Source organism: Dipodomys spectabilis, unplaced genomic scaffold (assembly GCF_019054845.1).
Source record: "Dipodomys spectabilis isolate Male_0828 unplaced genomic scaffold, ASM1905484v1 ptg000002l, whole genome shotgun sequence".
NCBI lineage: Eukaryota > Metazoa > Chordata > Mammalia > Rodentia > Heteromyidae > Dipodomys > Dipodomys spectabilis.
This window is the reverse complement of record NW_024870679.1, coordinates 4,257,150-4,482,444: the sequence shown is the minus strand read 5'-3', so window position 1 is coordinate 4,482,444 and position 225,295 is coordinate 4,257,150. Positions and strand designations below refer to the sequence as shown.

Sequence of the window (225,295 nt, the reverse complement as noted above, 5' to 3'; positions counted from 1 at the left end):
TTTCCTAACAATGTCAGCTGGTCTAAGGACTTGTAGATTTAAAATATTGGAAAATACTATTGCTTTCTTTTTTCTCAGGATGGGGCAGGAGGGGGGGTGGCCTAAAACCCTTGATTGGCTTCCTTGCTTAGGTGGCTGTCTACCTCTTGACCCATATCTACAGCCCAGCATTTTGCTTGTTATTTTGAAAATGGAATCTCTTGGGCTTTTCTGCCCAGAATGGTTTCAAATTGTGATGTTCTAGATCTTATCTCCTGAGAAGCTAGGATTATTGGCATAAGCCATGCCTGGATAATAATTGTTTATTGCTAGTTTTGGTGATATTGCCGTTTAAATTCAGGACCTCACATTTACTAGGCTGGTGCTCTACCACCTCAGCCATGTTTCTAGCTAAATTTTTTCAGTTTGTATATGTGTGTGTTTGTGAATTGAACCCAGGGCCTCATGCATGCTAATAAGTGCTCAAGTGCTGGACCACTGAGCCACATCTGTTGCTCTGGTTTTACTTATGTGAAAAGAGCCATCATTATCAGAATTCCATTTTGTATTTAGAAATATCTTCTGCATACCTTCGGGTTTCTTCTAGAACTGCTTGATTGTTTTATTTTTATTTTTTTGTAAATAACTCACCCATCTAGACCAATTTTAATGTAAGAATATATGTTAGAAGTTTTTACTTAGCATTATGTAACATGCCTCCACTCCCCCATATCACGAGATTAAAAGCTAGGAAATGAGTAGGGTTCTGAACCCTTTAGATTCTCCTAATATGCACTCGGTTAAGATTTGGAAAGCAAAAAGCTGGCAGAGGCCATCTTCTCTGGCTTTGCCAGTGCAGACAGGAAGGAGTTGTTTGGAGCACCCACACTCCAGGTTTTAATGTCTCTCATCTTTTTCTTGGCTGTGAAACAATGCTGTGGCCACAAAAGCACTTAAACTTCGTCTTCTGCGTCACAGATGGTGACGATGGCCTTGTGTGTCGTTTCTGCACCTCTTGCTTTTTAAATTAATTTTGTATGGTCCTAATTCTCTCTTAAATCCCTTTCTATTTAAATATCTCAAGGAGTTTGTTTTCTTCACAGAGCCCTAACTAATGCAGAATTTAACAATGATCCAGTTTTACAACTTTTTGAACAACTGGAGACTACTATGTTTTATTAGATAAATCCTGTGCATCAAGTACCATAAACCAAATCTGCATTTGAATTTTGTAGGAGTATTTCTGGATCCTTTTATTGACTATGTGTTTCTTTTTTCCTGTTTTGATTCAGGATGTTTTTTAAATTTTATTTTATTTATTTTTTTTTGTGGGTCGTGGGGCCTGAACTCTGGGCCTGGGTGCCATCCCTCAGCTCTTCAGCTCAAGGCTAGCACTCTACCACTTGAGCCACAGTGCCACTTCCAGTTTTCTGGTGGTTAATTGGAGATAAGAGTCTCACAGACTTTCCTGCCTGGGCTGGTTTTGAACTGCAATCCTCAGATCTCAGCCTCCTGAGTAGCTAGGATCACAGCTGTGAGCCACAAGCACCCAGGGTGGTAGAAGTAATCTTAACTCACAACCAAATTACTCATACTTTCAGAAATTTTCTAGCTCTTAGACTTTTCTAGATAAACGTTAGTATCATTTTGTTGCATTCTCAAAAATAGTTGATATTTTCCTTAAATTTATAGGTTAATTTAGGAAAAATTGCCATTTTTGTGTTAAAACTTGATCTCTAGCTTACTAGGCTGGAGCTTTCTCCCATTAACTTGTGCCTCCAATATATTTTTTTTGTGTGTGTGGGGCCAATGCACCCCAAAGGACATGGCTTATGATAATTTATTCTGTAAGATGCAATATCTCTAACTTAGTTCTACTCTAGGATCTTTTTTTTTTTTTTTTAGGTTTATTTATTATTTATTTATTTATTTTCTTTGGGTCCGGTCATGGGGCCTGAACTCTGGGCCTGGGCGCTGTCCCTCAGCTCTTCACCTCAAGGCTAGCACTCTACCACTTGAGCCACAGCACCACTTCCGGCTTTTTTCTTTTTTGCTTATGTGGTGCTGGGGAATCGAACCCAGGGCCTCAGGCATGCAAGGCAAGCGCTCTACCACTGAGCCACCTTCCCAGCCCCTACTCTAGGATCTTGTACATTTTGTGAGTCCTATCACGATGCAAACAGATTTCTTCTAAATTAAAGGAACAAGATATGTCTTTCTCATAGGAAAATTACTACCAAAACAATTGTGTGGCGTATTAAACATAAATAAGTACAAGTTCATATTTATTAAGAATTGGATCCTCTTAAATTCATTAACAAGATTACAATAATCATATGCCTATAATCATAGCTACTGAGGAGGCTAACATCTGGATGATCACAAGGTTCAAGGCTAGCCCAGGAAGAAAAATTTACTAGACTCCATCTCCAAAATAACCAGCAAAAAGCCCAGCTAGAGAAATGGCTCAAATGGTTGAGTCTCAAGCTAGTAAGTGTGAGGCCCTGAGTTCAACCCTACTTGAAGGGAAGGGGAAAAAAAATTACAATAGAAAGGAATAATAGCCAGATGCCAGTGGCTCATGCTTGTAATCCTAGCTACTGAGGAAGCTGAGATCTGAGGATTGGGGTTGAAAGCCAGCTTGGGCAGGAAAGACCATGAGACATTTACCTCCATCCAATTAACTACCAGAAAACTGGAAGTGGTGCAGTGGCTCAAGTGGTAGAGTGTTTGCCTTGAGTTGAAGAGCTGAGGGACAGCACCCAGGCCCAGAGTTCAAGCCCCATGACTGAAAAAAAAAAAAAAAGGAATAATAAAAAGGTCACTTCTTTTTCTTTTGCATAATCATAATAGTTGACCTAAAATGAATGACTACATCTTTGTCTTTAGAAATAGAAACCTTCCAATAGTCACTGATCCTGCTGCAATTTGAGCATAGCTACTTACGGTCCTCCTCAATGTGAAGCTGGTCATCTACCACCATGCCCTCAGTCAGTGTGAGCCTCTTTACTGACAGCTCTAGAAATTCTATATTACTGCCTAAATAGTTTTTCTAGTTTACTACTAGAATAGAATTAGAAGAAATAGATGAATTGACAGAGACATGGGAGACATCCCAGATGACATGATAAGTATACAGTTATCCTTGTAAATCAGTGCCTGGAACTTTTCCAGAATTCTTCAGGGGCATTGCCCAATTTATTTTTCAGATTAGCCCTGTTGCAGTGATTGTATATAATGATACCCAATCATCAAGGAAATATGGTTTAGAGGTGGGCCATATTTTTAAATTAGAAAAAAAATGGTTACTTAAAAGCTTCTCAAAAAAAAAAAAAAGCTTCTCCAAAGGTTGGAAGATTGGTAATGTTTGTTAATTCCATTATTTCCATGGAACCAAGATTTTATGTACTTGTTTCAGGGTATTAATGAACTTCTAAAATTCTGTTTATATATCCCTTTTCTTGGGGAGGGTAGAGCATAAGGGAAGGGAGCATTCATTAGGTTCTCAAGGAGAAATGAATCCCCAAGAAGAATTGATAGAGAACATTTCAACCAAACTAGAGAACTATAATTTTACACTTGGAGGTAGGATAGCAACATTTGGCATCGCAAAAAACTAGAAGCCTCTTAGAACTAGCATACACACACACACACAAACACATACAAAAAGCAGTAGAACATTTGCTCCAATCCCAGTACTGCTAAAAAAGAAAAAAAAAAGCTCTTGTTAGACTCTTTATCTTCATGAGACTTGTATCTCCAATTTAGGACCAAAAAGGTCAGAAGTGAAGCTGTGGAACAAGTAGTAGAGTGCAAAAAAGCTCAGGGACAGTGCCCAGGCTCTGAGTTCAAGCCCCAGGGCTAGCACCAAGACAAAACAAACAAAAAAACCTTTAAGTCATTTCAAAGTTACTTTCTTTACAAAGGTTAAAGCAGAAGGGACTGCCTTAGGTTGACAGGCCTCTTCTGTGTACTGAATCTTCTGGGTTGGGCTAGGAGAGACAGGTCATTTAAACCACATAGCACTTGGCATGAGGTGTTCTATTCTGGTATTTGTCTGTTGGGAGTCTAGTGCCAGAGCTTAGTACAAAATTACATTCAACAGAACACACAATTTGAGATCCTTTTCTCTCTTAGAATCCTATCATGTCTTTTCTGGCTTCCTTCAGTGCCACAATCTAAAGCAAATTCAGCCACAAAGTCAGAGTTACCTTCATGCTGCCATCTGCATGATCTCTTCCAAGGTGTCCTAAACCTCTTTCAAAGCTCCAAAGTTAAATATAGCCCATTCTCCAGCCAGCTAGACAAACAGCAGGTGTCTTTGTTGGCAGGAAAGTCTTAAATGGAAATACATTTGACTCCCTCCTCAAGGCTGAGCCAAATTCTGGGGGTTGAGAAACCTTTTTGAATGTTTGGAGTATGCGGAGTTAGAAGGCCTCAAGAGGGGGAAAAAAAATCTATGATCTGCCTCTAAAAAGGCAAATCAAGAACTTGCTCTTGCATTCTACGGGTAATGTTAGAACTTAATCTCTGGTATGCAGTTTCCAGCAATTACCTTTTTCTAAGATTTCATTAATCTACAACTGTTGTATTTGTGTATTCTTGGCCAACAGATCTTTAAACAAATAATGTTATAAGCATATGATAGGAAATTGACACTGTTCAATAAACAAAAGTAAAAATTCCTCCTCTCCCAGGACACCATTTCATTTCTAAGAGGCTGCTTACAACGGTTGTATGTCTTCCTGGAGATATGTAAGCCTATAAAAGCAAGCACAAACTAGATCATGCTGGATATATTGTCGGGCATCTTGGGGTTTTTTTTTCACTGCCACAGATATTCATCTCATGCTTTCCATGGCTAGTGTTGTAACTTGTTTGGTAAACATTTCCAGAGTATTTAAGATTAGTTCCCTTTGTAGATGCTTCTGTCACTGATCCATTGTTGCCATATTGTGTGAATTGTCTGTAAATTCTTAGCAGTGGCATTGCAGGCCAGAAGATGAGTGCTTTTGGAATTTGTAGAATTTGGCAACGTAGTCCCTTACTTGGCAGTGGCTAGACTTTTTAAATCATTATGCATTCAGTAGAGTCTATTTTGTATTTAACTTTTGATGTTTTCCTGCATTAGTGAAATGCAGAACAATATACTCTCCAGATGGTGGCTGAATAGTGACAGCCAGTGGCAGTACCCATTCAGCTACACAATCACGAAAAACAGATATTCTATAGTTTCTGTGTCTGTGTGTGTCTGTATGTGTGTGTGTGTCTGTGTGTGTGTGTTGCCAAGCAATAATGTTCAGTAGGTTAGATGTCTTCATTTGAGTTATTTTCAGGTTACTCTGGGTTTATCAGTATGTACTGATCAGTAACTTGCAAAGCATACATATTAATCAAATTATCTTCCAAAACGGTTTCACTGATTTATACTTCCACCAGCAGGGTATTGTGAAACAGTAGTACTTCTTCACTGACAGTTTTTTCAAACTTTAATTTTTAAACTTTAAATGATACTTGTTTATTTTACTTTATTATGAACTGTTTCCCTGCTGCAGAAAATTAAAAGAAGAGAAGGTCTTAAGAAGAAAAAAAAAGAAGGAAAAGCTCTTGAGAGCTTTGAAGGGCACTTGGATGCCATGAATTAGGGCAGAACATAGATTTATTTTAATATAAATATGTAGTTGCTTTTAATTTTAAGAATCAGACCCTTTTTTATAAGTATTTTGTTACCCATTTTGAGTTTTGTGAGACTTTTTTTTTTTTAGAAAAATCTTTATAAGTAATAAGTCAAATACTTTGGGAAGAGATCAAATTTTCGTTGCTGCTTTTTTGGGGTTTTGTCCTTTTGACTATCTTGAGCTAGAATTTCAGTCGATTCCTCCATGTCTGTGCTTTGGCAAGATCTTCTGCAATATCTTTAATCATTTGATCAGTAGTTTTTTTCAAATTGGTGGCTGTCTTTAGGGCATTATCCAAAGCCGAGTTTGACATCTACAGAAGAAAAGTCCACATATTTTAGTTATATAAACTTACTATTATTTCTGATAATTGGGTTCTCTCATTGTTAAACATTGCAAGAGGGAATTTTTGGAGCATTCTGTTTTCCACACAGTTTATTTCTGTTTTTCAAAGTGTTTGTTTCCTAGGAAACCAGTCTAAGATGGAACATATTTGTCAGGGGAAAGGAGAAAAGATCAACACACGACTGATGCTCATGAATCAGAGGGTGAGGTCATCAACCTGCTGGGCTGTTTCCCTGCTGCAGAGAAAGAAAAAAAGAAGTTCTTAGGGAGCTTCAAAGGGACTTGGAAGCCATAACAACTGAGAGGGCACCAAAGGATACAGCGCATGTGTGGGTATGGAAATACTTGAAAGTAACCTGGGGATTACTGTTACTGGTTTGGAAATAGGAACCAGCTGGCAGCCCTAACCACAATGCCAGTAGAACAGACTCCAGGCCTCACACCCAGGCCAGGGGAATCCTGTAGCCAGGGTACCACCCACAAAATACTTTCTCCCAGAAATTTCCCTTGGAACCAGTTTAGGAATAATACAAACCATGTGGCTGCCAAGACCATGTGTTTTGGGTTAGTGCTGCACACTTAGCAGAGTTTTCTAAAACCCTATTTGCTCTTAGGACTAAACTTTTGAACTACAAGGATTCTAGGGGTGTTTTTTTTCTAAGTCCTCACCTTAGAGTTTGTTTCGTCATTATTATTAATGTCACATAAGGCTTTGTTTCTAGAAGCTCTGCAGGAATGGAGATGAGTGGAGGGTGGTACAAAATCTGAGCTGTAGGCCATAAAGGTCTTCATATTTTTTCTGGAAGGCAAAAGCACATTGATACTTGTATAAAGTGCCACATGTCTGTTTGGCACAGACCTGGGGGTGGGGGTAGAGGAACTCCCATGTCCCTGCCTTTCATAGCTCTTGGAAACCACAGTTAAGCTCCAGAAAATGAGAACACATCCTCCCAGAATTGGTCTTTTTCCTTTGGAACAGGAAGGCAAAACTCCAAAGAGTTTTTAATTCACTTTTTATTCTTTAGCAGCCAACTTTCTGTTCTACTAGTTATAAAACAAACACACAAAACTACTACTTGCAAGCACCTTGGGTTAATTTCATTCTAGTGTCAGTGATCTTACCTAGCAGGGAGACCAGTAGAAAAATAAAAGCAGTAATTTTATGTCCACAGCATATAACCAGTCCAGACTGCTATCCTCTAAGGTCTGCACGGTATAAATGAGGTACAGGCAACCACGATGTTCAGGTTATACACTATTGCTCTAAGGTGATTATTCATAGTCTGGGTGATGGGCCCTGTCAGGAGTCACACTTCACAACCACGAGTGGGCCTGTGATGGAGCCCCTCATGTCATCCCCCTGCTAAGCATACTTTGGTGCATCTGCTGTGAGCAATATCATCTCTAGAAATTCCTCAAATACTCTGGCCTCACCCTCCCATCCTCCTTATGTCCCTTCCACAGTAACATTAGTTGCGCTGTAGTTCATGTAATGTGTTGGCTCTCCAATGAGAGTCCATCTGCATCAGGGGCCTCTCACTGATTAAATCTTTCGGCAGGGGATGGCAGTGTGGTGCAGTGGGCTTCAGAGTCCTCTCTCCCTACAGTCCATCAGCCACCATTTCAACAGTATAAACAGCCATCACTAGCTGAGTACTTTTCATGATCCAGGTATTATTCTCAGGGCTATATGTATATTGATTCAATGAATTTTTATTCTCAATTTACCCGTGAGAAAACAGGTAGAGAGTAGAATGCCTTTCCAAAGACAGAGCTAAGATGTAAACCCCAGAGCCTCCACAGACTAAATTTAAATCACTACCCTGTCCTGCGGTAGGGAGTAGTTCAGTTAGCTACTCTACTGCCTCTTACCTTCAATACCTCTTGAATACAGACTTCTGTCTCTACCACCCTTAGACATGAAGGCCTTATCCCACCTGTTATTCAATTGGTCTTCAACTTTGGATCCTCACTCAATTCTGCTCTGCCAATAGTTAGAGTGATATTTTAATACATACATACATACACCTTGATTTTAAAAGTTCCTTGTTCCCAAGTCTGAAGTCCTCCCTGAATCTGGCAAACTGAACAGCTGGCCTTGCCTATTCCCTAGACTACCCTGTAAGCCTCATCTTGCCCAGATGCCACACTATTCCTGGACTTCCAAGAGCTTTCCCACCTCAGAGAGCCTCATAGATCGTCCTGTTCTTTGCTCCTTTCTTCACTCCCCTCTGCTAATTTGTTCGTACTTTCCTTTGGAGCTCAACTTACATGAATCCCTAAATTAGGTGCCCTTCTTGGCATTTAAAAGATGATCCAGCTGGGCACTGGTGTGTCACGCTGTAATCATCGCTACTCAGAAGACTGGGATCTGAGGATCATAGTTCAAAGCCAGCCCAGGCACAAAAGTCTGTGAGACTCTTATCTCCACTTAACCACTAGAAAACCAGAAGTAGTGCAGTGGCTCAAAGTGGTAAAGTACTAGCTTTGAGCAAAAGAGCTCAGGGACAGTGCCCACACCCTGAGTTCAAGCCTCACAACTGACAAAAAGATAATTCAACTCCTTTTTCAAACAGTAAAATCCTCATGGACAGTGGTTGACTTTGTCCTTGTATCCTCAGCACAATGTCCTGAATTCAGCAAAAATGTTTGTCGAATGAGTAAGTGAATGATTTTATGTGAATCCTGGCCATAGTACTTATAATCTTGTGATTACCAAGAAATCTTGGTTACATATTTATAATAAACAGGTAATCACATTGTATGTACCTGACCAGTCATAGCAGATTTTTTTTTTTTTTACTGGTAGTAATAAAATACTTACTTTCCTTGTGTGAACTCACATTCATCTTGAATGAATTTTGAATTCACTCTCTGAGAACAGATCCATTTTGGTTCTGAACAAGATGAAAAAATGTCAGCTATGATTAAATTCTGGAGCGTCAAAATCATCTCTAAATGGTAGGTATGTGTCATTTTGACTTTTCAGTAAGAATAAAATATTTCATTAAAATGTTTAATAAATATGTAAATAAGAACATTAGGAAAAAAGAAAATTAGGAAACAGAAACCAAAGAATTTTGTCAAGTATTCTAAATTTATGGAAAACAACTCAACTTTTATTATTAAATTTATGGAAAAACCATTCAATTTTTTATTTTAAATGGAAGCCAGTTTTTGTTGATAGAGGGGCTTGAGTTTGGGGCTTCATGCTCTCAGCTTTCTTGCTCAAAACTAGCATTTTGGGGTTTTTTTTGTTGTTGGTGGTGGTCTTGGGGCTTGAACTCAGGGCCTGCATGCTGTTCTTAAGCTTTTGTGCTCAAGGCTAGTACTCTACCATTTTGAGCCACAGCTCCACTTGTGGTTTTCTGGTGGTTAATTGGAGATAAGAGTCTCATGGCCTTTCCTGCCTGGGTTGGCTTCAAACCATAATCCTCAGATCTCATCCTCCTAAGTAGCTACAATTACAGTCTTGAGCCACAAGTGCCTGGAAGCACTCTACCATTTGAGCCACATTTCATAACAATATGATTTCCAGGCCTGCACTTTTCTGGTTAATTGGGGATGGAGTCTCATAGACTGTTCTGCATAGACTGGCGTTGAAGTGAGATCTTCCAAATCCATCCTCCTCAGTAACTTGGATTTCATGCATAAGCCACTAGGACCCAGCAAAATTCAACGTGTGTGTGTGTGTGTGTGTGTGTGTGTGTGTGTGTGTGTGTGTGTGTGTGTGTGTGTGTGTGTGTGTGTGTGTGTGTGTGTGTGTGTGTGTGTGTGTGTGTGTGTGTGTGTGTGATTCCTAGGGCTTTCTGAACTCAGAACTTAGGTGCTCTCCCTGAGCTTTTATGCTCAAGGTTAGTATTTTACACAACCACTTGGGCCTCTTCCAGCTTTTGGTGATTAATTGGAAATAAGAGTCTCACAGACTTCAAACCAGGATCCTCAGATCTCAGCCTCCTGAGAAACTACAATTATAAGCATGGTCACTGGTGCCTGGCTCAAAACTCAACTTTTAAGAGGAGTTTTATTAGCAGATAAGAAACTAGGAATTTAGATTCTCTGCATGCCCACTGTGACCTGGCATATTGCCTAACTTCTGTGGGTTCAACTAATGCATCAAATAAATGGAAAAAATGACTTCTAAGAGGTTGGACCCAAGCAGATTTCTAATATTCTCTCCAATTTTTTGTAGCAAGAACTCTACAAGTATCTACAGATACTTGTACCAATACTTGTGTTGAGACAATTCCAGAAAAGAAACTAAACAGAATGAAAATATGGTGGGAAAGGCCAGGAAAAGAAAGCTAGGGAAAGGAAGAGACAAATCAATGGCCAAAAGAAAGAAAAAAGTTTTTTCTCTGTCACTGAGGAGCCCTTTGCGTTTCCTTTTAATTCTTCCTCCTCATTTCTCTAGACCCAGGTCTCCTGCCTTAACTGGTAGCTAGTAACCAGGGGTCACTCCCCATGTAGGGTGTTTCATTGGACAAAGGAAACAGACTGTTTCTCAGGCATGGACCGCAGAATGGAAGCCAGAAAGTTCAGATTTAGATATCCTGACTACCTAGCCAAGATTCATGATAAACTAATGAGCTCAGTTTTCTTTCTTTGGAAACTCAGAAAGGAGCACAGAATCATGGGATTTCATTCCTGTTCAGTCTGCAGATCATTTACATCAAACAAAAATATACTGTCTTCCAGATGGGGTTCCTCAATTTCCTGTCAGTTCCAATTGCTGGAAGGTTCTTTTTCAGCACTGAAGAAATGCTGTTTCCCTGTGACCTCTGCACTCTTAGCCATTGTGTTAACTGGGGGAGTTCAGGACATCTTAGCGATTGGGTTGCAATTCTCATAGGTGTATTGGAAGAACAGCTCCAAAGACCAAGAATATAGTAATGAAATCTGCCCTGCAGCTTCCAGATCCAGTGACTCACTGAAAAGTACACCTGGCTGGAGGATTGGCAGCTGGGGTAAGTAGGAGAGACATGCCTGAGGCCAAGAAAGTAAGTGGCATTCCTTAGTCTTGGTCATTGGCAATTGCAAAAGACAAGGTACATACATCATTCCTGATGCCAGAGAGAAAGAGAGAAAGTGTTCTAAAGGAATAAAGTATGTAGCCTAGCCATGGCTACCTAGGAGAATCAGTGTTCCTGTCCTTCCTCCATGTTCCCACAGCATACTTGGATCTGCTTTAGTACTTACTACATTGTGCCTCCAACTCTACTTAGGGTGTAAATTTCAATTAGCAAATCCTGAGGAGGAAGGAGTTGAATCATCTTCATAAATAAATATAGGATTTTAACTTTTTTCCAAGGACAGCTCAAGTTTGCTTTGGAAATTAACGATACGATGTCTAAGGAACATGAAAATAGTTGACTTTTATATAGGTTGATGTGTGTTGACTAACACCTCTACCACTTGAGCCACAGATCAACTTAGAGCTTCCTAGTAGTCAACTGGAGATGAGAGTCTCAGGGACTTCCCTCCCTGGTCTGGCTTCAGATTGCAATCCTTCATTCTCAGCCTTCTAAGTAGCTAGGATTTCAAACATGAGCCATCAGCACCCAGCTACAGGCTGACTTTTTTTTTTGGTCGGTCATAGGTTTGAACTCGGCCTGGGTGCTGTCCCTCAGCTCTTCAGCTCAAGGCAAGCAGTCTACCACTTAAGCCACAGTGCCACTTCCAGTTTTCTGGTGGTTAATTGGAGATTAGAATCTCACAGCTGGGTACTGGTGGCTCATGCCTGTAATCCTAGTTACTCGGAGGCTGAGATCTGAAGATCGTGGTTCAAAGCCAGCCCAGGCAGGAAAGTCCATGAAACTCTAATCTCCAATAAACTGCCAGAAAACTGGAAGTAGTGCTGTGGCTCAAGTGGTAGAGAGCTAGCCTTGAGCTGAAGAGCTCAGGGATAGCGCCCAGGCCCAGAGTTCAAGCCCCATGACTGACAAGAAAAAACAAGTCTCACAGACTTTCCTGCCGGGGCTGGCTTTGAACCAGAATTCTCAGATCTCAGCTTCCTGAGTAGGTAGGATTACAGGCATGAGCCACTTGTTCCAGGCTACAGGCTGATTCTTAATAGACATATTTGAGGCTTTAGCATGGCTACTCAGCATAATAACAGTAATAATGGTGATTATCCAATCAGTCAGTTGTTTAGCAAGTACTTATGATTTGGTACTGACTGCACTGGTATAACACTTAACTTCCACAGCTTTACACTGGCATTCCCTATTTCCCAGTCTCCACTCAGCCTCTTGCCATCCATGTGCAGGGCTGGATTTGGAAGTTATCAGGTGAATTCAGGAAATCTAAGCAGCAGACAAGAGAGGGCAGGGCCTCAAGGGGAAGCAATAGAAAATGTCACGGTCTCTCGATGGTGTTGATCATGCAGATGTACTTACTGGTGTTGATCATGCAGATGTACTTACGAGGTGAAGAATTTTTGCTTTGATCCAAAGAGCAGGACTGGATAAAAGTGCCTCTTCCATTCTGATTTAAATGATTTTGTCCTGGGGTGTTGTGTCTATAATGAAATTCTAAATATGAAAAAAGGATTAAGAATACAATTCATTGGCTTGGAACTACAGCCTTCCCTACTTACGCCTTCTGGAGCCCCCAAGTCAGTCTCACTTTTTGGTGATTCTTTACTGCAGACTCCTGGGGAGCTAAAAATCTTAGTCCCAACATCCTCACATTTGCTACTCTGCAGTCTACTGCCAGGACCAGAACAGAAGCTGGGTAGTCTTGTATTGGAACCTGAAAAGCCCAAGTTATACAAAGAAAGTATGAATCTCTAGAGTTGAGTCATAAGCCATGGTGTGGAGAGCTCTCATTCCAACATGCAAATTTGTACATTAAGCATTGGAGTGTCAACTGTGTTACCAAGGTAAGATTTCTAGTCTAGCTGCCATCTGGAATCCCCTTCTGACAGCTGAGATATTTAAGTAACAGCTCCTATATGTACCTGGCACATATTGGTGCATATTGATGCAAATAAATGGGTAGTTCTATGGGAGTTTGCCCAATGAATTATCAGAGCTTCTTCCATTTGTAGTTATTTTTCCAGAGCTTCCCTGACAGCCTCCATATTCTTTATCTCAGATCCTGCTAAGACCAACAGCAATGATTTGTTGTCCAGGAAACTAGATACTTTTCTTCTATGAAGACATTCATAAGCTCATACAAAAAATCTGAGGAATTCCAGGCACTGGTGACTCATGCCCTGTAATCCTAACTATTCAGGACGCTAAGATCTGAGGATCATGGTTAGAAGTCAGCCTGAGCAGAAGAGTCCCCGTGAGACTCTTAATTCCAATTAGCCACTCAAAAACTGGAAGTGGCACTGTGGTGCCTTGAGCAAAAGAAGCTCAAGGACAGCATCCAGGCTCTGGGTCTAAGTCCCATGACCAATAACAACAAGAATCTGAGAAATAACATTGCCCAGCCTGAAAGGCTAGGAGCAAACAGCATGTGTGCTTAGAGCAGGTCTGGAACTTGCTGGGCAGTTGGCTCTAGATCTCCAAGAAAGCACTGGGTCACAAATGGGATGAGTTTGAAGGACTAAGGTTAAGCCCTGGCTTTTCCACTTATTAGTTGTTATGGTTGAAAATATGTCCATGAATTCTGCGATACTTCTTTTTTAAATAAATGAAGACTAGGCCAGACACCAGTGGCTTCTACCTGTAATACTAGTCAGATCTGAGGACTGGGGTTTGAAGACAGTTTGGGCAGAAAAATCTATGGGACTTTTTTTTTTAAGAGGAAATGTTTGTATTTATTTGGGTATTTATTCATACTTATTTGATCCTTCTTTTTTTAATTTAATTTTTTATTGTTATTGTAAAGGTGATATACAAAGGGGGTACATGAGACTCATACCTTCATTAACCAGAAGTGAGGCCAGGCGCTGATGGTCATGCCTATAATCCTAGTTACTCAGGAGGCTAAGATCTGAGGATTACAGTTCAAAGCTAGATCAGGCAGGAAAGTTCATGAGACTTTTTTTTGTGTGTGATGGTTCTGTTCCTGGGGCTTGAACTCAGGAGCCTGGGTGCAATCCCTGAGGTTTTTGTGTTCAAGGCTAGTGTTCCAGTCCTTTGAGCCACAGTTCTACTTCCAGCCTTTGGTGCCCGGGCTGGCTTTGGTGCCCTGGCTGGCTTCAAGCAATGATCCTCAGATCTCAAGTAGCTTCTAAGTAGCTAAAATTACAGCTAGGATTACTAGTGCCCAACTCATGAAACACTGTGGTTCAGGTAGTAGAGTGCCAGCTTTGAGTTAAAAAGCTAAGGGACAGCATCTAGACCCTGAGTTCAAGCCCCAGTATTAACAAAAAAAAAAAATCACAAAAAAAGGAGCCTGAGCAAGGGGTATATTTTAATGGTAGAATACCTACATAGCAGGGGCAATGCCACAGGTTCCATCCACAGAAACAAAGAAAAAAATTCTTCTTTCAGCGTGGAATTGCTTCTAACAAAGGAGGATTGATGAGGTGAAACATGCCAAACTGGGTCATAAATGCCATTTTGGCCTTTACTTTTCTTTCTTTCCTTTCTTTCTTTCCTTTCTTTCTTTTCTTTCTTTCTTTCTCTCCCTCTTTCTCTCCCTCTTTCCCTCCCTCCCTCCCTCCCTCCCTCCCTCCCTTCCTTCCTTCCTTCCTTTTGGGGCTCACTTGCTTTGGCTGGCCTATCATGGGGACAGGCAAGCAGCCTACCAGAGAAGCTTACATGATAAGGAACCAAGGTTCCTGCCAATGGCCATGTGAGCAACCCATGTTAGAAACAGATCAAGCCATCAGATGATCCAGCCCTGGTAAGTGCAACCCCAGGAAAGACTTGGCCTGAACCACCTAGCTAAGTTGCTCCAGAATTCCTGACCCACAGAAACTGTGAGATAAGAAAAGTTTTAGGATACTTCTGAAGTAATAAATAATGAACAGCTAGCTCTTTGACCTTGGTAAATTGCTTACTGTCTCTGAGCTTCATTTCCTGGTCTATAAAATGCAGATAATGATTCCTACCTTTTGGGAGGGGTTATAGATAGGAATTAAATGATATTCATTATGTCAACAGTCTTCAGACTTTGGATTTCAGAATCCTTTTCACTCTTAAAATGGAAGCCTCTGAAGAGCTGGTGTTTGTATGGATTTTTTTTCACTACCATATACCATAACAGATGCCATTTTATATATGCAAGAAAAAATCCTCCCCCTGAATTGGAAAACTCTTACAACATGCAGTCAGCTATAAATAGATTGGTAGAGATTTGTTAGTATAATTTGCAAAACACCCTAAGGCTGAATATTAGGAAGTTCTGAGGCTTTCTGTTTTATTTTGTTTTACACTGAAACATTGTATTATTATAACAACAAGTGGCTGAAAGAATGGATGAAGTATAGAGTATCTGACTGGCAAATGTGAAGCCCTAAATTCAAATGTCAGTACAGCCAAAAAAACTATGCTTCAAAAAAGGTAGGGGGTAAAAAGTTCACTGACAAAGTACTTGTCAGCATGTGTAGTCCCTGGGTTCAATATCCCAACACAACCAGCACTAATAATAACAAGAAGCTAGGTATAGCAGCACCTGCCTGTAGTCCTAACTACTTAGGAAGTGAGGAAGGTGGCTCCAGCAATGGTTTCAGGCTCAGGAGCTGCATGAACAGGCAGGTACCTGGCCCTCCCCTATGTCACTGCAGGCCTTTCAGCCAGGGATATGTTTCTGCTTCAACTGGCTTTGGAGGAAAGATCTTAATATGGACATCATTGAATTTCATGCACTCCTGCCCTCTGGGTGTCTTCCCAGCTCTAACTTCCTTTTCTTCTAGGAAATGTGTATAGACAAGCCAGCACCAACCCTCACAAGGCTGTAACCATACCTGGTGATCAGTGGTCTTGCTGGGATAGATAATGATGGATAGATGGATGCCTAATGACTGAGACCATGAACTCGAGGTTCCAGCTACAGATATTGGCACTTCATCCTACTTAACCACGTCCTTTTTAAATTTAGTTCATTATTCTTTACATTTTGAAAAAGTAAAACATACCACACCCTCATCTAGTGAAATGCTGTTTGGGAGTGGCAGATCCCAGAGAGGGACCCTGAAGACTTGAGCGCCCATAGCCTTAACTCTACCACTCACCAGGAGTCAAATCTTGGTTCAGGTCCTTTTCATTTATGACTGAAAGCCTTCCATAGTCAATCTTCCTGTGGTCTTTTCTCTCCATTTTTTGCTTTCTAAAAAAAAAAAAAAAAGATGAATAAGATCCATAGAGGTCAGGTACAGTGGCTTACTCCTGTAATCCCAGTTATTCAGAAGACAAAGACTGAGAGGATCATAGCTCAAGGACAGACCAGACAAAAAGTAAACCCCCATCTCAACAGATCAAGCTAGTCATGGTGGTTCAAATGTGCAATCTCAGGTACATGGTAGGTGTAGACAGGAGTATTATACTCGGAGGCCAACCCAGAGCAAAACACCAGGACCTATCTGAAAAATAACTAAAGCAAAACAAGACTGGGAATGTGACTCAAGTGGCAGAGTACTGCCTAGCAAGTCGAGATGCCCTGAATTTAAAACCTCATTACTGATCCCTCCTCCAGCCCCCCAAAAAGCCCATAATACAGGTAAAGTATCTGTAATCAAATTCTTTTTTTTTTTTTTTTTTTTTGTCAGTCGGGGGAACCTGAACTCTGGGCCTGGGCACTGTCCCTGAGCTCTTCAGCTTCAAGGTGAGGGCTCTACCACTTGAGCCATAGTGCCACTTCTGATTTTCTGGTGGTTAATTGGAGATGAGTCTCATGGACTTTTCTGCCCGGGCTGGCTTTGAACCACGATTCTCAGATCTCAACCTCCTGAGAAGCTAGTATCATAGGCATGAACTACTCATACCTGGCTTCAAATTCTTATATCCAGTACTGGAACAATGTAGGAGTGGCCTAACATCCCTAACATAGATATCACCTCTGCCCTCCTGTTTAAGAACTTCCTGTAAGGAAATGTATCAGCACATAAAAGTATGTTTACAGATGATTTAAAATAAATGTTTTATTCCACCATAACCATCATACGCCCACACAAAATAAAAAATTCGAGTATAGGATTATAACAATTCTATCTTAAAATCAGTTTTTGGTTTTTTTGTTTTGTTTTTTTTTACCAGTCCTGGGGCTTGAACTCAGGGTTTGGGTTCTGTACTTGATCATATTTTGCTCAAGACTCGTGCTCTACCACTTGAGCCACAGCTCCACTTCCAACTTTTTTGGTAGTTTAGTGGAAAGAAGAGTCTTACAGATAATCCTGTGCAGGCTGGCTTCAACCAACCATCCTCAGCCTCCTGGGTAGCTAGGATGACAGGGCCAAGCTGTTAAAATCAGTTCTTATTCTGGAAAGAAGTTTGCTATGGAGTGGGTTCCATGGCTTTGGCTCTATAGGCACCAGCTGAATATATCCCAAGAACTCTAGCAAAGTGGGTTTTGTCAGAGTCCCAAGGCTCATGTGGAATTAATTTTAGTTGTGGCCACCAGGGGGCATCAGAAAGAAACAACTACAATGAGCATTTATCAGATTTCCCTGACCTGTCTAGTTTCAACCTTCCTCCACCACAGAGATTCTAGCACCTCCAAAAGAATTCTAATCAAGAAGGCATCTTAGTAAAGCTCTTTCTCAGCCCCTGAGATACATTAATACTAGAAAGATACACACGCTTAGTGTGGATGGTTGTGTACCCAGTCTAGATAGGCATGAATGAGATAGTGTAAGATGGGGGGCGGGAGGGGACTTGCACTGCTGAGCAAATGCATGCATGGTGAGCAAATGCATGCATGGCCAGCTGGGCCTGGCCAGCTAGTGGAGGAAAAAACCCTTGGGGGGGGAGGGGAGGATGGGGCTAGGAAGCCAAGCCTTTTCCCTCCTGAGTCATATTTTCTCACACCTCATTTTTTTGTCTCCACCCTCCAGCTCTGGGGCATTTGAACATCTGCTCTCCAAAGTGGAAAACTTGGATTGCACTCAAGCTTGTACAGTCCAACATGTGATTTAATTTTTTTCTGCTGCTCTTAATCTTCTCCGTGCACTCAAATATTCTGGTCACACAAAACAGCCGAGGGCAATTAGGGGAAGGTAGATTTTCAGCAGATAGCTTAAGTATGCTCTTAAATGCCAAGTTTTGCCTCAGCAGTTACTTAAAAGGGTATACATTTTGCATTTGCCCATTTACATTTTAATAAATAATTTACAGTTTGTACCTCAGCAAACTTTATAGAGAACATATCCACTCACAGAGATACCTATTTTTATCACAGAGTAGATGTATATAGTCTTCTTTTAATAATTTCTCAGGATCGTGTAGCTTACCAAGATTTCAATTCCTAAATCATGAATCTCACCACTCCCCTGCAGTAGATTTATTGTTTCATTTTATACATGGTTGTACTTTTGTTTCTCTGTTGCTCATTTAAAAGCACATTTAAGATGGATGCCAGTGGCTCATGGCTGTAATCCTAGCTACTCAGAAGACTGAGATCTGAGCATAAGCCTGGGGAGAAAGGTCCACTAGACTCCATCTCTAAACTAACAAGCCAAAAGCTGGGCTTGTAGGGCTTGGCTTAATTGGTAGAGTGCCAGCCAAATGAGAATGAACAGTCCTGAATTCAAGCCCCATAACTCCCCACCACCACACACACACACACACACACACACACACACAGCCTTGGTACTTCTGGGGTTCTGTAAAACCTACACCAAGATCTTGAAAGAGAAACAATTAGTACCAAAAGTATTTAATAATATTATTTCAAATGTCAGAATGGTTTCATTATATGTAATAAGGTCTATTAAAACATCCAAACTGCAGACTTGAATTCAACCAATAAAAACTGTAAGCTTGGCCGACTGGGTGAGTAAGCACCACCAGTGTCCTTGTACTTAAAGGCAGGCTTGAAGCTGACCACAGACAAGGTGGTTTGAAGTCAAGTTCCAAATGACACAGGGAATTTTTAGCACAAACTTCGTGCTGTGTCCTTTTTTAGGGGGCGGAAGGTCAATAAAACACTCCTGATTAAGTGCCCATTCCCACAGTGGAGGGCTTCCTAACAGGAAACCAGCCTTTCAGACCTTGTCCTCTGCCTCCATTAGAGTTCATTAACTACTTAAGTAGGAGTTGCAGAACTTCCCTCCTTGACTCTTGATCGTTCCAAGGTACACTAGCCAAGCTCTGCTGGGAGGTAACAGTTCTTCACTGACAGAAGCTATGGAGGACTGAAGCCACCCTGGCCATGAGTTGTACCAGTGGGTATTTCAAAAACATTAAGGATTTCTCCTTAGGATTTTACATGCTTTGCTGCAGGTTAGTGCTGGCAAAATGGCCTGCCTAGGAATGAGGAGTCAGCCTTTCTCTTGTTTTTAGTGAGAATGAAGGACACAGCTGAGAGCCACCGTAGAACCATAGAGACAGAAGTTGACAGTGACTGTGGGAGCTGGCGGGCAACGGTGAGCATGAACACCCCAGCTGACAAATGTCCAACCACCTGCAGGGTCACCCTCTGTGTGCTACAACCGATTCTTTACCAGAGATGCCCAGCAGAATCACCTGGGGAGATTTTTTTTTTTGGGGGGGGGGATCTGGTCGTAGGGCCTGAACTCTGAGCGTGGGCACTGTCCCTCAGCTCTTCAGCTCAAGGCTAGCGCTCTACCACTTGAGCCACAGCGCCACTTCCGGCTTTTTTCTATTTGCTTATGTGGTGCTGAGGAATTGAACCCAGGGCCTCAGGCATGCAAGGCAAGCGCTCTACCACTGAGCCAACTTCCCAGGCCAAACCTGGGGCGATTTAAAGTGTGACTCAGGCTGTAATCCTAGCTATAGGGGGGCTAAGATCTGAGGATCAAGGCTTGAAGCCAACCTGTGCAGGAGAGTTTGTGACCCTCTCCTGTCCAATTAACCATCAAAAAGCCATTAGTTGAGCCAAGTTCAAGTGGTAGAGTGCCAGCCTTGAGCAAATAAGCTTAAGGTTCTAAAAGCACCGAGGTTCTGAGTTCAAACCCCAGTGCTCTCTGAGTAAAGAACCATGCTACAGGATTTGGAAGCGGGGAGGGAGGCTGGGCTTCCTGCCTTTATAACTGACCAGTGGCTCCAGTTAGCTGTCGCCTGCTCTCACTGGAGTTACCTCAGCACTGCTCCGCTCCTGTCCTGGGACTGTGGCTTCTAGAAGCCCTCCCCATGCAAGAAGCAGGAGGCAGGAGGTGCAATGTGCCTTCCCAGGGTGCCCCTGGAGTCCTCTTGTGCCACAATGCACACACATGGATGTGACTCATAACCCAGATGCACAACCCAGCCCAGCTCAATGTCTGTGTCAGAACCACAGACCTTCACCCAGTGTCTCACAGATGGGGAGGTAGAAGCCCAGGGTGGAACAGAGGGAGAGACAGAGCCTATGTTCAGTTCTCATGTGTCTTGTGTGTGTGTGATTGGGGGGGGGGGGGGGAGGTTGGGGTGGTATCTGTGCCTCTTATATGCTAATTGACTGAAATGATGTTTCAGTTGGGCTGGGTTTCTTTCTTCCTCCAAAGTTTGCAGTCTGGGGTACAGATAAGAGAATGCTTTCCCTCCCTTTTCTCCTTTGTTTTAGACAAGGGTGAACAGATTAGGAAAACACATCTTTCCAGTGGTGGAGAGTAAACGCATGGTGTTGAGTATGCTAGGCCAGGGCCTTAGCACACAACTACAGCCCCGGCCCTTTCAAAATCCTTTTAAAATTGGTCACTGATTAGTAGAGCTCTAAACACTTTTGAGATAAAGGTATTCAATGGTGAATTGGAACAAAGTTTGGGAGGCTGGTCATTAGTGGCTCACACCCGTAATCCTAGCTACTAAGGAGGTTAAGATCTGCCAGCCTGGGCAGAAAAGTCTGTGAGACTCTTACCTCCAATTGACTACCAAGAGAAAGAGAGGAAGGAAGGAAGGAAGGAAGAAAGGAAGGAAGGAAGGAAGGAAGGAAGGAAGGAAGGAAGGAAGGAAGGAAGGAAGGAAAGAAGGAAGGAAGGGAGAGAGGGAGGGAGGGAGGGAAAGAAAGAAAGAAAGAGAGAGAAAAGAAAGAGAGGGAGGAGGGAGGGAGGAAGAGGAGCTGTGGCTCAAGTGGTAGAACTCTAGCCTTGAGCACAAAAGCTCAGGTACAGAGCTTACATCCTAAATTCAAGCCCCAGGAACAGCACCCCCCACATACACACACACACTGGAAATGACTGAGCCCTAAGTGATTGATTATATGTTCCCTTTTTTAACACCAAATGATTCCAAAAGGGAAGACAGCAGCCACCATGCATTTCCACTGTGGTCTTAGCTTTTATGTAAACAGAAAATGAACATGCCTTCCCCACCACTGTAAACAATGCTCAATGCTGGCCTAAACATCACCCAACACACAGCTTTTTCCACATTCTGAATTACTTCCCGAGGAAACGCCTGCACCAAAGGTTTCCCACATGTTTGTATGATGATGCATTCTGTCAAATTGCTTTCCACAAAAGCCTCACAGATTACACCAACAATATGAACAGCTGGGCTTGACTGCACCTTTCTTGATACTGGAAATGAGAATTTTAAAATGTTTTTGTTCATTTTAAGGCGGAATAGGGGGTTAGAAAGTTGTGTTAGAATCACTTCTATAATTTCAAAGAGATAAATATTTCCTTTATGTTCACTGATTGTATTTGCTGCTCACGACTTTAGCTCATTTCCTTTGCCTGCTGGTTTTTTAGCAGGCTAAAGTGTAGCGTGTATGTCTCTGTGTGTCTGTGTCTGTGTGTATGCATGTGCATGTGCTTATGTACACACAAGTACTGGAGCTTGAATTCAGGGCTTAGCTTGAATGCTTGCTTACCTTTCTTGCTCAAGATTGACAACCACTAGCTTCTTGCTAGCTAATGGGAGATAAGTCTCTCAGATTTTTCTGCCTAGGCTGGCTTCAAACCAGGATCATTAAATCTCAGCTTCCTGATTAGCTAGGATTATAAGCATGAACCATTGGCAAACAGCATGCTTTAATAAATGCATGTGTGTGTGCATGTGAACAAGTCCCAGGCTTGAGCTCAGGGCCTGGGCACTGTTCCTGAACTTCTTTTGCTCCAAGCTAGTGCTCTACCACTTGAGCCACAGCTCCACTTCTGGCTTTTTGGACAGTTCATTGGAGATAAGAGTCTCGTGAACTTTTATTCCCCAGGCTAGCTTCAAACTTCAATCCTCAGATCCCAGCCTCCTAAGTAGCTAGGATTACAGGCATGAGCCACCAATGCTGGGCTAATACTTTTTAGTGATAGAAACAACCCCAGGATGCTGCACATTTATATACCAGGTGCTGTTCATGTATCTGTTACTTCCAACCATCCTGGTGAGTTTCCATTTAATGAACAACCTGAAGCTCAGAGAATGTAAACAACTGGACAAGGTCTCACAGTGAACAAGTGGCTGAGCTGGGACTAAGCCTTTAGCCTGTGACTCATATACTTGTGTTCTTATCTCCAGCTCTGCTTCTTTGGGCATTTGTTGGAGAACTAGATAAATCACAATTTCAACAGTGAAGATCATTTTCCCAGTTGTCTTAAAGTTTTAGTTGTGTAAACCTAAGTTAAAATGTTGATGTTGTTAAAGATGAGGTGCAAATGGCCCAGAAACATATGAAAATAAATTGAATTTCACAAATTAAAAGCAATGAAATGTCAGGTTTCACTTGCCAACTTAACAATGGTTGGGGGAGCAGGGTGGATGGGGGGAACACTGATATCCAGCTCTGAGTTCCAGACCTGAGATTCCTACATGGAGGCTTGTAAACAAATCAGTTCTACCTTCTAAACCATGTATTAGAATATTCAGTGTGAACCATTAAGCCATGAATTACAATGCTAGGATATTATTCTAAGAAAATAATCAACAAAGGGCAAAAGTTTGCGAGTCAAATAACATTACCGAAGAGAGAGAGAGAGAGAGAGAGAGAGAGAATAGATTGGTTGATACTGATATTTCTCTCTTACTGGAGTTTGGACTCAGTGCCTCTTGCTTGATTTTCTTGCTCACTTTCTTACTCATAGGTCATGCTCTACCACATGAGCCACGCCTCCAACTTTGCCTTCTGTTGCTTATTTTTCAAGAGGAGTCTCAAACTTTCCTGCCTAGGCTTGTTTCAAACTGAGATCCTTGTGGGGCATTGATAGCTCACGCCATAATCCAAACTACTGAAGAGGCTGAGATCTGAGGACCTAGCCCAAGTAGGAAATTTTATGAGTCTTATTTCCAATTAAGCACCAAAAAAAGCAAAAGTAGCTCAAAGTGGTAGAGAGCTAGCCTTGAACAACAACAAAAAAAAAACTCAGGGATAGCACCCAGGTCCTGAGTTCAAGATCCAGATGGCCTGCGTGTGTGTGCACACACGCACATGCACACGCACATGCACACGCACACACACACACACACACACACACACACACACACACACACACACACACAGATCCTCTGAATTTTTGCCTTCTGAGTAAGCTTACAGACATGAGTGAGCCTGTATGGCCAGGCTTGAGGCCATGTTTATAATATCTAAGAACTAGGGAGAAAATAAATAACAATGTCTATCAATACATTGCTTAAATGCATCAGGGTTCATGAAATACACCCTGGCAAAGCAGGTATAGAAGATGGGGTTGGAGGCATGTATGTTGTTCTAACATCTTATCAAAAGGAAGATGTAGATTAATTCTAAGAGATGTGGGCAGAGGCCTACCATATGTTAAATGAAAATAATTGACCATAAAACAATATATATAGTATGACCCGATTTTTATAAAAAGGTTCATGTGCAGCAAACACTGGAAGAACATGCACCAAAATATTAGCAATGACTTTTCTCAGGGAATTTATCTCTCTACTTCTATTTTCTGACTTCCAATTTTTTTCCCATTGTGGGAGGAGATTGGACCCAGCACTTAGTACTGTATCACTTGACCTGTGCCCCTAGCTTTTTTGTTTTAATTTTGCCAAGATCAGCTTTTACCTTCCATGAAGCTTGGATTGCAGTTGTATACCACCATATCTTACTATTTTCTAGATTTATTTTGCAGTTTCACATTTATAATCATTTAAATAGTGGATTTTTTGTAGCTTTCTTTTATCATTGCTAAGATTTCAGGGTCCTCCTTCCTTGACAGTTAAAACTGATTCATGTTAGAGGAGATCCCCTCCATCAAGTTTTAATATGGGCATTAATATGGACTGTGTCATTTATTCTAAGCTATTCCTTAGAACATTATTGTACTGATTATTCCAATGCTATTGTCATTTCAGACCCAGAGATGTTGAATCCCAGTAATTCCAACTGATGCATAATGGATCATCTCCAGATCCTTGCTACTCAAAGAGTGGCATCACCTGGGAGTTTATTTGCTGCACTCTGGGAGCACTGAGTCCAAGACCCACTGAACCTAAGCTTGCATTGTAAGCAGATCTGTGATGTTAGAGCAGCCTTAGTCTGTGTTCAGGTACCCCATCTGGTTTCTCCTGTGAGCTGGAACAGTGAGAAGTTTTAGGAACAGGAGCAGCCATTGTGGGCACTAATGCCAGGCTGACAATTAGTGTTAAGAGCCTGGGGATAGGGCTGTAGTTCAGTGGTAGAAACTTACCCATCATGCAGAAGGCCCAGCACCATTAAAAAAAAAAAAAGAGCCAAGTGATCTTGATGATGATGCCAGTTCCAGAGTCACATGCATCAACCCCGACCATAATTAAAGAGACAACAGAATGGACAGGAGAGGAGTCAGTCAGACTGGGTCACAGGATATATTACCCTGGATTCCGAACACAGGCATGTGGCCATTTGATCTGGCTAGTGCTGGGTAAATGCATGTTCACTTGACCTATTTAGGTAAATAGTATTAAATTTTAAAATAGAGTAGTTTCATTTTGCATTTGAGAATCAGGTTTTGAGCTACCGGGGAGCCTTTTTAGGGGAGATTGCCTGATTTCTCATTAACATGATGAAGCCGCCTTGGGAATTTAATTTGGCCCTCCTGGGAGCATGGGTGGGAACAGCTGAGGTGTGATTGTGGGTGGATGTCATGTGAGCCCTAGACCAGTCCTTCCCCCATGCCCCAGCCATCTCACCCCTCCTCAGGATAGTGGGGAGGAAATAGATAAACTGGTTGTGGGTGCAGGTGGGGAAAGGGCTTCTACTAACCTCTTGCTGGCCCCCAGGTCAGGAAGATCATCCTGGTGCTCCTTGATTATGTGGGGGAACACACAGGAAGCTGCCATTGAGGGCTGCAGTGCCCGAGGCAGTGACTCGGGGTCAGATCAGCATGCCCAGGCTACCCTGAGCAGGCATGGAGTCCCTTTCCCAGGCTCCTTTTCTAGCTGCAGCCTCCATGCCTCCTCTCAGGACTCAGTTTAGTGTCACCTCCGACTACCCCTCCCTCAGCAACATGGCCCTCCCACACCTACTTTGGTCCTGTCTCATTACTTAATAAGCATATCTAATACCCGGGTAATGTACTTGCTGTGAGCCAGGCCCTGTTTTAACTCCTTTACATATACGAACTCATTTAAGTGCCATGACAGCATTAGTAAGCTAAGAGAGAGCTAAGAAGGCACAGAGATATCATGTAGCTTTTCCAGCATCACAAAGCCGGTATGTGACAGGGCCAGTATTTGAATCCAGGTAATCTGCTTGTAAGGTCTTACTTCTAGCATAGCACTGTCTTTTTCTTTAAATTTTATGCCAGTAGTGGGACTTGAATTTAAGGCTTCATGCTTTCTCTTGGCTTTTTTTAACTCAAGGCTGGAATTCTACCACTTGAGCCACCCCTCCACTTCTGGATTTTTTGCTGGTTAATTGAGAATATAAGTCTCATAGACTTTCCTGCCTGAATGGACTTCAAACCAGGATCCTCAGTTCTCAAAGTCATGAATAGGTAGGGTTACAGATGTGAGCCCCACCACTGAATTTTGTGTGTGTGTGTGTGTGTGTTGTTGTTGTCGTTATTGTTATTTGGTTTGTTGTTGTTGTTGTCTTTACCAGTCCTAAGGCTTAAACTTAAGGCCTGGCCACTGTCCTTGTTTTGTTTTGTTTTGGGGGGGGTTGTTGTTGTTTTTGTTTAAACTCAAAGCTAGCACTCTACCACTTGAGCCACAGCACCACTTCTGGCTTTTTCTGCTTATGTGGTATTGAGGAATCAAACCCAGGGCTTCATGCATGCTCAGCAAGCACTCTACCACCAAGCCACATTCCCAGTCCTTTTGTTTTGTTTTTAGTGATATTAAAGTTTGAGCTGAGGATCTTGAGCTTGTGAGCAGGTGCTCTACCACTTAACCTGTGTACCCAATTCTTTTTTGCTTTAGTTATTTTTCAAATAGAGTCTTTTATTTTTGTCCAGGTTAGCCTCAAACCACAGTCCTGTATCTGCCATTACCATAGGCATGAGCCACTGAGGCAAATTTGCATAGCATTTTTAACATTCTATAATCATATTTTTTGGAGGACAAGCTGTTCTCAAATTCAGTCCACTTGCTTCAGCCTTCCAAGTGCTGGGATTATAGGAATCTACCACCACACCTACTTATATTTCAACTCTGTTAATGTATCTCGCTCACAGAAGTGAGGCAGATGCTTTGTCTGTTTTGCTTATTTCATATCCCCAACACAACAAAAAGGTGCCTAGCAAAACAGCAATAATTGCTATATGAATGAGCAAATGAATACTAGTTGTACACTCTCTTCAGGTTTATTCATTGTGAAGTTACAGAATTTTTTGGAAGGCCCCAGCTCAAAGTAGCTTCATTTCATTTTGCAAGATTCCATCCTGTCTGGAAGGAAGACTACTTCTTGACTACTTCATTTTGTTTTGTAGAAGCAGTTCTATCTCCTGTTTAGACAACATATTACAAACTAAAATACTGCCAACTAACAACGACCTTGGTTAAAAAAAAAAAATCAAGAAACTGACTCCCCCCTCCACAGCAGCTTCCTACAACAACTACTGAGCTAAAACTACAAAACGTTAGCAGTGTAATCCTTCTCCATCTTAAATGCTCATGAAACACAACTCTAACCCCACCCAGGGTGACACTGCCCATGGGTGTCTGCCCCTTTACTCTCACGGAAAGTGAATATACCTTTGCCCTCTTGCTTAGCCATACTACCTTTTGGTGAATGGTGAATTCTTTTTTTCTTTTTTCTTTTGGCGGTCGTGGAACTCTGGGCCTGGGCGCTGTCCCTGAGCTCTTCAGCTCAAGGATAGCACTTTACTACTTGAGCCACTGTACTACTTCCAGATTTTTCTGCTTATGAGGAATCAAACCCAGGGCCTCATGCATACAAGGCAAGCACTCTACCACTGAGCCACTTTCCCAGCCCTAATGGTGAATTCTTTCACACATCTCAGCACTGGCCAAAACCCTAGACATAACCATGTCATCATTTCCCAACAGATGCTGTGAACTTGGGAACAAATGAAAAACAAATCCAGATGTGAGGAAACTGCTGGGCTGACTCATCAGGCTCCTATACCCCCTTAAAGGTAATTCAGATTCAGGCTTCACAGGCCTAAGTGCTGTGAACCTTACAGACTGTGAGCCACACCCTGAGATTGGCTGTCCAACCCATGGAAGCCCTAAGTTTCCTGTATTGAGCCTCCACTCTATCTAGGCATTCAGGCAGCTGTTCAGCATGCTAAGACGAGTTCCAAGGCACAGAATAAGTGAGACCCAGAGTTGAAGGAACTCAAAGCTGCAGTTGAATTCTGACTGAGGAGGGGGACTGGGTATCAAGGGCAGGGAAATGACCTGACTCTGAGGTTGGGCCTTAATGACTCGGATTTTGCTAGATACCAACGTGTTTTGAGAAGGCAAGCATACTTCTTTGGAAGAACTAATTTTTTAGAATGTGTGTGGTGGTGGGAAGGGTGTATGCTGGTATTGGGGCTTGAACTCAGGGCCAGGATGCTTTCTCATCAAGACTGGTACTCTACCACTTGAGCCACACCTTTACTTCTGGCATTTGCTGGTTAGTTGGAGATGAGAGTCTCTCAGATTTGTCTGCCCAGGCTGGCTTCAAATCATGATCCTCAGATCTTAGCCTCCAGAATAACTAGGATTACAGGCTTAAGCCACTGGTGCTGGCTAATCTTACCTTGTACTTAGCTCTTACAAAAACCTTATTCAAATTTTGGATATCCGCTCCAAGTTCCATCTTTCAATGCTGTATGCAACTAGTGTCAAGTAGTTTAAATGACAATTCCTCACAATTTTAATTTAGTCTGAAATGTTCTGAAAGTTGAGAACACAAAGCAATATATAAAGACAGTGCTGATTGATTGGCATTTCCAGTCTTTTCTTTATATGTAGACAATCCAAAAGAATTTAACCCAAGATGGAAAATTCAAAAGCAGACTCCAAGGAAATAATTATGTCACTGAGCACACACTTCTTTATTTAGAAAAAGAACTATAAACCTATGTTTCATTATTCATCAGAAGTATCTCTTCCTTGAAACTTCAACTTCATTGTGACTAAACTAATAAGATGTTTCAAAAGCCAATGCTCAAAATACCTTCCAATTATTAAAAGCTGGTTCCATTTTAAATATTATGATTCATGGACTTTGGAAATATTTCATGGATTATTAAAATAGAATTCAGTGACTCCATGAATTAGGAGTGTATGCATGCACGCAGACCATTTTTCCTTACACAAAATTAGGCTGTAGGTCAGGGTATTATTTCATTGGAGGGCAAAGAGGAAATGGAGGTCAAGCCATCCAGAGTGTCTGGAAAACCCCAAGAGGGAGAGCAGAAGTGTGTTTGTGTCCATCAGTTTCCTCTTGAATATCTTTAAGCAGCCTCTACTTCTCAGAGTAAATATAGAGGCTGTGCAATCAATCAGCCCTATTGTTGGCCACAACACTGATCTTATATTATCAATGTGGCCTGCCTTCCAACAGGAAGGGAAATGCACACCTGCCCTGACTAGCAGCCCGTTTATAGTCTCATTTCTAAGTCCTGGGTTCCAATCTTTATTTGCTGCCAATGAACTATGGATCATTTGATAAATCACTTCCTCTTTTTTTTTTTTTTTTACATCTAATGTCTCAGCTACACCAGGGAATAACAACTTTGCTTATCTGATCCTGATCTGGTGATTTGAGTCCTTTGTGGAAATAATTTTTAGGTATATTTTTTTTAAAGTATCATAAATTTTTCTGCCCCGGATGGCCTGGGCAAGAAAAGGCTGAACTGAAGGAGTGGCTCAAGTGGTAGAGCATCAGCAATGAATAAGCAAGCCAAGTGAGAGTTCAAAGCCCTGAGTTCAAGCCCTAGTGTTGGCATAAAAAAGAAAAAAAAAGTGAAATGATGGAGCAAAATCTTCAGGTAGTCAAAAGAAAAACTCGAGGACATGATAGAAGAGGCTGGAGGGCTGAGTGAAGGAAGAAAAAAGGAAAGACATTTTTGAGACATTTAGACAATAGAGAAAATATCAGGAAGAAGGGACGGATGGAGGTAGACTACCCTTTCCTTGAATTTTTAGCTTCTGGTTACTGTGCAAAAGAATCACATTTGGACTTCATTACATGTGCACCAGTACTGGGGCTTGAACTTAGGGCCTAGGTACTGTCCTTAGCATTTTTTCATTCAAAGCTGGCACTCAACCACTTCAAGTTGATGTGTACATCCACTCCTGGGCTGACTTTGAACCTCAGTCCTCAGTACCAGGATCCTCAGATCTTCCTGAGTAGCTGGGATTACAGGTATAAACCAGCAGCTGTCCAGCAGAGGGGTTTAGGGAAGCAAGCGATGACTCAATGAATTTACAGACTTCTTGTCCTTACAGAAAGATATCTACATTCACCTTTGGACTAAACACTTAAGACATTTCTTGAAACTTTAAGACCTTGAAAGTCTGCAGGGTATATGGTATTCCAGCCATTGACTTGTTAATCCAGGAAGAATAAGAGGGTCCATCTTGACCTGATCAGCCTCCCTTGTCCTGAGGTGACCTTAAGTGGGCTATGGGAGCCGCTGGCTCCTCCCATGCCCAGTGTTGAAAGCTTTTCCCATATATGGGATATAAGGGCAGCTAAAAATCCTTTTGATTTATACTCATGCCAGGCCCAGTGTGGTTGTAACTAGGATATAAATAAGCACTGCATAACTTTGGTCTCAATGTGCACAGATGCCTGTCTTAGAAATGATTGCTAAAAACCAGAGATTCCTTGGAAAACAAATATACCTATTCCATTAATTTAACAAATAGCAGAAGCATATGAACATATCTTCCCCCAGGGGTGTAGTAGAAATAAACCTTTGAGGGGGAAAAACAACATTAAAATCCCCTCCCAGGTATTTATTACTCAATATGGAAATAAAGGTCCACAAAAGTCTCATTCATTTTTAGTAAGTAGAATTGTACCTCAGGAAAAATACCTCAGAATACTAATCCTGAAACATAGGTCACTAAAATATTTTGGCATCAGGAATGATTCTGTGTTGACATGCTATGAATAGAAAGAGTTGGACTTAAGTACTAATCCTACTCAATGGATTCTTCTAATTCAGGAAATTAAGTGGAAACAGTTTTAGCCTGGAATTCTGGAATGTTTCTTAAAATTATTTGTAGTGGAGAGAAAAAAAATGATTCCAAAAAAAATGAGAATGAGGCCAAGTGTCTAATGTGAATTAACTTCGGAGTCTTTTTGTGTGTATGCTGGTACTGGGACCTTAACTCCAGATCTCACTTTTGCCCAGCTCTTTCCCCTCAAGGCTGGTGTTCTACCACTGGAGCCACACCTCCACTTCTAGTTTTTTTGTAGGCTAATTGGAAATAAGAGTCACTTGGACTTTCCTGTCTGAACTGTTTTCAAACCTTTATCCTCAGATCTCAGACTCCTGAATAGCTAGGATTACAGGCATGAGCCACCAGCACCTGGCTCAGCAATCAATTAACAAGAAATCAAGCTTTATTTACCATTTTTCTTTATCAGGATTTTTGGTCCCTTACCCTGCCACAAATCAGTTCTACTATGAACTTCTGCCCACTGCCCTTCCAAATTGTCAGGGATGAGAAAAAGTAGGGAGAGGAAGAGGAGAGAACACTAGGCAGGAGCAGAAAAGTGTAAGTGGGAGAAACAGAGAACAGAGGAGAGGAGAGGAACGAAATCCCCCAGCTTTTCTAGGATTTTCTTGTGCTCATCTGGGTCTCAGAACCAATGAAAATAACATCCAACAAAATGCAAAAACACGGCACAGAGCTGAGTCCCCCATAGCTCATGCCTCTAATACTTAGCTTTATTGGAGGCTGATAGGAGGATTACAGCTCAAGGCTGACCCAGGCAGAAACAAATAACCAGAAAAAAAACAGGGCTGGAGGTGTGGCTCAATGGTAGAAAGCCTGCCTGGCAAGCATGAGGCCCTGAGTTCAAATCCCCGTACTGCCGTTCATCCCCCCAAAAAAGGTGGCACAGCACCTCTGTCTCAGCAGATACCACTCACACAGAAGTATTCTATACCACTGTGGCATCAGGTAACAGTTAGTCTAGACAGTTAGTTTCCAAGAACTAACCCCTACATAAAGGTGGCCTTTGGCCCAACCACCTTGCACAGTTGTTTTAACACTAACCTTTCCGGATTGAAGTCGCCCATAGCTGAGGATTCACACTTAAGGGTTTGCTCGTGCAAGGTCAGGTGCTTCTCCGTGGTGGCCAGACAGTCTTGATCCACTTCAAGGTGGCCCTGCAGTTGCTCTGGGACCTATGGCACAAAATCACAGGAGTCATTCACAAGCCTGCAGATGTAGTCATTGTCCCCCAGACACAATGCCCTACAGTAGTTCTAAATGCTGTTCCCACCTGCTTCTGCAGTGCCGTTTCTCAGACTTAGACACCTAAAATATACTGAGACCACCCGAGGACCAGCCCGGCCATCACTGCATGCTCTTAGCACATGGCTGCAACAGTTGCTTTCCCCTCCCCTCCCTTCTCTCCTCTTCCCTTCCCTTTACCTCTCTTCCCCTCCCCCTTCTCTCTTTTCCTCTCTCTCAGATGGATGCATTTAGTGGCCCCAGGCCTTCCTAAGTGGAGCAATCTGTAATCCTGTGTATTTGCTGGGCACTGCCAGTAATCTTAGCTACTCAGTAGGCTGAGATCTGAGGATTTCTATTTCAAAGCCAGCCCGGGCAGGAAGGACGGAAAGATTCCTAACTCCAATTAACCAGCCAAGGGCTGTAAATGGAAGTGTGGGTCAAGTGGTAGAGTGCCAACCAACCTTGTGGGAAAAAGGGAATTTTAAGTGCAAGGCCCTGAGTTCAAGCCCCAATACTGGCACACACACACAAAAAAAGAAAAAGAATCCAAGTTTGGAAACCTGCTGGCTATAAGGTATAAAAATGGCAAGTCTGGTGGATGTTTTCCACCAGTCTTGGGAGAAACCCAATATTTAGCCTCCATCTTTCTCTGTGGCTCAGAAACCTCACCAGGCTCCCATCTGTCTTGGCTTTAGTTGTTTGCAGCCAATAGAAGATAGTGACAGGAGAAAGGAGTTGGCAAAGGACAAGGTAAGGGTCTTTATTTCTCCAGTTCCCTCCTTTCTATGTCATTGTGGATTGACTTACACCCTCCTACCAAGCACCACTACATTGGCCATCCATTCCTCCAGCTACTTCTTTTAAGCTCCTATCTCCTTTTAGCCCTGAACCAAATGGGCCTCTCAGACCACAGGCTGTCAGGAGCCCTTTACTATCTCAGTCCCAGTAGGAATCCCTGCTTACTCTCTACCATCAGGAAGAAACTTCTGAACTGAAGTCTTTAAAGGCCTTGAACCAGTTCTGCTTTCTGGACCCTCTCGATCCTATATTCAGCCAGTTCCCCAAGTCCTAATTTTTTGACGCCTTGTGTATCATTTATTTCTTTTTTTTTTTTTTTGTCAGTCGTGGGGCTTGAACTCTGGGCCTGGGCGCTGTCCCTCAGCTCTTCAGCTCAAGGCGAGCGGTCTACCACTTGAGCTACAGCGCCACTTCCGGTTTTCTGGTGGTTTATTGGAGATAGGAGTCTCACGGTCTCTCCTGCCCGGGCTGGCTTTGAACCGCGATCCACAGATCTCAGCCTCCTGAGTAGCTAGGATTACAGGCGTGAGCCACCAGCGCCCGGCTCATTTATTTCTTAGCAATTGGCTTTCACACACACCACTTCATTGACACCAAGCTTGCCAAGCAAGAACCCTTATGCCTTCTTGGTAGCCTAAGTCAGTCCATGTCTTAGTCTCTTCCTTTCTTGAACATTTGGTGGCACGGCCCTTTTTCTCACCTTCTTAAAGCCTTCCTTTTTCCTAGTGTCAGTAGCTCTGCTCCTTCAGGTCTGCTCCTGACCCTGTGTAGTTTCCCCCCAATTCATTCTCCCTTGGGAGCATCTTTTTTCCCCCTGCCCTCTAGTTATTATCGCCTATGACTTTATCCTTGATAAATCCGTATTTCTGATCCAAACCCCTCCAAGGGCTAGATCCATTGTTTTAACTACACACACCACCTTTCCACTTGGATATCCTATTGGAGCCTTGATCTCAAGTCTTCAATTGTACTTGACACCTTGCCTCTTGCCTGCCTTTCACACCAGTCTGATCTGGATATTTCACTTGGTCTCAATTAACCCCTTCTCCCTTTATTCACCCTCCCTTTCAGTCTATCACCCCTATGTGTAGATCTAGCCCCCTCTCCACCCTTACTGCCAGCCCTGATTCAGGGCCTTATAACTTGTCCTGACTTACTGATTCCTAAGTAACTGGTACCTGCATTCTTGTCCCATTGCTCAAACTCAAAACAAAAATCCAAGCTCCTTAACGTGGCTCAGAGGCCTTGCAAATGTCCTTGACTCCCTGATTAGACTGCTCTTCCACTTTACCATGTGTACTCTGGGTTCTACCCAGGAATTTACAGGGCCACATAGATCCTCACGCTTGCAGCGCTTTCTTTCCCATGTGTCATTGCATGTGTTTCCTTCTTCTAGAAGACTCTTGTGCCCCCTACTCTGCCAAGTTCCCCTGTAATGTCCATAGCAGAAATCACTTCCCTCGCTGGCAAGGATGCACCTCTTCTGGGCTGCTGTGAGCGCCAGCTCCAACATTACTCAAGTGGTCTTTTACTGGTCAGTTCACCAAGCTGTTGTTACTAGCAGACTAAAATCATTGGAAAAAGCAGAATTTCTTTTTCCATATCCAAATCCCTAGACCCTGAGAAAGAGTCTGGGACATTTAACTCATGCCAGATAAATGTCTTCTGAATGCATGATTTAATAATTGATGACAGAGGCCACCTATGTCCTTTAGCACCTGAGTTCCTCTGGGTTTTGTTCACACTTGGCAATTTTGTAGCATAGCTTGACTGAACCTGGATTGGCCCTGAATCTGGACTTCCATTGCTGAGACCATGGTACAAACTATATTGTCCATCTTGAGCCCATTTATGGGTCTCCCCATTGCTCTACCTCCACTGCCCACCACCCTGGACTGAAAACAAGGCTGTTATAGTAACAACATGGATTACTTATTTGAATAAATGTAGTAAATAAGCAAGAAAGTAAAATATTTTAAATCTGTAAAGCTTGATTTGAGCTTAACTTTTGGTTTACCTCTGTGTGTGTGTGTGTGTGTGTGTGTCCATCCTAGGCCTGGACGCTGTCCTGAGCTTTTATCCTCAAGGCTAGTGCTTTTACCACTTGGCCACAACTGCACTTTCAGCTTTTGAGTGGTTAATTGGAGGTCTCATAGGCTGGCTTCAAACAACAATCCTTAGCTCTCAGCCTCCTGGGTAGCTAGGATTACAGGTATGAGCCACCTAGGTTTGCTCTTTATAATGACCTATATGCACATGCTACTTTGGAACATACCATGGACTCAGATTTATTATTATTGGTTTATTATTTATTATTACTGGCTACTGGTAAGGTATGTAATAATGTTATAAATGCCTCAAGGAAGAAAAACACTCATATTTTTTCAGTGATAAAATCTGCATATTTGTATTTCAACAATGTAGCTAAAACTTAATGTAAATTCTTTTTTCCTCTTTTGGCTTAATGCATATCATTTATTCAGTATAAAATTTTTATACTATATGTTCCACGTGTTAAGAACAAATGTTTGGGGCTGGGAAGGTGGCTCAGTGGTAGAGTGCTTGCCTTGCTTGCATGAGGCCCTAGGTTCGATTCCTTAGTGCCACATAAGCAAAAAAAGCTGGGAGTGGTGCTGTGGCTCAAGTGGTAGAGAGCTAGCTTTGAGCTGAAAAGCTGAGTGACAGCACCTAGGCCCAGAGTTCAGGCCCAACAACCAACCAAAAAAAAAAAAATAATAATGTACATTAAATCTTGGTAAGACTTTAAAAAAAAGAAAAGAAAAAGACTCATATATCTAGAAACAGATATGCGTATGTGTTCATTTATCCTCAGAAACTAAGATGGTTTAACTTTTAGCCAAACATCTCTTCTCATTCCCACCACTGAAGAGATGACATTGCTTTATAAAGTCATTTGTAATTGCCTATGTCAAATTGCCAAGTATTTTAAAAAAGTGGATTGAAGTCATTACCATTCTTCTGTCTTGTAAGTCACTGGGAGACTCCTGATTGATTCTTCTAGAAAATTCTTGTACCTCTTTGGAAAATTCTTGTACCTGTGGTAGAAAAATGCAATATTGAATTAGCGGTTTGGCCATTTGTGTTTGAATTTGGTTATTTCCAATATTTATAACAAGCTTTCAAAGTATTGCCTTAGTCTTCAGTTGATCAGTCTGTTCTTTTAACTTCTGGCACATCTGTGTCCCTTGGGATATCTTTAGAAAAATGTAAGAATTTGAGGAAGGGATTTTCTGAGAGGCTAATGTCAACTTCAAGAGGTTTGTCTCCATTTCTTTTCCTGTAAATAAGAGAGAGTAAATTTAGGCTAAGATTCATTTTAATTTATAGTTTTATTAACTAGAAATAGAAGTCTGTGGTAGATCACCATCATTTGCTCTATGTTTTTATTTGTTTGTGTTCAAAATGCCTATTTATGCCAGGCGCTAGTGGCTCCTGCCTATGATCCTAGCTACTCAGGAGGCTGAGATCTGAAGATCATGATTCAAAGCCAGCCCAGGCAGGAAAGTCCATTTGACTCTCAGCTCTAATTACCAGCAAAAAGCTGGAAGTGGAGCTATGGCTCCAGTGGTAGAGCACTAACTAGCCTTGAGCAAAACAAAACAAAACAAAAAACAACAACAACAACAAAAAACCTCTGGGATAGAACCTAGGTCCTGAGTTCAAGCCCCAGGACCAGCCCCCAGGGAAAAAAAAGGCCTATTTAAAGATAGAAAATTTAAGGTATTAGTACCTGTGTGTTGTTGATTGATGTGCTTTTCAGGCTCCATCTACACAAATAATAAGAAAATGTTACTGTGGAGATCAATGGATGACAGTAGTATTCCGAATGACTTGCTATGTTCTGACCCCCATGCAGACAGCCCATTACTATGGTCAAGAGCCTGGACCAGGAGGCTGAGGTTGAATTCCATTCTGAGGCTTCTTTGCTGAGCAACCAAGTACTATCATGTAAGTCTTAAATGTCTTGGAAGTAAAATAGGGATCGTAACATAATCTACCTCATAGGGTTTATATGAAGATTACATGTTAAATATTCACATACTATCTAGCAAGTAATAAGTCTGATACACATTAGCTGCCATTGGATTGTGTTTGATTCTAGCATGTGGAATACTCTCCAGCATTTCTCCTAAGACTAGTCCACAAACACAACTCTAGAAGAGAAAGAACCATTGTTCTTTTTGGCTTTGTACTAGTACTGGGGGTGATCTGGCCAGGGTGTTGTCCCTTAACTTTTGTCACTCAAGACTGGTGATCTACCACTTGAGCCATAATAGCTCCTTCTGGCTTTTTGCTGGTCCACAAGAGATAAGTGTCTCATGAGCTTTGCTCCCTGGGCTGGCTTTGAACTACGATCCTCAGCTCTTAGCCATCTGAATAGCTAGGATTGCATACCTGTAATCCTAGCCACTCAGGACGCTGAACTCTGAGGATCCTGGTTCAAAACCATCCTAGGAAGGAAAGTCTGTAAGATTCTTATCTACAATTAAACACCATAATTAAACACACACACACACACACAGCAAAATGGGCTAGGTGTATGGCTCAAGTAGTAGAGCACCTACCTGACAAGTGTAAGATCCTGAGTTCAAACCCCAGTACCACAAAAGAAGTAAAAGGAGACTATACAATTCTGTCAAAGTGCCAAAGAATTAAGACATTTACTTTGATTGCTAAGGTGAATTTACCTTAGTACTGAACCTCATCCAAGGAGAATCTAAGTCTCCATATGTTGGCAAGTTGGGTGGCATTGAGCATACGGGATAAGAGGGAGTAGCAATATAAACGTTAACAAAATCTGATATAAATGGTCCTGAATTATGTTATCCTTGGGGGTGGGGGGAGGATGCCCGACAATGGACGATGCAAAAAAGTTTACTGTCTCCCAGTGTCTGCCAGTCTAGAAGAAGAAAATGACCACAGACACCTCCAGATTATGAGGATCCACAGCAGGCTGAGCAAACTGCTAAGACAGAAGTAGCAAAGAAGCAAGGATGGAAAAGATGGTGACTTGATGCATCAGCAGTTAGGTCACACAAAGGGAAGGGAAGAATCCAAAGTAACCAACAGCCCTTTGATGAGTGGAGATGGAATATTCCAAGCAAGGAAGGAGTTCAAAGAATTCAGGGCTGGTCCTGAGAAGAGGTTCAGGACCAGCCAAATAGGTGAGTCTGGACTGCCAGGGGAGGAGCTGAAACATAGATGATATTTGGGAAAATAGAGAGACCCAAATTCCAGCTTGGGGAAATTGCATTTTATTCTCTTATATGTTATTCTGGGTCAGCCCAATGCTTCTCATGGAGACACCACTGAGTTTCTGAGAGTTCAAGTCACTGGGAAAGAAAACCAAGAACTACCCTCTCAAGCCCACCAACTAAGCATTTACAGGAGACTCTTTTCATTTACCTGCAGTTGTTGGAAAGGCTCTGTTTCTTTCTTTGGTTGCTCTGGATGTTGTTTAGAAACATCATCTGACCTCGACATGGCTTCTAAAATTTCTTGTAAAGCCATTGGTTTTGTTCTCAATGTAGGAGAAAAGCTAACTTGTTTATCTACGGAAAATGGCTTCTCCATTGTGTTATTTCTAGGGATTTTCACTCTGGGGGCAACCTTAGAGAAATTCAGGTGCTGGTGATGAACTTGACCTTGGCCATCTTTAAACCCTTTGTTTGAACTTGCTTTTTCAGTCAGCTGTTTCTGGGGTACCTGCCATCTGGAATATTTTTCTTTATCGCTTGTCCCCTTAATTTCAGTTAGGAAGTGTGGATTTTCTTGATGGAATCCATCTCTAGCAGCACAAGGCTCTTCTATATCTGAGGTAGTTTCTGCTATCACGCTTAGATAATGACTTGGCTTCCTGCTGTTTATACCACCCCTTTTTGGCTTGGGTTGGCCAGTGAATTCTGAGGTTTGTTCTTTGTGGCAAGACTTCTTAACATAGCGTGAAATTATATTTCTTATAACAGCTGCTTTGTCAACACTGTCAGTATTGGAGGTCTCTGGGAGTGTTTCACAATCAATACCTTTGCCTCTTAAGATTTGTTCTCTAAAAAGACGATGGTGTAAAATATTAGAAATGTTTGCCTTTGAATCATTTGAACTATAGGCTGGAATATGAAGAGCCATGATGGATAGTTTCTCCTTATTATAATTGTTGTAGACTGTATTTTTTGTGCTTTTATCCCAACCCATGGCCATAATTGAATTTTGGAAGGTCTTAGTTTGTGCAGGCTTGTCTTGAGGGTTTGGTCCTGTCAGAATAAGCTGACCTGAGGCACTGAGTTTGTCATTCTTGAAGGTAAAATGATAGTCATTGCAAAACATCTGGGGCAGGTCCTCATCATAAGGCAAATCCTCCTGTTGTCGGCAAATTGTATCTTCTGAAATATCAGTGTCATCCATGATTGTGAAGCACGATTGTCTCTTGTTCTTCGGCGGCCTGGTCTAGGGGTTATTAATTGTCACAATAGATCTTCTGGTTTTTATTGATGTTGTTCATTGTGTAGTCTATCCTGGAAGGGATGAGAAGAGCTTCATTATTAAACATATTAGAATAATGTGTGAAATTGTATTTTTTTGCTTTATCACCCAAAGCTGCCACTCTACTTATAAGGAAAACCTGCCATTATCAGAATGAGTCAACCAGTGTTGTCAGAACCAGCTTGCAAGTAATTTTCAAGAAATGGTAACTGCTGGGAAAAACCAAAACTCAAAACACCTGAGCATTACCCAATAGAAGGATGGTTCTTCTGTCAGTTGGGGCTCAGATTTTGGAGTAGGAGCTCTTCTGGGCCCAGTGGTGTAATAAACCTCAATGCTCCAAGTGTCCTTTTCTCCACTTCCAGCTTTTCTTTTTTTTTCCAATCATGGGGCTTGAACTCAGGGCTTGGGCACTGTCCCTAGCTCTGAACTCAGGGCTTGGGCACTGTCCCTAGCTCTTTGGGCTCAAGGCTAGTGCTCTACCACTTTGAGCCACAGCTCCACTTTAAGGGGTTAATTGGAGATTACAGTCTCACTGGGACTATCCTGTCTAGGTAGGCTTTGAATCCTGATCCTCAGACCTCAGCTTCCTGAGTAGCTAGGATTACAGGTGCCTAGCTTTGTGGTCATTGTTTTTATGCTCTTTGGGCCTGGCTAACCTTGCTTCAATTTCTTCCCCATGGTGCTCTTTGTCGCCTGTTATTTCCTAACATTCCTGGCCCCTTCCTCTGATTTCCTTGTAGGTCTGAAAAGGGCGGGAGAAGTACTGAAATATGACCCAGAAAGGACAAATAGGCCTTTTAAACATATGGAAGTAGGCCGCAGCCCAACATCTGTCTTCTACTAGGGTCCAGGCAGGATATCTAGTAACAAAAGCCTCCTTCTCTAAGCAGCTCAGCCCAGCAGCAGTAGAGTGTCTTTTAGACATTCCTGAAAATTGTCAGAGAACCACCACCTGCCATTTGAATGAATCCCTTTTCTTTTTGTTAAATTTACAGCCATGGACCAGTGGCTCACGCTTGTGATCCTAGCTACTCAGGGAGGCTGAGATCTGGGAGGATTGACATTTGAAGTCAAGCCTGGGCAGAAAAGTCCTTGATACTTTTACCTAGGTGTGTGTGGCAGGAGGTGGGGGGGGGGGGGGGAGGCAGCAGCAAAACACTGGGCTGGAGACATGGCACAAGTGGTAGCCACAAACAAGCAAGCTGAACAAATGCAAGGCCCTCAGTTTAAGCCCCATCCTACCCACCCACCCACCCTCCAAAAAAGGGAAAATAGGTGGCATCACTTTAAGGATATCTCTTCTTGATTTGTGAACTTTTGGGACAACTCAAGTGTTAGGTGGGGTGATTAAGGCTGTGTCTCCTTCAAGCACAGGCCAGACTGTGAGGTTTAGTAGCCCAGAGAGACCACAGCCAGCGGCTGGGGGTTTTGGCCCATCGGATGCTAGAGTTGGCTGTACAAATCTTTTGAGGCTCAGTTTCAGGAAATTTTAGGAGTCTGTGAGCTTGTGATTTACTGGTTAACCTCAAAAGCGAAAAGACTATGACAAAGAGAGCTTAATTCTACAAAGAAGAACAAAAGAGTACAAAGTAAATGTGTCAAAGGCATAAGGGAAATATTACACAAGGATCTTAGATTTATACTAGTGTTGGACAACCCAAAACACTGCTTGGAGAGTGGGAGAGGAGAATGTAACCACAGGATTCTTTGAAATCATGTATAGAGGTTAATGTTGACTATAAAATGAGAGAAACACATCTCTGTGAACAGATTTATAGGCTATTCCAACCCAAGTTGAAGATTCAGGGAAAAATGTTTTATTTCCAGGAAAGCCAAAGGCACTGTGGGAAAACAGACATTGAGAGACTGGAATTTCAATTCTAGCTTCTCTGCTCATTAACTGAATGCTATTTGGAATGTTACTTAGCTTTAGGGGTTTTTCTTCTTTTTTCTTTTCTGGTTTTTTAGACACAGAGACTCACTATATAGCCTATTCTGGTTCTTCAACTCAAGAACTCAAGTGATCATCCTGCCTTAGCCTCTGGGGTAACTGGAAATCCAAGCAGGCAACACTGACTCAGTTTAACTTTTTTGAGTCTCAGTTTTCTCTCCTAAAAGAACAATTATACCTGCAAGACGATGACATGGGAGAACATATGTAAAGCGTAAAGTGCGTGGCCTAGAGTGAGAATTCAATAAATAGGACTTTTTTTAGGCTGTGTGTGTGTGTGTGTGTGTGTGTGTGTGTGTGTGTGTGTGTGTTGGAATTGGAGCTTGAACTCAGGGCCTTGTACTCTCACTTGGCATTTTCTGCCCAAAGCTGGCACACTAGTACTTTAGCCACATCTCTATTTCCAACTTTTTGCTGGTTAACTAGAGATAAGAGTCTCATGGACTTTTCTGCTTGGACTGGCTATGACCTGCAATCCTCAGATCTCAGCTTCTTGAGTAGCTAAGAATTACAAGCATGTGCCACGTCTCAAGAAACAGAAGTTTTTAAATGAAAAGAAAACCCAAAAACAACAACAATCTCTGTGTTAGAGACTGAAGAATAGCCAAAGACAGAAGGCTAGGCACTCCTTAACTGTGAAGATGTTTAAAGGGAAAGGGGAGGAATTACCATTACAAGACAAGCTCTGTGGAAGCACCTTAAAATTATGTTTAAGTCTGACTTTAAAATGAATGTTATTTGAAGATGAAAAAGTATCACTGAGTAATTTTTGACAAAGCATTGTCTGATTTTTGAGGACAAGAAAACTATTTTAAAAGCCTATGGCAAAAAGAAAAAAGAGAAAACAATTCAGTATTATAGGACATTTTAGGACCCCAGCTAAATCCAAAGTCACACTCATATCCTTTGTGACCCAGAGGGCTTGTTGCTGAGCTCTAAGCCCATCTTATTAGGAAGAGGGGATAGAATTTCCTAAAATAGCATTCCATTTAAACTGATAATATTGATTTTTGCTATAACATGAAAAATATAAAGACAGGGACCCCACTGCTAGAAATCCAAAGAATTCTTCCATCAGCACATAAAAATAGCTTGTGTTATTTCTTATGTGTGTATGTGCACGCGCGTGCGTGTGCATGTGTGCACGTGTAACACTGATATGGGGCCTGAACTCAGAGTCTTGAACTCTTGCTTGACTTTATTACTCAAGGCTGGCACTCTATTACTTGAGCCACACCTCCATTTCTGGCCTTTTGCTGCTTAATTTGAGATAAGACTCTCACAAACTTTTCTTCCGTGAGTAGCTTTGAGCCCTGATCCTCAGATCTCAGTCTCCTGAGTAGCTAAGATTACAGGCATGTTGTTATTTCTATTGTTATTCTCTCTCTCTCTCTCTCTCTCTTTCTCTCTCCACACCCCCACCCACTCCTGTATATATTCAACAAGACTCTTCTAGAAGACTCCATATCCTTAGCATAATAATGCATCCCTTACAGATAGCTGGAAAGAGCTAGAACATCTCCCTACCTCACCCTACTTCAACAACTCACCTGGGTCTTGGAATCTAAAGATGCCTCCAGAGAGATTTTTGTCAGAACCCAATAGAACTTTTACTTAGAACCAGAACCCATTTGGGGCCATGACTGCTTACCTAGTAGGGCTGAGCATTATGTGGTCAGCATAGCTCATAATCACTCCACTGAACAAATGAGAGGCCAGGGCAGCACAGTCCTCCAGCCTGTAAGACCACCTCAGCCCGGACTCTGAGCAGGGATGAGCAACAAGGTGCTCACCATGCTGACAGCTCTTCCCTGTGTGGTTTACTTGGTTATGAGGATGAAATTTGGTGATGAAATGCTGAACTAAGCTTACTAGCTTACTTGGTTAGAACAAGAAGAAAACCATGGCAGGATAATTGGAATTATATGGAAATCAACTAAGGATGTGTGTCGATGGGAAACTAAAACTGCATAGTGGTTAGAGGCCAAAGATGGTCAGCAGCTCACTTTTATGTCTGGTAGGTGGTATTTCTTTTGTTTTCTTCTTTTTCTCTTCTTTCTTCTCTTTCTCTCTTTCTCTCTCTTTCTCTCTTTCTCTCTCTCCTTCTCTCTCTTTTCTTTCTCTCTCCCTTCCTTCCTTCCTTCCTTCCTTCCTTTCTTTCTTTCCTTTCTTGTGGGGCCTGAACTCTGGACCTAGGTGCTGTCCCTCAGCTCTTCAGCTCAAGGCTAGCATTCTGCCACTTGAGTCACAGCACCACTTCTGGCTTTTTCTGCTTATGTGGTGCTGAGGAATCGAACCCAGAGCTTCATGCATGCAAGGCACGCACTCTACCACTGAGCCACCTTCCCAGCTCTCTTTTATTTTCTGTACTTTTTTTTTGCCAGTCCTGGGGCTTGAACTCAGGGCCTGGGCACTGTCCCTGACCTGCTTTTGCTCAAGACTAGCACTCTACCATCTTAGCCACAATACTACTTCCAGCTTTTTCTGTTTATGTGGTACTGAGGAATCAAACCCAGGGCTTAATGCATGCTAGGCAAGCACTCTACCATTAAGCCACATTATTTTTCTTTTTGTCTTTATGTACCAGTATTGAGGCTTGAACTCAAAACCTGGGCACTGTCCCATGCCTTTTTTGTTCAGGTCTGGTGCTCCACCACTTGAGCCACAACTCCATTTCTGGCTTTTTGGTGATTAATTGGAGATAACAGTCTCAGGGACTTTCTTTCTCAGGCTGGCTTTGAACTGTGATGCTCAGATCTCAGTCTCCTGAGTAGTTAAGACTATAGGTGTGAGTCACCAGTGCTTAGCTGATAGGTGATATTTCTGCTATTTGCTAAGCAGCCTGGTTAGTGATTGTACAATTTTACACATTGAAGAACTGTTTATATCATCATAGGAAAATGAAGACCATGTACCCACAACCACCTTTCTACCCCATGCATAGGATCCTCTGATTTTAGACCTCACTAAACAGGTAAACAAGGTATTTGTGACCCAGATATAGAAAAAGCAGGCATTTTTGTCTCTGCTCATTCTTCCCTGCCTCCATCCCCTAAAGTATGCTTTTTTACCTGCCCCTTGTGGCTCTCAACCCCCCCTTCTGGGAGCAATTCCACAACAAGAGTTGGCTGCTCATTCCTGTAAACCTAGTTACTCAGGAGGCTGCATTCTGAGGATTGTGAGTCAAAGACAGTCCAGGCAGGAAAGTCCATGGGACTCTTATCTCCAATTAACTATCAGAAACAAAGCCAGGAGTGGAGCTATGGCTCAAGTGGTACAGTGCTTACCTTAAGCAAAAAAGCTAAAGGATGCTCAGCCCTGACTAGTAGAAGCAGGGGTCTGACAATCCAAATTCTTCTTGATCCCTTACATATTTCTCATTTAGAATATGACTAGCTCACTGCTGTGAGCTTTCAGGACATGATCCATTTGTAACTTTGATCTGCATAGAGCTTTGTCTTTGCTAACACAATATGATAGTCAATACCCAGATATAAAACAATGCAATAACAGGTACTCACCTACATCTTGGGGTCCTGACAACATGGGATGACCAATGTGAAGGCCCTTGAAACACACATGTGCAACCCCTTTACTTTCAACATCTTTTTTCTTTTTTTCAGTACCTGAAGTTGACTGCAATTGAATAACAGACCCAAACCAGGACTTCAAAATCATGGGGTGTTCTTATCTCCAGGCTCCTTATTAAATAAAGAAATGTCATCGCAGCATCACAAGAACTTCTGTGTGATCTCCATCTTTGCCTCTGTGTGTGTGTGTGTGTGTGTGTGTGTGTGTGTGTGTCTTAAGAATATTCAAAAAAGTTCTTGGTGTGACTCTTGAAATATGTTCTCTCCTTCTCTTTCTAGCTCTGGATTTCTATATACCACAAAAGAAAGAGCTGACTTAGAATAATGTATCCCAGACCACACCCAGGTGTTCATGGATTTTATGTGTGGTATTTCTAGATAAAAATATTTCTGAAGGTAACATGATGCTGGCCCCTGTACAGCACTGTATTTGATTACATTCTGGTAATCCTACCAGCTAACTTTATCTCAGAAGTGTGGGCTGTCCACAAATGACAGGACTATCATTGTAACCATATCCCATTCAGTGTGGGAGTCTGGCTTCATCTTGTCATTGTGGAGTAACAGAAGGGGAACTGTGATGGTGCACTGATCAACCCAATACTCCCTGGAGAGCCAGCTGGATCTATTATTTAGAGTCAGCTTGGAGATGTAGTTCCCCTTAGAATGGCCATGAGTTTCATGACCAGCTGTTACAAGAGGTTTATCCTGAAACGATTTCAAAAGTCAAGGGGAAAAAATTTTTGGAACTGAGCAAACCAGAATTTGGAGAGGCCTTCATTTCTTTGGTCAATGCTGCCTTTTTTAGTTTTAGATTTGTTTTGTTTTGTTCAGTACTGAGATTTGAACCCAGGACCTCAATGTTTGCTAAGCAAGGGTTCTAGTACTTGAGCGAGGCCTCCAGCCCAGCCCTGGCTTTTTATCTAATTTTCTCACTGATGAGAACCTATAATCCTCATAGATTTTTCCAATTTGTAGCATAAACCCTGTACCTTTGTGGTGTGTTGGAAGCATTGAGACTTTGCTGAATGATTTGCTGAAAATAATTCTGATGATAAAATTCAAAACATACTGGTTTAAAATATGTATGTATAGATGTATGTGTACATACATGGTGTACACATGTTTATATATGAACACATAGACATAGCTAGTGTCACTCAAATTTCTTTGTTCTTCCCTAAATTTTCTAGGTTAAGTTTAACATTTGCAGCCTAGAGATTCTAAGAAGGGCCAGAAAGTTTTAGGAAAATGCTACATCCTTTATCTAAAGACATATTTTCTTCCTTACCTTCCTCCCTGAGCATAAAGGAAGAACTTGACTGTGTTTTCTAAATTGGATAAAATGTCAAATACATGGTACATTGATACCCAATCATGGTCTTCAAAATGATCTTTCAAAATTATGCTTTTGATTAGAAAAGTCTGTCTTCTCATTAGAGAACAAAAGAGGATGAATTCCTAAAATAAGGCAAATATTAAGGTTTAAGGTAAATTCTATTTCCTCATTAGAACTTTTCATTTATTAAAAATTTTAATATATAAGATGCATGTGACATCCTGCAATCAAAGGAAAATAACAAAAAGAGCTAGCTGGGCACTGGTGGCTATGCCTATAATCCTAGCTACACAGGAGGCTGAAATCTAGAAGACTACAGTTTTTTGTTTTTTTTTTTTTTTTTTGTCGGTCGTGGGGGCTTGAACTCTGGGCCTGGGCATTGTCCTTCAGCTCTTCAGCTCAAGGCGAGCGCTCTACCACTTGAGCTACAGCGCCACTTCCGGTTTTCTGGTGGTTTATTGGAGATAGGAGTCTCACGGTCTCTCCTGCCCGGGCTGGCTTTGAACCGCGATCCTCAGATCTCAGCCTCCTGAGTAGCTAGGATTACAGGCGTGAGCCACCAGCGCCCGGCTGGAAGACTACAGTTTTTGAATCTAGCCCAGGTGGAAAAGTCTGACACTTCATCTACAATTAACTAGTAAAAATCTGGGCTGCAGGGGTAGCTCAAGTGGTAGGCCACTAACTGTGAGCAAGAGGCCCTGAGTTTAAATCCTGATGCTTGGTTCCCTTGGCTCATGCCTGTAATCCTAGCTACTGGGGAGTCTTTGGTTTAAAGCTAGCCTGGGCAGAAAATGCTGGGAAGCAGAGCTATGATTGAAGGGATAGGGCACCTGCTTTGAACAGAAAAAGCCAAGTGAGAGCACAAGGCTCTTGACTCCAAGCCCCAGTACTAGCACAAAAAATAAATATTAATGAACAGCTCTAAAGCATTTATAAGGTTTAGAACTGTGTCTGGCATGTAACAGCTGATAAATGGTAGCTTAAAAAATAGTTACTGGGCTAGGTGCCAGTTACTCATGCCTGTAATCATAGCTACTCAGAAGGCTGAGATCTGAGGATTGCAGGCCAAAGCCAGCCTGGGCAGGAAAGCCAATCAGCTACCAAAAAAGTGAAAGTGGAGCTGTGGCTCAAGTGGTACAGCATTTATCTTGAGCTCAAAAGCTCAGGGACAGCATCCAGGCCCCTGAGTTCAAGCTTCAGAACTAGCAGGAAAAAAAAAATTATTGGGTTTCCATCTACCTAGCAGACCAGAGACACTATTCAATCCCCAGAAAATAATAAAATTACATACTATATCTGCATTTCAAAGCTTCGCTTTTTTAGTCACTTTGCATCAACAGAAAAGTATGGATTAGAAACACAAACTTGTTATAAATTATTTCCTGATAGATATTAACACTTCCCTCACCCCCCCCCCCTTTTTTTTTAAATGTGCCCAGGTCACAAGATTTGAGGGAAGCACATGTCATGCAAGTGTGTGAGAACCCAATCATCATGCTTATGAACTGGAAAAGGAATGAGCCCTTTCTTTTGAAAAGCACAAAGCTCCTTAAGAAGTAATCAACTAGGTCCTCCAGCAACTTGACTATGCAGTAAATATTTCTTAAGTTGGTGCTTAAATTCCAACCTTTATTGGACAGATGTGGCTAGATTAAAATACCGGAAATGACAACCACAGGGGAAGTAGATAAACACTCAGCCTTTTAAGTTAGGCTTGCTGATGTTTAGCAAGCATTAACTAATTGAGACAACTCCTGGGTGAGGTGTTTCTTTACCTTTTCTAGCAATGTCATCATCTTAGAGATAAAAACTTAGCATAAAGCTAAATAATTTTGGGCCAGGTGCCGGTGTCTCACGCCTGTAATCCTAGCTACTCAGGAGGCTGAGATCTGAGGCTCACAGTGCAAAGCCAGCCCAGGAAGGAAAGTCCATAAGACATCTCCAATAAACCACCAGAAAACCGGAAGTGGCGCTGTGGCTTAAGTGATAGAGCACTAGCCTTGAGCTGAAGAGCTGAGGGATGGTGCCCAGACCCAGAGTTCAGGCCCCACAACTAACCACCAAAAAAAAAAAAAAATTAATTTTGCACAGGAAATAATTACCTGCTTGAAAGATAACAGCACTTTGCATCTAAATAACACAAGCACCCATTAGAAATGCTAATGAAATGCTGAAACACTTGGAAAGTATGTTCTCTCAAGGCTGGCATTCATGGTTTCTACTTTGAACCATGCCTCTACTTCTGGCTTTTTATTGGTTATTTGGAAATAAAAAAAATCTCACAAATTTGACTGCTTCCAGTTAGCTTCAAACAGATCTTCAGATCAAAGCCTCCTGAGTAGCTAGGATTACAGGTGTGAGCCACTCATGCCTGCCTACCAAAATATTCTTAAAAGATCTACCTTTCTGCACAATCCTTCTGGCATGCTATCATAGTCTTCCATTCATGTCCACAGGGGGTGGAGTCCAGAACCTAAACTCAACTGTACTGAACTACTAAGCTCTTATCTAAAATAGTGTAGTATTGCACATAACCTATGTACAATTTCCTGTATACTTTAAATCATTTCTGGATTACATATACCATCTAATGTAATATAATGCTATGTATTTGTTATACTGTATTCCTTAGGAAATTAGGATGGTACAGGCATCATTTCCCAATACTTATGCATTTGGATGAACCTGAAGACCTACATATAAAAAGGCCATCATCAGCCAAGCACCAGTGGATCACACCTGTAATCCTAGATATGCAGAAGGCTGAGATCTGAGGATCATATTTCAAAGCCAGCCCAGTCAAGAAATTCCACGAGACTCTTATCTCCAATAAACTCCAAAAATATTTTGGAAGTGGCATTGTGGCTCAAATGGTAAACACTTGCCTTGAGGAAAAGCTGAGAGACAGCACCCAGGTCCAGAGTTTAAGCCCCAGGACTGGCAAAAAAAAAAAAAAAAAAAAGCCAGCATCTCTGTAGATTACATCTGGTTTCTTGGTAGATATCTCTAAAAAAGTTATTTTGTTCTTTTTGACTCTGAGACCAGGTTCTACTGTGGGCATATTGATTGGAAAGGTAATCTTTTGGGAAGTATCACTGACAACTCTGAGGTGGAGTCTAGCCACTAAGGTAGAAAGAATTCCACAGGATCATAATTTAGATTCATATACCCATCCAAAGGAACCTCTGGGCACATTTGCAATCCCATAATTAAGACTGATAATAGCACCATAAAACCCAAGCATTAGCTTCAGAGGAGAATGTCTGAGTAAGCATGCTATCCTAAAAGCAAACTGACTCTTAGAAGCTAGGTGCATGGGGGTAGTCATAAGAGTACCACATTTCCTGGCTACCAACCCACCCTACTAAGTGATCTGAGCAATAAGTAATGTAGTAAAGAAATTGCATTGCATGACTTAACTTGCAAGTGGAATTAAGAGCATGTGAATTAGGAGTACTTGACCATTTGCTGCCGGGAAGCCTCCAGATCTACCTCATTGTTTTGTTTTGCAGTATTTCAATACTAGTGAAGCTGAAGTTCCTACAGGGGCTCATTGCAACCACTTGAACTTCCATGGCCCTGTGCTGGGCTTTGTTCTTTGATATTCTCTTGAGAGAGAAACCCCTCCCACTCCCATTGGTGGTTTCATTGTTTACCAGCTCTTTAAATTCTAAATATTTAGTATTAACCCTTTGTCAGTTGTATATGTCTCCATTTATCATTTTTCTTTGAGAGAGGTTTGAAGCTTACCCCTGAATCAGATTGGCTCTGAAATGTAGTGAAGTTTAGGTATTAGGAGTTGGGTTAGTCAGCTTTCCATCACTTTAATATGCCTGAGATCATCAACTTAAAGGTTTATTTTGGCCCACAGTTTTGGAGATTTTCAGTCCATGCTTTCATGACATTGTAACCCTGTGACAGTATACCAGGATGGCAGTACATGGTAGGGGAGGCTATCTACCTATGGCTACCAGGAAGTGAAACCACCAAGGATCAGTGTTCTAATAGCCTCTTTTTTTTAAATTTTTTTTTTTTTTGCTTATGTGGTGCTGAGGAATCGAACCCAGGGCCTCATGCATGCAAGGCAAGCGCTCTACCACTGAGCCACCTTCCCAGCCCTCTAATAGCCTCTTAAAGAGCACATCCCAATAAAGTAACTTTCTTCTACTAGGCCCCACCTCATACTCCTCCCCTTCTTTCCTGTCTCCTCCCCTCCCCTTTTCTAGTCCCTCCCCATTTCTCCTTTCTTTTCTTCCCCTCTCTCTCTCTCCCCCTGTCTCTTTTCTGACTGCAAAGTTGTCACTATACTGCTGAGCCACACCTGCAGCCCTGTTTTTCACTGGTTATTTTTAGGATAGGATCTTGCTCCCCAGCCCAGGTGTGTGCTTAAGCTGGGATTTCCCCTCCTTTTAAGTTTTTGTGATCACTGGGACTGTGATGCCAGTCACAGCTTCTCTTTATGTAGAAGAAGGAATCCTTTTCCCAGGTTGGCCTGACATCTCAATTTTACTCTCTTGGTTTCCCATGTAACTTGGGATGACAGTGTGAACCATGAGTTTTTGTTTTCACATGAAAACATCAGTTCCACCAAACCTGAGGTTTGGGTTACTCTTAGGGCCAGAGGTGTCTTCTGAGGGAAGCGGGGGACAATAGAAAGCAATAGATGTGAGCTTAGGGCTTTGTGGGTCATGGTAGAAGTTTAGGGTTTTTATTTTGTTTTGTTTTTTGCCAGTGCTGGGGCTTGAACTCAGGTCTTGGACACTGCCCTGGGCTTGTATTATTTAATTTTATTTTTGTCTCAAGGCTAGTGCTCTATCACTTGAACCTGTTACAGGTAAGAGTCTCATGGACTTTGCTGCCTGGGTTGGCTTTGAATTGTGATCTTCATATCTCAGCCCCCTGAGTAGTTAGGATTTTAGGCGTGAGACACTGGTACCAAGCTTAGATTGTATTTTTAAGTGGAAAGCCATTAGAAGTTTTCAAGAAGAGTGAAGATCTGACTTATGTCTGTTGAAAATTAACCAGATATTAGTGGCTCACACCAGCAAATTTCTAGCTACTCAGGAGACTGATGTCTATTGAGGATCTTAGTTCGAAACCAATTGGAACAGACAAACTTGAGAGACTTTTAAATGGCAAAAAGCTAGAAGTGGAGCTGTGGCTCAAGTGATAGAAAACAACTTTGAGTTGGACCTGAGTTCAAATTCAGTGCACACACACACACACACACACACACACACACACACACATTTTAAAAGATAACCTGATTAGCATGATGGCAGCAATATCAGAGGGAGAAAGTTGCATCTGTAAGAAATGTAAGAAGATGGTAACGATCACATTTTAGATATGCCAAATTTGATACATTGTATTCCCTTGTGGCTTATAACATCAACACCTACAGAGAATTTATGAATAAGAAGGAATTGTAATACCTACCTCTGAAACGCTACACCCAGCTCATTCAAGTTATTTATAAGAATCTGACATTAATGGTGGTTGATGATAGTAGGAACCATGCATGCGTTCAGTAGTTTCTATGTGTCAGGAGTTATATTAACCATTTCATTAAGCTACCCTCATCGTAGCATCATAACAAACCTTATTAGGAGTCATTATCTGTGTTTTACAGGTGAAGAAATGAAGGTTCATGAGGATGCTTTAGTTATTCAAGGTCAATCCTGTAAGTGGCAGATTGGAAACTCGGGAAGGTCTCGTTGGTGCCAATACTGTTCCTTTGAACCACTTGCCAAACCATGTTCTGGAGGCGAGCGGGGGCTTGAAATCAGTGGTTTGGGCAGTCACTCGGAGACCTGCCGAGCCCGGAGCTGGGTCAAACATGTACATTTCACTTCAGTGCAGAAATGTTCATTTGAGAAGGGACCTCCGTTCCTCGGGTTCTGTAAACCTAGGAGACTCTGGCCTTGGCGTGGAATGATTTCGGGTTAATTTCATACGGAGAGAAGCCAAAGGAGACGGAGCTGCTTCTCCGCCTACTGGGAACGTGGCTGTGGAAACCGACCCAGACCACAGCTCCATTTTTCCCGGGGATCAGCGAGCCCGCCATCAAAGCAGCTTGTTGTTCCAGCAGCTGGAGACGCCAGGACCGGGACGCAGCCCCAGAACTGAGGCTGCCTTGTTCCCTCCACAGAGGCCTCTTTCCCAAACAGCCCACATCGGAGGCGGCACGGCGCGGGGGCCCCGGCTTTCCCAGGGGGGTCGAGGCCAGACCCCATCCGAACTGGACCCTGTGTATAGCTTCATCTTTGCACTGCGAGGACGACACGAACCACCACCACCACCACATCACCCAAACACAGACTCCCCCCCACAGGAACTTTGTTAACCAGCTCATAAACGTTTCCTGCGAGAAAGCGGCTTTCGTGGCCGCCTGTTTGATCCAGGGTCAGCTCAGGGAGGAGGGAGGGAGTTCGGAAGCTGGCAAGCGGAGAACAAGCGACCCCCTCCGGGCCCCGCGTCGCCACGCCCCTCGTCCCGCCCTTCTCGCGTAGCCTCGCCCCTCTCCTCTCTCACCATTGGCTGGTCCGAAAGACGCGGGGCGTTGTCTGTTTGAATGGGAGCGCCTGGAGCCGGACGCACGCGCAGAAGAACGCAGGCACCGGGGGGGGGGGGGGGGCCGGCGGCGCCGAGGGACTCCTGAGTGACAGAGGGTCGCTCTGGAGTAAGCGAGGGGAGGCCAGCGCTCTGGCCCACGTGACCAGCCGGGGGCGGGCGCAGGGGGCGCGCCCGGGCCTCCCGCGGTGCCCCTGCCTGGCGCGGCGCCCGCGGAGAGCGGACTCGCCCGGGGGAGGAGGCGCCGTGGCCCCCAGTCTGAGGCCGGAGGCGGCTGCTCGCAGAAGCCCGCCGCGCACCCCGTACTCTCCGGCCAGCGGAAGGTGAGTCCTGCTCGGCGCCCGCGGGAGCGAGTGGGCCGGGGGGCCGGCGGCTCGGGACACCCCCTTTGTTCCGGTCCGGGAACCCGGCAGTCGGGGTGGGGAGCGGCGGGTCGCCCCGGGGCCAGCGCTCGGTGGCATTTTCGCGTGAGGAGTTTAGCGGGAGCCGCAAGTTTAGGAGTTTAGTGACGTCCCCCGAGCCCCTGGAGCGTCGCCAACCGCCGGCCGTGGGCGCGGTGCCCGCGCGGGGTCGGCGCGGGGTCGGCGCGGGTCGGGCCCCGCACCTGCGGCCCCGCGCCCCGCGGGGTGGGGCCGCCTGGGTCCGCACGGACCGTGCGTCGCCTGTCAACTCGTGACCTTTGGAGCCACCCACCTGTCGCCTCCCGGTCGGTCCGCTGACCCCGGTGAAGTGGCTTGTGCAACGCGGAGTTGGGAGTGAGCGCGCACGAGTGAGCGTGTTCCTCCCCGAACCCGGCCGGCCGCCTTCCCGCGCGCTGTGGGGGGCTGCCGGGGCCCGGGAGGGCCGGGCACCCGCCCGGGGACGTCGGCGCCGTCTCCGACCCGCCGGAGGAGCGAGCGAGCGAGCGAGGCTGGGAGTTGGCGTGTGCTGTGCACCGTTCAGCCGGGAAGGAAGGGGACCGCGGCCCCTGGGTGTGTGTGTGTGTGTGTGTGTGTGTGTGTAAGTTAAGGTGATCAACCGAGCTGGATGATCAGGGTGAGTGTGTAAGTGTAAATTAACGTGATCAGCCGAGCTGGATGGTCAGGGTGTGTGTGTGTCTGTGTCTCTGTCTGTGTGTGTGTAAGTGTAAATTAACGTGATCAGCCGAGCTGGATGGTCAGGGTGTGTGTGTATGTATGTGTGTGTGTGTGTGTCTGTCTGTAAGTGTAAATTAACGTGATCAGCCGAGCTGGATGGTCAGGGTGTGTGTGTGTGTGTGTGTGTGTGTGTGTGTGTGTGTGTGTAAGTGTACATTAACGTGATCAAGCTGGATGGTCAGGGTGTGTGTGTCTGTGTGTCTCTGTGTGTGTCTGTGTGTATGTGTGTAAGTGTAAGTGTAAGTTAACGTGATCAGCCGAGCTGGATGGTCCGGCTGCCTCTTGAGCTGGATACCCGGGAGATCATCTGGCTCGTACGCGGCCCCCCGCGACGCCTGCGCAGCTTTGATGGTTGTAAAGGTGGAGGGGGGACCGAGGAGGGTGGGCATGATTGGGGGGCGGGGGGGGGGGGTGCAGGGCCGCCTCAGACTGACTCCTACTTAGGCCTGGCCTCCTTGAATGGGTTTCTGGCAAGCCGTTTTCTCAGGCTGTTGTTTAGAAGGACGGTGTGCGGGTTTACGAAGTTAAAAGCTGCGTGGTCCTGTTGTAGGTGCTTAGCTCCTACCATCCTCTGAGAAGATAAGCGCGCTAGTTGTATTTTCTTCCTTTATTGAGTCAGACGTGCGGCACTACACATGTATTTTAATATAAACCCGAGACTTGGTCCTAGGCTAAGTATAACAATAATAACATTCAGTAGTTTTAAACGTTATTGGCTTTTTTTTTCTTTCTCTCTCTCCCAATACTGGGGATTGAACCCAAGGCCATGCACAAGAGGTAGGAAAAAAGCTTTACTGCTTAGCTCCATCCTCATCTCTTTTTATTTTAAGACAATGTCTTGCTGAGTGTCCCGGGGTGGATCTGAACTTGCAGTCCTTCTGTCCTAATCTCCTGCAGGAGTAGCTGAGGTTGCAGGCAGGCATGGTACCACAAATGGCTTTTTCTTTTCTTTGGGGGGCGGGGGACGGGGAGGGCCGAGCCAGTCCTTGGGCTTAGGATCTCCTATTCTCACTGTTTTGGTGTTGTTTTTTTTTTGCTTAAGGCTTGTGCTCTATCACTTGAGCCCTACTTCCACTTCTGGCTTTTTCCTATAGTTAATTGGAGTTAGGAATCTCTTGGATTTGTCTGCCCTGGCTAGCCTCAGACCACACTCCTCAGAGCTCAGCCTCCTAAGTAGCTAGGGTTAAAGGCATGAGCCTCAGGCACCCAGCTAAAATGGCCTTTTCTTTTTCTTTTCTTTCTTTTTTTTTTTTTGGGGGGGGGGGTCTGATCGTGGAGCCTGAACTCTGGGCTTGGGCGCTGTCCCTCAGCTCTTCAGCTCAAGGCTAGCGCTCTACCACTTGAGCCACAGCGCCACTTCCGGCTTTTTTCTTTTTGTTTATGTGGTGCTGAGGAATCGAACCCAGGGCCTCAGGCATGCAAGGCAAGCGCTCTACCACTGAGCCAACTTCCCAGCCCTAAAATGGCCTTTTCTTAAGCATAAAATAGTTCTAAGATTTACTTAAGAAAATAAAATGTCGTAGTCCTTTGGAATCCTAAAAAATTGAAAACTTGAATAGGCATTCGACTTTATAACAACAACTTACAAAATAGCAACTATTCACATCATTCTTAATTATTGACCATTTTGTTATGTACAAAGCCAAACGCTGAGGTAGGTGCTTAAATTATATCTGTTTATGACAACAGAGGTAACTGTCATTCTGCCCACATCAACTCTGAGATTTTAGCAAAGATTATGTTACTAGTAAGTCATACTGTTGGGATTCAAACCATGGTCTGACCCCAGAGCACATGCTGATCACTTCTGTTTGTCTATTTAAATCCCCACTTGTCTCTGCATCACATTTGTAGGGCATTATTCTACTTTAAGATGCTTGTAGATGCTGTCTTGTTGAGGGAATATTTCCATGCTTCTGAAACTGCCCTCTAGCCGTCACTGCCATCTGAGTCACATATTTTCAGTATCCTTTTAATCATCTTTCTAAAAACATTTAAGAGTAAAACTTTTCTGAGTTTCTTGCATAATTATGATGTGCTCCATTTACCATGGAGAAAGAAATACGCTGAAGTCAGGTTTTCTCATTAGTATAGAATCCGCTTGATCAACACAGGATCTTGCCCATGCCAGGCAAGTGCCATTCCATACCATTGACCTGCCCTCTTAACCCAGTATTACAGAATGCTTTTCTGCTTCATACATAGTTCCTGTTTTCTTCCCAGGCAAGAAATCAGAGATGTTTGTTTGACATCTATTTTTAAATATATATTTTTATTGTAAAGATATTGTATAGAGGAGTTACAGTTACATGAGTAAGGTAATGAATGAGTACATTTCCTATCGAGGGTTTTTACTCCCTCCTTTGTTGACATCTATTATGTATTTGGTATTCTGTGGTAAGAAAAGGCTTCTTGTTCAATAGTTGTTTTCTAATATCTTTCTCTCTTGTCTCTTCTTTCTGCCCTGTATGATGCTACCAGTTTATCTTCCGGGCATACATCCAACTTTGCTATTTCATTTTTTTTTTTTTTGGTCGGTCATGGGTCTTGAACTCTGGGTCTGAATGCTGTCCCTCAGCTCTTCAGCTCAAGGCTAGTGCTCTACCACTTGAGCTACAGCTCCACTTCCGGTTTTCTGGTGGTTTATTGGTGATAAGACTCTCACGGACTTTCCTTCCCGGGCTGGCTTTGAACCGCGATCCTCAAATCTCAGCCTCCTGAGTAGCTAGGATTACAGGCGTGAGCTACCCGCACCCGACCAGCTTTGCTATTTCTTTGTTGAAAAAATCCCCAAGGTTCATTATTGTATTAATGCAATCTCAAATACTGTATGTGCTTCAACGACTGCAAGTACTTTGGTACTGTTCTACCTTCTCATTCGTCATTTTCACTCCTAACGGGGTGCTTTTCCTGGGACCCGCAGCTTGAGACAGTTCTTTTCAACAGAATGCCTTTCTTGCATTTGCCTAATTAGAGCTGCCATCCTTCAAGATGTGATACAGCTTTCCTTGCTTCTGTCTTTTTAGATCCTTATTCTTTTTTAATTTTAATTTTTTTTATTGTGAAAATACTGTAGAGAGGGGTTACAATGACATGGGCAAGATAGTGAGTACATTTCTTATCAAGCATTGTAGCCTCCTCCTTTGTTTACCCTTCCCATCCCTTCCCATCCTCCCTCCCCTCCCACTCAATCCTCCCCTCCCCAAGTTGTAAAGTTCGTTTTCCACATGACAACTTGTACTTCTCATTGTTGCAACAGGTCCACCTGTATCCTTATTTAAACGACTTGTTTTTCCCCTTCCCCTCCACAAATTATACCGACATTTTTAGATCCTTATTGTCTCATCATTCTATTATTATTTTGTGCTGGCACTCGGGCTTGAACTCAGCATATAGATGCTGCCCTTTAGCTCTTTCCACTCAAGGCTGGTGCTCTATGATTTGAACCAAACCTTTACTTCCAGCTTCTTGCTAGTTAATTGGAGATAGTCTCACAGACTTTTCTGCCCAGGCTGGCTTCCGCTTGTTGGTAGGATTATCAGGCATGCACTGCCCAGTTCTCATAACATTATTATTTTTTTCTTTTTCTTTTTCTTTTTTTTTTTGGCAGTCATGGGGCTTGAACTCTGGGCCTGAGCGCTGGCCCTGAACAATTCCACTCAAGGCTAGTACTCTGCCACTTGAGCCACAGTGCCACTTCTGGCTTTTTCTGCTTATGTGGTGTTAAGGAATCAAACCCAGGGCCTCATGCATGCAAGGCAAGCACTCTACCACTGAGCCACCTTCCCAGCCCTTCATAACATTATTAAACTGCATAGAAACATTTACTTTCCCATAGAAGGGTTATTGCTAACTTTAGAGTAGACTCATGTTTGAATTCTTTTCCTATGAAGAATTCTGAGCTAAACCTCTACAGACTTTTTTTTTTCATTTATAATCTTTCAAATTTGGGATTTATGTCTGTGTGTTTGAAAATGATTTTGCCAACTGTAACCCTCTGTATAGTATCTTTACAACAAAAAATTAAAAAATAAATAAAAAAAAGAAAATGATTTGCCTGTTTAAAGCCCTGCAGTATCTGGGCCACTCCCAACTACTAGAGAGGCAGATTGGGCGGATCACAGTTTGAGGATAGCCTGACAGTTATTAATAAGATCCTATCTCAACTCAACAAGCTATGATTATCCATTATTGTAAATCCCAACTACACAGGAGGCCATAGGTAGGAAGATCAAGGTCTAAAGCCAGGCCGGGATATTGGGAGACCCAACCTAAAAAATAACAAAAGTAAAGGGGATGGGGTAGGAGCGTGGCTCATTAACACACCTATATGGCAAGTTAGGTGCCCTGAATTCAAACCCCAGTAACCCTCCCCCACCCTTCCCCCACAACACACAAATTGACAATAATTTTTTTTTTTTTTTGGTCAGTTTTGGGGCTTGAACTCTGGGCCTGGGCGCTGTCCCTCAGCTCTTCAGGTCAAGGCTAGCACTCTACACTTAAGCCACAGCACCACTTTTTTTTTTTTCTGAGCCACAGCACCACTTTTTTTTTCTTCTGGTTTTCTGGTGGTTGTTTGAGATAAGAGTCTCATGGCTTTCCTGCCTGGGCTGGCTTTGAACTGTGATCCTCAGATCTCAGCCTCCTGAGTAGCTAGGATTTCATGCATGAGCCATTGGCACCCAGCTGGTACTGGGGTTTGAACTCAAGGCTTCCAGCTTGCAGAGCAGGAACTCTACTGCTGAACTTTGCCTCTGCTAGTCTAATGTACATAGCTAAGATAAGACTTTTCTTTAATTGAACATATTTATACTATTATTTTTCATCTCCATAGTGAATGTCAAACCCAGGGTCTCATGCATGCTAGGCAAATGCTCTCTCCTTAATCTACATCCTCCAGCAGCAACATATTTATACACACAAAGGTAAATAAGCTACAGCTCTGGTCCCCCATCCCCCAAGTTCTTTTGATAAATACTATTTCATTGGTCAGAGGCACAGAGGCATTATGCCTTTGTGTTCCTCCCATAAGCGTATCCATAATCTAATATTTAATTCAGCAATTACTTTGACAGTGTAGAAATTTAACCACTTTGAAATTTTAAAGCAGCCATTTTATCCTCTATTAAATTATTATCACTAAGGAGTATAGTCAGAAGGTAGCAGGGTTTTCTTTTTTTTGTTTGTTTATGCCAGTTCTGGGGAGCTTTTTCATTCAAGGCTAGTTCTCTACCACTTGAGCCACAGCTCCACCTGAACCACAGCTCCACTTCTAGCTTTTTTTGGTGGTTAATTGGAGATCTGAGTCTCATGTGCTTTCTTAAAGCCTGGGCTGACTTTAAACCTCACCCCTCAGATAGATCTCAGCCTTCTGAGTAGTTAGGATTACAGATATGATCCATCAGCATCCAGCAAAGACCGCAGTTTAGTGTCCCTTCCTGTTTTTTTTTTTGGTGGGTCGTGGGGCTTGAACTCTGGGCCTGGGCACTGTCCCTCAGCTCTTCAGCTCAAGGCTAGCACTGTACCACTTGAGCTACAGCGCCACTTCTGGTTTTCTGGTGGTTTATTGGAGATAGGAGTCTCGGTCTCTCCTGCCCGGGCTGGCTATTAAACCGCGATCCTCAGATCTCAGCCTCCTGAGTAGCTAGGATTACAGGCGTGAGCCACCAGTGCCCGGCTTGTCCCTTCCTGTTTTTATCCACTCCCAACAACCCTTTCATATTCAGCTTCTTTCTGATTTGTCATTGGCTGCTAAACCCTAAGATACTAATAACTATTTGTGCAGTAATCATATCTCCAGTGCTTTATATTGAGATTGCTGGGAACAACATTGATTACAAGCATTCCACATTTCCTATGGAAATAGACTCATACATCCACACTTGGCCTTTTCTCATGGTTAATAACAATGCTAAATGAGGTATTGAAATATCCAAGTACCCTTTTATAGACTATATTTCAGTATTTATATACTTTGAAATTTCAGTTTAGGTTTTATTAGTGTTTAGGCTATCCAGGGAGCAGAGTACCTTTGAACTTTACATAATGGAAATTTTTTTTTTGTCGGTCATGGGGGTTTGGGCGCTATCCCAGCGCTTTTCAGCTCAAGGCTCTACCACTTGAGCCACAGCACCACTTCCAGTTTTCTGAGTGGTTTATTGGAGGTAGGAAGACTCTCACAGACTTTTCTGCCCAGGCTGGCTTTGAACCGTGATCCTCAGATCTCAACCTCCTCAGTAGCTAGGATTATAGGCATGAGCCACCAGGACCCAGCTTATTTTATTTTATGTGTGTGTGTGTGTGTAGATAGATAGATAGACAGACAGACATTTCTCAATAAGAAAGGAAATTAAATCATTCCTTGACCTTCAAGGAGTTTTGGTTCTATGACATTTTCCTCCCAAATATTCAAGAACAAAAATCAAAGTTTTGAAATTAATCGTGCCTTCTCAACTAATAGCTGGACACAGGCGTATGTGCTTGTCATCTGACTACATGTGACTGCATGAGAGGCTGAGATTGGGAAGATCACAGTTTCAGCCTGGGCAGAAAATGTCTGCAAGATAACAGCAGAAGCTGGCGTGCGGTGCACACACTTGTTATTCTAGCTATGGGGAAAGTGGAAAAGGATGATGCTCCAGGTATGTGCCTGGACAGGCAAGAAGACCCTGCCTCAAAATAACCACTGCAGAAGAGGGCTGGAGGTATGGCTCAGCCTATTCTGCCTGTCTTGGACACTTCCTAGAAGCCCACTTAGCTGTATAGTCTTCTTGTTTTAACTTTCTCATCATGTAATTACATGTGAAGCAATAAGAGTAGATCTTTCTATATGTTTGTTAATTTCTTGAATGTGATCAAAATTATTGCTTTATCTTTATTTCTTTCTAGTTGGACAAATTATGTTACTAACAGTTTTTGTTATTTGTGAAGTTTGTGGAACATTGTTTTGGAAGATGCTATTTTGGGGTGAATATATTTCCTTTTAGTTGTAAGTCTTAACAGAGGTTTAAGGTTAAAATGTGATCGTGTACTCTAAGCTTATAAACCATTAGTGTTTGTGAGACTTTATATCAAATTAGTTTAGAAAATAAATGTAATTAACAAAGTAAATTCTCTCAGATAAAAACTTCATGGCTGTGGGCAAGACACAGTGGCAGAAAGAGCTTGCCTAGCATATACAAGGCTTCAGATTTTATCTTTTTTGTTGTTGTTGGTCATAGGGCTTGAACTCTGAGCCTAAGTGCTGTTCCTCAGTTCTTCAGCTCAAGGCAAGCGTTCTACCACTTGAGCCACAGCACCAATTCCAGTTTTCTGGTGATTAATTGGAGATAAAAGCCTCTTGGACTGGGCTGGGAAGGTGGCTCAGTGGTAGAGCACTTGCCTTGTAATGCATGATGCCCTGGGTTCAATTCCTCAGCACCACATAAGCAAAAAGAAAAAAGCCAGAAGTGGCGCTGTGGCTCAAGTGGTAGAGCGCTAGCCTTGAGCTGAAGAGCTGAGGGACAGTGCCCAGGCCCAGAGTTCAGGCCCCATGACCAGACCCCCCCCCAAAAAAATCTCTTGGACTTTCCTGCCCAGGCTGGCTTTGAATTGTGATCCTCAAATCGCAGCCTCCTTAGTAGCTAGATTACAGGTGTTAGCCACTGTCGCTCGGCTTCAGATTGAATCTTTAGCACAAAACAGTAAATAAAAATTTTAAACTGCTTGTGACTATCAACCAGCTAGATAAATTGGATGCTAAAAGGTCAATTACAAAAAAGACGATAGATTCCAAATAAAACCGAAAGCATACTTGCAGTCAGAATGCCCAGTCGTATCTTAACTTTTATTTTTTCAGTGAGGTTTGAATTCAAATCTTGGCACTTGGTAGACAGGTGCTCTTCTGCTGAGCCATACCTCCAGCCCTCTTCTGCAGTGGTTATTTTGAGGCAGGGTCTTCTTGCCTGTCCAGGCACATACCTGGAGCATCATCCTTTTCCACTTTCCCCATAGCTAGAATAACAAGTGTGTGCACCGCACGCCAGCTTCTGCTGTTATCTTGCAGACATTTTCTGCCCAGGCTGAAACTGTGATCTTCCCAATCTCAGCCTCACATGTAGTCAGATGACAAGCACATACCCCTGTGTCCACCTCAGTATTCTTTTTTTTGGGGGGCGGAGGGTCCTGGGCGCTGTCCCTCAGCTCTTCAGATCAAGGCTAGCGCTCTACCACTTGAGCCACAGCGCCACTTCTGGCTTTTTTCTTTTTGCTTATGTGATGCTGGGGAATCGAACCTAGGGCTTCAAGCATGCAAGACAAGTGCTATACCACTGAGCCACCTTCCCAGCCCCAACCTCAATATTCTTTAAACATAAAATTTCCAGTTCCAGTGGCTGGGAATGTAGCTTAGTGGTAGAGTGCTTGCCTAGCATGCATGAAGCCCTAGGTTCAATTCCTCATTACCACATAGACAGAAAAAGCCAGAAATGGGGCTGTAGCTCAAGTAGTAGAGTGCTAACTTTGAGCAAAAAAAGCTCAGGGACAGTTACCAGGCCCTGAGTTCAAGTCCCAGGACTGGCAAAGAAAAAAAAGAAAGAGAGAAAAAGAAATCTCCAGTTCCAATTCCTGGTCCTGTCATTAATTTTTTTTACCTAATGAATAAATTTATAATTTAATTTTTTGCATATTTAAGTGTAGCTATATATAGATGCACATATACTATATTATTTATAAACTAGATATTTGTATATATGCTATTTATAAACTGGATATCTGCATATATGGTATCTGTATATATAATTTACTAATGTTTATTATTAAATATAAACACTGAAATATATGTACTTATGCATATACACATAAAATATTAAATATATAGTATAAACATAATAGATATACCGTATTGTTAACTATGTAATATAGAACGTAAGTGTTGCAACATGAATTGCTACAACATGAATCATGAGTCAAGAATTGCTTGCGTGTTCCATGAATAATTTAAGATACAAAATGTTGCTGGGCTAAGGGTATAGCTCAGTAGCAGAATACTTGTTTAGCATGTGTGAGGCTCTGAGTTTGGGGTGTGTTTGTGTGTGTGTGTGTAAAATCCTCCTTAATTATTACAGGGGTTATAATTAGAGACTTTTGGATTTTGGAGAATAAAACCATATTAATTGTCTTTAGTAAACAACAAACTATTCTCCCTCCTTCCTTCCGTGATTTATTTTAAAAGTAGGCCTCTATGTAGTTTTCATCAAATAAGGTATTTTGTGACTTTTATTCATCTACATTCACTAATTTGTTATACATGTAAATGAATACATGTAAATATTTAAAATGTTGCACTGGGAAGGTGGCTCAGTGGTAGAGCGCTTGCTTTGAATGCATGAGGCCCTGGGTTCGATTCCTCAGCACCACATAAGCAAAAAGAAAAAAGCCGGAAGTGGCGCTGTGGCTCAAGTGGTAGAGTGCTAGCCTTGAACTGAAGAGCTGAGGGACAGCGCCCAGGCCCAGAGTTCAGGCCCCACGACCGGACCCAAAAAAAAAAAATATTTAAAATGTTTATATTTTAATAAGTATAAATTGACATTTTAAAATTATTAATTAAAATTGGAACTTCATTATATAGATAAGGAAATAGTTACAGTTTAATTTTAAATGGATCCTAACGCCTTTCCTTGTGCCCATTTCATCAGTACCAGCCTCATAGTGGATCATAGGTGTGTTTAGTTACCAGTTTATTGACTGTCTACATGCACTTTGGAACTCTTGTTCTGAATAGCTACACTAGTTCTCTTTAGTAATGTTTTTTAATAAGGGGAAGAGAGGTACATGCTGAACAAAAGAAAAAGAGGTTTGTTGGATTAATAGCTATGACCTGTCTTTTCATCCTTTAAGTTATTGCTTCCTTTGTTGGACAGGAGAGGAAATAGCACAAATTATATTTGTGTTTCTTACATGCCAACTAGTAGCTAATAGGAAAACTTCATTTCCTCTAGGAAGCTTTGTCAATGTTCTCAAGACTGGGCTTTTCTCCTCCCTTCCTCATCTTACTACTCTGTTTCTTATTAACCTCTCTAACTACTTAATCTCAAAAACATGATGTAAAGCAAACCCATCTAAGGCTAAGTAATATGTTATCTAGGGCTGTGTACACACTTTGGTAAAGTTACAAAGACAAGGCAGGAAGTGCTGAGCAGCGTGCATCAGAGGCAAGGAAGGTGATGGTTAAGTTGAGGTCCCCAGCAGCGCTGCGATGCAGTGGTAATAGCACTTGGTCTTACACAGGGTAGTGCTAAATAAGTAGTCCTTGTGTCATTCTTTTTACAGGGAAATACAGTATGATTACTGGATTTTCATGTGAGTTGTTAATAGCACCTTTTTTTCTGGTGGTACTGGGGCTTGAACTCAGGGCCTTGCGCTTAATCAACTAATTCACTTTAGCTGGCACTCTAACCCCTGAGCCACACTTCTCAGCTCTGTTAATAGTAGTTTTTAAAGAGCTCAGAATGTCATGGTTTTAAATTATTAGTGTAGATTAATTATGCAAAAAGATTTCATTTTGATACATACATATAATGTGCTTTGAATTAAATGTACCCTATCTATAGTACTTTCTTAATTTCATGTCTCTATATGTAATTTTATTGATTCGTCTGTCCTGGGGCTTGAACTGAGGTCCTGGGTGCTGTCCCTGAGCCTCTTTGTTCTCAGGAATAGCACTCTACCACTTGAGCCACAGCTCCACTTCCAGCTTTTTCTGAGTAGTTTATTGGAGATAATATCATGGACTTTTCTGCCCTGAAAGGCTTCAGATCTCAGCCTCCTGAGTAGCTAGGATTACAGATGTGAGATACCAGCACCTGGCTCATAATTTTGTTTTAAAGTGCTAATATGATGCATATTTTTCTACTATGGTTGCTTAGACTATATTACATAAGATTATTGTGCTTTATTTACATCAGTTTTAAAAATGAAAGTACAGTTCTCTAGCCAGTCTCTTGAAGTCATGTCCTCATTTGGAATCCGCACGGTGACAGTTAAGCCCTCTGCTGTTTTCTGCAGCAACTGACCTGCCAGCAATCTGTGGAGTTAGCTGTGTGATTATGTACAGCTCAGGGTTACTTTAGGTTATTCTTGGAAAAGAGGACTTGAAGCAAAGCATCTTGTATTCCTTTTGCAGAAATGTTGCTGAAGTGCTGCTGAAAGGGCCAGAGATGCAAGGATTTGGGACACATTTTGAACCTTTAAGCTGTCTGACATTGACCTCCTTTCATTATTAATAAAGAAGAAGCAGGAGCTTAGGATGTATTAACACCACCTCATTAATATACTAACCGGACAGTGTTCTGCAAACAATTCTGCATTGTAAAGAACTGGAGTGACCCAAAATAAAATTAATATTTTACTCACCTTATAATATGACTCCATGGAGGAAAATTTGATAAGCATGAGGGAAGACCATTCTTTTCATGTTCGTTACAGGTAAGACTATTGCTTTCCTAGTGATGACTTTCAATCCTCATTTATATGTGAATTTGAACAACGTTCAAAATATTCCAGGTACAGTTAGTACCTTCTGTAAGCCAAGTTTTCTTTCTGTTGTAGTTGTTTTTGTAGGAAAGCAGTAGAGAACAATTATGTACTATGGTTTATTAATGTTTTCTGAAAGTTATTGAATAGTTACTTTATATATTTGGTAGCTTTTTATACAATGAAAGTATAAAATGAAATATATTTCAGATCCTTGAGAGTAAAAGATGGATTTTTGTTGTTGAAAGATCTGATTGCTATGTTATAGTTTTAAATGTTAATCTTTTATAAAAATGCTTTTTAAATAGATGGTATTAAATAAAATCGGAATTGAATGGATAGGTACTTTCTAAAAATGACAAATTGATAACCATTTTTAGTAATAAAATGTTAATGACATTGTATGTAATAGGAACAAAGCAAGTATATCTGCATTGTCATTATTTAACATTTATTCTGGACATTCTGGTCATTGTACTAAACCAGAAAATAAAAGTTGTAGAAAGATAATTAAATAATAATGGCCTCTTTATCAAGGCTATTATAAATTAATAAAACATCAGAATTTAGAGCAATAAATTGAATTAAGATGGAAGTGGTGCTGTGGCTCAAGCGGTAGAGCACTCGCTTTGAGCTGAAGAGCTGAGGGACAGCGCCCAGGCCCAGAGTTCAAGCCCCATGACCGACAAAAAAAAAAAAATTGAATTAAGAAATCTCTACTGGTGTTCACTACCAAATCTTTGATGTCTTAATGTAAGGAATTACTCATTTTAGTATGAAAATTCCGTCTTGATTTCATATACACACACACAGTGTGTGTGTGTAAATATATAATTTTTAGAAACAGTGTTGTAATATTGCAAGGCTCTTCTCAACTCTTGAACTCAAATGATCCTACTACCTCTGCCTCCTAAATGCTTTTTGTTTTTCTTTTTTATAAAAGACACCTTCTAGAGATCTATACTAGGTGTTTTATAAAGGAAATCTTCCTGGAATGTACTTCAAATGATCTGTGCTTAAAGGAGAGATAAAACATACATATAGGATCATATGTATTGCTAGTTGCTGGGGCTGAAAGATGGATACATTGTGATCTTTATACTAATTTCTCTGGTTTTTATTTCTCTGGGATCTGTCCTTGCTCGTTCTTGTTACTATGATTACTAGAATTTCAGTATTCTAATATAAAAATGAGACTTTCAGTTCAGTTGAAAAGAGATAAAATTCTAGTGTTGAGTCCTTTAGTTTTGCTAGATTGTCACTGTTAATATTCTTTCTTGAAGAATAGTTCCAGTAATATGGAGTGGAGAGTACTGGATTTAGAGATAATTAATTCCTTTCCTTTAGAATCCCCTATTCTGAGCATTGATTTCCCCTTCTGTAATACTTGTCTCAAACGAGTTATTTTGAGAATTAAATTCAGTGCATGTTAAAATCACTTTTGAAACTGTTACTATATAAAATTTAAATCTGGATCATCTTTGTGCTACTTTTCCTTTTACAAAATAAACTAAAACACATCATTTGGTAAGTTGGATTGGATGAGAGTTGATTGGAGGTAGGCCTAGTGATAGAAGTTCTTCACACACTGCAGAAGGTGGAGCTAGTGTTTATTATGAAAGGAGCTTCCACAATGGAGAGGGAAGATAGGGTGAAGCTATCACTTATTTTGAAACAATGAGTAAACCTTTTGAGAAGGCAGATTTGGACACAATTAGTATTATTAGATTTTTATTTATTATTATTATTTTGTCAGTCATGGGGCTGAACTCTGGGCATGGGCAGGCACTGTCCCTCAGCTCTTCAGCTCAAGGCTAGTGCCCTACCACTTGAGCCACAGTGCCACTTCTGGCTTTTTTCTGCTTATGTGAATCGAACCCAGGGCCTCATGCTTGCAAGGCAAGCACTCTACCACTGAGCAAACTTCCCAGTTCCCGTATCACTAGATCTTTAAAAATATTTATCACAGGCTAGGAATGTGGTTTAGTGGTGGAGTGCTTGCCTACCATGTACAAAGCCCTGGGTTCTAGTCCTCAGTACCTCATAAACAGAAAAAGCCAGAAATGGCACTGTGGCTCACGTGGTAGAGTGCTAGCCTTGAGCAAAAAGAAGTTCAGGGACTGTACCTAGACCCTAAGTTCAAGCCCCAGGCTTGGCAAAGATAGATAGATAGATAGATAGATAGATAGATAGATAGATAGATAGATAGATAGATAGATAGATAGTCACTAAGGTTTTACCTGTTTTGTTTTCACTGATACACTGTGAACACAAGGAACTAAAGTTAAAGAGGTAAAGAAAACACTAAGGGGCTGTGAAGGTGGCTCAGTGGTAGAGTGCTTGCCTTGCACGCATGAGGCCCTGGGTTGGATTCCTCAGCACCACATAAGCAGAAAAAGCCGGAAGTGGCACTTGGCTCAAGTGGTAGAGTGTTAGCCTTTTGCTGAAGAGCTGAGGGACAGCACCCATAACCAGAGTTCACATCCCACAACCGACAAAAAAAAAAAAAAAAAAACCACTAAGGTTAAAATCTAGTGGGGAAAAATAGTGAAAAGAATGTTTTTGATAAGCTAAAATAATGGATTAATGCAGAGAAAGAGAAATTATACCTAAAATGTTTGATCTGTTAAGAGCAAAAAATGAAAACATTTTCCTGGGCATTGCATTGATGACTCTTGCCTGTATGTAATCGTAGCTGCTAAGAAGACTGAGATCTAAGGGTTGTAGTTCAAAACTAGCCATGGAATAAAAGTCTATGAGATTCTTACCTCCAGTTAACCATTCAAAAAGTATAGTGCTAGCCTTGAGCAAAAAAGCTAAGGGATAGTTCCTAGGCCCTGAGTTCAAGCCCCAGGACCCACCTCAAACAAACAAAAATATTTTAGTCAGGAATAGTAATGTTTGTCATTATTAAAAATACATTTTACTTGGTTATACAGCTAGGTAAGCCACTAGGAAAGATAGAAGAAACTTTGAGGGTGTTTTCCACATCTGGGTATGTTCTTTGTTTTTATCCCTACTCATAAACAAATGAAGTAATTTTATTCTCTCATAGCATCAGAAAAGATATGAAATTGCTTTCTCTATTACTATTTAATGATCTTCTAAATAATTAGTAAACGAACTTGCCCTATTTTGCAAGTACGTGTATTTGACTGAGATGCTGGGAATTTTGCCAGAGTTTTGACTTTTTTTTCTAATAAAAACCATAAGATGGCTCAGAATTAACAGACTTTTAGGCTTTATTCCAATCAGTTACCATAAGAATTTTTCTATAGTAGTTTTAGAAATAATTTTTGTATAGTAGTTTTTCTTTCATGGTCATGGAGGACCGTGTTTAGCCAGCAGGATTCTTGGTTTGCTATCAGATTCTAGTGACTGTTATATAAAATGTCTTTTTGCATAAGGGTGCCAGTGTTTTATGCCTATAATCCTAGTTACTCAGGAGGCTGAGATCAAGAGGATCACAGTTTAAGGCCAGTCCAGACACACATTATGAAATCCCTCCTCAGCCAAGTGCTGGGTAGAGTGGTGCACATGCCCTTCTTCATCCCACCTGTATGGGAGGCTGAGATCAGGAGGATTCCAGTTCCCAGACAGCCCAGTCAAAAACAAATCTCAATGGAAGAATCCAGGTGTAATGGCACAAGTCTGTATAAGCTGTTAGGAAGCACAAGATGGTGAGTGGATTGTGATTCCAGTGTGGGCCTATCCTAAAAATGAGACCCTGCCTCTAAGCCATGCAAGAAAGGGCTTGGAGCTGTGGCTCAGCAGTAGACCACCTGCTTGGGAAGCCACGGGCCCTGCATTCAAACTCCAGCACTACCAAAAACAAACAGAAACACCTCTTATCACAGCCTACAGCCTATGCCTACATTTTGTTAGATATAAAATTTCAGTGTAACATTACATAAATAAGTTTAATCCTGGAAGGTCAAATATTTGTGCTGATATTTGAATGGCTTTCTTCAAACAAGTAGATGTTATAAATTTCTAATTTATAAATGTCTTATATATAAATAGCCAGTTCTGCTTTATTCCTCACTTCCTGCTTAGTAACCAGGCATCCTCAAGTTTTGGTGCTATTGGCTGAGCCCGTATAAATCTTTTCCCCCAGTGCCATGTCTGGTGGCATGTAGTTGTTGGGGTTTTGTTACTGTTGTTGGATTAGTTTGGCTTGGTTTTGGTGGTGCTAGCAATTAAGCTTGGCATTACTCTAGTTAATCAGGCACTCTACTACTCTCATGCTCCCAGGGTGCAATTTTTATTTATTTGTTTATCCATCTATTTATTTTTGTGCCAGTATGGTGCTTGACCTCAGGGTCTGGGCACCCTCCTTTTGCTTTAGCTTTTTTTCTCAAAGTTGGCATTCTACCACTTGAGTCACAGATCCCTTTCTGGCTTTTTGCTGATTAAAGAGACTTACAATTTTGTTTTTTGCCTGGGCTGGCTTCAAATCATGATTCTCAGATCTCAGCCTCCTGAGTAGCCAGGATTACAGGTATGAACCACTCTGTATCTGTTCTAAACAACAAAAACTGCACCTGTTAATTGACCTGCCACTAAATACACAAAATATAACTTTATTATGATACTAAGTATATAATAGCTTAATTCGCATTTCTTCCTAAAGCAGTGACTCTCAAACCAGGCTTGTACATTCTAAAAGGCTTTTAAAAACTATAGATGGCCAAACTCCCCTGCGGGCGTGGGACTGAACAGTGAGAGTGTTAAAAAGTGTTCCTTAGACATTCTGCTCTTGTGCAGCCAGGATTAAGAACCACTGCTCAATTACAGAAGTCCAAAGCTGATTCTAGAATGTAAGAGTAATTGAGTGCTAGTCCAAAAATTAAAGTTTGCTCATAAGCTGGGCACTGGTTGGCTCATGCCTGTCTATAATCTACTAGCTTCTCAGGAGGCTGAGATCTGAGGATTGTGGTTTGAAGCCACCCCAGGAAGGAAAGCCCATGAGACTCTTATCTCCAATAAACCACTCCGAAAAAGTTGGATGTGGCACTGTGGCTCAAGTGGTAGAACAAAAAAAAAGCCCAGGGCTAGCACCCTGAGTTCAAGGCCCAGGACTGGCAAATAAGAAAAAAGCTTGCTCAGGGGCTAGGAAGGTGGCTCAGTGGTAGAGTGCTTGCCTTGCATGCCTGAGGCCCTGGGTTCGATTCCTCAGCACCACATAAGCAAAAAGAAAAAAGCCGGAAGTGGTGCTGCGGCTCAAGTGGTAGAGCGCTAGCCTTGAGCTGAAGAGCTGAGGGACAGCGCCCAGGCCCAGAGTTCAAGCCCAAGACCAGACCCCCCCCCAAAAAAGAAAAAAGCTTGCTCAGTTTTTAAAGGTTGATATGTATGCTACTGGTGGTACACAAGTAGTTTTTGCTGTTAAACTTTAATAGTTACATATTTAATTAGAAAATATTGTATATTTTTTATTATGGCACATAAACTTGACAGTACTTGAATACTGATTGGGATGAAGGTAGTTTTATAAATGGTTAAAGACAGTATAGTGTGCCACTGGGTAGCTGACATCTGTGATCCTAGCTACTCAGGAGGCTAAGACTTGGAAGTCTGCAGTTCAAAGCCAGCCCCGGCAGAAAGGCCTGCAAGACTTAACTCCAATTAACTAGTAAAGTGCTGGACTAAAGGTGTGGCTCAACTGGTAGAGCACCAGCAGTGGGTGAAAAAACTGAATGAGAGGTTGGGGCCCTGAGTTAAAGCCCCAGTTACTGTCACAAAAACAGAAAACAAAAGATGGCATGCCAATTTAAAGAAGATTAGCCAAATCGTAAAAATACACTAAGCCAAGTGTCAGTGGCTCACGCCTCTTCTCAAGCTAGTCAGATCTGAACCTTGCAGTTCAGAGCCAGCCCAGGCAGGAATGTCTATGAGACTTTTATCTCCAATAACCCACTCAGAAAAAGCCAGAAGTGATGCTGTGGCTCAAGTGTTAGAGCGCCAGTCTTAAACAGAAGAAGCTCAGAGTTCAGCTCCCAGGACTGGCAAATAACAAGCAAAAAAACATTAAGCAAGCCAGGCACCAGTGGCTCACACTTATAATCTACTCACCAAGCAGGAAAGTCTGTGAGACGCTTATCTCCAATTAACCACCAAAAAAGCCTTGAGCAAAAAAAGCTCAGAGACAGCACCCAGGCCCTGCGTTCAAGCCCAGGTCCGTCACACACAAACAAAAATTAAACAAATAGGTAGTACATAGACATGGTAGAGCCGTGCAGAGACTGAGAAACACACAGTGCCTTGGTGAAAGGCACCTTTTAAAGTTTAGGATTAGAACCGAAGTATCAGTTCAGTGGTTTTACACTGACTTTTTTTTTTTTTTTTTTCAATTCAAGACAGATTTTGAGAATTAGAATTTCCAGAATCTTTTTTTTTCCCCCCAATCCTCGGGCTTGTACTTAGCCTGGGCACTGTCCCTGAGCTTCTTTTGTTCAAGATGAGCACTCTAACCACTTGAGCCACAGAGCTACTTCTGGCTTTTTCTGTCTAGTATTTGGAGATAAAAGTCTCACAGACTGGGCTGGGAAGGTGGCTCAGTGGTAGAGCGCTTGCCTTGCATGCCTGAGGCCCTGGGTTCAATTCCTCAGCACCACATAAGCAAAAAGAAAAAAAAAAAAAAGTCTCACAGACTTTCCTGTTCAGTCTGGCTTCAAACTGTGATCCTCAGATCTCAGCCTCCTGAGTAGCTAGGATTACAGGTGTGAGCCACCAAATACTGGCTTCCCAGAATCTTTAGGTTGCTGCATTCTAACAGTTTCTTGGCAGTAGTTTTCTCTAAAGTGTGCCTTCTGAATCAAGATGTTTATTAGTCTATACACGATTATGTGTGATTAGAAAAGGACGGGGAGAGAATGTGTATAGTGTGTGAGAGACAAAGAAAGGTAGCTGGGCGCTGGTGGCTCACGCCTGTAAGCGACTAAGGAGGCTGAGATCTGATCGCAGTTCAAAGCCAGCCCGGGCAGGAGAGTCTGTGAGACTCTTACCTCCAATTAACCACCAGAAAACCGGAAGTGGCACTGTGGCTCAAGTGGGTAGAGCACTAGCCTAGAGCTGAAAACTGAGCGACAGTGTCCAGGCCCAGAGTTCAAGCCCCAAGAATGACTCCCCCTCCAAAAAAATTTTTAAAAAAAATGAGAGAGAAGAGAGAGGTGGGTGTTTGGATAATGGGGGGCGGGATGGAGAATTTAATAGGTTACCTATATAGAGATTATATTAACCACAGGACCTGGCTTCTCAGGCACTCTCGGAAGCCCTTGGGTCCGCCATACTCAGTAGTTTAGGAAACATTGCTTCAGGTTCTCTCCCTAGTCTAAAGTGAGTTGCTCTACATGGACTCAAGAAAATGAGTCCACGTGTAGCTCTTCTAGAAAACAGATTTCTGACGCTGTCAGAGATTCTAATCTGCACATTAGCTTTTAACTACAAATAACTTCTTTATCAATAATGTATACAGCCTTCAATAATGTATATAGCCTTCTATTAGAGAGGCATTGGTCTGAGCACAGTAGCCACAAAGTCTACATTTAAATTAAATATCAGACACTGATGTACTGTAGTTATAATATTGTAAATGTGTGTCCTATATAATTTTGTAGAATGGAAGCTTCTTGCCTAGAGCTGGCCTTGGAAGGGGAGCGTCTGTGTAAATCAGGAGACTGCCGTGCCGGTGTGTCCTTTTTTGAAGCTGCAGTTCAAGTTGGAACTGAAGACCTAAAAACACTTAGCGCTATTTACAGCCAGCTAGGCAATGCTTATTTCTATTTGCATGATTATGCCAAAGCATTAGAATACCACCACCATGATTTAACCCTTGCAAGGTAATTGAAGCTTTTTAATATTCTTTTTCCCTAAACTAACTGTTACTTAAATCCATTTAATTATATGAAAAAATAACCCAATACACTTAATGAGTTCTAATTTAGTACTGCTTTGAAAAACTAATCTTTCTGCTAAACACAGAGTTTAATTGAAAAGTAGTGAAATGCCCTAGAGTTTAATTAAATGCATGAACATTAATTTAACGACAGAATATTAAGTTTCAAAGTTTTATTTAAAGTTTGAAGGCAGACGAGTCTTTGTATTTTAAGTATGTCCTCTAACCATATTCTGGCTGCTTTATATTTTAATGCCATTTATAGTGTTAATGTCATTTGCTTCTCTCCCACCCCCACCCCAGGACTATTGGAGACCAGTTGGGGGAAGCCAAAGCTAGTGGGAATCTGGGAAACACCTTAAAAGTTCTTGGGAATTTTGATGAAGCTATAGTTTGCTGTCAGCGACATCTAGATATTTCCAGAGGGCTTAATGACAAGGTAATAAAGAAGGCTCAGTGCCAAATGATTTTGTTGCCGTTGCCTTTAAATACCGTATATTCTTTAGTTTAAAGATAGAGAAAACTCAAAGACCTTCTTTCATCAGTAATCATTTGTTTGGTTCTGTATGGCCACTGAAGAAATTTCTTCCTGATAATGTGAAGAATATTACAAATACACATGCTAAGTAGTATAAATACTTGGCTTTTCTGATTTCAAAATGTAAACTTGGTGATTTTTATCTAGGTAGGAGAAGCAAGAGCACTTTACAATCTTGGAAATGTGTATCATGCCAAAGGGAAAAGTTTTGGCTACCCTGGTCCCCAAGATGTAGGAGAATTTCCAGAAGAAGTGAGAAATGCTCTTCAGGCAGCAGTGGATTTTTATGAGTGAGTAGAGCGGAGGCAGCCCCGCCGGCCCACGGACACCATGGCTGCATTCTGTATTCTTTATACAGTACTAAGTTTTTAAGTTTCGCAAAGGTTTTAAAAAATGACGAATTAACAAGGACTTGAGGGTATGGCTCAAGTGGTTGAGCACTAGCCTTGCAAGTACAAGGCCCTGAGTTTCTATATGGACTAATAAAGTCAAATCAGTTGCTTACATGTTACAGTGTTGTATTGATGGTTGATCTGCAGCTTTCATTTAAGCTGCAGACCACTGCCCCTTAGTGGCATAAACAGGAATATCAGGGCATAGGCAAATTTCTTCCATGTAAATGTAGTCTTTTGCTAATAGAGTTTCATAAAGCTCAGTCACAGGGGTTTCAAGATTAACTGTCTTTGACTCTGAGAGAGACCTACATGAACATCTCTGTAAAGGTACATCTGTGATGTACCTTTAAAACGTTGCACATTATGGCCATAACCTATTTTTCTGATTAAAAGAATTAGATTAGGGCTAAAGATGTGACCCAGTGGTAGAATACTTGCCTAGCATGAGCAAGGTGCTATGTGGGTTTAATACCTAGCACAAGGAAAAAAGAAATATATCTCAACTAAATAAGAACACTTTCTAAATGTCTCCATTAATTTACTGCTTTTTGTTACCACTTAGGGAGAACCTATCATTAGTAACAGCTTTGGGTGACCGAGCAGCGCAGGGGCGAGCCTTTGGAAATCTTGGCAACACACATTACCTCCTTGGCAACTTCAGGGATGCGGTGATAGCTCACGAGCAGGTACACGGAGCCCGTGGAACAGTTTTTTTTCTTCAGAGTTTCCTTTATTTGTATGATTGCTGTATCTGAAAACTTTCTGTTTCAGCGTCTGCTTATTGCAAAGGAGTTTGGAGATAAGGCTGCTGAAAGAAGAGCGTGCAGCAACCTTGGAAATGCATATATATTTCTTGGTGAATTTGAAACTGCTTCTGAATACTACAGGTTAGTCCGTTATGTCTACAGATAAATGTGAAATAAGCAACTATGCACTCCTATTGCAGGTTGGGGTTTGTTAGTTTGCGTAGTTGGTTGGCTGGGCAGGACCCTGATTTTCTAAGAAGTTCATCATCTGTAACAGAAGATTTAAATACCTTAATTTGCGGATATGTATTGTGATCAACTGAAAGAATGAGTTAAGAACTAAGCGGATGGTAGCTATTTGACTGAAGAAACATGAGTACAAAGTATTGAAGCTTTTCCTCCCACAAGGCAGCTAGAACTGAGATTTGCAAATTTTAGGAATATTTGGAACTCACCTTTGTAATTATTTTTAGGCCCACACAAGATGACTAATGACTAACATAATAGATCCATATTCTTCAGGATACAGAGCAACAGCTTAGCAAACCTACATTAGCAACTGAATTTTGTTCCATTTATAAATCAACTGTACAATCAGAGCAGCAGAGTATCAGGAAGAATTGTGTCTCAGGATCTTAAAGGCAGTTCCAGAGGTCTCAGAAATGCTTGTGAGGACAAATAGCATTAGAATAAGAGAGGTGATAGCTTTGAAGGTATCATTAAATATGTAGTTTTGTTTGATAAGATCTATCACATTAACATAACAACTTTTCTCAGTGATAAGTAATGTGAAGTAATTATATTGTTTGGCAGAAATTATGGAAAAGGGTCAGTTAAGTTATTGGCTCCAAAGACATTCATAAGTTATAGCTAAAACTAAAACTGATCACTATATGAGAATTAATTTTCTTTTTCTAGAAAGACACTACTATTGGCTCGACAGCTTAAAGACAGAGCTGTGGAAGCACAGTCTTGTTACAGCCTTGGAAACACATATACCTTACTCCAGGACTATGAGAAGGCCATTGATTATCATCTGAAGCACTTAGCAATTGCTCAGGAGCTAAAAGATAGGTAAGTTCTACATTCTTTTACTATATAGTTAAGGTAAAATATAGATGCAGTAGTGAATCTCTAAAATTTTTCCTTTATTTTTCTTCCATTTTAAGGACTTTTTTGCTAATATTGTCTGCATATTGGTAGAGGATGAGTTTGAACCAAGATCAGTGACTAGTTCACAAACTCAGCTGCCTCCTCAAAGGTCTCCTGCCTAGTCCAGGGTAGGAATTGTGGTGACTTTTAGACCGTACCCATCAAGGGTGGCTGCTCCCTAGCTCCAGCTAATTGTGGCCAGCTATATGCAGATCTTTTTGTTTTGTTTTCTTTAAGAAAAGCTAGAAGTCTTAGGTATGAAATTTGATTTTGAAGTGTTAACAAAATCAGTTCTGTTTTTGGTTTTATATATATAAAAAACCCAACATCCTTGCTGGCCTTTGGTCTCTGACTTTTGCTTTAGAGAACAAGAGAATTTTTCAGTCTTTTGAAAGAACTTTTTAGTCTGCACTTGTTCAGAATGAAGTGTGCCTCCTCAGAGTAGTGGCATTCTTTCCCTGGGTTTAAACATACCAAGTGGTTACTTTATGAAGCTGCTAGGAGAAAGATAATGTGGTAGTTGAAATAGACCTATCCCTAAGATTTTACTGTTTTTATCATGTGTTGCATATTAAAAAAGAATACATTTGATCTGAATTTAGTATTCTCATATCTCTTTCTACTAGTAATAAGCACTTTATCTGAAAGATAAATCCAAAATATAGTTTATACATTTAATGACTGCTACATTGTTTTTATGCTACACACAGACCTCTTTTCAGATAACTGCATGTTAGTTTTGAACTATGTTTTAGAATTGGTGAAGGAAGAGCATGTTGGAGCTTAGGAAATGCATACACAGCTCTAGGAAATCATGACCAAGCGATGCACTTTGCTGAAAAGCACTTGGAAATTTCGAGAGAGGTAAGAAACAGAAAAATTCACTGTCTGTGCTATTGTAATTTACCAGAGTGGCTAGTGGAGAGGAATACTGTAATTTCTCCAGATTGTTCAATATAACTGAATAGTAAGTTTTATTATATATTATTCTCTTGGCATCCATGAAATGCTTTGTAATACAGAGCCAAACGTATGCTTGTGTTGCCTTCATGTACACAGACAGAAAGGTAAGACCAGGCACGGGAGAATGGAAAGTATGCCTCCGCCAGCCTCTGTATAGAGAGGTAGCCTGGCTTTCACAGAACTAAGACTGCTTTCTCTTACACTTCAGCCACTTGCTGGCTGGATATTTGAACTTGAAAACCTTTCCCTTTTTCCCTTTTTTTTTTTTCCTTTTGGAGTATTGGGGATTGTGTTCATGGCTTCCAGCATGCTAGGCAAGCACTCCCCCCCACTTGAGCCACATCTCCAGCCCTTGGAAACATTTTTTGAGCCTCATTTCTCATGTGTAAAATGAGAGTAGGGGCTGGGAAGGTGGCTCAATGGTAGAGTGCATGCCTTGCATGCCAGAGGCCCTGGGTTCGATTCCTCAGCACCACATAAGCAAAGAGAAAAAAGCCGGAAGTGGCGCTGTGGCTCAAGTGGTAGAGCGCTAGCCTTGAGCTGAAGAGCTGAGGGACAGCGCCCAGGCCCAGAGTTCAGGTCCCATGACCAGACCCAAAAAAAATAAATAAATAAAAAAAATAAAATAAAATAAAATAAAATGAGAGTAATCTGTGCCTTGAAAATTTTTACTGTAATTAGAGGTTGTATGTTCCTAGCATATAATGTCCAGTCTTGTTAGTTTAGTAAATGTTAACTTTTATAGTATAGGAAAAAAAATTTTAGGGAAATTTTGTTCATGTGCACAAAACTCATCACACGAATATGTCAGGATAACTACATTGCTTATTTTATATCCCAGAGAATAAAAGCAGTCTAATATTTAGAGAACCAAAAAATTGATTGAATATAACTATCTAGGCTATTGTAATATTTTAGAAACTACTATTTTTTTTCTGCTTTTAAAAATCTTTTGTAATAGTGGGTGGCTTCAACTTTCACCCAGGCAAAAAAAAATCAACAGAAAAACTGTAAAGTTAAATTACAATGTATAAAAAAAAAAAAAAAAAAAAAAAACCAGGGCTGGGAAGGTGGCTTAGTGGTAGAATGCTTGCCTAGCATGTATGGAGCCCTGGGTTTAATTCCTCAGTACCACATAAACACAAAAAGCCAGAAGTAGTGCTGTGGTTCAAGTGGTAGAGCACTAGCCTTGAACACAAAGAGGTCCAGGGACAGCACCTAGTCCCTGAGTTCAAGCCCCAAGACTGGTAAAAAAAACAAAAATACCCAGACTTGTATTTTATGGTGCTTGAGATTGAACTCAGGGCCTCACGCTTGCTAGTTAAGTACTGCTCTCATACAAAAAAATAAAATAAAATAAGTAAAAATAAGCTTTGTTAAGGAAATAACCCATCTCATACATTCATAGTTTTATAACTTTAATATACTTATTTTCATTTCTCTATTTTCTTCCAGTTCGGGGATAACAGCATTTTCACTTAATCTTTACCCTTAAATACAATCTAAATATAAATACTTGTGGTTGTAGGTTGGTGATAAGAGTGGTGAGCTAACTGCTCGACTGAATCTCTCCGATCTTCAGATGGTTCTTGGCCTGAGCTACAGTACAAATAATTCTATAATGTCTGAAAATATTGAGGTTGATAACAGCTTACATGGTAAGTAACTGGTCTTTTACATTTCTTCTCAATTTCTTTAATCTCGAGATTTACGTTGAAATTATCATGCTTTTTTCCCATAGTCAAGAGATTATCAAACAGAATGTATAACATAGACCACAATGAAGGTAGTTTATGGAAAAATCCATAAGATGGGCAAATGTATTGGTAGGATGTAGAGTAATGGGAAACACGTGTGTGGTGTGGGCAAGACAGAACTGGTATCCTCTGAAGAACCAGCGTCTGGCAGCATTCTGGCAAAGTTAAATACATGCCATCTGTATAAACTGTACTTCCCCAGTGGTATACACCTGGTATCAAAATTAGGAGAAAATCCTTATTCATGTACACCAAAAGGAATTTCCAGGAATTACTGTGACATTCTTTGCTATAGCAAAAATAAAAATTAGAAGCAATCTGAATATGTCAGGTAAAATGGATAACTTAAACAGTGACTCAAATGAATTAAGCTACAAGGGTCCAGTTGGATGAATCTCACACACACAGTTCCTCAGAGAAAGCAAGTTGCAGAATACAATTTGACATCACCTATTTTAAAGCATTGCAAATAATGCTGTTTTGCTTATATATTAAAGTACAGGGATCAGGGCTGAAATTATAACTCAGTAGAAACTCTGTAGTGTGTACCAGGCCAAGGTTCCATTGTCAGCATTGAAAAATAGAAGTGCAGGGAATAAGAGTGAATTTATAAGAGCAATTACAAAAGGGAGACCTGTATTGTTTTATTTTTAAGTTAAATGTTAAATATCAGGGTGTGTGTGTGTGTGTGCGCGCGCCAGTCCTGTCCCTGACCTTCTTTTGTTCAAGGCAAGCACTCTACCGCTGAATTCTCACAGACTTTCCTGCCCAGGCTGGCTTTTCTCCCACGATCCTCAGATCTTAGCCTTCTGAATAGCTAGGATTACAGGTGTGAGCCACTGGTGGTGCCCTTTTCTACACTGTGTCTTTTAAAATACCACTTAGTTTTTAAGATTGAATAGTTTTAGGAATTCTTTGTAATTAATGTATAATAACTTTATTTTGAATGTGTTTGAAAAAGCTTTTTTATTCAACTTTTTTCTTAAATAGCAATAAACCCATCATCTATAATAATATCTTAAAATGGAAAAGTATAATTTAGAAAGGAGTAATGGTATAGTACTAGGAATTTTATTTTTTTTCTTTTCATAAAATTGAAGGCTTTAAGCTTTTTTTCCCTTAACCACTCTAATTTGGGGGTGGGGGGAGGTCTACATAGTATAAAACCAGTTATTATAACTGCCATTTCTAAATTAAGGGGTAATGTTAGTAACCTGTAGTTAGTTTCCAATCCAAATGTAACTTCCTTACATCAAAGTATGTTAGAGGGAATGTGTATTTTTATGTAGTTGGTGTGGAAAATAATTAGTCTCCAAAAAAATAGTATGTTGGAACACATTTTCTTCTTTTATAAGGGGCTGTGAATCAGACTTCAGAATGGAGTAACATAGAGATGCTGGATATGCTCTTAAGAGGCTCCCTGGTTTATCTGAATTTTTTTTTTTTTTTACAAAGGTGCACGCCCCAAGCTGGGACGGCGACACAGCATGGAAAATATGGAACTTATGAAATTAACCCCAGAAAAGGTGGGCTTTTTGTTTTAAATTTCATGAACTATTACAAGATTTTAGTAACTGTTGATTCAAATGAAGTATTTAAGCCTATTCCTACTTGGTTACCACTATAACATTTGCCTTTAAGAAGAATCAGGAAAAGTATAGTGTGAGGAAAAGGTCGATGTGCATAGAGGCCTACGTGGATTTTCTTTGTAGATTCATAAGCCATTTCAGAAAACTACTCAACAAACTTACTTTTGCAAAGAGGGGTGGATATCCGGATTATGCTATACTTTATTTACTAGATTGAACTGTTTGAATAGTTCACCATGTAAATGTACTGCTTTAAAAAAAAATCAAAAGATCACATAGAAGAATCAAAAAAGACAGAAGGAATCCAATGACATTGGTAATATTGACAAGATAAATGAAGCTTATGATCTAGGAGAGAGTAGTTCTGTTTTTTTGTTTTGTTTTTTGTCGGTCATGGGGCTTGAACTCTGGGCCTGAGCTCATTAGCTCAAGGCAAGCGCTCTACCACTTGAGCCACAGCACCACTTCCTCTAACTGTATTTTTAAGAAGCATTTTTAAGCTGACAAAAGTACTTTTTACTCAAAATGCATCCTTCCCAGACTGCTTTTTTTGGGGGGGAAAGTAGGTAACAAAAGGGACTTATTCGAGAGCAAATCAAAGCTACTTTCTTCTATTTCCATTTAAGTTCATTTTACATTATTGTTTTACATATATTTATTTTTGTGGGTACCAGAGTTTGAACTGAGGTCTTGAAGCTTATTTGTTTAATAAGCTGACATTCTACCACTTTAGCCATCCTCCAGCCCTACTGGTTATTTTGGAAATGGAGTTAACTTTTTTGCCTAAACTGGCCTTGAACCTCTATCTCCAGATCTCAGTCTCCTGAGTAGCTGGGATTATAGCCAGGCTGGTACCTGGCTTAGCTGCACTTTTTTTTTGGGGTGGGGGGGGGTCTGGTCGTGGGGCCTGAACTCTGGGCCTGGGCGCTGTCCCTCAGCTCTTCAGCTCAAGGCTAGCACTCTACCACTTGAGCCACAATGCCACTTGCGGCTTTTTTCATTTTTGCTTATGTGGTGCCAAGGAATCAAACCTCATGCATGCAAGGCACGCGCTCTACTACTGAGCCACCTTCCTAGCCCTTAGCTGCACTTTTATGTTCTCAAATCAAGGGTCATTTTCATTTTCTACAACCAATAGACTATAATTTACTCTAACAAATAATTTCAACTCTTGACCTATATATGAAAACAAAAAGGAAAGAAGTAGAAGTTTGGTTCATTTTCTAAGTGTGCATCTGCATGTGTGCCCGGCACAGCTCAGACAGGACTTCCCTGGTTTGATAGACATGTTCTACAACTTGATCGGCACAGGATCATATGGCTTCCATCTCAGTCTGGTTTGTGTATGAATTTTATGTATTAAAAAATGTCTTGCCAAAATGTTCAGTGATTAACATAACACAAAGACCTTCAGGCTCCAATCACTTAAGACTGTTGAACCCATAAATATTGCAGAACTATTAGATATACTGTACATTTTTCCTCTGAACTCAATAGATTGTCACGTATATAAAGCCAAACCTACTCTTGGTTGATATTTAAATTTTGTTGTCATTTAGAACAGGGCCTTGCTGTTTGTTGCCCAGAGTGGCCTTGAATTCACAGCTGCCCCGAACCCCCAAAAGCCAGGGTTACAGGTTTGTGCCACAATGCCTGGCTTAAGTCAGATATGGACCTGTACATGGACCTGCCTATTGAGAACTTATTATTTAGTGAAAACAGCATAGATTCTTTTGTCTTTATTTCTGTTTTATTTTTATGTAATGAGAATTGAGCGCAGGGCCTCATACAGTCTAAGCAAGCACTTTACTACTGAGGTTTACTAGTAAATGAGTGAATATATATATATATGCATATATATGTGCATATATATATACACACATACACATTTTAAGGGTTCTGACGATTGTTTTTTATTCTGAGGTCTTTAAAAACCACCATTTGGGGGTGGGGGATAACACTGGAAACTAGAAAGTATTACAATTTTAATCTAACAGGAAAATACACATAAAGATTTATATGAAAGCAAAAAAATAAATTCAAAATAGGTGGCTTAGGGACAAGCTAGAAATCTAATATTAAAACATGGTTAACAAAAAAATTAAAAGCCACCATTTTAATGTATCAATGAGAAATCCACACTATAGGTTTTAAGATATAAGCTCTTGAAAATAGTGAAATACACTGAAAAAAAATGTATTAAGAGATCTAGAATTCTGTTCACATCCCAATAGGCAATGCGTAAATATGTCAGGTTAATATTTTATGAAGCCAGAAAGATTTGGGTTATTTTTAATTTTGTAGGTACAGAACTGGAACAGCGAGATTCTTGCTAAACAAAAACCTCTTATTGCCAAACCTTCTGCAAAGCTACTCTTTGTCAACAGACTGAAGGGGAAAAAGTACAAAACCAGTTCATCCACTAAAGTTCTCCAAGATTCCAGTAATTCTGTTGACCATCGAATTCTGAATTCTCAAAGAGTATGTTTATGTTTTTCAGTATTGAAAAGTTTTTAGACCAAATGTTTTATCATTTTAATTAGACACATAGTTATATCTCTGCTGTTCAAAATTGTCCGGACGTATTTCTCTGTATTTTCTTTCCTTTTCTTACCAGTCCTGGTGCAAACTCAGGGCCTGGGTACTGTGCCTGAGCCTCTTTGTGCTGTAGCATGCTGCCACTTGAGTCACAGTGCCACTTCCAGCTTTTTCTGAATAGTTTATTGGAGATAAGAGTCTCACAGACTTTCCTGCTCTGGCTAGCTTTGAATTATGATCCTCAGATCTCAGCTTCCTGAATAGCTAGGATTACAGAGCCTGGCATCCCTGTATTTTCTATCTTCTTCACAGCTCTGTTCATTTATAAGTTGTCTTACTGTTTTGGACAACAAATTGTGTTTAACGTCACCATTGTTTGCAAAAGATACTACCATTTACCACAGTGTTTCCTAGTAAAGCTGATTTACCTTAGAAGACAAAACAAATATTTGCTCATGGATTTTTTTCTTTTTTGGTGGTGGTTTTAGGTCTTATTTACCCACTACCCTTCAGTTCACTGTCCCCTGAACACTATAAATACTTGGAATTGCCCATTGGACAGGATAAAACATCTCTCACCTGCAAATGCATACTTATTTCTGAGAAAACAACAATTTCACATGCTGTGAAATTTTCCCAGAGTAGTTACTCTCCTTACTTCCACAATTTATATACATTTGCCTCTAATACTTGATAAATGTTTAAAAAGTTACTTAAACTGCATACATTGTTTCAGTTTCATAGCTTTCCAAGATAAGCCTTCTTTCACTCATGTGAAGCATCTATCTTTTTCCCAGTATCTTCAAACCTTTAATAAAAAAAAGACCACAGAGGAGCTCCCTAGAACTAACATGATTCTCTGGGTTTTTGATCCCAAGCAATACACATTCGGTTGAAAATCAGGAAAATATACTTGCTTACTTAACTTTACTTGTTTACTTAAATTCTGTTATGGTAGAACCTTAGAACTAAATCGAATCTGAGTACAGTGTACATGGCTAATGCAGCTACTGGCTGTATGGCGACCTGTATATGTGATGGCTTGTGTATGACATCCACAGAGCTTTGATATGTAGTAGGCTGCATCACTCAGGTTTGGGTAAGTCTGATGCTCACATGGTAAGATCCATTGGTGCATTTGTGCATCTCTCAGAATAGCCCCATCATTAAATTATGCATGACTCTTATTTGCACAGTTCAGCATCTGTAGTTCTCCTGAGACTGAGTCCCATTTGTTTAGCCTTTAGAAATAAAAGAATGCTTATAAACTGACAGGTTGAATTGAAACCACTTTGTACTACTACTGAAAGATTTAAAAAGGAAAAAAAAAAAGGCTGGGTGCCAGTGACTCACATCTGTAATCAATCCTAGCTTCTCAGGAGGCCAAGATGTGAGGATTATGGTTCAAAGCCAGCACAAGCAGAAAAGTCTGTGAGACTGTTATCTCCAATTAACCACAGACCAGAAGTGGAGAATGCATTTTGTTGGCTAGGTTGAAATAACATTACCAACTTGTCATTTGTATGCTTTTTGAAAATCAAACATCAGTTTAAACTTTCTCCTTTCTCTCTTGAGTGCATTGTATGTTACTGACTTGAAGATAATGGTAGAATAAGTGTACTAGGTTTTCTCTCACTATTTTAGAAAATCAGTGCAGACACTATTGGGGATGAAGGATTCTTTGACCTGTTAAGCAGATTTCAGAGCAATCGGATGGATGATCAGAGGTGCTACTTACAGGAAAATAACTGCCATCCAGTTTCAACCACAGCTTCTTCCACAACCCCCAAAATGCTGAAAAGTAAGTCACTAGTGCTTCTCCCTTAATAGTTCTCTTTAATATTCGTGTGTGTGTGTGTGTGTGTGTGTGTGTGTGTGTGTGTACACGTACATACGTGTATGTGTACTGGGCCCTGTTCCTGAGCTTTTCATTTAAGACTTTCTACCACTTTAGCCATAGTTTGACTTCTGGCTTTTAGCTGGTTAATTGGAGGTAAGTCTCATGGACTTTCCTGCCCTAGCTCACTTTGAAACATGATCCTCAGATCTTATTGTACTGAATGGCTAGGATTACAAGTGTGAACAACCAGTAGTATACCCGGTTTGTTTCTGAGAATTTAATTTTATACAGTAATTATCCCTGAATGTACAGTTCAGTCTGTTTCAGATCCCTTAAAATCCTGGTTTTTTTTTCTTTTGTGTCTTCCAGTAATTCTTTCATACTATCTTTCTTTTGAGTGGGGCAAGAAAATGAAAGCTGGTATGAGGGCAATGATGGGAAGCCTAGCATTTGAGGCTGAAGTAGGAGGCTCACAAGTTAGAGCCCTTGTGTGAGAGTTAATTGTATGTGATATGTAAATAGATCTAGAATAAAAAGGAAAGCCCAGACAGAATGTAGAGAAACCTGTGGCTAAAGCTAAGTCCTGCTTAATTTTTAGGAAAACTTAAGTAACCTATTTTATACCTTCCAATTTTAAGTACTAACAAATGGCTTCTACTCTAAGCCTTAAGATTAGCTAAATGTTTCCAAAACAACATTCCACTTGCTGTAGTCTCACTGACCTGTTATTAAAACAGTTCACTTCTGAAGTCTAGTACTGTACTTAGTTTCATGTTGGGTTTGTCTAAGATAAAGGATAAAATGGAAAAGTCTGAATGTGGACCATTTGAAGTTCTGTGGAGTTCACTCTTCCCTCCCTGCTAATAAAAACCACAGACATCTAGTAAAAGCCTTTCAACCAGTGTTCCACAGGAGGGCAGGACAGGTGTTGTTTGGTATATATATTCAGGTAAGCGTAACCATGTTTGTAACATTTGGGATTTTATATTCCTATTCACAGTGCCATCTGTTTCTGTGGTGTCTCCCAACACGGATGACTTTTTGGATCTTCTCGCCAGCTCACAGAGCCGCCGTCTAGACGATCAGAGGGCCAGTTTCAGTAACTTGCCAGGGCTTCGTCTGACAAAAAGCAACAATCAGTCAGTGCTGGACCACCTGGTTACTAATGACAACAAAGAGCCTGATGAAGACTTTTTTGACATCCTTATAAAGTGTCAAGTATGTTTTTATTCTTTCCATTCTGTATATAAGTCGAGAACTTTAGTAGCATTGTTTTTTGTTTTGGGTTTTTTTTTTATTTTTTTTCTCCTTGTGTTGGTTGATACTGGGGCTTGAACTCTTGAACCTCTTGCTTGGCTCAGGCTGGAGCTCTACCACTTGATCACACCTCCACTTCCAGCTTTTTGTTGGGTAGATAAGAGTCTTAGATGTTTCTGCCTACACTGGCTTAAACCTCAATCCTCAGATCTCACCCTCTTGAGTAATTAAGATTACAGGTGTGAGCCACCGGCCTATAATTCTTATTTACAAAGAACTCAGGGAGACATTACTTGCCTGTTACCCAAAGAATCTTTGAACACCAGTTAGGTTCCAGATGCTGTCATAAGTATTGAGGATGTTCTTGGTTTTTAAAGGATGCTACATTTTAGTGGAAGAAAAGTGAATAAGTGGGTATTTTCAAGCATGTATTAAGCAGAAAGACAGGTGCAACTTTATTGGCTATGAAGAAAGGTAAGAAGAAGCCGGAGTTGCAGTGCTTGCAGGAGGAATATCTGTTTAGGATAGTTAGAGATGACCTTTCTGGACTGCCATCTGAATAGACTTGAATGAAGTTTTCAGCCGTGGGAGTATAGTGGGAAAGAGCATTCTATGCAGAAATGGCAAGTCCCCTCTTGTATATGGCTTAGCAGGCTTGAGAGATGTCAAGGTGGCCAATTTGACTGAAATGGAATGAATAAGGGAGAAGGAAATTTCATGAAATGAGAATGGAAAAGTCATTAGGGTCTAGAACATATAGATACAATGAAGCCCTGAGTTCAGATTGTAGACGGGAGATAACTGGAGAGTTCTGCAAGATCATCCTGGATATTGACAAAGAATGTAGAGCAGTGAGGGTACAGAAATGAGTTGTGAAGCTAGTGTGGTACAAGCAAAAGGGACTAAGGTGGTGGTAGCGTGATAAGTAGATTGGGGTATATTTTGGAGTTACAGTTCTTTTTGACAAGATCTGTTCAACTGGATGGAAGATTGAGGGATAGACTCAAAGATGGATTCTTTTCTGATTTGGGTTTAAATGATTTGAGTGGTGATGGAGAGAATACTAAAAAAGGCAAGGTTTGGGTTTTGTTGTTGTTAATCATGTTAAATTTGAGACATTCATAAGATAGTGAAATGGAGACACTGTGTAGACAATTTTTTTTTTTTTTTAAAAACCCCAGCCAGTGGCAAGGTTGGCTCAGTGGTAGAGTGCTTGCCTTGCATGCATAAGGCCCTGGGTTCGATTCCTCAGCACCACATATGCAGAAAAAGCCAGAAGTGGTGCTGTGGCTCAAGTGGTAGAGCGCTAGCCTTGAGCTGAAGAGCTGAGAGACAGTGCCCAAGCCCAGAGTTTGGACCCCATGACTGACAAAAAAAACAACCAGAAGTAAAATTGGTAGGCATCAGCTTATGGCTGGTAATTGAAGACCTGTTAAGAAATTTTACGTGGTGGAAAAAAAAGAAAAATTACCTGGTGAAGAGATAAGAGGTCTAAACTAAGCCAAAACCTAGTAGTTAAGCAGAGGAAGATGAGCCGGGAAAGCAATGTATGGAAAGGTTGAAGCTAAGCAAGGAAGAGTATTAAAGAATGTTCAAAAGGTAAGATGATGAAACTGCAGGATCTGGCAACATGGAAATTAGTAATTTTGAAAGATACTATTTGAGTGCATGTGGGGATCAAATGATTGCTCTCTTCTCTTTCTCTACTCCCTTCATCTGTGCCCAGTTAGGATTTTCTTACTTCAGAAAAGCAGCAAGGTGCCAGTGGCTCACACCTGTAATCCTTGTTACTTAGAAAGCTGAGATCTGTGGATCACAGTTTGAAGCCAACATGAGCAGACAAATCTGATAGGACGGTAGTGGAGATGTGGTTCAAGTAGCAGAACACAAGCCTTTGGCAAAAAAGCCAAGCAAGACCACACAGTCCTGACTTCAAGCCCAGGACCAGCACTAGAAAAAAAAAAAAAAGCAAAGAAATGGATCATTAAGCTGCAGAAATGACCAAGGGGAAAGATGAGGTTTTCTTCCCTTTGGGTGAAAATATAGTGTGTATGTATACAGGTCAAGGAAGAGCAGAGGCAGCGCCACAGCTGGAGAGTTAGTTTGGGAGTAGGTGAAAGGGAAAATAATTGCGTACTGATTTGAGCCAGAAGCAAGTAGCTTCTCAGCCAGAGTGAAAACAGTAGTAGGGTCATTGGCACTGGAGCATTGTAAAGCTTGAAGAGAAAGAAAATAGAAAACAATTGACTGAAAAAGTGAAACTTAATTGCCAAGGGAAAAATGGAAGATTACTGTGCTGAGGACCTGCCTTAAGTTAATAGTTATTGGAAGTGAGATTTATCAGTGCAGTTGCATATATTTTGTACTCAAAACCAGCTGCTTAAAGAAGCATAGGAATACATTTAACCAAGATTGGTAACATGGGCAGGGCAAAATGGCTTGTGCCTGAATACCCAGCTACTTGAACCTAAGAGAATCACACTTCGATACTAACTCAGGGAAAAGTCAGAAAACAAGCTAGGTCTGGTGGCACATACCTGTAATCCCAGCTATGTTGAAGACAGGAGGATTATGTTCCAAGGCCTGTCCCAAGCAGAAACATGAGAACCTGTCTTGGAAATAACTAGAGCAAAAAAGGCTTATTTATGGCTCAGGTAGGATGGTGTTTGCCTATCCTTTGCAAGGCCCTCAGTTTAAATCCAGGGCTGACATGCCCCACAAAATAAATAAATTAGGTATCTTGCCAAGAGAATGAGAAACCAGTAATTGAAGACAAAATGGCATTGAGCTCTCAATAATAGACTTTAAAATCTACACTGCAAGTAATGAATAAAATGAGTGCAAGTAAAAATGCATCACTGGTCCCAGTGGACACACACACACTGAAGAGCCAGGCACGGGTGGTTCGTGGCAGCAATACTAGTTTCTTGGGAGGCTGAGATCATGGTGAGACCTCTTCTCAACCCATACCTGTGCACAGTGGTGCATATCTGACATCATTCCATCCTATATGGGAGGCTGAGATGGGAAGGCTCTGGGTGCTGGGGCAGCCTGACCAGAAAAACCTATAAGACTCCATCCCCAAGAAGGTGGTTCTGAGCTGTGAGCCAGCAACAACAGGAAACCTACAGTGGGTACAGCAGAGCTATCCTGAAAACAAGCAATAAAAAAAGAGGCTAGAAGCCAGGCACCAGTCACTCAACGCCTATAATACTGACTGCTCAGAAGGCTGAGATATTAGGATCACAGTTCAAAGCCAGCCTGGAAAGTCTGAGATTCTCCAGTTACCACCTCCCAAAAAAGAAAAAAAAAGCCAAAAGTGGAGCTGTTAGCCTTAAGCTGAAAACTCAGAGACAGTGGCCAGTCACTGAGCTCCAGCTCCAAGACACAGACACACACCCATGCCCAGTCACTGAGCTCCAGCTCCAAGACATACACACACACACACACACACACACCCTCACACACACATACACCCTCCCCCAGGGCTGGAGATATAGCTTAGCAGTGTTGTACCAGTCTATGAAATGTGAGGCCTGAGTTTAAACCCCAGTACTGAAAATATTAGTGAACGTAACTAACTTTAGCCTCCCAAGTACTGGGATTATGGACAGGAGTGTACCACTACGGCTTTTTTTTTGGTCAGTCATGGGTCCTGAACTTTTGGCCTGGGCGCTGTACCTCAGCTCTTCAGCTCAAGGCAAGTGCTCTACGACTTAAGCCACAGCACCACTTCCAGCTTTTTCTGCTTATGTGGTGCTGAGGAATCGAACCCAGGGCCTCCAGTATGCAAAACAAGCACTCTACCACTGAGCCATCTTCCCAGCCCTGTCCACAGCTCGTAAAACACAGTGCTAGAAGGGTTTTGTATACAGAATATTTATAAAGATTTGGTAAATTATATTGTTGATGCATATTGTAACATTTCTTATAACCAACTATAATTGCATTGATTAATATACCCATGAAACTGTCTATATTTCTACACGATACCTTATTTTGATTCTATATGCCATGTTAATCTCTCTCAAATTTTTAGGGCTCCAGATTAGACGATCAAAGATGTGCACCACCACCTGCTGCCACAAAGGGTCCAACAGTACCAGATGAAGACTTTTTTAGTCTCATTTTACGCTCTCAGGCAAAAAGAATGGATGAACAAAGAGTTCTTCTACAGCGAGATCAAAATGGGGACACTGAATTTGGGCTAAAGGGCCTTTTTCAAAGTAATGCTTTGTTGGAATTTAAAAATGCAGGGAAATAAACAGCAGGCTAGATGCTGTGTATATTTTTAAAGAAAAGACCTTTTTCCTTTCAGAACACTGCAGGGAAATTCAACCTACTTTTTCCTAGAGGAGAATATATAGCACTGTAATAGAGCTTACCATGTATTTAGAATGTAAATACTTAGCTTTCGGTGATGTAGTATGAGGCACCTACAGCCTCTGCACAGCGTCTCAGGGTGGAGGTGTCCTGTAAGGTGCTATGTCGACTTCCAACACTACCGCTTGAGACTGCTCTTCAACACACTGTCAGCTTCTTCACCAGTGTTGGCAAAATGGGAATTTAACCCTAGCCTAGAATTTAACCCTCTTGCTGAGGTAGTTTTTGTAAATTCCTATTGAAATGGCATTTTTAAAACTTAACCATGAATATTATTATAGTTGGAACTTACAATGTAGTAAAAATAATGTACTTGTCCAATGTAAAAAAAAGTTTTAGATGTTTTTCTCAAAGAAAATCTATTTTCAATATATTTTTAGGCCAAAGCCAGTATAAAATGTTAAGAAATAAATTTCTTTTAGCATGTTTTTGGCTATTAGTGTCTTCTGTTACATAATTGCCAGAAACACAAACCAAGCATGGGAGGCTCCACTGCAGGTTGGAGCTTAGCTGTCACTACAGGTCATCCTCATCCCATACACTGAAAGGCACTTACGAGGGTTCCTAAGAGGAGATCACAAAATGGGCAGGAGACAAGTGACTGAGTTGGGGGAATTGGTGGAGGAGGTGGGTTTAATCTAAAATGGCAGACTACCAATGCCCACATAAGGCACACACTGCTAACTCTACAGAGTACTAACTTCTCTAGAATGTTAAACAATATTTAGAATTATATTTAGAGCTGAAAAAATTTCTTGGCTTTAAGATCACAGAGAAATGTTGTCAAAAGCAGCAGGTTAAACTCAGATTGTCTGTTTCAAAAGTACATAAAATATAGTGCCCCTAGAGACCACCATCTTTGTGATGCTATGTTGTAAGGGACTTATAAGAAAACACATTATCAAGGACTAGAGGTGTAGCTTAAGTGATCTAGCAGTTGCCTTGCAAGTTAAGGCTCTAGGTTCAGTTAAATTCCCAGTACATTAAAAAACAACACAATCATCCAAAACAACAAAAAAAAAAACCCAGCTGGGCACCAGTGGCTCATGCCCATAATCCTAACTAGCTACTCAGGAGGCTGAGATCTAAGGATCATAGTTTAAAGCCTGCCCAAGCAGAAGGGTCCCTGTGAGACTCATCTCTAATTAACCACTAAAAAACTGGAAGTGGCACTGTGGCTCAAAGTGGTAGAGTGCTAGCCTTGAGCAAGAGTTCAGGGACAGCACCCAGGCTCCGAGTTCAAGCCCCAGGACCAGCAAAACAACAACAAATGCATTAGGCAAATGCAGTATTATATACCAAATGATAGCTATGTAAGAATAAGCAAACAGTATATACCATATAGCTATGTAAAAAATAAGTGTTTATTTTTGTGTACAGTGGTTCTTACACCCTGTAAACATTTAACATAAACATTTCTTTTGACAGCTATCTACCCCATTCTGATTTTCTTAGAAACAGATGTTACATAAACATTAAATGTGAGTAACCAACACTGGCTAAACTTAACTCTCTCTTCAGGCAATGAACTGGCCTTGATATGTTTATTCAATTTACTTAAAGTCTTCCCTGAATTGCTGTAATCATTCAATAACAGTAACATGTTGCTTTGCTAGCTTGTCAAAGCAAATTCCCAAATGGTATCTGTAATAAAAGAATACAAAGATGAAATTTAAAATATTTTTAAAGAGTCAAACTACTGTTAACTGAGAACTCTATTACACATTATTACCACTGTAGTACAGTCAATAACATGGCATTCATTTCCTTTTCTGAGTCAGATCATGACTCACAACAGAATTCCCACGTTGGGAGCAAACTAATCTATCAATGGTGAATAGGACCAGTCTGCAGGGACAACTACTTTATATGCATAATGTTCACAAATCTGTGCTAAGCTGTGTTCATCCTTTCATTAATTTGTTACATGCCTGCTATGTCACAAATGACATAATCTTTTCTGATATCAAAGGTAAAGGTTATATGCAAATTAACATAATTTATTTTCTAAAAAGACTTGGAAAATAATGAATATAAAATCCTTAATCTATGGTTAAGAAAAATGTTGTTTTCCTTTATATAAAAAATTAGAACTTCAGAAAGCCAAGACATAAGCTGTAAGCCATCGTAGTATCTAACAGTGTCCACTGCTAGAATTCTAAGCAACATGAAAAACAGGTCTTAAAAAGTCTATGACTCGGGGCTGGGAAGGTGGCTCAGTGGTAGAGCGCTAGCCTTGAGCTGAAGAGCTGAGGGTCAGCGCCCAGGCCCAGAGTTCAGGCCCCACGACCGGACCCAAAAAAAAAAAAGTCTATGACTCATTTAGTGGGGAAAAAATAAAGTCATACTCAAAAGTTAACTGCTGGAAAACTTAAGGTTATATAAACTTTTCTAGTAATTGAGTTCTAAGGCATAAAGTAAAAGGTATAAGGAAGCAGGCCCCGTAACAGCTATGCAAAGTCACAGTGATCTGTATGTGGCCCACCCACATACAAACTGACAAACAGCTGCCAGCTGCACTGATGTTGGTAACGGGTACTTTGCATTTGCGCACAGACAGAGATGTATGCATACAGAGATGAAGTTCAGTGAGTTTCTTTAAAAATAATTCTTGATTATCTATTACATTGGAAAAACTTTGAATTTAATGTAGAACAAATTATTTTAATTAAAGTTGGGCTTACAGAGTTTCCGTAAGCAATACTCACTACAGTTAGTTGGTTCCTATCAATGCCTATTATAACAGTAAAATTTCTTCATTTAACTCCTAATTCCATCACTTTATCTAAAATTATACTGGCCATAACATTCATTTTGAAATGTAAATTCTGCCAGGTGGCTCATGCCTGTAATCCTAGCTACTCAGGAGGTTGAGATCTGAGGATCATGGTTCAAAGCCAGCCAGGGCAGGTAAGTCCAATTAAGCACTAGAAAACTGGAAGTGGCACTGTGGCTCAAGTGGTAGAGTGCTCTCCTTGAGTGAAGAGCTGAGGGACAGTGCCCAGGCCCAGAGTTCAAGACCCACAACCGACAAAAAAAATAAATTCTATGAGCTCCTACTCCAAGACTGACACTTCAAAATTTGAAGGAACGTATCTTAATACTACAGAGAATAAAAGTAAACAGTCGTGTGTGTGTGTGTGTGTGTTACTTCTGATTGTCAGTGAAATTATTAGTGATTATTTGGCACCTTTGAAGTATACGAAATATTATTGGGATGCATGAAGCGTATACTTTATAGCCAGCCCGGGCGGGAAAGTCTGTGAGACTCCTATCTCCAATTAACTACCAGAAAACCAGAAGTAGCACTGTGGCTCAAGTGGTAGAGCGCTAGCCTTGAGCTGAAGAGCTGAGGGACAGCGCCCAGGCCCAGAGTTCAAGCCCCACAACCAACAACAATAACAAAAAAAGTATACTTTACAAAATGCAATGATGGTTTCAGAGGTGGGCCTGTGTCTGTGTTCCTCTAGCCACATGGGTTGCCAATGGGATCCTTCCCACTTAAAGTTCCTGCTGGGCTGTGCAGGCTGCCTTCAGTTTCAGTCTTCAGTTGGGTCTGGATCTTTTCAGTCTTCAGCTGGGTCTGGGTCTCTTCAGTCTTCAGCTGGGTCTGGGTCTTTTCTTCTGCAGATGGGTCTTCCATAGGCCCTAATGCCTCCTGGCCAGGGACAATCTTAGCAGACTGGCTGTGTTCCAACAGGGTGCTTTCTCTTGGGATTCCACCAATCTCTTTGGGTTTTGTATCCAAAATAGGTGATTTATGCTATAAAGTACAGAAGTATATTTTTACTATGAACATAAATCTGAAGGTTTAGCAATGAAACATAATCAACCAATTCTTACCATGTTTACATCCCGGCTCCACTGCCGGATTACAAATGTTAAACCTCACCCAACTGTACATGGAAGAATGAGGATACATGGCTGACCAAGCTTAGGATGCCGTGTGTACAGGTTAGCAATACTGTTGCTAACTCTTCTTGTCTGATGGGACTAATTTTGCAACGTATACTTACTGAACATGTATCAAGTTTTAAGTACTGAAGATACAACAGGAACAAAACACAAAATCTGCTCTCACTAGAACTTATACTTCATTTGGGGAGAAAATCAGACAATTCACTAGAGTTTGATAAATTACTCAATTAAGAGCTATGCAGAAAAAGCAGAAAGCTAAGTTCTGGTGTGGGGTAGGGTAGTGGGGTCAGACAGCAGTTTAAATTAAAGTTACTATCATGAGAAGTCACAAGTAAAGGCCTGAGGAAGTACGAACCATTTATATAGATCAAGAGCCTTCCAGACAGTACACAAGTACCAAGGATCTGAGTTCAAGGAAGTCTCGTGGCTGAGGTGGAGGGAGCATGGAGAGGGAGCGATGATGGGTGAGATGGGGGATCTGGGGCAGGGCAGGCCAAGGACCACTAGGGCAGCAAGTTCTTTTCCCCTCAAGCTGAGTCAGGAAGTCACTAGAAGGTTTTTGAGGTGATTGGCAGGCAATAATTACGAAAGAAAGGAACATACTCAGATTTTCTGGATACATGGATGTATTTTTACATATCTGTTATTTTTTTTTGGGGGGGGGGGGGTCCGGTTGTGGGGCCTGAACTCTGGGCTAGGCGCTGTCCCTCAGCTCTTCAGCTCAAGACTAGCGCTCTACCACTTGAGCCACAGCACCATTTCCGGCTTTTTTCTTTTTGCTTATGTGGTGCTGAGGAATCGAACCCAGGGCCTCAGGCATGCAGGGCAAGCACTCTACCACTGAGCCACCCTCCCAGCCCCCATATCTGTTATTTCTGTAAGAAACTTCATGCCAAGAAATTTTATAATTTCTTTTTCTCAAGGTTTACTTTGGAGCTGAGGGCTTCGAGTTCAAAACCCCACTCCCAACAAAAAAATAAATAAAGGTTTACAAATGACAATACCAATTCCTTTCTCAAACAGAAATATCCCTTTAAATAACCAGTGGTAGTAGAAAACTCTTGCAGTGTTCTGCAGACAAAATGTACAGTCTCCAGCCAATGATATCCAAGGCTTTTCTATTACAGGAATTCTAGAAATAGAGCAAGCAAGATTTCTGATCCTTCCTCTCTTCATCCAAAGTGGGTCTTTAGAGCTGTACTGCCATTCTTTCCTGTGCAAGGCCTTCACGGAGGCCTTTCCTGAGCACCTCAAAAGCAGAATGTTACAATAATCTTCACTAGCTTACTATGAAATTTCATATGGAATACCCTCTGTTGTAACAAAATACAGTTAAATAGTATTTAACATAGAAACTGAATCTAATTCTATTTCTTCTAAGGAAGTTGTATTAAAACCAAAAAAGGCAGAGATACGATATGAGTAACGCTGAAGGGTAAAAGAACAAAAATAGTAGCTAAGAAGCATTCAGCCCTATGACAAATGGACAGCAAAATAAACAGTTGCCAACTTACGCTGGGTTCTACCTCGGGATGAGCTTGTGCCTCGGTGTCTGGTAAATCACATGCCCGGAGCACTTCAGGGCTCTTGGTGCCACTCTGAAATCTCAAGTCAACATCTCTCTGTCTCAAAACATCTCTTCTATACTCATAAGTTTTGTCATAAGGGCCTTGCTCAATGGAGCCAGCTGGACCCCTATAATAGAAATCTGCATCACCTGCTCCACCACGGAGTCTATAATCAATTTCCTTCTGTCGTTGTCTGTCACCTGGCGGCAGTGCCTGGGGAGGGTCTCGCTCAGGACCACTGAAATGCCTTAGCACACTAACTGATTTTCCAGCACCATAGCAGAAGCTCTGAAAGGAAAAGAAATATGTTTCACTGAGGACCTAATGGATGACTTATAATTCACTTATAAGCCATCTTCATTAGTAAGTATAAACAAAAATATTTTGTTTCATTAAAGACCTCTTTTTTTGATGAATACAGGCTAGGACAGCAATAAAATTGAATATATTACTCTATTCAACAGTACCTTTTCAATCAGCTACACAGGTTTTTATGGAATTTATAACAAGAGCAGTCTGAGGTCTCGAAATTTAAATTAGTTCCAGCTGAGCTCTGGAGGCTCAGCCTATAATCCTAGCTATTCAGGAGGCTGAGAACTGGAGGGAAGGAGGGGAAAGCTGACCCAAGCAGAAAAGTCTACAAGGCTCTCTCTTCAACTAACCAGCAAAAACCTGACCAGAGATAAACTTCAGCTCAAGTAGCAGAGCACCAGCCATGAGCAAGCAAACTAAGTGACAGTATGAGGTCAAGTTCAAGCCCTGTTGGGGGAAGGTGGGGGAGAAGGAATTAAAATTATCTAGTAGGATTGGGAAGGTGGCTCAGTGGTAGAGTGCTTGCCTTGCATGCATGAGGTCCTGGGTTCAATTCCACAGCACTACATAAGCAGAAAAAAAAAAGCTGGAAGTGGCGCTGTGGCTCAAGTGGTAGAGCGCTAGCCTTGAGCTGAAGAGCTGAGGGACAGCGCCTGGCCCAGAGTTCAGGCCCCACGACCAGCAAAAAAAAAAAAGAAAAAAGAAAAAAAATCCAGTAATTTCTCAGTATTTATATATCATATCAAAATATGATATCTATATCATATAAATGCTTAAGATTTTTAAAAATTATGTCACCATGCAAATGTTCTGCAGATTTTTTTTTTACAAACATAAAGTTGACTTAAGCTACATCTAAAATTCAACAGATTTTCACATTCTATGGGACAAGCTAGGCAGCAGCACTGCCAAATGTGAGCCAGGACTCCTGACTTCCAATTGAAACTTCATCATATGACGACCCTATTTCTCACTCCCTCAGGAGTGACGGTAACCCTGAGGCTGACAGCTCAGGCAAATGACTTTGTACTTGTATTTTTTTTAATTTCTCAATTTAATGTGGTAAACTGGAGCATCGATCTCATAAATAAGAGTTCACTGTAGTCTGCAATTTTTAAGGCAGCAAAGGGACTCTAAGATCAAAACGATGAAAGTATAATAGAACTATAGTTAAGCACTATTAGAAGACAGAAGCAACATATCAGTCTTAACATTCCTTAGGGATAGAATGAAGCAACAGGAAATAATGAACGCAGGCAGGATGGTGCATGCCTGCAGTCTGTTAGCCTTGGGAGGCTTAAGCGGGAGGCTGGCTCGAGTTCAGGACTTTAAGATCAATTGAGGCAACATAGTGTGACTTAATGTCAAAAACAAACAGGAATGATAAAGCTTTTGTTCAAAGTTTCAAATTTAGAGAGTAAACTATTATAGAACTAATGTCACATAATATATACTTATGAATCATTGGATCCTGAAAAGCAAAAAAATGAATGATTTCAAAGTAAATAAAGCATACTGAATTTTATATCCTTAAGGAGAATTTCCCATGGCACATATGGGTTCTTGATGTGGCAAATGAATTTTGAATAACAGGTAAAAATCAACAACAAAACTGCTGAACAGAAGATGGATGAATGATGAACAATATTTTTTCTTTTGTTTAGGTTCTGGGGCTTCAACTCAGGGCCTGAATGTTGTCCCTGAGTTTTTGTGCCTAAGATTAGCACTCTACCACTTGAGCCACAGCTCCACTTCCAGTTTTCTGGTTGTTAATTAGAGATGAGAGTCTCAGACTTCCCTGCCCAGGCTGGCTTTGAAACACTATCCTCAGATCTCAGCCTTCTGCATGGCTAGGATTATTCGTGCCACTGGCACCCGGCAATGAACAACACTTTAATAAATGTCTTTGGATCCCCCATACTGTTCCCAGTACCCCTTCCCTTCCACATTCTCATTCTATTTTTAATCTAATACTCTTTTTTCTCAGTGATGTCATAACTCCGATTGGAAGGCCTATTTTTTTTCAAAGAGGAAGTAATGAACCCATTTCCTGCATACTGATTTACTAGCTTTAAAAAATAAATTTAAAAAGGTTATTCTAAATCATTGCTATCACCTATAGAGAACCACTTTTTTATTAAAGTAATAATACATAAGTATAAATATTTCATTTAAAAATCACTTTCTTGTACCATTGGGTGTGGTGATACATGCCTGTAATCCCTGCATCTGGGAGGTAGAGACAAGTGGTTAACAGGTTCAGGGCTAGCCTGGGCTACATAGCAAGATCCTGGCTTAAAACAGAACAGCAAGCATGACTTGGCCTGATTTACAATATCAAAAAAAAAAAAAAAACCTAGTAATTCTAGATTTTCCTTTTCTCCTACATTCTGTTAAATATTATAGTGCTTAGATACTAACCAGGACAGCCAATGCTATGATTATCAGTACTGGAATCTGTAGTAACACTGGAATCTCCTTCATGAGTGCTCTAATAAATTCACCAGTTCCTTTTCCAATGTGCTTTAAGGGCTCTGTTACGAAGTTGGTAAATGTAACTGCCAGTGCCTAAAAACAAAAGATAAAAGCAACTTAAGCTTCTCCTCAAAGGACTGAGACAAACAGAACAAGCCAAAATTCACTGTGCAGAGGCTAACATTATGTTACAGAAACTGAAATGCTTATACACACTTTTAATTTTTATTTATTTATTTTTTAGTGAGGCTAGGGACCAAGCCTTCATACATGCTAGGCCAAGTGAACTACCCTTGCCATATGCCCCAATTTTTTTTTTTATTGTAGACAGAGTCTCATTATGTAGCCTGGGCTTGGGCGCTGTCCCTGCGATCTTCAGCGCAAGGCGAGCGCTCTACTCATACTTGAGCCACAGCACCACTTCCAGTTTTCTAGTAGTTTTTATTGGAGATAAGAGTCTCACGGACTTTCCTGCATGGCTGGATACTCAGATTTCAGCCTCCTGAGTAGCTAGGATTACAGGCGTGAGCCACCAGTGCCCAGCTAAGTATTTTTTTTTTCTAGGATAAAGGCTTATTATTAGTGAAATACTTCAAAAGTTTAACCATTCTTCTATAAATGCAAGGGATTTTTGACATGCTTATATAATATGTACAAAATACATTATACCTTTGTTGGCGGGACCAACCAAATGGGGTTGACTAATAAGAGCTCATAGTATTTTTGGCATGGGTCATCTTTATAGGTCACTGAACTTCTAAACATTTCTAGTTAAAGAAACAAAACACAGAATCACTTTTAGAACTTAAAAAGCTGTAATTAATTTCCAAATGAAACTATTTTTACCCTCCTTGCCCATCTATTAGTCAATTTTCAACTATTTTAAGTTTTAAATAGACCCTTGTAATGCTGATTTTTTTTTTTTTTGGGGGGGGGGGGGTCGGTTATGGGGCTTGAACTCTGGGCCTGGGCACTGTCTCTCAGCTCTTCAGCTCAAGGCGAGCACTCTACCACTTGAGCCACAGCACCGCTTCCAGTTTTCTGGTGGTTTATTGGAGATAAGAGTCTCACGGACTTTCCTGCCCAGGCTGGCTTTGAACTATGATCCTCAGATCTCAGCCTCCTAAGTAGCTAGGATTACAGGTGTGAGCCTGTAATGCTGGTTTTTAATAGTGCTGATTTTTAATATTTTTCATGTCCAAACTCATGATTTAAAAAAATCTATTCAAATTATACAACTCTTAGGAAAACAAAAAGTTCTATTTTACAAAGATTTCTAAAAAGTTGATGATTACAGTTTTATGGGGTTTTTTTTTTGTTTTGTTTTGCTTTTGGTACCAGTCCCGGAGCTTGAACTCAGGGCATGGGTGCTATCCCTGAGGTTTGGTTTTGTTGTTCAAGCCTAGTGCTCTACCACTATATCTACAGCTCCATTTCTGGCTCTTTTGGTAGTTAACTGGAAATAAGAGTCTCATGGGCTTTCTGGCCCAGGCTGGCTGCAAACCATTAATCCTTAGATCTCAGCCTCCTATGTAGTAGTATTACAAGCATGAACCACCAGTGCCCCTAGCACAAGCAGTTTTTTTCCATGCACAAATGACTAAAGTCAAATGTGGGAAATATGAGATGCTACTGTAGGGTTACTGTAGCTGTGCAGGATGCTTCAACTGGGGATGTGGGGAAAAGGTTCGGCTCTGCCTTATTTCTAATAACTGCCTTGGAATCTACAATTCTCTCAAGAAAATTTCAATTTGAGCAGTTTTATAAGAAAATAGATCATGAGTCCTAATTTTTCTAAGCCAGTCTTATGTGCAGTTGAAACTAATCTGTACAAGAGGCAGTCAAGAAGCCAAACTGAAAGGGTTTCATTCTCACAAGTCTTAAAAATATCTGAATCCTGGGGCTGGGAAGGTGGCTCAGTGGTAGAGCGCTTGCCTTGCATGCCTGTGGCCCTGGGTTCGATTCCTCAGCACCACATAAGCAAAAAGAAAAAAGCCAGAAGTGGCGCTGTGGCTCAAGTGGTAGAGCGCTAGCCTTGAGCTGAAGAGCTGAGGGACAGCGCCCAGCCCAGAGTTCAGGCCCTATGATTGGACCCCAAAAAAAAAAAAATCTGAATCCTGGGATCTATTTGTAGATCCTACTAAGACACTATTGGTCAGTTATTATGGACTTGTATTGATAAGGTGTTTTTGAACATTAAATCCTTTCTAGTGCTGTCTATAGATGTAAATACAGACAACTTACATGGCCAACATTAGAATTTAAAAAACATTATTTTTCCTTTATTTAAAAAATCTATAGTAAAGATATAATGCAAGATCTCATAAGTCAATATAAGGAGATGATAGCTAAATGCCTGTTTAGCTGCATATTCATTCACTTCAGTAAACTTCTGTTGTGGCCTACAAAATGCTAAGAGCCAGGTAAACAAACTGAAGCGGGTACAGGATCTTCAGTCTGATGGAGGAGGGCCAACATCAGAGCCAGCACATACATGCTCTCTATTTCTTCCTTATGATGTTACATGAACCACCAAGCTACTGATTTTAAAGTCTAAAAAATCCTATTGCATGGTTTTAGTTACTTTTATTAGGTTTCTAAAGTTTTTTTTAGTCTATCAGGTTTTGCAATGCTGGGGACCAAACCCAGGGACCCATATATGGGAGGTAAGAGTTCTACCACTGAGCCTCATCCCCAGCCCTTTTTTATTTTCAGACATAAAGTCACCCAGTCTGGTCTCTAAATTTGTGATCCTTCCACCTCAGCCTCAAAAGCAGATGGGATTATAAGCTTACACCACCACACCTGGCTGCATGTTCTTTAAAGATTCATAGAAAGCTACATTTCATCATTTTCCTTACAACTACTATTTTGTCTCATTCTCAGAAATTCTATTCAGAATAGGAACAAATAAACACTCCTTACCCCAGAGACTTCCAATCCAATCCATCTTCTCAGCACACGCATTGTTCAATGGTTCCAACTTGGCAACTTCAGCCTGGTGCTGTGCAAAAGCTAGCTGGCCAATATGAAAAGGGAACTATGAAAGGCTGCTGAGAAGAAGGCTCTGTCTTCACATCCCCAAAACCGCAGCTCAAAGTGTCTACCATTCATACAAATCAGATTGTTTACAGATTTTTAACAGAAAAGAAGATTTTTTTTTTTCCCGCCAGGTGCCAGTGGCTCACGTCTATAATCCTAGCTACACAGGAGGCTGAGATCTTAGGATCATTGTTCAAAAGTCAGCCCAGGCAGAAAAGTCCCTGTGAGACTCTAGTCTCCAATTAACTACTCAGAAACCAGGAGCAGAGTTATGGCTCAAAGTAGTAGAGTACTAACCATGAGCAAAAGAGCTCAGGGATAGCACCCAGGCCCTGAGTCCGAGTGCCATGACTGACCAAAAACAAAACAAAACAAAACATCTTTTTTGTGTATTGGTCTTAGGGCTTAATAAATTCAGAGCTAGGCACTGTCCCTGAGCTTTTGCTCAAGGCTAGGGTTCTAACACTTGAGCCACAGCACCTCTTCTGGCTTTTGGATAGTTAATTGGAGATAAAAAAAAAAGCCAGCCTGGAGCCCGGTGCTGGTGGCTCACACCTGTAATCCTAGCTACTCAGGAGGCTGAGATCTGAGGATGAGGTTCAAAGCAAGAAACTCCGTGGTACTCTTATCTCCAACTAACCACCAGAAAATCTGAAGTGAAGCTGTGGCTCAAGTGGTAGAACATTCACCCCAGCTGAAGAGCTGAGGGACAGTGCCCAAGCCCAGAGTTCAAGCCATACCACCAACAAAAAAAAAAAAAAGCCAGCCCAGGTTGGTTTCAAACCATGATTCTCAGATGTTGCCTCCAAAATAACTAAGATTACAGTTGTGAGCCACTGTACCAACTAGAAATGTATAATCTTTTTAAAGACATAAAAGACTAAGCATAGTCTTAGTGCAACAAGGATAAAGAATTAAGTATAACTGCCTGTTTTGTACATAATTATGAAAGAAAACTTATTAAAGATTTTATTGCAGCCAGTAGTACTCACTAGACACTGTTAAAAGAAAAAACTATGCTGCAAATTATACAACTTGAAGGGGAGTGGGACTGGGAGGGAAAAAACTGGGAGAAAACAAGGGTAGCGGTGACACTGTTCAAAAAGAAATGTACCATAAACTCTCTGAACATCACCTTTACAATAAAAAAAATTAAAGATTTTTAAATTAGTTTAAATATGACTTATACCACTGAAAAATTAGTTTAAAAGCAGTTTTTAGTACTTGAAATACAGCTATCCAAATTAAATGACTATTTCTTCCTTTTTTTTTTTTGGGGGGGGGGGGGGTCGGTTGTGGGGCTTGAACTCTGGCCCTGAGTGCTGTCCCTCAGCTCTTCAGCTCTTGCTCTACCACTTGAGCTGCAGCGCCACTTTCAGTTTTCTGGTGGTTTACTGGAGGTAAGAGTCTCATGGACTTTCCTGCCGGGACTGGCTTTGAACTGCAATCCTCAGATCTCAGCCTCCTGAGTAGCTAGGATTACAGGCGTGAGCCACTGGCGCCCGGCTCTCTCCCATTTTTGTAATTCATGGTGAAATGGTGTTTTGCTCTGGATGGTTTTGAGTAAATGATCTCTAGTGCAGCTGCCCTCATATTCATAACGTCTGTATCTACAGAGCAGAACCCCCAAGCCGCATATGGCTGACAAGTTCCAACTGCTGCCTTCCACCCACATCTGAGGCAAGACTGCTCTATGTGGATTAGTGTTTATTGCAGACTTGAAAATAAAAAAAATAATAATCCTAAAACTTATTTTGAGGCTCCACTTATACAATACCTTATACAAATATATCCAATTCCATCCAAAACTGAAGAGAAAACTGATGAAGAACACTCGTCTCAGTTGGGTATACCACCGGACGTACGTCCAGAGCTCAGTCGCTACCAACACAACGATACAGAGCAGACACAGAAGGACCTGAAAATAGAAGCAGAGTCAGCCAGCGGCAAGCCAGCCTACCTGCCAGAAAACCCCAGCCATCAGCCAAACAACAGGACTCAAATACACAAAATCATGTGTGTGATTTCACTGTCTGTTCATCACTGAAATGACTAAATACAGGCTCTTGTGGTAAACATTGTAAAAAAAAAATTGTAAAAAAAAGGGAAGGTAAATAGTGTGTAGATTATATTTTATGTGCATAATAAAATAATATATACACATGTCTAATGAACCAATGTGAAAAACAAAAATATCTGTGAAACCATTTTAAAAAATGATCTCATCTTACCATTAACACATTATATGGATCCACTCCAAAGTAATCTTCAAATCGCCACTTCCATGTTTCAAAATCATGAAACTTGAAGTTTATTAAAATATCACTCAGCGCATCATCCAAGGCTCCTGACTTCCATTCCTCTCCACTGAGAAATTTCTGTATTTCTAGTAAAGTTTGTCTTTTAAGGATAATTTCAGCATCATAATGCATATCACCGTTGTTTTCATCAGGCTGAATTAAATTTACCAAAAACCAAACAAAAGAAAGGAGAATTTTATTATTATAATACTCATTGAAGCATTAAAAGCCAGTCTGGAACTAAGTATATCATTTGTTTGCTACTCCAATACAGCAAAGGAGAGAAATAAGTACAATTACAATATTTTACACATTTTAGAAAACACATACAAAATACTATGTGTCTTCAGGTCCAACATAAAAACCAAAGATGGTATCTGTGAAAACTGGTTTAAAATTATAATCTAGTGCTAATGGCTCACGCTTGTAATTCTAGCTACTAAGGAGGCTGAAAGCTGAGGATCACAGATTGAAACCAGCCCAGGCAGGAAAGTCTATTAGACTCTTTTCTCCAATTAGCCACCAAAAAAATCCAGAAATGGAGTTGTGGCTCAAAGTGGTAGAGCTCTAACCTTGAGCATAAAAGCTCAGGGACAGTGCCAAAGCCCTGAGTTCAAGCCACAAGACAGGCAACAAAAAAGAAACAAGAAAATTAGAGAACTCTATACAAGAGAGACACAGCAAATTTTACTAGAATACAATTGACTCTTGCTACATGTTGCTCTAGCTACAGTTGCTCTTGATACTTTTATATAATTTTGTATGTATGTATATCTGTGACATTTAATGTATATTGTTGATTTACTCCCATTAAACCACAGCCAACAGTCAATCTGACAGAGCTTAGCTAATGCAGGTATCTTCCCTGTAAGGCAAACTGTCACTGACTTATATCTAGAAACATTACAAAGCATTTCAACTATACACCGCCTCCAAAGTATGAAGAAAATAGCACAGTGAAGACAGCAGAAAATCAATCACACTAAATACAGCTGAAAAATACAATGGTTTGCAGTACTAAAGCAGAAATGAGAAGGCAGGAGTGTCACTGCCTTGTTCCGCTGGGAATGGGGCATCAGCCAATTCCAACTTTTGGCCACTCTGCATGTGCCCAGGATGAACCACAAAATTACCTCAAGTATTGATTTTGAAATAAAAAAATAAATGTAGCCGGGCGCCAGTGGCTCACAACTGTAATCCTAGCTACTCAAGAGGCTGAGATCTGAGGATCATGGCTCAAAGCCAGCGCAGGTGGAACGTTGAGAGACTCTTTATCTCCAATTAACCACCAGAAACCAGAAAGTGGAGTTGTGGCTCAAGTGGTAGAGTGCTAGTCTTGAGCTGAAGAGCTGGACAACATCCAGGCCCAGAGTTCAAGCCCTATTACCGACAGAAACTAATTAATTAATTTAGTGACTAGTTAAGTTCATCAATATGAAATCTGCAAATCATGATTGCATCTAAATTTTACAATTGCTTATGACTTGTCATTGGGTATAAAATTTTCATGTAGCCTAAAATGAAAAGAAGTTCAAATTATAAACAATAGCTAATACAAATAAGCACTCTATTTTTTATAAGAGTAAATATAATTTTTTTTTTTTTTGTCGGTCGTGGGGCTTGAACTCTGGGCCTGGGCGCTGTCCCTCAGCTCTTCAGCTCAAGGCGAGCGCTCTACCACTTGAGCTACAGCGCCACTTCTGGTTTTCTGGTGGTTTATTGGAGATAGGAGTCTCACAGTCTCTCCTGCCCGGGCTGGCTTTGAACTGCGATCCTCAGATCTCAGCCTCCTGAGTAGCTAGGATTACAGGCGTGAGCCACCAGCGCCCGGCTGTAAATATAATTTTTAAAGAACCAATATAAAAAACTTTACATATTCAGAAAGCATAACAATGTTATCATTGACTTTTTTTTTTAATTGGGGATTATGTCCAAATTCTCCTCTCACCTTATGGTACTGACGACTGAAAGTTACCGCTTCCAGCATGCCACTGAGCAGCATCCTCAGCCTCAATCTCTATCCTAAGTATTTTCTAGCTCCATCCGTTTCCTCATCTAGGCTCTGTTCCACTCTGTACACAGCTCTAAGACTTAAATCAGAAAATTTACAAGCCAAGTGTGGTGGCATAAGCCACACTTAAGTTATTCATCTAACTCCTTCCACAAAGATTTGGCCCCCAACCCTAGATCAATCCTGGTAACATATGTGATAAGAGGGAAAATCTGTATGCTTAAAAATGTGCTCCTAAAAAAGGGACTATGTTCACATTCTGGGTTCAGGCCCCAAAATTGACACACACACACACACAAAAATTCTGGTGTACACATACAAAAAAAAAAGCATAGACACGGTAGACAAGAAGTAGTGAGAGGTTGGAAATGTGGCTTTAGTGGTAGAGTGCTTGCCTAACATGCATGAGGCCCTAGGTTCGATTCTTTGGTAACACACACACAGAAAATGCCAGAAGTGGCGCTCTGGCTCAAAAGGTAGAGTGCTAGCCTTGAGCAAAAAAGAAGCTCGTGCCCAGGCCCTGAGCTCAAGCCCCAGGATAAAGAAAAGAAAAGAAAAGAAGAGGGGAGGGGAGGGGAAGGGGAAGAGGAAGAGAAAGGGGAAGAGGAAGGGGAAAAGAAAGGAAAGGAAGTAGTGAGGTGAGGGCAGGGTTAGCACTCTGCTCCTCACCTCTGTTAGTGGCCCAGTACAACACACATGATTAAACTAACTTTCAAGGGGTAAGATGAGTGGTCTGCTGTAAACCATAGCAAAGCATGCTGCTACCTTTCATTTTGAAGGAACTGCTTTTAGGAAAGATCGAGGCAGGTATTCTACTAAAGTACAATAATCCTTTATCACTTCTTTTTATTATCTAATATTAATAATGGAAGTACACACTATGCTGATTAACAAGCCCAAATACTCACAAGTCCAAGCTTCCCAGCTTCAATTAAAATCTTATGTAAGTATCTCCTAAAAACAGGATTGCTTTGACTTTCATAGTCTTCCTTCTTTTTCTTTTCACATTCATCAATCTGTAAAATACAGTAAGTTCAACATTAGTTAGCATTCAAATTTAATGTAAGAATTCTAGCCTGGAGGGGCTGGGAAGGTGGCTCAGTGGTAGAGCGCATGCCTTGCATGCCAGAGGCCCTGGGTTCGATTCCTCAGCACCATATAAGCAAAAAGAAAAAAGCCGGAAGTGGTGCTGTGGCTCAAGTGGTAGAACGCTAGCCTTGAGCTGAAGAGCTGAGGGACAGCACCCAGGCCCAGAGTTCAGGCCCCATGACCGGACCCCCCCCTCCCCCCATAAAAAAGAATTCTAGCCTGGAGCTAAGTGTGTGACTCACATCTATAATCCTAGCTACTCAAGAAACTGAGATCTGAAGATCACAGTTCAAAGCCAGCCTGGGTAGGAAAGTCCTGGAGACTTTTATCTCTCATTAACCACCAAAAAGTCAGATATAAAGCTGTGGCTCAAGTGGTAGAGTGCCTTAAGTGAAAAAGCTAAGGGACAGTTCCCAGAGTTGTGTTCAAGCCCAAGTACCAGCATGAGAAGAAAAAAAAAAAAAAGCCTGTTGCCAGTGGCTCACACTTGCAATCCTAGCTACTCAGGCAGCGGATATCTGAGGATCATGGTTCAAACCCAAGCTAGCCAAGAAAGTCCAGGAGACTCTTATCTCCAATTAACCTCTCAAAAACCAGAAGCAGTGCTGTGGCTTAAGTGGTAACAGTGCTAGCCTTGAGCACAAAGAGGCTCAGAGAGGACACCCAGGCCCTGTGTTCAAGCCTGCAATCAACAGGAAAAAAAAAAAAGTCATTCTGGCTGGGTACACTAGCTCCTGCATGTAATCACACCTAACTATTGAAGAAGCAGAGTTCTGAAGGATTATGGTACAAGGCCAACCTGGGCAAAAAGTTCACAGAGCAAAGGCAGTAAAACAAATGATATAAACAATAATTTAAGAATAAAAAAAATCTAACCTTATAAATTAAAGAATCAAGTCTGAGATAACATTTAGATAATTCATCAGCATTTGATAAGTCAGGACTGACATCCTTCTTTTCGGATATATCATATTTCACCTAAAACAAAATAGATTTTATTACCTTTTTGAGTGCAAATGTTTATTACATTTTGGGGAGAATGATGGAAGAGGTGACATTGATCAAGATACATTGTACTTATAAACTGATTTGTTAGACTGAAACCCCTTTGTACAATTACTTAAATATAGTAAAAACTAAAACTTAAAAATGTCTATCACAGCATTATTGTATCAACCCAAAAAGTATACAAAGATCTGCCAGCTAACATTTAGATAAAATTTAAAAATGGTACATTATCAGCAATAAGCAGAGATGCAGTGGTAATATACATTACAGCATAAGCTTTAAAAGACATTATGATTATGCTAAGCAAAAGAAATCAGACCAAAGACATTTTATTACATGAATCTTTTAAGATCTTATTTCTTCATAGTTTAACTGTAAAAACTGTCTTTGGTGAATAAAGACTAAAATTTTAATTTTTATCTTTAAGATTTTGCTACATTCTCACTTGAATACACACACACACAAAAAGTCTCAAATGTACATGCTAAAAAATAAAATAAAAATTAGCTTACTCTTTGATGGACTTTAACGTTCAATTTAAAACATAACTAACCACATGGATTTGAAATGTCTTACAGTTGAGAATGTCGTGATTAGCATGATTAGCATGGTTGCTAATCATTTCTACATGACACTCATAAGCTCTGAGATAATAAAGGTAGAGCATTTCCTCACAGGACTGAAATGTCTTACACACTAACACGCATACACACACCATGCATTTTATAAGTAAATACCTGAGATTTTCTCATTGTTCCTGAAGCAGCATCGTAATTAAGCATGTCTGTGGGGTCAATCCAGTCATCATCATGAGCATAACCAGCTACCAGAAACAGACATTCACAAAGGAGCAGAAAACACAGCATCCTGTATGAGGCTATAAACAATTGATATGTTGAAATACAAAACAAGCCATTTAAAATAAACTGTTTTATAATAAAAACTACTTCTAGTGTTAAGATAACGCTTTGTAGCCAGGCGAGGGTGGCTCAAGCCTATAATACTATTTAGGAGGCTAAGATCTGAGGATCACAGTTCGAAGCCAGCCTGGGCAGGAAAGTCCATGAGACTCTCATCTCCAATTAACAACCAGAAAAGCAGAAGTGACACTGTGGCTCAAAATGATAGAGCATTAACTAGCCTTGAGCGGAAAAAGCTCAGGGACAGTGCCCAGGCCAAGTTCAAGCCTACAGCCAACCAACAACAACAACAACAAAGAAAGATAATCCTTTCTGAGTAGTAACTAAGAACTGTACATGAAAGAAAAGGAGTAAAATGGTATTCTCATATAAAAATATACATATATAACAATATTCTCATTGATATAGAAAAATAAGTATTTCCAATATGGTCCTACCATCCCATCTCTTAATTATACACCCAAGAAAAATGAAAATATATGTCCCCACAAAAACTTGTACAAAATAGCATAAAAGCATAAACAGCCTGAAAGTCCATCTACTGATGAACAGGTAAATTTCCTACAGCCATACAATAGATTTAACCATAAAAAGAGAATGAAGTGCCTATATCATGCCATACACGAATGGATCTTAAAACTGTTATGCTGTGTGAAACTATTATGTGCCATGTGTCACATGAGACCATACTATTAAATAATCCTAGGTATATGAAATGTCCAGATAGACTTCAAGCCTGCAATCCTAGCAAAGGAGGAAGGTATCAGGTGAGTCACACATCAAAGCCAGTAGGAGCAAAAAAAAGTTCGTAAGACCTCAACCAATAAAAGCTGGGCGTGGTGGCACTCACCAGTCATCCCAGCTATGAAGGAAGCAATTTAGATTACTTCTCTGTGCTCCTATGAACCCTGTGTATTCTTTTAATACCACACTCAGTGACACAGTCTTTATTGGAATGTCTCTTCCACTAACAAGGAACACTCAACTGTACTGCACACTGGAGTCCCAAGAAACTTCAAAAACAACTAGTGTGAAGTCTTTTCTACACCAACTAAGTCAGCAATGTTCAAGACTGGTGCCCCGGTAACTGAGATTTTTAAAACACCATAGTTGATTCCATTGTTTGGCCAAGGCCAAAAACCATAGCACTAAGTGAATTAATTCCTCTGTGCAAAGATAACACTTTACCCAAATCTAAACTCACCTTCGTCACTAACCTCTTCATCCCCCGAGCCCAATGCCCAGTTCCATGGCTGGCAAATGAAGTGTTTAATAAATAGTAATCTCTAAAATAAAAAGCAAACAGCTGGGCCAGAGGTGGCCCAGCTCACGTAGTAGAGTGCCAGCCACACAAGGAGGCTCAACAAGTACAAATCCCCAAGGTCAAAAAGAAATTGTAAATGTAAAAGTGAATATGGTGAGGAACAAAGATAAAGAGGTAGGCTGAGCTGATGTTGTTAACATATAAAGCTTATTACTAACTGCACCTGCTAACAAGCTCTTAAGAGTAATGGAAGCAGCCAGGTGCTATATCTGAGGATTGTGGTTTGAAGGCAGTCAGGGCAGGCAAAGTCTGTGAGACTCTTTTTTTTTTTTTTTTGGGGGTCCGGTCGTGGGGCCTGAACTCTGGGCCTGGGCGCTGTCCCTCAGCTCTTCAGCTCAAGGCTAGTGCTCTACCACTTGAGCCACAGCGCCACTTCCGGCTTTTTTCTTTTTGCTTATGTGGTGCTGAGGAATCGAACCCAGGGCCTCGAGCATGCAAGGCAAACGCTCTAACACTGAGCCACCTTCCCAGCCCCTCTGTGAGACTCTTATCTCTAATTAACCACTCCTTCCCCCTCCCCCGCAAAAAAAAGCAAAAAATGGAGCTGTGGCTCAAGTGGTAGAGTTCTATCTTTCAGCAAAATAGCTTAGGGACAGCAACTAGGCCTTCAGTTCAAGCCCCAGGACTGGGCACCCCCCCCCCAAAACACACACACACACCTCAAAAAATAAGAGTAATGGAAGCTACTTTATCAGATCAAATTTCTACTGCAGCAAGCACCATGCTTAATAGCAAATACTAAAAACTTCTGAGATCACGAATGGGACAAAGTAAAAGGTACTAGAGGGCTCTGGGACAGCACATTGTTTCATTTCTTAGAACACATGGATTTTCACTTTGTAACAATGTGCTAGTAAGGATACACATTTATATTTTATACACTTTTCTATATATATGTTATATTTCATATTTTAACAAGAGGTTTCTCTGTTGTTTTTGTCATTACTGGGGCTTTAACTCAGGGCATAGAGATCTGACTTGGCTTTTTCACACAAGACTGGCTGCCTTATCATTTAAGCCACAGCTCCACTTGTTTTTTTGCTGGTTAACTGGAGACAGGAGTCATAGACTGCTCTGCCAGGCTGACTTGCACTCAGAATCCTCAGATTTCAGCCTCCTGAAGGATTACATATGTGAGCCACGAGAGCCTGACAACATTGTGCTCATTTTAAATGAGCACAAGACTAATTATTATATTGTTACAGGCTAAATGTTATCTCCTTCCCTCCCCAAAAATTCATGTGCTGAAGTCCTAACTCCTAGTACATTAGAATGTGACTACATTTAGAGATAGGGTGTTTGTGAGTGTGGCAGGGTCTGGCTGTAGAGCCAGGAAGGTCTCAAACTCACTCTTCTGCCTCAACCTCCCAAATGCTGGAATTACAGGCATGAACCACGGTCCCAGGCTTAGGATCTTTAGGGAAGTAAATCATAATAAGGTGCATAAAACAGGCCTAGACCAAGATGAGTGGTACCCTTCTAAGAGGAAGAAATCTGAAAACTCACGAGTCAGAGGTAAGACAATGTGAAGACATGACCACTGACAAGCCAGAGATAGGTCTTGAGAAGAAATCAACCCTGTCATACCTTGCTTTATCTGCTAGCCCTCAGAATTGTAGGAAAATTTGTTGTTCAAGCTACCTATACCACAGTACTTTATGACAACCCTAGAAAACTGTCAATTTCTTCAGATATGAAAGACTAAAAATGTCTTCAACCCAGGTTCATATATTAAAAGTTTGAAGCCAGGTGCTGATGGCTTATACCAGTAATCCTAGGAACTCAGGAAGCTTTGATGATCAAAGCTAACTTGAGCAGGAAAGTTTGACAGATCCTATCTCTAACCAGAAAAAAGCAGGGCTGGATGGAGGCTTGCCAGCCTTTGGCAAGCGTAAGACCCTAAGTTAAAACTTCAAAATGGGAGAAAAAAGTCTGACCACAACAAGAAAATGAGCCAATAAACAAAATGATGATGAAAGTCTGAACTGATCAAATTACTAATAAATTCAACTAACTACTGACAGCTTTTAAAGTTTTGTGTTTAAACACGTAAAGTCAAGCCAGGGACGGTGGTTCACACCTTTAATGCTAGCAACTCAGGAATCTGAGATCTGAGGATCATGGTTGAAAGCCAACCCAGGCAAGAAAGCCTGTGAGACCCTCATCTCTAATTAATCACCAAAAACCCGGAAGTGGAAGTGTGGCTCAAGCTGTAAAGCCTTGAGCAAAAAAAAAAAAAGTTCAGGGACAATGCTCAGGCTCTGAGCTCAAGCCCCGGAACTGGCACAAAGTAAAAGAAAAGGGGAAGGAAGAAGGGAGGGGAGGAAAAAGAAAAGAAAGTCAACTGGAGGCCTGGCTCAGTGGTAGAGCACCTATCTACGTAGCTCCAAGCCTTCAAACCCCAGTATCATTAAAAAAAAAAAAAAGTAAAAAAAGAATACGAACGTCACAGCCATGCCCTGGAGATGCACAAACACTGAACAGACCTTATTAGAAAGAAAACTAATAACAAAAAAATCTCCACCAAGTGTTAAGGAATAAAGCTTTGAAAGAATGAACAACAGAGAGTAAGCTAAAAACTACAAGGTAATAAAGCCAAAGACAGGCTTACTTTAGAAGTTTTAGTCATATCAATTACTTCAGAGAAGTAGAGAATAAAGTCTGATATAAGGCCACTGGATTAGTTAATTAATGATTTACAAACAAAGAATAACAGGGAGAAGCCTTATTCTTAAGAGGCTAGAATGTACATGACAGAGTATATAAGGGGAATTGAGCCCAAGAAGATGAGGTATGGTATTAAGTAGACAGTGACTTGTTCCAAAAGGAGTATCACTGTTGGGGGAGAGAGAGGATGTTGGGGTGAGGGTAATGGAGATTTGGAAAACAAGCCAAAGAAGGTCACTAGGGGTTTAGCTCAAGTGCTTATTTGCTCAGAGAGCTCCAGGCTCTGGATTCAATGTCCTATTCTGAAAAAGAATATAAATGGAAAGCTTGTCACACACCCCAAAGTCCTACCATTAAGCACTATGCTATTTTCTTCAATAATCATCAGCAGATGCAGAAATTTTGCCAAGACTGAGAAGGGCAATTTATTACTAATGGAAGATCAGAGGTGAGAATCAGCTGAAAATTCAAGCTCTCCTGTCAAATTCCCCTGGAAACTAGTTTAAGTCTATAACTCTGACACATCTTGTAACTGATCTCAAACTCCCTCCATCAAAGCTGGATCCAAACCTGCAGAGTATTTTGTTAAAAAGTAAAATTCTCACTACATTTATCCAAAAGATACAATAAAGGATACAATAAAGGTACCGGCACATCTATATAGGTTCATTGCTGCATTATTCACCTCAGCCAAGTTATGAAAACAGCCCAGATGCCCTACAACTGATACTGATGAATCATGAAATTGTGGCATATATACATATGAAATAGAATTCTATTCATCCATCAGGAAGACTTGCAGAGAAATGGACAAAAAAATATGTTGAATGAAGTCAGGCTCAGGGACAACAAAAGGGTACACATGCATGTATATACAATCAAATGGACTAAAGTATGGTATACACAGAGGTGAGTTTTGGTCTCTTTGAACAATTTAACAAAATGAACACCAGAAAGCTGCTGGCTCACACCTCTAATCCTAGCTACTCAAGAGGCTGAGATCTCAGGATCTCAGTTAAAAGTCAGATTGGGTAGAAGTCTGTGAGGCTCTTATCTCCAATTAACTAATAAAAAGCTGGAAGTGGAAGTGTGGTTCCAGTGATAGTGCACCACTTGATAAAAGCCAAGTGACTGCTGGCACAAACAAAAAAATGCTGAAACATACTTTGTATGTGCAGCTTTAGGGGAGGAGGGTAGATGAAATGGGAGGGGCAAATACAGCCACAGTACAATGTACATACTATAAAAATGGAACCAAGAAACTTGAGGAAACTTGTGGGGGTTGGGATAGGAGGGTGGAGGAGAATGAGGGAAGTGGTGACAATAATCAAGATACAACATACATGTAAAGAGATATATTGAATTGAAACCTTTTGTACAGCTAAAGATAATTTTTTTTAAATTTTTAAACAGCTAGGAGCTAATGGCTCACGCCTGTAATCCTAGCTACTCAGGAGGCTGAGATCTGAAGATCATGGTTCAAAGCCAGCCCGGGCAGGAAAGTCTATGAGAATCTTATCTCCAATAAACCACCAGAAAACCGGAAGTGGCTCTGTGGCTTAAGTGGTAGAGTGCTAGCCTTGAGCTGAAGAGCTGAGGGGCTGTGCCCAGGCCCAGAGTTCAAGTCCCACAACCGACCAAAAAATAAGTAAATAAAACAACAGCAAAGAAAACAACACATGGTGAAACACACCTGTAATCCCAGCACTTGGGAAGCTGAGACAGGAGGCTTGCCTGCATGAGGCCATGCGGGGGTGAAACCGGGTCTCAGGAAAAATAAAAATGATTCTAATATCAAATTAAGGTAAACGTTAAGATCCTGTGTGTGCAACAATGATACCCACAAGAGACAATGTTGGACATGAACTTTACAACTTGCGAAGGGGGGGGAAGAGGAAAGAAGGGATAGGAGAAAAACAAAGGAGGGGGTAACAATGCTCCACAAGAAATGTACTCATTGCCTTACTCCTGTAACTGTAACCCCTCTGTACAGCATCTGTACAATAAAATAAAAAGATCCTGTGTTTCTAACAAATCTCCTAATCACAGTGTCACAGATGTCCCCCATAACACCATGATCACTTTGGTTGGGGTCAGTGTAAAGTAAAAGTAACCATTCTAAATCAGATGTAACGGGCACATACTGTGATCCCAGCACTGGAGAAGTCGAGACAGGAAAATCACAGTTCAAGGAAACTATGGGAAGCCTTGTCTCAACATCAATCTTGCACTCAGGGCCTGGGCGCCGTCCTTTAGATTTTTGCTAAAGGATGGTGCTCTACGACCTTGAGGCACAGCTGTACTTCCAGCTTTGGGGTGGTTAACTGGAAAGTGGTCTCACAGCCTGGGCTGCCTTCGAGCCACCAGCGTCTGTTTGCCTCACACTTTAGTAACTAATATTTTGTTACACACTCATTTAACCCACACAAAAACCCGCTAAACGCGCATCTTCATGTTGTACATCAGAAAAGGCAGGAATATACCTAAAGCCCACGGAGCCTGTAAGTGGTCAGGGCGAAGTACCCGTGGCCAGGCGTTTTCCCTTTAGGGGTGTCAGGGTGGACCCCAGGGAAGGAGGGCGGGGAGCCACGGAAAAACTACCAGGCCGACCAGCACGGCTACAGCCAGCCGCGGAGCGGAAACCCGCAAAGAAGCCTCTGAGTTCAGCCCCTTCACCGTGGTAGAAAGCAGAAGTAACCAAGGCCCCACGGACTCCACAACGGCGCTGGTCTGGAAGCCAGAGGTTTGCGAGGCCGCGCACGCGTGTTCGCGCAGGCGCCTGGAGCGGTGACGTCAAACTTGCGACCCTGCTGGTTACTTCGGACGTATTCCCCGACAGTGAGCGCGCGCGCGAGTCTCGGGAGCGCGCCGGGGCCGCCGGCCCTGCCTCCCACCCCGCCGCGCTCCGCACGCGGGCGCACGCAGCGCCTCACTTTCCACACTCGAGTGGGCGGGGAGCTTTAGAGAGTCATGACATCCAGTCCGCGAGACGTGACGGGGAGAACTTGTTGAAATGATCCCTCAAGTCTTCAGAGATAACCGAAAGCCAACGAAGTCCACCGTCCGCTGCGGTCGCGCGGGGCGCGCGGGCTACAGCCGTTTCCCGGGCCCGCGCAGGCCGGAACCGGCCGCGGCCTCGGGTCACCGCCCCGCCCGGGAACGCCTGCGGCCTCCCCCGCCCACCCCCCACCCCCCGGGTTGCGCCTCACCCCGCCAAGCCCGGAGCCCCAGCGGCCGCGCAGACTCACGAGCGAGGGTCCCGCCGGCCGACCCCGGAAGACACCGGCCTGACAGACGGGAGAAGGTGACGAGCGCGCGCTGCGCTAGCCCGGCCGCGTCTTCCGATCGACTCGCTCCGTCAGCGGCTGTGCGCCCTTCCCGCGCTCGCCGCTGATTGGCCGCGATGGAGGGGCGGGGCAGACCCCAGGGTGGGTTGGAGGCCTGGGTTTGGCTAGTACCGAATCCTCTCGGCAGATCAGTTTCTATGTGCCACTCATATGTAGTAAACGGCTGTAAAGCGTGTTTTCTTATTATTAGTTTGTTTTATAAATTCTGGCATAGAACATTTGCAATAAAGCCGCAAATCTATTCTGAGCATAATTTTTTTTTTCAAATAGGGGATAACAATAGTCCTGTATTGGGGCTGCCAAATGAGGCTGTACCATAAAGTCCTTGGAAATGATGTTTCCTAGGTGTGTGTGTGTGTGTGTGTGTGGCCACCCGTATTGTGGCCTGACCTCAAGGCCTAGGAGTTATCCTTTAAGCTTTGTTGCTCGAGGCTGATGAGGCTGATGCTCTACCTCTTGAGTCACTCCTGGCTTTTTGCTCGTTAATTGAAGATAATGGCTTCTCACACCCATCCTCAGATCTCAGCCTCCTTAGTAGGCGTGAGCCACCAGTACCCAGCCTATCTAGGCCACTTTTAAGGACACACGTTACCCAACTATCAACATCATTTCTGAATTCTTCACTTTGCAAAACGGAAACTCTGTATATCCTAAATAACTGGCCCAGTCTTCCCTCCTTCCCTTTCCCTATCTCTGATACCTCATATAAATGGAATAATACATTTGTATTTTTGCAACTGTCTTCTTTCACTTAGCATAATGTCCCTGAGATTCCTCCACGGTTTAGCATGACGGAATTCCCTTTTTAAAGGCTGGATATCCCATCATATGTATTTTCCATAGCCATATTATTCACAGCTCTTCAGAAGAACAGAACCAACAGAATTAAGAGGGAATTTACTGAAGGCATTGAAATCCACTAGAAAGTCACTGGGACAAGTCAGCAAGTTCAAAGGCTGAATCAACTGGAGTCTGAGGTCCATTAGGAAAGAAAACAAACAAAAAACACTTTCAAAAAGAATTAAATTTGTGACTGGAATCTTACTCCTGCTTTTTTGTTCTATCTGGCCCCCAAACTATTCGGTGGTGCCCCTCCCCAATTCGAAGTGTTTTTTTGTTTTTGTCGGTCCTGGGGCCTGAACTCTGGGCCTGGGCACTCTCCCTCAGCTCTTCAGCTCAAGGCAAGCACTCTACCATTTGAGCTACAGCGCCATTTCTGGCTTTTTCTGTGTATGTGGTGCTGAGGAATCAAACCCAGAACCTCATGCATGAAAGACAAGCACTTATCATTGAGTCGCCTTCCCAGGCCTCAAAGTGGTTTTCTAAGGCAGAGCAGATATGGAGATAGAAAGAATAAAATTAATAAATATTAAAAGGTCCAGACTCAGTCATTAGAACACTGAAACTAAAAAAAAACTAATAAAAAAAGTTTTAAAAAGCAATTAGCAGGCGGGCACTGGTGGCTCATGCCTGTAATCCTAGCTACTCAGGAGGCTGAGATCTGAGGATCATGGTTCAAAGCCAGTGCGAAAGTCCATGAGACTCTTATCATCAAAAACCACCAGAAAACTGGAAGTGGTGTTGTGGCTCAAGTGGTAGAGCTTTAGCCTTGAGCTGAAGAGTTGAGAGACATCACTACATCACTCAGGCCCAGAGTTCAAGCCCTGCAACTGACAAAAAAAAAAAGCAATTAGCTCCCTCCCATCTACTTTTATATGTCAGCAAAATTAGGAGACACAAAGAAACAACTATCTGCATGGGGCTTCTTCTTCAAGGTGTTAAAATGCTACAAGTATCTGTTATGGGGAAAAGAGTTCACCACTCAGAGACAGTCTCATGCAAAAAGATGACTTTATTGGGGAAGTGAATAGCTGACTGGCCAGGGACACAGCACAGATTCGGGAGCTGAAACTGTGACCCCCAACAGCCCACAAGCTAGAGTTTTTAAAGGCAAAATCCATGTGGTCAAGTCTGGCCACACGCAGATGGCCAACGGAATTGTGACACACACATAAAGATTGCATATTTATGTCAGTGGCCAATGGGGTTACAGCCCATCTCATAGTAACTGTCTGAACTAACCTATCATTTTGGTTTGAATTGGCCTGTGAATTTGGGGTCCCCACACAAAGCAGGAGGATATTCTTAACTCGTGTGGGCTGTTCATTCCAGAAACATAATGTCATATGCCCCTGCATCTTTGAAGCTTGGGGTTGTTACAAAGACAGCTACAGGAGATTTATTACAAAGATAGCTACAGGAGGATATACAATGTGCACATCGAGGCATCTACTCCCTTGAAGCAGAGGTAATCACTCAGTGGGATGCACTGCCGGTGCCTTTCTAATGAGGCAGGGTATGAGATCGGGCTGAAGTCCATGTGAAACACGTGTTAAGGTCTCCCTTTGAGGCCTTTGTTTTTAGTGAAGAATCAGTTTCTCAGTTTAGTTTTTCTCACACAGTCTGGGACCTTAACAGTCCCCCTACAATCTCCTTGAAAGTTTAGAGGGATAGAAAAATGAGATGCATGTGTTGCAAAAGAAAAGCCTAAAACCCATCTATTGCTTCTATATTTTCAGTAAGCCTGAGACAGCACCAAATGGCATGACCAGGTGTAATCTCTCAGCTCCAAAAGTATAAAAACTACAGATAAAATTAATCACTTTGAGGGGGCTGGGAAGGTGGCTCAGTGATAGAGTGCTAGCCTTCCATGCATGAGGCCCTGGGTTCGATTCCTCAGCACCACATAAGCAAAAAGAAAAAAAGCCGGAAGTGGTGCTGTGGTTCAAGTGGTAGATTGTTAGCCTTGAGCTGAAGAGCTGAGGGACAGCGCCCAAGCCCAGAGTTCAAGCCCCACGATTAGACCAAAAAAAAAAAAAAAAAACCACTTTGAGTCTTTTACTAAAAACAAAAATAAAACATAGGAAACATTCCCAAGCAGGAAATGTTTCTTAAGTGTTTTTTTAAAAAAACTTTATCCTGTTGGGCTGGGAAGGTGGCTCAGTGGTAGAGCACATGCCTTGCATGCATGAGGCCCTGGGTTTGATTCCTCAACACCACATAAGCAAAAAGAAAAAAGCCGGAAGTGGCGCTGTGGCTCAAGTGGTAGAGTGCTAGCTTTGAGCTGAAGAGCTGAGGGACAGCGCCCAGGCCCAGAGTTCAGGCCCCATGAGCTTTTACCCTGAGCACTCTATCACTTGAGCCACAGCTTCACTTCTGGCTTTTTTTTGGTACTTAATTGGAGATAAGAGTCTCATGGACTTTGCTGCCCAAACTAGCTTCAAATCAAAATCCTCAGATGTCAACATCCGGAGTAGCTAGGATTATAGCCATGAGCCACCAGCACCCAGAAAGATAGAGAGTGAGACAGAGAGACAGACAGAGACAGAGAGATAAAGAGAGATCCAACCCAGATTCTACTTCAGACCTATGACCACATTTACTCTAAAATTAACTGGTACATATTAATAAATTGCCCTAAGTTCTAGCCAGGTATCAGTGGCTCATGTCTAATCCTAGCTACTTAGGAGGCTGAGATCTGAGGATTCTAGCAGAAGTCTAGCTGTGGCTCAAATGCTAGAGTTCTGACATTCAGCAAAAAAAAAGTTAAGAGACAGTGCCCCAGCCCTAGGTTTAAGCCTTATTAGTGACAGAAGAGAGGAAGAGAGGGAGAGAGAGATGGACAGACAGACAGAAAAGTTCTGACATTCTATTGTACAGTAGGATGACTACAAGTAATAATGTATTATATACATATATATATATATATATAATATATATATATATATATATATATAAAAGAAATGAACATAGGTATTGAGAAATCACATAGTGATATGTGCCAGTAACTCACACCTGTAACCCAAGTTCTCAGGAGACTGAGATCTCAGGATCGCTGTTTGAAGCCAGTTCAGGCAGGGAAAGTCCATAAGACTTAACTGAAGCTGTGGCTTAAGTGGTAAAGCAAAAACAGCTCAGGGACAGCACCAATGCCCTGATTTCAACCTCCAAAAGAAAAGAAAAAAAATCACATGGTATTCCATAAATATATAGTTTTAGTGTGTTGAAGGAAGGAGGGATCTAAAGAAGAAAAAAAGGAACTAAAATTCCTGCACTTTCTGGAGAGTTCCTGGAAATGGCATGCCCAGAGAAGATTCAGATATGTTTTATCTAAATCCTTGGTAATATCCTTTACAATGAACCTGCAAACTTTCCCCTTAGGAAAAGCAGCTTACAGGAACCATAAAGAAAGAATCTCCCCCTGGAATGTATGGAGAACAAGATGAGAGTTGTGGCAACCATGGAAATGCCCCACCAGGAGGTACTCCCTCTAGAGAAATCTGTTGCAAGGAGCAAGTGACCAACAACCTGGTATGCTCCAGGTTCTGCTATGTATACCCCCTCTGGGCTCTGCTATGCACACCCAAGGCCATTATGTTTCTTGGGCTTCTCAGAGCTGATGACTGAGCACAGCAGGGTGCCGGACCACTCACAACTTCCTCTCACAGATGTCCTATTGGCCTGGGATAAATCAAAGATAAATGGAAACAACAAACCTTGTCCATTCTCAAACTGACAGTGCCCAAATTCACCTACCTGTCTCAAATACCATCCTAAATATATGCCATGGAGAGAAAGCTCTGGATTCTTTGAATGTTTTGATTTCCCGAAAGGAGGGAAAAGTCATTTTTACTTAGTTTAGACAAAATCATTTTGTATTCAAGAAAAATGAAATGGAAGTTTGAGTTGGGAAAAAAATAGCAGTATCATTCATTATTCTTGCCTTACTTTTGTCAAAAATGAAATTTAAAAGAGCCCATTTTCCTACTTTTCAATTACACAAAAACTTGCAGTCATGGTTAAAATGTGTAATATTAAGTATGATGTTAACTTAGGAAAAGATCGTGAACCTACTTTTAGCAGAACTCCTTTCTGCTGCCTCAAAGGGAAAAACTATGTACCTAATGAATGTCCAAAATCAAACTAGATTTTATGTAGAAGTATCAAATCCAACATACTTGGGATGTGAGTTAGAATTTATACATTCATTCAGCAGTGGGGATGGGAGGGATCAAACCTAAGTCCTTACCATGCTGGATAAGCACTTTACCACTGAGGTGCTCTCTCAGCCCTTGCCTTGTTTTTATTAATTAAAAAAAATCACAATACAAGGCTGAGGACATGGCATAGTAGTAGAGCATTTGCCTAGCATATACAAGGGACAATGGAAAACTAAGAAAAAACAGAAAGAAGACATAAAAGTAATGACCTTATCAAGAGTTAAAAAGCATATTAGTAGTAAGAAACTGATTATGACTGGGTGGCCCATCCTGTAATCCTGGCTATTCAGGAGTCTGAAATCTGAGCACTGTGGTTGGAAGCCAACCTGGGCAGGAAAGTATGATCTTCCATTAACCACCAAAAAGCTGGAAGTAAAGCTGTGGCTCAAGTGGTAGAGCACCAGTCTTGAGCAAAAAGAGCTTAGGGAAAGCTCCTAGCTCTGAGTTCAAGCCCCAGTACTGGTACACATATAAAAAAAAGATCATGGAGTTCTTCTATTGGACCCACTTCCACCAAGTAAACTGGAAAACAACACTGGAAATCCACAGACTCTGAGAAACATATATAGTTTCAGTGTCAAGAGATCTTTATTGAAATAAAAGCACAGTTACACGTCTAGTATCCTTTCCACATGTGCACAATAGATTTAAAATGCTTGCTACATACAGTGCACAGACAATTCAATAATTAGTACCAATACAACTGCAGTTGAAAATAAATAAAATAGCCTATTTAATAACTTAAAATTACTGTACAATATGAAAATAAAGATACATAAATGTTAGGATCTACAATGCCATAGAAACAAAATCATTATTCTGTATCACACAAAACAGCATCAGAAAAAAATCCAAGTAAGTTTTTGGAGTGCAAAGTTTAAATTTCCCATTTTTAAATTATCATGCAGACATAGCATTTCAAGACACGCTATGGTCTATGGCAAAGTTTTTAAATTTTAAGAGGAAAATGCTAGCCAGTAAATAATTGCTCCATCAAATATCGCATTGCATACTGCTGCTCTGTACTATTTTTGAAGGAGGTATCTTGTTGCATTCAAGATATTGAAATGAACAAGTTTCTGAAGCAAACACATGAACCTTTAGCCTGAAACAAAATTATGTGACAGGATAATAACCATATCCCTGGGTTTGAGAATCTTTTTAAAAGAAGCCTATACCACATAATGAACTAAGGAGCAGTTTTCCATTCATCTTTAAACTCCATAATGATCCTTAAGTGAAAACAACAATGTATATTTTGGGAGACATAAAATTCTGGCCACTAGAAGAAAAGTGATCAAATATGGGATGGTGAGAAGAGCAAAGTAGAACGTGGTGACATTATATGTAATAATACACTTAAATTCAGTTTCAATGTGTATATAAAAAACTTATCTGAGACTGAGGAATGCATTTAACAAAAAAAAAAAAAACCGTAAACACATTATCCACCTTGACTTGGAGTGCACAACAACAACGTAAGAGCTCTTCTGCAGACTTTGGCAAGGAGACTACACATAGCGGGTGAGCGCAGCACAAGCTCACATGGAAGACAGAAAGCACTGCGGACCACCATCACCCAATACCTCCTACCAACAGGACACAGGGGAATAAAGGGTTTCCTCGTGCTAAACCACTCTCCAACAGTCTGAGTTCTTCAGATTTGGAGTTTTCACAATTCAGTAGTCTTAAGTCTCTGGGCTTCCATAGCACAGACTAACATAGGGTGTACACTAGCCACTGTAAGTCCAGAGGGTTACAGTTCTGTCTGCAGAGGACGACAGGAAGGAGAGGTCCTGGGTGTGCCACCTGCACTGAATCACTTTGTCCTTGTGCTCCCCTACCACCATGATAGGAAGCTGCTTAGTGAGGTCCCCTAAATTAAGAAGAAAAGAATACGTTCATTTTTAAGACAAAATAAGCATTTGCATACATTCTACGACTTCCTGCTTTTTAAATACTATGGTATGTATGTTTTAAATAGGGATAAATCGTGCTAGTAGAACTTGGTAACATACACACTAACATTTGACATGGCTGCTACTTTCTCTGGGCAGCCCCTCCACTTGATTGCACCCTGACTCCTTCTTTGTCCCCCTCTTTGCTGGCTTTTCTTCTCTTCCTAATTTGAAAGATTGTGGAATTCTAACTGTCATCCTGCAGATTTTATCAATTCCTTTTATTTATTTTTTGGCCATAGGCTTGAACTCTGGGCCTGAGTGAGTGCTGTCCCTCAGCTCTTCAGCTCAAGGCTAGCGCTCTACCACTTGAGCCATAGTGCCACTTCCAGTTTTCTGGTGGTTTACTGGAGATAAGAGTTTCACAGCTTAAGCCAAGGCATTGGTGGCTCACGCCTGTAATCCTAGCTACTCAGGAGGCTGAGATCTGAGGATCACAGTTCAAAGCCAGCCCTGGCAAGAAAAGCTGTGAGACTCTTATCTCCAGTACCACTCAGAAAACCGGAAGTGGTGCTGTGGCTCAAGTGGTAGAGCACTAGCCTTGAGCTGAAGAACGCAAGGACACAGCTCAAGCCCAGGGTTCAAGCCCCACAAGTGACAAAAAAAAAAAAAGAGTTTCACGGTTTTTCCTGCCCGGGCTGGCTTTGAACCGAGATCCTCAGATCTCAGCCTCCTGTGTAGTTAGGATTACAGGCGTGAGCCACCAGTGCCCCATTTATCAATTCCTTTGCTACCTCACTTTGTATGAAATTTCGTATTGTACCTTGGTCATTTACATTCTTATGGTTCACACACATTTTATCTCCAACCTTAACTTCTTACCTAAACTTCAGATTAGTATCCAAAGAACCTTTCATCCTAAATTTGACTTGTCTAAAACTTAACTTCTTGGTTTGCTTTTCAAGAATTCCTCCTCCCACCCATTTTCCTCTCTCAACTTATGGAAACATCTGGTTGCCCAGAAACCTGGGAAGTGTCACTGATTCCCTGGCCCTTCACTCCCTCATGCAGTTGTAATAATCTGTTTAATGGAATTAGATTTTTTTCTGCATAGTCAAAGACCAAACTCAAGGCCTTGCACTTGCCTAGCAAGTGCTTTTCTACCTAGCTAAATAGCCAACCCCTTTTTTAAAAGTTTTTCTTTAAGCTAGTAAGTTTGCATATATCTATCATTTATCTCATTGTAATTTACTATAATAGATAAAATTATTCAACAATATAAAGATTCACTGTTTACTTAATAACTTGCTACAAGAAACCCTCATGCAGTTTAAGTAATCTGCTTAATAAACGTAGTATCTGAAAATGCTATAGAGTCAATTACACCAAATTCACACACACACAAAAGAATAAAAATTAAAAGAGACTAAAATCAGAGAAAGAGAGGTCAATCTCAATCACCTTGTAGGTCTGTCACCTTTATTTTCATATCATAAGAGCCAGTTAGCAAGTAGTGAGCTCCAGGGGAAAAGCGAACAGAACGGACATCACTGGAATGAGGGTGGTAACTCTGAACCATTCTTCCTCCTCTTATGTCATACAACATGCAGCTGGAGTCTTCTTGACCAGTAGCTAAAAGCCGGCCACTGGGATCTACAGCTACTGATGCCACTGCACTGCCTGTAGTGAGGGAATCAAAGTTTCAATACAGAAAATCAATATACCTAATCTGCATCATGGGTAATTATTTTTCACTGAACCACACACCAATGCTTTAATGTAGTTTATCAATACTGTTCAGTATCAGAGAACAAAAGTCAAAATTAATAGCCAACCAATAAGCATTTGTATCTTTTGTGGCTCAAGCGGTAGAGCTGGCCTTGAGCTGAAGAGCACAGGGACAGCGCCCAGGCCCAGAGTTCAAGCCCCACGACCGACAAAAAAAAAAAAAAAAAGAATACATGAGAACATACTTAGAAGAGAAGTATAAAAAAAACCCTTCAAGGCAGCTTTTGGCATGGTGGTTCAAACCTGTAATTAATCCTAGGGACTTGGGAGGCACAGATTGGAGGACAGGGATTTGAGGCCAGCCCCAGCATAAAAGTTTGAGAGACTCTGTCTCAACTGATGGTTAGTTGCAATATCACTCACCTGTCATTGCCAGTGACATGGGTAAGCATGAGTAAGAGGACCACAGCTCAGACAGGCATAAAGCAAGACCCTATCTTGAAAAGGCCTGACTCAAGTAGTAGAGGCCCTGCCCTGCAGACTCAAGACAGTTTAATCCTCAGCACTGGGGGCAGAAAGGGAAAGCAAGATCTTAAGCACTACAGGGCTTAAATTGTTCCTGCATATAGTGAAGCATCACTGTGGACTTCTAAGCAAGAGAATTATATGATCCAAACAGTACTTTTGCTAAGTTAAACTAAGTGAAAATGTGTATCAAAATAAAATAGAAAGATTGTAAAATAAGGTAAACCACTGGAAGACAAGATAGAATAATAAAATAATGAGGGAATAAAGGCTTGAACAAGGACAGAGAGGTTTCAGAGTGAGGGAAGAACAACAATATTGCAACTAACTGCCTGGGGGGGGGGGGGGAGGGCAGAACTTTTTTTTTTTGCCAGTCATGGGCTTGAACTCAGGGTCTGGGTACTGGCTCTGAACCTATTTGTGTTCAAGCCTAGAGTTCTTCCCCTTGGGCCTTAGTGCCACTTCTGGCTTTTTCTGAGTAGTTTATTGGAGATAAGAGTCTCATGGACTTTTCCTGAGTAGCTAGAATATAGGCATGACCCACCAGCACCCTGCAAGGGAAAAGCTTTTTAAATGAGTCCCAGATATCAAATAACCTTGCTTGACTGCCCAATAGTCATATACTGACATAAGGAAATAAGAGGACAATCATAAAAGTTAGGGAAAATTAGAACAGTTGACTCACAGAAGAAATATGAAACATACAAAGGTGATGATGCCAACAAAAACATGGATTTATTTATTTAAAAAGTGATTATCAAATCACTACTCCCTTGGCCTGGCACTATATAGTAGACATTGTCTATTCTGGAAAACAAAACACCTATGACTCCTGTATACAATATGATGAATAAATACAAATATATCACAAAAAACAGGTATGACTATTACTTTTGTACAACTTAATATCTACTGGAGAAGATAAGCAATAAATAAGAAAACAAATACATCATATTAAATGGTGAAAAGACTTTGGTGATTTAAAATAAAAGTCTTGGGTCGGTGACTCTTGCCTATAATCCTAGCTACTCAAGAGGCTGGGATAAGAGGATCACAATCAGAAATTAACCCTGGCCAGGAAAGTCCATGACACTCTTAAAAACAGACAATGAAAGTCAGAGAGTGAAAGCTGGGGACTGTGGTTGAATAGAGTACCTGCCTAACAAGGACAGGCCCAGAAGTTCAATCTCCAGTATGGAAAAGATAATAATAATCAGAAAGTGATATAAAATCTTCATATTATATGATAGAGAAGTCAATACATAATTATTAAAATATTATAATTGTTATTTTGAAATATGGAAACAAATGAAAAGAACTATAAAAGTTAAAAATTACTGTCTCTGAGAGACAGAAAGTTAAATAGAGTATTAGGGATAGCACCTAATTCTAAGAGCAATACTGTTTTTGTTTTTTCTTTTTAGCTAGTAACAAGGTTTAAACTCAGGGCCTCATGTTTGCTAGGAAGGTTTGATGATCCACACCCTCAAGCCATTTTTGGCTTGCTTGCTATTTCTCAGATATAGTCTTATGCTTTTTTCCTGGGGAACAGTTTGAGACCATAATTTTCCTATTCATGACTCACAGATTTGAGCTGCCTCACCCAGATCTGTCTATAAAGATGGGGTCTAACTTTTTGTCTGGGCTGGCCTCCAATTATGATTCTCCTAATCTCTGTCTCCTAAGCAGCTAGAATAAAATGTAAGTCATTGTTCATGGGCTCATTAAAAGATTTTTTTTTTGTCAGTTGTGGGGCTTGAACTCTGAGCCTGGGCACTGTCCCCCAGCAATTCAGCTCAAGGCTAGCGCTCTACTACTTGAGCCACAGCTCCACTTCCAGTTTTCTGGTGGTTAATTGGAGGTAAGAGTCTCTGGACTTTCCTGCCCAGGCTGGCTTTGAACCATGATCCTCAGATCTCAGCCTCTTGAGTAGCTAGGATTATAGGCATGAGCCACTTGCGCCTGGCTAGAAAGAATATTTTTAAAGGTCTGTGCTCCAAAACTGCCCTGCTAACAAAATAATTTGGAACACAAAACTTAATCTCTCCATGGACCTTGCTGTCTTAAGATCAATTATTATTTTTATAAATATAGTAACAAAAGCATTTTAAAAGAAATAAAAGTAATCAATAAAATACAGAGCATTTAGTCATAACTTCTATCTTTTTATACTGCAGACAGGAGAAAGTAGAACAGTATAATTTATAAAGTTCTTTCTCAGATAACTTCATTCAAATTAAGAGAAAACTTACCAGTTCCATGAAATGTTGTGCCAACAACACGAACACAGCTTGGAACTCGCAGATCCCAGAACCTAACAGTCTTATCTTGGGAACCAGATGCAATCATCCAGCCGCTCCAGGTATAAAGTGCTAAAATGTGCCCTGTAAAAGATCAGGGTTATTGCTGTGAGAAAAGTCTTTGCACAGTATTTCCACAGCTAAGTACTCCTGATTAAGTGATGGTCTGGTTAATCACATACACTCCATGATCGAGATTTCCTACGTGTATCACATAGATTGGATATGATGCTTTGTCATTTTATTCTCTCAGTCTCACTTCCTTCGTGCATAAAACTGGGCTCAAACCTCCAACATCATAAATTGATGGTGAGAATTAAGTTGAGGAATTTCATGATAATAATAGCCTTCAGGAAAGACAATTATCAAGAACACTGATAAATAGTTGCTATCCATACTTTGCAATTTAAGTTTTTGGAATAAAAATTCCCTATCTTAAAAAGATCAATTTGGCATCCTGCAGCTCAACCCAAAACAGCATCAACTGAGGCAGAGACACAGGAGAAACTCGCAGAGCCACCACCGCCCAGCCCAGCCCACAACCACCTCAACTGAACTCTGATTGCAATGGCAACCAAAGACCTACATCACACAGAAACAACAACTAGCTTCAGGGTGAGTACCCCACAGGGGACAGTGTATCCCTCAAAGGAGACCAGAGCTGGTGGGAATCCCTAGGCCCTGACCCAGACCCCCTACCCCAACACCTGGACCACAGGACCCACTAAAACTGGGTACTGTTCAAGAGCTCCACCAGCCCATGAACCACACCCAGCTGGCCAGGCTAGAGCAAGAGCTCCCCTGGAAGGGAGCTTAAATGCCCAAGCCAGGAACAGCGCCCCTGGGTCAAAACACCCAACAGTGGAAGAAATTTGAACTGTGTACTCCAGGCTGCGTAACCTAGGCAGGATACACAGCAGCACAGGTCCAACTCATCTGCCCCAGGCCGAGGGCCGGGACCAGGCCTGGGGATCCAGTGCCTGAGCAACACAACCAACTCCTCCCAACTGAAGTCAGAAGCTGAGCATATGCCTCAGCAGAGGGGGAAAAAACAGGGAACTGTACCCTCTGGGAATCACGCCTGCGACAGCAAAAGACCCGGGGGTTCAGGACAAGAGAAGCCCAAACCCCACCAGAACCCAATCCATATATTCTAGGCTGGGAATTGGACAATACAGGCTGCCAGCACCTGATTATAGTCAGGAGCTCAGGCTGGTAAGGTGGCTCGGCAGTAGAGTGCTTGTCTTGGGTGCATGAGGCCCTGGATCTGATTCCTCAGCACCACATAAGCAGAAAGGACTGGAAGTGGTGCTGTGGCTCAAGTGGTAGGGTGCCGGCCTTGAGCTGAAGAGCTGAGGGACAGCGCCCAAGCCCAGAGTTCAAGCCCACAACTGGCAAAAAAAAGAAGAAAAAAAAAAAATCAGGAGCCTATAGCAGACTCCAGCATCTGGGAGAGTGCATCCAGCACATCCGATCTCACCAAGAGCACCTGTAGGAGCAAACAGGAGCAGTCTAGGCTGCTCAACCCTTCTAAAGACAGGAACTGCCAGTGATCTACAGCAGAGAGCCCAGAACCCTATGTAAGTCAGACCAGCAGCTGGAGGTCGGTCCCCAACAGAACCGAGATCAGGTACAGACTCTCTCTACCAGCACAGAAACAGCAACCAAGCAAAGACAGACACCTATTGACAAAAACAAAATTTCAGATTAGTCTCCAATAGTCCCTGAATCCCCATGTAAAAATCACAGAGAAAAATTAAAAGGTTTATCAACACCCAGGATAGCAAGCTATCCCCAAAAGCCAGCAGCCACCCAGGGGAGAACCCCAGTGGGAGCAAAGCAGGAATGGAAGACAAAAGCTACATCCAAGGGATGCTGGAGGCAATGACTCAAGAAATAAAGTGAGAAATAGACCAGAAATTGAAAGAACACGGGGTCGAAATATCGAAAGAGATGCAGGATATCAAACAGGAGATGCATGCAAAAATAGAGGCAGCACACAGGTCACTAAGAGGTGAGATTAGTGCAAAAATAGAGGCAGTACACACCTCAATAAGAGGTGAGATTAATACTTTGAGAACCAACACCGAATCCATAAATGAGTCCATTTCCTCCATGCAAACCACAATGGAAGCCAGAGTTAACAGAGTGAGCGAAATGGAATGTAGAGTGTCAGATACAGAAGACAGAATACACCAACTGGACCAAAAAATGACAGATATGGAAAAATCACTTAAATTATGCCAAAGGGAAATTCAAGAGCAAGCGGATAGTGCCAAGAAATTTAACCTTCGTATAATTGGAGTGGATGGAGGTGAGGAATATCAAAGAAAGGGAATGCAACACCTATTCAACAAGATAACCGGTGAAAATTTTCCCCATCTCATAAAAGAACATCTTACCTACAGAACAGAAGCATATAGAACACCTAACAAGCAAGATCCCAGGAGAAACACTTCTAGACACATTATAGTAAAAATGATAGATCTGAATAATAAGGAAGCAATCTTGAATGCAGCAAAAATGAAGAAGGAGTTATACTACAATGGGAAAAAAATTAGAATCACTGCAGATCTCTCCACACAAACACTGAATGGCCTGGGAAAGTACCATACAAGCCCTGAGAGCCAATAACTGCCAACCCAGACTGATATACCCGGCAAAGCTAGCATTCAGATTCGATGGAGAACTGAAAATTTTTAATAGCAAAGAAAAACTAAATGAATACATAAACATTACGCCAGCATTACAAAGAATACTAAGAGGGGAAACACAACCTGAAGAAAACAACCAGGAACAGGGACTTGCACCCAGACAGGCATTAATAGAAGTCTAACTGAGCAAGCACAGGAGGAAAGGAAAGAAGAAAAACTTAGGAAAACAGGGACTGACAGGGACCACAACACATCTCTCTATACTATCTCAATATCAACGGTCTTAATTCGCCAATCAAAAGAAAAAGAATTGCAGATCAGAAAACATGACCCATCCATCTGTTGCCTTCAGGAGGCCCTCCTCTCAGCCAAACATACAAACAAACTCAGAGAGAAGGGTTGGAAAAGGATCTACCGATCAAATGCCTCCAGTAAGAAAGCAGGTGTAGCAATCCTGATATCTGACAATAAACTTTTCATTAAAATCAACACAAAAAGACAAAGATGGACACTACATATTAATACAGGGAACAATCCAAGAGGAGGATATTACCCTCATCAACTTACATTCCCCAGACATTGGTGCACCCAAATACTCTCAAACTTACAGAATAAAATAGATCCCAATATGCTAATACTAGGATACTTTAACACCCCACTCTCACCAAAGGACAGGTCTACCAACCAGAGGATTGGCAAAGAAGCTACCGAATTGAGGCCATACTTCAAGCGGAACTAACTGACATCTACCGAGTATTTCACCCTAAAACAACACAGTACACATTCTTCTCAGCAGCTCATGGAACTTTTTCCAAAATAGACCATATCATAGTTCATGCAAGGAACTTAAGCAAATACAAGGGGATGGACATAATCCCCTGTATCCTATCTGACCACAGTGGAATCAAGCTAGTTCTTAATAACAAAGCATACCTCAGAAATTACTCAAATACATGGAAATTGAACAGCACACTTTTAAGCAATGCCTGGGTAATGGAAGAGATTAAAGAAGAAATTTAAAAATTCCTACAACTCAATGATAATGAAAACACATCACAAAGAAACTTGTGGGACACAGCAAAAGCAGTCCTGAGGGGCAAATTTATTGCCCTCAGTGCCCACATTAAGAAAATAGAGACAGATCAAGTAAATAATCTCATGTTGCAATTAAAACAGCTAGAAAAACATGAAAAAATGGAACCTAAAGTTACTAGACGAAGCCAGATAACCAAACTAAGAGCAAAGATTAATGAATTAGAGAATAGGAGAATCATAGCCAAAATTAACAAAACAAAAAGCTGGTTCTTTGAAAAAATAAATAAAATTGATGGACCATTGGCAAGATTAATTTAAAAAAGAAGAGAGGAAACCCATATTAACAAGATTAGGGATGCCACAGGAAAAATCACAACACATATCCAAGATATCCAAACAATTTTAACGGACTACTTTCAAAAGTTATATTCTCTAAAGAAAGAAAACCTTTCAGAAATGGAAGCATTTTTACAGAAATACAAGTTGCCCAAACTGAGCAAAGAAGAAGTAAATCAATTAAATAAGCCAACATCCTACAATGAGATACAGGAAGCAGTCAGAAGTCTTCCAACAAAGAAAAGCCCAGGACCAGATGGATTCACAACAGAATTCTGTAAGACCTTTAAAGAAGAACTAATACCCATATTCCTCAACCTCTTCAGAGAAACAGAGAAGGAGGGAGCTATCCCAAACTCATTCTATGATGCCAATATCACACTCATCCCCAAACCAGGCAAAGACCCAACCAAAAAAGAGAATTACAGGCCAATTTCCTTGATGAACACAGATGCAAAGATCCTTAGCAAAATTCTAGCTAACAGAATCCAGAAACACATTAAAAAAAGCATACACTATGACCAGGTAGGCTTCATCGCAGAGATGCAGGGATGGTTTAACATACGTAAGTCAATAAATATAATACAACACACACATCAACAGAGCCAAGGTCAAGAATCACATGATTATCTCCACAGATGAAGAAAAGGCCTTTGATAAAATTCAACATTCATTCATAATAAAAGTTCTGGAGAAAATAGGAATAGAAGGAACATTTCTTAAAACAACAAAAGCCATTTACAACAGACCAATAGCCAATATTAAACTTAATGGGGAAAAGCTACAACCAATTCTCTTAAAATCAGGAACAAGGCAAGGATGCCCACTGTCTCCACTCCTCTTCAATATAGTCCTGGAACCCTTAGCCAGGGCAATAAGGCAAGAAAAAGACATTAAAGGGATCCGCATAGGGAAAGAAATTAAACTATGCCTTTTTGCAGATGACATGATACTATACCTTCACGATCCCAAAAACTCCATCCCCAAACTCTTAGAAATCATAAATCACTTCGGCAAACTAGCAGGATACAAAATCAACCCACAAAAATCAGTTGCCTTCCTGTACATTGACAATGTACAAGCAGAGAGGGAAATAAAGGAAACAACCCCATTCACAACAACCTCCTAAAAAATAAAATAAATTAATATACAAATTCAATGCAATTCCTATAAAAATCCCAATGACATACATCTCTGAAATACAGAAACAGTCCAAAAATTCATATGGAATAACAAAAGACCTAGAATAGCCAAAACAATTCTAGGGAATAAAGACAACATGGGAGGGATATCCATGCCCAACTTCAAACTGTACTATAGAGCCATAATAACAAAGACAGTATGGTACTGGCACAAAAACAGACCCAAAGACCAATGGAATAGAAGATCCAGAAATAAATCCACAGGCCTACAGTCAGCTGATATTTGACAAAGGAGCCAAAGACATACAATGGAAGAAACACAGCCTCTTCAACCACTGGTGCTGGGAAAACTGGGAGGCCACATGCAGAAGACTAAAAGTGGACCCCAGCCTATCACCATGCACCAACATCAACTCAAAATGGATTAAAGACCTTAACATTAAACCTGAATCTCTGAAACTACTGCAGGACAGAGAAGGAGAGACACTTGAACTTATAGGCACAGGAAGGAACTTCCTGAACAGAGTCCCAGGGTCACAACAAGTTGGAGAGAGACTCGACAAATGGGACTACCTTAAAATAAAAAGCTGCACAGCTAAAGCTATCACAACCAAGCTAGAAAGACAACCAACTAATTGGGAGAGAATATTTACCAGCAATATATCAGACAAGGGGTTAATATCCTATATATACAGGGAACTCAAGAAACTAATCCCTCCCAAATCTAACAAACCAATTACTAAATGGGCAAGGGAACTAAAGAGAGATTTCTCAGATGAACAGATAAAAATGGTAAAGAAACACATGAAGAAATGTTCACCATCCCTGGTTGTGAAGGAAATGCAAATAAAGACAACACTGAGTACTACCTTACCCCAGACAGAATGGCCCACATCCACAAATCAGCCAACGACAAATGCTGGAGGGGATGTGGAGAAAGAGGAACCCTATTACACTGCTGGTGGGAATGTACACTTATACAACCACTTTGGAAAGCAGTCTCGAGGGTCCTCAGAAAGCTAAATATTGGCCTCCCTTATGACACAGTCATACCACTTCTAGGCATCTATCCTGAACAACAGGAACCAGTATACAAGGACACATGTACCTCCATGTTTATTGCAGCACTGTTCACAATAGCCAGGATATGGAAACAACCCAGATATCCCACAACAGATGAATGGATCCAAAAATTGTGGTATCTATACACAATGGAATATTGTGCAGCCATTAGAAATGACAAAATAATGGCATTTGCAGGGAAATGGATGGGGCTAGAAGAAATCATGTTGAGCAAGGTAAGCCAAGAGCAAAGAGGCAAACAGTACATGGTCTCCCTGACAAGTGGATGTTAAATCCAAAATATTAGGTGATATGACAAAATTATCAGGACTTAAGAAACAAAGGACTTCCACTCATCTGGTCGAATCACTACTAAATAACCCCATGCTGCTGATCACATGTATGGTATATATGTGTACACCGGAGGGGAACCAGGAAGATGACAGAACTAGAGGGAATCAGGGAAAAACATACAACAGCGGGACCCATCAGCTGCACTGGACATGGATCAAAATGAACTAAGCAACTCAATGGCAGCGATGGGAGGGAGGGAACAAGTGGTAAAGAGGGAACAGCTGATGCTAATGCAAAACAAAAGAAATGTACATATCACCCAATGTGGAAGAAATAACTGTATCACAAAGCTCATAGAACTCATAAATGTTATAGCCCGTGATAGACAATTTGCTCCAGGACAGTTAGAATGTGTTTGTGATTTTAACCTAGCATCACTATCCCACAATACTGTGAAATTTGGGAAATTATGTAACCACTTAATCACAATAAAAAATTTGAAAAAAAGATCAATTTGGATTATATATATATATATATCCATATATATATGCACACACACGCATATATATATACATATATCTCATTAATGAGAATAAAGAGAGGAAAACAAGCACAAATTGAACAAAGGTAAAGCAGAACTGAGACTGATAGCACTTACCAGTATGTCCACTCAAAGCATGGAGGCCCTGTCCTCTTTGACAATCTGTTGTATAAATGTTACAGTCCCCTGCTCCAGCACTTATTAAAATAGCTCCACCACTTTCTGGGCCTTCCATAAATGCCAGATCTCTAATTGTCCCATCATGCATACTAAATTCCAGATCCGGTCCTGAAACAGCAATAAGAATTAAAAAAAAAAAAGATGCTGCTCAACTTCACTGTGACAACAAGATTGCTAAACTGTCTCAAAACTGGCCAATAACAGAGCAGTAGTGTGATCTTTATTTCACTTAGGGACTGACACTATATAATCAGCTTTACTTCATTGACTATGGAATGAAGTTGACTATATATAAGAAAAAGAGAGGACAGATATGCTCTAGAAAATATCTGTTAATCTAATTCTGGTACTTATACAAAAGGGTGTGAGTGTGTGTGTGTGTGTGTGTGTGTGTGTGTGTGTGTGTGTGTGCATGTGTTTGTGCATGTGTTTATGCATGATGCCGGGGATTATACCCAGAGCCTTGCCTCGTGTATAGTAGTTAAGCAAGAGAAAGTCCTACCACACCCAATCCTTAAAAACTATTTTTTTTGTTAATAATTTTCTAAAATTCAGACACCACCTGACTACATGCAAAAATTTACTAAAAAAGAGAATAATGCCTCATTGTAACCAAAATACTAAAACATGAAACAATTTTTAAGATTACATTTTTAGATTCCATTGAGGATCACAGATAGCTACAACACAGGGTAAATATAAAGTACATCTTGGCAAGCCAGCTACTGCTTACATATTTGGGCCCTACCTGTTGCATTACAGTTCTCTGCATTGAAGGGCAGCACTTTGACATATTTGTCATTTGATCCTGTTGCTAATAATTGTCCACAAGGACTCCAAGCCACACAGTAAATGGATCCTTTGTGATGTTTGTTCCTTTTAAAACGTACCACTGGCTGCTTAGGAGTGTCATGTGTACTGAAAGAACAAAATTACATAAAGACATTTCAATTACTTGCTAACATTAATTAATATGAAGTTTCTATATTTTGGTTGTCTTTGAGCAGGTGAGTAAAAAGCATGTCAGACAAAAGGTTATTAGTAGTTTTCATCAGGGCAAGGAGTTCTAGAGCATGTCCTGTCTTGACCATGTCCAGACTGAACACATAGGAGGAACCTCCAGGCCTTCTCTCAGTGTGAGGCTGAACTCAACTCACAGGAGTGTCTGCTTCAACCCTCCACTTCCCTCCACCTTTTCCTTTGATATTAAATTTACAGATACTCTCTATGATGACCAAGCTCACTGAAAGAGTACTTCCAGCATTCACCTAGCCCTGAGTTTCACAGCCCCAAGTAATAACAAACAAAAGCCAGTAACACTTGGCAAGGAGTTTTCTATATGTTACACCATTCTGCCTGCTGCTTTTTCTTATAAGCAGTATCTACAATCTATAATCAGTTTTTTGGGGTTTTTTTGGTATTTCCTTTTTTTTCTTTCTTTTTTTTTTGGGGGGGGCGGTCATGGGGCCTGAACTCTGGGCCTGGGCGCTGTCCCTCAGCTCAAGGCTAGCACTCTACCACTTGAGCCACAGCGCCACTTCTGGCTTTTTTCTTTTTGCTTATGTGGTGCTGAGGAATCGAACCCAGGGCCTCTGGCATGCAAGGCAAACGCTCTACCACTGAGCCACCTTCCCAGCCCTCTATAATCAATTTATATATTGGCCTATAAATGGAAATAAACACTATTAATCTTTAAAAGAAAAAAGGTTTCAAAAACGGTAAAAGAAAATAAATAGTGGGCTGGGAAGTTGGCTCAGTAGTAGAGTGCTTGCCTCTCATGCATGAGAGGAAGCCGGAAGTGGCACTGTGGCTCAAGTGCTAGAGCACTTGCCTTGAGCTGAAGAGCTGAGCGACAGCACCCAGGCCCAGAGTTCAGGCCCCACACAGGAAAAAAAAAAAAATCTAGTAGATTAGATACTGTCACGATCACTCATGTATAGCAAGCAAATATAAGTTACAGTGCAATATAAACTTTTGGATAGGGAGAATTTTCCAGGCAAGAGGAGAGACAGTTTCTAGTGAAGACAAAGTAAGTAGGTAAAGTTCTGGCTGAACATGGAGTATGGGTAAGAGGTGAGAAAACCAGAGATCAGGAGATGGATACATGTGTAGGTGAGGGACCTGTGTGTCAGCTGCGGAACATAATAAATTTGGCATAACAACTACTGGCTTAGTGGAGGAATAACCTCTTACTTGCATTTCTAAATGCAGACAATATTATGTAATAAAGATTTTAATTACTGATAATAATAAAGTCATTAGTCATTTCTGGAGATTTATCCTGAAGAAAAATGGGTAAAATGATATATCTAGGATTGTTCTTAAAATATTTTTAGCAAACAAAAAGGATAAATGGAGCAAATGTGACAAAAACCTTGACTATTAATGCTTTTCAGTGTACTAGTCTCTATATTTTGTGTGTTTGGGAATTTTCATGATTAGAAAAAAATTCCAAATAGATGAATGGATCCTTTAATAAATTCATAATATGATTTGAAAAAAGATTTTCAAATACATTTGCTAAATAAATTTGCCTTTAGCTCTGCCTTTATAACAATTGCTATTTTCCACCCCCAATCTAGAATCCTGCCTTTTCTCTTTTATGTATTTCTATTTAATTATATAATGAGCACCAATAAGTTATATACTAACTTATTAAAATACTATAACCTAACATGGGCCCTACTAATCATTTCCCAATCTTTAAATGTTACTACATTCCACAAGTCAAAATTATTGGTTTCTAAAGGCATGGCCCAAGTAGTAGAGTGCCTGTGTAGCAAGCACAAGGCCTTGAGTTCAAACCTCAGTACTCTCAAAATTTTGAGTTTAGAAACACAGCCAAAAAATGCAAGTAATAAATGAAAAATCATATTCTTCTTCTTAAACTAGGGTTACAATAAGTAAGTCTTAATATTTCTAAAAAAAAGAAGGCTAAAACACAAACAGCATATGTTTTCTCTCATATGTAAGCTAGATATAAAATACAAACATACATAATAACATAGACAAGGTTTTATGTTATGCATATACAAGTAAACAAACTGACGAAAGAACCGTATACTCAGGGAGGATCCCAAAGGTATAACTCCTCCAAACAACTAATGACTGATTAACAAAATGTATACCAGGAAGCAGAAACATGTTTTAGAGGAAGGCAATGTGAGAAAGGAAGGGTGAACAAATGCAGTCATTATATTCAATGTACATTATGTAAAGACTGAAGGAACCATGTAATTTGAGGGTAGGAATGAGGAAATGGGAGAGAATGATGAAAGGGATGACACTGATCAAGATCATTGTACTCATAACTAGTTAATAATTTTTTAAATGTCTAAAACATGATATTAAATGGAATTGGAGGTGTGGTTCAGGTGGTAGAGTGCTAGCCAATGAGTAAAAGCAGGTATCAGATACTGAGTTTGAGTCCTGGTCTCAGACAAAAAAAATCTATTACATGTGGTACTTTTAATAATTAAAACTTTTAAAAGTATATCTTGTTTTGTTTGTGGAGTTTGTATACTGGTACAAAAATTATTCCTTTTATGGCATTCATTACCCTAACAACAAATAGCACATGATCTCTATAATGAATTTTTTGTTTGTTTTTTAATTTTCAGTACTGGGATTAGAACTGAAGGCCTTGTGTTTGCTAGGCAAGAACATCACCACTAGAGTCACATCCCCAGCTGTGACAATTTATTCTGATAGCAAACATTTGAACAAACTGACAGAAATTCTACCTAAGCAAAATCCAGAGTTTAAATCCAGATTTCTGTGAGGTTACATCTGAGCTATTCACTGTTTTTTAAGTTTTTTGGTCATGCTGGACTCAGGCTCAAACCCAGTGTTCCAGTGTCATGTGCATTCTAGGAAGTGCTCTCCCATTGAGCTACAAATACAATAATAAATGTTCATTTTTAATCACATGTTTTTAGATACATGGGCCTCATTTTAAATTCCACTTCAGGTTAAACAAGAGGGTAAATCATTGTTAGGTTACTCAAATAATTTTTAATTTTTGTCAGTTTAGATGGACAAATAGTAATTTTATAACCTAAACTCCTCTAAAAACGTGTTATTAAGAAATGTGTATTTCCGGGGCTGGGAAGGTGGCTCAGTGGTAGAGTGCCTGCCTTGCATGCATGAGGCCCTGGGTTCAATTCCTCAGCACCACATAAGCAAAAAGAAAAAAGCCAGAAGTGGTGCGCTGTGGCTCAAGTGGTAGAGTGCTAGCCTTGAGCTGAAGAGCTGAGGGACAGCGCCCAGGCCCAGAGTTCAGACCCCACGACTGGACACCCCCCCCAAAAAAAAGAAATGTGTATTTCCTTAGCTTGTAATCAGCCTTACTGTGTTTTTATCTTACATTATTTAATTGGATTGTAATAACTTTTCAGATAAAATACAAAAGTCATAAAAATCAGGAAGATTGCAATACTGATGCACAATGACCCAATCAAAGATATTTTATTGAGAAATAATCACAAAATTAATGAAGACTTAAGTATATTATTTTTCCCTCAAAAATAAAGTTGAATGAGAGGAAGGAAAAATTGAAATATCATTGAATGGCAACTCTGAAAAAAGACACCAATACAGGCAATTTTAAAATAAGGCAAGTATGACAATATACAAACTAGATCTTCTTACCTTGTATCAATTACTTCTGGATAGGCACATACTCTCAGAGTTTTTGAATTGGAACCAACAGCATATAAACTACCACTTGGATGAAAAGCCACTGCTCTAACCGCTTGTGTGTCTTCCAGGGTGTTAATACAAACAAACTGCTTTTTTGACTTGTCATCCTATGAAAAGAATGAGATTGGAAGAATTCATCTTTATCTAATTTTAAATTCATTTGACCTGTTCCTGTTTGATCAACTCTTGTATTGTTCCTGTTTGATCAACCATTTTCTAAGTGACAAATCCAAATTAACCCTATTTTATGCTTGAGCATTGGTAAATGAAAATCAGATAGTTTATACATATTTGAGTTTTTACATTAAAACAAAACATATGATTAAGTATATATTTCTATATTAAGTTCTCTTTAAATATCAAGGAAGGGGAACTCATGAATATTAAAATTCTAGTAAAAATGACAGAAGATCATTTGTGTTTTTCAAAGAAGCAAGTATCTGGGTAATTACTTGGGAAGCTGAGTCAGAAGATGAGCTTTAGACTAGCATAGCCTGAGGAAGACCTCATTCTCAAAAAGAGAAAATCTGGGAGCTGGTGGCTCAGGCCTGTAATCCTACGTTAGAAGGCTGAGATCTGACGATCACAGTTTAAAGCCATCCTGGACAGGAAAGTCTCCAATCAACCACAAGAAAACTGGAAATGATGCTGTGGCTCAAAGTGGTAGAGCACTAGCCTTGAGCAAAGAGAGCTCAGGGACAGCACACAAGCCCTGAGTTCAAGCCCCATAGCTGACAGTAATTAATTAATATTAAAAAAAGAAAGGGAGGGAGAAAGGAAGTGTGAAAGTAAAACTGACTATTATTTAATTAATTTAAATATTTTAAAAAGCTTACCATCATCTGTGGAAACGAATATTTCAGTATCTCGAAATTGTAAAATGCCCTTTGAAAACTAAAATTTATTTTAAATAGAACATCTAGGTTTCAAGTTGATTTTAAACTGTCAGTTTATCTATCCACAGCAATCTTCTAAAGAGGCAAGTAATTTGAGGTAGTTTACTTGGGCCAGATGACTATGATCTGATTTCCTAACTTCTATCTTCAAAATCTTTTTTTTTTTTTTTTTGGGTTGGTCGTGGGGCTTGAACTCTGGGCTTGGGCGCTGTCCCTCAGCTCTTCAGCTCAAGGCGAGCGCTCTACCACTTGAGCTACAGCGCCACTTCCGGTTTTCTGGTGGTTTATTGGAGATAGGAGTCTCACGGTCTCTCTTGCTCAGGCTGGCTTTGAACCGCGGTCCTCAGATCTCAGACTCCTGAGTAGCTAGGATTACAGGCGTGAGCCACCAGCGCCCGGCTATCTTCAAAATCTTTTGAATTAGGTATATAATTAAAGCCTAATATTAAAAAATAAGTGTAATTCAACAATATAATTCAAGAATAAAGGTTTATTTTCCGCGTTAAGATATAGTTTATTGTATCATTTATAATGGTAAATTCCTTAAAAAGAATATTTAAATTACTTTGAGTACTTCCTACCCTCTCTAAGACATCAAAACATTGTAATGTTGTGTTAACTAATCTTCTATATGAATTTTGCCTCATTAAACATTGTATCTTATTAAGTTTTGGGAAAATTAGAGTATTTTATTCTTAATGAATAAGAATTTACTCTTAAAAAATCCAAAATACTTATAATGTTTATATTTGCCTATTATATCATTTCTTATCTGTTTATTGAACTTGCTAAATACATGAATCCATATGTTCTGGAAAAATTAGAGTATTTTATTCTTAATGAATAAGAATTCACTCTTAAAAATCTAAAATACTTATAATGCTTGTATTTGCCTATTATATTATTGCTTATCTGTTTATTGAATTTACTCAATACATGAATCCACAAAATAAAAAAAAAAGCTTTGGAAACTTGCTGTTGGTGTCATTTGAAATCATACTATTATTCATGCATGATACTTGGGCCACAGAAGTGACTGGACCTAAGAACAAAGATCTTCAGACAAACTGTCAGCAAAAGACCAAATCCTATATTTTGGATATATGAATGTCAAATATACATGTCAAGAAAAATCACATGAGCTCTGGTTTAGTATAAGAGCTCTAGGACCAATGATGAGGACTCTTCCCACCTTAGCTTTTATGTACTGGAGCAAACCAGTATCACAATATGCTTATCTTATATAATTGAATTCTGTTATTTATACGAATTTATTTAGCTAGGAAAATATAACATTCATTTCCCATTACTACATACATAGAGGAGATAAAAGAGAAAATGAATAATTGATTAAATGTCATATTAACAAGCTACACAACTTTATTTCCTTCCAATGTTTCAATTTTTAATTAGCAGTAATTTATGAAATAGATGATTGCACATGAAAATGTTGATTTTTAAAAATCAAAAGCCGGGTGCCAGTGACTCACGCCTGTAATCCTAGCTACTCAGGAGGCTGAGATCTGAGGATCACAGTTCAAAGCCAGCCAGGGCAGAAAAGTATGTGAGACTCTGATCTCCAATAAACCACAAGAAAACTGGAAGTGGCACTGTGGCTCAAGAGGTAGAGCGCTCACTTTGAGCTGAAGAGTGCAGGGACAGTGCCCAGGCCCAGAGTTCAAGCCCAACGACCGAAAAAATTAATTAATTAAAAAAGGTAAAAATCAAAAGAACCAGAAACACTGGAATTATATTTCTTTGTACAGATAAATATTCCTATATACTTATGAAAATGATTGGTGTTATTCACTTATATTACCTATGTGATACCCATATGCATCTGAAAACAACAAATCTGTGGGGGAAGGGGACCAGTACTGAGGCTTGAACCCAGGGACTGGCTGCTATCCCTTATTTCACTCAAGGTTAGTGGTGCTCTACCACTTAATCTACAGCTCTACTTGTGGCTTTTTTGAGGTTAATTGGAGATATTAGTATCAGGGACTTTACTGTCCAGGATGATCTCAATCCTCAGATATCACACTCCTGAATAGGGAAGATTATAGGCGTTAACCACTGAACCCAGCTAACATTTTTTTTCTTTTTTTTGCCAGTCCTGGGGCTTGAACTCAGAGCCTGGGCACTGTCCCTGAGCTTCTTTTTCTCAAGGCTAGCACTTTACCACTTGAGCCCCAGCAACACTTCTGGCCTTTTCTGTTTCATGCATGCTAGGCAAATACTCTACCACTAAGCCACAGTCCCAGCCCTAACAATATTTTTTTTTTTTTTGTCAGTTGTGGGGGTTGAACTCTGGGCTTGGGCACTGTCCTTGCACTCTTCAGCTCAAGGTGACCACTCTACCGCTTAAGCCATAGCGCCACTTCCGGTTTTCTACTGGTTTATTGGAGATAAGAGTCTCACGGACTTTGCTGCCAGGGTTGGCTTTGAACCAAGATCCTCAGATCTCAGCCTCCTGAATAGCTAGGATTACAGGCATGAGCCACGGGCGCCCGGCTTAACAATGTGTTTTTCAACGGAGATAAATTCTGAACTAGAAGAAATAAGAGAGTTAGAATAGGATGTTTGATTTCAAAGCACAGAACAAGCATACTGGTGAGAGGCACAAGGGAGGTATCAATATCATCTGAACAAATTAACCACAGATTATGATTAATCAATTATTCAGAGCATAGCACGGCGTCCCAATTCAAGGTCACTGCAGCGTCTTTTTGAATTCCAACTCTCAAATGTGTTTTCTAAGACAACATCTCTACTCCATGGAGCACTCAACTACCAAATAAACACTAACAATAATGACCATTTCTAAAAATGGCTTCTTAGAACTGTAAATTCTACAGCATATTTTGCAAATATAAATGAAAATGAAACATCTTTCTCTAACGTATTACCTCTTCCCCTCTTGACCTTGATAGACTCCCTGAAGAATCTCCAAGAGATGGTTTAATGACTGAATGTTCTGAGGAGCTGTGAGAATAGAAATTCAATTAAAGTTGACTCTGAATATCAAAGCAGAAACCAAATTTATCCCTTCAGTCTTTAATTTTTCCTTTTAGCAAAGGATCTTCAATGACCCCCATGTAAAGATATTTTGAACCTGGTGCTGATGGAGCTCACACCTATAATCCTAGCTACTCACAAGGTGAGATCTGAGAATCACAAATCAAAGCCAGCCTGGGCAGTCAAGCTATGAGACTTGTATTTCCAATTAAACAGCAAAAGGCCACAAGTGGAGCTATGGATCAAGTGGTAGAGAGTGATAAAAAAAAAAAAAAAAAAGCCAAGAATTCAAACCCCAATGCTGGGCACATACACATATGGATACATACAAGATATTTATTAAGAGGCTTTAGATTCAGTGATTCTAAGGAGAATTGTAAAGGGGGTGAAAAGCCAAAATGGAAAGGTTTCCATGAAGTCCATATATTTCACGTAAGAATGTCAAGTACCTTTCCTATGCTTAGTTCCCATGTCCTCGTTGCAATGTTTAAATCATACCCTATACAAGAGCCTAGAAACTGCCCTCTAGGAAAATTATCCAGCCTGAGAAACAAACTAGCTGAAACTAACAATTTAGAGTTCCTTAATAAAACAGTATTTCTACTTAATCACTTTCTCATGAGGTCACACACAGACAAATTACTCAGATAGATAGTATAAGGTAAATAGATAGGTTTAGGTGTACACACACACACACACACACACACACACACACACACACACACACACACACACAGCTGGTGAGACTAGGTTTAGGTGTACACACACACACACACACACACACACACACACACACACACACACACACACACACACACACACACACACACACACACACAGCTGGTGAGACTAGCAATCTCCAGCACTTCCTATTTCTTTGGCAGTTTCTCTATACAGCATCCTCTGGGTGCTTTCTTCCTGTGTTTCTTCACGAGCTCTCTACCGGCAGCAGAGTCTGGTTCATCTCTACCAGTGGAGGAGGCTCAAAACATGAGCTTGAACTTCTCCCCCAAGGCAAACCTATGCCCTTCTATGTCCACCTCTGGAAGATTCTTCTACTCAAATGCTATGGGTGGGTGATTCCAAATTCCTAGGCTGTGATTGTTTTAAGTGTGGGAAGTGGCTCAGTCTTACAGCACGAATGGGTACTTGCCCACAGATAATATAATACTATCTTCCTAGCATTTCAGTCTCAAGCATGAAGCCCTCCCCCATCAGGAAGGTCCTCCCTAAAGCCTGTCTTTATCTGATACAGATCTGTCCCACTGAGTGAGTCACTGACCCACTAAATCCCTGGAGGACTCAAGGCTTGCAGGAGGCCTGGATCTGTCCTCCAGCTAGGTCTGCCATTTTGCCATTCTGTCCTAGTAGTTACCTGGCTTACCTTGTGGTGGTGGCTTTGGCTTCCCATACCCACAGGGGAGACAGGGGCTGGAGGAGAGGCAAACTCCTTCCTAATAAGTACTCTCGATCATCTTTCAGTTTTGCCACATTTTTCAGTCCTCTTATTCCTTGTTGGCAGTTCTCAGTGCTCTTCCTAACTTTTGCTCTTCCAAATAGTTTTCAGGCTCTTCTCATTCACAAGGTCTGATGAAGAAAGCATCTACCCTGCATGGTATCCCAACTCTTCATTGATTTCTTTTAAGCTGCTAAGTATTATTTTTTTTTCTTAAAAAAATTGCTTTATTTATTTGGCAATACTGGAATTTGGACTCAGCTCTTCCTGCTTACTAGGTACACCCTACCACTTGAACTACATCTCCAGATTTTGGGGTTTGGGGTAGAGGATTTGAGACAGGGTCTCACTGGTATCTCAGGCAGGCTTCAGGCTCTCAATCTTCCTTCCTGTGACTTAGTGCTGGGATTACAAGTGTGCATCCACCACTCCTGTCTATTTGACTTCTAAAATCAAGTATGGATGTCACATAGACCAAACTTTAAATGTAAAATTTCAGTTCAAGTTTGGCGAGAAATCGAACCAAGTATGAAAATAATAATAAAGAAATATATATTAAATAGACATGTTCTAACATAAAAGTAGAGTCTGGATTAATTACAAGACTAATTTCTACAAAAACCTAAGGGCCCAAAGCATGCTATGCATTTTTAAATAAGCCACTTTGAAGTTATGTTAAGGCTAGAAAGGAAAATCCTTAATTATTCTTCTGACTGAATTAACACTTGTTTACTGGTATTAGCAAGAACATAAATATGTTCTAGTTCCAACAGCTACCAATGTCTAACAATCATTCCAGCATGATGTATACCATGTTCTGGTGCTCTGAAAAGTCAGTTTTACTATTATTTGCTGAAAGAAGGACAAGAAAAAAGATAAATGCTAAAACTGGAGATCTGCAAGATTTTGTTTAAGAACAATGCAGAAAGCAGAACTGCCTTGGTAGTGTATATGCAAAACAAAAAGAAAAATAAAAGGAAAATAAAGACTATACTTGTTATCCCAGTGCTTGGGAAGTGAGGACAGGAGAAACAAATCTGAGGCCAGGTTGGGCTATATAGCTAAATAAGACCTCATCTTAATAAATAAACAAATAAATACTGTAAAGAGACTTAGAAATTGATAGAATAGAATACAGGTAAACTAAGGAAGATTAGAAAAAAATTGAGGAAGTAATGAGCTCTAAAAACTTTCATGTGTTGTGCTCCAATGAGAAGTTCACTTTTTTTTTTTCTTTTCTTTTTTTTTTTCTTTTCTTGTAGCTGGGGCTGGGGCTTGAATGCAGGGCCTGGGCACTCTCCCTGAGCTTTTTTACTTAAGACTAGCACTCTACTACTTGAGCCACAGTTCCACTTCTGGCTTTTTTGGTAGCTTAGTAGAGGTGAGTCTCACAGACTTTCCTGCCTGGGGTGACTTTGAACCATAATCTTCAGATCTCAGCCTCTTCAGTAGCTAGGAATACAGGCATGAACCACTGGCACCCATGTGAGAAGTTCAACTTTCTATCTTGTTGTTCATAGTAGCAAATTAATAGTTTCAGGTTTTATAAAGTCAAGCACTTACATTTGGCTACCACAAGGAGGAGATTCCTCAAGAAAGGGTATGTGATTTGTTGATCCAGGATTACGAGGAGTACTTGTATGAATATTTGAAGCATCATGTGCTAATCTCTGACTAGAGTCTTGGGGTGGTGTAGCAAAACTAGTCACAGAAGAATTATTTGATCCATTGCTTTTGTTCCCATTACACTGCTGGTTGAGCACTGATACCTCATTACCAAGGTTATCCATTCCAATATTTAGTTCACCAAGCTTCTGAATGGACCTATCAAATAAAACACAAATAGTGGAAAATAAAAACTTTATTACATTGCTAATGTATTGAAATTAAAGTTTAATAAATATATACACATAATATTTGGCAAAGTTAATGTTAAAAATTGCCGAAACCGAGATAAAACCAGACACATAACCAAGACACGAAAGATTGCCTCCTCTACACCCCCCACAACACCCCTCCCCAAGTACTGCACTGTAAAGGAGACAGGCATAAAAGCACCTTTTGCCACCTTGGTGGCATGATTATAATCCTAGTACTGGGAAGCTAAAGCAACCATAAATTTGAGGCTAACCTAGACTGCATAGTAAGTTTAAGGCTAGGAGGGATACATAATAAGACTCTGCCTCAAAAAAATAACTTTTATCATAAAAGCAGGAAAAAAAAACAGCACAAAGGCAGAAAAACTCCAATATAACTTTGGCTTAATTTTCAACTTAAAACTTAATTTGAACCAGGTGCCAGTGACTCACACCGGTAATCCTAGCTATTCAAGAGGCTGAGATATGAGGATCATGGTCTAAAGCCAGTCCAGAAAGGAAAGTCAGAGAGATTCTTATCTCCAATTAACGACCCAAAAAGCCAGAAGTATAGCTGTAGCTCAAATGGTGGAATGCTTGCCTTGAGGAAAAAAAAACAACTCAGGGACAGCACCCAGGCCCAGAGTTCAAGCCCCAGGATCAGCACACAACAAGTAAAAAGTAAGTAAATGAAAAATAATCAAATAAATTGCAGTACTTGTAAGCTAAGACAACAGGAGAACTCATAAAGTTAATCCATTAAAAATCCAGCACTTGTGTATGTTTAGCCTGTTTAGCCTGTGAACAGACCTTCAAACAAGTACAAAAAAATATCATCTTCTGGGCTGGGAATGTGGCTTAGTGGCAGAGTGCTTGCCTAGCATGCATGAGGCCCTCAGCACCACATAAACAGAAAAAGCTGGAAGTGGTGATGTGGCTCAAGTGGTAGAGCACTAGTCTTGAGCTGAAGAGCTGAGGGTCAGTGCCCAGGCCCAGAGTTCAAGTCCCACAACTGACAAAAAAAAATCATCTTCTGAAACTTAAAACTCATTCTTCTGTATGAGTTTTGAATATAAAAATCCCTAGTATAGTTTGATGAGGACATTGACAACCTGTTCAAGTTGGCTCTAAGAATAAACCTGATCATTTCAAAACAAAAATAAAAAATAAAAAGGGTCCTGAGATCAAATACATTTAGGAAATATTGAGTGTTAGACCAATGAGCTCCGTTCCCATGGCTTAGAAAACTCCTTCTCCTTCCCACAGCTTGGTATGTTTCTTTCCTAGGCAACAGTAAGCCCATTTAGCAGAGGCAGTAAATCAGTCTCCAACCCCCTTTACCTTGAGATGGAACTCCTCTGGGGCAGCTACCACCATATAAGGCAGAAAGATCCCCTCAAAGTGGCCTTCAGATCCGGGCAGCAGCAAGGCCCCTTATCTATGACTTGGGCAGCAGCCATCAACCCTAGATCACCATGATGAAGCCCCTGGCTCTCACGTCCATACCAAAGTCTCTGAATCCTAGCCCCTTCTAGCCCCTCTTAGCCTCAGTAGGTTATATAGGTCACCCCAGAGAATAGCTGGCACTTCTTTCTTGTGAGAAGGAGTCTTGACGGTCCCTTTCCTGGCAATAAACCTTTTCTTTGTTTTTTGTATCTGGATGTCTGTGTGGTTTAGTAGTTTCACGGCCTGCCCAGGCAGGCTTTGAACCGTGATCTTCAGATCTCAGCCACCTGAGTAGCTAGGATTACAGGCATGAGCCACCAGTGCCTGGCTTTTCTATGGATTTCTATAACATGCTTTTTCCTTTAATATAATTTCAAACTAATCATCAAAGACCTTGAATAGGATGCTTTAACAACAACATACTCTAAACTGAACCTAAATTATTTTATAACTTAAGTTTTATTAAAAAAACAAGAACAGACATTCGTCAATAGTTTAGCTTATTGTTAATGAGGATGTATCTACTACTATTAGGGTTCCAGAACTTTCTACTTCATCTTAAATCAATGCTAGGTATCTTCTATTGCTAAAAAATAAATTTGTAAGAAAGCCAAATTGCAACTATGCTTTTAGGGGTACAAAGAAGACATCCAAAAACCAGAAGTGGTAATTAGGATTAACTGAGAAGCTACAGAGTTGATCAGAGGTGGTAAGAAAACAAGCCCTAATTTGAATGTTCAGAGGCCCACTTAAACTGAGGTCATCACTATAAATACTCCTTGTGTGAAGATAGGATCAGTTTCAGGCTCCCTGACTTACACAACACTTAAAATGTCAAGCAGATGGCCTCCACTATTATTGGTCCAAGGAAAGAGAAAGAGTCACTGCAGTTGCCAAATCATCATCATGAAACCAAATCCACGGAGAATTCCCTTGAGCCAGAAACTCTTCTGCTTTTACAGGTATTAACTCATTTAATCTTTCCACCACTCCTTGTTCATTTAAATATGTTTATATATTCTGCTGGGTGCTAGTGGCTTATACTTGTTATCCTAGCTACTCACGATCAGTGGATTATGTTTCAAAGCCAGCCTAGGCAGAAAAATCCTCAAAACTCCATTTCAAGATAGATATATATATCTATCTTGAAATGGAGTTTTATATATATATATATATATATATATGTGTGTGTGTGTGTATATATATATATATATGTGTATATATATATATGTGTGTATATATATATATATATATATATATACTGAAATATATATATATATTTTTTGGGGGGGTCCAGTTGTGGAGCCTGAACTCTGGGCCTGGGCACTGTCCCTCAGCTCTTCAGCTCAAGGCTAGCGCTCTACCACTTGAGCCACAGTGCCAGTTCTGTCTTTTTTCTTTTTGCTTATGTGGTGCTGAGGAATCGAACCCAGGACCTCAGGCATGCAAGGCAAGCGCTCTACCACTGAGCTACCTTCCCAGCCCCTCAAGGTATTTTTGTTGTTGTTCATCATGGGGCTTGAACTCAGGGCCTGGGCACTGTCCCTGAGCATTTTTACTCAAGGTTAGTGCTCAACCACCTTGAGCCACTTCCAGTTTCCTGGTGATTAACTGGAGGAAGTCAGAGTCTCATGGGCTTTCCTGCCCAAGCTGGCTTTGAACTATAATCCTCAGATCTCAGCCTTCCGAATAGCTAGGATTACAGGTGAGCCACCAGCACCTGGCTAATTCCAAAGTTTGTTGGTTTTGTTTTATAATTGTATTTTGTTTTCTGTCTTTTCTTTTTTGGTACTGAGGATCGAAGCCGGGACATTGCATTTGCTAGGTAAGTGCTTTGCTACTGAGCTACATACCAGCCCTAATCCCAAAGATTTTAACCAGCAAAATTAACCAGTAAAAATGACAGATGGGAGACATGGCTCATATGGTAGAGAGCTAGCCATGAGCAATCAAGTCAAGCAAGAGTATAAGACACTGAGTTCAAGCCCTGAAACTTGCAAAAACAAAAGTTTGTGGGTGTGGTTTACTGATAGTTATATATATATATATATATACATATATATATATATATATATATAAAACTTTATTTATTTTTTTTTTTTTGCCAGTCCTGGGGCTTGAACTCAGGACCTGGGCACTGTCCTTGAGCTTATTTTTGTTCAAGGCTAACACTCTACCACTTGAGCCACAGCACCACTTCCAGCTTTTTCTGTTTATGTGGTAGTGAGGAATCAAACCCAGGGCCTTCAGACATGCTAGGCAAGCACTCTACTACTAAGCCATATTCCCAGTCCTGGTTTACTAATTTTTATTTATTTATTTATTTTTTGTTTTTGGGTCCGGTCGTGGGGCCTGAACTCTGGGCCTGGGCACTGTCCTTCAGCTCTTCAGCTCAAGGCTAGCGTTCTACCACTTGAGTCACAGCGCCACTTCCGGCTTTTTTCTTTTTTGTTTATGTGGTGCTGAGGAATCGAACCCAGGGCCTCGAGCATGCCAGGCAAGCACTCTACCACTGAGCCACCTTCCCAGCCCACTAATTTTTAAATATACATATATAATATACTAATTTTAAGCATATACATACACATTATAGATATATTCCTTCTATAATTTAAAACAGTACAGTTAACGTTGTTTTGGAAGAATCATTTTAACATCGAATCCAAATGATTTTGTTTTTCAGTTTTTCAGTGTTTTTTTTTTAATCTTGTCGGTTGTTGGTCTTGAGCTTTGGGCCTAGGTGCTGCCTCTGAGCTCTTCAGCTCAAGGCAAGCACTCTACCACTTGAGCCACAGTGCCACTCCAGTTTTCTGGGGGTTTATTGAAGGTAAGAGTCTCACAGACTTTCCTGCCTGGGCTGGCTTTGAACCCAGATCCTCAGATCTCAGCCTCCTGAGTAGCTAGGATTACAAGCGTGAGCTGCTGACACCCAACTTTTAAGTTTTTAAAAAATCTGTTATTATAATAAGGTGATGTACAGAGGGGTCACAGATATATAAGTCAGGTAACATTTCTTTTTGACAATGTCACCCCTTCCCTTGCACTTCTCAGTTATTTGTTTGTTTGTTTGTTTATTTAGTATGTAGTTCAGATTTCAGCCTCCTGATTAGCTAGGATTACAGGCATAAGTCACCAACACCTAGCTGCTTCTTCATTTTTTGAAATACTAGGTTGCCAGGATGTCCCAAACTTTAATTCCTAGCCTCAACTTATCTTCTTGTATCAGCCTCTAAATAACTGGGGCTATACGCATTGATCACCAGACAGCAGCTAACTATGTAGGTTTATGCACTCACTACTGAAATTAACAGCTGCTTCTGGAGGGGCATGGGCTCCAGTGGTAGAGTACCTGATTAATAAGCATGAGTTCCTGAGTTCAAAAAGTGGGAGGAGGGAGGAAAGTTAACAGCTACCAAAATAGTTCTTACAATGTGCCAGGTACTGTTTTAAGCAACTCATTTAATCTTCAAAGCAACCTTGGGAAATAAACAGGCAAAAAGAAATCCAGTATCTTCCCCACAGCCCTCAGCACCCTAAATGACAGCTGTATCTACCTGAGTAAATGTAACTTGAGGATAGGGATGGGAGGAAGAAAGTGGGGGGAAATGAAGGAAAGGGTGACACTGATCAAGTTGCATTGTACTCAGAAAATTCCTTCTATTTTAAAAAGTGACTAGAAGACCAACCTGTTAAGGAACTGTTCAGTAAGATTCTGCTGCTGGTCAGAACCATCTTCCTGATTCACACCTCCTTCCAGCAACATCTGCTGGTATATCTGCCGCTGCTGCTCCTTCTGTTCTAAGTGTTGCTGATAGCGTAATCTTTGCCTGTAATATTCTTGAAACTGCTCAGTGGAATCTCGAAGCTAAAAATATTAGAAAAACAACATATTTGAAAAAAACTATTACTGAATATATAACAGTAACTTCTACAAATGCTGAATAAAAGATGACAGCTAAATATGTTTAACAGCTACAAAACAATAAGAATACCATTCTCTTTGAAAACTAACACAGTACCTATGAGACATAATATTCATAGAAATCAGCTAATTTGCTTTAGACCACTAAATAAATATACTAGCCAAAATGAATGGTTGGCCAACCCCAAATAAAAAATGCAAATTAATGACTCTCATGGGGACACAGAGAACATGTATGTAGATAAAGACAAAGCTGTCATTACTTGAATATAATACTTACTGAGAGACTGTATTAATATCTGATAAACAAAGGCCAGTGAATCATGCCTGAAATCCTAGCTACTTCAGAGATGGAGACTAGGGAAATTGGTGGTACCAGGCCAACCCTGGGCAAAAAGTTCATGAGAGCCCTCATCTCAACCAACAGTTGGGTGCAGTGATGTGAACCCGTCAGCTAGCTACACAGAGGGCTAAGAGGGAGATGTTCACAGTTCAAAACCAGCATGGGAAGAAAGTTCCTGAGGTACTCCCCCAACCACATCTCAGCAAAAAAGTCTAATATCATGGTATACATCTATCATCTTACCTATAGGGGGAAGTACAAATAGGAGGATTGTGGTCCTGGCTGGCTCAGGCAAGACTTTATCTCAAAAATAACCATGGCAAAAACAACGGGAGGCATGGGCTCAAGCAGTAGAGTGCCTGACTAACAAGCATGAAACCCTAAGTTTAAACCTTATATACTTAGGGGCTGGGAAAGTGGCTCAGTGGTAGAATGCTTGCCTTGCATGCATGAGGCACTGGGTTTGATTCCTCAGCATCACATAAGCAGAAAAAGCCGGAAGTGGCACTGTGGCACAAGTGGTAGAGCACTAGCCTTGAACTGAAGAGCTGAGGTACAATGCCCAGGCTCAGAGTTCAGACCTCATGACCGACAAAATAATAATAATAAAAAAGTAAACCTTATATGCTTAAAAAGAGCTATTTAATGAGTAATGTTAACCTTGCAAAGAATACTTAATTTAAGCGTGTAAATGGTCTGATAGCTTTCTATAGAGAGAAACATAAAATTTCCCTCAATAAAGTTTCAAATATTCTTTCATAAGGAGTAAGATGGGTGTTAAATTGAGTAGTCTCAACATTTTCTCTTAGCCCTTGTAAAAGAAATATATAACACTCAGAACTGAGATTTATAGCGAATTCCATTATTGGCACAGAAACACTCTCCTGTCATACCCAAATCTGGTCTCACTGCACAGGTTGTGTGCACTGGGCTAATCCTGGAACAAACTGACCACCATCTCTAAAATTAACCACCACTAACAATAAGCTTAGCCAAGAGTTTTTCACAGCTATCTAAGGTCCTTTCTCTTTTCTGGAAAATAGAAAATTTCCTTCTCTATTTCATAACTTACAGTAATAACTCTAAAAAAATTGTCCATACTTCAAATGTTAACTAAGGAAAAAAATAACATAAAATGTATCATTTTATCCATTCTGAGTATACAATTCAGTGGCATTAGTTACACTCACAATATCGTGCAACCATCACCACTATATCCAAAACCTTTTCATCATTCCATACAGAAATTACAACTAACAACGTACTATGTGATTTTTTTTGTTTCTTTTGTATGTTCTTCTCCATGGTATAACTCCTGTTCCACTGCCCTGCATCTTGTATATACATTTTTCTAATTTGGGGAGAGGAAGGGAAATTACAAAATGCTGAAACAGGGATACAGGTTGATCCACTGTATTAATGAGATATACAAGATGCTATGTTGAAAACAAACTTTACAACTTGGGGGGAGGAGGAAAGGGAGGGAGGAGTTAGGGAGGTAGGGAGGGAAGGGCTGATAGGGAGAAAACAAAGGAGGGAGTAACAATACTCGATAGGAAATGTACTCATTACCTTACTCATGTAACTGTAACCCCTCTGTACAGTATCTTTAAAATAAAAATATATATTAAAATACAATAAAAAAGAAATTATAACTATTCAGCAATAACTCCTATTTTCTTTTCCTTTTGGCCCCAGGTAATCTCTATTCTATTTCTGCATCTATGAATTAACCTATTCTACATATTTCATATAGGTGGAAATCATACATTTGTTCTTTTTAATCTGATTAGTTCATAGAGTCTGAGGTTTTCAGGGTTCATCCACTTTGGTTTTTTTCCTTGGATTTGTTTGTTCATTTTTATGCCAGTATTGGGGCTTGTACTCAGGGCCAGAGAGCTGACCCTTAGCTTTTTCTCTCAAGGCTGGCAATCTACCACTTGAGCCACAGTTTGACTTCTGGTTATCTGGTGGCTCACTGGAGATAAGAATTTCATGGACTTTCCTTCTGGACTGGCTTTGAACCATGATCCTAAGATCTCAGTCTCTTGAGTAACTAAGATTACAGGTATGAACCATTGGTGCTGGCTGGGTTCATCTACTTCATAGCATGTGTTAGAACATCATTACTTGTTATGGCTAAACAATATTCCATTGTGTATATATGCCACATTTTGTTTTTCCACTCTACCAGTAGACAAATAGATTATTTTCATCTTTGGCCATCATGAGCAATGCTGTTATAAGTATGGTATGGAAATGCTTATCTCTGATCTTACTGTTTTGGGCTTATACCTATGGATGAAAACAAATGGTCATATAATAATTTTACATTTAGAGTTTTGTTGTGTAGTACTGTGGTTTGAACTTTGGACCTCACATCTCCCAGACAGGTCCTCTTACCATTGAGCCACATCTGCAATCCTATGTTTAGCTCTTAAAGAATCAATCAACCCTTTTCTACTTTTTTGTTTGTGGGTTTTTTTTGTTTTTGTTTTGTGTGTGTGTGTGTGTGTGTGTGAGGTGCTGGGGATGGACCTAGGACCTTGAAAATGCTAGTTACATTTTCCCTAACCCCTTCTAAAAAGTCTTTACAGTAACTGCACTGAACATTTTATATTCCAACTAGCAATTGTATAAGGATTCAAACTGCTTTATTTTTCTAAATTTGGTATTAATTGGAGATAAGTCTCACATACTTTCTGCCGAAGCTGGTTTCAAAGCATAGTCTTCAAATCTCAGCCTCCAAGTTGGTAGGGCTACAGTCGTGAGCCACAGATGCAGTTCTTTTGCCCATTTTTAATTTGGATTGTCATTTTGTTGTTGAGTGGTAGGAGTTTTTATATAACTCTAGATTTTAAAGTTTATCAGATTTGGGCTGGGAAGTTGGCTCAGTGGTACAGCGCTTGCCTTGCATGCCTGAGGCCCTGGGTTCGATTCCTCAGCACCACATAAGCAAAAAGAAAAAAGCCGGAAGTGGTGCTGTGGCTCAAGTGGTAGAGCGCTAGCCTTGAGCTGAAGAGCTGAGGGACAGTGCCCAGGCCCAGAGTTCAGGCCCCACGACCGGAACCCAAAAAAAAAAAAAAAAAAGTTTATCAGATTTAATTTATAAATACTTTGTTCCATTCTGTATATTGCCTTTTTTACTTCCTTAATAACATTTTTTGATCTACAAAAGCTTTTTAATTTTGATGAAGTAAAATTTATTTTTACTTCTTTTTGCTTATACTTTTGGTGTCCCATTTATGAATACATAATAAAAATAGACTTTATGGTTTAGCCTTATAGACTAGTGACCCATTCTGAGTTAATTTTTGTATATGGTATGAGGTAGATATCCAGCTTTATTCTTTTCATATGGAAATCTAGTTGCTGCAGGTAAAGAGACTATTTTTAAAGAAACTATTGTTTCTCTCCTGAATGGATTGGCATCCTTGCAAAAATCAACTGACTCTCACAAGACAATATGGTGGAAATGATCTGTACAACTTGAAGAGGTTGGAGGGTAGAAGAATAGTGGGAGAAAAAATGAGGGAGGGGATAACAAGTCAACAAGAAATGTAATGTAACCCTATATATATCATCTTGACAATAAAATTTAAATTTAAAAAATCAACTGACTATATGAAATAACTTCTACATGCTCTATTTTATTCCATTGTTTATGTATCTACCACACTTTCAGTACTATAGCTTTGTAACAAATTTAAAAATCATAAAATAAGTCTTACAAATTTGTTCCTTTTCAAAACTGTTTGGCTATTTGGGGCATCTTGCAATTCCTTATGAACTTGAGCTTTAGATTTATTACTGTAAAAGAGACTGTAGATTTTGTGTGTGTGTGTGTGTGTGTGTGTGTGTGTGTGTGTGTGTGTGTGTGTGTGTGTGTGTGTGTGTGTGTGTGTGTGTGAGATACTGGGATCTGAACTAGGGCCCCTGCACTGAGTGGGCTATACAGCTTCAGTTGCAGTCAGCCTGCATTTCTCACACAGCTGAGAAGACAGGCACACACCAGTACAGCAGGCTTTTCATTAATTGAGTGACAATCTCATTAACTTTTTGTCTAGGATAACATCAACCCATAATCCTCCAGATCGCTGCCTGCCCAGTAGCCAAAATTAAGCAGGCATGATTACACAAAAAGACTCTGGAAGTTTTATAGGGAATACATTGTATCTGTAGATTATCCTAGGTAGTAATCACAATTTAACAAAGTTAACATTTCCTATTCATGAACACAGGACTTATTTCCTTTAACGCCTCTAACATTTCTCTCAGCAATGTTCTGTAGTTTGCAGTGTAAAAGTCTTTATTTTTGTCAGTAGTGGGGCCTGAAATCTGGGCCTGGGCACTTGTCCCTCAGCTCTTCAGCACAAGGCTAGCCCTCTATCTTTTTTTTTTTGGGTCCGGTCGTGGGGCCTGAACTCTGGGCCTGGGAGCTGTCCCTCTGCTCTTCAGCTCAAGGCTAGCGCTCTACCATTTGAGCCACAGCGCCACTTCCGGCTTTTTTCTTTTTGTTTATGTGGTGCTGAGGAATCGAACTCAGGGACTCAGGCAAGCAAGGCAAGCCCTCTACCACTGAGCCACCTTCTCAGCCCAAGCGCTCTATCTTTTGAACAAGGCTTTTTCTGCTTATGTGGTGCTGAGGAATCGAACCCAGGACCTCATGCATGCAAGGCAAGCACTCTACCACTGAGCCGCCTTCCCAGCCCTTATTCTGTTAATTTTTTGCTCAGCAAAACCTTATTAACCTTATGAGTTCTCGTAATTTTTTCATGAGATCTTTAGGATTTTTCCTGAATAAGATCACATCATCTGCAAAATGATAATTTTATCTCTTCTGGTTTGAATATCCTTTTATTTCTTTTCCTTGATTAACTGCTCTCATCAGAACTTCCAGTAAATGCTCAAGAGCATTTGTAGAAACTGGCATTGTGGTCTTTATTCTTTCTTTTTTTTTTGGGGGGGGGGGGTGTCCAGTCGTGGGGCCTGAACTCTGGCCCTGAGCACTGTCCCTCAGCTCTTCAGCTCAAGGCTAGCGCTCTACCACTTGAGCCACAGCGCCACTTCCGGCTTTTTTCTTTTTGCTTATGTGGTGCTGGGGAATCGAACCCAGGGCCTCAGGCATGCAAGGCAAGCGCTCTACCACTGAGCCACCTTCCCAGCCCTGTGGTCTTTATTATTGATGTCAGGGAAAAAACTTCTAGTCGCCACTTAACTATGTTAGCTGTGGGTATTTCATAAATGCCCTTTACCATATTAAGGTTCCCTTTTATTCCTGGATTTCTGATATTTCTTTTATCATTAGAGGGTATTAAATTTCATCAACTTTACCAACTGAGGTGATCATATGGGTTTTTCTCCCTCATTGTATTATTCTGATATATTACACTAATTTATCTTCTGTTAACTATTCCTTGAATCCTAAAATAAATCCCACCTAACCACAGTGCATAATCTTAATATACTATTGGATTTGCTGGTAATTTGTTGAGGAGATTTTTTTGCCTTTATATTCATAATGGCTACTAGCCGATAGTTTTCTTTTAATAGCTTCCTTCATCTGACCAGTAACAGGATGACGTTGCCCTCATAGAATTAGTTAAGAAGTATTCTTGCTCTTCTCTTTCTTTTTTTGTGCTGGTCCTGGTTACTGTCCCTGAGCTTTTCTACTGAATGCTAGTGCTCTACCACTTGAATCACAGCTTCACTTCCAGCTTTTTGGTGGCTAACTGGAAATAAGAGTCTCACAGACTCTCCTGGCTAGGCTGGCTTCAAACCATGACCTCAGATCTCTGCCTCCTGAATAGCTAAGATTATAGGCATGAGCCATTGGTGACCAGCTGCCTCTTTTCTTTTTTGGGAAGAGTGTGAAAAGAATTATTTTTACAGCCAAGAGCCCTGTGTGTGCTAGGCATGCTACATCTCCAGCCCAACCCTTAAAAGACTTACAAAACAATATGCATGGTATATTACCGATTCTTTGGGGAGAAGAAATGAGCCAATATTGAAGTCTAGATGTTCTCTTCCTACTCCCAAATTACAGAAAATTATTTAAAGGTTCTATACAGGCAAATGCTATTATTTTTTTGCCAAGAGAAAGGATTCTAAAAGACAACGAATAGTAGTAAATATTACCTCATTTTTTTCTTGCTTCAGTGTTCCTGGATTCTGTGTTCCATTTGCAGGCTCTTTTTCAGAAACTGAACTCTGGCTCAAGATTTCACTGCTAATAGGCCGCTGTGCCTCAACAGGTGTATCACTTTATCCAGAAAGGTGCCAAAAAGCAAAAAGCAAGGAGGATGAAGGAAAATATATTTTAGTCAGAGAACTTTCAAGTATAAAAAAGTGAATGTTTATCCTAAGTGCTCACCAGGTGAACAGATTTTTTTTAGCCCAGATATATGTGTGTACCTGTGTGTGTATGTGTTTAAAAAAAAGGTCACATTAAATTTGGGGATTTTGACAGTGTATACCCACACACACATATTTATACACAGGGAATGACAGGAATGTAAAACAGATCCTGTTGGAGTTGTGTCTACTAATGGGAGGGGAGAGGGTGAACAGAGAGGGTGAAAGAGGACAGATATGGCGAATATACTTTATGTACATGTTTTACACTGGAAGAATCAAGCTTACTGAGATTCATTTGGGAAGGAGGGAGAGGAATAAGAGAAAATGACAGAGGAGACAAGATACATAAAACTCTTCTGTTTAACTAATTGATGCTAACAACAACAACTAAAAGAGGGTTTTGACAGTAGTTATCAACCTTCTTTCTATTCTCTAAACCTGCAGCTCACAGCTGCTGGTGCATTCCTCCACCAGAACAAGCTGGCTGCAAAAGGGACTGTCAGCCAGAGCTGTTGGTCTCTAGGAGGTTATTTCAGAACCAAACTGGAGGCAAGAATAGTTTATAGAGAGCAAGGAAAAGGGTGACATTGTCCAAAAAGAAATGTACTCTTTACCTGACTTATGTAACTATAATCCCTCTTTACATCACCTTTATACTAACAATAAAAAATGTTTACACAAAAGAAAAAATGAAGAATAGTTTATATCCTGCTGGGTTTTAAACCTAGATGATTCTAATGTTTCCCCATACTTTGTATTTTTTTTTACTTTCCTTTCTTCCCTCAACTACAAAAATAGTTTTTAAAAATAGAAAGTGATTTATAGAAAGGAGTACTTTTTATTTTTTGTTTTTCTGTTCCTGGGGCTTGACTTCAGGGCCTAGACTCCTGGAGCTTTTTGCTCAAGGCTAGTGGATCTACCACTTTAGAGCCAAACTTCATTTTCGAGCTTTTTGGTGGTAACTGGAGATAAAAATCTCATTTCCTCCTGCTTGGGCCAGCCTTGAACCTCAATCCTCAGATCTCAGCCTTCTGAATCGCTAGGATTAGAACTGTGAGCCAGTAGCACCCAGCAAGGTTTATAAAGTTTTAAATTTTATTAAAAATATTTTTATATTCTACATAAAAATAAAACATGCCGGGCACCAATGGCTCATGCCTATAATCCTAGCTACTCAGGAGGCTGAGATCTGAGGATCGTAGTTCAAAGGAAAGTCCATGAGACTCTTATCTCCAATAAACCGCCAGAAAACTAGAAGTGGTCCTGTAGTTCAAGTGGTAGAGAGCACTTGCGTTGGGCTGAAATGCTCAGGGACAGCGCCCAGGCCCAGAGTTCAAGCCCCACAATTGACAAAACAAAACAAATCTCTGTCCAACATTTACATTGTATTAGGTGTTTTCTTTTGTTGGTACTGGTATTTGAACCATGTATGAGTTTCTCAAAGACATTCCAGATTATTCCTAATATTCTTCTAACATACTAATAACTTCTACTTTTACAGCTACTCTAGTCAAAATTTTTAATAACTAATTTTCCCTGAAGACAATGAATACCAGACACTTAAACATTTTATCTAATGGTTTAGAGACCCTGGGAACAATTACAAAACTAAATAATCTCTTCCTTTAAGAAATTTGAAAATGAACCCCAAGATAGGGACACAAGTAGTTTTTTTTTCTTGCTATTGTTTTTAACACATTTATAATGTACTATGTGATTTTTTTTTTGTTTCTTTGGTATGTTCTTCCCCCAAGGTATAACCCCCATTTTCACTGTATTTGATTACGGTGCTCTCTATCTTGTATATACATTTTTCTAATTTGGGGAGGGGAAGGGAAATAACAAAAAGCTGAAATAAGGATACAGGTTGACCCATTGTAACAATAAGACACTATGTTGAAACAAACTTTACAACTGGGGGGTGGGGGTTGGGGAGAGAAAGGATGGTAGGGGAAAAACTAAGGAGGAGGTAACAATGCTCAATAGGAAACGTACTCATTACCTTACTCATGTAACTGTATATCTCTATATGGTATTTTTACAATAAAAAATAAAAAAAAGAAATTTGATTATGGTGGGGTGCAGATGGCTCACGTCTGTAATCCTAGCTAGTCATGAAGCTGAGATCTGAGGATCGTGGTTCAAAGCCAGCCTGGGCAGGAAAGTCCTTAAGACTCTTCCAATTAACAGCACCTAGGTCTGAGTTCAAGTCCCATGATCCCCAAAATCCTTTTGATTATGAGGTATCCTTGTAACGGCCTCTGTAGGAAGGAGTACATAAGACATATCAAAATTCAGGTCTAGGGTTCAGGAAACAGCTGGACAGGCATCTTCAAAAAAGCTACGTTCTGCTGGATACTAGTGGCTCACATCTCTAATCCTAGCAACTGAGGAGGCTAAGATCTGAGGACTGCAGTTTGAAGCCAGCCTGAAACTATTTATCGCCAATTAATTATCAAAAAAGCCCAAAGTATAGCTGTAGCTCACATGGTAGAGTGCTAGCCTTGAGCAAAAAAGCTCAGAGACAGCACACAGGCTCTGAATTCAAGCCCCAGGACTCTACAACAAAACAAAAACAAAAAACAAAGGAAGAACCTACTATTCCTGAGTACCTGTAAAATGCATACCACATACACATCCAGAAACTCTCAGAAGAGGTTTTTACTATCATACTGTAATGTAAATTCCTAATGGCCATAAGAGCCATGCCTCTAGCCCTCTAGTTTTTGTTGTTTTTTTGTTTTTTTTTAATGTTTTGGCAGTACTGAAGTACTGAAGTATAGTGCCTCATGCTTGCTATACAAATTCCCTACCACTTGAGTCATGCCCTTGTTTGCTTCAGCTATTTGGTGGATAGGATCTTAAGTTTTTGCTTGAGTGATCTCAAACTCACAATTCTCCTGCTTCCACTTTCCAAGTAGCTGGAATTACAGATATGTACCACAGTGATCAGCTTACAAAACCTCCATTTTATGATCAAAAATAAGAATTTCTAAGTATTATTAACTCAAGAATTCTTAAGAGTTACATTAGCCAGGAGCTGGCGGCTCATACCTGTAATTATAGCTACTCAGGAGGCTAAAATCAGGATTGTGATTTGAGACTAGCCTGGGTAAGAAAGTCCATGATCTCCAATTAATCACCAGAAGAAAAAAAAAAACCAAAGTGGAGTTGTGGCTCAAAGTTGTATAGCAAAGCCCCACCACCAACAAAAAAATTACATTATTTGTATAAATGTACAATAAGTGGATCTTCATAGAGTAACATTTAATTTTGTGATATCTATAGAATATTCATATTCAGTATCTCATTTAATTTGCACAATTACCTGTGGAATATGTTATAATCCCCATTTCACAGGGGAAAAAACAAACTAAAAATAAGCAACAGGTATCTTAAAATTGCATGGCAAATACAGCTATAACTTGAACGTAGGAGGAATTGAAGACAAGGCTATAGGTGACATGAAAATGAATTTTTGGTTGTTGCTGTTTGTCACAGGGCTCTTTTGCTAAAAGCTAATGCTCTACCACTTTGAGCCACAGTGCCACTTCTGGTTTTCTGGTGGTTCATTGCAGATAAAAGTCTCATGGGGACTCTTATGCTGGGTCTGGCTTAAAATCACCATCCTCTGATCTGGTGGGCATAAGCCACCAGCACTAAGCAAAAAAAAATGTTTGTTTTTTTTAACCAGTCCTGGGGCTTGAACTCAGAGCCTGGGCTCTGTCCCTGAGCCTCTCTGTGCTCAAGGTTAGCCCTCTACCACTTGAGCCTCAGCACCACTTTCAGCTTTTTCTGTTTATGTGGTGCTGAGGAATCGAACCCAGGGCTTCATGTATACTAGGCAAGCACTCTACCACTAAGCCACATTCCCAGCCCCAAGAAAATCATTTTTTTTAAGTTTTTTAAAAGTATGTAGAACAGAACCAATATTAGCTGAAATTATTGAAACACAAATTTAATATCATTCTCCACTTAAAATCCTTCCTACACCTACACTTATAATAAAATCTGCCTTCCTCTCTCTCTCTCTCCACTGTGTTCCAGCTCCCCACTCATCTCTAGTAGGTCCGTGCCTTTGCCTCTGCCAGAGCCATTACCCCCACATAGTGCACCTAGCGGAGCACTTCCTCTAAGCGGCTGCCCCAGGACACTTGCTTCCTCTGTATCAGCTCTACCCTCTTTTCTCACTTTCAAATTCTTGATTTCATTCAATACATTTAGCATAACTTGAAATTATTTTATATGCCTGTTTACCTTTTTAGTCTGTCTCCCCAACTAGATCAAAGCTCCATGAAGAGAGGAAAGTCATCTGCCCCACTTATCACCACAGCCCTTATGCCAAACACAGGGCCTGTCATTTGGCAGCACCCATTAAAAAAAAAAAAAAGTGGACTGGGAACAGTGTCTTAGTGGTAGAGTGCTTGCCTAGCATGAATGAAGCCCTGGGTTTGATTCCTCAGTACAGCATAAACAGAAAAAGCCAGAAGTGGTGTTGTAGCTCAAGAGGTAGAATGCTAGCTTTGAGCAAAAGAAGCTCAGTGACAGTGCCTAGGTCCCGAGTTCAAGCCCCAGGATTGGCAAAAAAAAAAAAGCATGATGTATTTAGTTTTGTCAGTTGTGGGGCTGAAAATCAGGGCCAAGACATTGTCTCTGAGCGTTTTTGCTCAAGGCTAGTGCTCTACCACTTTGAGCCACAGCTCCACTTCTGATTTTCTGGTGGTTAATTGAAGATAAGAATCTCATAGGCTTTCCTGCCCCAGTTGGCTTTGAACCTCAATCCTCAGATCTCAGCCTACTGATTAGTTAGGATTACAAGCATGAGCTAAAACAAAAGGGTTTTTTTTTTAATGCTAGAAAATAAGTCAATTGTGGAGAATTAGTAAACTGAAACCAAGGCTGAAAAATCATTAGAAAAACAAGGAATTGGATGGGAAGGTGGCTCAGTGGTAGAGCGCTTGCCTTGCATGCATGAGTCCCTGGGTTTGATTCCTCAGCACCCCATAAGCAAAAAAAGCCGGAAATGACACTGTAACTCAAGTGGTAGAGCACTAGCCTTGAGCTGAAGAGCTGAGGGACAATGCCCAGGCCTATAGTTCAGGCCCCAGGACCAACAACAACGACAAAAAAAAAAAGGGAAAAAAAAAGAAAAACAAGGAATTGAATGAACAATTCAAGAATCGATGACCACATTCTTTCTACTACTCTGTCTTATTTCTACTACTCTGTCTTACCTTGATTATTGAATCAGATACATCTCACCTGGATGAGTAATTCAGTCTATGAATAGAAGGGGTCTAAGTTTTGGTAAATTCTTCCTAATGAAAGAATACTCAGGAAAAGACCACATGAAATAGTTACCCATTAAATATTTCTGAGTATGAAACGATTTGAGATTTACTGTCTCCATATTCTGACAGTAACAGAGCAGGATAAAGAGAAAGTTTCTAGGTAAGCATGCATCTAGGGATAGATACCCCAGTTTATCATTTTAGATGGTATAAATACCCCTGGGACAAAGCTCTCCCACTGAGTCTCTCTTAGCTCCTATCCCATGTGCATGTCAAGTGGTGCCTCTTTTTGTTTGTTCTTGCTTTGTCCTGCTCTGCTAAATAAATCTGCTGGCTTTCTACCTTCAGTTTCCTTTTGTGAATTACTCAAAATTCATTTCACCAATTGAATTCAAGAGCCTATCTGTTCCATGAGTAATTGGGAAGTTGAGTCAAGGATGCCTTTTTCTTACTGGAAACTCTTCACCCCTCACCCTTATCTGATGAATTCAGTCTTCAGACTTTAAACTCAATACTGACCTATATTGGAAGACTACCTATTTTAACTAACTTTACTGTTTTGAGTTCCTGTACAAGGAGAAAAGATCCTTACAAAATACTGTAAACTCCCTTTTAAAAAATAATTTTATTGGGGCTGGGAAGGTGGCTCGGTGGTAGAGCGCTTGCCTTGCATGCATGAGGCCCTGGGTTTGATTCCCTAGCACCACATAAGCAAAAAGAAAAAAAGCCGGAAGTGGCACTGTGACTCAAGTGGTAGAGCGCTAACCTTGAGCTGAAGAGCTGAGGGACAGCGCCCAGGCCCAGAGTTCAGGCCCCACGACCGGACCCAAAAAAAAGTATTTTTATTGTGATTGATTACATAAATTTCACAAATTTCATAGTAGTGTGAGATAGTGATACTTTAAGTCATAAATACATATGAACCTTCCTGAGGTTTGCAAACTGTCATTATCGCTGTCTATAAAGTTTGTGAATTCTATAAGCTTTGACAATACAACTATTTCTTCCACATAGGTGATCTGTACATTTCTTTCCTTTTGCTTAGTGTCAGCTGTTCCCTCTATCCCTCTCATTCCCTCCCTTCCATTGCTGTCCTGGAGTTGCTTAGTTCATTTTTATCAATGTCCAGTGCAGCTGATGGGCTCCTCTGTTGTATGTTTTCCCATTTCCCTCTGATTCTGTGTCCTCCTCCTAGCTTCCCTCAGATGTGCACAACATGTGTGCCATGTTGTGGTCAACAACATGGGGTCATTTAGTAATGATAGGACAAAATAAGAGGAAGTCCTTTGTTTCTTGAGTCCTGTTTGTCATAACTCCTTGCATTTTGGATTTAACATCCACATATCAGGGAGGCCATGTGCCGTTTGTCTCCTTGCTCTTGGCTTACCTTGCTCAAAATGATTTTTTTCTAGTTACATCCATTTCCCTGCAAATGCCATTATTTTGTCCTTTGAAATGGCTGCATAATTTTCCATTGTATATAAGTACCACAATGTTTGAATCCATTAATCTGTAGTGAGGCATTTGGGTTGTTTCCATATCTTGGCTATTGTGAACAGTGCTGCAATGAAAATGGAGGTGCATGTGTCCTTGTATCCTGATTCCTGTTGCTCAGGGTAGATGCCCACGAGTGGTATGGCTGGATCATAAAGGAGGTTTGAGGTGCCTCCAGACTGCTTTCCAAAGTGGTTGTATTAGTATACATTCCCACCAGCAGTGTAATAGGGTTCCTCTTTCTCTGTATCCCCTCCAGCATTTGTCCTTGGCTGAATTTAGGATGTGGGCCATTCTGATTGTGGTAAGGTAGTATCTCAGGGTTGTTTTTTCATTTGCATTTCCTTTACAGCTAGGGTTGGTGAACTTTACCTCATGTGTTTGTCACTTTTATCTCTTCTTCTGAGAATTCTCTCTTTAGTTCCCTTGCCCATTTAGTAATTAGTTTGTTAGGTTTGGGAGGGATTAGTTTCTTGAGATCCCTGTATATAATGGATACAAGCCCCTTGTCTGATAAATTGTTGGTAAATATTTTTTCCCAATTAGTTGGTTGTCGGGGCTGGGAAGGTGGCTCAGTGGTAGAGCGCTTGCCTTGCATGCAAGAGGCCCTGGGTTCGATTCCTCAGCACCACATAAGCAAAAAAGAAAAAAGCCGGAAGTGGTTCTGTGGCTCAAGTGGTAGAGCGCTAGCCTTGAGCTGAAGAGCTGAGGGACAGCGCCCAGGCCCAGAGTTCAGGCCCCACAACCGGACCCAAACAAACAAACAAAACAATTAGTTGGCTGTCTTAGTTTTGTTGCTATGTCTTTAGCTGTACAGAAACTTTTCTTTTATCTTTAAATAAATTTTTTTGCATCAGTTGTGGGGCTTGAGCTCTGGGGCTGGGCGCTGTCCCTCAGCTCTTCAGCTCAAGGCTTGCATTCTACCAACTGAGCCACAGTGCCACTTCCTGCCTTTTCTGTTTATGTGGTGCTGAAGAATCAAACCCAGGGCCTCATGCATGCAAGGCAAGCACTCTAACACTGAGCCAGCTTCCCAGCCCCTTTGTATTTTAATGTAGTCTCATTTATTGAGTCTCTCTCCAATTTGTTGTGACCCTGAGACTCTGTTCAGGAAGTTCTTGCCTGTGCCTATAAATTCAAGTGTCTCTCCTACTCTGTCCTGCAGTAGCTTCAGAGTTTCAAGTCTTTAATCCATTTTGAGTTGATGTTAGTGCATGGTGACAGGATGGGTTCTACTTTTAGTTGTCTCCATGTGGCTGGCCAGTTTTCCTAGCATCAGTAGTTGAAGAGCTGTGCTTCTTCCACTGTGTCTTTGGCTCCTTTGTCAAATATCAGCTAACTTTAAGTATGTGGTTTTATTTCTGGATCTTTTAATCTATTCCACTGGTCTTTGGGTATGTTTTTGTGCCAATACCAAGCTGTCTTTATTTTTATGGCTCTATAGTGTTTGAAATCCGGTATTGTGATCCCTCCCGTGTTTCTTCTTTTGCCTAGAACTGCTTTGGCTATTCTAGGTCTTTTGTTGTTCCATATGAATTCTTGGATTATTTTCTCTATTTCAGTAAAGTATGTCATTGGGATTTCAAAGGGAATTGCATTGAATTTGTATACCAATTTTGGCAGTATGGCCATTTTCACTATATTAGTTCTGCTTATCCAAGAATATGGAAGGTCTTTTCATTTCCTGATGTCCTCTATGATTTCTTTCTTTAGGATTTTATACTTTTCATTAAGTAGTTCCCTTACATTTTTGGGGTTGTTTCCTTATTTCCCTCTCTGCTTGTATGTTGTTGGTGTGCAAAAAGGCAACTGATTTTTGTGGGTTAATTTTGTATTCTGCTACTTTGCCAAAGTGGTTTATAAGCTCTGAGAGTTTGGTGGTGGAGTTCTGGGGATTGTTAAGGTATAATATCATGTCATCTGCAAAAAGGGATAGTTTAACTTCTACCTTTCCATTACGGATCCCTTTAATGTCTTTTTATTTTTTTGCCTTATTGCTCTGGCTTAGGATTCCAGAACTACACTGAAGAGGAGTGGCTACTGGTCTTAATGTTTTAAGGAATTTTCCTTCTAATCCTATTTTCTCCAGAGCTTTTAACGTGAGTGAATGTTGGATTTTATCAAGTCTTTTCCGGCTGGAGGCCGAGGGAAAAAAAGGTGGGGAGGGCTGGGAAGTTGGCTCAGTGGTAGTGTGCTTGCCTCGCATGCATGAGGCCCTGAGTTTGATTCCTCAGCACCACATAAGCAAAAGAGCCAGGCGCCAGTGGCTCATGCCTGTAATCCTAGCTACTCAGGAGGCTGAGATCTGAGGATCACAATTCAAAGCCAGCCTGGGCAGGAAAGTCCGTGAGACTCTTATCTCCAATAAACCACTCGAAAACCGGAAGTAGTGCTGTGGCTCAAGCGGTAGAGCACTCACCTTGAGCTCAAGAGCTGAGGGACAGTGCCCAGGCCCAGAGTTCAAGCTCCATGACTGACCAAAAAAAAAAAAAGCCAGAAGTGGTCCTGTGGCTCAAGTGGTAGAATGCTAGCCTTGAGCTGAAGAGCTGAGGAACAACACCCAGACCCAGAGTTCAAGCCCCACAACCGATTAAAAAAAAAAAAAAAAAAGCCTTTTCTGCATCAATGGAGATAATCATGTGGTTCTTGACCTTGGATCTGTTGGTGTAATAAATTACACTTATTGATTTAATTTCTCTTCTGTGACCCAGGTGTTGTTCAGAAGTATGCTGTTTAATTTCCCTGTGTTTGAATAGTTTCTATAGTATGCTTTGTTATTGAGAACTAGCTTGATTCCACTGTGGTTGGATAGAATACAGGAGTAATACCAATCCTCTTGTATTTGCTTAAATTGTATGAACTATGATGTGATTTATTTTGGAAAAAGTTTCATGGGCTGCTGAGAAGAATGTGTACTGGATTGTTGTTGGGTAGAAAACTCAGTAGATGTCAATTAAGTCTGCTTGAGATATGACATCATTTAATTTGGAGGCTTCTTTGCTAATCCTCTGGTTGGTAGACCTGTCCTTTGGAGAAAGTAGAGTATCACAGTCTCCTAGTATTACTGTATTTGGGTCTATTTTGTTCTGAGAGTATTTAAGCCTGAGAGTATTTACTTAACATATCTGGGTACACCAATGTTTGGAGAATATATATTGGTAATGGTGATATCCTCTTCTTTGATTGTTCCCTGTATTAAAATGTAGTGTCCTTCGTCTTTTTGTATTGAGTTTAATGAAAAGTTTATTTTGTCAGATATCAGGATGGCAACTTCTGCCTTCTTGCTAGGAGCATTTGTATGGTAGATCTTCCTCTATCCCTTCACTCAGAGTTTGTTTTTATCTTTGGCTGTGAGATGGGTCTCTTGAAGGCAACAAATGGATAGATTTTGTTTTCTGTTCCAATTTTCAGTTCTTTTTCTTTTGATTGGTGAATTAAGCCCATTAAAGTTTATGGTTATTATAGAGACATGCATTGTCTTTCCTGTCATTTTCCTGCTTTCCTAAGTTTTTCTTCTTTCCTTTCTTCCTGTGCTCACCAAGTTGGACTTGTAGTGATATCTGTCAGATATAGATCCCTGATCTTGTTTTCTTCAAATTGTATTCCCCCTAACCCCCGTCTTAATATTCTTTTTTCTTTCTTTTTTTTTTTTTTGTCGGTTGTAGAGTTTGAACTCTGGGCTTGGACGCTGTCCCTGCGCTCTTCAGCTCAAGGCAAGCACTCTAACACTTGAACCACAGCACCACTTCCAATTTTCTAGTGGTTTATTGGAGATAAGAGTCTCACAGACTTTCCTGCCTGGGCTGGCTTTGAACCGCGGTCCTCAGATCTCAGCCTCCTGAGTAGCTAGGATTACAGGCGTGAGCCATTGGCGCCCAGCTTCCCACTCTTAATATTCTTTGTAGTGCTGGCTTATTGTTTATTAATTCATTTAGTTTTTCTTCAGTATTAAAAATTTTAGTTTCTCCATCAAATGTGAATGTTACTCCACTGGATAAACCAGTCTGAGTTGGCAGTTATTGGTTCTCAGGGCTCAAATGATACTTTCCTAGGCTTTCCTTACATTCAGTGTATGTGGAAAGATCTGCAGTGATTCTGATTTTTTTCCTATTGTAGTATAGTTCCTCATTTTTGCTGCATGCAAGATTGTTCTTTATTATTCAGATCTATCACTTTTACTATAATGTATCTAGAAGTGTTCCTCCTGGGAGTCTACATGTTAGGTGTTCTGTATGCTTCTGTTATGTAGGTAAAATTTTAAGATTGGGGAAATTTTCGGTGATAATCTTATTGAATATGTATTGTATTTCTTTATTCTGGTATTCCTTACCTTCATCCACCCCAATTATATGCAGGTTAAATTTTTTGGAACTGTCTGCTTGTTCTTGGACTTCCCTTTGGCATATTTTGAGTGTTTTGCCATTTCTGTAACTTTTTTTTCCAGTTGCTGTATTTTATCTTCAGTACCTAATATTCTATTTTCCATTTCATTTACTCTGGTAACTATGGCTTCCATTGTTGTTTGCATGGAGGAAATTGAACCATTTATGATTTCTATCTTGGTTCTCAAAGTATTAATCTCATTTTTAGCGAGGTGTGTATGCATCTATTTTTGAATGCATCTGTTTGAAATCCTGCATCTCTTTTGATAATTCATTTCTTTGTTTTTTAAATTTCTGATCCATTTCTTGCTTTAATTCTTGAGTCATTGCCCTATCATCTCTTGGAGGTAGCATTTGTCTTCCATTTCTTTTTGCTTTCACTGGAGTTCTTCCCTGGGTGGCTATTGGCCTTTGGGGATGGTTTGCTGTCTTGGCTGTTGATGAATCTTGTAATTTTTCGCTGTGATTTTCGCATGGGGATTCAGGGATTATTGGAGACCAATCCCAAACCCTGACACATTTAGTCAATACGTGGCTGCCTTTGCTTGGTTCTGGGTTGATTCCTGGATCAACTGATGATGCTTGCTCTTGGCTCTGGGTTGGCTGAGAGAGTCTTTACTGGTCTCAGTTCTATTGGGGGAGAGGCCGACCTCTAGCTGCTAGTCTTTAGATTCTGGTGGGCAGACACATTTTACCCTCCGCTGAGGGTAAAGTTCCTGATTTCAGTCAGGGACATATGGTTTAGGCAGCTCAAACTCCTTCCTGGGATACAGGTAGGGCTCACTCAGCTGCCTTCTGGAGATCACAGGCAGTTCCCACCTTCAGCCAAGGAATGGCAGCCTAAACTGCTTACGCTTCCTCCCAGGGGTGCTCTTGGAAAAACCAGGTAAGCTGGGTGTATTCCACCAGTTGCTGGAGTTGGCTAGCAGTTCCTGACTATACTCAGGTGCTGGTGGCCTGAGCTGTCCAATACCTAGCCCGGGACAACAGGTCAGGCTATGGTGGGACTTGGGCTTCTGGGTCTCCTGCCCAGGACACACAGGTCTTTTGCCATCATGGACGTAGCTCCCTACTTCAGCCAGGGAGGGGCTGCAGAGGGGGCAGACCTCCAGCTGCTAGCTGCTAGTCTGGCCCACATAGGACTTGCTCTTGTTAGATTCTGGTGGGTAGGCACACTCCACCCTCTGCTGAGGCGTGTGATCATCTCCTGATTTCAGTTGGAGCAGGTGGTTTAGACAGCTCAGGCACCTGGTCCCCAGGCCCAACCGGGGCTCCCGGTCCCCAGCCTGGAACACACTGGTTGGGCTCTGGTGGGACCTGGGCTGCTGGGTTTCCTGCCTGGGACACACAGGTTGGGTTTCTTCTACCGCTGGCTGCTGTGGCTTGCAAGCGCTGTTCTCAGTTCCATATCCAAATATGTACACTGAGTATTATCATTGTATTCACCCATTATTCCTCTCTTCAGTCAGATAAACCATGCTTCAGCTTCCTAGTATTTTGTTAAACTGTCAGTTAATTGTTCAAAGGAGTTCTACACGATGGGAATCCACATGTATGCCATACTTTAGACAGTGTATCTATATCCATATAAATATGGACTGTGTCATGAGTTTGCATGTCATCCTTGCACAAGGGCCATGTTAATCATCTCTGTATCATTCCAATTTTAGTATATGTACTGCAAAAGAGAGCATCTTTCTAGTATTTTCAAAAATTACCCCTCCTTTTATTTATTTTTAAGTGTATGTATGTTAGTCCTTGGGCTTATACTCTGGGCTTGGGCTCTGTCCCTGAGTTTAATTTTGCTCATAGTAGCAGTCTATCATTTGCGCCATAGCTTCGTGTGAGCTTTTTTGGTAGTTTATTTGGAAATACGAGTCTCATAGACGTTTTTGCCTGGGCTGACTTCAAATCCTGATCCTTAAATCTCAGCCTATTCAGCAGCTAGGACTATAGACATGAGCCATCAGTGCCTAGCTAGAATACTTTCAGAAAGTATTCTGAAAGGTAAGTTGTTCAAAAGTAAACTTTTATCTTTTATTCACAACATAGTAGCTCTCCTACAGCCTTTCAGGTCTTTTGACCCACTGTCCTTTCCAAGGATAGGAACTCTAAAAGGAAGAAATTTGTGTTTATTGGGCTGGGAAGGTAGCTCAGTGGTAGAACGCTTGCCTTGCATGCCACAGGCCCTGGTTCGATTCCTCAGCACCACATACGCAAAAAGAAAAAAGCCGGAAGTGGCGCTGTGGCTCAAGAGGTAGAGCGCTAGCCTTGAGCTGAAGAGCTGAGGGACAGCGCCCAGGCCCAGAGTTCAGGCCCCACGACCGTACCCAAAAAAAAAAAAAAAAAAATTTGTGTTTATTGTGCACCAACTGCAATATACTGACACATTTATCTCATTCTGCAAGTACACCATTTTTGCCAGGCCTGGGATTTGAACTCAAGGCCTCAGCATGGTCCCTGAGCTTCTTTTGCTCAAAGTTAGCACTCTACCCTTGAGCCACAGTACCACTTCTGGGTATCAAACCCAGGGCTTCATGCATTCTAGGCTTCATACATGCTAGGCAAGCACTCTACCACTGAGCCATGTTCCCAGCCCTCAACACTATTTTATACAGAAAAGGCATTTGGACTCAAGGAGATTAATGTTCTCAAACTTCTTGACAAGTATAGGAAAATATGTTTGAATTTTTATACCAGAATTATTGCCTTTTTTTGGGGGGGAGGGGGGTCCAGTCGTGGGCCTGAACTCTGGGCCTGGGCGTTGTCCCTCAGATCTTCAGCTCAAGGCTAGCACTCTACCACTTGAACCACAGCACCACTTCCGGCTTTTTTCTTTTTGCTTATGTGGTGCTGAGGAATCGAACCCAGGGCCTCAGGCATGCAAGGCAAGTGCTCTACCACTGAGTCACCTTCCCAGCCCTCATTTTTTTTTTTTGTAGTACTGTTTTTTGTTTTTTAGTTCTAGGGATTGAAGTCAGGGCCTTGTACTTGCCAGTCTGACATTTTACCAGTAGAACCATACCTCCAGCCCTGCTTTTGGCTGGTTATTTTATTTTTCTCCAAATTTTCTTCATAACACATCTACTGTCTTTATAACCAGAGAAAGAATAATATAGGATTAAAAAATATTTTCTTGAGCTGAGGGATAGTGCCCAGGCCCAGAGTTCAGGCCCCACAACCAGACCCAAAAAAAAAAAAAAAAAAAATATTTTCTTTTCATGTCTAGTGACTCATGATGAAAAGCCCAGCTACTTAAGAGTATAAAAGCTGAGAGGATTGTGGCTCAAAGTCAAGCTAGGCAAAAAAGTAAGACTTTAGCTCCACACCCATAGCCAAATGTGGCATGTAAAACATGAGACTGCATCTCAAAAACTATGCCAGGCAGTAACTGTAACTCCTCTGTACAGTATGTTCACAAATAAAATTAAATTAAATTTAAAAAAAAAAAACTGCCAGGCAGTTATGGCACACACTTGTCATCCCAGCTACCTGGGAAGTTGATGATCTGGGCCAGCCTTGGGCAAAAATGACATACTATTCCCTCCCCCCAAAAAGAAATACCTTATGCAGAGAGGGAGAGAGGATGTGGCTCAAGTGGTAGAATGCCTGACAAGGAGGCATGAGGAGCTCAGTTCAAACCTCAGTACTGGAAAAAATAATCCACATAATTTTAATTATCTAAATTTTAAAATAGTTTCTGAAGTTTGAAGGACTAACTTTAAAGGGACTTAAACATAAAGAACACACACATATGTATATATACACATACATACACACACATATATATGTTAGTCAGATTGTCTCACACATACAGTGATTTCTCAATTTGCATAAGCAAATGCTTACCGCTCAGGGGATTCTTCATAAATACTGTGACATTCTGTATTTTCAAGCATGAGACTTCTACTAAGGTTCTGTACTCCTGGATAATGGAAGTTGGCAAAGGAGTGTGACATAGGAGAAGTTTTGTTCCCAAGGTCTGAGATTCTCTTATCGTGACTGGTTAGTCCACAAGTGAGGCCATCTAACGCAGGATTCAGAGAGCGGGTCATATAGGCATCAGCTGACTGAGGCCTTCTCATGGGGGATGATGGATAGGGAGAGAGTTTACTGATCAGAGGTGTCAAAAGATCAGCATATGCAGCTTTTGTAGGTTTTAGAAGTTTGTCAACATGAATATTAAGCATTTTCTGTTCAAAAGCACAAGAGAACACAGAAGAAGGAAGATTCTGAAGCCATGATAATAAACTCAGATCCAAATCATCACACCCATTGCCACATAAAAGGTCGATGCCAAGAAGTACTTCACTTTCTGTAATTTCTTCTCCAGTTGCTTTGCTCTGACAAAATTCAACACAGCATTCGTAAAGCAGGCCCTTCATTACAAGCTGAAATAAACGATTGTTACTTGCTTTAAAACCAGCCTCACTTAGTTTCCTGTCAGCAGGGATAAATTCTGCAACCATGACACAAGCCTCTTCAAAACAGTGAACTCGTGCAGTGCTGGGATTCCAGTCCTTAAATTCAGCGTGATTGGTCAGACGAGGTAAAGTCAAGAGCAAACAAAGCTTGCTGTAGTCATCTTTAGAAGGGCAGTATTCTTCTAGAGCATGTAAACATTGCACAGCTTCTTGCATGGTAAATTCCAACTGTAAAAACAAAACAAAACCATAAATGGTGACTATAAAAACTGGAAATGGTCACAATAAAAAGTAATTGTGAAAGCTGACTGTATAAAAGATCAATTCTGATATCATTGAATACACTAATTTTTAGAATTTGTAATAGTTTGAACTCAGGAACCAAAGTATTTCCACAAATAGAATACCTGGTTAATTAGTACATTACTCTTTAATCAGTATAATTAGTACATTACACTTTAATCTACAAAATAGTACTCAAATTCAGGTTTCAAGTGAATAATTTTACTTTTTGAGATAGCATCTCATTATGTAGCTCAGGCTGACCTTGAACTCCTATCTCAGCCTCCCAGATGCTGGAAATATAGGCATGTACCACTATGTGTGGTTCAAATATATAAATTCTCTCTCTCTCTGTCTCTGTCTGTCTCTCTCTTTCTTTCTTCCTTCTCTCCCACTTTACCTCCTCCCTCTTTCCTTCCTTCTTTCCTTCTGCTGGTATCAGGGCTTTTAGTTCTGGCCCTCTTAACTTTCGTGCTCTCAGTGGGCATTCTACCATTTGAGCTACCAGTCCAGAATTTTACTAGTTATTTGGAGATAGTCTCACACATATTTTCTACCCAGGTTGGCTTCAAACCTTGTTCCTCCGATTTCAGCTTCCTGGGTCACTACTTAAGAGTAAGCCTCCAGTGTCTGGCTTCAAAGGTATGATTTTTTTTTTAAGAATAAAACTTAACCACATCAATATTTGCATGCTAATAAAGCTTACTATTTGGCTTATCTAAATTCAAAAGAGCCATTTTCTTTTTTTTTCTCCATATAAAACACTTCCTTTTTTATTGAGGTATAACTTAATAACTTACACTTCAATGAAAAGGTATAAAAATTAAAAAAATGTCATTTATCAAGAACAAACATACCCATGGCACCAGTAGTCAGGTTAGCAAACAGAATATTTCCAACACAGCAGAATACCTCCAGGCCCCTGCATCCCCTCTCATACACCCTTCCATCTTCACCCACTACCTCCTTCCCACTCTTCCCCCAGTCTCCATTCTTGCTTGTGGTTGTAATTGGTTTATTCACATCATTGGAGAGTCATCAATAGTATAAACGGAGCGATCTTTGTCGTTTGTTCTTATATGGCTTAGCATTGGGATTATTTCTGGTTTGGGGCTGTCATGCAGACTTTTTTGTTCGTCTTTTGGTGAACATACAGACACTTTCTCTGTTGCCTCAGAGTGGAACATCTGACCATTGAAAAGAGCCATTTTCTTAGTCCCAACTTGCCTCAGAACAAATTTGTATGGAGATCAAGACCAGGGAACATTTACAACTGATTTACTTTAACAACAGTACAACCAAGTGCCAGTGTTAAGGCTGAGATCTGAGGATCACAGCTCAACGCCAACCTAGGCAGGAAAGTCCGTAAGACTCCTATCTTTAATTAACCACCAAAAAGCCAGAAGTGGAGCTATGGCTAAAGTGCTAGCCTTGAGCAAAAATGCTCCATGTCCTGAGTTCAAGACCCAGAATTTGTACAAAAAATAAATAAAAATAACTTTCCAATCAAATTGAATTAATATTTCTGAGTTTAAAATAGTCATACATTCAAATATTGACTCAAAAACTATCACTGGACCAAGAAAATACTGAACGCATAAAGAAAAAGGAGGCAAACCTACCCAACCCATTCCTAGAATAAAAGAAGCAATGATGACTCACCAAGTCGCCTCACTTATCTCAAATGAAGAGCATATACTTCTTCAATTAGCTAACTATTCACACATCATCTTGGCTTAAATCACAGAGTAAGCTTAGAGCACAACAGACTGAAAGGAGTACATCTGCAAAATAGCAGATCCTGTGCCATCCCAGTGCAGAAAAACTTTGAAAATGCATAATGATCTTTTGTGTTAGCAAATGAAATACTTATGACTGAAAACAATACTATGGCGCAAACCTTCAGGAATAAAAATCTTACATGCTGGGGCTCATCTTCTGCTGACATTGCATTGTTAACACATAAAGCTTCTAAAAACTTCTGCTTCAGGATAATATAACGAAACCTGTGTAAAAAATTAAAAATGAATCATTAAAAGGATTTAAAATTTGTTTTAAGGATTAAAAGCTAAATGATAGATGCCTGGCATAGGGAGTGTATGACAATGAACCCAGCACTTGGGAGGCTAAGACAGGAAAATCATGAATTCAAGGCCTATCTATGCTACATGGTGAGGCCTTCTCTCAAAATATAAATACAACTCAAAAGCTGAAATGATAGCAATGTCCAATACTAGAAAAGTGCTTAAGTTTCTGAAGCAAGAAACTAGTGCTAGGGATCAAACCCAAGGCCTGTTCCTACTAGGTAATATTCTAATAGTAAGCTACATCACCAATTTGGCCAGGTTTGTTTTACAGGACTAATTATTTATTTTAAAAGAAACTTCTTTAAAATATTAATTTTCCAGGCTGGGAATGTGGTTTAGTAGTAGAGTGCTTGCCTAGCATGCATGAAGCCCAGAGTTTGATACCTCAGTACCATATAAACAGAAAAAGCAGGAAGTGGCACTGTGACTCAAGTGGTAGAGTATTAGTCTTGAGCAAAGGAAGCTCAGGGACAGTGCCCAAGCCCTGAGTTCAAGCCCCAGGACTGGCTAAAAAAATTAATTTATCAGTGTCTGATAAATCAACTTGTAAATTACTGTAAAACTTGCTTTCAGAAAACTCTTGAAATATTTTCCTAAGTTTCTTATCACATTGAAGTCATAGTTGAAAAAATTTAATTGAAAGTAATCACATTTTAACACTCACAAAGAAAAAATTTTAAATCCAATATTAAATCTGAAAAAAAATTAAGTTTTAACCAATCATGACGATACATACCTAAAATCCCAATCATTTAAATTACTCAAGAGGTGAAGGTAGGCTCCACCTCCTGCTTTTTATTTTTTATTTTATTATTTATTTATTTATTTATTTATTTTTGGGTCCGGTCGTGGAGCCTGAACTCTGGGCCTGGGCGCTGGTCCCTCAGCTCTTCAGCTCAAGGTTAGCGTTCTACCACTTGAGCCACAGTGCCACTTCTGGCTTTTCTTTTTGCTTATGTGGTACTGGGGAATCGAACCCAGGGCCTCAGGCATGCAAGGCAAGCGCTCTACCACTGAGCCACCTTCCCAGCCCCTGCTTTTTATATTTTAATGTTTTTTTTCGTGTGTGTGTGTGTGTGTGTGTGTGTGTGTGTGTGTGCGCGCGCGCGCACGCACACACACATGCCAGGCCTAGGGCTTGAATTCAGTACCTGAACACTGACCCTGAGCATTTTTGCTCAAAGCTAGTTCTCTACCATTGGAGCCAGAGCTCCACTTCCAACTTTTTTGATAACTAATTAGAGACAAGAGTATCATGGAATTTCCTGTCAGTATAACGGAATTTCCTGTCCAGACTGGCTTTGACCTCAGATCTCAGCCTCCTAAATAGCAAGGATTACAGGCGTGAGCCACTGACATCCAATTTAATGTGTTTTTATATATTTTATTTTCAATATGGCTCTGCATCTTAAACTCCGACAATTGTACTTATTATGCAAGCGCTATTTGAGCTAAACCTCCTCCCCTCCTTTAACATTAGTATAATCTGGTAAAAATAGGGCAGAAAGGGTAGGAAAATGAAAAACACTTCAGCTGGTTTAAACAGTTCTCAGCCTCTTATATAGGTAGAATTACAGATGTTAACCACCAGTTAGTGCCCAGCTGTTCTTGGAAAATGATCATTTTAAGGGGTGAAATCCAAGAGTATAAAGGCTTTCCAGCTGAAGGCACTCCCCAGTCCACTCATGCAAACTAGAACTCAAGCAGAAAGCTGAAGTGTTAGAAGTCACAGGCCTGAAAAGCCAACAAAAAGTTTGGCACCACCAGTGGCTTATGCCTATAATTTTAGCTACTCAAAAGGCTTAGTTTCACAGCTGTGATCTGAGGATCATAGTTCAAAGCCAGCCTGGACAAGAAAGTCCATGAGATTCCTATCTTAATTAACCACCAAAAAGCCAGAAATAAAAAGCTATGGCTCAAGTGGTAGAGTGCAGTCTTTTTTTTTTTTTTTTGGGGGGGGGGGTCTGGTCGTGTGGCCTGTACTCTGGGCCTGGGCGCTGTCCCTCAGCTCTTCAGCTCAAGGCTAGCACTCTACCACTTGAGCCGCAGCACCACTTCCGGCTTTTTTCTTTTTGCTTATGTGGTGCTGAGGAATCGAACCCAGGGCCTCAGGCATGCAAGGCAAGCGCTCTACCACTGAGCTACCTTCCCAGCCCCTAAAGTGCAGTCTTGAATAATAAAAGCTAAGGGACAGCACCCAGGCTCTGAGTGCAAGACATAATATGGGCACAATGAATGAATGAATGAATGAGTTTAGTATTCCCACAACAGATGAAATGTGAGAGGAATCCACAATAAGAGGGAACCACAGTAAGAAATACACTAAAATTGCTGGGCATCAGTGGCTCACGCCTGTAATCCTAGCTACTCAAGAGGCTGGAATCTGAGGATCGTGGTTCAAAGCCAGCCTGGGCAGGAAAGTCTGTGAGACTCTTATCTCCAATAAACTACTCAGAAAAAGCCAGAAGTGGTGCTGTGGCTCAAGTAGTAGAGCTCTACCCTTGAGCAAAAGCTCAGGAACAGTGCCTAGGCCCAGAGTTGAAGACCCAGGACTGGCAAAAAGAAAAAGAAAAAGAAAGAAAGAAAAAGAAATATACTAAAATCTACCAGAGGCTTTGCTTATCTCCTAAACTATGAGGGTACAAGGAAGATTCCAAGGAGCCCCCAAAAAGCAACAGAAAGGTCAAAAAACCAAACAGACATTTCAGCTGGTATCCACTAGAGGGCAGACAAATTTGCATTTTGAGGTTAACAAAATTAATGACTTGACTGCATAAAAATTAATTTTTTAAATGAAGATAACCAAGTTTAAGAATAACAGAACTAGCCGGGCGCTGGTGGCTCACACCTGTAATCCTAGCTACTCAGGAGGCTGAGATCTGAGGATCGCGGTTCAAAGCCAGCCCGGGCAGGAGAGACCGTGAGACTCCTATCTCCAATAAACCACCAGAAAACCAGAAGTGGCGCTGTAGCTCAAGTGGTAGAGCGCTCACCTTGAGCTGAAGAGCTGAGGGACAGCGCCCAGGCCCAGAGTTCAAGCCCCACGACCGACAAAAAAAAAAAAAGAATAACAGAACTGAAGAATGAATCTACAGCATGGGATGTAGCTTCAAAAGTACATGTTTATATTCCCAGCTATGCAGGAGGCAGAAACAGGAAGATCACAGTTTGGAGGCCAGCTTATGCAGTTATCAAAACCTTATCTCAAAAACCCAGGAATGGTGGCTCACACCTTTTGTCTAGCTACTTGGGAAATAAAGGTCCAAGATTAGACCAGACAAAGTTAGGGCAAGATCCTATCTGAAAATCAAATTAAAAACAAAAGCACTGAACATGGGATCATGAGTGCTTGCCTATGAAGAGCAAGGCTCTGAGTTCAAACTCCAGTAACACATGTAAGCATATGCCTATAATCCTAACACTCAGAGGGCAGAAACAAGAGGATTTCAAGTATAAGACCAGCCTGATATACACAGGTGTTCCCCCAAAATTTAGAGAGATACTATGGTTTGACTCAATGCTATAGCACCTAATTAGCATGTGTGAGAATGTGGGTTCAATCTCCATCACCACCAAAAAATTAAATAGTAAGGCCTCAGTCCTGTGTCACAAAAATCAATTTATCTAACATCACGACCCAGAGGCAAAGAGATAGGAGACATGAGCATGGCAGCAAACCTGTAATCCCAGCTACATGGAAGGTGGTGACAAAGAGGATGGGGAGTTCAAGGCATGCCTAGGTAAAGATAAAGAAACTGTCTCAAAAAAATTAAAATAAAAACAAAGGCTGGGACCATAGTTCAAGTGGTAGAAAACTCATCTAGCATGTGTAAGGCCCTGGGTTCAATTCCTAATACCATAAAGATATGGAAGAGAAAATTTGAAGAAACAATGACCAAAATTTCATGCCAGGAGCTAGCAGCTTACACCCATAATCCTCAGTACATAGGAAGCTAAGATCTGAGGATCATATATTGAAGACAGCTTGGATGGAAAAGTTTGTCAGGCTCTTTCTTCTCTAATTAACTAGCAAAAAGCCAGAAGTAGATCTGTGGCTCAAGTGATCGAGGGCCAGAATTGAACAGAAAAAAGTCAAGTAAGAATGTTAGATAATGAGTTCAAGTCCCAGTACCAGCAGAAAAATTTTCCTTTCTTCCAGGAAAGGAATGAAGAAATTAAGGTAGAAAGAAAAGAAGAAAGCAGGCAGGCAGACACATTGAATTATATTATAAGAGATTAAGGATACAAATTATAGATGACAACTCATGAGAAACAATAGAAACCTAAAGTTTTCATGCTATTATGAAGATACAACCCTTAGGATTTTTTACACACTATTGAGCAAAAGGATGTGCATATCAGAGCTGCAGATATTCGAAGCATATGCAACTTGTCCTGCAGAAGTGCTCCAACTTAGTATGGTTGGCTATACTGCTTTAGAAAAGTCCTGTTTTAAATTTTTTGGGTTTTTTTTTTGCTATATTTCTGACAATGACAAAGCACTAAAACTTTGTATAAAGTCTTACCTACCTTTTTTTGTCAAACTTTTCCATACATTCTAGAGGCTGAATGAACTGAAGAACTTCATCCCATTGACCATCAAGGATTAGTTGCCTAAAGAAAAATCCAGAACACTATCAAATTTAGAATATGTTAATAGATGATACTCAAACACTAAAACAATTTTTCACACCAGTGATGACATATTATCTATGAAAAGAATTTATGATTCTGCATTCACTCCTCGTGTTAGCATAAATATAATTTTGATCTCTAAAAGAACTTTAGCTGGGCGCCAGTGGCTCACGCCTGTAATCCTAGCTACTCAGGAGGCTGAGATCTGAGGATCACGGTTCAAAGCCAGCCTGGGCAGGAAAGTCTGTGAAACTCTTATCTCCAATAAACCACCAGAAAACCGTAAGTGGCACTGTAACTCAAGTGGTAGAGCGCTAGCCTTGAGCTAAAGAGCTGAGGAACAGCACTCAGGCCCCGAGTTCAAGGCCCATGACCAACCAAAAAAAAAAAAAAAAGAACTTTATACTTTAAACAAAAAAGTTCCTTATTTCTCTATTCATCTTCAGTTTTAAAGCTAGTATTTTATTTTCTTTTTTTGTGCCAATACCAAGACCAGGGCTTTGAGTTCTTGCTCAGCTTTTCTACTCATGGCTAATACTCTATTTGGGCCAGTATTTTTGATGATTAATTGGAGATAGTTCCTTGGACTTTTCTGCCTAGGCTGGCTTCAAACCATGATCTTCCATATCTCAGTCTCTTAAATAGCTATGATCATAGGCCTGATCTACCACCAGCATCTGGCTAAATAAAGTATGTATTATTAAAAGACTATTAGTGGTCAAATCCTGACAAGCATGCATAGACACAAGCCCTAGCTAGATTCAACCCCAATACTGTAACTCTTTATTTCCAATTAACCAGCAAAAAAGCCAGAACTGAAAGTGTAGCTCAAGTCATAGAGTCCAAATATGAAAGTTAAATAAAGCCCAGTGCTGGTGGCTCACACCTGTAATCCTAGCTACTCAGGAGTCTGAGATCTCAGGATTGTGGTTCAAAGCCAGCCCATGCAGGAAAGTCCATGAGACTTTTTTTTTTTGGGTCCAGTTGTGGGGCCTGAACTCTGGGCCTGGGCGCTGTCCCTCAGCTCTTCAGCTCAAGGCTAGCGCTCTACCACTTGAGCCACAGCGCCACTTCTGGCTTTTTTCTTTTTGCTTATGTGGTGCTGAGGAATCGAACCCAAGGCCTCATGCATGCAAGGCAAGCGCTCTACCACTGAGCCACCTTCCCAGCCCCTCCATGAGACTTTTATCTCAAATTAACCACCAGAAAACCAGAACTGGAGCTGTGGCTCAAAGTGATAGAGAGCTAGTCTTCAGAAAAAGACCTCAGGGACAGTACCCAGGCCCTCAATTCAAGCTCCATGACCGACCAACAACAAAAAAAGTTAGGGTGCAATTCAAGACCCCACACTGTCACACATAAACCAAAGTCAAAACAAGTAGAGATCAGAGGAAAGAGCAAGGAACAAGAACAATTTTCATCCTCCTTTAAGTGGTCTGTAAAGTTTCCAAAAGTTCCAAGGTACTCTTATCTTTCTTCTTACACAATAACAATTTCCCTATTTTTTAATACTTTGTAACAGTAAAATATAGAAACAGAAAGATGAGCAGAAGGACTTATCATATAAAATTGACAACATATGATTCTGCTTATAAAGGAACATTTTTAATTATTTTTTTTTAAAAACAGGAAGACACAATTTCAAAGATACTTACTGTCTGGGTAATTCTATGCATTGGTAATTCTGTGCACTTCACCTCAACATCAGTTAAATTTCATTATAAACCTACAGGATCCTGCAGATACTTAAAAACTAGTACAAAATTCCAGAAATATCAGTACTTGAAACAGAACCAAAAGAACACAGCCTCACACCAGTTACATCACTCAGTAAGCCCCCAAAAGCTGGAAGACCACAGCATAAGTGATAGAAATACAAATGTAAATAAACTTTAATGATAAAGCTTTGTATTTTTTAAGGAAAACTCATTTTGCCCAAGAACATGTACTTTTTGCTATTACATAAAAATAGAATACATTCTGCCTGGAAATGTGGGATCTCTTTTTCCGTCCAATTCAAATTGAGATATATTTAGCTTTCCATTTTGGCAAATACATCAATTCCCTTTGCTTTGCAATTCCAACTCCAAGAATCTTTTCCTAAGGAAATAATCTAAGCTATAGAAAAAGTCTCATGTATAAAAGCCACTCGGTAAAGCATTTAAGAAAATTGAAAATAATTCTCTAAAAATAGAAGAACAAATATTGGAAAATTAAGTTGAAAATTGTTAATGTATCAATAAATTTGTAATCAGAGAAGATCCTTATGATATTAATGGATAAAACAGGAGTTATGATTCTTGTTTAAGACCTCTGGGTTTTACTACTGAAAATATTCTATGAAAACATCACAGTATTTTGTAAATGCTCCATTATAAAAATATTTGAAAATACTACTTAGTCCTGAATTATTATAAAGTTCTATTTTTAAATCTATACATAATAGTAATATTTAACTTTTTTTTCCATACGTAGGGCTTGAACTGTAGGCTTGAGCGCTGTCCCTCAGCTCTTCAGCTCAAGGCTAGCACTCTACCACTTCAGCCACAGTGCCACTTCTGTTTTTTTCTGTTTACGTGGTGCTGAGAAATGGAACCCGTGGCTTCATGCATGCGAGGCAAGCACTCTACCACTGAGCCACCTTCCCAGCCCAATACTTAACATTTTTGAAGGCACTATAAACTTCAGAGTAATAATGAAATCATACCTCAGGAAGAGCATATCATCTGAAAACAGACCATTTATGACTCCACTTTCCTTCTCAAGAGCCAACATACTAATGTGAAGCTTCTTTGAATTCAAGAAGTCCAAAATTAGCTTAATGATTTCAACCTCTTTTACGTTCACTGTTTCTTCAGCCGTCATATTGATAGCCTAAGTAGTAAACAGAATAACAAAAAAAAGTTAGTCCTATTGTTTTATATCTGTTTTACTGCATAGAAACTACACAGGTTTCTTGGGAATGTTTGGTAAGGGAATTCTGAAGTGAAAATGACTTACCAAAACAAAGTCATACTTGCCTGGCATGTGTGAGGCCCTAGTGTACTGGGAGAACCCAACTTATTCCACAATGTTCTAAATACACTGTCAGAAGGATGCCCTAAAATATTCATTCAGTAAGCATTTAACATCTCAGGACACACTGATCCTGTCCTTACAAGTTTACAGTCCAGCAGCAATATCTACATTAGAGTCAAACAAAAAAGCCTAAGTTAAAATGTGACAGTGGTAGATTAATGTCATATTGGTAATATCAATGACATTTGATATCATTGAGCATATAAGTTGTATGATAATAAAACTTTAGAACCTGAAGGGCTGTAAAACCATTAGTTTAACATTTCATTTTACAGATGATGCCAAAAGTTAAATAACCTAAGTTGTTGTTTTTCTAATATAAAGACTCAGAGAAAAATAAGAAAGGGAAAAAAAGACTCCGAGCAATACAAAAAATTACTAGCTGCAAAGAAAGCTCATCAGGATCCCAGTTCAAAACCTGGGCAGACACATTCATGAGATTCCTATCTCCAATTAACCAGCAAAAAGTCAGAAGTGGAGATGTGGCTCAAGTGGTAGAGTATCAGCATTGAGCAGAAGAAGCTGAGCAAAAGCTCAAGTCCCAATACCAAACCCAAAACAAAACAAAAAACTTTATTAAATGAAATAAGGCTACAAGTCTTATCTTTCTCACCAGACCATCTTATTTTAACCAACCTCACAGGTACAAAAAGACATATATGTAAACATACAAGTTTTTTTTTTCCAATTTGTTTACAGTTTTGTCACTCTGTCACTTTAAAATATAAAATACAAATATACAGCCAAGCTCAGAATGCTCTCACCAGCAGATAAGTACATTCTCTCATATAGAGAAGGCACTAAGAGTATGATCCAAATACTAAATATCAGAGTAATCTAATTCCCTTCTACAATGAAGAAATGCCTGCTTCAGGAAATAGGTAAATCACAAATCTTTCTCCCAATATGCATACTGGCTGCTCAATTCCTATTACTTTATGTGTCCTTTTGCTACCTTCCACTTGTCCACCTTCATCTTGCTCATAGATGTTGTCTAAAATAAAATCAACGAGTTTGGTTTGCTAATTTTTTTTGGGGGGGGGAAGGGTCTGGTCGTGGGGCCTGAACTCTGGGCCTGGACACTGTCCCTCAGCTCTTCAGCTCAAGGCTAGCGCTCTACCACTTGAGCCACAGTGCCACTTCTGGCTTTTTTCTTTTTGCTTATGTGGTGCTAAGGAATCGAACCCAGGGCCTCATGCATGCAAGGAAAGCACTCTACCACTGAGCCACCTTCCCAGCCCCAATCGCTTGCTAATTTCTGATCATATTCTATCTCCGTGGGGTAACTCCAAAACACACTGGTTAACAATTTTAGCATTTCCCAAATCTATAGATAATTTCCCCACTCGTTTTTGTTTTTTTTTTGTTTGTTTTTTTGGCAATACGAGGGATTGAACCCAGAGATTTGGCATGCTAGGCAAGAATTCTACCAAGAGTTATATCTTTAACACCTTCATTAATATTTTTTGTTTTTGAGGTAGGATATCCCTACTTTTGCTTGAACTATTCTAAAACTTGATTCTCCCACTTGTACCTCTCAAACAGCTGGGATTACAGACACATACCACCAAACTGGGCTAAATCTTCAGATAACTCTTATTAACAAAAGAATGCCCTTTATTAATTTAACTCTCGAAAAATATTCTGCCTCATGAGACCTTAATTGGTGATTATGTACATACCACTGTACAATTAGTGATCATACAATTGAGTAGAGAACTGAAACTACACTGTTCTAATGTAGTTCAATATAAATATTTTATAGATTCAATAGTCAGTCTAAACACTAAATAATGTTGAAGTAGAATTTATGGCAACAGTCCCACTTTAATTCATAGCCAAAAGCTTAGTGACTGGCATCAAACTCCTAGGCTCAAATAATCCTCCTGCTACAACTATAGGCATGTGTTACTGTGCCCAGCATAATTACAAGTTTAATGCTGCAATCATTTTAGGCCAAGTAAGCCTAAGAAGAAATCACATTCTTTTAAATATATGTTGTACACTAAATTTGAATATTAACAGGAAATGTATCCTAATTAACTTGGAATTGGTTCAGGTTTGAAAAAATTAATTTAGAAAAGACAAGGATTTTATTCTATTCTGTGAAATTCCCAGTGAGAAGGTATGGTATTTTAATCACTCATACATGTTATCTTTAAAAAGCTTTGCTGTTGTTGAGTAAAATATTAATAATACACATATACTTGGTGACTACTACCTTATTATTACTCTTTTCTAACACTTGCTACTGAAACTTTTACTGAGCATCCCAAATTCCTATCTCCATAACTTAGAAATGATACATCCTATACACATACATCAAACATATCAAACATATAACTCATTAATTTTGTATATGTTTCACCATCTTTTAATTTTATTTTTATTATAAAAGTGATATACAAAGTAATTAATTAATTAATTTTTTAAATCTCTACAAACCTAGAATTTTCCCCAAATTCAGAAGAGCAGAATTCAATGATAAATGCTTCTTTCCTTCCTCTTCAAAGGAACAATATAAATCTCTAACATTTAACTAGCTTAGAAACTACCAGCCAGATGCCAATGGCCCAGACTCTGAGTTCAGAGTCTGGACCAGCACAAAAAATGAAAGAAGGAAGGAAGGAAGGAAGGAAGCAAGGAGGGAGGGAGGGAGGGAAGGAGGGAGGGAAAAAAAGAAAAGAAAGAAACTAAGTCTACTGAATTCTAGTCTCAAAATCCTGGGGCTCAAGTAATCCATTTATCTCAGCCTCTTGAGTAGCTGTAACTAGAGGTATGGGTCACCACTGCTGACTCTAAAATAATGAGATATACAGCCAGGCAACCGTGGCTTGCACCTGTAATCCTAGCCACTCAGGAGACTGAGATCTGAGGATCCCTGTTTGAAACCAGCCCAGGCAGGAAAGTCCATGAAATTCATATTGCAATTAACCACTAAAAAGCTGGAAATAGAGCTATGGATCAAGTGGTAGAATGTCAGTCTTGAGCAAAAACAGCAAAGTGACAGTGCCTGGGTCTGGTTCAAGCCCTAGTGCACATAAACACACACAAAGAAAGATATACATAATATATAACAAAATAATAAATGTTCAATAGGAGTTCAATTAACTTCAAGTGCAAAAAAAAAATCACTCAGGGAGGGAATGTAGCTTAGTGGTAAGAGTGTTTACCTAGCATGCATGAAGCCTTGGGTTTAATTCTCAATACCACATAAATAGGATAAAACAAAAAAGCTGGAAATGATACTGTGGCGATGTTGGGAGCCAAAAGTTGAGTCTCTCAACATAATAGGCTTGACTATCTCACTGGAACATCTTGAGGCTGCCCCAAACAAACACCGGGTGTTTTCACCTTGCCCTAAGCAAACACCCTGCAGCTACTAACGACCACCTTTTCACCTTGCCCTAAGCAAGCACCCTGCAGCTGCTTCGGCCAATGAAAAAGCTTCCTTATTCCAAGCATATAAATACCATTGTGTGAAAAATAAAAATTGGCAGCTTGATCAGAATCCCTGTCTTGCTGTCATTCTTCTTATCTCTTGTCCCTTCATTCCTTCTCGCTTAGGTTCATTGCCCTTGTTGAAGTCCTGCGGGTCGGGACATGGCTCAAATGGTAGTGCTCAATCCTTGAGCATAGAAAGGCTAAGGGACAACAACACCTGGGCCCTGAGTTCAAGCCCCAGGCAAAAAAAAAAAAAACATCACTCAAGAAATATTTCCACATTATCTGCTCCGTGGAAGGAAAAGGGAATCACAGGAACAGCAGGACAAAGCATGAAGTAATGCAACAAAGATATTCACTAGACACCATGTTGGAAATGAACTTTACCAAGTGGTAGGGAGGGTAGTGGGGAGTGCTAAGTGGGAGAAAATGAGGGAGAGGATAACAGTGTTTAAAAAGAAATACCCTTGTCAGGCACCGGTTGCTCATGCCTGTAATCCTAGCTACTCAGGAGGCTGAGGTATGAGGATCACGATTCAAAGCCAGCCCAAGCAGTAAAGTTCGTGAGACTTTTATCGCCAATTAGCCCCAGAAAACTAGAAGTGGCGCTGTGGCTCAAGTGGTAGAGCGCTCGCCTTGAGCTGAAATGCTGAGGGACAGCGCCCAGGCCCAGAGTTCAAGCACCACGACTGACAAAAAACAAAAACAAATCAACAACAACAACAAAAAAGAAATATCCTTGGGGCTGAGAATATGGCTTAGTGGTAGAGTGCTTGCTTAGCACTCATAAAGCCCTGGATTCAATTCCTCACTACCACATAAAGAGAAAAAGCCAGAAGAAAAGCAAAAGTAGCTCAGGAACAGAGCTCAGGCCCTAAGATCAAGCCCCAGCATGACGAGGACGAGGAGGAGGAGGAGGAAGGGGGGAGAAGGAGGAGGAAGAAATGTACTCATTACCTTACTTATGTAACTGTAACCATCTCCACTCCTCCCCAATTCATTACCTTTACAATTTTTTTTTTTTTTTTGCCGGTCATGGGGCCTGCACTCTGGGCCTGGGCGCTGTCCCTCAGCTCTTCAACTCAAGCCTAGCACTCTACCACTTGAGCCACAGCGCCACTTCCGCTTTTTCTGCTTATTTGGTGCTGAGGAATTGAACCCAGAGCCTCGTGCATGCAAGGTAAGCACTACCACTGAGCCACCTTCCCAGCCCCTACAATAAATTTTTTAAAACTAAAAAGAGCCAGGCACTGGTGGCTCACACCAGTAATCCTAGCTCAGGAGGCTGAGATCTGAGAATTACAATTCAAAGCCAGCCTGGGCAGGAAAGTCTATGAGACTGATCTCCAATTAACCACCAGAAAACCGGAAGTGGCACTGTGGTTCAAGTAGTAGAGTGCTCACCTTGAGCTGAAGAGCTCAGGGACAGAGCCCAGACTCAGAGTTCAAGTCCCACAACAGACATTTAAAAAAAAAAAAAAAAGTTTCTACAATAGAGCAGAATAGATCATTTGTTTCTAACTGCTCTAAAATAATGGTGTAATAATGGCCCTTTGATCCAACTACTGAACGTAAGTCAACTTGAAAGCACCTTATATAGGCCCATGGGCATATGGATTTATATGAACAATAGTTGCATATATTCCACTGAAAACAGACAACAAAATGGAAAAAAAAATCAGCATCATATTAATACATATTAAGTCACAGCATTAAAAAGAAAAAAAATGTAACTATAGATGTTTCATTAAGAATTTTAAAAAGCTCTTTTTCCTCCTTCCTTCCTTCCTTCCTCCCTCCCTCCCTCCTTCCCTTTCTTTCTTTCTTTTCTTCTTTCTTTCTTTCCTCCTGTCCTGTTGCCATCTTGGCCCTCCTCCTCCCATTCTCTTCTCTTGAAGTTGTACTTGATTTTGTTAGTAATTTTCACCTGAATATATTGGTGGAATGGGCTGATTTTCTTGGCCAGAAATCACTGAAAGGAATCCTGAAAAGGGTTCAGGAGCAGTTCCAGAGAAATCCTGACAGTTACAACGGTGCTGTTCGTGAGAACTACACTTGGTCACAGGAAATTTAATAAAATTTAAAAAAAAAAGAATTAAAAAAAAAAATTGTCTGTCACAGAACTCAGGGTCTAAGCACTATCATTGAGCTCTTTTGCTCAAGGCTAGTGCCACTTCCAGTTTTCTGGTGGTTCATTAGAGATAAGAGTCTCACTGGAATTTCCTGCCCATGCTGGCTTTGAACCTTGATCCTCAGAGGATCTTATCTCCAATGAACCACCAGAAAATCAGAAGTAGTGTTGTGGCTCAAGGTGGTAGAGCACTATATTATTTTTTCTTTTCTTTTTTTTTTTTTGTCAGTCATGGAGCTTGAACTCGGGGCTTGCACTCTTCAGTTCTAGGTGAGAGCTCTACCACTTGAACCACAGCGCCACTTCCAGCTTTCTAGTGGTTTATTGGAGATGAGTCTCACGGACTTTCCGGCCCGGGCTGGCTTTGAACCGTGATGCCCAGATATCAGCCTCCTGAGAAACTAGGATTACAGGCATGAGCCACTGGTGTCCGGCCAACCACTATATCTTTAGACTTGCCAAGTCCAATTCTACTTCTAGAACTAAATCCAGAAAAAATATGTGCAAATGCACACCAAGTATGTAGGCAGAAATGTTCCTTAAAGATTTGTGCTGGGCATGGTGGTACATACCTGTAAACCTAGCTCTCAGAAAGCTGAAGGAGACTGAGGCAAGCCTAGATTATATAACAAGTTCCATGCCTCTCATGCTTCACAGTGAGATATTGTCTCAGAAAACAAAAAAAATAAAAACCAAAAATAAAATGAAACAAATGATTTGCTTTTAGTAGATAAAACTCAAAATCACCAGCAGACAATTAAATGGATAATCCATACTATATATATGAATGCAGTGATACAGAGCTATACAACCTAAGAGAAAGCCATCATAGAATAATGTAGCTATTAATGAATATTTGTTTAATGCCAGATGCAGTATATCACACCTGTAATCCTAGCTACTTTGGGAGGCTGAGATCTGAAGAGCCCAGTTCAAAGCCAGCCTGGGGACAGACATCTATGAGACTCTTATGTCCAACTGGCTACCAAAAAACCCAAAGTGGAGGTATGGCTCAAGTGGTAGAGAGCTAGCCTTGAGGGCAGAGAGAAAACAAAACAAAAAAACCCTCAAAGACAACAGCCAGGCCCTGAATTCAAACCCGAGGACTAGTACAAAAAATAAATAAATAAAATACACAAAGAAAAATCCAGAAGTTCAGTGTGGTTAACTCTGAACAGAGGAATGGAATTATAATGAAGGACATGGATCCAGGAAGGATAAGTGAGCAAAGGGAGACTTACTGTTTTGTGGGTTTTTGGTTTTGTTTTGTTTTGTTTTGTCAGTTGTGGGGCTTGAACTCTGGGCCTGGGCACTGTCTCTCAGCTCTTCAGCTCAAGACTAGCACTCTACCTCTTGAGCTACAGCACCACTTCCAGTTTTCTGATGGTTTATTGGAGATAAAAGTCTCACAGACTTTTCTGCTTGGGCTGGCTTTGAACCACGATCCTCTGATCTCAGCCACCTGAGTAGCTAGGATTACAGGAGTGAGCCACTGGCACTCACCTTAGACTTTCTGTTTTTGAGACCAAATTTCACTGTAAACCAAGCTGGTCTGGAACTTTCTACTTTCCTGCTTCAGCTTCCAGAGCACTGGAATTACAGATGTTATCGTGCCTGGCTGGAAAGTAGACTATTAAATTCTTTATCATTTGTATTTATTTATACATTTGTTGTTTGTTTATATAAATACTTTTTAAATTAATTTTAAAGTGAAAAACCTATCAAAAATGTCTAGCTGGGGGGGGGCAGGGGGGTGTGGAGATGGGAAGGAGAAACAAAGGAAGAGGCAACAATGCTTGTTAAGAAATGTACACATTATCTTGCCCATGTAATTGTAACCCCTCTGTACCATATTTTCACAAAAAAAAAGCCTAGCTCTCCAAGTTCTATTTTTTTTTTTTGGGGGGGGGGGCGGTTGTGGGACTTGAACTCTGGGCCTGGGCACTGTCCCTCAGCTCTTCAGCTCAAGACTAGTGCCCTACCTCTTGAGCCACAGTGCCACTTCCAGTTTTCTAGTGGTTTATTGGAGATAAGAGCCTCACCAACTTTGGACTTTCCTGCCTTTTGGACTTTCCTGCCCGGGCTGGCTTTGAACATGATCCTCAGATCTCAGCCTTCTGAATAGCTAGGACTACAGGCATGAGCCACTGGCGCCCAGCTCAAAGTTTGTGTGTGTGTGTGTGTGTGTGTGTGTGTGTGTGTGTGTGTGTCCCTGGTGTGTGTGTGTGTGTGTGTGTCCCTGGTGTGTGTGTGTGTGTGTGTGTCCCTGGTGTGTGTGTGTGTGTGTGTGTGTGTGTGTGTGTGTGTGTGTGTGTGTCTCCCCCTGGTACTGGGGCTTTTTTTAACTCCAAGCCAGGACAATGTCCCTTAGCTTTTCCATTCAAGGCAAGAACTCTATCGCTTGAGCCACAGCTCCTCTGCTGGCTTTCTGATGGTCAATTGGAGATAAAACAGTCTCACAGACTTTCCTGCCCAAACTGGCTTTAAAACTTGATCCTCAGATTTCAGCATCCAGAATAGCAAGTATGAGCTACCAGCACTTGGATCAAAGGCTTTGCTTTATGTCAAGGTTCCAACTAGAGCAGAATCTCAAAATCAAGATTAACTGTTATGTTTTCAATATAAGAACATTCTTGATATTATGAATTCTATTTAAGGGGACCTTACAAAAATACTCTTCACAAAACATAGCTTCCAAATCCCCTAACATCCTGGCCATTCTTAGAATATTTGTAAATCTTGTGTGTGTGTGTGTGTGTGTGTGTGTGTGTGTGTGTGTGTGCGCGCGCGCGCACACACACACGCGCGTGTGTACACATGTGCATGCATGGTGCTGTCCCTGTCTTTTTGCTCAAGGCTAGAGCTCAACCACTTAAGCCACAGCTCCATTTCCTGCTTGTTTTGAGTAGTTAATTGGAGGTAAGTGTCACAGACTTTCCTTGCCTGGGTTGGCCCTGAACCAGATCCTTAGATCTCAGCTTCCTGAGTAGCTAAGATTACAGACATAAGTCAACAGGGTCCAGCTTGTGAATCTCTTTCTTAACACAACCAAAATAGAAGACAATACTCCCTGGTATGGAATAATCTGGTCTGGTCCACAACTATATATACTAAAACTAGCACTTCGCATAATGAGGGCATTCATAATGAACAAACCTAAAGCTGTTTTATATCATTTATTTGTAAAATACTGTTGTTGTTTTTTACTGCCCAGAACTTAATTTCCAAACTTTTCTTCAACATGGAAAAGAAAAGCAACCTAATTCTATTTCCAAGTTTTCAAAAACTTTTAAAAAGGTTAAGCCAGTAAAGGAAATGCAAATAAAAACAACCCTGACATACCACCTTACCACAGTCAAAATGGCCCACATCCTAAATTCAGCCAACGACAAATGCTGGAGGGGATACAGAAAAAGAGGAACCCTATTACACTGCTGGCGAGAATGTACACTAATACAACCACTTTGGAAAGCAGTACGGAGGTACCTCAGACCTCCCCTATGATCCAGCCATACCACTCCTAGGCATCTACCCTGAGCAACAGGAATCAGGATACAAAGACACATGCACCTCCATGTTCATTGCAACACTGTTCACAATAGCCAAGATATGGAAACAACCCAGATGTCCCACTACAGATGAATGGATCCAAAAATTGTGGTACCTATATACGATGGAATATTATGCAGCCATTTCAAAGGACAAAATAATGGCATTTGCAGGGAAATGGATGAAACTAGAAAAAAATCATTTTGAGTGAGATAAGCCTAGAGCAAAGAGACAAATGGCACAGGGTCTCCCTAATATGTGGAAGCTAAATACAAAATGGAAGGAGATACGACAAAGTAAACAGGACTCGAGAAACAAAGGACCTCCACTCATCTAGTCATATCATTACTAAATGACTCCATGCTGCTGACCACATATATGGTATACATGCACACATCTGAGGGAAACTAGGAGAAGGACACAGAATCAGAGGGAAACAGGGGAAAACATATAACAGAGGGACCCATCAGCTGCACTGGAAATTGATGAAAATCAACTAAGCAACTCAAAGGCAGCAATGGGAGGAAGGGAATGAGAGAGATAGAGGAAACAGTTTACACTAAGCAAAAGGAAAGATATGTACCTATCACCTGATGTAGAAGAAATAGTTATATTGTCAAAGTTTATAGAATTCACAAACTTTATAGACCATGATAACGACAATTTGCCTCATGAAGGTTAGAAGGTGTTTGTGACTTTAACTAAGTATCTTTATTTCACAATACTATGAAATTTGTGAAATTTATGTACTCTCAATCACAATAAAAAATTTAAAGAAAATGTTAAGCCAACAGGACTTGGTGGTCCACACTTATATTGCCAGCAGTTGGGAGGCTAAGGCAGGAGGATAGAGATTTGGAGACCAGTTTGGACTCTACAGAGTTCCAGGTCAGCTAAGCTACAGAGTAAGACCCTGTCTCAAAGAATTAAACAGAAAATAAACATTAAGGCTCTAAGTTCATTTTGATGCTATAGAATTTTCGCAAAAATTTTAGATATGGCTTCATATTCTTCTGCAATGATTCAACAAAATCATAAAACATTTCTTAACCACACAAAAAATAACATGATTTCAATTAAATGGGTCATATATATGTAGTATCAAAGTTGTATACTTTATCATATACAACTGTCTTTCTATAAATAGGATGTTAAGCGCAAACAAAGAGGTGAAGGAAGGTGAATATGGTCAAAATACTTCACGTACGGGTGTGAAAATGGAACGATGAAGCTTGTTGAAATTGATTTTGGAGGAGAGAGGGGAAATGAGAAGAATAAAAAGGTGAATCTGACCAACGCACTGTGTGCATTTATGTACATGTTAAAATAAAACCACTTATGTTACTAATTGATGTCAATTTTAAAGATGTGGGAAAAATACAATGTTGACAAATAAAGCTCCAAATTTACTGGCAAGCATGTAACTGGTGCTCAATAAACAAATTTCTTCCCATCAGAACTAGGCCTTGAGGGGGGAGGCTGGGAAGGGAGGTGAAGGGTAAACAAAGGAGGAGGCTGCAATGCTTGGTAAGAAATGTATGCATTATCCTGCCCATGTAATTGTAACCCCTCTGTACAGTATGTTCTCAAATAAAATAAAATAAAATTTAAAAAAAAGAACTAGGCCTTGGTTAAGACAATGTGTCCAAAGGACACACAGGAGACATAGCCTCAGTAGTAAAGTGCCAGCCATGAGAAAGCAAATGGAGCAAGGACCTGAGTTCAAGCCCCTATGTCGAAGAAATATTGGGAAGACCAATTAGACCAATTATTTTTAAATACAACAGATAGAGAACATCCGAATTTTATTTATTTTATTTTTGTGCTGGTACTGGGGCTTGAACTCAGAGCCTGCGTGCTATCACGTAGCTTTTCCACTCAAGGATAGTCCTCTACCACTTGAATCCCAGATCCACTTCCAAAACCAAAAAACTTTACTGAAAAAAGAAAAAACAGAAAAGAAGGTATATGAAGAGATTCCTACTTGTTTGATGTCAATACCCACTTTTTAAAAAATATTTGAAAGCCTGGCATTGGTGGCTTACACCCATAATCCTACCTGCTCAAGAGGCCATGATCTGGAAGATGAAGGCTCAAAGTTAAACCAAGCAGAAAAGTTTACTAGACTCCATTTCCAAAATAACCAGCAAAAAGCCTGGCTGGAAGAATGGCTCAAGTGATAAGAGTGCTAACCCATGAGCAGGCAAACCGAGCAACCATGAGGCCCTGAGTTCAAACCACAGCACTGGTAAAAATAAATAAATATAAAAAATAAATGGGCTGGGAATGTTTCTTAGTGGTAGAGTGCTTGCCTGCCATGTAGGAAGCCCTGGATTCGATTCTTCAGTACCACAAAAACAGGAAAAACTGAATGTGGTACTGTGGCTCAAGTGGTAGCCTTGAGCAAAAGAAGCTCAGGGACACTGAGTTCAAGCCCCAGGATTGGATAAATAAATAAATAAAAACAAAAAACAAAATAAATAAAAAATTTTAAACTGAGTATTTACTAGGTGCTAATATCAGACTATTATACCAGACCTGTGCTGCAAAAATTAACCCATTAGTAGGTGAACATAAGTTCACAAAAAGAGTTTTAAAGAAGTATGTGGTATTTCACAAGATCTTTACCCTTGAACAGAAATAAACCCAAAACAGAAGAAAAATCATTGAAAGTATGTAGCTATTCAATGTGGTAATCTCAAAATTGAAGTGTGGGCTGGTAGTGGAGATGGAATATGAAGAACTATATTAAAGACTTATGAATGAAAATAGTTCACATAAAATATAAAGTAAGCTGGGCACCAGTGGCTTGCACCTGTAGTCCTAACTACTCAAGAGACTGAGATCTGAGAATAGAGGACAAAACAAGAAAGTCCATGACACTTTTATCTCCAATTAACTACCAAAACAGCTAGAGTGGAGCTGTGGCTCAAATGGTAGAGCACTAGCCTTAAGCAAAATAAAAAGCTTAGGGACAGTGCACAAACCCTGAGTTCAAGCCCCACAACCAACACAAAAACAAACAAATGTGTGCATGTGTGTGTGTGTGTGTGTGTGTGTGTAAAGGCATACGAAAATATTACAAATAAAATGTCATAGACATTCAGGGCATAACAAGGTTTTCCGTTAAAGGACAAAGGATCATCCTTAAGGAAAAAAGGTACTAACATTAACTGTACAATCTATAATATGTCATGCCCCATTCTAAATATCTCTGTACATTACAAAATTCTTATGACCCTAGGACCATCATTCTATAGAGGATTACAATAGTAGTCAAGAGATGTTAGGTATTTTTCTATAGAAAAATAAATGTAAAGCCAATGGGATGTTCAAGTCTATCAGACTAAATAAAATACAATGACCTGGGGCTGGGAAGGTGGCTCAGTGGTAGAGCGCTTGCCTTGCATGCCTGAGGCACTGGGTTCGATTCCTCAGCACCACATAAGCAAAAAGAAAAAAGCCGGAAGTGATGCTGTGGCTCAAGTGGTAGAGCGCTAGCCTTGAGCTGAAGAGCTGAGGGACAGTGTCCAGGCCCAGAGTTCAGGCCTCATGACCGGACCCCCCCCAAAAAAAAAATACAATGACCTTTCCAACACAACATCCTGACTAATTAATGTTGAGCCTAATGTCAAAGTTTTTGTTGTGTTGTTTTTTTTTTTTCAGTCAGTCATGGGGCTTGAACTCTGGGCTTTGGCGCTGTCCCTGCACTCTTCAGCTCAAGGCAAGCACTCTACCTTGTTTGAGCTACAGCGCCACTTCCAGTTTTCTAGTGGTTTATTGTAGATAAGAGTCTCACAGACTTCCCTGCCTGGGCTGGCTTTGAACCATGATCCCAGATCTCAGCCTCCTGAGTAGCTAGGATTATAGGCGTGAACCACCGGCACCCGGCTTAATAATGTCAAAGTTTCAACAACTAGAGTCTATCCTCTTTCCTGTGCTATGTAATCATCTGCTGTTCACTAACTGAATAAACTGAAGGCAAGGATTCTTGAACTTTTCTACTTACGGGCACAAGAAACAAACCATAACCCCAGAAAACTCTTTACATGAAATTTCTTTTGAAATTTCTTAATTTTGCCTCTGAAATTAATGTGAATATTGCCTTTTATATTTGTGTGTGTGCTTCTGTGTGTATGCACACATGTACATGCAAACGGCTCGGGTGCTAGGGACTGGGCACTGTCCTTCAGCATTATAACTCAAGGCTGACACTCTACCACTTGAGCTACAGCTCCACTTCTGGCTTTTTGGTGGTTAACTGGAGATGCGAAAGGACTTTTCTTTTTTTTCTTTTTTTTTTTTTTTTTTGTCGGCAGTGGGGCTTGAACTCTGGGCCTGGGCGCTGTCCCTCAGCTCTTCAGCTCAAGGCGAGCGCTCTACCACTTGAGCTACAGCGGCACTTCCAGTTTTCTGGTGGTTTTATAGGAGATAGGAGTCTCACAGTCTCTCCTGCCCGGGCTGGCTTTGAACCGCGATCCTCAGATCTCAGCCTCCTGAGTAGCTAGGATTACAGGCGTGAGCCACCAGCGCCCGGCGAGAAAGGACTTTTCTGCCTAGGCTAGCTTCAAACTACAATCCTCAAATCTCAGCCTCTGGAGTAGCTAGGATTACAGACATGAGCCACCAGCACCAAGGCTTTCCTATATCTTTTTTTTGTGTTCTAATATGAAAATATTATTTTTCTACCCAAATAAAATTGATAACTCCAGAAATGTGTGCCATGTTATGTGACCACAGGTTTAATCTTAGTATAACTGCAGCATATTTCTAATGGTACTAATATGTCAACTTGAAAAGCACAGGTCAGAGAGGATAAAGCTATTTCTTTCCTAGACAAGAAGCAATGACCCATACTGAGGATTATTTAGCACCAAATATAGCTCAAGTCAGTTATTGGCTACAGCCTTATTTACAAGAAAGCAATACTGACCCACATATAGAAAGGAAACACCCTTTTGTCCACCTCACCATAGTAATAAAGAATACTGCCAAAAAGCGAGGATGCACCGCAGAAGTTCCCATGAGCCCTTTAAAGTCACTGTAAGAAATAAAAGTACTGGATCTAGAAATGTTAAATAGATCACCCAGAAAATGTAGTTATCCTTGCCAATGCTCCCCTCTATTAAAAAGTAATCAACACATGCCTTAATATTTTTTCCAAAGTGCTTTCAAATGCATTATTTTATTTAACTCGAGAATCCATTCCCAGATCAAAAAAAAAAAAAAAACAATAGCAAGCATTATCCCCATTGCACAGAATGAGAAACCAGTCAATGGCAAGGTAAGTAGCTCTTCCAAGATTGTAATCTATAGCAAAGGAGAAGTTTAAACCAGGTAATCTGATTTCCAGTTTAGTGATTTGCTAAAGAAAATTGCCCATTTTAATACTGATTTGGAAGTATTTTTCAAACTGCAGTTTATACTAGGCATATCATATGGTGTTCATTCCGTAAGTGATTTCACCAAAAAAGACAATGAACACAATTATATAACTGAAAATATAATTTTAACTCCTGTTCTCTTATGGTACACTCATAGTGCTGGTTTTTATAAGAAGGGAAAAAAGAACTAGAAAGTTGAAGGATGGGAGACACAGGTAAAATCCCCTCACTACACACAAACGCACGTGCACACACACGCACACACATATCACATATAATAGCACTCAAATTCAAGGGTTTAGGATTTTATTTTTTGTATTACAGTAAGTGGTCACTGCTTGTCTCTTTAATCCCTGTATATTTTCTTTCCTGTTGGAAGCAATCTTTACTTTCCCCAAAAATGTAAGGTAAAATGATTCATTACATTTTCTTTCTACATAAGGACTCTGAGGGTGTGCCATATAAAGGAAAATGGGCTCTTAGGCTTTTCTCCTTTCTAGTAAAATGTCAATGCAACCCATGCCGACATTGGGGGGAAAAAAAATTAGATTTACCATTAAAAAAAAATCACAGCCTTTAAAAAGCCTACATGTTAATTCCCGTGTTATTAACTTTCTGAAGCATTCTATGAACTCTACCACGAAGGGAAGACAATAATTAAGTGTTAAGATCACAACCTATGAATCTGGGTGGAACAAAGACTTCTCCTTTCATTACGCAGAGAACCAAGTTGCCAAAAAAAAAAAAAAAAAAAAAAAAAGCTCCCTTCAGATACCATGCGCAGTTAAAAACTGCACGTCTGGGTGGAGAATAAAAACATTATCTGATCAAAGGTGGCCCCTGACTCTCCTGACCCCCCCCACCCCCGCTCCTTTGCCAGAGGCCTCACCCCCATCTTTTTTTTCCTCCCCAATGTAGAGAAGTGACTTAACCCTAGGAGCTCTACAACCTCCGGCGTCCACGACGCAGGCGCCCCTCGCATTCCAAACCCAATCTCTCCCTCTCTCCCCCATCCCTCCTGCCACAGCCCCTCTTCAAAGGCCAGCTCCTTTGACCACTGACGTCAGGAAGGACAAACCCGGCCCCGCGGGGCTGCCGCCCCCCGCTACCCGCCCCCCCCCCCCGCAACCCCGGCCTGGCAGCTCCCTCCTTTCCAGCCAAGGCGTGCCCAGAAAGAGACGCGAGCGCAGCCCGATCCGTGCACCGTCCAGCAGGAAGACCAGGAAGCCAGACAGAGCGCAATCAGCCCTCTCCGGCCCCTCCGGCTCTTCCGGCGGCCAGGTGAGCTCGAACGCGGCTCCGGCATCGCCCACCCACCCACCGCCTCCCAAGCACCACCCAAAGCCCTACCCGCCTCCCCGGCTGCGAACGCCGCCCTCGGGGCCGCCGGGTCCCAGCCCCGTCAGGACGTGACAGGTGGCGACGGGTGACCATGGCAACCCGCGGTGTGCGGCGGCCCGCCCCCGCTGCCCAGAGCCGCTCTCACCTGAAGGCTCCGAGGCGAACCCGGACAAGTGGCGGCGGAGGTGAACGCGGCCCAGCGGGCCAGACGCCGGGCTCTGGAAGCAGCCGGCTGAGGTGAGAGCGCGAGGGCGGCAGTCTCAGGTTGGAGTCGGTCCTTTTTTCCAGTCGCCCGCGCGTCAGTCCATCCGTTCGTCAGCCCGTCCTTCTCGGCCCGCCCCGCCCCGGCCGGCGACTGCTGGGCTCAGCCTCTTGGCACACTGCGGTTGTCAAGCGCGCTGGGGCCGAGCTTCAGACACCAGCTGCAGCCAATCGCTGCGCCTTCCCGAGACGCCTCAGGACCCCGCCGTGCTGGGTGACTAGGCAGGTGCCTGCGCCGAAGGGAGAGTCTGCGGGCTGTGAGCCCAGGCCCAGGGCGGGGCCGAGCCAGGGCGGAGGCGGGAGGGAGAGGAGGCAAGGCGGGGCCTGAGAGGGCGGCGGCGGGGCAGGAGTGGGCGGGGCTAGGCGGGCCTGCTAAGCAAATGAGATTCCGAAGGAAAAGCGGGCTTGTGAGTGGCAGGTATCCTGGAACGCAGACTCTAGGCGGGTGGGTTACTCTGTGACCCGAAATAGATCGACTCCTGTCTCTGCCCAGTGGAGAAGTAGTTTAGGATTGGCTCCTGGGGGGTTATTAATAAGGCAAATGAAGTATCTTGCCTTCTCCCACTTCTCTTGCCCTTCCAGGCGTCACACTCGTCCCTGGAAACCTCCAATAGCTTGTCTGAGTCTTTCTTGGTTACTCATTTTGTGGAGCTGTGAAGCCACTCGACATTTCACGTGTTTGCCCCCCCCCCCCCGCCCTTGGGGTGTGGGGTGCGGAGCATGAATTCAGAACCTGAGCTCTTTAGCTCAAAGCTAGTGCTTTACCAACTTGGAGCCACAGCACTGCTTCCAGTTTTCTGGTGGTTCCTTGGAGGTAAGAATCTCATGAACTTTCCTGCCCAAGCTGGCTTTGAACCCCCATCCCCAGATCTCAGCTTCCTGAGTAGGTAGGATTATAGGCGTGAGCCACCGGCCTCCAGTTCACAGGTCCACCTTTTTTGCCTACCCTTTTCGGTTGTGAGCACGTTCTTCGCACCCCAAAGAGGAACATATTCCACCAATGTATGTGATGCTCAATGGAGTTGAATTAAACATCTCCAGAGTATAAAGATACCAAACTATGAAAGATACAGTACCTAAATCTGAAAGAAACTTTTGTGAGGACAAAAGTCCACAGGCAACTTAGCCTCCCAAAAGTGAGAAATGGGTCACAGCTTGGTAAAGAGAATAACCATCAAAAACATTTCTGGGAAGGAAGAAATCAGCCCAATAGAAAAAGCCAAATCTTGGGGGGAAAGTTCTAAGAAAAATAATTGTAAATTCAAAGGAAACACACAAAAGTTGAACTGGGCCGAGCGCCAGTGGCTAACACCAGTAATCTTAACTACTCAGGAGGCTAAGATCTTTGGATGGAGTTAGAAACCAGTTTGGGCAGCAAAAGTCCATGATACTCTTTTCTCCAATTAAGCACTCAAAAACCAGAAGTGGAGCTGTGGCTCAAAGTGGTAGAGTGCTAGCCTTGAGCAAAAGAGGTCAGTGACAGCGCTTTGGCCCTGAATTCAAGCCCCATTAACTGAAAAAAAAAAAATCAGAAGCAGAGCTGTGGCTCATATGGTAGAGGCCCTGAGTTCAAGTCCCAGGACTAGCACACACACACACACAAATCTGTTACTTCATATCACTTTTACACTGATAAACTCACTGTCTATATATAAACATCAATTTTTACACCACAACTTTAATAGCTGTTAATCCAAAGTATCACCTTTCCTTCTATACTCAGCCACACTGATTAAGATTAGCTCTTCCTGTCTTTCGCTCTGGTTGCTGCAATATAGCAGTGAATTGTTCAGAAAAGACAAGGCTTTCTTAGATGAAGAGCTGCCCTTAAATCCTGAAGTACTGCCTCAATCATTTGCCAAACTCTTAGTGAATGCCTACTCTGGGTCAGAAACCAGGCTAAGTCATGTGGAAATGCAAGTTCTAACAGAACAGAATGACTCATGTTGTCTTCTGACTTAAATGCCTGTAGACTAAGGTGGGCCCTTTTGTGGTGTGTGTGTGCGCGTGTGCGCTGGTCCTGGGGTTTGAACTCAAGTCTTGGGAAGCTGTCCCTGAGCTTCTTTTGCTCAAGGGTAGTACTCTACCATTTGAGCCACAGTTCCACTTTCCACAGTGAACCCCTTTGAAAATGACTCTCAAGTCTAATTTTGTGTGTCTGTGTGTGTCTTGGGAGCTGAACTCAGGGCCAGGGAGCTATCCATGAGCTTTTTTGCTCAAGGATAGCACTCTACTATTTGAGCCAGAGCTTCACTTCTAGCTTTTCGAGTGCTTAGTTGGAGATAAACGTGTCCCAGTGTCCTGGCTAGCTTCAAACTATGATCCTCACATGCCAGACTCCTGAGTAGCTAGGATTACAGGCATAAGCCTCCAGCACCTGACTGGAATCTAGTTTTTAGAAAGAATAGAATTTGGTATTCTCCAAGTATTAGAAAATGTTTCCAAGCTCTAGCTAGGAAAATATTTTAATATACTTATTTTATTATTTTTAAGTAGGTATACAAAGGGGTTTCAATTCAATCAAGCTAGGAAATCATAACTCAAGTTCAGGAGAGTTCAATGGGAATAAGGGAACTTGTTTAAAAAGCTCCATTCTTATTTCTTGATAAAAAAGTTTTGTGTTTCAGAGCCAGTATTGTCCTAGATTTGGGAGAACAAAGTACCACTGATTCTACTTTTTAAACAGATTCAAGGGTTATGGAGATGCAATTATCTAGATCCACCAGAATTCCTACACAAAAGCTTAAATTATGCATTGATAATTAAACCTAGTAGAAAAAAATACATCCTTTTATTTCAACATAAAGGGGATATTTTTATTTATATTAAATGAATACCTCAGCTGGGCACTGGTAGCTCATACTGATAATCCTAACTACTCAGGAGGCTGAGATCTGAGGATGACGGTTCAAAGCCAACCCAGGCAGGAAAGTCCTTATCTCTAATTAACCACCAGAAAACTGGAAGTGGAGCTGTGGCTCAAAGTAGAAGAGCACTAGCCTTGAGCAAAAGAGCTCAGAGACAGTGCATAGGCCTTGAATTCAAGTCCCATAACTAACTAAATACATACATACATACATACATATATATATATATATATATATATATATATATACACACACACACACTAACTATTATCATCTATCATTGAAATAAAAATAAATATTTTGGAAAAAGAGGATCATGGTTTGAAGTCAACCCTGGCAGACAAATCTGATCCATATCTATATTTAACCAGCAAAATGCTAGTACAAGTGTGGCTCCAGTGGTAAAGTGCTAGCTTTGAACAAAAAAGCTATATGAAAGTACCAGTCCCTGAGTTCAAGCACTAGTATTGGCACAAGCACACACACACACACACACACCAGTTCTGGGGCTTAAACTCAGGGCCTAGGCACTGTCCCAGAGTTTTTATGTTCAAGGCTAGGGCTCTATCATTTCCAACATTTTTACTGGTTAATGAGAGATAAGAATTTTATTTTATTTCTGGTCTGGATTCAAACTAGATCTCAGCCTCCTGAATAGCTAGGATTACAGGAGTGAGCCACTGGCACCCAGCTATAAAGGTTTTATTTTAAGTGTCATGGAAATAAAACTCACAAAAAGAAACTAAATATAAATCACTAAAAATCAGTAAAGCACATTAATCATCATAATTTAACATAGGTGATTATAGGGTAAGGCTAGTAAATTTCTAGCAGTAAGTTTGAAACTGTTTAGTAGGACTTGCTATACAAATGAAAGGAATAAGCCAGGCTCACACCTGTAATCTTAGCTACTCAGGAGGCTGAGATCTAAGGATTGTGGTTCAAAGCCAGCTCAAGCAGGAAAGTTCATGAGATTCTTATCTCCTATTAACCACCAGAAAACTGGAAGTAGTGCTGTGGCTCTAAGTGGTAGAGCACTAGCCTTGGGTAAAAGTGTTCAGGCACAGCACCTAGGACCTGAGTTCAAGCCCCACAACCAACCACAAAAAAAAAAAAAAAAAAAAAAAGCCAGGCACCAGTGGCTCACACCTTTAATCCTAGCTACACAGGAGGCTGAGATATGAGGATCTCGGTTCAAAGCCAGCCCAGGCAGGAAAATCCGTGAGACTCTTATCTCCAATAAACCACTAGAAAAGTGGAAGTGGTGCTGTGGCTCAAGTGGTAGAGCACTGGTCTTGAGCTGAAGAGCCCAGGGACAGCACCCAGGCCCTGAGTTCAAGCCCCATGACCAACAAAAAAGGAAAAAGAAAGAAAAGAAAGGAATATCAGAAATTCATCAAAATGAATATATTAGTGAAAGTTTACATGCTTCAAAATACTTATAAAAATGCTATTTCAGGGCCTGGGTACTGTTTCTGAGCTTTTTTTGCTCAAGACTAGCACACTACTACTTTTAGGCACAGCTCCACTTCTGGTTTTCAGGTAGTTAATTGGAAATAGATTCTCAAGGACTTTCCTGTCTGGGCTGGCTTCAAACCACAGTCCTTATATCTCAGCCTCCTAGTAGTAAGGACTACAGGTATGAACAACCAGCATCCAGCTATTTCTTTTTTTTTTTTTTTGCCGGTTGTGGGGCCTGAACTCTGGGCCTGGGTGCTGTCCCTCAGCTCTTCAGCTCAAGGCTAGCGCTCTACCACTTGAGCCACAGCGCCACTTGTGGCTTTTTCTGCATCTGTGGTGCTGAGGAATCGAACCCAGGGCCTCATGCATGCAAGGCAAGCACTCTACCACTGAGCCACCTTCCCAGCCCGTGTTATATATATATATATATATATATATATACATATACATATATATACACACACACACACACACACATAATTCTCTGCTTGAGCATCTAAATAAGCAAGGACTTAAAAGGTATAATATTCTTAAAAGAGAAAGCTTTATGTCAAAACAAACTGCAGAAGGAACTATCATGAAGTAAAAGAAATATAGACAAGCCAAGCTGACTTCAGAAGTGGAAGGCACAGAAGATAAACATTGCTAGCTTTAAAGACTGAAGAAGGGGACCATAAGCCAAGAAACAAAGGATGGGGGGAGGAGGAGGAAAAGGAAGAGGAGGAAGAAGAAAAACAGGCAAATGGTCAGGTACCTGTGGCTTATTCCTGTAACCAATCGTAGCTATCAGGAGACTGAGATCTGAGGACTGAGGTTCAAAACCAACCAAGGCAGGAAAGTCTGAAATTCTTATCTCCAATTAAAACACCAAAAAGCCAGAAGTAGAGCTGTAGCTCAGGGTAGAGTGCCAGCCTTGAGCAGAAAAGGTTCAAGCCCTAGAACTCACACATACAAAGAGGGAAAAAAAGCTGGGCATGGTGTGACACACCCACCATCCCAGCTATGGCAGGAAGTATAAATAGGATAATAGTCTAGGCAGGCCCAGGCAAAAAAGCAAGATCCTATCTCAAAAATAGCAAGAGTAAAAGGGGCTGGAGGTGTGGCTCAAGCTGTGGAACCTGCCTAACAAGTGTGAAGCCTACTACTGCAAAAAAAAAAAAAAAAAAAGGCCATCAATCAGTACATGTTAGTTTTGTTTGTCCAACCTCTCTTTTCCCTTTGTGCTAAAACCAAGATCTAGCTCAAGCCTTTCTTCAGCAGTGGAGAGGCCTGCAGTCAGGCTAGAGTACACATCTTCCTTGTCATAGTGATTGGTCCAAGAAAAATAACCAGAGCCAAGATAATAACCCTGGTTTCTAATTTCCCAGATAGGAAGTGCAACAGCTCCTTCAATCTGGAGTTATAAGGATGGAATTCTAAAACTGCTGGCCATCCTGAAAGCAAAGCCAGTAAACACTAAAACCAATCAACTCTGAAGTCAGTTCTATCCCCTTTTTCTCCTGTTTCAGTTAGATGAGCCAATAAATTCTTTTCTTGCTTATGCAAATTTTATATTGTCACTTACAAACTAAAATAGGAAAACTTAATACTCAGTCCTGTGAAAAACTTCAGGGAAACTGCAGGGCCATTAGCAGGAAGATTCGTATACTCAAATGACTAATAGACAAGATTTGAGCCACTGTACATAAAATTCCACTCTGTAAAAGGTAAATATAAAATAACAGAACCTGGATGACTCCCTTAATGCTTATTAATGCTGAAGAACCTGATTAGCAAAATTAGTGACATACATATATATATAATTGATCCTTAGATGGGTGCAGCTTTTCAATTGGTTTTCACTTTTTGGGGAGAGGTGTGGCTGTCCCTGAGCTTTTTTGCTCTACCACTTGAGCCATAGCTCTACTTCAGCTCCTTGGTGGTTAACTGGAGGTAAAACTCTTCCTTCCTGGGCTGGCCAACCACCATCTTTAGATCTTAACCTCCTGAGTAGCTAGGATTATAGGCATGAGCTACTGGCACCCAGCCTGTTTTTTATCTTTCTAAACAGATCAGCCCACTAAACATTAAATCTCATTTATCAACCCCAGTTTTCTATATCACACAAACACAGAGAGGAAAAACAAAACAAAACAGGCACTGGTGACCACAATAGTAAATTCTAGCTTTCTCAGGGGGCTGAGACGGTTTGATGGCTAGCCAGCCTAAGGTAATAGCTGACTGGAGGTGGTAGAATACCAGTGATGAACAAAACAGCCAACTGAGAGTGCAAGGCACTGAATTCAAGTCCTGTACTAACATAAAGAAAAAGATAGAAAAGATTTCATTTCTATTTTAGCAGTTTTTTAATCACAAATTCAAGGATTCATCAGTATAATTTTTCAAACTTTATTTCTTTCATCAATAGAAAAAAGTAAAATTTCCCAAAGTACTGATTTTTAGATAATGTTTACAATTGCCACCGAAAAGCAGTTTCACAAAAAATAACATTCAGTGATCTCTAAATGCAACTTTAATCCTTATTTTAAGGTAAGTACAATAACTTAAAGCAATAAGCTATATTCAAAAAGCTTGTGTATCCTGAACTACAAAAGTGGTTTGTAGCCACATGTGGTTCTAATCAAGAAGATATTTCCACATCAAACACGTACTTACGAATATGTTAATAAAACACTACCCCAAATACTTACCCTGCCATCAATTTTTTAAGCCCTGTCATTCTTAATGCAGAAACCACTTATTTTTAGAAGCTTTAATCTGATCTGAGAAAATGAGATTTCCAAAACTTAATAGTATGTTAGAAGTTCAATAAGGTTTTAAATTGTTTTTTAAAAAGCCTTTTACCACAAAAGCATGATATGAAACTTTAAAAAAAATCTATCTTTAGAAAAGAATATTAAAACAAATTATGACACAGATAAACATCCTTCCCAAAATGAGTTGTTTTCCCCGTTTTATCTCCTTGAAAGAAACAAACCAATTCACTATTTTTAATAACTTCTCATACCACTACTATCTAAAAACTTTAGAACACATGAAATACTGTCTCAGCTTTAAGAGCCAAGAAAGGGTATCTCTATTTCACATATTAAAAGCTTATAGTGGCCCAAATCTATCTAAAACATAAATACTGCATGATTTACAACACTTTAAACTTACATGTAGTCATTAAAAGCAAATAAAGAATTCAAGTACACTCATATAAAGGTAGGAAATTAAAGGCTCAAGTATCACTCTAAAATTGAGGACATGAAAATAAAGGCTGAGACCTTCTTTCTTCATCTTTCACGTACATGCTTAGATATCAGGACAACCCTGCAGAAAATACAGTCATTATGTATGGTTTCCACAGAAGATGGTGAAATTTCAGAAAGTACAAAAGGTGTCAAGATCCATAGTTTGCTTCATCAAATGCTTTTCTAGCTCGTTTCAATTCTTCATTCATAGTAAGTAAGTCTTTAACTCTAGCAAACTTTCTTGGATCCTTTCGAATCAAGAAGACAATATCTTCAACTTGCACTCGACCTTGTCTCCCAATTGACATTGCTTTGTGAGTCTATTACAAAAAAAAAATTAAATTAAAAATTTTAATATCAAGTATTTTTTGACTGAGTATAGTACACACTTGTAATTTCTGCACTCAAGGAGGCTCAGGCAGGAAGTTCTGAGGGCCAGCATGAGATATCATAATGATTCCCCTGTCCCCCCCTCCAAAAGTGTAGTTTTAATTTGTAGTTATTAACTGCTTGAAGAGGTTGAAGACTTCCCTAATTTTAGCTTTCATTTGTGAGGTATCTTTCTATTAGTGTTCTATGTCCACTTTCTGTTGGGTAATTAGCAATATTTCTCTTTAGCATCTTTAATATTAAGGACATGAAAACAATCAAATTTAATGGTCATCCCTTTTTTAATTTTTAATTTTTGGTATTGTGTTAAAGAGTCTCAGTTGTATAGCCTGGGAAATCCTCCAACCCACCATCCTCCCACCTCATCTTCCTGAGTGCTAGGGTTACAGGCATAACACACCACACCTCATTTGTTTTTTAATATGTAGGGTCTTTTGTGTTTTTTGGATATGAGTGAGACAGAATAAGGTTGGCCTCAAACTCAGGATGCTACTGCCTCTACCTGTCAAGTATTAGTATTAGGAGTGCTGGTATTGCCTAGGCAAGCACCACGTTTTGAAATGTAGTGCTGGGACTAAAACAGAGCCCACACAGGCTAAGGATATACTTTACCACTGAGCTAGCTACACCCCCAACCAAGTATGTGTACATTTGTCTTCATTTGGCCCAGTCATATTTCTTTATGCTGGGGCCAGCCTGGACATCCTATTTGCGCTTCCTTGTGTCTCTGGGGTGACAGGTATACACAACTCTGCCCAGACACTGTGCTTCCTTTAAGTTGGGGTGAGACACAGGCCACTAAACCCAGTCATTGATTGAGTTAGAGCCTCACAAATGTTATGCCCAAGCTGGCTTTAAACCACCATCTTACCTCCCAAATGGCTACTATTACAAGCTTAAGCTACCATACCCAGCTTTTTTTTGTATAATTTTATAATTTCTTTGTAACCAATTTCATTTATCCCTTGAGTCCTATTCTATCTCAGAATCGAGTAATAAACTTCACCCATTATTATCATAATATAGTCTCTTGTGCCAAAACAAAGCTATAGATGGGCACCAGTGGCTCATGCCTATAATCTTAGCTATTCAGGAGGCTGAGATCTGTGGATCAAGGTTTGAAGCCACCCCAGAAAGGAAAGCTGTGAGACTCTTACCTCCAATTAACCAACAAAAAGCCAGAAGTGGAACAATGGCTCAAGTGAAAATGTAGCTCAATAGTAGAGTATTTATTTCCTTGCCTCACATTTTCAAAGCACTGGGTTCAATCACCAGCACCACAAAATAAAACCACTGTAAGCTAAAGGCATGGCTCAAGTGGTAAAATGAATGCTTGCTTATCAAGCACAAAGCCCCGAGCTGATACTTCAGTACCACCAAAATAAATAAATAAATAAATAAAACCACTGGTAAATAACTATTGGATAATAAGGTTATATGAAGTATTTTTCTAGTTTAATGAAGGATTTTATAATTATAAACGAAATATAGAAGGGTGAAATATATTTACATAATCTCCATTTAAAGACAAATCAGTACATAATTTGCACAAAACATGCCCTCAAAATGAGCAGTTTCATTCAATAGTACATCCTCAGGTTCCCTTTCCCTTTTCTCTTCCTCTTCCCTTCGCCTTCCTTTTCTTTTCCGTGTGTGTGTCCCTTAGCTTTTTCACCAAAGCTGGCACTTGAGCCACAGTCCCACCTCTGGCATTTTTGCTGATTAACTGGGTGTTTGAGCCTCATGAACTTTCCTGCCCAAGCTGACTTCAAAATGAAATCCTCAGATCTCAGACCCCTAGGTAGCTAGAATTACAGACAGGCATGAGCTACCAGTGCCCTGCCAAAGTCCTTAATTCTATCTAAAACTTGAATTTCTAATCTATTATTCAATTAACTAAATCCACGAGGGGGGGGGGGGGGAGTAAGGAAGGAAGAAAGAGAAAGAGAAAAAAGAAGGAAAGAGAAGAAGGAAGTTAAAGGAAAGAATGAGGAAGGAGTGAAGAGAGGGGAGAGAAGAGGGGGGAGACAGAGAGGGAAGGAAGGGAGGAAAAAGGAGGGCAGGAGAGAGGGAAGGGAGAGGAAAGGAGGGAGGGAGAGGGAGAGAGAGGGAGGGAGGGAGGGAGAGGGGGGGAGAGAGAGAGAGAGTGAGAGAGAGAGAGAGAGAGAGAGAACAAATAAAAAGACCACTGATGAGCTGGAGGGATTAGCTTACTAGTAAAAAATGCTTGTCTAGCAAGCTCAAATCCCTCAATTCAAACCTCAGCACCAACAAAATATAAATTAAAACAGAAAAGTAACACTAAAAAAAACACTTGGTTGCAAAACTATCTTACCATTTCAGTGATGAACTCTATGACAAGGTCTTCAAGAATGTCCACTGATTCAGTATAAGGATTCTGGTCATCCCCAAATCCATACATCATACAACGTACTGTAAAAGAACACTGTTTACCAGAACTGATTTAACAATTTTACCAGTACTTTTTCCATATCAACTAGAACTCAATCAAGAAACTGGTATTACTTTCAAAACATACTTACATTGTATTTGTGTCTCCAGTTAAGGATTTGGGTGTTAAAGGTTTAACACCAGTTTTGTTTGTTTTGAAATTAAGTGATTACATAAGCTTCACAAATTTCACAGTATTGTGAGATAGTGATACTTAAAGTCACAAACACATTTTAACCTTCATGAGGCAAATTGTCATAATCTGGTAGATAACGTTTGTGAATTCTATGAGCTTTGACAATACAACTATTTCTTCCACATCGGGTGATAAGTACATTTTTTTAAACACCAGTTTTAAAACCCATCTTATCACCTAATCTATAACAAAACTCCTGCCCAGCTACAGCATGAATATTCTTTTCCTAATCTCTATCATCATCCATTTGTCAGCAGCTCACAGATACCATTAAGTGTCAGAATTTATGGCAGAAAAACGGCTACAAATACCTTAGCCTTTTTAACAACTGTTCCAGTCTGTGGCAGTGGCAGTGGGACAGTGGAAATGAGAATGCAGGAAGAATTATAATAGGAGAAAGTGCTCCAATTATTCCCTTACAAGGAACTGGAGTAATCAAAAGACAGCAGAGGGCTTAGTTACTAAACCTTGACATTTCATTGTCTTTCATATAGCCCTTACATTAGCAAGCTTCTGTTACATATAACTCATTTAATGCAGTGAAGTAACAATGATTCTGACCCCCATCCTACAGATGAGAACATTGAGGTTCTAAGTGGTTGGCCAAGGTCACACAGCTAGTAAGGTGAAACCTCAATTCAAATCCTACTGATTTCAACCACAACAGTATTACCTTTCTTTCTCGTTTAGACCAGATGAGATCCACATGGATATCGTCTATTATGTCCCGATTAGTCTACAGATAGGTTCTAAGTCCTTGAATCTCTCTTGAAATTACAGATATGTAATTATAAATATATGTGCACTTTCCTGGGAAGAATTACAACTTTTAGTACATTCTCAAAAGGGTATGTACATGATAGAACTTTTTTTCCTGAGGTGTGAAGGGAAGACAGTGTCCCCACTATATAAACCAGGCTGGTCTTGAACTGTAGGTAGACCCTTGTGCCTTAACATCCCATTTGCTTGGATTACAGATACCACTGTACCTCTGCCGTTTTTTTTTTTTTTTAGTTGGTTGTGGGTCTTGAACTCAGGACCAGGGTGATGTGCCTCAGCTTTTTTCCTCAGGGCTAGTTCGCTACCACTTTGAGCTACAGTGCCACTTCCAGTTTTCTGGTAGTTAATAGGAGATGATAGTCTCACAGATTTTCCTGCCCTGGCTGGCTTTGAACCTTACCCTCAGATCTCAGTCTCCTGAGTAGCTAGGATTACAAGGCTGAACCACCAGCACCCAGCATCAGCTTTTTATTATTTATTTTTTTGCTATTTTGTTATGTGGGGAGGGGTGGTACTGAGGTTTGAATTCTATACCTCACACTAGGCTTTCTAGCACTTGAATAATAGCCATAGTCATTTTTACTTTTTTTGGATAGGGTCTTTTGTTTTTAGAATGGGGACCAGCCTCAGACTATAATCCTTAAACCTATGCTTGCTGCATGGATCATAGGTACACACCCCTATACTCTACTTGTTGCAATGGGGTTTCTCAAACTTTGGCAAGGGCTAGCCTCAAAACTGAATCCTCTTGATCTCTGCCTCCTGAGTAGCTAGCAGTGAGCCACTGCATCCAGCTTTATTTGCATTTTTTTTTGGGGGGTCCGGTCGTGGGACCTGAACTCTGGACCTAGGCGCTGTCCCTCAGCTCTTCAGCTCAAGGCTAACGCTCTTCCACTTGAGCCACAGCGCCACTTCCGGCTTTTTTCTTTTTGCTTATGTGGTGCTGAGAAATTGAACCCAGGGCCTCAGGCATGCAAGGCAAGCGCTCTACCACTGTATTTGCATTTTTTAAAAAAAGATAAATTTTAAAGTTAGTCTTGGTGGCATGCACCAAAAGGATTCTGTTCCACTTAGTTATGCCTCTTCAATTTTCTGTCAAATCTTTACCAATTCCTCGGCTTTTTCCTGTCTTTCAAATCCTTAATATTTTTGAAGAATAATGGTTCATAATTTTCTTGTAGACTCCTCAGTTTGGTTTTGTTTGATGCTGTCTTGTGATTAGATGGAGGTTACAGATTATTACATCAAGAAATGGTATGCCTTCACATGGCCGGAAGGTGGTGGTATATGATACCACTATTACTGGTGAGTCTAACTTCTAATTTTCCTTTGTAAGTTTTGAAGATACAATGTCACTAACATTTGAGGGAAGAATTCACTAATAGAAAAACACATTTCAGGGCTGGGAAGGTAGCTCAGTGGTAGAGCCCTTGCCTTGCATGCCTGAGGCCCTGAGTTCGATTCCTCAGCACCACATAAGCAAAAAGAAAAAAGCCGGAAGTGGTGCTGTGGCTCAAGTGGTAGAGCGCTAGCCTTGAGCTGAAGGACAGCGCCCAGGCCCAGAGTTCAGGCCCCAAAACCGGACCCCCCCCAAAAAAAAAAGAAAAAGAAAAACACATTTCACTTAAAAAGAGAAACTTACACAGGAAGTATGTATTTGGAAGTAACATATTTATATGGTTAAAAGGTCAATAAAGGCATAAACAATGCTTTGAAATTATGTTACATTAACAAAAAATTTAAGACAGTTTAGGACAACAGATCCTGATCAATAATACATATGGAGATTCTGCATATTGCAAAGATATAATTACACAGGTTTATAATCTCAGAACCTGGGAGGCCAAGACTGGACAGGTGAAAGTTCAAGATCAATCTGAGCTACACAATGAGACCCTGTTTAAAAACAAAAAGACAGATGTGAAGATTCTGAGAAGAAGGCTGTGAAGATGAATGTTTCAAAGTCTTTCCATCACAAAGATAAAACTAATTGAAGCAGAATAAAAGATCTTTGCTAATAGCCAACTATGCAAACATCACCCTGGGAACCTCTGATGTAGGAAATCCCTTCATATGCCTATATAATAAGAAATAAAATCACATAAAAATCAAGTACTTTGCACCAGAAAGATGGAATAAAGAACAGTCAGCTTTAGGTGAGAAATTAAAGTATGGAAAAGGAGGGTTAGGAGTAGCCCACATAGAGGGCTTACCTAGCATGCACAAGACTGAGTTCAAACGATAGAGACACACACACACACACACACACACACAAATATGGAAAAGGATTTGAATGATTAAAATATTTATACATACTCTAAAGTTTCAAGAGTATTTGAGAACAACTGCTCAAGTCTGATCTAGCCTAGAAAAACTGGGTGCTCATCAATCTGTGCCGCTGTGTCTCTCAACACTCAGCTATAACTATATGTCAAGGACGCAGGCCTTAGAAATGAAGAGTAAATTCTCATGGTCCATTTCAAGAGTTGGAAAGCAGCAGCTCTTCTTGCTCATGTCAGAAAGGGTCAAGTCTGTACATCAAGATAAGAAGAGGACCAATTACAATGCCTTAATGGCATAGTCCTTGGCATGGAGATTGTAATGCATTTCTTTTCTGTCCTATGTCTTATTAGTAAAACCTCCAACTTAATTCCTACTGTCAGTACTCCTTCCAGCATCTAGCACTATCTGTTGCTTAGTCAAAGGAGTGCCCTCTGCTTTTACTCTGCAAAGGTATGACACAAGAAAACTGAGTATGTTGAAATGCCCTGAAATAAAACACTGATCATATTTCAACATTAATATATACATAGTTATTAGTATGATTCAAAAGTTCAATAATTTTATAGGCATGTGTGAGAATATTTTTCCCACAGGGAAACACGTTCAAACAATAAACCTACATTGAAAGAATAAGCTCAGAAGTTTTCACCATCTGTAACAGAATCACTGTCAAATACAACTTACAGGGCTGGGAAGGTGGCTCTGTGGTAGAGCACTTGCCTTGCGTGCCTGAGGCCCTGGGTTCAATTCCTCCCTCAGCACCACATAAGCAAAAAGAAAAAAGCCGGAAGTGGCACTGTGGCTCAAGTGGTAGAGTGCTAGCCTTGAGCTGAAGAGCTGAGGGACAGCGCTCAGGCCCAGAGTTCAGGCCCCACGACTGGACCCCCCCCTCCAAAAAAAAAATACAACTTACATTCTTTTGAAAAAAGCCTCTTTCTTTTACCCTGTCCACCTTCTGCACCTCCTCCAATTTCTTCATTCTCCTCCTCAAACTAGAAATTAAAAAATACACAGAAACGTTGTGATTCCATTGCATTTGATATTCTATTAACTCCTCTTCTCCCTCCCCCTCCACTGGTAATAGGCTAAAAAAGTCTAGGGCAAGCAGCAAATAATCATGAAATCTTAGCGATGAACGAGCCTTAGAGACTGTAGTTAGTCCTGCTGGTTTTAGTAGTTTATTTTTAGCCAACTACGATGTCTTATTTTGACAATATCCCTCTCAGGAGATGATACTGAATCAAAGTAAGTTAAACATTTACAGCTTATACAGTACTAAAAACTTTTAAGCAAGCACGGATCCTATTTTATGACTAAGAAAACCGATTGCAAAGTTAAAATAGCTCCCTCTGAGAGAAATGAGAATCTGATTACCTGTCCATCGGTTTTTCCACCCCCTTCAAAGTGAGTTTAGTTGGGTAAATAGTTGGGCTTCTGGTTCATGAGTGCTAGCAAACACTAAGCTTTGGCTTCTGACGCTTCTCTAGGCAGCTCAAAGGATGTGTGACAAATGCGGACCAACACCAAGGGCAGAGGAGCCAGCTTCCTGTCTTCCCCTTCGTCCGCGCCCCCCCCCCCCCAACCCCGAACTAAGATTACAGACTTGAAGGGAGAGGGAAGTACAGCGACGCCCCCAACTCTCCCGGTTGAATTCACTAAAGAACTCCGGTTGAGACTGAATGCTCCGTCCTTCCTCCGCTACTGAATCTGAATTAGTGAAGAAAACAGGGCAGGGGAGACAGGCTGTCACTCACGGTGGGGTCTTCCTCTTCATCTGCCATTCCGGAAGACCGCCGAACGTCAAGCTACAAGACCCGCGCCGGCTCTCTCCCAGCTGGCGCTACGACTTCCCTTATGTCACATCCGGTGATGGGCGGGGCTGGCAAGGGCCTGCTGGCCAATGACGAGAGGCGGGCGGGGTTGCTCCAACGCATGCGCGGATGTGCTGCGTGCGCTCCTAGACTCGGGGGCCGGAAGAGCGGAGAAGGAATTGTTAAGGAACCCGGCGCTGGTGACTCGGGCCTGTTATCCTAGCTACTCCGGAGGCTGAGATCCGAGGATCGAAGTTGGAAGCCAATCCAGGCAGAAAAGTCCGTGAAACTATAATTTCCTCTTAACCACTCAAAAGTGGTAAATGGAGCTGGAGCTGTATTTTTTTTTTTTGCTCAAGGCCTTAGCCTTGAGAAAACAAAAACCCACAAACACCACACACACACACACACACACACACTCACACTCACACACACCCCAGAGGAAAAGAGCCCAGGACCCGCATTCAAGCCCCAGTGCAAACACAAAGGTTTTTTTCTTAATTAAAATAAGGAAAAAAAAAACAGGCTAGGTGAAACCCTAAATTAGCTGGGTATTATTATTATTGTCGTGGGGCTTAAATTCAGGGCCTGGGCGCTGTCCCTAAGCTCTTTTGCACAAGGCTAGCACAAGCCACAGCTCCAATTCCTCCTTTTTTTGGCGGTTAATTGAAGATTTGAGTCCCACATTTTCCTTCCCTGGCTGACTTCAAACAGTAATCCTCACATCTTAGCTTCCTGAGAAGGATTACAGACATAACCACTGGGCCCCAGCCAGAAGATGGCAGTTCTAAGCTGTCTGAAAGAGTTCCAACATTTCTTTTCATTTTTCACTTTCTACCATTATTCTCTGAGTACTTTTCTCTTTTATCAGTATCTTCAAGCAGTTGAATAAAGGGGTTTCAATTTAGCATGCCTATTTATGTTCGTATGTGTATATATATGGCTTATCTTTGTCAAGTAAAGCTTAAACTTTCTGAAAATAGAGTCTGTTTCCCATTCAACTTTGAGCTCTCAAATAAGGTTAGCACATTCCTGAGCCTTAGAAGTCTCTGGAACAAATATTTGTGGTATAAATTAATGCCTGTTTGACATCCCTTTTCAAATGTGTTGTAATTCAAATGAGGCGATTGTCGATCGCTGTGCCTTCAAGACTGAACTTATTCTTTGGTTCAACCAGAATGCCATAGTCACGGTTCCGAGACTGATCAGTGTTCACCACAATGACTGCAACCACCCTAACAAACAGGCCACTGTTCTTGACTGACAGGCGTTTGGCAACAACTGCCCAATTCCTCACTGTAGGCTGAAATGAACGCAGGAAGGATTGTCTGAATTGTGAGTCTCCAGCTCAGTGGGGCTCTATTTATTCCACAGTTGTGCTCCAAGAGCCAGTGCCCCAAGCTTTGGCTTGCTTTGAGAAATGCCTTCAGGAGATGGAGGGCAGGGAGGTTCTGGGACTTTAGTGGGATAGAAATGTCAGTGTTAGCCATTAAATAATCAAAGATCAGTATCAGTGCAGTGCAAAACATAGAAATTTGAGGCAATGTGATAACAAGTTAAGGAGAGTTTTGAAGTAAGACACTTAGCTGTGGATCCAAATAGCTACAGGATTTCACCCATCTCTCTTTGAGCCTCTCATTTTATTTTTTCATTTTAAAAAATGTTCTGGGAAGCTGGCTTGTGCTTGTAATTCTAAGTACTCAGGAGGTTGAGATCTGAAGATCATGGTTCAAAGCCAGCCCAGGCAGGAAAGTCTGCAAAATTCTTATCTCCAATTTACCACTAAGAAAACAGGAAGCGGCGCTGTGGCTCATGTGGTACAACACTAACCTTGAGCTGAATTGCTGGGGGACAGTGCCCAGGCCCAGAGTTCAAGCCCCACAACCCACAAAAAAATGTTCTGGGGTTGGAGACATGGTTTAGTTGGTAGAGCACTATCCAGTGAACAAGAGCATCTGGTACCTAGTTCAATTCCTAATCTCGAAACCATGCCCTCTCCCCCGCAAAAATGTTTTAAACTGGGTATGTGGGCTTATGCTTGTAATCCTAGCTACTGAAGAGGCTGAGGTCTGAGGATTGTGATATAAAGCTAGCCTGGGCAGGAAAATCCATGAGACTTGTCTCCAATAAACTATCAAAAAAGGCTGGAAGTAGAGTTGTGGTTCAAGTGGTAGAACACTAACATTTAATAAAAAAAAAAAAAAAAGCTCAGTGACAACACCTAAGCTCTGAGTTTAAGCCCTAGGATATACCATTTTTGTGGGGGTTGGGAACACTAGCCAATGAGTAAGAGCATCAGGTACCTAGTTCTAGTCACAATCTCAAAACCAAAAAAAGACAAGGTGTTAAAAATATTTTACAAACTCAAAGATAACGTCTTTACATATACAAAGTATTTTATTATGTATTCTGTATTATGAACATAATATATTCTATTAAAATTTATTTGTTTATTTATTTTTTGGGGTCCAGTCATGGGGCCTGAACTCTGGGCCTGGGTGCTGTTCCTCAGCTCAAGACTAGCGCTTTACCACTTGAGCCACAGTGCCACTTCTGGCTTTTTTTTTTCTGCTTATGTGGTGCTGAGGAATCGAACCCAGCACCTCATACATTCAAGGCAAGCACTCTACCACTGAGCCACCTTCCCAGCCCCTTAAAATTTGTTTATTCAGCTATGTTACTCAACATATTTTGTTCTTTGAGGGCAGGTACTTTTTGCACTTTTTTTTTTTTTTTTGTCGGTCATGGGGCTTGAATTCTGGGCCTGGGCGCTGTCCCTGAGCTGTTCAGCTCGAGATTAGTGCTCTACCATTTGAGCTGCAGAGCCCACTTCCAGCTTTTTTCTGTGTATGTGGTGCTGAGGAATGGAACCCAGGGCCTCATGCATGTGAGGCAAGTGCTCTACCACTGAGCCACCTTCCCAGCCCCCTTTTTGCACTTTTTTTTCCCCCTGCGACATCTAACAAGTTCCCAGTATATGGCAGACAAATATGTGGTGCTGAGGAATCGAATCCAGGGCCTCATGCATGCAAGGCAAGCGCTCTACCGCTGAGCTACCTTCCCAGCCCTCATTGAACATTTTTTTAAGTTTAGAACTTTGTTGTCTCTTCAAATAGAATATCAAATTATAAACTCTTTATTAAGGTGATAAATGAAACCACAGAGCAGAATTAGTCACCAATAGTGTGATAATGAGAAAAATGATGTGTCTTCAAAATATCTTCATTTAGGTAGAACAAGAATAAAGAACAATTTACACAATATTCATGAAATAGAAACTGGGTGCTAGTGGCTCACGCCTATAATCCTAGCTACTCAGGAGGATGAGAGCTGAGGATCACAGATCAAAGCCAGCCTAAGCAGAAAACTCAGCAAGACTTCATCTCCAATTAATCAGCAAGAAAGCTGGATTAGCTGGGTGCCAGTGGCTCACCCCTATAATCCTAGCTACTCAGGAGGCTGAGATCAGAGGATGGCAGTTCAATGCTAGCCCAGGCAGGAAGGTCCCTGAGACTCTTATCTCCAATTAATCCCTAGAAAACTGGAGGTATCCCTGTGGCTCAAAGTCGAAGAGTACTAGCTCCGAGTGAAAAAGCTTAGGGACAGCACCCTGGCCCTGAGTTCAAGCCCCATGACTAGACAACAACAAAAAAAAAAAGCTGGACTTGAGATGTAGTTTAAGTGGTAGAGCACTGGTGGCAAGCTGAAAAAGCAGAGTGAAAGTGCAAGGCTCTGAACTCAACCACCTCCTCGATTTCTTAAGACAGAGATGACCTTTGTGATTCAGTATAAAGTAGTAAACATGAATTTGCTTAGGAGCTTATTAGCATGGTTTGGGGTTTGCAAGAACTGGAAACTCAGTTTCTAGTGATGGTGAAACACTGCTGATGTCCTCAATGACAGCTGGCCTGGGGATCTAGCCCAATGGTAAAGTACGTGCTTAGCATCTGCAAGACTCTGGGTTTGATCCCTAGCACTAGGGGAAGAAAAAGTAAACAGATAATAGTTTATAACAGGCCTAGACAACATGGATTTTTATTCCTTTGGTTTTCTTTCTTTTTTTTTTTTTTTTGTCTTTGAGACAGGATCTGCTATGTAACCCAAGCTAGTCTTGAACTTCTGGCCTCGAACTCACAAGCCTCTTGCCTCAGCAGAGTAATCCTGAACAATTCTTTTGAGTGGAAGAGGGATTTGCCTGTGTGTATGTGTGTGCATTTATAATCTGAGTGGTTGTCTGGTCTAAAGATTTTTGTCCCATACATATATTTCTATTTTGTTGGCTTCTGCATTTAAGTATATTTTCTCAAAGGGGTCTGTCCTGCATCAGACCTTTTTGGCTGACCTATCTTCCAGGAGCAGCTCAGACAGCTTTTTCTTTTCTAAGTAATCAAACAGTCCACAGCCAGAAGAGGGCAGTGCAGCAGAGATAAACTGAGTCACTTACGTCTTACATTACCATAGTGGATGGGTAATTTGGCAATTTCAAACTCCTAGAACTCAATGTCACACTTTCATCCAAACCCTAATAAAGCAGACCAAGTTGTATACAATTAAAGATTTCAGTTTACAAAATAGAATTTGTAGCTGTGTCTTCTCCACCCTACTTGTTACCACTTAAGCCCCATCTTCACTTCTGGATTTTTGCTGTTTCATTGGAGATAAGAGCCTCATGGACTTTCTTGCCCCGGCTGATTTTGAACTGTTATCCTCAGACTTCAGTCTCCTGAGTAACTAGGATTACAGGTGTAAGCCACTGGAGACCAGCCTAAGTTGATATTGTCTTAAGTCACCTTGTCAGAGGTGTCTTCAGAAAAAGCACTGTCCAGATATGGCAGGTTTCTGGCTGAAGTGCCTTAGGTGACCCCAGCATGATTTAAATATAGAAGATAATTGAAACTATCCTGATAGTTTAAGAAAATGAAAAAAAAGCCATTCAAAGAATCAGGCAATAATCATAATGTTTCCCTTAGCAGGGAATTTAAGGATCTGAAATTTAAGGGTCTGAAAACTGTGCTTTTAGTTAAGTCCTTATTTCATTCAGAAAGTTCATTCTCAGCAAGACAAAGAGCCACACAGAAGGACATTCCCAGAGCTTCTAAGTGATACCGTTGCTTTTCCCTCCTCAACCAACAGCTTCACTTATTACTGAACTCAACTAAGGCAGAGCATGGAAAAGAAGGCATGGAAAAGATGTCCAATTATCCACATAGTGGTGACATTTCCGATTTGTTCTGATAGGATGATAATGACAGTGCTATAGCATAAATTTGTGTTCTGCCTCATATGGAATTCCTTAAGATTCAGCTTTGTTCTTCAGTATGTTCTCTTGGCATTGTATCTGATTTTAGCACCTGAGCCTATTGGGAAATAGGCCAGTTCTGCTTTTTATCTTGGACAGAAATGGGCTTTATTCTGAAGGCCTGGGGAATATAAGGTGGGGGATGGAGTCAACTATGGACAATGCCTGATTCTTGAGCCCTGGTGTTGCTGCTCTCTTTATTAAAAAAATTTATCAAGGTTACAGTTAAATAAGTAAGGAAGTGAGTATATTTCTTGTCGAAATTGTTACCCCCTCCTTCATTTTCTCCCACTCCCCCCCCCCAAGTTGTACAGATCATTTCCAACGTATTGTCTTGTATCATTGTTGCATTGGTTCCCCCTTTGTCCTTTGTCTCAACTTTTTTTTTTTTTTTAGTTCCCCTTCCCTTTCCTAATTCAGATAAATGTATATACAATACCCAGGGCACCAAAATCAAATACAGTGACAACAGGGGATAAACCATAGCGGGGGAAACACAAAAGAAATCAGAAGCGAGGAATCCATGGAGCATTCCTCAATGTAATAAAGGCTGTGTATGACAAACCTACAGCCAGCATTGTACTCACTGGCAAAAAGCTAAAGCCAGTTCCTCTAAATTCAGGAGAGACACAAGGATGTCCGCTCTCTCCACTCCTCTTCAATGCAGTATTAGAATGTCTAGCTAGAGCAATAAGACAAGATGCAAACATCAAGGGATCCAAACAGGGAAAGAGGAAGCAAGATTCTCCTGCTCTTCTTAAATGGAAGCTTGAGATGACCAACCCTCTGCGAGGCAGGTGGACTGTTGATTGCAAACCTATACACGTCCAGTGCGGTAAACCCCAAGCTTTACTTTTTCCAACACACGGGGCACCGCCAGGCCAAATCCCAGCACCGGCTCCATAAGGAGCCTCGGTGGAGACGACCGCCCAGCAAGCTTCGACAGACTAAGCTCTCCTCGCCCTACGTCAGCACGCAAGCAGCCTCCGCGCCACCCCCTCCTCCAGTTCGGCGATCCGCTTACGATGCCTGCTTGCGTTCGGCTCTCGCCTCTCTGTCCTTGCGCTTGCGCGTTAGGGTTCCTGCCTGTAGCTTCGGCCGGATCGGGAAGTGTCAAGCGGGAGCCGGGTGTCCCCGCCTTCGCCGCTCCCGCCGCCGAACCCGGGGACCCTTCCCCAGGCCGGGCCCAGCCGCCATGACGAACGGTGAGACCCAGGGCTTGAAGCGAATGGTGGGAGAAAAGGACCGGGAGGGGTGGGGGAACGTGGCGGGAGGAGCCCGGACTGACGTGGCCGCTCTCCCCGCCCCCTCCCAGCCCGGCCCCCCTGGGCCTCCGGGCGACCCGAACTCTTACCAGCTATCTCCCCCTGCGGCGCCCCGAACTCCTGTCTGCTAGTCACCCGTGCAGGGCCTGCACCCCGAGGTTTGATCCCTACTCCCTGGCCTTCTCTTTCCATTCCTAGAAGTTCGTCCTGCCCCTTTGGGGTAGCCAGGCACCCTGGAACTAGTGCTGGTTAGCCTCAGGGAGGAGAGTCTTCTCCTCCCGGCCTCCAACATGCTCATTGCTTTGGACCGGGAAATCACCGAGGATGCCCTACCTTGGGAGGGGATGGTAAATGTAAACCTCCCCTCAATTCCCCGAAGCCTTCTCTCTCTCTCTCTCTCTCTCTCTCTCTCTCTCCCCCTCTCCCCCTCTCTCTCTCTCCCTCTCTCTCTCCTCTCTCTCTCTCTCTCTCTCTCTCCCCCTCTCCCCCTCTCTCTCTCTCCCTCTCTCTCTCCTCTCTCTCTCTCTCTCTCTCTCTCTCTCTCTCTCTCCCCCTCTCCCCCTCTCCCCCTCTCTCTCTCTCTCCCTCTCTCTCCTCTCTCTCTCTCTCTCTCTCTCTCTCTCTCATGTTTTAGAAAGCCTCTTTGAATCTAAGGTCCTAGCAGGATGATCCCATCTGGAGCTCCTGGCTGCTACAGCCAAGAATGAAATTAGACGTTGCCTTTTCTAAATAATGTAGCAGGCTGTACCAAATACTTCATCAAATACTTCATAGTGGTTTTTTTTTGTTTTTGGTAGTTGTTTGTTTCTGAATTCCTGGGAAGGGTAGGAAGCAGCACCTTTATGGTTTTGAGAGTCGGTCTTACAGGATAAAAGACAAAGACTTTTAGGCAATGTAGTTTTAAGGGGCACAGGAATGTTTTTGTCCAAAAGTACCTTGTCCATACCTCTGGCACCGACGATCCAAATTTCCCTGTGAGAATTTTGGTATTTTTCTAAAAAGAAGACTTAGTAGAGAAAGAGTAGCACAGAAAGGTATCATTCTTTATAAAAACTTACTGTAGCCGGGCGCTGGTGGCTCACGCCTGTAATCCTAGCTACTCAGGAGGCTGAGATCTGAGGATCGCGGTTCAAAGCCAGCCCGGGCAGGAGAGACCGTGAGACTCCTATCTCCAATAAACCACCAGAAAACCGGAAGTGGCGCTGTAGCTCAAGTGGTAGAGCGCTCGCCTTGAGCTGAAGAGCTGAGGGACAGCGCCCAGGCCCAGAGTTCAAGCCCCCACGACCGACAAAAAAAAAAAACAAAAAACTTACTGTATCTATCTCTTGAGAGTTTTACTGAAGGAAGGGAGGTAGTGTTGTCCCAAGGACACTTATTGATTAGATCAATAACTATTTGGAGCTTCCTGAGTAGTCTTAGATCTCATGATACTACATATATTACTCAGAAGAAGAATATAATTTTGAGAAATAAAAGAGCGTTTTAGTAATTTCTGAATAAATTTTGTCTCTAGTCAATTCATTTTGTGTACTTGTATAACTACTTACTGATATAGTAATGTTTTATATACGTAAGTTCAAGCTGAGCACCAGTGGATCAGGCCTCTATTCCTGAGATATGAGGATTAAGGTTCATTTCCAGCCTAGGCAGATAGACCCAAGAGACTTACCTCCGATTAGCCAGCATAAAGCCTGAAGTGGAAGCTAGACTTGAGGAAAACAGCGAAGCTAAAGTGTGAGGCCTTGAGTTCAAGCCCCATTACTGGCAAGCCCCATTACTGGCAAAAAAAAAAAAGAGAGAGAGAGAGAAGAAAAAAAAGACTTTAAAACTTTCCACTATGCTTTGGCACTGGTAGCTCACACCTGTAATCCTAGCTATTCAAGAGGCTGAGATCTGAGGATCACAGTTCAAGCCAGCCCTGTCAGGAAAAAGTTCGTGAGACTCTTTAACTTCCAATTAACCACCAGGAAGCTGGAAGTGGAGAGTTCAAGCTCTGAGACAGACAAAAAGAAGGAAGGAAGGAAGAAAGAAAAAGAAAGAAAGGAAGGACACTATTATTCTGAAGGACACTATTATTCTGTCATAAGTTTGGTTTATCAATATTCATAATTCATAAAGTATAAACTAAACATAGGAAAATTGAAGTCACGAATACTAACTGGTAATTTCCATTAAGTTTTAGTTCCTTAACATATTCTTTATTAACAGATGCAGGTGTGAAAAACTTGACTAAACACCAAGTTCTCCTTTATCGCTGGAGTGATTAATAACACGTGTAGTTCTGAGGAGGGGAGTGAGATGGGTATTGATATGTAGCTAAGGCTGGCTTTAAACTCCCTATGTAGCCCTAAGTTGACATAGAACTTCTGGTCCTCTGCTTCTTCTCCAAGTGCCAAGATTACAAGTGTGGTTTATTTATTTATTTATGTATTTATTGGTGTGTGTGTTTGTGTGCATTTGTGTATG

General features: G+C 40.9%; 6 protein-coding genes, 1 non-coding gene and 1 pseudogene across 12 annotated transcripts in view; 2 read left to right on the top strand and 6 right to left on the bottom strand.

Annotated features, from left to right (window-relative positions):
• Window positions 1-5,822: 5,822 nt before the first annotated feature.
• Window positions 5,823-39,087, bottom strand: Aknad1 (AKNA domain containing 1). The gene is given in 12 exon segments (XM_042681927.1): window positions 5,823-5,970; window positions 6,672-6,801; window positions 8,827-8,899; window positions 12,428-12,535; window positions 16,138-16,232; window positions 25,209-25,249; window positions 28,803-28,871; window positions 31,612-31,770; window positions 35,593-35,655; window positions 35,773-35,918; window positions 36,372-36,408; window positions 38,048-39,087. Coding segments are annotated over 12 exon segments (2,049 nt in total). The 5' UTR covers window positions 39,044-39,087; the 3' UTR covers window positions 5,823-5,838.
• An 8,340-nt stretch (window positions 39,088-47,427) lies between these two features.
• Window positions 47,428-47,521, bottom strand: LOC122113027 (annotated as a pseudogene).
• A 5,230-nt stretch (window positions 47,522-52,751) lies between these two features.
• Window positions 52,752-90,820, top strand: Gpsm2 (G protein signaling modulator 2). 2 transcript variants are annotated; one of them, XM_042682907.1, is made up of 15 exons: window positions 52,752-52,900; window positions 64,875-65,176; window positions 72,841-73,062; window positions 73,422-73,557; window positions 73,804-73,946; window positions 74,614-74,737; window positions 74,823-74,938; window positions 75,716-75,871; window positions 76,705-76,813; window positions 78,441-78,570; window positions 80,125-80,195; window positions 82,563-82,739; window positions 84,441-84,597; window positions 85,637-85,854; window positions 89,933-90,820. In XM_042682907.1, exons 2-15 carry the CDS (start codon window positions 65,121-65,123, stop codon window positions 90,155-90,157), a joined length of 2,040 nt encoding a protein of 679 aa, XP_042538841.1. In that variant the 5' UTR covers window positions 52,752-52,900; window positions 64,875-65,120; the 3' UTR covers window positions 90,158-90,820. The 2 variants fall into 2 exon arrangements, with proteins under 2 accessions (XP_042538841.1, XP_042538851.1); XM_042682917.1 differs by lacking the exon at window positions 64,875-65,176 and having other exon boundaries at window positions 89,933-90,819.
• Window positions 90,821-91,622: 802 nt separating this feature from the next.
• On the bottom strand, window positions 91,623-116,427 carry Clcc1 (chloride channel CLIC like 1). 3 transcript variants are annotated; one of them, XR_006147992.1, is made up of 12 exons: window positions 116,159-116,235; window positions 108,737-108,876; window positions 107,868-107,969; window positions 106,811-106,918; window positions 103,823-104,044; window positions 103,369-103,509; window positions 101,475-101,568; window positions 99,219-99,316; window positions 98,496-98,642; window positions 95,709-96,050; window positions 93,693-94,039; window positions 91,623-91,920 (listed from the first exon to the last, which is right to left on the bottom strand). XR_006147992.1 is itself a non-coding variant. In XM_042683901.1 (12 exons), the coding sequence occupies exons 2-11, from the start codon at window positions 108,863-108,865 to the stop codon at window positions 93,743-93,745; spliced, it is 1,680 nt and encodes a 559-aa protein (XP_042539835.1). In that variant the 5' UTR covers window positions 108,866-108,876; window positions 116,159-116,427; the 3' UTR covers window positions 91,623-91,920; window positions 93,698-93,742. The 3 variants fall into 3 exon arrangements, 2 of the variants coding, with proteins under 2 accessions (XP_042539835.1, XP_042539823.1); XM_042683901.1 differs by having other exon boundaries at window positions 93,698-94,039; window positions 116,159-116,427; XM_042683889.1 differs by having other exon boundaries at window positions 93,698-94,039; window positions 116,120-116,163.
• A 5,457-nt stretch (window positions 116,428-121,884) lies between these two features.
• On the bottom strand, window positions 121,885-201,025 carry Wdr47 (WD repeat domain 47). 3 transcript variants are annotated; one of them, XM_042683058.1, is made up of 16 exons: window positions 200,675-201,025; window positions 184,310-184,476; window positions 181,498-181,581; window positions 176,781-176,886; window positions 174,607-174,826; window positions 174,024-174,201; window positions 158,789-158,912; window positions 152,072-152,250; window positions 146,647-146,907; window positions 143,519-143,594; window positions 139,663-139,820; window positions 135,761-135,930; window positions 134,950-135,120; window positions 127,721-127,852; window positions 124,677-124,895; window positions 121,885-123,193 (listed from the first exon to the last, which is right to left on the bottom strand). In XM_042683058.1, the coding sequence occupies exons 2-16, from the start codon at window positions 184,465-184,467 to the stop codon at window positions 123,051-123,053; spliced, it is 2,379 nt and encodes a 792-aa protein (XP_042538992.1). In that variant the 5' UTR covers window positions 184,468-184,476; window positions 200,675-201,025; the 3' UTR covers window positions 121,885-123,050. The 3 variants fall into 3 exon arrangements, with proteins under 3 accessions (XP_042538992.1, XP_042538975.1, XP_042538983.1); XM_042683041.1 differs by having other exon boundaries at window positions 174,024-174,826; XM_042683049.1 differs by having other exon boundaries at window positions 174,024-174,826; window positions 176,802-176,886.
• LOC122113140 lies at window positions 171,762-171,866 on the bottom strand. The gene has a single exon (XR_006148389.1). It is a non-coding gene; the product is annotated as a U6 spliceosomal RNA (small nuclear RNA).
• A 6,785-nt stretch (window positions 201,026-207,810) lies between the features above and the next one.
• Window positions 207,811-216,315, bottom strand: Taf13 (TATA-box binding protein associated factor 13). Its single transcript, XM_042683498.1, has 4 exons — window positions 216,209-216,315; window positions 215,368-215,446; window positions 211,080-211,177; window positions 207,811-208,674 (listed from the first exon to the last, which is right to left on the bottom strand). The coding sequence occupies exons 1-4, from the start codon at window positions 216,233-216,235 to the stop codon at window positions 208,504-208,506; spliced, it is 375 nt and encodes a 124-aa protein (XP_042539432.1). The 5' UTR covers window positions 216,236-216,315; the 3' UTR covers window positions 207,811-208,503.
• A 6,308-nt stretch (window positions 216,316-222,623) lies between these two features.
• Window positions 222,624-225,295, top strand: part of Tmem167b (transmembrane protein 167B) — a 5,548-nt gene continuing 2,876 nt past the window's right edge. Inside the window, exon 1 of the mRNA XM_042680598.1 lies at window positions 222,624-222,769. Within this exon, the coding sequence (XP_042536532.1) occupies window positions 222,760-222,769 (10 nt within the window). The 5' untranslated portion in view covers window positions 222,624-222,759. The remainder of the gene's footprint in view (window positions 222,770-225,295) is intronic.

Bases quoted from the DNA above. Each gene is read 5' to 3' on its own strand.
- Taf13 (XM_042683498.1), bottom strand. From the start codon at position 216,235: ATGGCAGATGAAGAGGAAGACCCCACC. The intron at 215,447-216,208 runs GTGAGTGACAGC...TTTAATTTCTAG, and splicing joins ATGAAGAGGAAGACCCCACC to TTTGAGGAGGAGAATGAAGA. The intron at 211,178-215,367 runs GTAAGTTGTATT...GTTCTTTTACAG, and splicing joins GAGGCTTTTTTCAAAAGAAT to TACGTTGTATGATGTATGGA.
- Wdr47 (XM_042683041.1), bottom strand. From the start codon at position 184,467: ATGACGGCTGAAGAAACAGTGAACGTAAAAGAGGTTGAAATCATTAAG. The intron at 152,251-158,788 runs GTAATATTTACT...TAATATTTTTAG, and splicing joins TGAAGCAAGAAAAAAATGAG to CTTCGAGATTCCACTGAGCA. The intron at 124,896-127,720 runs GTAAGTTTTCTC...CCCTCACTACAG, and splicing joins CACAACATTTCATGGAACTG to GCAGTGCAGTGGCATCAGTA.
- Clcc1 (XM_042683901.1), bottom strand. From the start codon at position 108,865: ATGCTGTGTTTTCTGCTCCTTTGTGAATGTCTGTTTCTGGTAGCTGGT. The intron at 98,643-99,218 runs GTATAATGTATT...TTTTGTTTTTAG, and splicing joins GGTTGGTCCCGCCAACAAAG to GCACTGGCAGTTACATTTAC. The intron at 96,051-98,495 runs GTTAGTATCTAA...TTTTCCTTTCAG, and splicing joins TCATAGCATTGGCTGTCCTG to AGCTTCTGCTATGGTGCTGG.
- Gpsm2 (XM_042682907.1), top strand. From the start codon at position 65,121: ATGGAGGAAAATTTGATAAGCATGAGGGAAGACCATTCTTTTCATGTT. The intron at 73,558-73,803 runs GTAATAAAGAAG...ATTTTTATCTAG, and splicing joins CCAGAGGGCTTAATGACAAG to GTAGGAGAAGCAAGAGCACT. The intron at 85,855-89,932 runs GTATGTTTTTAT...TCAAATTTTTAG, and splicing joins ACATCCTTATAAAGTGTCAA to GGCTCCAGATTAGACGATCA.